Consider the following 284,827-nt stretch of genomic DNA (forward strand, 5'->3'; position numbering starts at 1 on the left):
TATGCATTTCTGAGGCACAACGTATCTTTGAGTGTTTCACCAGTGTTTATTTTGTTTGATATGCAGCTGCTGTTCATAGTTGTACTGGACATATCATATTTTTGGACTCCTGGACTAATCCTTTTCGTATTGTCCGTCACACCCTCTGGCCTATACCTCCCATTACAAGGTAGTTGGTATTTGACACTAAAAAACACACTTCAGTTTCCTTGCTTGGAGGAAATAGGTACCAGGCTGATGCATCATGACTACAGTTCATAAGTGGCAGCAGGTAGTGTTTAGTTTTGGGTGTGATGTTGGCTTTATACGTGAAACATCATTTCACAGGCAGTTAAAACTTGAGGACTTTGAATGTGTATCAAAGGTTTTCTCATGTGGCACACAAGATGGGTGCAGATTTTGGCTGCATTGTGAACTGTGACTTAAGACTACCTACCATCATCCCTAATTATACTTCTAAAGTAGTGGTGATACAGGTAACATAAGTGCACTGATTTTCAACTAGAGAATGTAACTGGACACCAAGAAATGTGCCATCAACCCTTCTTTCCTTTAGGGGTAATCGTCATCCTTGATTCATTATATTGTAATTGTGTGAGACTGTGGAGTAAGCTGTGTGGGCACGAGAAATTAGTTCTCTTTGCATGCATTTGATATGCCTCCGCATTATTTCATTGTACACTTGTAAAATGTAAGTATTTTTGCTATTTTTAAATAGTACATTTTAAAGTAATTGAGATAAAAAAATACAGAAAATATTATTAAGTGTGGTTGCTCAGTTGCCCTCTTTATTTAACCTCTTATTTCTTAGGGCCAATGTAAAACTGTCACCTAATGATGGAACATGTGTACATTTTGTGAATAATGATTATGTGCAATGAACAGTTATTTTTATTTAGTTTTTGCCATGGTTATAGTGTAATCGGTAGTAATTTGCAATTATTTCTTTATTTCATCATACAAGTTACTTGTTAATCAGTGTATTGGAAGCAGTTTCTTCCTTATCATTTGAGGCAATCTTGAATGAACGAGCAAATTGTATTTAACAGTTAATTTTTTGTGTAAACACATGTTGCTGCAATAGTATTTCTTTGTTTCAGCAATTAAGTAAAAGTACATATCCTAATTATCTATTTGACAACTGTTTCTTCATTTATATATTTAGTACAACAGTCTATCAAATCTTTAACACCTAGTTTACATAATTGTCATTTCAACAATTTGTATCTCCTATGTGCCTTCACCCATTCAGTATTGTCAACACTTCAGTTGTGACATCTGTCACAGATTTGTTGTGTATAGTATGTTATTGAAATGTCAGTATTTCTTGTGCATTAATTATGTTGGATTTTCATTAGAGTTACTCGCTTTTAAAAAGTTATGCTCTATGCTGTCTTTCAGTATTTTGCTTGTGTATGTAATATGTCTGTATTGGCTGACTTACAGTTCTATGCCCCTCTTGTACATTATTGTTTGATCTCCTACAAAACAAGTAATATCTACTCAGGATAGAAATAAGCATCCTAATGGATGCCCACAATGTGAACCAATTGTGCGGTAGTTAACTGCAGTATTGTTCAGAATGAAAATAAATACTGTTTGACAAACATGGTTGTTTTAATTCATGCCCCTATGAATGCATTGTGTGGTCAGGTGCCAGACTACAGGTACAGTGGCAAGTTTTTATGTTAATGCTGCAGTGCTGTGCACATAAGAAGGCACGTAGTGGGGCGATGAGCAGTGGCAAGGAGCAGTGTACCACTTGGTGCACCAGCCAATAGCTTCATTCTGTCTTGTCTCACTTTGGACTGCATTTTGTGCATTTAGAACTGATTTTTTATGGTAGTTTACCCAATATAGTCTTCATAATAGGCGGCATGGAGCAAATACAAGAAGTATTATGTTAAGAAGTAGTGTGGCAGTTTTACATGCATATATAAGGGTGTGCTGGAAAGTAATGCCTCTGGTTTTTTAATGTGAAAACTCAAACCTTTAAATAACATATGTTCTTCATGCCTATAAATTTTTTTCGTGACATAATGACCCAGGACGAAATCTCATTTTTCCAGCACAAGTTTGACACCATCACTGTAAAATGTTTGACTTTGTCAACGTGTTTAAGTTTTAGAAGCAGATGAAAACTGGATAGGGTGAAGTTGGGAGTGTATGAATGATAATCAAAAACAGTGAACCCAATGTGTCGGGCTGTTAAAGGTGTCAGCGGACAAACTCTTTCTTTGAATTCATGCTTTAAGTTTTCTGAGGGTCTCACAGTACACCAACATAGCCACTTTACACACCATGTTACATCCTACAATTTGGAGCTCTCTAGTGGCAGGGGACTTGTAACTTGCATCAGTGAAGTGGGAAAGTTGACTAATATGCCTGACATGTAATACCTCAATTGATCTCAAAAACAGAATTAAAAAAATTGGGAGGCATTACTTTTCAGCACACCCTTGTAAATTTTATTAGCTAGAGCCGCCTCCTGTGCCACTCCACTATAGAAATAAGGATACATTGCTGAGAGACAGAAAAAAAACCACTCCACGTTTTACACACATGTAAGAACTATTGAATGATGCGAGGGTTTTCTGTTTACGGCACTCGGCAGCTGGAAGGAAGGCTAGATCATGTTGTCAAGTAGAGCTGGAAACACAGAATTGATCACTGCATTGCCAAAACAACTTTCCCAGCATTTGTGTGAAGTGATTTAGAGAATCTGTAAATAGAAACAAGATTCATATGTTTGAAACTTCCTGGTTGATTAAAACTGTGTGCCCGACCGAGATTTGAACTCGGGACCTTTGCCTTTCGCGGGCAAGTGCTCTACGAGGTACTGGCAGAAGTAAAGCTGTGAGTACCGGGCGTGAGTCGTGCTTCGGTAGCTCAGTTGGTAGAGCACTTGCCCGCGAAAGGCAAAGGTCCCGAGTTCGAGTCTCGGTCGGGCACACAGTTATAATTTGCCAGGAAGTTTCATATCAGCGCACACTCCGCTGCAGAGTGAAACTCTCATTCTGGATTCGTATGTTTGTTTCACAGGACAAACCTATGTTCGTTATGTAGAAATGACTTGTATCCATCTACTGAAAACTGAACTGCATAATAAAATAGTGAATTTAACTTACCTTGCAGCCACTTTGAATTTAATAAAAGCACCACTCATTCCTTTGTTTGTGTGCAGACATTAGTACTTTGCATCCTCAACACACAACATAATGTATAAAACACACACAAACACACACACACACACACACACACACACACACACACACACACACACACACACACACACTCTACTTGTTTCCCCTGACAAAAACATCTGTTTTCAAGTTTCAGGTACTGTGATGCGGTATGTAGTAGTTTCTTGGTTGCACTTCATCTCAGATGCATTGTGCTATTATGTGAGGTGTAATATTTGGTAATGTTATAGTGGGCAGGGCTGTATGTGAGTCAGCATTCGGTGGTGCTAATTTTATGAAATGTTGTTGATGTTACAGTGAAGTACAGAACCATCAGAAATTTACATGCTTCTAAGGCACCAGTGATGTAGAGGACGATATTATAACCCAGTTGCCTCACCCTATTAGATGATATTAAAGCAGACTATGCCAAAATGTAGATTATGAATTCAGTTTCAGTCTCCTCAGACCTAGTTTCATTTATAACAGACCCAAGCCATTCGTGCATCTGTTGGTGTGCAGAAATGTGTTCAGAGACAGCCTGGCCAAGAGTAGTTTTGTGGCTAGAAGTAGAACACTGAATTTCAGTCACATTCCCCACATATTTGTATCCATTCTTTTAAAAGGAGAATGTTAAGGACTGAAGTACGAGGGTGGTTTGAAAAGCTCTCAGAACGGAATAGAAAAAAAAATACTTCATCTCTGAAACTTTTTTTATTTTTCAATATAGTCTCCTTGTAGATTAACCCTAGCACCACTAAGCTCGGATATGTCACAAGGATGTGTGTGTGTGTGTGTTTACCAGGGACATTATAATATATAAAACACAATAAATAAAGTAATGAATCGGAGAAATATATTTTTATCATGAAATTAACACTTTCATATTCATCAGACTTATATTAAGAAATGATAAAAGTAAGTACAATAGCAAACCACAAATAAGAAAACAGAAAAATCAAAGTCAGAAATTACAATTGTGTTTTTCCTTCCTACTCGCTTTCAGTTTATTTGCATATCATTGTTGTTGCAGAACGAGGGGAACACACATACTTCGAACACCCGCAATAATCTATAGACACTTTTGTCGTCATCTTGTCTTTTTCCTTTTTAGAGTTTTTACTCTTCAAACAGATGTGACATCTTCCTCTTTAATAAAATTCAACAGATTGAACAGTTGCAGTAATGTTAGGCAGCGTTTTCCCTAGTACACTTTTGTAAACCCATGATATTCTTTGATCTCTATTCCACAGCTGGCCTGATGAGCTGTTGACCTAATTCTAGCAGATACAGCCTTCTTAAATTACGCTGCTTCATATTCCAGTTTGGGTTGTTTATCATGAAAATTGTTCCACCGTTGAAACAGGCAATATCCATCAAAGTGAAAAAGAGAGATAATGCCCACCTTCTCATCCCTCATTTTACTGAATGATGTGTCATTTGAGCTATGCTGTCTATGCCCCCTTTTTGTTTCATTGTAGTGGAAATTGATGTTTGTCTTTTTTTTTCCTCTGTCGACTCGTCCACCTTCTTATCATTGTATTGTGTGGAAAGGAGGAGATTCTTAGTAGGCTTCAGTTTGGAGATGTATGATACCAAGGTAACTGGTGCGTTGCCTGTTTTCAGATCTGTGAATAAGAACACAGAGGAATATAGCTCTTGACCCTGCTTCTTTAGCTGTTGTGATGTGTGTTTCCTGTTACTCCTCAATGTTCCCACCAAAGTTAACTTCTCATCATTGTAAAGCTCCTCGGCTAGGTCTATAGATGTGTAATAATGATCTGCTGTCATATTTCTTCCACTTCCTGCCACTGGATTCACTAGGCGTCTACTAACTGCCTTTGCACTCCGTTCCTCAGCAGGTCAGTCATTTTTCCTTGCATAGACCTCAATTTTTAGAAGGTACCGGGTGTGTGCATCTGATAACATCCTAAGCGATACTTCATACTTCCTAGGCTTGTCTTTCATAAAGACCTTAAAGAAACATCTACATCAAAATAAGGAGAGCATTTCATCGGTCGTCAGATCTGCACTTGGTATGTAGTATTTCACAAACATTTCGTCAATTTTGTCGAAAACTTCACGAAGAGGGCAAAACTTATCCTGCTTTCATATTTCAGTTCTTGTTTCTTTATCATTAGATTTTATCAGGGACAGAAGTTCTCCACAATGAATATGACTCATTGTAGATATGTAGATATTATTTCCCAGTACTTTCCCCCGTAAGTCCTCAAGAGGCTGTCATTATTTGTGCCAATGAGTATCAAAATACCATTGAAGGCGTACATTTCTTCTATGGTTGTAAGTTTTAAGTTGTTACGAGCTTCTTGGTTTGTATAGCCCATGATAATCTTCATTATTTTGGGATTTTCAACTTTTTGAAAGATTCTGACACACTAGCGATCAAGCTTTCATGAGTCAAACCTTCACAAAAATTCACCACATTTTTGTATTTAAGTATAATAGGGAGATTTAAATAACTCACAAAAATTATAAAACCATGACAGCACATACTCCACTTACTTTTCTAAAACTACCTAAAGTCTTGCTTCTTCATTCCAACAAATAAATATTTTACACAAATACTGCGTGCAGTTTCTGCCCTCCCTTAGTGGTGCTAGGGTTAATGTACTTGGTCCAATGACGTTCCAATACCTTGATCCCATCTCGAAAATGAGTTTCCTCCAGGCTTGCAAAATATTTGCCAGCTCCGGGTATCAATTCTTTGTTTGAAGTGAATCTTCATCTACCAAGAAAAATTTTCAGTTTTGGGAAGAGATGGAACTCTGATGGAACTCAGGTGAAATGGCAGGTGTGGCAACGATTCATACGTTACTTTGAGTAATTTTTCCATGGCGATGGCACATGTGTGCGGACAGGTGTCGAGATTCGCGGCACCGATCTCTCAGATAATTTTTTCATTTCTAATTCTTCAGTTAAAATGTGATATACCCTTTCAGATGACACCTGGAAAGCATGAGCAATTTCACGCACTTTCAATTGGCAATCCTTCAAGACCAGTTTGTGCACTTCTGCAATGATTTCTGGAATAGTGACACATCTTGGTCGACCACTGCGCAGATCGTCTAAACTCTCCGACCAAATTTAAATTGGTTTGTGCACTTGGTAACAGTTGAATATGAAGGAGCAGAGTCCCCCAGTGTATTCGGGAAATCAGCACGAATGTCCTTTGCTTTCATACCTTTCTTTAAGAGGTACTTAATCATTGCTCGAATCTTTTTTTTTTTTTTTTTTTTAAAAATCACTACGTGGAACAACAGAGCCATGTCACTGCCACAGCTCCCTTCCATGAGCACTGACGTGGCATGTGCTTACAGGCAACAGTCCAATGAATATCACGCGAACAACTCGTTGGGCTAGTGCTGACCTCTCATGGTAATTACGAGAACTTTTCAAACCACACTTGTATTTCATTTGATGTTGGTGCTCAAATAACTGCATGCTGGCCTCTCAAGTAGACATTATACAAAAATGTACACACTTAGAAAGTTGGGTGTGTAATGAAGATTTGAAGGATGCAGCAGCAGCGGAATTGTAGCAAACGCAGACGACTCTTCTAAGGTTTTGTTCTGGATGAAGTTGAATAGCTAATATAACATGTAAGTAACATTAGATCAGTTTCAGTGAAACATTTTAATAAGAGATACTTAACTTTCAAAGACATCCATGTCCATGTGAGGACCAATATCATATATAGAATCTCTGAACACAATGATGACTGTTTGACAATGAATAATAGTATTGTAGTGTCATAACTGTTCTTAGTTTGTGTACTTAATGATAGTGTTCTTAGCCTAAAATGACAATCAAATCTCACTTTACATTTAACTCTGCCCTTTGACACAACGTTCTGGCTAATAACACTAGCTCGTTGATGGGAACTACAGTGAGGCTGCTATTGGAGGGGTCTGAGCAGCACTGCACTCTGACGTAAGTAGACTTGCAGCAGCAGCAAACGAAACCTCTTCAGGGTGTAGCTCCACTGACATGTTGTATCACGGATATCTGTTTTAAACGGTTTACGTGGAAGTAGTTTAGCTATATGCCCTGCAACAAACCAGCCATTGCAGTTTGTATAGTAAAATATGATGGCATAGAACAATAGCTTGGCAGTTATTCTTTTTGTGTACCTCTCTTGTAGGCTTTTAAATTTCTAGTTACATCTTACCCCAACATTCTGTGATGTTATTGAGACAGCAGTTTTTTGCGCCTCCCCACGGTAGAATGCTTGCGCACCACAGTAAGACAATTTTTAAATATTCTTTTTGTATACCTCTATTGACCGCTTTTAAATTTCTAGTTACATCAGCAAATTGTGTTTCAAGTTTCTTGCTATGTTCCTTGGGCAGATTAAGGTGTGATAGTGTGAAATTATACTTTACCCATTGCTGGCAGTTCCCAGCATGTACTGGACAGTACGGCAATGCTGCATCATACTGGAAGATACGGGTAGCTTTTCCAGTGTGAACTGCCTGCTGTTGCTACTGCCAGTTGAAGTGAGGATTGTGACATAGGTGGGTTCTTCCCAGGTGTTAAGTGTTTCTATACCGCTAATTAACTATATTTTTGGCTAATTTTTCATACATTTGCTTATTGGTATGGAACACTTACTTAAATATCTTAAATTCTTATTTACTCTAAATTTCACTTGAATTTATTATTCGAATTCTTAATGTGGTGGTTCATGGTGTGGGTTCCTGTAAGTCATGACCTAGTTCATGAACCACGGGCAACGTATGAGTGGCCAAGTAAGTGGTCCCGACAGTCGGGATACCAGTTACTTTGGAATAAGGCTGTACATCTTGGACATATTCTGAGTCGTGGTCACCTTTGTGCTCATACGGCAAAGACTACCAAATCCACCGGTTAGTCCCTCAGCCGTTAGGGGTAAAACCCAATGGGAGTCGGGGCAAGTAAGGCTAGCAACCTGCTTCCCTGGTACTTTAAATATGATGCTGGCAACAATCAGAGCAAAATGCCTCGGACCTTTGGAGGTGACGGAGTCCCACCTCTAACTGACAAACCAGGGACTCCTAAGATACGACTTGGCAAACAAATGGTAATGAGATGGGGAGCTATTAATATCGATGGGGGCTACTCTGGGAAGAAGGTAGAGCTGGCAGAGGCTGCAAGTAAGATGGGGCTGGACGTTTTAGCTGTTAGTGACATTGGGTAAGGGGTGAGAAAGAAGAGGTAGTGGGAGAATACAAGGTCTACCTGTCAGGAGTTAAAGCAGGAATAGCACAATGGGGTGTAGGGCTTTTCATCAGGAAAGAAATGGAACCCAGCATAGTTGCAATAAGGTATGTAAACGAACGACTGATGTGGATAGATTTGACAGTGTCTAGCAAGAAAATTAGGATTGTGTCAGTATATTCGCATTCTGAAGGGACAGATCAAGATAAGATGGATAGTTTTTATGAGGCACTCAGTGATGCAGTTGTTAGAGTAAAGGACAAGGACAGTGTTCTGCTCATGGGTGATTTTAACGCCAGGATTGGAAATCGAACAGAAGGGTATGAAAAGGTTATGGGTAAATTTGGAGAGGATATGGAGGCCAACAGGAACGGGCAGCAACTCTTGGATTTCTGTGCCAGTATGGGCTTAGTAATCAGAAACTCCTTCTTTAAACATAAGAACATTCACCGGTATACTTGGGAAAGCAGGGGAACCAGATCTGTCATTGACTATATAATAACAGATCCGGAATTCAGGAAGGCTGTGAGGGACACACGTGTATTCAGGGGATTCTTTGATGACACTGATCATTATTTAATCTGCAGTGAAATTGGGATTGCGAGGCCGAAAGTGCAGGAGGTCAGGTCCATATGTAGGAGGATAAGAGTGGAGAAACTTCAGGATAAGGAAATCAGGCACAAGTACATAACAGCGATCTCAGAAAGGTACCAGTTAGTTGACTGTAGTCATTAACAGTCATTGGAAAAGGAATGGACAAGGTTCAGGAACACAGTACTAGAAGTGGCTAAAGAATGTCTTGGAACAGTAGTGTGTAAAAGTAGGAGGAAGCAAACAGCTTGGTGGAATGACACAGTCAAGGCAGCCTGTAAAAGGAAAAAGAAGGCATATAAAAAATGGCTACATACTAGAACTCAGGTAGACAGAGAAAGTTATGTTGAAGAAAGAAACAAAGCCAAACAGATAATTGCAGCATCCAAGAAGAAATCTTGGGAAGACTTTGGAAACAGGTTGGAGACATTGGGTCAAGCTGCTGGAAAACCATTCTGGAGTGTAATTAGCAGTCTTCGAAAGGGAGGTAAGAAGGAAATGACAAGTATTTTGGACAGGTCAGGAAAACTGCTGGTGAATCCTGTGGATGCCTTGGGCAGATGGAGGGAATATTTTGAAGAGTTGCTCAATGTAGGTGAAAATACGATCAGTAATGTTTCAGATTTCGAGGTAGAATGGGATAGGAATGATGATGGAAATAGGATCACGTTTGAGGAAGTGGAGAAAATGGTCAATAGATTGCAGTGCAATAAAGCAGCTGGGGTGGATGAAATTAAGTCGGAACTCATCAAGTACAGTGGAATGTCAGGTCTTAAATGGCTACACAGGATAATTGAAATGGCCTGGGAGTCGGGACAGGTTCCATCAGACTGGACAAAAGCAGTAATCACACCAATCTTTAAACATGGAAACAGAAAATATTGTAACAACTACAGAGGTATCTCTTTAATCAGCGTTGTGGGTAAAAACTTCTGAGGTATTGTTGAAAGGAAAGTGCGAATATTAGTTGAGGACAAATTGGATGAAAATCAGTGTGGGTTTAGGCCTCTTAGAGGTTGTCAGGACCAGATCTTTAGCTTACGACAAATAATGGAGAAGTGTTATGAGTGGAACAGGGAATTGTATCTATGCCTTATAGATCTAGAAAAGGCATATGACCGGGTTCCTAGGAGGAAGTTATTGTCTGTTCTACGAGGTTATGGAATAGGAGGCAAACTTTTGCAAGCAATTAAAGGTCTTTACATGGATAGTCAGGCAGCAGTTAGAGTTGACGGTAAACTGAGTTCATGGTTCAGAGTACTTTCAGGGGTAAGACAAGGCTGCAACCTGTCTCCACTGTTGTTCATATTATTTATGGATCATATGTTGAAAACAATAGACCGGCTGGGTGAGATTAAGATATGTGAACACAAAATAAGCAGTCTTGCATAGGCAGATGACTTAGTTGTGATGGCAGATTCGATTGAAAGTTTGCAAAGTAATATTTCAGAGCTAGATCAGAAATGTAAGGACTATGGTATGAAGATTAGCATCTCCAAAACGAAAGTAATGTCAGTGGGAAAGAAGTATAAACGGATTGAGTGCCAAGTAGGAGGAACAAAGTTAGAACAGGTGGACGGTTTCAAGTACTTAGGATGCATATTCTCACAGGATGGCAACATAGTGAAAGAACTGGAAGCGAGGTTTAGCAAGGCTAATGCAGTGAGCGCTCAGCTACGATCTACTCTCTTCTGCAAGAATGAAGTCAGTACCAAGATGACATATTCTGAGTCGTGGTCACCTTTGTGCTCATACGGCAAAGAGTGCACCGTTCAATCTTTCGACCAACTTTGTTGTATGGGAGCGAAAGCTGGGTGGATTCAGGTTACCTTATCAATAAGGTTGAGGTTACGGATATGAAAGTAGCTAGGATGATTGCAGGTACTAGTAGATGGGAACAATGGCAGGAGGGTGTCCACAATGAGGAAATCAAAGAAAAACTGGGAATGAACTCTATAGGTGTAGCAGTCAGGGCGAACAGGCTTAGATGGTGGGGTCATGTTACACGTATGGGAGAAGCAAGGTTACCCAAGAGACTCGTGGGTTCAGCAGTAGAGGGTAGGAGGAGTTGGGGCAGACCAAGGAGAAGGTACCTGGATTCGGTTAAGAATGATTTTGAATTAATAGGTTTAACATCAGAAGAGGCACCAATGTTAGCACTGAATAGGGGATCATGGAGGAATTTTATAAGGGGGGCTATGCTCCAGACTGAACGCTGAAAGGCATAATCAGTCTTAAATGATGATGATTCTTATTGTGGTTGCACTGATTCTACTGCTGCTGAAAGCATGTTAGTTTAAAAAAATTACAGCTAATTAATATAATGACTCTCACCAACATCTGCAAAACTCTAGAACTTCAGTGTTTAATAAGTTTATTCAGGACCTATTACTAAGTAAAACAACAGAGGAGCTAAATGAAAGAGAGAGCGAAATGTGACTGGATTCCTCTAAAATCCCCACAGCTCCCTAGTACTATGGAAGTCGTTCCCTGATGTAACAGATGTCCTATCACGTGTCCCTTCTCCTTGTCAGTGTTTTCCACAATTTCTTTCCTCACCAATTCTGCATGGAACCTCCTCATTTCTTACCTCATCAGCCCACCTAATTTTCAATATTTGCCTCTATCACCAGTTCTCAAATATTTAGATTCTCTTCTGTTCCATTTTTCCCTCAGTCCATGTTTCACTACCATACGATGCTGTACTCCAGACGTACATTCTCAGAAATTTCTTCCTATATTTGATACTAGCAGCCTTCTCTTGGCCAGGAATTACCTTTTCACCAATGCAAGTCTGCTTTTGATGTCCTCCTTGCTCCAGCCGTCATTGATGATTTTGCTGCCTAGGTAGTAGAATTCCTGAACTCTCAATCCGTAGAACTCATTAGACCATTCATTCCATTTAGCAGCTTATGTAATTATTCACTTTCACTCAGGATAGCAATGTCATCAGTGAATTTTAGTATTGATATCCTTTCACTTTGAATTTTTATCTCACTCCTCAACCTTTCTTTTATTTCCATCATTGCTTCTTCAATGTACAGATTGAACAGTAGGGGCAAAAAACTTCATCCCTGTCTTACACCCTTTTCAAACCGAGTTCTTTCTTCTTGGTCATCCACCCTTATTATTCCCTCTTGGCTGTTGTACGTATTGCATATTACCTGTCTTTCCCTATAGCTTACCCCTATTTTTCTTAGACTTTCAAAAATGATGCACCATTTTACATTGTTGAATACTGTTTACAGGTAGACAAAAGCAGACATGGAGAAAGAAGGAGTTGCCACATTCATCAGGAACTGTCATAAATTTAAGAACATAGCCATTCATAAATTTTGCCTAGAACAGCATATGGAAGCATGTGTAACAGAAGTAGAATTTCACAAAAAATCCGTAATAATATTAATTGTACACTCCTGGAAATTGAAATAAGAACACCATGAATTCATTATCCCAGGAAGGGGAAACTTTATTGACACATTCCTGGGGTCAGATACATCACATGATCACACTGACAGAACCACAGGCACATAGACACAGGCAACAGAGCATGCACAATGTCGGCACTAGTACAGTGTATATCCACCTTTCGCAGCAATGCAGGCTGCTATTCTCCCATGGAGACGATCGTAGAGATGCTGGATGTAGTCCTGTGGAACGGCTTGCCATGCCATTTCCACCTGGCGCCTCAGTTGGACCAGCGTTCGTGCAGACCGCGTGAGACGACGCTTCATCCAGTCCCAAACATGCTCAATGGGGGACAGATCCGGATATCTTGCCGGCCAGGGTAGTTGACTTACACCTTCTAGAGCACATTGGGTGGCACGGGATACATGCGGACGTGCATTGTCCTGTTGGAACAGCAAGTTCCCTTGCCGGTCTAGGAATGGTAGAACGATGGGTTCAATGACGGTTTGGATGTACCGTGCACTATTCAGTGTCCCCTCGACGATCACCAGTGGTGTACGACCAGTGTAGGAGATCGCTCCCCACACCATGATGCCGGGTGTTGGCCCTGTGTGCCTCGGTCGTATGCAGTCCTGATTGTGGCGCACACCTGCACGGCGCCAAACACGCATACGACCATCATTGGCACCAAGGCAGAAGCGACTCTCATCGCTGAAGACGACACATCTCCATTCGTCCCTCCATTCACGCCTGTCGCGACACCACTGGAGGCGGGCTGCACGATGTTGGGGCGTGAGCGGAAGACGGCCTAACGGTGTGCGGGACCGTAGCCCAGCTTCATGGAGACGGTTGCGAATGGTCCTCGCCGATACCCCAGGAGCAACAGTGTCCCTAATTTGCTGGGAAGTGGCGGTGCAGTCCCCTACGGCACTGCGTAGGATCCTACGGTCTCGGCGTGCATCCGTGCGTCGCTGCGGTCCGGTCCCAGGTCGACTGGCACGTGCACCTTCCGCCGACCACTGGCGACAACATCGATGTACTGTGGAGACCTCACGCCCCACGTGTTGAGCAATTCGGCGGTACGTCCACCCGGCCTCCCGCATGCCCACTATACGCCCTCGCTCAAAGTCCGTCAACTGCACATACGGTTCACGTCCACGCTGTCGCGGCATGCTACCAGTGTTAAAGACTGCGATGGAGCTCCGTATGCCACGGCAAACTGGCTGACACTGACGGCGGCGGTGCACAAATGCTGCGCAGCTAGCGCCATTCGACGGCCAACACCGCGGTTCCTGGTGTGTCCGCTGTGCCGTGCGTGTGATCATTGCTTGTACAGCCCTCTCGCAGTGTCCGGAGCAAGTATGGTGGGTCTGACACACCGGTGTCAATGTGTTCTTTTTTCCATTTCCAGGAGTGTATATCGAGCACCTGCAGGTAACTTTAATCTATTTATAAACCAGACGTAGAGAAAGCTTTTGACAATGTTGACTGGAATATTATCTTTCAAATTCTGAAGGTGGCAGAGGTAAAATATAGGGAGTGAAAGGCTATTTACAATTTGTGATGGCAGTTATAAGAGTAGAGGGACACGAAAGGGAGGCAGTGGTTGGGAAGGGGGTGAGACAGGGTTGTAGCCTATAGCCAATGTTATTCAATCTGTATATTGAGCAAGCAGTGAAGGAAACAAAAGAAAAATTCGGAGTAGGTATTAAAATCCATGGAGAAGAAATAAAAATAATTGAGGTTTGCCGATGAGATTGTAATTCTGTCAGAGACAGCAAAGGACTTGGAAGAGCAGTTGAACGGAATGGATAGTGCCTTGAGAGAAGGATATAAGATGAACATCAACAAAAGCAAAACGAGGATAATGGAATGTAGTCTAATTAAATCGTGTGATGCTGAGGGTATTAGATTAGGAAATGAGACACTTAAAGTAGTAAAGGAGTTTTGCTATTCAGGGAGCAAAATAACTGATGATGGTTGAAGTAGAGAGGATATAAAATGTAGACTGACGATTTTTACCCTCCACGCTGCCCTCCAGTACCAAACTGGTGATCCCTTGATGCCTCACAACATGTCCTACCAACCGATCCCTTCTTCTAATCAAGTTGTGCCACAAACTCCTCCCCAATTCTATTCAATACCTCCTCATTAGTTATGTGATCTATCCATCTAATCTTCAGCATTCTTCTGTAGCACCACATTTCGAAAGGTTCTATTCTCTTCTTGTCTAAACTATTTATCGTCCACGTTTCACTTCCATACATGGCTACACTCCATACAAATACTTTCAGAAACGACTTCCTGACACTTAAATCTATACTCGATGTTAACAAATTCCTCTTCTTCAGAAACGCTTTCCTTGCCATTGCCAGTCTACATTTTATATCCTTTCTACTTCGACCATCATGAGTTATTTTGCTCCCCAAATAGCAAAACGCAATTACTACTTTCTTTCATTTCCTAATCTAATTCCCGCAGCATCACCCGATTTAATTTGACTACATTCCATTATCATTGTTTTGCTTTTGTTGATGTTCATTTTATATCCTCCTTTCAGGACGCTGTCCATTCCATTCAGCTGCTCTTCCAGGTCCTTTGCTGTCTCTGGCAGAATTACAATGTCATTGGCAAATATCGAAGTTTTTATTTCTTCTCCGTGGATTTTAAATCCTACTTCAAATTTTTGTTTTGTTTCCTTTACTGCTTGCTTAATATCCAGATTGAATAACATTGGGGATGGGCTACGACCCTGTCTCAGTCCCTTTCTGACCACTGCTTTCCTCTCATGCCCCTTGATTTTTATAACTGCCATCTGGTTTCTGTACAAATTGTAAATAGCCTTTCGCTCTCTGTATTTTACCCCTGCCACCTTTAGAATTGGAAAGAGATTATTCCAATCAACATTGTCAAAATCTTTCTCTAAGTCTACAAATGCTAGAAACGTGGGCTTGCCTCTCCTTAGTCTATTCTCTAAGATAAGTCATAGGGTCAGTATTGCCTCACGTATTCCAAAATTTCTACAGAATCCAAACTGATCTTCCCCGAGATCGGCTTCTACCAGTCTTTCCATTCGTCTGTAAGGAATTCTTGTTAGTATTTTGCAGCCGTGGCTTATTAACTGATAGTTTGGTAATTTTCACATCTGTCAGCACTTGCTTTCTTTGGAATTGGAATTATTATATTCTTCTTGAAGTCTGAGGGTATTTCGCCTGTCTCATACATCTTGCTCACCATATGGTAGAGTTTTTTAGGACTGGCTCTCCTAAGGCCGTCAGTAGTTCTAATGGAATGTTGTCTACTCCCGGGGCCTTGCTTCGACTCAGGTCTTTCAGTGCTCCGTCAAACTCTTCACACAGTATCATATCTCCCATTTCATCTTCATCTACATCCTCTTCCTCGAGTACATCGCCCTTGTATAGACCCTCTATATACTCCTTCCACATTTCTGCTTTCCCTTCTTTGCTTACAACTGGGTTTCCATCTGTGCTCTTGATACTCATGCAAGTGGTTCTTTTTTCTCCAATGGTCTCTTTAATTTTCCTGTAGGCAGTATCTACCTTACTCCTAGTGATACGTGCTTCTACATCATTACATTTGTCCTCTAGCCAACCCCGCTTAGCCATTTTGTACTTCTATCTTGGCCACAATAATGCGTTCACTATGCTGTTTGTAGTAACTTACCCGCATTCAACTTTTTTATTCATTATTAAACCTGCTCCTGCATTACCCCTATTTGATTTTGTATTTATAACCCTGTATTCGCCTGACCAGAAGTCTTGTTCATCCTGCCACCAAACTTCACTAATTCCCACTATATCTAACTTTAACCTACCCATTTCCGTTTTTTAAATTTTCTAACTTACCTGCCCGATTCAGGGATCTGACATTCCACGCTCCGACCCGTAGAACGCCAGTTTTCTTTCTCCTGATAACAACATCCTCCTGAGTAGTCCCCGCCCAGAGATCCGAATGGGGGACTATTTTACCTCCGGAATATTTTACCCAAGAGGACGCCATCATCATTTAATCATACAGTAAAGCTGCATGCCCTCGGGAAAAATTACGGCTGTAGTTTCCCCTTGCTTTCAGCCGTTCGCAGTACCAGCACAGCAAGGCCGTTTTGGTTAGTGTTGCAAGGCCAGATCAGTCAATCATCCTGACTGTTGCCCCTGCAACTACTGAAAAGGCTGCTGCCCCTCTTTAGGAACCACACGTCTGTCTGGCCTCTCAACAGATACCCCTCTGTTGTGGTTGCACCTACGGTACGGCTATCTGCATCCCTGATGCACACTACCCTCCTCACCAACGGCAAGGTCCATGGTTCACTGGGGAAGGGGGGGGGGGGTAGTAAAGATAAATTCTTCAGACTGTAACAACTGTCATGGTATTACATTGTTGTCAGTAAGGTCCTCACCAGAATTATTTTAAACAGGATTAAAGAGTCTCTTGAAAAGTGACTGCATAAAAAACAGTCTGGTTTTAGGGCACAGCACAGTTGTGTTGATCTTATTAACACTGTTAGGTTCATTTTATAGTGAAGCAAAGAATTCCAAGCAATCCTGTACCTGGCATTCATTGATTTTCAAAAGGCCTTCGATACCTATAGAAGACCAGATATGAGAGAGAAAGTGGGGACGGTTGGGGCACACATCGTGGCAGATTAAAACTGTGACATACCAGGACTCAAACCTGGAACATTTGCCTTTCGTGGGCAAGTGCTCTACTAACTGAGCTACCCAAGCACTGCTGATGACGCATCTTCATAGCTTACCTCCACCAGTACCTTTTCCCCTATCTTCTAAAGATTTATTGGTGGAGGTATTCCAGCACACAGTTTTAATCTGCCAGGAAGTTTAATAGTCACAGACACTGCATTGCAGAGTGAAAAATTCATTCAGAGAACAAACCTTTTAATTGCAGTGTTGGGAAAAAATGAAAAGTCTGTAAACATTCCAACTTCCATTTCATGTCTTAGCAGAAACTGTCAATGGAAAGCAGTACACAAGTGACACTCGAAGTATTGGAAGTTGGACAGTCATCACCTTGGCTAGCTGTGAGGTGGACATCATGGCGATTTTACATTTTGCGCAGTTAAGAATGTTGTAATTCTTTTAACATGTCTGTTTAAAATATGTTGAAGACATCGTGGACCATTTTGAGAAGTTACAGCCTACCAATGTCCAAATCTTACGATATAAAAGCCGCTAAAAGTATTTCCCAGCACTCAGTTAATACACAGTCAGGGCACAATAAGAATAGTGATAATAGCAGAGGAGTTGAATCTGTGCTCATTTTGAAGAGAGATGTAGATTTTGTTATTTGAGGGAGCAGCAATCATACTGTGCATGTGCGCGCGCGCGTGTGTGCGTGCGTTTGCGTGCGCGCGCGCGCGTTAGTTGAAGTAGTTAACATTTTTCCGGAAGTGTTTAGTGTGAACACCTCGCCAGTAGTCCCTAATTTCCCAACACACAGGTTAGCATGTGATGAACCAGTTCTGCTCTGAAAGTCTAGCTTCATCCAACACACCGTAAAATAAAACTACAGGTGCTGTGGTTAAAGAATGGAGGATGACAACTTTTCCTGACTACTAAGGTTTCATTTACCAGTTACCATATGATAAGGAGTTGGGAGGTGGACTATACAGTAATGTTGAAAAATGTGATTTGTACTGTAGCAGAGGAAACAAGGGATTCTGGAGTTTGCCTCTATGGGCAGTTTTTACTCATGAAAAAGTAGTTCAATATTCACTCTCCAGAGAAACAAATCATCATTTGTCATTTCAAAGCCCGCTACAGGTTTAGGTACCACCAGTAAATCTCAGTTCCTTAAAGAATCGAATGGTCATGTATAAAACAGCCCCAAATGTCTGATTATAAATAAGTTAAAGTACTGGATTCTGGGTTGGCGTTTTAATACTATACATATGTATCCACTGAGCTGAAATGCTGGTTTATCGCTAAAAAGCTTCAGTGGTGTGAAATTTTTGTATCATTGAGTTGGACTTTGTGTTCTTTTTCTTCCTTACTGTAAATATTTGAGGGGTGTATACAACAGGTAACAGTACATTCCATGTTCTCATTTGATTCAGCAGACACAGATATGTATATTTCTGTGTGAATAACACTTACTCCAGCACATACACATTGATTCCTCTGGGCACCATTGGACTATTATTGCAGAATTTCATTATTGACACAATTTTTTTTATGCTCATGATTCAGTGCACTCGCTCTCTCTCTCTCCCCCACCTGAAACTGTTTCATGGTTGTCAAGAAATAAGCTTCAATGTGATAAATGAACTCTTAAGAATTCACCCCCCCCCCCCCCCTCTTTCCCTGTAATATGTAGGAGATAAAGATCTATGATACTCACTGTCATTAAATACAACATTCTGAAAAACTTGTATTTATAGAATTACACACCCTGTTAAAACAGAATTTTGCAATAAGTAAACCATTCTTTTGCAACAAAATTCTTGGATAAGATTTTCTCAGTCTTTTTGTCATGTCACAATACAGGAACACCTTCAGCGTTTGGTGATTCCTCCTTAGTCATTGTACAGAGGTGACTGTCTTAATCCTGTGGCAGTATTTTGAAGTATTAGTTAAATATAAAAGACCACTTCAGTATCATTACAGGAGGCAGGCAGCTGCTGGTGATGAAAAGAATTTGTCAACAGCATGATTTCTCTCTGAAACCTGAAGAGACAAGTAAACCTGAATATGATTATGTATGAATTACCTTAACATTTTTCATATGATTAGTTCTTACTTAGGAGCAGTTAATTAGATTGCTTGGCTTAGCAGTTGGAGCTGCATTAACACAATCCAATATCTGTGGTGTGGCTAGCTAAAAGGATGCACATGTCGAGGCCATGTTAATTACCACATTTGTGTGGGATGTGATCCTTTGCCAGATATATGCTGCATTCTTTTTCTGAAGTTTTGAGCACACGTAACTTCATTTAGTCCGGAGCCATGTAGCTATTAGAAACCGAGCAAGAGGCACCTATGATCTACTCCATGGATTGCATCAGTTGACTGTGAGGGCTTAATGTTGGTAAACAGAATGAAATAAGACTGCTTGAGATACCTACATTTGGATTTTATCACACGGCTTATGCAAAAACAATGAATGCGCGTTTTACTGGTTGAGGAGTAGAGACAGTTGAGTGTTTTGTAGTACGTCGAAATCAGATGTATGAATTGACTGCATTTTAGAACACCTTAGTAGTTGCAAACAAACAGGTGCTAATTTTTTTTTTTGTGCATTTGTAATAAATGACATGTTTTGGGCTCTGCCCATCATCAGATTTCCAAGTGTAAACAATGTAACATATAATTAGTTTTAGAAAAATGAGTAATGCCAAATGTTAACAAGAAAATTTAATTTGATTTTGTGTGTCAGAACTAATACATACCATTTCATAGCAAAAATAACTGACAGTTTGTTCCTTATTCAGACATTCGCAAACTAAAAAGGTGCTATAGATGGTATTTTCTCTATTACATGGTAAGCATCATGTATTTAACACATTACCTCATTAGTAAAGTAGTAAGAAGTTAGAAGCTGTTTTATCATGGGAGTTCAATTCCTTAGAGGTCTGGGGCTTTACTTGTTTCTTACTATACTTCTGAGCTTTATTGGTGTCCAACAGTAGTTGTATATCTTATCATCATTTGCACACATATCTGAACAGTTCAAGTATGTAGTGATGTATGTGTGGTTTCAATTTGGTGTTCCCTATGTGCTCACTACAGGCTGTTCCCTCTCATCCTGTGGCCTGACTGAAAACATTAACCATACGGGGAAACTCTAGAACAAACAGCTGGATCACAAAGGGAATAAGGGTTTCATGCCAGAAGAAAAGACTACATCATGAAATATGTAACTCCAAAAATTCCTTACCTGTAGTACGCACATACTATAAAAAATACTCCAAAATATTAAGAAAAGTAATAAGAGCAGCAAAAATAATGCATAATGATGAAATCATTTATAATTCAGCTAATAAATCAAAGGCTATGTGGAGTGTTATATTTTTGCAAGGTTGTCTGTATTCTCCACATTCTTTTTTTATAACACTATCACATAAAAATAAAAAAAGTAACAAACCCCCTTAGAAGTAGCCAACACATTTAACAACTTTTTCACAGGTGTTGCTGAAAATATGTTGCAATCAAACTTTAAGAGCACCCAGGCAAATGAATATAAAATAAGTGCATGTAGAGGATCAATGTACATCAGTTCTGTTTCACAAGATGAAGTAGCTAAAGCAATAAAAGGACTAAAAATTCCAAATCGGCAGGTATTGATGGTATACCTGCAACAATGTTAAAGAAGAGCGCATCAAACCTAACTGAAGTAATCACACATTTATGTGACTGCTCACTTCAGGCAGGCACTTTCCCTGATGTGTTGAAAACATCAAAAGTTATTCCTGTATATAAAAAAGGGGATAAAGACAATGTAAATAACTACAGACCCATCACAATTTCTTCCTGCATCTCTAAAGTACTGGAAAAAGTTATGTATGAGAAACTTATGACATTTATAAATAAAAACAGCATCCTATGTAATGAACAACATGGATTCAGAAATAAGAGGTCAACGACAACTGCAGTCTATGAGTGCATCAATTCCATCCTAAACCTGATGGACAAAAAACAGGAAACAGTAGGAGTCTTTATTGACTCGTCAAAAGCTTTTGACATGGTGGACCATAAAATTCTGCTATCAAAGCTAGAAAGATATGGTATTAGAGGTCTGTCCAACAGGTGGATTAGTTCCTTCCTGACTAATCGTATGCAGGCAGTGTGCGTCAAGCACACAAATATTGAACTAAAAATTGTATCTAATCACTTATCTGACTATAAACAAATAAGATGTGGTGTACTCCAAGGATCAGTATTGGGGCCCCTTCTGTACATAAATGATCTAAGCTTAAATACTGATGCACACAAAACAATCATATTTGCAGATGACACCACGATTCTACTAAAAGGAGACGATGATGAACAGTTACAGCAGACAGTAAACACGGTCACGAAACAACTTAGCAGCTGGGCACAGAGTAATCAGCTTGTAATAAACAGTAAGAAAACCGTTGCTCTAAAATTCCACAATGTTCCTAACAAGGACATGTTTATCCCATCAGTCTCTATCAATGACGAACCAGTTGGTAACAGTACTGAAACCAAATTCTTAGGACTTTGGCTGCAGAGTAACATCAGATGGAATAAGCATATTGAATATCTCAATGCAGAACTGAGCAAAACATGTTACCTTCTTTGTTCATTAAAATCATGCTGTAGTGAGAAAACAGTATTGAATGCATGTCATATCTTATTTGGGTGCAAGCCTAGAGACTCTTGTAAACCCCTGTTTAAGAAATCTGGTATTCCCCCATTACTGTGTGTATACATTATGGAAACCCTTTTGTTCTTTAAATTAAATATAATAGGCAAGGACCAGAGACTACAAATAAACTGTGATGTACATGAGCACTTTACCAGACAAAACAGAAACTTACATATGACTCAAATCAGCACAGCACTGTGCCAAAAAGGTACTTTTCACATGGGAGTTAAGCTTTACAACAAACTTCCTGAAAACATAAAAGCTATCACTGAGGCCAATACATTTGGAAAATCTCTAAAGTCATATTTACAGCATCACTGCTTTTACTCCATTGAAGAATATTTAAATTTATGAAATGTGTTATATAAATACTTACGTGTAAAGTGTATTATTGTAAGCTTAAATATGTATGCCTTGAAATTACTTTCATACTGTATATTTATAACTTGACGTGTCCAATGTCTTATACATAAGCTGCTATGTAGACAACAGGACCAATAAAATACAATTTACACTCTTATTTCACAGTGTGAGTTACATCTATGTATGTCACAATTTCCAGCTAATGTGCCTTTTTACAAGTAAGTCCCTTGTCAGCCTTCCCCAACCTATTCCTGTTTTTCTCTCTGAAGAAATGTAGTCTAGAAGCTAGAGTAATTGACAGTATTGATTTTTCTCCTCTTGAAGATATGTACAGCCCAATAGTTCTACCTCACAATTCAAACAAAATATTCAGGACATATAATAAATGTAACCCATTCCCACTTGTATGACAACTTGAGGGCATTCATTGGAGTGCCAAAAACAAATATGTAGAATGTAATGTATTTGCTGTAGGGGGGAGGAGGAGGGGGGGTGTCAGCAATGTGCTACATTTGTTCTTGTGACTGTTTTTTAAACTTTTTTTCAAAGGGACCTTGCATGTCCTTCCACACTCTAACAGAAGCATATCTTGCTATAGCAAAGACTATGACAAGTGAAACTGAGTGAGGCACGCGTGTAAAATCTCAATTTTTGCATACTTACAGTAGAGGGATGACACGTCGAACAATGTTGAGGGGTATAATACAACCAGCTGTATACAGTGTGCTCTTTGATCGAATATACACAGTGAGTTCCTTATGTCACACTGTATACTTCCAACAAAGTACCAAATACCGCCTAATGCAACATTCCTGGGATAACTACAACAGGGAAATTGAGACAATGAGAAATTAAGTTCAATGTTATCATCATTTCACTACTCAGTAGTAGATCTATGCCTAATACAGCTGATGTCAAGGAATTTGCAGTCTGCAAATTAATCTCGAAATATCTGGTACAGCTGTGGATCATCAACAGTGTGTGTCCTTTCAGACATGCGTAAATTTTACATCTTATTTATCTTGTTCCTAAAAAATATTTCTTTCTCATATTCAGAATTAACTGTTGTAAACTATTAAATAAGAATGGGTTTTACCTTTTTCCTGATTGGATCAGGCCTGCAAGAGAACTAGCAAGGAGATAAACACTCTTGGTGAAAATGTTTAGTTTTTCCCACTACCCTAGCTCCCAGGTAAAGGCTTTGGTTAAAATTTAAAGCACTTAGCATAACACAAGGTACATGCAAAGTCTGGTGTCATCCTAAAGGTCGTGCAATTTTTGTAGGCAATAAAATTTTGCTTCCTGATTTATCAGTTTAAAGTATTTTGCAAGTGATCTTATTTATTGGTACTTTCACATTAAAAATGAACTATGTACTTCATCTGAACCAGTTTGTCGCACTAGTTCAGTAAGAAAAACGGTCTCATAAGGGATACTTGCATAAAAAGAATGACTTTGGGCAACCACAGACTGCTGTTTTCAAAATATACAATAATCAATCTTAAGCTAACTGTGCACACTGCACAGAATGTATGCCATTTTGGCATGATCACATAACCAGAGATATTAAAGGGCGATACATGAACTGTGCACTGTCTGCAAATAAATAAGTATAAACTGTGTGCCACTATATACAATAAAAATAAAACATGTATCAATGAGGCATACAATATTATTGTATATCTCAAAATTAATGATTTTCTTTTCTTTTATTTAGATGTAAAGTATCAGGATCTCAAATTTTCATATTTCTGCATTCTAACTATACAAAATGTTCCCATAGGGTCTGAAAAGTCAAATAAATTGCAACAACTGTAAAGTAGTTCAATACACCAATCTCCTATATAAAAAGTGAGAAGCGCACATTGGATGCATCAACTGGAAAAACTAACACTGAAAGATTCAATTTAGATGAAACAGCTCGAACCTGGATTTGTTACAAGGCAATGGCACACCGCCTCCAGAAGGTCATGTGTGGTCAACAATGCGATGTTCAAACTGGTCTTTGGGTTGATGACAGCTTTACATTACTTTATGGCAACTTCACCTTCAACATTGGATTCACTTGTGTATACGATATATATGCACCACCAAGAGACTAATTTCAAAAATACAACCTGTAAGCAGATTACAAAATTCATCAGGTCATTAAGAAGTATTTATCCTGTGAGCTACGATGGTGAAGCAGACAAAAGGGGATACAGATGCTAAAAAATGAGTGTCTCTGAAGGTCGAAAATGGCTAAGTTGGAATTACTATGAGCAGTTACAAGAAGCTGTCAATCTGATACCTTCAATCAACCTTTCAGTCACAATGGGGGATTTTAATTCCTGTGCTGGAAATACTGTTATCCCTAGAGTTAAACAACAAATTAATGAAGATGTAAATGATGGTGCTGAGAGTATGGTCAACTTATGCTCAAGCAACGGTCTGAGGATAAATAATAACTTCTATGACCACAAAGAGCATTATAAGTACACTTTTTAGAACACAGAAGGTCATAATTGTACAATAGATTACATTGTTACAGTGGTAGATGTAACGGCCTTAAACTCTGTTGACATAGGGAGTGATCATAGTCTACTCATGGCAAAAATCAGACTGCATGCAGGAAGAAAGGAACAAAGTTGCAAAAGAACCAACCTTAAATGAAGAAAATTTTAATATACACTCATTATGGAACAAATCTACAAAACTTTTATATCAGAAACTATGAACAGAGAAAATGAAAGAGAGGGCCATTAATGCAGACTCCTGACACAAGCCCACTTACTCATACACTGCCCTAATTTGGCTGCTTTGAGGCAGTATCTTAATCTTATTGACACACTACTTCGTCTGTAAAGACAATGCCAACTCAGCTAACCTGGTGTTACATTTTGATCTGCACAGTTGGTTTCTATTCATCCCTGTAAGGCAGGTCTTCGTGGTCTTATAAATCACCTGAGGGGTTTGTGGGGCAACCCTCTCTCAGCTCACTCACAGATTTGGAGAACGATACAACAACAGATGAAAACATTAAATGAAATTCTGAAATTTAAAGACAAATGATCAATCATGGAATAAATACTTAACAGAGTTTATAGATATAAAAAATCATGAGGAAATGAACAGAGTTCAGAGATCAGTATGCAAGTAAGTGATAATGTAACTGTTTCACATGCGGATGTACAAACTGTAAGTCTGTTAAAAGATAGGAAGTCTCCAGGGAAAGGTAGAATCCCCAAGGAATTACTGAAGTGTGGAGGATATCAAGTAACTGAACAATTAACCATGTTGTTGAACAACATTATAACTGGTAGTAAAACTGCAAATGAATGGTGTAATGGCATTACAATTATCTACAAAAAAAGAAGATAAGAAAGGCCCATTCAACTACAGATGGATAACTGCTGAGTTCAGGTCTTAATAGGAAATAAAATAAAAAGCATTACAGCCCTTGCAGAGGAGCAGTATGTTTTTATATCCAGTAGGCCACACCTAGATGCAGTATTCATTCTTAGATTGTACAGAAGTCCACTGAATATCAACAGACCAGCTTATCTTTGTTTTATTGCGTTATAGAAGGCTATCGACAGGATTTCATTAACAGGTGTTTTAAAGTTGCTGTGCAAATATGGGATTTCTTTCAATTTAATCAAAACAATTGAAGACATTTATTCCAACAAATATATCCAGAAAAAATTGGTTCCAGGTTAGACAACACTAACAAAAGCAAATAAAGTGTCTGAGTGTTTAAATGATACTAATGGAGAAATTACAGAGTTTTAATATTTGGTGAAATTATACAGACATTAGGATTAGGAGTAGAGCTGTAAGCAATTTGCTCAATACACTAAGGGCAATAAATTTTTACTGTATAAATGACAATCCCACCAGACTGAATGCATATTTGGACAACATTATCTGTAATTTTCACATGAGCAGATGTCAATTCAATACAATCAAATTTGGTATTTCTTACCACAAAGGATTGTGGCTAAGAATTCCTCTGAATCATGAAAAAGGTAGTTGCCAGGAAAGAATAAGGAGACCTTTTAATGAACAGAAGCTAAAAAATCTAAAATCTAGATTAACATTAACGGACTGGAATGAAATACTTACTCATGATATTGATGTAATGAGTCAGCCTATAGATTTTTAGAAGTGGTAACTGTGATCTTTGAAGAAGTATGCTGTAGATATTATAAGAACAATCACAAGCACACAAGCATAACCCCAATTCTAAGTTACAAAGTTTAAAACACTGGTATACAGCGCAGTTAAATACTTTAAGAATCTTGATGCTCCTGTATTATGATAGATCACAACACAGTAAAGCAGATAGGGATAAATACAAGATCATAGGAAAGCACTACAGAATTGCTATCAAGACACCAAAATGCAAGGCCAACAATGGGTACATTTTTAACTCTTCAAATAAATGTAAAGAGGCTTGGGAAGTTATCAAAACTGAAATAAATTGTCAAAAGAAAGATTGCAGCATTCCAGTTTCTCCTCGTACACCAAATAAATACTTTGTCAATCCTATACCAGAAACTGACATCAAGGAAGATGTAAGTGAGGCCGAAGCATTGCTACCACCATTACACAATGAACCAACGGAACGTTTTGAATGGAGTCATGTAACTTGCTGACACGTCATCGAAGCAATAACCAAGCTCAATAATTCCCGAACTGAAGAGTACTATGGCTTTTTTAATTTTCTTATTAAACAAATAAGAAAAGAGATAATAATGCCCTTAGCAAAATTAATAAACAAAACATTAACAGAGGAAGTGTACCCAGAATGTCTAAAAATACCCATAATCAATCCAGTCCATAAGAAAGGTAGCACATCATCACCAGACAGTTACTGACCCATTCCACTAGTCCCAATTATTTCCAAAATTACAGAGCACTGTATGCACCAGCAAATGAACCAGTACTTTGAACATAATAATCTAATCTGTCATCCACAGTATGGCATTAGATCGACCCTCTCTGCTGTGAAACCAGTTGACAGCATTATAACAAAAGTATATTACTGTTTTGAAAATAACTCAGTTTGTTGTGTGACGCCACTGCCTTTGTTACAGTGTCCCTTGTTATCCTAATAAGAAGATACAGTACTATGGAATTGGAGAGAAGGCCCTCCTCTTATTGCAGTCATACCTAAGTTCAAAAGGTTCAAATGGCTATAAGCACTATAGGACTTAATATCTGATGTCATCAGTCCCCTTGACCTTAGGATATCAATACACCATTGTAACATTAGACCAGAGACATGCAATTGACAAGCGCCATGCCAGACTAGCAAGGATTCTTGGTGCCACATACAGGGTGTTTCAAAATGAATATATGGGTTTTAAGGCACTGTAGCACATACACTCGTGGAAATGGAAAAAAGAACACATTGACACCGGTGTGTCAGACCCACCATACTTGCTCCGGACACTGCGAGAGGGCTGTACAAGCAATGATCACACGCACGGCACAGCGGACACACCAGGAACCGCGGTGTTGGCCGTCGAATGGCGCTAGCTGCGCAGCATTTGTGCACCGCCGCCGTCAGTGTCAGCCAGTTTGCCGTGGCATACGGAGCTCCATCGCAGTCTTTAACACTGGTAGCATGCCGCGACAGCGTGGACGTGAACCGTATGTGCAGTTGACGGACTTTGAGCGAGGGCGTATAGTGGGCATGCGGGAGGCCGGGTGGACGTACCGCCGAATTGCTCAACACGTGGGGTGTGAGGTCTCCACAGTACATCGATGTTGTCGCCAGTGGTCGGCGGAAGGTGCACGTGCCCGTCGACCTGGGACCGGACCGCAGCGACGCACGGATGCACGCCAAGACCGTAGGATCCTACGCAGTGCCGTAGGGGATCGCACCGCCACTTCCCAGCAAATTAGGGACACTGTTGCTCCTGGGGTATCGGCGAGGACCATTCGCAACCGTCTCCATGAAGCTGGGCTACGGTCCCGCACACCGTTAGGCCGTCTTCCGCTCACGCCCCAACATCATGCAGCCCGCCTCCAGTGGTGTCGCGACAGGCGTGAATGGAGGGACGAATGGAGACGTGTCGTCTTCAGCGATGAGAGTCGCTTCTGCCTTGGTGCCAATGATGGTCGAATGCGTGTTTGGCGCCGTGCAGGTGAGCGCCACAATCAGGACTGCATACGACCGAGGCACACAGGGCCAACACCCGGCATCATGGTGTGGGGAGCGGTCTCCTACACTGGCCGTACACCACTGGTGATCGTCGAGGGGACACTGAATAGTGCACGGTACATCCAAACCGTCATCGAACCCATCGTTCTACCATTCCTAGACCGGCAAGGGAACTTGCTGTTCCAACAGGACAATGCACGTCCGCATGTATCCCATGCCACCCAACGTGCTCTAGAAGGTGTAAATCAACTTCCTTGGCCAGCAAGATCTCCGGATCTGTCCCCCATTGAGCATGTTTGGGACTGGATGAAGCGTCGTCTCACGCGGTCTGCACGTCCAGCACGAACGCTGGTCCAACTGAGGCGCCAGGTGGAAATGGCATGGCAAGCCGTTCCACAGGACTACATCCAGCATCTCTACGATCGTCTCCATGAGAGAATAGCAGCCTGCATTGCTGCGAAAGGTGGATATACACTGTACTAGTGCCGACATTGTGCATGCTCTGTTGCCTGTGTCTATGTGCCTGTGGTTCTGTCAGTGTGATCATGTGATGTATCTGACCCCAGGAATGTGTCAATAAAGTTTCCCCTTCCTGGGACAATGAATTCACGGTGTTCTTATTTCAATTTCCAGGATTGTATTATATTCACCTTACAATTATAAATAATACACCAAATGAGAGAGAAACACAAACAGTTTTTCTTACAATTATTCAGTGTGAACACCGATCACACATCGAGTCAATAGGTGAATTGTTCTGAAACCTTGATCAATGTGTGAGGAGTAATAGTTGCAATAACATTGATTCTAAAGTCGGATAGATCAGTTGTTATCGGAGGCACATACACATGATTGCATCAGATCATGTGTGAACATGGAGATCATGCATAAAATGCTGTGTCAGCCAGCCCCTTGTGCCCCATCCACCGGTCAGATACAACGTCGTTTAACCAATCGCGTACTGAGTTATGCCAGTGAGGTGGCACACCATCTTGCTCTCAACTAAAGAGATGTTTTTCAGCTTCTTCCTATTGAGGCACAGGCCATAGCTGTAGCACATCAAGATAAAAAACACCAGTTACAGTTGATTCACTGAAAAAAGGCCCATATTTCTTGGGGCTAAGTGTGAAAGACTTGCACTTCTTCAGCACGTCTTTCAGTCACTCTGTCATTTCATACTCTTCCCATTGCACACAGATATACAAACAAAACTAGTTGAATTGCTCTTTCATTTCTTGTATTATTTACAATTGTAAATTGAACATAGTAAATGCTACAACACCTTAAAACCAGTATGTTCATTTTGAAACACCCTGTATTTTAACAAACTACCTAAAAAAAGCCCTTGAATAAATTAAAAAGAGTAATAACAAAGTGAAAGAATCTGAAGAATGTGTAATAGATGATTTGGAGTTTTGAGATGAGACTAATATTTTATGGAGCTGCCAGTGTGGTATATTGATTCACTGTGCCGTATTGTATAAGGCAATATAGAGATAAAATTAATGATTATTATACTTGTATACAGATTATTTAGATATAAAGAGGCTAACATGATATGCTGATTCGTTGTGGCGTACTGTATTTGGTTTGCAAAAAGTCATCAGTTTTTGTTACAATGTACTTTTCTGAAGTTGTTACTTATGTAAAAGCCTCCTTGCAACATAATTAGGCAAGGATAATGGTAAAGTAACTGTAATGCTGTAACTATAAAACATATGATGACATAAATTACATGTAAACATGTCCAAAGGTGAATAAATATTCTATTCTACACTGCTATAAAAAAAAAGGAAAGTAAGTATGTAGGAAAATACATAAAGGCAAGAATGTACAAAATAATAGTGAGACCAGTTATGACACACACACACACACACACACACACACACACACACACACACACACACACACACGAGAGAGAGAGAGAGAGAGAGAGAGAGAGAGAGAGAGAGAGAGAGAGAGAGAGAGAGAACAAGGCTGCAAACATAAAAAACAGAAAGAGTTTTGAAAATCATGGAAATGAAAATTATGTGAAGGAGTACAGGGAAGACACTGCAAGGTAGAGAAGTTAAAGCATTAGGAAAGGGTGTAAAGTAGACTTCATTAATGAGTGGGTACTTAAGAGAAAGCATGAATGGAACGAACACATAGAATCAATGGATGAACTAAAGATTGTGAGAATTGTAAGAAATAAATTACTAGCTGGTGAAAGCATCCAAGGAAAAGTTGGAGCTACAACCTCAGGTTAGACTTTACCCTAAAAAGAAGGATGGAATTGCTACAGGACCAAAGCAAGGCTGCAGAAGCACATATAACTTGAGGAGATATAACGCTACATATAGGAAGATTAAAGAGTCGAAATGCAGCTGTATAAATATCAGGAGCTCAGATGAAAACTAGTCCTAAGCAGAAAAGGGAAAGATGGAAGGAGTATATAGAGCATCAATTCAAAGGAAATGAACTTGCAGAAATCATTATAAAAAGGGAAGAGAATGTAGATGAATTCAAGAAGGGAGAAATGATAACGTGAGGATTTGGCCTTGTTATGTAAGATATAAGTTGAAACATGACCCATGGAGTACTCAACATTCTCTCAGAGTTATTAAGAGCTTTGGGAGAGCCAGCCTTGAGAAAACTATACCACTTGAGGTGCAAAATACTCTTAGATCCACAGAAAAATGTAATATCCACAGTGTGAATATGTGAATATTACTGAACCATCAGTTTAATAAGTCATTTACAGAAGCCAACCATGAGGAAGATCAGTTTGGGTACTGGAGAAATGTGGGAACAGGCGAGGCAATATTGACTCTACAACTTATTTTAGAAGATAGTTTGTAGAAAGGCACACCTATGTTTACAGCATTTTTACACTTTGAGATTGGTTTGGCAAATTTGATTTGAATAAGCTCTTTAAATTCCAAGGGTAACAACAATAAATTATTGGGAATAATCCTGTCATTGGAGCTCAAGCAAGATCACTTGGCCCGTACGCAGAAAGGAATTCTCATTCTCTGTGCTGTCAAGTCCACTCCCAAAGAGGGGGACACTTCCACTTGATGTCACCCACTGGGCTGTGAGCTTTCTCTGCTATAAATGAAACAATTTCTGCTCACCTCAGGTATACAGGGGGCTTTGGATGAGGGGCACACTGGCTGCACTGCAACCAACGAGGGTGGTATGAAAAGCTCCCTGAATCACCAAGAGAGGTCAGCACCAGCGCAAAGAGTTGATCACGTGATACTCATTGGACTGTTACCTGTAAACACGTGCCATATCAGTGCTCTTGAAAGAGAGCTGTGGCGGTGACGTGGCTCTGTTGTTGATGTTCTCACATAGTGATTTGTAAAGACGTAAAAAAAATTGAGATTCGAGCAGTGATTAAGTACTTCAGGGAAAAAAAGATATGAAAGAAAAGGACATTCATGCCGATTTCCAGAATACAATGGGGACTCTGCGCCTTCATATTCAACTGTTGCCAAGTGGACAATGAATTTAAATTCAGTCGAGAGAGCTTAGATGATGATCTGCACGGTGGTCATCCAAGATGTGTCACTACTCCAGAAATCACTGCAAAAGTGGTCATGGACCAATTGAAAGTGCGTGAAATTGCTCACACTTGGCAGAAGTCATCTGAAAGAGTATATTACATTTTAACTGAAGAATGATAAATGAAAAAATTATCCGCAAGATGGGTGCTGCTACTCTTGATGTGCGCCCGCACAAATGTGCCGTCGCCATGACGAAATTACATGAACTAAGGCACGAATTGTTGCAACATTGACCTTACTCACCTGATAACCTGATATAGCTCCATCAGACTTCCATCTCTTCCCAAAACTGAAATTTTTATTGGTGGATGAAGATTCACTTCCAATGGAGAATTGATAGCTGGAGTCGACAACTATTTTGCAGGCCTGTAGGAAACTCATTTTCGAGATGGGATTAAGGCACTGGAACATCACTGGACTAAGTGCATTAATCTACAAGGCGACTGCATTGAGAAATAAAAAAATGTTTCAGTGATTAAGTACTTTTTTTCCATTCCATTCTGAGAACTTTTCAAACCACCCTCGTATCCCATTTGATATTAAAGGGATTATTCAGTAAAAAAAACTGATTCTTATGCACCTTAGAGTCTCATTCATCAGTTTCATGATGAACTGCCTATCATTTCATTAACAGCCATAGTTACTGTAATATTTCTATATTGACTGAGATACTGCAATAAATTCAAATAGTGTGCAATGAAACCTGGAGTTGCTACAAGTTTGCATTTGGTAGATGTTAAATCACGTATTTCCTCTTAGGAAATGGAGCTAATGTATTCAGTTTTTCTTTAAACTTGAGGTCTATAACTATTGCCAAACTCAACAAAATAGTCTAAAACAGATCATGAACTTTTGTGTACTGTTGACAAAGTCTCGTGACACTGCACAGGCACTAGCAATTGCTGGGGCACACACTCCATGGTCAGTTGCACCGAGAGCAATCTCGTGAGGAACTTCCAACAGGATATGGCACCTTCTTCTCCCAGGTGCTACACCATGCTCACCCATGTTTTCAGATTGCATTATCATGTTCTTTAAACCATTTTAATGACATCAGACGTCTCCACAGACCTTTCACTTGGTAATACTCTCTCAGTGCAGTACTGTAATTTCTATCTATCGCTGATGCCTTTATCCTGCAGTTGCACAGGGTGACATGGTTAGAGATGGATTTGGCAAGGCTAATGTTAAGGGTGGCCGGGTGCCCATCCTGCCGCCACCCCATACCTCCCAGGGCGGAATAAGTGTACCCTAGCTGTATGCGTCTAGTGTAATCCGTGGAACAGTGCCAACATGGTCAGATGCATGCGAGTCATGTAAAGGATGCGGGACGTGGGGATCAGCTCGGTATTCACCTAGTGGGATGTGGAAAGCTACCTTAAAAAACACATCCAGGCTGGCTAGCACACCGGCCCTTATCATTAATCCGCTGGGCGGATTTGACCTGGGGCCAGTGCACCTGCCCGAGTCCAGGAAGCAACACATTAGGACTCTTGGCTAACCTGGCGGGTACAGTACTGTAATTTCTGCTGTTCACATAAAACAATTTCAGTAACAGTGGACAGTCTCTCTTCTTGAGAACCATACTGTTCACTCACATTACGGATGGTCAAATGACAGTGGGGGTGTCATACCGTCATACAAAAAGTGTATGTCACATGGTGGCCATTACTGGAACTAATGTTTTTTTTTTCTTTCTTTTCTTTTTTTTTGACAGTGTAAATCGGTTCTGCATTAGCAGATTTACCAATTTTTGCTGCTGAATGATAGTTACAGTCCACACTGGACCTCACGGGTAGCTGCACTTCACCTGGTTATCTTATCAAAAGGACAATGTGATCATTTTGGGGCAGTCATCATAACACAAACAAATTTCTATCTGAAAAATGTGTAGGGAAGGATGGTCTACATTTATACAGTATGTTGCCTATAACACTCAGTTGGATGTTTATTTGTGTGTGCAAAATCATTAGAAGGAAAAGTAATATGGAGTCATGGGGGTGAAAAAAATCAGGTGCTAAATCCAAATATAAGCACATCCCAAAAATGGAGGAAATCCAGAATAGGCTCTCAGAATAAGTCTGCAATGTGTAAGTCACAAAGGGAAAATTAAATAAAGGTACTACATCAGAATATCCAATATACTGGTAACAGGAAACTGAAAGTACTCCTGAGTGAAATGCAACCACACATATTGTGTGCCAGTGAAGATGGCTTAACTGAAAGTCAGGTAGATAATCTGAAAATAAAGTACTTTATATCTTACCCTGTTGATTTAAACATAAAGGTGCTAGAGGTTTTCTATATTTATATTGAAATAGGAAAACCGCTAAAGACAGTAAACGCACCAGACTATCCACGCTCAAGAAAATGATTGAAATTGTGGTGTACCGGCAATTGACTTACGAGGAATGTTTTGTGTAAACGGATCACTAGGTGGCAAGATTAGTGTCTATATTAAGGAAAAATTGTTGCCTCTATGTTATACTGTATTAACAATTCTTCATAATTTTTTGTTGTTTTTTACCATTTCTCCATGTCAGTATTAAAGTCTACTTTTAGAACTATGTGCATTGTTCAGACTCTAGCCCAATGTCTAACGGCTCCTGTACAAAGGCAAATTTGTTTTTTCCATACACAGGTTCGTCAAACATGCCTGTACATGTACCAACAAAGTTTGTCAATTTAATCTCAGTTTTGAGGCAGACACTGTTCGTGTTGAGGACTATTTTGACACTTGTGGGAATGGTTACCAGAGCAGACAATACATTTCTTGTACTGACTTTAGCTGAGTATAAAGAAGGGAAAGAGAACAAAGCACCAGTCCAAAAAAAGGTTGAAACTGAGAAATAAGTACACCCATGAAAATCTGTTAAAGGAAATATTACACTCAGAACATGATGATTTCCATTCAGAACCTAATGATTTCATCAGCTTTTTCTGGTGGACAATCAGTGCATTGCCCTCATGCTGAAAAGAAGACACAAATGAAATTTCATTATCTTCTCCTTGGTCCTCTAATGGTAGTTCATTAAAATACCATACTGTGGGAACCTACACATTGTTGATCAAAGAACAAGAGAGCTTTCATTCTTTTATTGTTCTTCAAGAAATATAATGTGTAGAATATTGATTTTCTTCTTAACCTCTTCCTGGATGGGATGCAACACCTCTACTGTTTTGGTAACTACCAGTGTTGTTTTGTTTTTATCCCTGATCATAGTTTCCATATTTGTGGAAACTAATTTCAAAGTGAGATAAATTGTAATGAAACTCTTTTACACTTAACATGCACAGCAAAACTTCAACACAAACAAAATCCACCATCCTGTCAAAATTTATCTTAAACACAGTATATGTTTGCAAACATCAAACAGTGCCATTCACTGTCAAGTATTTGACAAACCCAGTCTGCATGATTATTATCTGATTTAGCATTGTCAAGGTCACCACCCCTTTATTGCTGGGATAGAATTTGTTTACCCCTCCTGTCTATAAAGTTTCATATGAGATGAAATTGTGCAAACATTTTCTATATGTTTGTGGGTCATGTAAATGAGGTGGAGCATGGGTACCAGCCTGGTATTCACCTAGGGAGATATGGAAAACCACATCTAGGTTGGCCAACACACTGGCTCTCATCTTTAATCTGCCAGGTAGTTCTGATCTAGGGCCAACCCACCTGCTCTTATCCACAAAGGATGGCACTAAAACACTTGGGTATCTGATTGATATGTCTCATCATATTTTAGCACAGGTATTGAAGATCTTGATGTCATGTGCCCACATAATCCTATCACCAATTATGATAAACATCTAATTCACAACAACTGTCAGGTAATATACTTACTTATTTTTTTGCCCCTTTTTCCAACACATTCAGCTAAGGAACATTTCTTAATCTGCTTCTGTTTATAACCAGGGTTTTAGAACAACAGCTCCTGTAATCATAGCATTTTAGTGACAATATAATGTAATTGGATATTACAGCCACTGTAACTGGATATTATACTGTCAGAAACTTATTATTTTCATTGTTATACTAGTGTTTTAGTAATAATATGAGTAAAGGAGTCAATAAAAATGGGACAGAGAAGCAAAGGCCATATCAAAAGTTAAGTTGTGAATATAAACGGAGTGGACAGAGTGATATTAATGGTGGTTTATCTTATATCTTTTTAAGTTCTGCCTATATTAATCACATTTGTCTCGAACTAATTTAGCAAGTGTCCTAGTAATGTTGGTGCTCTCGATCTATATACATGCAGGCATGCACTCTGTTTTTTGTTTATTTCTGCCAGGACTTAATTTCTGGATTGATGTATGACTTTCTCAATATAGATCTACTAACTACAACTAAAAATCACTTACCAATTTACATTCTATTCTTATACGCAGATTCTACAGATATGTATTTAAATCTGTTCGGAAATACCCCTTTACTTACTGAATAACTACAAAGCTAGTTCAGGATTGGTGCTAACTAGACAGAACAACATTTGCATACTTTGCCACAAACTCCAGCATAGACCGTCTGACTACAACTGTAAGAAACACAATTTTCGTGCCATACTCGTTTCAGCTTTATTCTCTGCAAGGCATCTTCAGTAGCCTGGAATATGTACATATTTTTACTATTTAGTCTACATTTTGGGGGAAATAGATTATAAACAATTCTGGTGGCTGGTTTTTGGTATGATGTAGTAATATTTTAAATTCTTGCATGGGCGGGAGGCCTCCCGCGAGCATGTGGAAGTGCCGCAACACGACGTGGTATGAACTCAACTAGTACTGGAGGGAATTAATACCATGAATCCTGCAGGGTTGTCCATAAATCCGTAAGAGTATGAGGGGATGGAAATCTCTTCCGAACAGCATGTTACAAGGCGCCTGAGATATGCTAAACAAGGTTGATGCCCGGGTAGTTTGGTGGCCAGCGGAAGTGTTTAAACTGTGTAGCAATTTTGGAGATGTGAGGTGTTGCATTGTCCTGCTGGAATTGCCCAAGTCCATCGAAATGCACAATGGACATGAATGGATGCAGGTGATCAGGCAGGATGCTTAGGTATATGTCACCTGTCACAGTCATATCTAGACTTATCAGGGGTCCCATATCACTCCTCCAACCAGGCGATATGTTTCCAGTCATCAACAGTCCAATGTCAGTGTTGACGGGACCAGGCAAGGTGTAGAGCTTTGTGCCGTGCAGTCATCAAGGGTACATGAGTGGGCCTTTGGCTCTGAAAGTCCATATCGATGACGTTCCATTGAATGGTTCACAGGCTGACACTTGTTGATGTACAGCATTGAAATCGACAACAATTTGCAGAAGCTTCCTGGCAGATTAAAACTGTGTGCTGGACCGAGACTCGAACTCAGGACCTTTGCCTTTCGCGAGCAAGTGCTCTACCAACTGAGTTGCCAAAGCACGACTCATGACCCGTCCCCACAGCTTTACTTCTGCCAGTACCTCGTCTCCAACCTTCCAAACTTTACAGAAGCTCTCCTGCGAACCTTGCACAACTAGCACTCCTGAAAGAAAGGATATTGCGGAGACATGGCTTAGCAACAGCCTGGGGGATGTTTGCAGAATGAGAAGGTAGGAGACGAGGTACTGGCAGAAGTAAAGCTGTGGGGATGGGGCGTGAGTCGTGCTTGGGTAGCTCAGTTGGTAGAGCACTTGCTCGCGAAAGGCAAAGGTCCCGAGTTCTAGTCTCAGTCCGGCACAGAGTTTTAATCTGCCAGGAAGTTTCATATCAGCGCACACTCCGCTGCAGAGTGAAAATCTCATTTTGGGAATTTGCAGAAGGATTGCACTTCTGTCACACTGAACAATTCTCTTCAGTCGTTGTTGGTCCTGTTCTTGCGGGATCTTTCTTCGGCCACAGCAATGTTGGAGATTTTATGTTTTACCGGATTCCTAATAGTCAGAGTACTCTTGTGAAATGGCCATATGGGAAGATCCCCCACTTCATCACTAGCTCAGAGATGCTGTGTCCCACAGCTCCTGCGCCGACTATAACACCATGTTGAAACTCATTTAAATCCTGATAACCTACCATTCTAGCCGCAGTAACGGATCAAACAACTGTGTCAGACACTTTTCGTCTTATAGAGGCTGACTGTAGCACAGTATTCTGCCTGTTTACGTATCTCTGTATTTGAGTACGCATGCCTATACCAGTTTCTTTGGGGTGTCACTGTATGTTGGCTGAACGTACCCTCTCATCTTGTTCCTATCTGTAAGGGAAATGATGAAATACACTGTTTCATAAGCATGCATTCAGCTGTAGCGTATCTCCCTCTTGGAAACTTGCATCACTGGTGGCTGTCTACTCAGGAGAACACAGTTGAAAGCCAAAAGCTTCAAGACTTCTGCAACTGTTTCTAGACCAGAGGATTGATAACGAGCATGTTCCAAGCGATTACAGCGGAAGATGCCACTGCTCTAACAATGTCTCTGAAGGGTCTAACCATAGGATAAATACAGTAATACCACAAGTTGATCCAAATTTTCGTGTCTTTCTGAAGGTTTTTTTTTTACTAGAAGTAGAGTACCACAGCCACCAGTCTGACCTATTAATTTCAAAGAATTTAGCATTTAAGACTTAAGATACTACTGAAAATGCTTCTGAAAAGCGTCCTAACTGATGGCAACTAAAATAATTTCTGACTTGTGTTGCCTTTGCACAGCAATTACACTGCAGAAGGAAACGCCTAATCCACTGGAATTTATGTACACTATGTGGTCAAAAGTATATGGACACCCCCAAAACCATACGCACCGCCACCAACTGCCAGGCGCTCCATATCAGCGACCTCAGTAGTCATTAGACATCGTGAGAAGCAGAATGGGGACTCGGCGGAACTAACGGACTTCGAACGTGGTCAGGTTATTGGGTGTCGCTTCTGTCATACGCTGTACGTGAGATGGTTCAAATGGCTCTGAGCACTATGGGACTTGACATCTGGGGTCATCAGTCCCCTAGACGTAGAACAACTTAAACCTAACTAACCTAAGGACATCACACAACACCCAGCCATCACGAGGCAGAGAAAATCCCTGACCCCGCCGGGAATCGAACCCGGGCGTGGGAAGCGAGAACGCTACCGCACGACCACGAGATGCGGGCAATAGTAGAAAAACATTGTGTGGAGTGACGAACCACGGTACACAATGTGGCGATACGATGACAGGGTGTGGGTATGGCGAATGCCCTGTGAACGTCATCTGCCAGCGTGTGTAGTGCCAACGGTAAAATACGGAGGCGGTGGTGTTATGGTGTGGTCGTGTTTTTCGTGGCACTACCACAGAACAGTCCTACACTGATGTTTTAAGCACCCTCTTTCTTCCCACTGTTGAAGAGCCATTAGGGGATGGCGACTGCATCTTTCAATACGATCGAGCACCTGTTCAAAATGTACGGCATGTGGCGGAGTGGTTACGCGGCCGTAACAACCCCATAATGGACTGGCCTGCGCAGAGTCCTGACCTGAATCCTATAGCACACCTTTTGGATGTTTTGGAACGCCGACTTCGTTCCAGGCCTCACCGACCGACATCGTTCCTCTCCCCAGTGCAACACTCCGTGAAGAATGGGCTGCCATTCCCCAAGAAACCTTCCAGCATCTGATTGAACGTATGCCTGTGAGAGTGGAAGCTGTCATCAACGCTAAGGGTGGGGCAACAACATATTGAATTCCAGCATTACCGATGGAAGACGCTACGAACTTTTAAGTCATTTTCAGCCAGATGTCTGCATACTTTTGATCACATAGTGCAACTGGTCTATCGGGGATACACTGGCGACTGAAAGTCCGAACTAGTGAGTAAGCATTACCCTACTATATGTGATCAATGTATTAAAGAGATCGATATTTAAATTACATATTAATACGAAACACTTGTTATTGTTTTACCACGACGTTTTCACGAAAAATCTACGGCGCAGTCTTGAACTGCCCACACAGAAATCTATTTGTATCTAATTTTTATAGTGTGGTGAGCTATGCATTGTTAAGAAAATAGATGACTGTCACAAGGCGGAACAATTGACCAAACAATTCGAATTATCGAATGTTATCTAGCCGCTGACATCGAATTATAGGATGACTGCGGGTCAATCTGTCATGGCAATCGCGTCGACTTGTGAAGTGTACCAAAACTCATAGGATTTCTTCGGTATTTTTTAAGGGACTTTACAAACTGATATTACGATTAGCAAGTGTCGACTGTATGCAGTCACAAGGGATGATTTCAAATGATTTTGGTAATTGTTAAGCAGCGATAGCCACAAAAGACCAGTAAGATTTCAGTATGTCGTAGGCTAAAGCCAGAGCTAGCAGTCAGAGGTAAACAATCCCCCGTCAGAGCGTTCGAATGTTGCCGGCTAGACTACGCCTCTCAGCGCCCGATGTAAACACAGGTGGCAACAGGAAGTGCCGTAGTGTTAACACGACCACCAGCTCGAGTTCAGAGGAGCAAACAGCCGGGGTCGCCGGTGGTCTAGTGGTTAGGGGTCTGGAACGCCCCAGCCGGGCCAGGGTTCCATCCCCGGCCGGTGCTTGAATTTTCAGACTTAGGAACACTAGCCTCCACCTCTGCCCTGGCACGTGGCGCATGACGGGTACCCCCATGGGGTCCATGCTTCGGATCCCACGTGGAGCTCTCTCTCACGCTACAAACCAAACCTCATTATGCTGTTGCAAACATTGATTATTTTATCGCATATATATTTTCTTTCCCAGACCACATTTTTGTATATTTGCAGGATACTTTTTCCATAAATTACCTCTGTCAGGCAAAAAATATGTCTATATTATTACAACAATGAAATAATTACATTAAAATAGGTCATTATGATGGTTCTTCGTGGGCTGAATGCTAAAAAGATAAAAAAGCAGATTTCCCATCTTTTCTCATAAAACGAATTTTTAAGCTATTTTTCATATTTTGTACATCCTCATAAACAAACTTCAGATAATTATTTTTAGTTAGTTTTTTACATTTAAAACTCGATATTAATAAGCTGCAAAATACTAACGCGAATTCTTTACAGACGAATGGAAAAACTGGTAGAAGCAGACCTCGGGGAAGATCAGTTTGGATTCCGTAGAAATGTTGGAACACGTGAGGCAATACTAACCTTACGACTTATCTTAGAAGAAAGATTAAGAAAAGGCAAACCTACGTTTCTAGCATTTATAGACTTAGAGAAAGCTTTTGGCAATGTTGACTGGAATACTCTCTTTCAAATTCTAAAGGTGGCAGGGGTAAAATACAGGGAGCGAAAGGCTATTTACAATTTGTACAGAAAGCCGATGGCAGTTATAGGAGTCGAGGGGCATGAAAAGGAAGCAGTAGTTGGGAAGGGAGTGAGACAGGGTTGTAGCCTCTCCCTGATGTTATTCAATCTGTATATAGAGCAAGTAGGAAAGGAAAAAAAATTGGAGTAGGAATTAAAATTCATGGAGAAGAAATTAAAACTTTGAGGTTCGCCGATGACATTGTAATTCTCTCAGAGACAGCAAAGGACTTGCAAGAGCAGTTGAACGGAATGGACAGTGTCTTGAAAGGAGGATATAAGATGAACATCTACAAAAGCAAAACGAGGATAATGGAATGTAGTCAAATTAAATCCGGTGATCCTGAGGGAATTAGATTAGGAAATGAGACACTTAAAGTAGTAAAGGAGTTTTGCTATTTAGGGAGTAAAATAACTGATGATGGTCGAAGTAAGGAGGACATAAAACGTAGACTGGCAATGGCAAGGAAAGCGTTTCTGAAGAAGAGAAATTTGTTAACATCGAGTATAGATTTAAGTGTCAGGAAGTTTTTCTGAAAGTATTTGTATGGAGTGTAGCCATGTATGGAAGTGAAATATGTACGATAAATAGTTGGGACAAGAAGAGAATAGCTTTCGAAATGTGGTGCTACAGCAGAATGCTGAAGATTAGATGGGTAGATGACATAACTAATGAGGAGGTATTGAATAGAAGTGGGGAGAAGAGGAGCTTGTGGTACAACTAGAAGAATGGGTCGGTTGGTAGGACATGTTTTGAGGCATCAAGGGATCATAAATTTAGCATTGGAGGGCAGCGTGGAGGGTAAAAATCATAGAGGGAGACCAAGAGATGAATACACTAAGCAGATTCAGAAGGATGTAGGTTGCAGTAGGTACTGGGAGATGAAGAAGCTTGCACAGGATAGGGTAGCCTGGAGAGCTGCATCAAACCAGTCTCAGGACTGAGGACCACAACAACAACAACAACAACAACAACAACAACAACATTAATAAGTCGGTTCCTCAGCGATTATATGAAGAGGGTTATATACTTCATACGCAGCTTCAGCTAATATTAATATGGCAACTTGAGTGGCGCTTCTTTTTGCGAAATAATCTCCTAAATCCGAAAGAAAGGTTACATTACCATCTCTACACATTACGTTGCACTCATTGAAACAGCCTTTGAAACTCTTTGCGAAAGATGGAAAATCTTCAACTATCTCGGAGAGATGTACTAGCATTGCTAGTATACACTCTTACTTATCAGTATTCTATTACTAATCAGTACTAAGTGAAACTGAAAGAACAAGAAATGTGTGTGACAGATCTGTTATATTACTGGCACTGTATTGCGAAAAAGTTATTTGGAGTTTTCTTTGCTGTTTAAAGCTCTGGAACCACAATTGAGTGCAATTATTTTGATACCGTTTAATGTAAAAATAACTCGTTCACCCCACTTAGAAGACGAAACTGAACGAACGCTTCGTAGAGGAGGGGGGGGGGGGGGGGGGGGGGAGGAGGAAGGGAGGGGGAAGGAGGGAGGGGGGGAAACTGATTATACGGCTATATCTTTCAGTGCCACACGTCCATTTAAGTGATTCAAGGCCTGGATAACACCGTTTTATTTGTATCAAAATATTAAGTTACAATGAAGAAACATTGACTCTTGCATCCTGTGTACATTCTGCACTAAAACTTCTGAAAACAGAATTATTTTGTAACTCGTAATATACAGAAAGGCCACCCAGTTAGCCTTGTGGTCTATAGGACGGCTTTCCAGGCGGGAAGGAGCGCCTGGTCCCTGGCACGAAGCAGCCTGGTGGACTTGTGTCGAGGTCCGGTGAGCCAGCCAGTCTGTGGATGGTTTTTAGGCGGTTTTCCACTTGTCTCGGCGAATGCGGGATGGTTCCCCTTATTCTGCCACAGCTACACAATGCCGGCGATTGCTGCGCAAACAAGTTCTCTATGTACGCCCATTACTCTACCACGCAAACATAGGGGTTACACTCATCTGGTGTGAGATGTTCCCGAGGGTGGGGGTCCACCAGAGCCAAACCACACAATAACGTTGAAAGACTGGTTCGGTGTGGGGCGGCGGAGGGGTGAAGTGGACTCCGGTAGTGGTCGTAGGGTTGTGGACCACTGCGGCTGCGGCAGGGACGGAGCCTCTCCGTCATTTCTAGGTCCCCGGTTAACATACAATACAATATACACAAAAATGTGGCAAATTGTCAAACAGAGCAGTGATGATGCAATATGTTGTAGTAATAGTGTACATCAATAATTAACATTAGCAACTAGAAAATTAAGTTGCCCAATTTTCGCAGCCTTTTGCTGTTCGCCAGTCCACTGCTAGACGTCTCTACCAGTCTACTCGGCCGCCTGTAGTGCAGGGTTTCCCCGCTAGAGGGCACTAGCTGTGCTGGCGAGGACTCCCCCTGGTGCAGTTTCCCACTTCGCTTCTTAGTGTCAGTCAGATGACGTTACCAATAACTAATCGAAAAACGTAAGAATTGTTGCAGTGCTACAGAATGCATGTGTTCTCTGGTGTGAATATTAGCGAATCATCATTTTAAGAAGTCATGGCCGAGAAAATGACAGGAATTATTTACAGGGAAATGAAAAAACTGGTAGCAACATACCTGTGTGAAGATCAGTTTGGAGGGAACACGTGAGACATCGCAGTCCGTGTGGCTTATAAGGTAGGTTGAGGAAAACAGTCCCACATTTCTAGCTATTTCAGGATTAGAAGGGACTTGGCACTTTTCACCAGAATACAGATTCTGATTTTAAGATGTTTTCAGGTAAAACACAAAGAACGGAAGGTTGTCTAGAACTTCAACATAAACCCATAGAGCAATTGTAAGAACTGAAGAACATGAAAGAAAGACAGTAGTTGGGAAGTGAGTGAGACAGGGTTGTGGCCTGTTCCCTCCAATGTTATTCATTCCATATACAGAGTCCACCAGAAAAATGTATACAGACTTTAAGGAACGAAAGGTATTACTTATGTGTGTATTTTACATTTAGTAATTGATTACCCATGTTGTACAACCTTCAGTTTAGCACTTGACCACTTTAAATGTTCAAAATGTTCACAATTAGCGTCTGTACACATAACAGAACGACGAGCGGTCGTCGCAATTACGTCAGTCAGTGTTGCAGTGGAGACCGTTGCACATGTCGCTGTAATCTCCTGCCGAAGTTCCTCCAGCGTGCGTGGCTTATGTCGACAGATGTTGTCTTTCACAGTTCCCCACAACTAAAAATCCGTAGCTGTTAGATCTGGCGACCGTGGAGGGATGTCAATCGGCTGTCTTCATCCAATCCAACTACTTGGAAAATAGTCATCCAGGAAAGCTCACGATGTTAGGCAGGTGTACCAGTTTCTTTGGCTCTTCAAAGTACCGTCATGTAGATAAAGGATTAGTGTGCCACGGTGCCTTCCCGATGTGAATGTGGTAAATGCAGAAACGTGAACTGTTGTTGTTGTTGTTGTTGTGGTCTTCAGTCCTGAGACTGGTTTGATGCAGCTCTCCATGCTACTCTATCCTGTGCAAGCTTTTTCATCTCCCAGTACTTACTGCAACCTACATCCTTCTGAATCTGCTTAGTGTATTCATCTCTTGGTCTCCCTCTACGATTTTTACCCTCCACGCTGCCCTCCAATACTAAATTGGTGATCCCTTGATGCCTCAGAACATGTCCTACCAACCGATCCCTTCTTCTGATCAAGTTGTGCCACAAACTTCTCTTCTCCCCAATCCTATTCAATACTTCCTCATTAGTTAAGTGATCTACCCATCTAATCTTCAGCATTCTTCTGTAGCACCACATTTCGAAAGCTTCTATTCTCTTCTTGTCCAAACTATTTATCGTCCATGTTTCACTTCCATACATGGCTACACTCCATACGAATACTTTCAGAAATGACTTCCTGACACTTAAATCAATACTGGATGTTAACAAATTTCTCTTCTTCAGAAACGCTTTCCTTGCCATTGCCAGCCTACATTTTATATCCTCTCTACTTCGACCATCATCAGTTATTTTGCTCCCCAAATAGCAAAACTCCTTTACTACTTTAAGTGCCTCATTTCCTAATCTAATTCCCTCAGCATCACCCGACTTAATTAGACTACATTCCATTACCCTTGTTTTGCTTTTGTTGATGTTCATCTTATATCCTCCTTTCAAGACACTGTCCATTCCATTCAACTGCTCTTCCAAGTCCTTTGCTGTCTCTGACAGAATTACAATGTCATCGGCGAACCTCAAAGTTTTTATTTCTTCTCTATGAATTTTAATACCTACTCCGAATTTTTCTTTTGTTTCCTTTACTGCTTGCTCAATATACACATTGAACAACATCGGGGAGAGGCTACAACCCTGTCTTACTCCCTTCCCAACCACTGCTTCCCTTTCATGTCCCTCGACCCTTATAACTGCCATCTGGTTTCTGTACAAATTGTAAATAGCCTTTCGCTCCCTGTATTTTACCCCTGCCACCTTTAGAATTTGAAAGAGAGTATTCCAGTCAACATTGTCAAAAGCTTTCTCTAAGTCTACAAATGCTAGAAACGTAGGTTTGCCTTTCCTTAATCTTTCTTCTAAGATAAGTCGTAAGGTCAGTATTGCTTCACGTGTTCCAGTGTTTCTACGGAATCCAAACTGATCTTCCCCGAGGTTGGCTTCTACTAGTTTTTCCATTCGTCTGTAAAGAATTCGTGTTAGTATTTTGCAGCTGTGACTTATTAAGCTGATAGTTCGGTAATTTTCACATCTGTCAACACCTGCTTTCTTTGGGATTGGAATTATTATATTCTTCTTGAAGTCTGAGGGTATTTCGCCTGTTTCATACATCTTGCTCACCAGATGGTAGAGTTTTGTCAGGACTGGCTCTCCCACAGCCGTCAGTAGTTCCAATGGAATATTGTCTACTCCGGGGGCCTTGTTTCGACTCAGGTCTTTCAGTGCTCTGTCAAACTCTTCACGCAGTATCATATCTCCCATTTCATCTTCATCTACATCCTCTTCCATTTCCATAATATTGTCCTCAAGTACATCGCCCTTGTATAGACCCTCTATATACTCCTTCCACCTTTCTGCTTTCCCTTCTTTGCTTAGAACTGGGTTTCCATCTGAGCTCTTGATATTCATACAAGTCGTTCTCTTATCTCCAAAGGTCTCTTTAATTTTCCTGTAGGCAGTATCTATCTTACCCCTAGTGAGATAGGCCTCTACATCCTTACATTTATCCTCTAGCCATCCCTGCTTAGCCATTTTGCACTTCCTGTCGATCTCATTTTTGAGACGTTTGTATTCCTTTTTGCCTGTTTCACTTACTGCATTTTTATATTTTCTCCTTTCATCAATTAAATTCAATATTTCTTCTGTTACCCAAGGATTTCTACTAGCCCTCGTCTTTTTACCTACTTGATCCTCTGCTGCCTTCACTACTTCATCCCTCAAAGCTACCCATTCTTCTTCTACTGTATTTATTTCCCCCATTCCTGTCAATTGCTCCCTTATGCTCTACCTGAATCTCTGTACAACCTCTGGTTCTTTTAGTTTATCCAGGTCCCATCTCCTTAAATTCCCACCTTTTTGCAGTTTCTTCAGTTTTAATCTACAGGTCATAACCAATAGATTGTGGTCAGAGTCCACATCTGCCCCTGGAAATGTCTTACAATTTAAAACCTGGTTCCTAAATCTCTGTCTTACCATTATATAATCTATCTGATACCTTTTAGTATCTCCAGGGTTCTTCCATGTATACAACCTTCTTTCATGATTCTTAAACCAAGTGTTAGTTATGATTATGTTGTGCTCTGTGCAAAATTCTACCAGGCGGCTTCCTCTTTCATTTCTGTCCCCCAATCCATATTCACCTACTATGTTTCCTTCTCTCCCTTTTCCTACACTCGAATTCCAGTCACCCATGACTATTAAATTTTCGTCTCCCTTCACAATCTGAATAATTTCTTTTATTTCATCATACATTTCTTCAATTTCTTCGTCATCTGCAGAGCTAGTTGGCATATAAACTTGTACTACTGTAGTAGGTGTGGGCTTCGTATCTATCTTGGCCACAATAATGCGTTCACTATGCTGTTTGTAGTATCTTACCCGCATTCCTATTTTCCTATTCATTATTAAACCTACTCCTGCATTACCCCTATTTGATTTTGTGTTTATAACCCTGTAGTCACCTGACCATAAGTCTTGTTCCTCCTGCCACCGAACTTCACTAATTCCCACTATATCTAACTTCAACCTATCCATTTCCCTTTTTAAATTTTCTAACCTACCTGCCCGATTAAGGGATCTGACATTCCACGCTCCGATCCGTAGAACGCCAGTTTTCTTTCTCCTGATAACGACATCCTCTTGAGTAGTCCCCGCCCGGAGATCCGAATGGGGGACTATTTTACCTCCGGAATATTTTACCCAAGAGGACGCCATCATCATGTAATCATACAGTAAAGCTGCATGCCCTCGGGAAAAATTACGGCTGTAGTTTCCCCTTGCTTTCAGCCGTTCGCAGTACCAGCACAGCAAGGCCGTTTTGGTTATTGTTACAAGGCCAGATCAGTCAATCATCCAGACTGTTGCCCTTGCAACTACTGAAAAGGCTGCTGCCCCTCTTCAGGAACCACACGTTTGTCTGGCCTCTCAACAGATACCCCTCCGTTGTGGTTGCACCTACGGTACGGCTATCTGTATCGCTGAGGCACGCAAGCCTCCCCACCAACGGCAAGGTCCATGGTTCATGGGGGGGGGGGGGGGGGGGGGAAACGTGAACTATGGCGTTGTTATTACCAAAGGCGTGCAAAGGACGAATATGCTGTTATCCTTTCCTTAGCTGCAGAACGACGAACACCGGCAGAGAACTACTGGAGAATGAATACTTTGTGTGGGAGTTCATGCTTGTCGAAAACCGCGCCAAATCCGTGCCGGTCGATATTCAACACAAGACGCTGGTCGATCTGGGACGCCAGCGCCATGCGTCACTGACAACAACAAGCGGACGGTTGCTGATGCGATTAGGGTGTGCGACTGAGAAGAAACGTCCGGGAAAACTGAGAAACGTCCGGGAAAACTGCGACAAGCTGTGATACTGCGTCATGATGACGCACGTCCCTGTGTCGTATAGCAAACGTTACGCCAACTGGAGTGACACACTCGAGGACGAGCCCTATAGTCCTGATTTTTTCCAGGGTGATTATCACGCCTTCACCCCCTTAGAAAAGGCCTTGAAGGATCGAAGGTTCTTGTCGGAAGAGGGTGTGCGACAGGCAGTTACGGACTTCTTCACGCAGCAGGGCAGGGTGCTGTACCAAAAACTGGTATCTTCCACCTGGTGTGTCGGTGACACGACTGCCTCAAAGGTCTCGACAAGTTTGCCTGATTGTCTTACCGATTCTGGAGGATACGTCCTTCGAACGGAAACATTTTGAACGCTCTTTATAATACAGTAGCATAAGACTGAATTAACCTACATAACTTGTAACGATAAAGATGTCTGCATTTGTACGCAGGCCTGAAAAGCGTGGAGGCAGTGCACTCAACACTGAGTTGCAGTCCCAACTTTCCTTAGCATTTGTCCAAAACTTTGAACGCATCTGTCAGTTGTCATTTTTCGCTGGATTCTCATTGTAAGTGAAGAGAAAATTCAAAAGTGGAACATTAACTACCGACGACCAAAGCAACATGAAAAACAGTCTGGTTATTATCGACTGTTGACATTTACGTTAGTGATTGTTTTGTTTTTCAGGAAGTGCTATATCTCAGGTAGTTTTTGATATCCGCAGTGCTATATGCTAAGCACTTCAAGGATTTTATTGAACTGCGTATAAAGAAGATAATGCTAATAAAACATACTCTAAGACAAACAAAAAGAAAGAAACGACGCACCACGAGGGAATTACTCGAATGGAACGGAAATCTAGATCTACATGGATACTCTGCTTATCACATTTAAGAGCCTGGCAGAGGGTTCATCGAACCACCTTCACAACTCTCTATTATTCCAATACCGTACAGCGCGCGGAAAGAACGAACATCTATATCTTTCCGTACTTTCTCTTACTTTATCATGGTGATCGTTTCTCCCTATGTACGATAGTACGCCGTCAACAAAATATTTTCGCATTCGAAGGAGAAAGTTGATGATGGGAATTTCGTGATAAGATTCCTCCGCAACGAGAAACGCCTTTGTTTTAATGATGTCCGTCCCAAATCCGGTATCATTTCTGTGACACTCTCTCCCCTATTTCGCGATAATACAAAACACTCTGCCCTTCGTTGAACTTTTTCGATGTACTCTGTCGATCCTGTCTGGTAAGTATCCCACACTGCGCAGCAGTATTCTAATAGAGGACGGACAAGCGTAGTGTAGGCAGTCTCTTTAGTAGGTCTGTTAATTTGCTAAGTGTCCTGCCAATAAAACGCAGTTCTTGGTTAGCCTTCCCCTTAACATTTTCTATGTGTTCCTTCCAATTTAAGTTGTTCGTCGTTGTAATTCCTAGGTATTTAGTTGAATTTACGGCCTTTAGATTTGACTGATTTATCGTGTAACCAAAGTTTAACGGATTCCTTTTAGCACTCATGTGGATGACCTTACAATTTTTGTTATTTGGGGTCAACTGCCACTTTTCGCAACATTCAGATATCTTTTCTAAATCGTTTTGCAGTTTGTTTTGATCTTATCATGACTTTATTAGTCGATAAACGGCAGCGTCATCTGCAAACAACCTAAGAGGGTTGGTTGATTAGATTAAAAATAAAACAAGGCCAGAATTGTGAGAATAAAACAAACGAGACTGACAACTCAAAACGAAATGAAAGAAAAAAATCACAAGAATGACGAACGGCTACAAACATGTAAATGGACAAGAAAACCACAGGAACGCAAGAAACTGGATGAAGAGATTAAAACAACAATGCAGATAACCATGGCTGGCTGATCATGAGAATAAAAAAGGAGAAGCCAGCCACTCCGCAATACATTAGAACCTCCATCCTAGAAGCACTAGGGTGGAGGAACAGATGGAACAAAGGACTTGCGCTAAAACTTAGATCAAATGAGTAAAACGTCAAACTAAATCAGCCGATGAGGCGCTGTCACATAAAATTAGTGGCAACGAGTCTGGTAACCCAAGATTTCGTCGCTGGACAGTCAAAGTGGGACAGTCCACCAGAATATGGGCCACTGTTAAACGGGCGCCACATCGACACTCAGGCGGGTCTTCACGGTGCAGGAGGTAGCCGTGGGTCGCCCAACCGTGACCAATGCGGAGCCGGCCTCGGAGACCCCACCCTTATAATGTGGCAAGGATATGATGTTACCAGGTCGTGTCATACGCTTTTCGTAAATCAAAAAAGACGGCAACCAAGTGTTGGCGTCTGGAAAGGACTGTTCAGATCGCAGAATCGAGGGAAAAAATTATCAGTGGTAGAACAACCCTGGCAGAAGTCGCGCTGACATGGAGCCAGTAGGTCACGTGAATCCAGGATCCAACCCAACCGCCAACACACCATACCTTCCAGCAGCCTACAAACAACGTTGGTGAAGCTGATGGGACGATTACTATCCACATCAAGCGGGTTTTTACCGGGTCTGAGCACCAGAACGATGGTGCTCTCCCGCCATTGCGATGGAAAAACGCCATCGCACCAGATCCAGTTGAAGATGACGAGATGCCGCTTGTAGTCAAATGAGAAGTGTTTGATCATCTGACTATGGATCAGATCTGGCCCAGGAGCTGTGCCGGGGCAATGTGCCAGTGCGCTGAGGAGCTCACACTCTGTAAATCGGGCGTGTGGCATGTAGTGAACGAGAGGACTTTCCTTTCCATCCGCTGTTTGAGGGTGCGAAAGGCTGGGGGGGGGGGGGGGTAATTCTCCGACGCAGAGGCTCGAGCATAGTGCTCAGCAAAGTGCTCGGAAATCGCGTTTGCGTCGGACGTAGCACGCCATTGATGGTAACGTCAGGCACACCTGTTGGGGTCTGGTACCCAAAAAGACGTCTTATCTTCGTCCAGACTTGGGAAGGTGACGTATGGCACCCAATGGTCGAGTCGTACCACTCCCAACACTTCTGTTTCTGTCGTTTTATAAGCTGGCGTACATGGGAACGGAGCTGCTTAAAGGCTGTCAGATGCTCTAGGGAATGGTGCCGCTTTTGTCGCTGTAGTGCTCGTCGACGCTCTGTAATTGCCTCAGTGACTTCCGGCTACCACCAAGGGACTGTCTTTCGCCGGGGGAACCCTAAAAAGCGAGGGATCGCATTTTCTGCCGCAAAAATGTTGTGGTAGTCACCTGCTCAACCATCAAATCGATGTTAGCGTGTGGGGGAGATTTGATGGTGACATCAGAGGTGAAAGTTTTCCAGTCCGCCTTGTTTAAAGGCCATCTGGGCAGGCGTCCGTGGGCCAGACGCCAGGGCAGTGACAGGAAGATGCGGAAGTGGTCACTACCTCACAAGTCGTCATGTGCTCTCCAGTGGATAGATGGGAGAAGTCCTGGGCAGCAAATTGATAAATCAATGGCCGAGTAACTACCACGAGCCACACTGAAATGATTGGCGGTCCCAGTATTTCAGAGGTCGAACTGAGACAGTAAAGTTTCGACGTCTCTGCCTCCGCCAGTAAGCACGGTGTCACCCCACGATGGGTTATGGGCATTAAAAATCTCCCAAAAGTAGGAAAGATTTAGGGAGTTGATCAATCAGTGCAGTTATTACGTTTAGGGGTACTACACAATATGGAAGAAGATATACATTGCAGACAGTTATTTCCTGCATCGTCTGTATTCTGACAGCCACAGCTTCAAGAGGGGTTTGAAGGGGCACAGTTTCACTACAGACCGAGTTTAGGACATAAATGCAAACTCCACCTGACACTCGATTATAGTCAGTACAGTTCCTGTAATATTCCTTATAGCTGTGGAGGGCAGGGGTTTGCATTGCTGGGAACCAGGTTTCCAGGAGGACAATGCAGAAAGCATGTGTAAAGCGTATCAGTTGCAGTAGAGCTCAGCCAGGCGGTGCAAAAAACTGCCGCAATTCCACTTGAGGATGACTGGGAAGGTATGGAACATTCAATGAGGCAGTTTACGCCTCAGGGTCACCTGCTGCCACGAACGTTTTGCATGAGCAGTTTATATCCATTGCGTCTGAGGGCCTGACGATATCTAGGTCCTCAGCGGACGCCAGAATCTCCTCCCCATCCTCAGACGCAGAGCTTGTAGGTAGCGGTGGTGTGGGTGCCACCGCAAGTTCCTTGTTCTTCGAGGTCTTCTTTTTCGATTTCTCTCACTGCTCGCTGGGTTTCCCTGGCTGGGAAGACTCCACTGAATTAGTCTCTGGGACTGAGGATGAGCGTGAAGCCTACGACCAGCTGCTTTTAGGGTCCTCAGTCACTGGCGGATGTAATATTTCGCACTACCAGAAACTTGGGAAGGAAGTGACCCACAGGACCCCTTCCTAGCGAGAGGAGCTGAAGAAGCCTTACGCTTCTCTGGCTCAGAAGTGGGGACTGAAATCCCCAATGATTGGGGGGGGGGGGGGGGAGGGTGTTGTTCCTGAAGTAGGTGGTGTGGGAGCTACAGGGAAGCAGGTGCCCCCACCATCAAGGGGGCAGGTGTAGTCTCCCAGTTCTGAGAGGCGACCGGAATTCGAGGAACTGATGGTGCGACAACTCTTCTGGCAGCGGCAGGCGTCCGTGGGCCAGACGCCAGGGCAGTGACAGGAAGATGGGGAAGTGGTCACTACCTCACAGGTCGTCATGTGCTCTCCAGTGGATAGATGGGAGAAGTCCTGGGCAGCAAATTGATAAATCAATGGCCGAGTAACTACCACGAGCCATAGCCACAGGATGTAGGCGCTTAAATTTCCTCTTAGCCTCAGTATATGTCAGTGGGTCCAGGGTCTTATATTCCATGATTTTCATCTCATTCTGTAAAATCCTGCAATCTGGTGAGCAAGGTGAATGATCCTCTCCACACTTGACAGGTGGGAGGCACGGCACATGGAATACTGGGATGCGATAGACGTCCAAAATCTCGACAGGTGGGGCTGGAAGTACGATGGGAAGACATATGGCCGAACTTCCAGCACTTGAAGCACCACATCGAGGAGGGTATATGGCTTGACATCACAGCAGTAGACCATCACTTTGACCTTCTTGGGCAGTGTGTCATCCTCGAAGGCCAAGATGAAGGCACTGGTGGCAACCTGGTTATCCTTCGGACCCCGATGGATGCGCTGGACGAAATGAATACCTGCACGGAGCTCGTCGTCAGACTGGAAAAGAAGGTAGCTGTGGAATATAATATCCTGGACCATATTTAAGCTCTTATGGGGCGTAATGGTAACAGAAATATCCCCCAACTTGCCACAAGCGAGTAATGCCCGTGACTGGGCAGAGGATGCTGTTTTTATGAAAACTGACCCAGAGCGTATTGTGGACAAGTCCTCCACCTCCCAAAACTTGTCCTCCAAATACCCCACAAAATCTGAGGCTTCATGGACATGAAAGATTCCCTATCAGTTCTCGTACATACAAGGTACTGGGGCGAATAAGTTACACTGCCATCCTGAGCCTGGCGTTCCTCCCATGGAGTGGCTAGGGAGGGGGACGATTTGGGGTCATACTTCTTAGCATTGAAGTTAGACTTTGCCGCTTAAATCTGCTGGCGGTGGACCAACAGCAAGAGATTACGTAGTATGCTTCATGGCATGTCATCCGCCCTGACGTCACCCAACTCCGACCAGGGGCACTCCCCACAGATGCCTCCCAGCCACAGCAAAGGCTACCTGGCAAGATGGGCATTGCCGGGAGTCCCGGTGCCCCACGGTGACGGGCATCTACTCCTTCGCATGTGGGGAGCTAACGGCGCAGGCATCAGTAGAGCGTTCCCTGTGTTGGCAGGGGGCTACAACCAACAGGGTACATGGCAGCCCCACCACAACGAACTGGCTACCATGCCGGACATGAAGTGAAGAGAAGTCCAAGGTCATCGTCGGCACAGAAAGCGACACTGCATAGGTCATGGTGGAAAACGCACCCAGTATGGTGTCCTCGCCCAAGAAATTGAGATTGAGCGGGACTGCAATGCGACGACGAGAAAGTGGGCTGAAGATTTCAATGCACGATGGACACGATGCACCATGTAAGGCGCCCTTCCCCAGTTGGCTTGCTCTTCGGGAAATTTTTGAAAAATGGAGGTCAAACGCTACAGGGGTCACATAAAGGCTGGAACTTATGAGACTCCTTTTAGTCGACTCTTACAACATGTATCTCGGGCCTATTCAAACCCCCAGACCCGCAGGGGGACAACCTAAGATGGCTTCTCAGATTGTCTCCCAAATCGTTTATATAGACAGGGAACAGCAAAGGGCCTGTAACACTATCCTTGGGAACGCCAGAATCACTTCTGTTTTACTCGATAACTTTCTGTCAATTACTACAAACTGTGACCTCTCTGACAGGAAATCACGCTATCCTGTCACATGACAGACGATATTCCATAAGCACGCAGTTTCACTACAAGAAGCTTGTGTGGTACAGTGTCAAAATCCTTCCGGTAATGTAGAAATACGGACGGAATCTATTTGAAATCCCTTGTCAATAGAACCCAACACTTTGTTCGAGTAATGAGCTAGTCGTGTTTCACAAGAACGATGTTTTCTAAATCCGTGTTGACTGAGTGTCAATAGACAGTTTTTATTCGATGTAATTCATAATGTTCGAACACAATGTATGTTCAAATAGCCTGCTGCATATCGACGTTAACGATATGGGCCTGTAATTTAGTGGATTACTCCTACCACCTTTATTGAATATTGGTGTAACCTGTGCAACTTTCCAGTCTCTGGGTACGGACCTTTCGTCGAGCGAACGGTTGTATGGAACTATTGCATCAGCACACTCTGAAAGAAACCTAATTGGTATACAGTCTGTACCAGAAAACTTGCTTTTATTAAGTGATTTAAGCTGCTTCACTAGTCCGCGGATATATACTTCTATGCTACTCATGTTGGCAGCTGGATTCGAATTCTGGAATATTTACTTCTACTTCTTTGGTGAAGGAATTCAGGAAGGCTGGGTTTAGTAGCTCTGGTTTGGCAGAACTGCCTTCGATAGTACCTCCACTGCTATCGTGCAGAGAAGGCATTGATTGTATCTTGCTGCTAGCATACTTCACATACAACCAGAATCTCTGGATTTTCTGCCAGGTTTCGGGACAAAGTTTCGTTGTTGGAACTATTGTAAGCATCTCGCATTGAAGTCCGCACTAAGTTTCGAGCTTCTGAAAAAGATCGCCAAATTTGGAGATTTTGCGTCTGTTTAAATTTGACATGTTTTTCGTCGAAATCGGTAGATGGGATGTACATACACAGACAAACAAATAATTACTATTTCAGAAAGATTATATGATTTATTGAAGAGAAAGAGCTTCCCAAAGTGAGCACGCGAATAACTTGTTGGTCTACCTGTGGCTCTTCGGTTTTGCGTTGATTAATAGAGTTGTTGGGTGTCCTCCCGAGCGAAGACATGACGGTCTGGGATGGCATTTCATTTCATAGCAAGAGTCCTTTGGCTGCCAGCCTCACAGCACAGCGGCAGGTTGACGATATTCTACGACCCGTTTTGTGGCCCAAGATGGCAGGCGATCCTGGAGTTAAAGTTTCAGCAAAATAATGCCTGCCCGCACACGGCGAGAGTGTCCTACTGTCTTCTAGCTTGCCAAACCATACGTAGGTAAGCAAGGTCGTCGTATACCTCCTCGGTTGAGAGTGTGCGAAACATTATGGACAGAGCTCTCCAGACAGCTCGGGATTTTGACGATCTAACACGCCACTTGGGCAGAATTTGGCACGATAGCTCTGGGGACGAAAATCAAAAAATGTTCAAATGTGTGTCAAATCTTATGGGACTAAACTGCTAAAGTCATCAGTCCCTAAGCTTACACACTACTTAACCTAAATTATCCTAAGGACAAACACACACACCCATGCCCGAGGGAGGATTCGAACCTCCGTCGGGACCAGCCGCACAGTCCATGACTGCACCGCCTTAGACCGCTGGGCTAACCCCGCACGGCGAATGAAAATCCACAGATGTAAAGTAGCTGTACAAACATACAGATTACTACAATTTTTGAAAAATTGGATGATTTATTCAAGAGAAAGAACTTCACAGGCTGAGCAAGTGAATAACTCGCTGTTTACGTCTGGCCCTTATGCGTGCAGTTATTCGGTTTGACATTGATCAACAAAGTTCTTGGATTATTTTATATACCTCTGGATCACGGGGCCCCGGGTTCGATTCCTGGCCGGGACGGGGATTTTCTCTGCCCAGGGACCGGGTGTTTATGCTGTCCTCATCGCCTCGTAATCATTCGGGAAGTGGCGATACTGGAGCTGTAAAGATTGGGCACTTGTATGGGCACTGATAACCAAGACGCTGAGCACCCTACAAACCAACATCATCATCAATTTTATTAAGACACTGAGATCTACTTTTGAGAGTAGGGTGTGTCATCGCTACCCATCTCCATCATCGTAGGCTGTACTCGCCATTATTTTGCAGGAAGAATGGTATAAAATTCCCTTGAAAAGAACTGTATTTATTCTGCGACGACTGGAGCTGTTTTGAATGCACTCAGATTTCCTACACCGTATTAGCCATGGTAATGTTCTACGTTTTTGGTGCTGGCATATTTTTGCCCAACCCCATTACGATGTGTGCGTATGACAAGTTCTGGAGTGCTGTTCCATGGTTTGGATCTTTCTGAAGCAGATGTCACGAAAGACAACGCAAGAATTCGGGACGCTCGGTTAGGACGATATCGCAGTTGCGGAATTATATCAGAAATACTTGACGAACACAAATAGAAATCTTTGGAAGAAAGCCAGCCTTGCGAAATCCTGTTGGGTGAATTTAGAGAACCCATATTTAGAAATAAGTGTGCGGTCATTGTGCTGCAACCAACATATACCTGGTCTGAGGATCATGAGTATAAGATAAAAGAGATTAGAGAATGTACAGAGTGATAGAGAGAAAAATATATAACCATCTAGCTGCTTGTTTATCTGCTGCTTGTTTGTATATGTTAGTGAATCTGTGTCATAAATACTACTGTACATATTTAATTTTGCAAATTTGTTACGTGAAGCAATATTTTTTAGTTTTTGTAATGATTATATGTCCTGGACTCGAAAAATAAAGATAAATAAGCGAAGTAGAGGGCCACATTCCGGCCATAATGGATCAATCGGAACCGACCGACCGCCGAGTCGTCCTACATCAGCGGCGCCATTGAATGTAGTGTGGACAGACGTGGGTTCAACACACCGCTCCTATGACGGTTGTTGGCGTTTTTGAGTTCTCTCTAGAGTAGTTGTTCAATTGACATCATGGGGCCGAGTGCACGCATTTTCTATTCTACCAATGAAACATAGAGGCAAGGGATTAAACCTGGGTCCTGAGCACAGAGCTATAGTGTTATACAGATAGTCATTTCTCTCTCGCTCTGTAGGCGACCGGCGCGGGTAGGAGATGATTAGTTGGTTTAAAAGAGTGGGGAAGGGACCAAACTACGAGGTCATCGGTCCTTTGTTCCACAGAAAACAATTCCACAAGGGTGAGAATAAGACAATGAGACAACACAAAACAGAACGAAAGGAAAAACCACAACAACGAATGAACGGCAACAGACAATTAATGGACAAAAGGGGTCAAGAAAACCAGAAAGACGCAAGAAACAGGTAGAAGAGATTAAAACAAGAAAGCAGGTTACCATGGCTGGCTGACCATTAGTATATAAAGGAAAAGCCAGCCACTCTGCAACACATTAAAACTCCCAACACTACAACGGTGGAGTACACACAGGAACAGAGGAAATGTGCTGACACTTAGAGCAAATGATAAAACTCACCCTCACGAATAAAACGTAAAACTAAAGCTGCTGTTGAGTCCTTGTCGCCCAACACTGAAGGTAGGGTGCTGGGAAGGTTAAAAGTCCGCCGAGTGGCTAAAAGTGGGCAGTCGAGCGAGAGATGGACGACCGTCATTTGTGAGCCACAGTGACCGAGGTGGGTCCTCGTGGTGGAGGAGGTAGCCATGCATCAGCCACATACAGCCAATGCGCAGCCGACAGAGAAGCACAGAGGTCTTCCGCACATTCATAGTTTCCTTAATGACAGACAGCTTGTTGTACGTGCTGAAGTTATGCCAGTCCGTCTCCCAAAGCCGCAAAACCTTGCGGCCTAATACTAAACGCAGTTCAGTCTAAGAGAAGCTGATCTCCTTATGCAGTTTCTGCGTAACCTGTTTGGCCAGCCTGTCGGCAAGTTTGTTGCCTGGGATTCCGACTCGACCTGGGGTCCAGACAAACACCACTGAACAACTGGACCATTCCAGGGTATAGATGGACTTCTGGATGATCGCTACCAAAGGATGACGAGGGTAGCACTGATCGATAGCTTGTATGCTGCTCAAGGAGTCAGTACACAGGAGAAATGACTCACCCGGGCATGAGCAGATGTGCTCAAGAACACGAGATATGGCCGCCAGCTCTGCAGTGAAAACACTGCAGCCATCTGGCAAGGAGTGCTGTTCAATATTTCCTCCATGAACATATGCAAAGCCTACGTGACCATCAGCCAGCGAGCCATCACTGTAAACACTTCATGGTCCCGGTACATGACGAGAATCGAGAGGAACTGATAGTGTAGAGCTGCGGGGTTAACAGAGTTCTTATGGAAATGCGAAAGGTCCAGAAGAATCTGTGACCTAGGTGTAGACCATAGAGCCGGCCGGGGTGGCCGAGCGGTTCTAGGCGCTACAGTCCGGAACCGCGCGACTGCTATGGTCACAGGTTCGAATCCTGCCTCGGGCATGGATGTGTGTGATGTCCTTAGGTTAGTTAGGTTTAAGTTGTTCTAAGTTCTAGGGGCTGATGACTTTAGAAGTTAACTCCCATAGTGCTCCGAGCGGTTTGAACCATTTTTTTTTTTTACACCATGGAGGTGTATGTGAATGGACCTCAAGGAGAGGTGGTAACGGGAAGGACTCCAGTTCAGAGGGAAGGGACCCGACGTGAACCGCAATTGTAAGCCCTGACATGGACTGCCGATGCGGGAGATGAATCGTTGTGGTTGGGAAAAGGAGACGGTAATTCAGATGTGCAGGAGAACTACGAAGCAAGAGGTAACTGGCGAGCAGTTGTGCACGCCTAACCTTCAATGGAGGAACTCCGGCCTCCACCAGGACACTGGTCACCAGACTCGTTCTCAAAGCTCCTGTCGCTAGGCGAACGCCACAGTGGTACACTGGGTCGAGTAAACGCAACTCTGAGGGCGTCGCCGAACCATAAACCAGACTCCTATAGTCAAGGCGGGATTGAACAAGGGCTCTGTTCACCTGCAGCAGCGTAGAGCGATCTGCACCCCAGTTGGTGTCGCTCAGGCAGCGGAGGACATTGAGGTGCTGCCAGCACTTCCGCTTAAGCTGACGAAGGTGAGCAAGCCAAGTCGATCGGGCGTCGAAAACCAGTCCTAAGAATCGATATGTCTCCACTACAGTGAGTGGATCGTCATTAACGTAAAGTTCTGGTTCTGGATGAACGGTACAACGCCGACAGAAGTGCATAACACACGACTTTGCGGCCGAAAACTGGAAACCTTGGGCTAGTGCCCATGACTGCGCCTTCAGGATGGCTCCCTGTACGCGCTGCTCAGCAGCACCAGTACTGGTGGAGCAGTACGAAACGCAGAAGTCGTCTGCATACAGAGGCGGTGAGACGGATGGCCGGCCGGGGTGGCCTAGCGGTTCTAGGCGCTACAGTCTGGATAGGCCTTGAAAAACTGAACACAGATCAGTCGAGAAAACAGCTGTGTGGCTGGATTGAAGAGTTTTTAGCAAACAGAACACAGCATGTTGTTATCAATGGAGAGACGTCTACAGACGTTAAAGTAACCTCTGCGTGCCACAGGGGAGTGTTATGGGACCATTGCTTTTCACAATATATATAAATGACTTAGTAGATAGTGTCGGAAGTTCCATGCGGCTTTTCGCGGATGATGCTGTAGTATACAGAGAAGTTGCAGCATTAGAAAATTGTAGCGAAATGCAGGAAGATCTGCAGCGGATAGGCACTTGGTGCAGGGAGTGGCAAATGACCCTTAACATAGACAAATGTAATGTATTGCGAATACATAGAAAGAAGGATCCTTTATTGTATGATTATATGATAGCGGAACAAACACTGGTAGCAGTTACTTCTGTAAAATATCTGGGAGTATGCGTGCGGAACGATTTGAAGTGGAATGATCATATAAAATTAGTTGTTGGTAAGGCGGGTACCAGGTTGAGATTCATTGGGAGAGTGCTTAGAAAATGTAGTCCATCAACAAAGGAGGTGGCTTACAAAACACTCGTTCGACCTATACTTGAGTATTGCTCATCAGTGTGGGATCCGTACCAGATCGGTCTGACGGAGGAGATAGAGAAGATCCAAAGAAGAGCGGCGCGTTTCGTCACAGGGTTATTTGGTAACCGTGATAGCGTTACGGAGATGTTTAGCAATCTCAAGTGGCAGACTCTGCAAGAGAGGCGCTCTGCATCGCGGTGTAGCTTGCTCGCCAGGTTTCGAGAGGGTGCGTTTCTGGATGAGGTATCGAATATATTGCTTCCCCCTACTTATACCTCCCGAGGAGATCACGAATGTAAAATTAGAGAGAATAGAGCGCGCACGGAGGCTTTCAGACAGTCGTTCTTCCCGCGAACCATACGCGACTGGAACAGGAAAGGGAGGTAATGACAGTGGCACGTAAAGTGCCCTCCGCCACACACCGTTGGGTGGCTTGCGGAGTATCAATGTAGATGTAGATGAAGAAGTTGTGTAGAACTCTGAAAAAAATAAGCAAAATATACAAACTGAGTAGTCCATGCGCAAGGATAATCTGAGCTCAGGAGCGCCGTGGTCTCGTGGTTAGCGTTAGCAGCTGCGGAACGAGAGGTCCTTGGTTCAAGTCTACCATCGAAAGTAAAGTTAACTTTCTTTATTTTCGCAAAGTTATGATCTGTCCGTTCGTTCATTGACGTCTCTGTTCAGTGTAATAAGTTTAGTGTCTGTGTTTTGCGACCGCACCGCAAAACCGTACGATTAGTAGACGAAAGGACGTGCCTCTCCAATGGGAACCGAAAACATTTGATCGCAAGGTCATATGTCAACCAATTCCTCCACAGGAAAACACGTATCATGTATTATATACGACACTGGTGACGGCATGTGTGTCACATGACAGGAATAAGTTGTCGACCCACCTAAATTGTACACTTGGCGAATGGGTAAAAAGATTCTTCTACCTTGCCCGATTTAGGTTTTCTTCTGGATGTGGTAATCACTCCCTAAAAAGTGATGAAAACATAGGAGTTTGTCACATAAACTGTTACAAACGAATGCAACAGTTTCACAGTCGCACAGTTTTCCCTGTGCCCTGTCCAAACATATGTTTTTAACGTTTTTAAATTTTTCCGTGTGTAGACCGTCAAACCCTGCATATGTCCAACCAAATCTGAACATGTCCTGGAAATTTGGAGAGCGAAGTTGATTATGTGTGAGTGCCTGAACTTCGATAACTGACACACGATCACGTAAATAATACTGCTCTGTGTACTTGTGCAGCTTCACAAAATCATAGACTCTTTTCACAGTTACCTCACATCGGACGGACGGACGGACAGATAATAATTGCCTGAAAATAAAAAATTAAACTTTTCACGCGAGGGAAGACTCGAACCAAGGACCTCTCGTCTACAGCTGCTCACGCTAACCACGGGACCACGGCGCTCCTTAGCTCATGTCGCCCTTGATGTTGCCTATCTTGCACATGGACTACTCTGTTTGTATATTTTGCTTATTTTTTTCATAGTTAAACACAACTTCTCCCTGTTTTCTCGATTGATCTGTGCTCAGTTTTTCAAGGCCTAAGATGAACATCAACAAAAGCAAAACGAGGATAATGGAATGTAGTCGAATTAAGTCGGGTGATGCTGAGGGAATTAGATTAGGAAATGAGACACTTAAAGTAGTAAAGGAGTTTTGCTATTTGGGGAGCAAAATAACTGATGATGCTCGAAGTAGAGAGGATATAAAATGTAGACTGGCAATGGCAAGGAAAGCGTTTCTGAAGAAGAGAAATTTGTTAACATTGAATATTGATTTAAGTGTCAGGAAGTCGTTTCTGGAAGTATTTGTATGGAGTGTACCCGTGTATGGAAGTGAAACATGGACAAGAATAGAACAGAAGCTTTTGAAATGTGGTGCTACAGAAGAATGGTGAAGATTAGATGGGTAGATCACGTAACTAATGAGGAGGTATTGAATAGGATTGGGGAGGAGTTTGTGACATAACTTGACTAGAAGGGACCGGTTGGTAGGACATGTTCTGAGGCATTAAGGGATCATAAATTTAGCATTGGAAGGCAGCGTGGAGGGTAAAAATCGTAGAGGGAGACCAAGAGATGAATACACTAAGCAGATTCAGAAGGATGTAGATTGCAGTAGGTACTGGGAGATGAAGAAGCTTGCACAGGATAGAGTAGCATGGAGAGGTGCATCAAACCAGTCTCAGGACTGAAGACCACAACAACAACAACACCCACTGTGCCAACTTATAACTAAATTTGAGGGGGGTGCGATGGGGAGGTTCCCTTGTTAGAAGGAATGTGTCAACGTAACAACACTTCTCGGTAGCAGCCAAACGACTATTGAAATATGTATGCTATGATACATTAAGAAATACGCACTATCATAAAGTCTATACAGCCAGCCTATCTGTCTATGTAAACTGGCACTATCTCCACACAGCATCAAACCCCGTTAAAACACAAGCGAGGAATTTTCCATCCACGCTGCAGATCTAGAATGGAGATGACTCGAACAGCGTATGACGATAGATGTGAAGGAGCCGGAATGGGATGTCGCACATGTTACAAGCGCTGCTGTCCCCAGTTATCTGTGCTGCAGTGGAACGGAAATGTTGGGAAAGCAGTCGACCTAATCATTACTGCGGGAGGCGTAAGGCGTCTGATACGTACTGTTACGTTCTAAGGCCGTCCCTCGAGGCACGTGGAATGCTAACAGCAGAATTTTCCTAGAGTTCCCTTTCAAAAAGCTAACTTGGTATCGATGTCACTGTAATTAATACCAGCGGAAAAACGCTCTGTCGGAGCACAAGAAAAGCGAACAGGATCATCTTTAAAAGACTCTGAAAACTGAGGTTCAGCTGCCCACTCTACTCTCCTCAGGATCTTTAAGAATTTTAGCACGCGAACATAATCGTGCTTTTTTTTACAAAACCTCACCTCCAACTTCCACAAGTTCCCCTGTAACTGTAACTCTCTCTCTCTCTCTCTCTCTCTCTCTCTCTCTCTCTCTCTCTCACACACACACTCACACACACACACACACACACACACACACACACACACACACACCATTACATCGCTGCAACTCGCTCACACCCATCCACACCCAGCTGCCCTTTCCCACTCACTCATTCAGAACAACGCACTGTCATTATCAAAAAAATGGCTCTAAGCACTATGGGACTTAACATCTGAGGTCATCAGTCCCCTAGACTTAGAACTACACTACTGGCCATTAAAACTGCTACACCAAGAAGAAATGCAGATGATAAACGGGAATTTATTAGACAAATATATTATACTAGAACTGGCATGTGATTACATTTTCACGCAGTTTGGGTGCATAGGTCCTGAGAAATCAGTACCCAGAACAACCACCTCTGGCCATAATAACAGCCTTGATACGCCTGGGCATTGAGTCAAACAGAGCTTGGATGGCGTGTACAGGTACAGCTGCCCATGCAGCTTCAGCACGATACCACAGTTCATCAAGAGTAGTGACTGGCATATTGTGAAGAGCCAGTTGCTCGGCCACCATTGACAAGACGTTTTCAGTTGGTCAGAGATCTGGAGAATGTGCTGGCCAGAGCAGCAGTCGAACATTTTCTGTATCCAGAAAGGCCCGTACAGGACCTGCAACATGCGGTCGTGCATTAACCTGCTGAAATGTACGGTTTCGCACGGATCGAACGACGGGTAGAGCCACGGGTCATAACACCACTGTTCAAAGTGCCATCAATGCGAACAGGAGGTGACCGAGACGTGTGACCAATGGCACGCCATACCATCACGCCGGATGATACGACAGTATGGCGATGACGAACACACGCTTCCAATGTGCTTCCAATGTCGCCCAACATGGATGCGACCATCGCGATACTGTAAACAGAACCTGGATTCATCCGAAAAAATAACGTTTAGCCATTCGTGCACCAAGGTTCGTCTTTGAGTATACCATCACAGGCGCTCCAGTCTGTGATGCAGCGTCAAGGGTAACCGCAGCCACGGTCTCCAAGATGATTGTCCATGCTGCTGCAAACGTCGTCAAACTGTTCGTGCAGATGGTTGTTGTCTTGCAAACGTCCCCAAGTGTTGACTCAGGGATCGAGACGTGGCTGCACGATCCGTTACAGCCGTGCGGATAAGATGCCTGTCATCTCGACTGCTAGTGATACGAGGCAGTTGGGATCCAGCACGGCGTTCCGTACTATCCTCCTGAACCCACTGATTCCATATTCTGCTAACAGTCATTGGATCTCGACCAACGCGAGCAGCAATCGCGATAGGCTACAATCCGTCCTTTATCAAAGTCGGAAACGTGATGGTACGCATTCCTCCTCCTTCCACGAGGCATCACAACAACGTTTCACCAGGCAACGTCGGTCAACTGCTGTTTGTGTATGAGAAATCGGTTGGAAACTTTCCCCATATCAGCACGTTGTTGGTGTCGCCACCGGCGCCAACTTTGTGTGAATGCTCTGAAAAGCTAATCATTTGCATATCAGAGCATCTTATTCCTGCTGGTTAAATTTCACGTCTGTAGCCTGGCATCTTCGTGGTGTAGCAATTTTAATGGCCGGTAGTGTACTTAAACCTAACTAATGTCAGGACATCACACACATCCACGCTCGAGGCAGGGTTGGAACTTGCGACCGTATCGGACTGAAGTGCCTAGAACCGCTCGGCCACAGCGGTCGGCACTGTCATTATCTCTCTGTGTCTGTCTGTCATTGACTCCTGCGTCACAGCCACAGTCTTTTTCATCCTGTCCTCTGTCACTGTCTCCGTCTTACTGATAGTATGTCATTTATTCCTTCGCACTGCTCCTGTTTCTTCTCATTGCCACTATATCTCTCTTCGCCGTCGTCGCTGCCGCTGTCGTATAGTCTGTCTCATTGTCACTGAGGTTCCATACCGGTACAAGCCCATCCGCTAGATACAATTTCAAACAAGACTCGTCCGACCTGGCAACATGTTTCCAGTCATCAAGAATGCAATGTCGGTGTTGACGGGCCGAGGCAAGGCGTAAGGCTTTGTGTCGGGCAGTCATCAAGGATACACGAATGTGCCTTCGGCTCCGAAAGCCCGTATCGATGATGTTTCGTCGAATGGTTCGCACGCTGACACTTGCTGATGACCCAGCACTGAAATCTGCAGCAATTTGCGGAAGGGCTCCACTCCTGTCACGTTGAACGGTTCTCGTTAGTCGTCGTCGGTCCCGTTCTTGCAGAATATTTTTCCGGCCGCAGCGATGTCGGAGATTTGATGTTTTACCGGGTTCCTGATTTTCACGCTACACTCCTGAAATGGTCGTACGGGAAAATCCCCACTTCATCGCTACCTCGGAGAGGTTGTGCCCCATCGATAGTGCGCCGACTATAACACTACGTTCAAACTCACTTAAATGTTGATAACCTGCCATTGTAGCAACAGTAACCGATCTAGCAGCTGCGCCAAACACTTGTCTTACATAGGCGTTGGCCGACCGCAGCGCCGCATTCTGCCTGTTTGCATATATCTGTATTTGTATACGCATGCCTATACCAGTTTCTTTGGCGCTTCACTGTAAATGGGTGTATTATTTGACTGCATTGACTTAGAAGCTTAAAATTTTTGCACTGCCAATGGAGCAACAGACCTTCAAAATGTAAACTTCATTCGTCTACGCATTTCTGAGAAAAAAAGTTTCTTAATAGTCAGGCAGACGGACAACAAACCTACCTTTTTTTTTTTTAATTCTTTATTGTGGAAATGCATGATACATAAATAACGCACCACCTAATACATTAGTGGGTCCTAATTGATATTAATACAATCATTACTACTGCAGCTTTTCTAGTTCTATGAATGTTAGTGCTATTACTACTTCCACTATGGGCACCACTACTGTGTCCTGTGGTTAAAAGTATTTTGCTATGTCTACTACTCGTGCTAGTCTACTCTACCTGCAGCGTTACAGGTGTGCGAGCATACATAAACCTACATTGTTGGCCGTGCCCACCGAGCTAATCCCCTTGGGCATGCCCCTAGCACCGGGCTGGCCCAGAATAGAGAATCGCTGCAGTACTACGCAAAGCTATCTTATAAGACTAAAATGCATGTTTGACCATCAGCTGTTTCTTTTTTAAAACGCAAATATCGATCGGTTTCAGTCACAGACCATCTTCGCGGATTAGGGTTGAAACAGTTTAAGCCACACCATCACCTCTGTCGTTACGTAAATACTGGGAGCGTGTCATGAACTGCAGTATACCACACAGCACTTTGGAAGACGTGAAGACAAACATACTAACGTTGTGGGTTAAACTGTTTGAAACTTAGCCGTGAAGATGGTCTACAACTGAAATCGGTCGATACTGGTGTTTTAAATAAAAAAGCAGCTAATGGTTAAACATGTATTTTATACATTATTTGACGGCTGTTAATAACCACCTTCCAAAAATGTCGACCTGGTAAGGGATCCGGTTTGCAGGTTGCCCCGCAGAATCCTAAAGAGAGAGGAAGTTGTTCAAAGTTTATTCGCAACTGCCAATTTTTCTGAGATTACGAGGTGTGGCTAGAAAAAAACCGGACTAGTACTGGTGAAACAATAAAACGAATGCAATAAGGCTGAAAGTCGCGTGGCCTGTCACGTGACTCTCGCTCCGCTTACTGCTCGAGTTTCATCTGCCTCCTGCACTCAGTCTGCCTGTGGCGTCTGTTTTAAGTAGTTGACGTTTTGTCTGTGCGTCGGAAAATGTTGAGTGTACAGAAAGAACAGCGTGTTAACATCAAATTTTGTTTCAAACTAGGAAAATCTGCAAGTGAAACGTTTGTAATGTTACAACAAGTGTACGGCGATGATTGTTTATCGCGAACACAAGTGTTTGAGTGGTTTAAACGATTTAAAGATGGCCGCGAAGACACCAGTGATGACACTCGCACTGGCAGACCATTGTCAGCAAAAACTGATGCAAACATTGAAAAAATCGGTAAACTTGTTCGACAAGATCGCAGTTTAACAATCGGAGCAGTGTCTGAGTTAACAGGAGTTGACAAGGAAAGTGTTAGGCAGATTCTTCATGAAAGTTTCAACATGAACAAAGTATGTTCAAAAATGGTTCCAAAGTGTCTCACAATTGAACAGAAGGAACGCCGAAGAATGATTTGTTCTGACATCCTGGAAAACATTGAAAGAGATCCCACCTTCTTACAAAATGTTATTACTTGCGATGAATCGTGGTTTTTTACTTACGATCCCGAAACTAAACGCCAATCGATGCATTGGAAAACTCCTGGTTCTCCACGACAAAAAAAAGCACGAATGTCAAAATCGAAATTCAAGGCAATGATGATTGTTTTTTTTGACATCAAAAGGATTGTGCACATTGATTGGGTACCAGAGGGACAAACAGTGAATCAGCATTACTACATTAGCGTCCTGGCTACCCTACGTGAGCGAGTACGGAGAAAACGGAACGATTTGTGGAGAAAAAAGTCATGGATCCTTCACCAAGACAATGCCCCAGCTCACAGTGCGTTGTCAGTGAAGACGTTTTTGGCAAAACACAACATTCCCATCTTAGATCATCCACCCTACTCACCTGATTTGGCCCCCTGTGACTTTTTTCTTTTCCCTAAAGTCAAGTCAGCTTTGAAAGGAACTAGATTTGAGACTGTTGAAGCAGTAAAAGAAAAAGCGACGGAAGTAATGTATGGACTTACCGAAAATGATCTGCAGCATTGCTATGAACAGTGGAAAATTCGTATGGAGCGGTGTAGAGACCGAGGAGGAGAGTACATTGAAGGAGATAACATGAAATTGTAAATGATTGTAAATAAATGTTTTTTCCAGCATCAGTCCGGTTTTTTTCTAGCCGCACCTCGTACACTTGTTGTAGCTGGGATTCGCAGTCATAAAAAACTTTTTGAAGGACATCATCTTTACGCCAGTGTCTGTTATAAGTTTTTATTACACAGTATTGCAATTTCAGCCTTAGGCCACTATCAAGTGCTGATATTACGGCTTTAAGCCATGTCAACGTAATGTAAGTTGACAGGATTGACGACATACAAATGTGTCAGCTTACATTACATGTCCTTCAAAAAGTCTCTGAGATTAGCTGCATTAGGTATGAAGCTATTACACACTGGTGACATGAAAATTTGTGCCGGATCGGATTTCCCGCTTATCGCGAGAGGTCGCCGTAACAACTTCGGCTTCCTGGACCGACCCAAACTTCCATATAGCATACTGTGACCAGTGGGTAATATCTTCATACCTAACGAAGCTAGTGTCAATAAGATTCCGCGATTGTGAATAAGCTTCATAAATTTAGTACCGTCAAACTGGGTCAGAAAGTGCCATCTATCGGTTATTCTATGGAAGTAAGGGGTTCCGTCTGGTAGCGTCCTCAATGGTTACTTCGATTTATTGTCTTGTTGCCCTCCCCCATAGTTGAGTGGTCAGCGTGACGGATTGCCGTCCTACGGGCCCGGGTTCGATTTCCGGCTGGGTCGAAGAACTTTGCCGCTCAGGGACTGGGTGTTGTGCTGTCTTCATCATCATTTCATCCCCATCCGGCGCGCAGGTCGCCCAATGTGGCGTCGAGTGTAGTAAGACCTGCACCAAGGCGGCCGGACCTGCCCCCGCAAGGGGCCTCCCGGCCAATGACGCCAAACGGTCATTTCATTGTCTTGTTTATTTCGCCTCCTCACGGCTACAAGTATTTATTTAGATTGGTGACTACTCCATCATTTATACTGTTAACTCGCCTATGGCCTTGATTGTCCTCTTTAGTGTAATTTAACCCATGGGAAGCTAAGTAGGTACATCAGTCCTATGACTATTGCGGAAGATAATTGTGTAGGGACATTCCTACACTGAAGAGCCAAAGAAAGTGGTACACCTGCCTAATATCGTGTAGGGCTACCGCGAGCACATAGAAGTGCCACAGCACGATGCGGCATGGAAAAAATGGTTCAAATGGCTCTGAGCACTATGCGACTTAACTTCTGAGGTCATCAGTCGCCTAGAACTTAGAACTAATTAAACTTAACTCCCTATCCGCCTCCCAGGCGGTTGTCCTCCAGAACGCAGATGTTCCTATCTACGTGTTCTGCAAAATACTAACACGAATTTTTTTACAGACGAATGGAAAAAACTGGTAGAAGCCGACCTCGGCAAAGATCAGTTTGGATTCCGTAGAAATGTTGGAAGGCGTGAGGCAATACTGACCTTACGACTTATCTTAGAAGAAAGATTAAGGAAAGGCAAAGCTATGTTTCTAGCATTTGTAGACTTAGAGAAAGCTTTTGACAATGTTGACTGGAATACTATCTTTCAAATTCTAAAGTTGGGAGGGATAAAATACAAGGAGCGAAAGGCTATTTACAATTTGTACAGAAACCAGACGGCAGTTATAAGAGTCGAGAGGCATGAAAGGGAAGCAGCGGTTGGGAAGGGAGTGAGACAGGGTTGTAGTCTCTCCCCGATGTTATTCAATCTGTATATTGAGCAAACAGTAAAGGAAACAAAAGAAAAATTCGGAGTAGGTATTAAAATCCATGGAGAAGAAATAAAAACTTTGAGATTGGCCGATGACACTGTAGTTCTGTCAGAGACAGCAAAGGACTTGGAAGAGCAGCTGAACGGAATGGACAGTGCCTTGAGAGGAGGATATAAGATGAACATCAACAAAAGCAAAACGAGGATAATGAAATGCAGTCGAATTAAGTCGGGTGATGCTGAGGGAATTAGATTAGGAAATGAGACACTTAAAGTAGTAAAGGAGTTTTGCTATTTGAGGAGCAAAATAACTGATGATGGTCGAAGTAGAGAGGACATCAAGTGTAGACTGGCAATGGCAAGGAACGCGTTTCTGAAGTAGAGAAATTTGTTAACATCGAGTATAGATGTGTCAGGAAGTCGTTTCTGAAAGTATTTGTATGGAGTGTAGCCATGTATGGAAGTGAAACATGGACGATAAATAGTTTGGACAAGAAGAGAATAGAAGCTTTCGAAATGTGGTGCTACAGAAGAATGCTGAAGATTAGATGGGTAGATCACGTAACTAATGAGGAGGTACTGAATAGGATTGGGGGGGAGTTTGTGGCACAACTTGACTAGAAGGGACCGGTTGGTAGGACATGTTCTGAGGCATTAAGGGATCGTAAATTTAGAATTGGAGGGCAGTGTGGAGGGTAAAAATCGTAGAGGGAGACCAAGAGATGAATACACGAAGTAGATTCAGAAGGATGTAGGTTGCAGTAGGTACTGGGAGATGAAGAAGCTTGCACAGGATAGAGTAGCATGGAGAGCTGCATCAAACCAGTGTCAGGACTGAAGACCACAACAACAGCATCTGTTAAAATTAAAGAGACAGCGCGTGAGAGAGAGCAAAGGCGCGCGGCGATACGCTGTGGGAGAGGGAAGTTGTCGCCGCGCTGGCGCTGCGCGTAGAGATAGCGCGGTCCGTAGGAAGTTGACTCACGCGCCTGCCGCATCCCCATCTGACAGTCAGTAGTCTAAGCGGGCAAACAGCAGTGCGCCATGGCTGTCGTCCTGGAAACATCTGCCGCGCTGACAGCCGTCTTCACTTTCCTACTGGCGACGACTGGCACCGCGGCAAACCACACCTGCACCAGGAAAGTCGCGTACGTACCTGCTGCGAGCTACCAACACCCCTGATACAACTATCTTCTTCGTCCTGTAACACGGCTGGTGGATCCTTCCTCCCCCCCCCCCCCCGCGTCCTTTTTTCTCCCCCTCCCCTCCCTATTAAAATGTTTATTTTCTTGCAATTTGATTTGATCCATTATAAATGGTTTTTGAAAGCCTGCGGCTGTGAAAACACAAATCTTCTACTACCAGTCACGATTTTTCTTTATTTACTTTTTGCACGACGCGTTTGGGAAAATGATACTCATTTTCAATTGAGTTTTCTGTGTGTATTAAGCCATTCCTATTGATGTTGTCAATCTGCATCTACATCTACATTTATACTCCGCAAGCCACCCAACGGTGTGTGCCGGAGGGCACTTTACGTGCCACTGTCATTACCTCCCTTTCCTGTTCCAGTCGCGTATGGTTCGCGGGAAGAACGACTGCCGGAAAGCCTCCGTGCGCGCTCTAATCTCTTTGATTTTACATTCGTGGTTCAAAAATGGCTCTGAGATTATCGGACTTAACAGCTGAGGTTATCAGTCCCCTAGAACGTAGAACTACTTAAACCTAACTAACCTAAGGACATCACACACATCCATGCCAGAGGCAGGATTCGAACCTGCGACCGTAGCGGCCGCTCGTTTCCAGACTGTAGCGCCCAGAACCGCACGGCCACCCCGGCCGGCTTTACATTCGTGATCTCCTCGGGAGGTATAAGAAGGGGGAAGCAATATATTCGATACCTCATCCATATACGCACCCTCTCGAAACGTGGACAGCAAGCTACACCGCGATTCAGAGCGCCTCTCTTGCAGAGTCTGCCACTCGAGTCTGCTAAACATCTCCGCAACGCTATCACGGTTACCAAATAACCCTGTGACGAATCGCGCCGCTCTTCTTTGGATCTTCTCTATCTCTTCCGTCAACCCGACCTCGTACGGATCCCACACTGATGAGCAATACTCAAGTACAGGTCGAACGAGTGTTTTGTAAGCCACCTCCTTTGTTGATGGGCTATATTTTCTAAGGACTCTCCCAATGAATGTCAACGTGGCATCCGCCTTACCAACAATTAATTTTGTATGATCATTCCACTTCAAATCGTTCCGTACGCATACTCCCAGATATTTTACAGAAGTAACTGCTGCCAGTGTTTGTTCCGCTATCATATAATCATACAATAAAGGATCCTTCTTTCTATGTATTCGCAATACATTACATTTGTCTATGTTAAGGGTCAGTTGCCACTCCCTGCACCAAGTGCCTATCCGCTGCAGATCTTCCTGCATTTCGCCACAATTTTCTAATGCTGCAACTTCTCTGTATACTACAGCATCAACCGCGAAAAGCCGCATGGAACTTCCGACACTATCTACTAGGTCACTTATATATATATTGTGAAAAGCAATAGTCCCGTAACACTCCCCTGGAGCATGCCAGAGGTTACTTTAACGTCTGTAGACGTCTCTCCATTGATAACAACATGCTGTGTTCCGTTTGCTAAAAATTCTTCAATCCAGCCACACAGTTGGTCTGATATTCCGTAGGCTCTTACTTTCTTTATCAGGCGATAGTGCGGAACTGTATCGAACGCCTTCCGGAAGTCAAGGAAAACGGCATCTACCTGGGAGCCTGTATCTAATATTTTCTGGGTCTCATGAACAAATAACGCGAGTTGGGTCTCACACGATCGCTGTTTCCGGAATTCATTTGATTCCTACAGAGTAGATTCTGGGTTTTCAGTCTGCTTAATTTCGTTGACTTTTACTGCAATATAAAGAAACAAGCGATTTTTTAGTTGTTTATCGATTATTTTTGGTGAAGTTAGTGGCGAAATTTAGAAGAATTTGTACTTACAGTTTCCTAATTGTCCATTTGTGCAGAGTCTAGAGAGTTTAGTGTGTGACACTCTGCACAAATGGACGATTAGAAAACTGTTAGTACAAATTCTTCTAAATTTCGGCACTAACTTGACCAAAAGGAATTGATAACCAACTAAAAAACCGCGTCTTTCTTATATATTGCTGTAAAAGTCAAGGAAATGAAGCAGACTCTCACACATAGACATCATTAGAAATGGCTTAATACGCACAAAAAACGTTCTTGAAAATGGGAATCATTTCCCGACACGCGTCGTGCAAAACTAAATAAAGAAAAATTGTGACTGGTAACAGAAGATTTATTTTCTTCCAAATATCTTTGAGATTATAACACTTATACAGTGTAACAAAAATGTGCGGTACAAATTTCACGTTTCTCACACGTAGATCAAGAAATTATGTCATATCAAACGCTTTGTTTGCATGTTACAACTCATCTTCCCCAAACTCATTAATCATGGGAAACGCTCAAGAGCAGAATGTTACAATCATGGGGAACTTGCGCTCTTGGTGACGTCTGCCTATATTGTGCACCGCCAGTGTTTTGTTTCACATGTCCCTGTTGCCATGCGACGTACGTGATTGTTTGTTTACATGTAACATCAGCTGTTCCAGCTATCAGTAAGTCCGTTGCAAGCACGCAGGTTAACTACGTAGTATTAATCACAGAGTCCGCTCGTGAAGAGGCAGTGTACATAAATGTAGAGATGGCAGTAGCCCGTTTGATATATGGATTAGCTGACGGCAATGGTGCTCGCGCTAAACGTTTGTACTGGCAGATTTCCAGGACGAAGGTGCCCCGACAGAAAAACATTTGAAGGCATTGATCTTCGACTTAGGGAACAGGGGGCATTGAAGCCTGATTATCGCTACCGGGAGAGACCTAGGAAGACGAAGACACCGCAACGGGAGGCAGCAATTATGTAACTTTTGCATTTCTTGCTTTTGTGTTTTCGTTTTCTTCAAAGCCAAGAGAAGAGATGAAGCGGTAGCCCAGCGTAGAGCCTGCACCTACCATCATGTATTTTTGATTTTCAAGTGTTAAAAAACATAAGATTTTTTCTGTTCCTCGGTAAGAACAACTCACTCACTGTTAATGAACGAAGGTAGACGCACGTTATTTTAGAGTGAAATCCGCGTTAGCCATTTTGGTTGTGAGAATAAGTAAAAAGTCTGTATTTTTCATGTACGTAGAAGAAAGAATATAGCAGTATTTCACCAGTGAAAAATTGAGTTATTATTACAAGTAGTACTGTAATATACGGGGTGTCCAAAAAGTCTGTCCGCAGTGCCGTATTATTCTTCACCTCTCCCAACATTCCACTGTTTCGTTTATCTCAGCCAGCGTCAGTAGTATCGTTGGTGTGTGTCGTTCCTGTTGACGTCAACGTTTATGTTTATCCCTTTGTTTCGTTTTTGTCACTGTTAAAATGCTAACCATTAGAACGTGTGTTTTTAGTCGAACAAGTGTTCAAAGCCAGCGGAAAATACAGTTTCAGTTCGTCTAACATTTAATTCAGTTTTCCCGGAGACAACACTCCAACATCGCGATACTATGCGAGATTTGACTAATAAAGTTCGAAGTACGGGTTCAGTGACAGATGCACCGAGAAGTGGTCGTCCTAACATTTTGTATGAGGATAAAGTACCCGATAATTCCGATAAAATGTCCACGAGTCCGACCAAGTCAGTAAGAAAAGTCGCCCACGAAATCGATGTTAGTGTCGGAACGGCACACTCAGCTGTAAGGAATAAATCAGAACTTTTTCCCGTACAAAGTGACAGTCGTGCAAGAACTGAAAAATACTGGTCATGGCAAGAGACTGCATTATTGTCAGTGGTTCAAAAATTTCGTTCAATAAAATGAAAGGGATATTCTTAATGAAACGTTTTTCACTGATGAGGTGTGGTTTCATTTATCCGGGTACGTGAACTCGCAAAATTCTCGAATGTGGAGTACTGCAAATCCGTTGTGTATTCATGAGGAATCACTTCATTCTGTGAAAATAGGAGTTTGGATTGCAATTTCTAGACGTCGGATTGTGGGTCGCATATTTTTCAACGAAACAATAGACGCACAACGATTCTGATATGATATTCTCTACCCATTCACAGGAGTGAAATACTGAACGGTTATTTTCAACAAGATGGTGCAACCGAACATACGGCTCGCGTTTCAATGTCACTGCTTGCTGATGTTTCTCAGAATTTCACAGGGACTTTGGCCTCCACGATCGCCTGACCTAACACCACCCGACTTTTTCTTCTGGGGTGCAGCGAAAGCAACTGTCTATAAAAACCGTCCAAAATCCATCGATGAATTGAAAACTGCAATATCGACTTTCACTGCTTCTGTTACAGAAGAAATGTTACAGCTTGTGTTTGTAAACGTGATTAGACGAATTGAATTGCGTATTCAGCCACAGGGGGGGGGGGGGGGAGGGGGGGGGGGAGGGGGGGGAGGGGAGGGCGGGCTTTCAACACTTAACGTGAAAATCTGTAAGTAAAGATGAATGTTCAATAAATTAATAACTTGTATTTCACTGAGTTTCATTTCAGTATATTCACTGCGGCATACGGCACACGCGGCTAACTATCATACGGCACCGTACGGCACCGCGGAGAGAATTTTTTAATAGCCCGTATAAAAATCCAAGAAGCCACCTGTGTTATTACGAAGATCCGACTACAAAGTGAATGATGGACACATCAAGATTTTGTAGGTGGATACTGCGATCGGGCATAGTATTATTAATTGCTAAGCATACATCTACAACAAGAGAAAGACTATTTCGTTTATGTGGAAGTATCTCATTATTTCCATGTATCTAAACATTTATTATTTTTTATTACATTATACAATTCTTCACGCAACTGTCGACGAGCCTTGTGTCAGCACAAGACATGTAGCTGCAACACTGAACGCTGGCCACGTGATTGTCTGGCGGCTGTTACACGAGATCCAGCTGTATCCATACCATTTACAGCGTGTGCAGGCACTATTAGCAGCTCATTTTCCTGCACGTGTACTCTTCTGCAAATGGTTTATTCAACAAAGTGTCAACTCTAATTTTAGTGCAACGGTGCTGCTCCTCGTTTCAACGAGATCAGATTATGAATTACCACAATCGGCATGGGATAAATTCTAGTGCCCGATCTTCGACCATAAATATAATAGACTGGCCCTGACGTCATTTTCGTGGCTCCAAAATCTCTGGGCTGAAGTCACGTGAATGTTGGCAAAACATGGTTGTTTCGTGTTGCGCTTATGGCTGTACTCAGCGTTTTGTCGGGGAAATGGCATTACATTTCACGTTTAAGTGTTTCTATGATAGTGCAGATGCGTTTATTGAAATCCGCTGAAGTGACTTTTATATGTTTTTTACACTTGAAGTAGAGTATCACGTAAATTAAAGTGTTGAAAGTGATGCCTTTAAAGTCAGACTCATGTTACATTTTGGAAAGTATCTGTGATAATTCGGTTACAGAAGTAAGTATAATCGTTTCTGGTTCCTACTCATAGGTTCCCTAAGGACGAAAACCGAAGGCAGCTTTGGATACAGGCCCTGAAACGGAAAAACTTTAAGCCATTTGCACATACGCGTCTTTGCTCGAAGCACTTCGCGGAGAAGTGTTTTGATAGGTTAGTTATTATTTACAATAATTTGTATTTACAGTGTCTGTCATTTTTAAACCTAGCCTCCAAAATTATTTTCTGAAACTGCAAAGTCTCACCTTTCATCTAAAATATTTTTTTTAAACTGGTAGTTTAAACTTTTGTAAAAATAGTGGGAACTGAACCTTTGAAGTGCACCTAAAATTGATACTCTAAAATGGACCTGCTCCTAAAATCGACAATTTTGACACCTATAGTTGACAGAATTCCCGTAGCCCATTTTCTTTTATAAGTGACTAGAGCTCGAAACGTGGCGAATACAATGTTTAAAGTTTTGACACGAGCCCACTCTTACTGTTTAAAAGAATTTTAACGACATTTTACTATAATTGATAGTTTATAGTAATTTCGTCCCGCTGCCCACCAGAGTGGCGTTCGATGTATTTGTCAGATTTTATAAATGGTACTTTGAACAAATCCAGGTCAAATGTAGTTCTGGCATAATTTTTCACAAATAAAAAAGTAGTTTTTGTTGGATGCGTTTGGCAGTCAATTGAGAAATGTGGGGAAAATCCGATACAAACATAGGATGGCAGACCGCTGATTTGAAATCCCGCCACGTTTTGCCAACAGTCACGTGGTTTATGTTGGAGCCACACTAGCCCCATAGCTTCTGCACAGCAAGGCCAGTCTACTAGTATCTATGGTCGAAGTGCCCGATTCGACTCGTTGGCTTTGAGCAAAGACGTCACACCTGAGGCAAAGGTGCTACGTCGAGGTAATCTATGAAAGCAACAGATCATACCGCAAACAAACGAATATAACGCACCATAAAACTACAATCACATTTTACGCGATTGCTGACTTATTCATGAATTACATTGAAACGAGTGGAAGATAACGAAAATAATAATAATAAGTACGAAAAACCAATATTAATGTCTAATGTAAATTATGATCGTAATTTATGCGAGCAGAAAAGCACAGAGAATCTTGAAATTGCATTTAAGAATAAAATGGTTCAAATGTCTCTTAGCACTATGAGACTTAACATCTGAGGTAATCAGTCGCCTAGAACTTAAAACTACTTCAACCTAACTAACCTAAGAACATCACACACATCCATGCCCCAGGCAGGATTCGAACCCGCGACAGTAGCGGTCGTTTGGTTCCGGACTGAAGGGCCTAGAACCGCTCGGCCACATCGGCCGGCGCATTTCAGAATAGCGCATGATGAAATCGTAATGCTATGAAATGTCGTTAATTTTTAATATAAATTATTGAATCCAACAGGGGAAGGGCAGGAAAGTGGGGACTTGGGGCGGGAAAAAACTATATGTAACAGAACAACGGGAAAATGTAATAAATGATAACATACATGAAGCAGCAGCATGAAGTGTGAAGAAGCCGACTCACAAAATCCTGAAAGAAAAGCAAGTACACACGTCGAAAATTCACAAACAGTAACAAATACTGGAATCGGTAACTTGAATTGACCTATGCAGGAGTTCAGTTCTAGTTACCGACAGTAAGCATCCGTTGGGTGATAATTTTGGACGTTTCTGCAGCAAATGTGTGAACTAGGTTATTGTAGGGATTCTGGAGTCCTTATTGATCTCTTAATTACTATGAAGAAGTAACGAATGTCACAGATACCGAATCTAACCATTTTGCTTTTTCATAGTATTTAAGAGAGTAATACCAAATGTGAAAATCCTGTCCACAAATCTGTGAACCTACTGGAATCGGTAAGCAGAATAACCTGCATAGAGTAACGAAGAGCCGGCCGGCGTGACCGTGCGGTTAAAGGTGCTTCAGTCTCGAACCGCGTGACGGCTACGGTCGCAGGTTCGAATCCTGCCTCGGGCAAGGATGTGTGTGATGTCCTTAGGTTAGTTAGGTTTAATTAGTTCTAAGTTCTAGGCGACTGATGACCTCAGAAGTTAGTCGCATAGTGCTCAGAGCCATTTGAACCATTCGTAACGAAGAAGTCCAGAGGAACAGCTTTAACACTCACTTCTGCAATCTGCGGCAAACAATGTGACGTCATACATTACATCATTGCACAAAGCCGATGGGTGGAATCCGACACAAGAATTGACCCTCTGCTTGTATGGGCAGACATCAGTCCTCACGCAGCTGTTGAAGCAAGTCATCAACAGAGATTTTCTGTTAATGTTTGGGCCGGCATTGTTGGTGACTCTCTTCCAACCAGGCTCGGTAGACAGAGTTATCATAATTTCGTAGAGAATGTTCTAGTTGATTTGTTTGCAGACGTGCCTTCAGCTGTGCAACTAAACATGTAATTTATGCACGATGGAGCACCTTCTCATTTTAATGTCCATTGGCTTCTGAATAACAGATCTGGTGACGGGCGGATATGTCGAGATGGACCAATTCCATGGCCTCTGCCCTCTCTGGACCGAAACCCACTGGATTTTCATTTGTGGGCCCATTTGAAAGCTTTTGTGTGTGGAACCCAAATAGACATTTTGCACAGTCTCCGTGCCCATATTATGGAAGTCTGTGAAAACATACACAATACTGTAGGTACACATCTGCACACTCGAGATTCACTAGGACGAGGGGCTGATGCATGTATCAATGCCCACGGAGGGCATATTGAAAATATCCTGTGAGAGAGTTACATGTGATATGCTGGTGCGTTCTGTTTATGCGTCTTTGCCATGATTAATGAGTTGGAGGAAATGAGTCTTAACATTAAAACTAAGCGTTTCCAGACTCATGCTCATACAACGTAATTTCTTCATCTACATGTTAGGAATATATCCTGCAATTTTTGCTGTGCGTTTTTGTTACACACCTATACGACAAAACGTATTGTACCAGGAATCTTGAATATTAATTCAGGATATGTCTGTATCATCCAGTACATTCATTTATAGTCCGTTTAAAATTACTTGATAGTTGACGTCTATCACACATCCGCTACCGCTCGGTTAAATTCGACAAGCAAACAACGTCTCACTTCACAAGCGCTGCTGACGTCAGGTACGGCGGAAACGCGATATACTCTGCCCACAGCTGATTTTAAATGACCAGTGTCTGAAATGCGCAGACAAAGCGTTTTGTAGTCCTGAATGTACACTCGTATCCTAACCTAACCACAGCGTCTGTATCTGCAGTGTATCAGAGAAACCGGCTGTCAGGAATTTGCGGCAGAACTATTAATCACGCTCGCTGCCTTCACGGCTTCTAAAGCTGACCTATACGAACTAACTCAAGGCACGAAAAAAATATCAGTTTCAGCACTAAAAGCAAGTTGTAATTTCCCGACTTTGCTACGCGAGCTAACGCTATACCAACCGAAAAGTTGGAACTCATTTACAGGTGACACAAGCAGATTCCAAAAGAGAGAAGAATGATAGGAAGAGAAATAAGAACAAATAAGAGACGTCAATACGATTATGAAAACTATGCAACAAAAGATAAAAATAAAAAATTATATTGATACCAATAATTGAAAATAATAATAAGAGTTATTTAGGTAAAGATATAAAAAAAGAAAAGAAAATACGTTATCACCTGCCGGTACTTGAACCCGCATTCTTTTACACTGTTGTCTATGATTTTTCCACCGCACCACCGAACACCACGACACTACGTACTTATATACACTACTGGCCAATACAATTGCTACACCACGAAGATGACGTGCTATAGACACAAAATTTAACCGACAGGAAGAAGATCCTGTGATATGCAAATGATTAGCTTTTCAGAGCATTCACAAAAGGTTGGCGACACCTACAACGTGCTGACGTGAGGAAAGTTTCCAACCGATTTCTCATACACAAACAGCAGTTGACCGGCGTTGCCTGGTGAAACGTTGCTGTGATGCCTCGTGTAAGGAGGAGAACTGCGTACCATCACGTTTCCAACTTTGATAAAGGTCGGATTGTAGCCTATCGCGATTGCGGTTTATCGTATCGCGACATTGCTGCTCGCGTTGATCGAGATCCAATGACTGTTAGCAGAATACGGAATCGGTGGGTTCAGGAGGGCTGTAACGGATCGTGCAGCCACATCTCGATCCCTGAGTCAACAGATGGGGACGTATCACCCGGCTTGATGGTATAGGGTGCCAAGGGTTACACGTCTCGGTCACCTCTTGTTCGCACTGACGCCACTTTGAACAGTCGACGTTACATTTCAGATGTGTTACGACCAGTGGCTCTACCCTTCACTCGATCCCTGCGAAACCCTACATTTCAGCAGGATAATGCACGACCGCATGTTGCAGGTCCCGTACGGGCCCTTGTGGATACAGAATATGTTCGACTGCTGCCCTGGCCAGCAAATTCTCCAGATCTCTTACGAATTGAAAACGTCTGGTCAATGGTGGCCGATAGCCGAGCGGTCTAAGGTGCTGCAGTCATGGACTGTGCGGCTGGTCCCGGCGGAGGTTCGAGTCCTCCCTCGGGCAAGGGTGTGTGTGTGTGTGTGTGTGTGTGTGTGTGTGTGTGTGTGAGCAACTGGCTCGTCACAATACGCCAGTCACTGCTCTTGATGAACTGTGGTATCGTGTTGAAGCTGCATGGGCAGTTGTACCTGTACACGGCATCCAAGCTCTGTTTGACTCCATGCCCAGGCGTATCAAGGCCGTTATTACGGCCAGAGGTGGTGATTCTGGGTACTGATTTCTCAAGATCTATGCATCCAAATTGCGTGAAAATGTAATCACATGTCAGTTCTAGTATAATATATTTGTCCAATGAATACCCGTTTATCATCTGCATTTGTTCTTGGTGTAGCAATTTTAATGGCCAGTAGTGTATATATCCAGTTGCAACGATCATTTTTCTGCCTTCAATAAGATCGGTTTTACACCAAGTCGTATAAAGCTCACCTACTGTAGGCCGATCTCTGAAGATAGTTGAGTATGTGAAGCCGAATCGTTTCTTGTGCGAAAGAATCCAGCCGTCATTGGTTAGAGGTGTGTACGAGAAATGTTCAAATTTCGTATCGTTTGTGTGTGTGTGTGTGTGTGTGTGTGTGTGTGTGTGTGTATTTCCGAAATGCGCAATACATGTGCCGGACCCAGAATTCGGGATCCAAACGCAACTTGAAAAAAAAAGCCAGGCAAGGAATTGACCGTTTGTTGTTGAAGTTTGGGAACGGTGAACAGTTCAGGCGTGACACTGACCGCTCTGATTGGAGGAAGACGCCTCCAACATGTGAAGTGTCAGCTACCAAATAATTTTAATCAGACTGATAACGGCATGATTATTAGCGTGGATGCACCGGATGGCTGCTTTTAATAAGTAATCTTTATTTACCACAGACTATTTCGGCTTCATCGCTATTTTTAAGTACTTGCAATTACAATTTAGGTGAGAACACGTATCGATGCCAATGTCATTTATATTAAAGAACTGTGTTCCACTCACGTGTAGATTGATGTGACGCCCATATTACGTAGCTAGTGGGCTGTTGTATGACTGTCACTGATTTAATAAGATGGTAAATGATGTCAAGATGTTGAAAACAAAATTTTAATTACGACGTTACAGCAGTTTGACAGTTCCACTCTTGTGACGCTATATGTGTACAAAGATCATGCAAGTGGACAGCGACATTATTTTATTAACTAAAATTTGTTACGATTGTCTTCGGTTGCATATTATACTTCCGATTTACCCCTTTTCGTGTTCTAAAAGTTCAATGAAGTTCTTGAAGTAGTAGTTGTGTCTAAATTCTGTATGTTCGTTTGATATTTCTTGTGGGTATTTTCTCTTGTGTATACAGATTTCTAATTATCCAAGAATGTTCATTGAAAAACCTTTCGGTTCTCTGTGCAGAATCTGTAGTCCATTTTCGATAGTGCCAGCAGAGTGATTTTGATTTTTCCAGTGCAGAAAGAAGAGAGACTGATTATATTCGCTCTCTCTAATGTGTTCTTCAGATCTCACGTTAAAATGTCTTCTTGTTTCGCTAATGTGAAAGCTATTACAGCTGCCTCAAGTGATTTTATATATGCCTGTGTCATAATATTTCGATGTTGTTGTGGTAGCGGAACGTAATTTTATTGAAGATTGTTAACGGTCCGAAAGGGTAGTTGAATATTTGTGGCTTTAAACAATGCGTTAATTCTGATGGAGATCTTTTATTTTCTGTGTTAGTGATGTTTCTCGAGTTAGGCACATCTCGCTAGGTATTATGTTCTGGTTTAGTGGTTCACATTTATAGTATAATTTTGTGATTATGTTGGAATCAAAATCATTTGTATAGGCTATATAACGAAATGCGTTAAATTATTTTTGAAATGTTGGCTATCCTAATGGTAGGTTATTTAATCTATTAATCACTGAATGGAAAAGTGCTAGTTTATGGGCCATTGGATGACAAGAATTGGCTTTTATAATATTGTCAGACTGTTGTTAATTAGAAGCCATTTGTGTAATTAGTTTACCTAAAAATTGTGCTGATTGCAAGATACCTGTAATATAAAGCTTCGTTATCATTATTCACATTTAAGCTTCTATCAAGTTACTAAGTTTTGGGCAGAACAGAGGAAAGACATACATAAATAACTGCAGCATTTAAAACATTGTTACTGAAATAGAATCCCGTATTTAGGCAAATAAGACTGAAGAATTTAATATCAGTTACTGTTTTTATCTTAAAGTCCACATTTAGAAGGATCTTACCTTACTATTCATTTGTTCAGATGCATAAATCTTTATTTGTAATTTGTAAAAAGGCAGAAAACAACAATCTTATAAAAGAGAAGTTCCTGCGAGTAATTTTAGTCACTCTGCAGCAGGTTATGAAACGATTAAGATCTAGATCTAAAAACGTACCGCAGGTGAATTAGCACAAATTACAACTCGCGCAGTGTGCCGAGTTTCATTGAAGTTTCGCATTCCGAAGATCCCAATGGAGAAGACAGGTGAAGTGCTTAAAAGCTCAGTGGAGAAACCACTACGATTCCACTGGAGGATAATGTTGTCGATGTACAGTGAGGCCATGAAGGGACCAAGAGGACAGGTTATGCCTTAGGGTCACCTGCTGTAACTGGCTGAGGGATTATGGCATCAATATAAGTAAGTTCCGGGTTCCATTGTGTCGTGCAAACCAAGACCTCAGGGACTGCCGGGATCTCTGCCTTTCTCCCAGCAGTGGAATAGGTGGGATCTCGTGGCATGAGAGCCACTGGAATTCCCTCCTCCTTGGAGGACTTTTTCTTGTCTTTCCTCTCCTTAGGGTGCAGATGACTGCAAAGGCTCCTCTGAATCAGTTTCTGGTAAAGATGATGATCGCAAAGCACTGCAACCAGCAGCTTGAGCCAATGGCTGGTGTCTGATTATAGACTGGCAGAAAGCTTGGAAGAAAGTGTTCCAAGGGACCCCTTCCTGGAGAGAGAATCTGGAGGGAGGTGATTTGTCTTCAGCCAGGAGGTGGGGATCAGTGTCCCTTGTGGGTGGGAAACTATTGATCCCAAGGAAGGTGTGGGGGAATCAGCAAGAGGGGAGCCCCCAACCACCAGGGGAGTAGGCATGGTTGAGCGATGCTGAAGGTCCAGTATAGGAGGTGTAACAGGCGGCAGTATCGTCGCCAAAGGGGATGACGTAGTCGTAGCTGTAACATATGACATCGTTTGACATGCTGGGGGCAGCTGCTCATACTGCTTCTTGGCCTCTTGGTACCCGAGTGTGTTCAGGGTCTTATATTCTTGTATTTTCTTTTCTCTCTGGAAAACATTGCTATTCTAGTGAGCAGGGAGATTGATGCTTTCAACAGATGGTGGGAGGTGTACAGGGAGCATCTGCACGCAGTGCACACCCACAACCTCTACAGATGGGGCTAGCATTGCAACGTGAAGATGTGTGCAAATTTCAAGCACTTGAAGCGCCACTGTGTGGGGGGAGTACACATACTGTTTCACCTTCACCTTTTAAGGCAATTAATCGTGCTCAGAGGCTGAGATGAAGCTACTGGTAGCAACCCTAATGTCTTTTGGCCACTTATATACACAACAGATGAAGTGTACACCCCATCATTCCCAGTTGGTGCTTAGATCATCATCAGATTGTAAGAACAGGTCTCCATGGAAAATAATGCCTGAAATAAATTTAGAGAGTGACAGTCACTGGCTTGTCGCCCAGCTTGTTACAAGCGAGCAGTGACTGTGACTAGGCTGGGGATGCCGTTTTGATCCAAACTGACATCATTTTTTATTTTAGAGATGGGAGCCACTTCCCAAAATTTGTCTACTAAGTTCTTCACAAAGAACAAGGACTTTGTGACCAAGAAGTAACCACCATCAGTCCCTGTACACACAAGCACTGTGTGTCCTTGCCACTTAGCCCTACATTCCTCCCACAGTGTATTGAGGGATCTGAACATCCGCATTGAAAGAGGACTGTCCTTTCATAGAGACCGCTGGGGCCATATGGCCACCAGCGGGAGATAACTTCATCCACTTGATTTGTAGGATCTGCCATGATGCCACCAAATCGGGGCTCTGCCCTTGGGCGCCATCCAGCCTCAGCAACGGCTACTCAGCCAGTAATCCGTTGCTCAGTTCCCATGCCCCAGTCACGATGGGCACGTGCTCCTTGGCATACATGGGGAGTTTTCAGCTCAGGCACCAACACTACGATCCCTGTGTGGTAAGGGGACTATTACTGTACAGGTTCAAATGCCTCTAAACACTATGGGGCTTAAAATCTTAGGTCATCAGTCCTGTAGACTTAGAACTACTTAAACCTAACCAACATAAGGACATCACACACATCCATGCCTAAGGCAGGATTCGAACCCGCGCAGCGCAGTTCTGGACTGAAGCGCCTAACCGCTCGGCCACAGAGGCCGGCACTGTGCATGTACTTGACAACCACATCACAATAGGATGGCTACCATACTGGGTTTTGGGTGTATTACCGTATTAAACGGAATGGCGCACAGATGGACAGGCAGAACACACCACATTCGGCAACCTTCTCTGCACAATTCGCACTTCTGGAAAATTTTGAAAATTGATAGCAGGTCGAACCTAACAATGGCGACCATGCGTTTATTTAATTAAAAGTTGTAGAATACGCCAGTAGTGGAAACTCGGCGCCCAGTCATAAACTAGGCCAAACAGGTCGGCACCAAGAAAATCATCTGATGGAGAGGCAGAGGGGCAAAAAGATGGTGGAAGTGTAAGCACGCAGCACGGAAAGGAATTAATGCTACAAAGGCTGGGACCCCGTGGTAGCCAAGCGCATGTACACAAAAAGAGTTGTGAGCCCCCTTGCTGGGAAAAGTTGGGAATCACTGATGAAATGCATTATATATTTGACGTTAATCATATATGCGAGGAAAAAAATGTGGGAAAGGTTTGCAATTATGTTATGAAATTCGTTGGCAATCGCCACGGGCTCTCACTATCAAATACTAGATGACTACACAGGGTGGAAAGAGAAAATACAAAAATGCAGTAAATGAAGCAGGCAAAAAGGAATACAAACGTCTCAAAAATGAGATGGACAGGAAGTGCAAAATGGCTAAGTAGGGATGGCTAGAGGACAAATGTAAGGATGAAAAGGCTTATCTCACTTGGGGCAAGATAGTACTGCCTACAGGAAAATTAAAGAGACCTTTGGAGAAAAGAGAGCCACTTGTATGAATATCAAGAGGTCAGATGGAAACCCAGTTCTAAGTTAAGAATGGAAAGCAGAAAGGTGGAAGGAGTATATAGAGCGTCTATACAAGGGCGATGTACTTGAAGACAATATTACGGAAATGGAAGAGGATGTAGATAAAGATGAAATGGGAGATATTATACTGCGTGAAGAGTTTGACAGAGCACTGAAAGACCTAAGTCGAAATAACGCCCCGGGAGTAGACAACATTCCATTGGAACTACTGACGGCCTTGGGCGAGCCAGTCCTAACAAAACTCTACCATCTGGTGAGCAAGATGTATGAGACAGGCGAAATACCCACAGACTTCAAGAAGAATATAATAATTCCAATCCCAAAGAAAGCAGGTGTTGACAGATGTGAAAATTACCGAACGATCAGTTTAATAAGTCACGGCTGCAAAATACTAACACGAATTCTTTACAGACGAATGGAAAAATTGGTAGAAGCCGACCTCGGGGAAGATCAGTTTGGATTCCGCAGAAATGTTGGAACACGTGAGGCAATACTGACCCTACGACTAATCTTAGGAAATAGATTAAGGAAAGGCAAACCTACATATCTAGCATATGTAGACTTAGAGAAAGCTTTTGACAATGTTGACTTGAATACTCTCTTTCAAATTCTAAAAGTGGCAGGGGTAAAATACAGGGAGCGAAAGGCTATTTACAATATGTACAGAAACCAGATGGCAGTTATAAGAGTCGAGGGGCATGAAAGGGATGCAGCGGTTGGGAAGGGAGTGAGACAGGGTTGTAGTCTCTCCCCCATGTTATTCAATCTGTATATTGAGCAAGCAGTAAAGGAAAAAAAAGAAAAATTCGGAGTAAGTATTAAAATCCATGAAGAAGAAATAAAAACTTTGAGATTGGCCGATGACACTGTAATTCTGTCAGAGACAGCAAAGGACTTAGAAGAGCAGTTGAACGGAATGGGCAGTGTCTGGAAAAGAGGATATAAGACGAACATCAACAAAAGCAAAAGGAGGATAATGGAATGTAGTCGAATTAAGTCGGGTGATGCTGGGGGAATTAGATTAGGAAATGAGACACTTAAACTAGTAAAGGAGTTTTGCTATTTGGGGAGCAAAATAACTGATGGTGGTCGAAGTAGAGAGGATATAAAATGTAGACTGGCAATGGCAAGGAATGCGTTTCTGAAGAAGAGAAATTTGTTAACATCGAGTATAGATTTAAGTGTCAGAAAGTCGTTTCTGAAAGTATGTATGGAGTGTAGCCATGTATGGAAGTGACACATGGACGATAAATAGTTTGGACAAGAAGAGAATAGAAGCTTTCGAAATGTGGTGGTACAGAAGAATGCTGAAGATTAGATGGGTAGATCACATAACTAATGAGGAGTATTGAATAGGATTAGGGAGAAGAGAAGTTTGTGGCACAACTTGACTAGAAGAAGGGAAATGCTCAATATGTCCACCATCATTCCTCAACATTAGCCGTAGTCGGGGAATAATGTTGTGAACAGCACTGTAAAGCATGTCCGGAGTTATGGTGAGGCATTGGCGTCGGATGTTGTCTTTCAGCATCCCTAGAGATGTCGATCGATCACGATACACTTGCGACTTCAGGTAACCCCAAAGCCAATAATCGCACGGACTGAGGTCTGGGGACCTGGGAGGCCAAGCATGACGAAAGTGCCGGCTGAGCACACGATCACCACCAAACGACGCGCGCAAGAGACCTTTCACGCGTCTAGCAATATGGGGGTGGAGCGCCATCCTGCATAAACATCGTACGTTGCAGCAGGTGTTTATCTGCCAGGCTGGGGTTGATGCGATTCTGTAACATATCGGCGTACCTCTCACCCGTCACGGTAGCAGTTACAAAACCAGGATCACGCATTTCCTCGAAGAAAAAATGCCCGATAACGGTAGATGTGGAAATCCAACCCATACCGTGACTTTCTCGTCGTGCAATGGAGTTTCCACGACAGTTCTAGGATTTTCGGTAGCCCAAATTCTGCAGTTGTGGGCGCTGACAGACCCTCGGAGCGTGAAATGAGCTTCGTCGGTCCACAAGAAGTTACTCAACCAATCGTCATCTTCCGCCATCTTTTGAAACGCCCACACCGCAAATGCCCTCCGCTTCATTAAATCGCCAGGTAACAGTTCATGATGCCGATGGATTTTGTACGGATAGCATCGGACGGTACGCCTAAGTGCCAACCAAACAGTAGTGTATGGAATGCCGGTGCGACGTGTGCCTGCACGAGCGCTGACTTCCCCGCGCATAGACGAACCCGCTACAGTCTCCGTTTCTTCCTGAACTGTCTCAGCAGCATTACGCCTTGTGCTCGGTCGACCACTACGGGGTGTATCGGCTAAACAACCCGTGGCTTCGAACTTCGGAATCATTCTCGCCACAGCTGCATTTGTCAACGGACCTTTACCCGTTCGAACCCCCTTCCTATGGCGATAGGATCGTAACGCTGATCTAGCACATGCCCCATTCTGATAATACAGCTTCACTAAAAGCGCATTTTCAGGTAACGTCACCATGCTGCGACTGCCGGCGCATCTGATTCTCTCTCTCATTACAGCTCCTTTTATACACGATTGTCATGCGCAGTCACTGACGTTTTGCTGTCCAGCGCCATCTGTCGGACATTTTGTGAACTTTGTTTTTTTTTTGTTCTAATAAAACCCCATGTCATTCCAAACATATGTGTCAATTTTTACCTCTTTATCTATATTATTCCGTGGTTTATTCAGTTTTCAAATTTATACTGACTTTATGATCACCCGGTATTTCCACAAAGTTTTATTCTCCTGCGGTTACTCGTTTTTCATGGGGACCCTCTCAAGTAGCGAGACTTTATTTACAACCACCCTATAGTCTCGATAATTTGCGATCCGTTCTAAGAAAAAGTCAGGTTTTCACGCATCTCAGTCTTTATGACACAATACCTCCTGAACGGTGTATCTTACAATCATATAATTTTGCAGGTACGTTCAGTGGCGTATGTGGATACTGGCTGCAAAACGTTCTGCATATAAAATTTGTAGTAGAAGTAGTAAATGAAAACGTCGTGCCGTATGCTCAAGTTTTGCTGCAACCAACAGCATAACGTAATAAGCCATAAACCCTTTTTCTTTCATTATTTTGTGGGAGTGTCAGCCAGAAAAAAGTTTCGTTTTAAATTGTGTGCCAAGTTTATTGGACGTCGCTACGCGCGCTCATGGTCAGATAATGGATCAATATTGGAATGACAAGGCAGCCAGTCCACAGTGACGGGTAGCCGATAGAAAGGCACGCGTACACACTCACGCCGACGGGCGTCAATTCTGGAACAGGATAACTATTGAATGGTAGCAAGAAAAGTACGTAGCTGCTTTATACTTAACTTTATTATTTGATGACTACAGCATTCTTCTTGAGACATTTATACTATAACTCTCAAAGTAGGTAAGGCTAATGGCGCCTTGCTAGGTCGTAGCCATGGACTTAGCAGAAGGCTATTCTAATTGGCTCTCGGCAAATGAGAGGAAGGCTTCGTCCGTATGGTCGCTAGCAATCTCCTCGTACAACTGGGGCGAGTGCTATATCGTCTCTCGAGACCTGCCTTGTGGTGGCGCTAGGTCTGCGATCACACAGTGGCGACACGCGGGTCCGACATGTACTAAATGGGCCGCGGCCGATTTAAGCTACCACCTAGCAAGTGTGGTGTCTGGCGGTGACACCACAAATATAATTTGGGTAATTTGCGCCTCATGAGCCATTTCTAACTTTATTACCGGTCTTACTCTGTTTACCCTCGAACGTAAGATTACACCTCTTAATACATAGGTACTTCGCAAGCCACCGCCATTTCCTTTTCTGCTGCACTCACAAATAGAGCGAGGGAAAAACGACTGTCTATACACCTCCGATGAGTCCTAGTTTCTCGAATCTTATCTTCGTAGTCCTTAAGTATACAGGGTATTTATAAATGGTGGAAAAATTGAAACTTTTTTATGAGAGTTGTTATGGACTGGCCATTAGACGAAATGCACCTCTGAATGATGTTACAGCAATGAGAAAAGCTGTATGGGCCACCTACTTTCACAAGTTGTCCACAGGTGACCACCTTGTTCACGGTGTTTGCCCTAAAGGAGCAGATTCTTGGTGTGGTTACCAAAAAGCAAAGTAAAGTGGTCAAATATACCATAATAAGCATTCTCTTCCTGAGCCTGTTATGAATAAAATAAAACCAATTTTTAGAGACCTGAGCGACCCTGTTTTGCTTAGTAAAGGTCTTCATGTGGGCACTCAGAATACAAAAGGAAGTTTCAACCATTGCATATGGGAAAGATTACCCAAGAAGGTTTTTGTAGGACCTAAATACATTAAAAGTTGGTGTAGTAGACGCAGTGATATGTTTCAATGATGGAGTGATAGGAAGGTTGGAATTCCTGAGAAATTTAGGCATGACATGTGGCTCTAATATGGAAGATCAATTTCTTGCGTGTGACAGACAACGGGTGCAAGAAGCTGAGAGATTCGCTCTTCCAGTTACCAAAGAAGCGAGAGTGCCAGAAGGAATACCAAGAGAAATCTTGAAGATGAAGAAATGCTGCAGGATGGACACTATGCTTCATGAGTATTCTGAGGCACAGTTTAATTGGACTCATATCTTCATTTGCAATTTCCAACAAGCTGTATTTTTCAGGATTCAGGTACAAATATTTCCTACAGTTTATAAAGCATTACTCTAATTTTTTTCTGTAACTTGCAGTAGTCCATAAGTATGTAGTAGACCTAACCTTTTTGCAGAATCAACTACATTACAGAAAAAATAACATTTTTATTAGGAACAATTATAAAAATTAAAATGTAAGATGTGATATTTTTTATTCTTGTAATAGGTGGAATTAAATAAGTCTAGTACCTCAGCCATCATGTCATGCATATCTGGTAAAAATTTGGCCTCCTTCAAATTTATAACATTGAATTAAATTGTAGCTCAATTCGAGGAAGAATTTTGGAAAAAAAAGTTGTATCAATTCCTTTGAAATTTTTTAATAACCCTAAGCAAGTTCAAAAATATTCAAAATACTTCTGATCTGTTTAGAAAGAGTGCTCAATTACCTGACATCAACAGAAAGTCTGTAAAACATATACATTATAAACAGAGCCTGAAAGAAATAGGTGTTGATTTTTACATAATACTGAGCTAGGGAAGTACCCTGTATCCATAATCGAAAAGCATGTTGGCTTGAGTAGAATCACTCTGCAGTCATCTTGAAATGCCGATTCTCTTAATTTTCTCAACAGTGTTTCTAGAAAAGAATGTCGTCTTCCCTGCGGGGATTCCCATTTGAGTTCCCGAAGCACCTCTGTAACACTCACGTGTTGTTCGAACCTATCAGTAACAAATCTAGCAGCCCGCCTCCGAATTGCTTCGATGTTTTTCTCCAATCCGACCTGGTACGGATCCCAAACACTCGAGCAGTACTCAAGAGTCGGTCGTGTCAGCGACCTATATGCAGTCTCCTTTACAGGTGAGCCACTCTTTTCTAAAATCCTTCCAATAAACTGAAGTCGATCATTCGCCTCCCCTACCACAGTTCTGACATGCTCGTTCAAATTGTGTGTCAAGTTTATTGGGAGTCGCTCTCATTGTCCGATATTTGATGAATATAATTTGAGTTTTAACTTTTTAAATTTGGTCAGTATTACATGAAACATTGAAAACCAAATTTTTCTTTGCCACTACAAGTCGTTAAATAGGCAGCCTGCCACAGCGACCATGTACCATGAACACAATAGTAATAAACATATGTTGTGAAGCCATAGTGCAAGAACATCACGAAATTAACACGGAGATTAAAACGCACGAGTTGTCCAAATGTGCCATTCATTTAAATTAAAAACACTATCTTCCCTGCACACAATATCCTATCATCAAGTTTTGTAAAGAAGAACACGAATCTTTATTTCGTATTATTTCGTATACTAACAACCTTGTAACAGCCATCCGTCAGTGTTGTCCATGTATAACTACTTCCCATAAAAGTATTGTGGCATTAGGCAAAGTTGAAAACACGAAAGCAGAAAAAATGCATTGTCACACATACAGGACTCACCGTGACATCGGTAATGCTACACCAATCGTAATGACTGCTGGCTAGCCACACACACACGCCTCTGTTCACTATCTAACGAAAGTAAACTATCACTCGCTTACTTTCTATTGTAACATCCCGTTACGTATGCGTCGTTGCCAACTAGCCATACAGCTGTTCCACTCAAAGACCTTTAAACATCTCTACGTCTGTCAGGGATAAAACCATATACGCACGTACGTTATGCAATGTTTTCATCCGTTGCCGTCATAGAGTAAATATCTCTGGAGTGAGCATTCACATGCGCAGAACAAATTTTTGTGTTGTCAACATACATTGCCGTCCTTATCACGTGTTCTCGGGACGTCGTGTGTGTGTCCGTATAGCGCCCTGTATATTTCGAATGTCACTACATCCCTAGTACAGACGGATTCTTTTCGTACGTGTCGTGGATTATTTACATACGTTACGCAGACATTTTAACAGTATCCATTTTATACCTTGCTATAGGTGTCACAGTTCAGATGCACTCGATTTTTGGTAGTTTTCGGTATGATACGGTACTTTATACCTCGGGGAAGATCAGTTTGGATTCCGTAGAAACACTGGAACACGTGAGGCAATACTGACCTTACGACTTATCTTAGAAGAAAGATTAAGGAAAGGCAAACCTACGTTTCTAGCATTTGTAGACTTAGAGAAATCTTTTGACAGTGTTGACTGGAATACTCTCTTTCAAATTCTAAAGGTGGCAGGGGTAAAATACAAGGAGCGAAAGGCTATTTACAATTTGTACAGAAACCAGATAGCAGTTATAAGAGTCGAGGGACATGAAAGGGAAGCAGTGGTTGGGAAGGGAGTAAGACAGGGTTGTAGCCTCTCCCCGATGTTGTTCAATCTGTATATTGAGCAAGCAGTAAAGGAAACAAAAGAAAAATTCGGAGTAGGTATTAAAATCCATGGAGAAGAAATAAAAACTTTGAGGTTGACTGATGACATTGTAATTCTGTCAGAGACAGCAAAAGACTTGGAAGAGCAGTTGAATGGAATGGACAGTGTCTTGAAAGGAGGATATAAGATGAACACCAACAAAAGCAAAACGAAGATAATGGAATGTAGTCGAATTAAGTCGGGTGATGCTGAGGGAATTAGATTAGGAAATGAGACACTTAAAGTAGTAAAGGAGTTTTGCTATTTGGGGAGCAAAATAACTGATGGTGGTCGAAGTAGAGAGGATATAAAATGTAGACTGGCAATGGCAAGGAAAGCTTTTCTGCAGAAGAGAAATTTGTTAACATCGAGTATAGATTTAAGTGTCAGGAAGTCATTTCTGAAAGTATTTGTATGGAGTGTAGCCATGTATGGAAGTGAAACATGGACGATAAATAGTTTGGACAAGAAGAGAATAGAAGAATTCGAAATGTGGTGCTACAGAAGAATGCTGAAGATTAGATGGGTAGATCACATAACTAATGAGGAAGTATTGAATAGGATTGGGGAGAAGAGAAGTTTGTGGCACAACTTGACCAGAAGACGGGATCGGTTGGTAGGACATGTTTTGAGGCATCAAGGGATCACCAATTTAGTATTGGAGGGCAGCGTGGAGGATAAAAATCGTAGAGGGAGACCAAGAGATGAATACACTAAGCAGATTCAGAAGGATGTAGATTGCAGTAGGTACTAGGAGATGAAGAAGCTTACACAGGATAGAGTAGCATGGAGAGCTAAATCAAAGCAGTCTCAGGACTGAAGACCACAACAACAACAACGGCACTTTATAGTATTACAGAGCCTGACGTACTTTTTGCAGTGATAGTCTTGCAAAACGACTTGACAGTGCGCTAGTGCTTTTGCCACACATTAGCGATTATATCCCTGCTAATTCGTCCTTTTTTTCTGCTATTTTTGCGTATTTATTTTCTCGTTTTTGCGACCTAAAGCACAATTTTTCTTACTGGTGACACTTTGAAGTGTTTATTTAACGCATTTTACATACTTGCTTCCAGTTTATTAAATAAATAGTAGACTGAGTAAGAAGGGGGGAAAAAGGCGATCGGAGAATAAATGTACTGTAAAGCAAATACAGTTGGTCATGTAACAGTCAACCCATATCACCATTAAGGGAAGTGGAAAGTGACACAAATGAAAGAGTTTGCGGACATGTTTACTAATATTTTGCTCTTCTTAATAAAATGGTGAAGAAAATAAATTGAAGGCAAAATACACCAAAGAAGATGACTGTGTACTTTGATTAGCTACACTATTGTGTTTTTTATTTGATTTGTGCAGAAAGTGTATTTAAGCTGAATGCAGAAATTGGTAGTAGGTGCTGTGGAAAATTAAAAATAGTTGGTATAGCATCTACCTTCAGCCGCACACGTCCAAATTTTTCTCTGTCTAAACATTCCTCTTCAAAGTGTTTTGAACATACTTTGGAGTATTTTGTGGGGACAAAATTACTCCTCCTTATTTTCTGGAGCCACATCTTTTCTCGTTGTTCATCTTTAACTAAAATATAAATCACACAATCATTCTCCATGTCCTAGACACACTTAACATGGTCTCCTACTGTAACTTTATAGTAAACAAAATGGTTTTGACACACATATTATACGAAGACAATTACAGACTCCCACTCTATTGAATTTACCTATCTCCCCTCTTTCAAATCTATATACATAATCGACAAGTCACTGCTAAATGCATGGAGGATAGTATTTGCTGAAATAACTAATCATTCCCTTTCCCGTTCCACTGGCAAATTTACGAGAGGAAGCAATTGTTTGTAACCTTTTGTACGAGCCGTAATATCTATTATATAGTCGTAAAATCGTAGAAAAATTAGGTCTACAGAATCAAGCCTTAATTATAATGCATCTCGAAATTTTTAAACATAGTACCCGTGAAAAGTTACTGTCCCTCCTTTCACATATTTTTCTTTGCATCCGTAGCAACTACAGTAATTCACCATCGCTATTACACTATCAACGAACGGTGAAAATACAACAAAAACTCTTGATATTATAAACTTCAAACTCTGCAGAAAGCACACACGCACAGCGAAGTCCCGAAAACACGTGGCTATCCTGGTTTAATGTTGACAACATGCACAGAACGCAATGCTCACTACAGAGATATTTACTCTATGGTTGCCGTATAATCATCTTACTGACATATTTTTCGAAGGAAACGAAAAAGTGATGTACACAACAGTAGCTTCACATTTAAGTAGAAAGAATTCAGATAACACATGACCCTATGGATTCCAGAAGAAGTGGGCGATTGAGAATTCTCTCATCATAAATTACAAACATTAAATAATAAAATATCACAAACTGGAATTTTTTGATTTTTCTAATGCGTTTGATGGTGTATGTCATGTCACACTCGCAGAAGAACTCAAGTTTGGCTTTGCACGTAACCAAATCGAATCATACTTAACGACGAGAATACAAAACGTTGTGCTGAATAATTCAAACAATGCTGTAAGGGTAGAGAATTTTATTGACTGGGGAGATGCCACAAAGGGAGCCGCACGGGATTAAATCTGTCCCTCATACACTGAAGCGCCAAACAAACTGCTGTAGGCATGAGTATGCAAATACAGAGATATGTAAACAGGCAGAAAACGTCGCTGTGGCTGTCAACGCTTATATAAGACAAGTGTCTGGCGTAGTTGTTAGATAGGTTACTGCTGCTACAATGGCAGATCATCGAGATTTAAGTGAGTTTGAATGTGGTATTACAGTCGACCTACGAGCGATGGGATGCAGCATCTCTGAGGTAGCGATGAAGTGGGGATTTTCCCGTACGACCATTTCACGAGTGTACCGTGATTACAGGAATCCGGTAAAGCATCAAATCTCCGACGTCGCTGCGGCCGGAAGAAGATCCTGCAAGAAAGGTATCAACGACGACTGAAGATAATCTTTCAATGTGACAGACGTGCAAACCTTCCGCAAATTTCTGCAGATTTCAGTGCTGGGCCATCAACAAGTGTTAACGTGCGGACCATTCGACGAAACATCATCGATATGGGCTTTCGGAGCCGAAGGCCCACTCGTGTATCCTTGCTGATTCCACGACACAAGGCTTTACATCTAGCCTGGGCCAGTCAACTCCGACATTGGACTGTTGATGACTGGAAACATGTTCATTGGTCTGACGAGTAGCGCTTCAATTTGTTTCGAGCGTATGGGCGTGTACGGCTATGGAGACAACCTCATGAATCCAAGGACCCTGCATGAGCGCGGGGGACTGTTGAAGTTGGTGGAGGCTCTGTAATGGTGTGGAGCGTGTGCAGTTGGACTAATATGGGAACCCAGATACGTCTAGATACGACTCTGACAGGTGACACGTAGTCTGTCTGATCACCTGCATCCATTCATGTCTATTATGCATTCCAACAGACTTGGGCCGTCCGCAGCTCGTGGTCGTGTGGTAGCGTTCTCGCTTCCCGCGCCCGGGTTCCCGGGTTCGATTCCCGGCGGTGTCAGGGATTTTCTCTGCCTCGTGATGACTGGGTGTTGTGTGATGTCCTAGGTTAGTTAGGTTTAAGTAGTTCTAAGTTCTAGGGGACTGATGACCATAGCTGTTAAGTCCCATAGTGCTCAGAGCCATTTGAACCATTTTTTAGACTTGGGCCTTTCCAGCAGGACAATGCGAAGGCCCACACGTCCAGAATTGTCATGGAGCGGCTCCAGGGACACTTCTGAGTTTAAACACTTCTGCTGTCCACCAGACTCCCCAGATATGAACATTACTGATCATATCTGGGATGCGTTGCAACGTGCTGTTCAGAAGAAATCTCCACCCCCTCGTACTCTTACGGATTTACGGGCAGCCCTGCAGGATTCATGGTGTCAGTTCCCTCCAGCACTACTTCAGACATTAGTCGAGTCCATGCCACGTCGTGTTGTGGCACTTCTGCGTGCTCGCGAAGACTCTACACGATATTAGGCAGGTGTACCAGTTTCTTTGGCTCATCAGTGTATACATGAATGTCCTTCCATTTAATATTCAGGAGGCAGAACTGGCACTTTTTGCAGACGATACTAGTGTTAGGCCTATAATAAACCCAATTAGAGGAAAGGCCAGAGATGAGATGGTTAACCGAATTTTTAAAAGAATTAGTAGGCTGTTCTCCGAAAATGGACTTTTCCTAAATTTTGAGGAAGCATGCTGTAGTCAATTCTGCGCAACAAAAAGTCATACCAACAGTTGAAGTAGTACCTGACTAAGAGTCAGTAAATAGGGTGAAATGCTACAAAACTTGAACTGGAAGAAGTACATTACTGAGATTCTCAAAAAAATTAGTTCAGCTGCTTTTGCTCGTTCATAATGGCTAGTATTTGAAATAAACGACTTGCACTCGCTAATGTCTTACGAAATAAATTTCAGGGTAACACATAACATAAGAAACTAGTGATTGCACAAAACCGAATAATAAGAATGATGCGTGTTCACACGCGGTCTTCATGTGGGTCCATCTTCAGAGAGTTAGCCATTTTAACTGCACCGCCGGAGTACTTATATTGGCTAGTGAAATTTGAAATAAATAATGCGTCACAATTCTAAAGGAACAGTGATGTCCATAGCTACACCACAGGGAGGAGAAAATTATCTTCACTACCCATTATTAAAATTGTCTGTGGCTCAGAAAGGACTTCATTGTGCAGCAACAAGAATGTTTGAGCATTAGCCCAATAACATATAATGTAGCTATCGATTGTCGTCTTGTCAAAGATAAAAAATTGTTTAGCGATTCTGCAGAGCACTGTCCACATGTTGCTAGTTTCGTGGTCTCTTCTTTCCTGTTAAAATTATCCCTTTGCTTATATATTTCAAAGGCTTGTCTACATCTTCGAGGATCATAGTTCGTCGTCGAACATAAAATTTTTGTTACAGAAAAGTGCCCTTCGTAACTTCCTCAATTTGTCTATTTTCCCTAGTCGACAGAGACGTTTGTGTACCTTTAGCCGTATGTTCACGCTTCTCTTGGTTGTTTCAATACAAAATTTGCCACACGTACGCTGAATTTTATATATGCAGCATGCTGACAGAGCCTTTATCCTTTACAGATGGGAGTGCTTGACCTATTTTCTGAAATCCGGCCTAATGTCGTGTGTCTATAAAATCTTTCCGACCAAATCTGTTACTTTTTTAATAAAAGGGAGAGAAACTGTATTCTTTCGTCGTCGTTTTTCATACTTGTCCTTCGGTTTTTCGTTATTTGGTGGTAGAATTCTGTGTGCTCCCTTTCCGGAGTACCTATTTTTCACGAAAGCCTGCTTTGTATGTTTTGATTCGGCGCCCAGGTGTTTCGGCGTGCAAATCCTCTTTTAATGGCACCTCTATTTTGTTGTGGATGATGATTAGAGTTCTTATGTAAATATCTATCCGTGTGCGTTACTTTTGGAAAAACCTTATGTTCCAAACTTCCATCTGTCCGTTTCATAACTAGGAGATGCAAAAAAAAAAAAATGGCTCTGAGCACTATGGGACTTACCAGCTGTGGTCATCAGTCCCCTAGAACTTAGAACTACTTAAACCTAACTAACCTAAGGACATCACACACATCCATGCCCGAGGCAGGATTCGAACCTGCGACCGTAGCAGTCTAGGACATGCAAGAAGGGTGTTTTGTTGTCATTTTCTATTTCCGTGGTGGACTGGATTTTTTGATTGATATTATTTAGAAAACCAAAGAATTCATCCAAAGCCTTCCTACCATGTGGCCAGACTACGAATGTGTCATCCACAAACCGACACCAGCGAGAGATGGTTTTTTTGTTTGCTTTTTCTAAAGTTGACTCCGAATTCCGCCACAGAGAAATTAACTATAGCAGGACCTAATGGGTTACCCATTTGGCCGCCATCAAGTTGTTCATAAGATTCATCGTCACGCTGGAACTAAGTGGAAGTAGGGCAAAGTCTGAAAAGAGTAGAAAAGTCCAGGAAAAATATCCGTTATAAATATCATAACTTCGCTAACTGGGATCATAGTGAATAAAGAAACTATGTCGAAACTGATAAGTATATCTTCATGATCGTGGATTAACCTTCAGTTTTTCTCTATAACATGAATCTTTTTAGCATATGAGTCAGTCTTCCCAATGTAGCCGGCCGCTGTGACCGAGCGGTTCTAGGCGCTTCAGTCCGGAACCGCGCTGCTGTTACGTTCGCAGGTTCGAATCCTGCCTCGGGCATGGATGTGTGTAATGTGCTTAGATTAGTTAGGTTTAAGTAGTTCTAAGTCTAGGGTACTGATGATCTCAGATGTTAAGTCCCATAGTGCTCAGAGCCATTTGAACAATTTTTGAACCTAATGTACAGCGAAGATATGCAAATATTTTAATATGTTATTCTAAAAGTAAAACTAAAGAAAAAAGTTCAGATAAACATGCGTCCGCAAATGTTTAGTTACGGACTTACGGCTAATAAAAGACTTTGCCTGAAATTTAGCAACTGCGCAAGGTTAAAGTAAAGCACGATTTCCATTTATTTTGTTGTTATTGGTCTGGTGAATCTATAAAATATGTCCCAGACGTGTATCTGCAGTAGTTACAGAACATCCAGAGAATTTGGTAAATTTTTTAATTTGTTCTTTAAATTGCAGACGATTGCACAAAGTTTTCAACAGAAGTTGCAGAGAATAAATTTTGGAAAAATGATGGTAATAATGTTAACTGAAACTGTCTGAATGTGTCAGATAATCTGCCTTTATTAATACCATAGCACACGTGAATTCATGTTAAACCAGAACAAACGAACCTCAGTGTTAAGGAAGTTGCACAGTGTACATACAATTTCACAATACAGCACAGTAACTGATCAAAACTTGTTTCCATCGAGTTATTATGGAGCCTAGCTAGAGAACCTGTCTGCCGTAACATTCGAAATACGCTAACACTTCGTGCATTCGGGATCCTCCGAGCTGGATAACGTACACGATATTCGTTAACTGCAGCCATAGCATTACCATCACATTTTCCATGAATAAACCTCATATCCGCGTATTCTTCTGTCGTAAATTTGAAAGGCATCCCTATTTCATAAATAATCTACAAACTACAACACTTACTATGTGGTTTCACTTAAATGCACTGTTATTATGTTCATTCACTGAACAATGCAGAAAACTAACTCGTTCAAAAGTTAGGAAGCGACTGAAACAACTAACAGTTGCAAACAATGACCAAAACGTTCGTACATTCTTAATGGAAAGTAAACAGATTTACTTGTATAGTAATCTTTGTTTCTCTTGATATTCTGGGAAACTACTTCAGATACACGTCTGGGACAAGTTTCATTACATTCATGCTCATAAATGAACGATAATGCTGATACATGGTGAAACAACCCTCTGGTGGGCGGTTTGCGCGTTTAAATCACCTCGGGGTATGACCATGCGGTGCATTTGACCTGCGGTCGTCGCACGGTGGCGCTGGCAGCAGTCCACATACGCAGAGGTGTGTTGGTGCATGTTGAGGGTATATAAAGCGCGTTGTAGGATGCTGATAACAATGCAGTCGTTGTCGCAATGCGGAAATGAAGTGCCGCGCGGGATTAGCCGAGCGGTCTAGGCGCTTCAGTCATGGACTGTGCGGCTGGTCCCGGCGGAGGTTCGAGTCCTCCCTCGGGCATGGGTGTGTGTGTGTGTTTGTCCTTAGGATAATTTACATTAAGTAGTGTGTAAGCTTAGGGACTGATGACCTTAGCAGTTAAGTCCCATAAGATTTCACATACAATCCAATCCAGCAGTTGTGGACTAGCTTGCCTCAGAAGAGGACACAAAGGCTTTGCCACATCATTCTCAACTGAATCGGTCCATGCATCCTGGCCAGAGAGGGTTCATACTGCCTTGTAAATGTGACACTGTATCTTAATCACGGAAGTTGCATCATATACCCTCTCAACTCGTGAAGTTTCCCTTATGGGTGTTTCAGTTTGTTTTTGTCAGACTGTATATTAACAGTATTAGGGAATGAAGAAAGAACGACGGAAAGACTTGTATTATGCCATATTGTTTCTGATCTGAGGCCATAACATCTCACAAAGATAAAGTGCTATCAAAATCGAATTACAAAATTGTTAAGGCTTTCGTGGCCAGTTGTTGACAAACTGCCTATTTGCTTCTGTCTTGGGTTCTTCGGCCGACGTTTGTCTGATGATTTCATTGAGAAGCTAAAGAAACTAAAACTTGCACCAAACAACATCCTGGTCAGCTTTGATGTTGTTTCTTTGTTTACGAAAGTGCCACTCAGTGACGCTCTGGAGCACATCGGTTCCATGTTCCCGCTAGACGTCAGAAAGCTCTTCCATGCATGTCTCACTACGAGCTGTTTCACGTGGAATGGTGATTTCTACGAACAGCTGGAAGGCGTTGCCATGGGTAGTCCTCTTAGTCCAGTGGTGGCCAACCTCTTCATGGAACATTTCGAAGCACAGGCACTGGACTCTAAGGTGTGGTACAGGTACGTCGATGATACTTTCGTGGTGTGGAGCCACGGTGAAGAACAGCTCGGTGAATTCCTGAGACACTTGAACAGCCTCCATGCCAACATAACATTTACCATGGAAGTAGAAAAGGACAAGAAACTGCCATTTCTAGATGTGCTGGTCACAAGGGATGGCGAAAACCTGGGACACAGCGTGTATCGAAAACCGACACACACGGACCGATACCTGCACAAACTGTCAAACCATCACCCGAGCCAGAAAAGAGGCATGATTAGTACGCTCGTAACGCGAATATGTGAGCCGCAACACCTCAAACGCGAGATGTAACATCTGGAAAGTGTTCTGATGAGCAGTGGGCACTCCACAAATTATATTAGAAGTGTAACAGAGCCAAACACTCGGCGAAGTAAGAAGTCAGGAAAAGAAATGTCGGGTACGGCCTTTCTGCCATACATTCCCAGAGTGACGGACAGAATCGGCCGTATATTGCACAAATACGGCGTAAAGACAGTTTTCAAACCGGCAAGGAAGATCAAAGAATGTCTTAGATCGGCAAAGGATAAAAGGGGTGCACTTGCAATGTCGGGAATATACCGCTTACAATGCACATGCGAAAAAGTTTACGTCGGAATGACTGGACGATCATTCAACACCACGATCAAAGAACATAAGCGACATTGCAGGTTGGGGCAGGTGGAGAAATCGGCCGTGGCAGAGTACGCGCTGATTGAGACCGACCATATAATAAAATTCTCCGACACGGAAGTTCTGGCTGTGGAGAAGCACTATCACACGCTCTTGTTCAGAGAAGCTGTAGAAATCCAAAAACACGCGAACAGTTTCAACAAGAAAGAGGAAAGCCTTAAGGTAAACGGATCCTGGCTTCCCGTACTGCAGCGAACGACCGTCGCAGGTAGCAAGAGGAGAACCGCACCGGAAATGACCGCGGAGAAGCCCTCGGACGTTGGCGCGCCAGGTACATATAGTCTGCGGCCGCGAGCTGGACTCCAGTTCACCACCGGCAATGGAGGGTGAAGCTTTGACAATGCCAGCCACTCGTGCTGGCGAAAAGTCAGAAAAACCATCACACGAACGTCAGCCGAAGAACCCGAGACAGAAGCATATAGGCAGTTTGTCAAAATCGAATTAGTCCTGCAAATGCAATATCAGCAAAAGAGTAAGGAGAAGTCCTATATGTTAATCTTACTTTTCCCTTTCAGATTAGACACCATGTGTATTGAGCAGTAATTAAACTAGTCTGTACTTCCTGTTTATTTAAACTGCTATTTATACAGTGAACAGTCACATTAAAGTGATCACCTGTCAAAATCCTGAATAACCACATTTTGCAGCACAGACCACTGCGTAACGTGCAGGAAGAGTGTCAGTGATTCTGGAAGGTCCCGACAGGGATGTGGGGGTCATGCCGACTCCACTGCCATGCTCTAGGTTCCTCAGTTGAGAATCCATGGCGCGCACAGGCCGATTGAGGTGGTTCCAAGAATGTCGATTGGGATTAAATGCGTGACCAGGGGAGTGCAGTAAGCTCAATTGTTGTGCTTCAAACCACATGTTGCATCGTCCTGCTGATATGTACCATCGTGCCGAGGCAAAACAAACCCCATGTAGAGGTGGACGTGGCCCCAAAGGATAGGTGCCTAGTTTTGTTGATCCACTGCGCCTACTACAATGACGAGGGCATTCAACAAATACTATGAGAACATTCCCCAGACCCTCTTCCAGCTGGATCCTTACGACGATTGTAACAGAGTGTTTGCTTTCAGACGTCTCACGCTGCAATGGACGCCCAGTTGTGGTACGGGCATGCAAATTCCCATCTTCGTTGCTGATGAAAAGCATTCAGCACACGCACATGAAACAGGCGCCTGCTGTAGAGGCCCATACACAGCTATGTTCGCCGAACACTTGTTGGAAAGGCATTCTTGGCAGCCCCTTGCTTCATCTGGGTGGTCAACAGTTGCACTTTTCGCCCGTGCACATGTCCACAGCCATCTTTCATCCCTGCCATAATTGGATCGTGGTGGATCACAGTTGCCTCAGAGTCAGTTTTGGATAGCGCCATTTTTTCATGCATGAAAAACTTCAACGACAGTGGCATGCGAATAGCTTACTAGCTTTAACGTTTTAGTAATGCCTCCGACCTTGGGCAGAAAGCCAATGATCGTGTCCTTTTGGACGTCAGATAAACCGCTCCATTTCCGCATTACGACGACTGCACCATCGCTAGTGCTATCACCCGTCGTTAGTGAGTGCTTCTTGCACACTCACATCGTACATGGCAGTGGTCACATTAATGTGAGTGGACCGTCTATATTGCTACCAGAAATTGGGAACAGTTGTTTACTTATGGGTAAAGTTGTCGCACTGCGCTCAACACAGTGGATTACCAGTGGTACAGATAAATACAGAGCGTCTCAAAATTCGGTAGCAATACATCTCGAATGGAATCCTCATTTAACAAGAAGACAAAAAGTTTATGTCAAAATGGATCTGGAAATACATAGTTACAGATTTATTCGACCTTCAGTTCGTAGGAAGTGCGCAGTACGTCTAACGACAGCTGGTACACTCTGGTTACGTATCACAGGAAATGTTGAAGGTGACCTCCCTCTGCCAAAATTTAGGCCTCCGTTCGTCGCTTCACTGAACTCTTCACATCATCAAAAATGCCTGGTGTAGTTTGTACTGTCTGAAAGGCTGCCACAATGCGTGCATGGATAGTAAGTTCATCCGCAACAGCAGTCGAATACTCTATGGACTTTACATGGATCCCCACACGTGTACGTTCAGGGGGCTTAAGTGAAGCGAATGGGTGGCCAAGCAACCAGTCCATCTCTGCCTATGCAGTCCTCAGGAAAATATTCATTCAGGTGCCTTCAGGCAGACAGACTAAAATGTGCTGGTCATAATCCTGTATGAAATACTGTTTTCTACAGTCTTCTAAACACTCGGGCAACGCAGCACGCAAGAAGTGTGTGTAGCTCTGTCCAGTAAGTCTCCCTGGAGAACGTAGGGTCCCGACAAGCAATTACCAACAAATCCAGAATGAGATTTTCTTTCTGCAGCGGAGTGTGCGCTGACATGAAATTTCATGGCACATTATAACTGTGTGCCGGACCGAGACTCGAACTCGGGACCTTTGCCTTTCGCGGGCAAGTGCTCTACCAAATGAGCATGACTCGCAGAAGAGCTTCTGTGAAGTTTGGAGGGTAAGAGACGAGGTACTGGCAGAACTGAAGCTGTGAGGACGGGTCGTGAGTCGTGCTTGAGTAGCTCAGTTGGCAGAGCACTTGTCCGCGAAAGGCAAAGGTCCCGAGTTCGAGTCTAGGTCCGGTACACAGTTTTAATCCGCCAGGCATTTTTTAATCGCCAACAAATGCTGCCCAGGTGTTGGTGAGACGGTTGTGTAGAATGTCGCTTCGTCTGAGAATAAAACGACGACTGGGAAATTGCGATCATAACATACTGCTGTAGGAACTACTAGCAGAACCTTACTTTTCGAAGATAATCCGCAGGAGACAAGGCTTGTACACTCGGCAGATGGCATGGATATAGGACGTTGTCATGTAAACGTCTCTAGATCGTCACGCACGGGTATTCCTCTGCAAGCCTGACCGCCGTGTGCTGAGTCCAGGACATTCCTCCACAACGTTGATCAGATGTTGTCCGACTCCCGCTGCCTGGTGTACGTGTGGCATTACCATATTCACTGATATGGCGACGAATTTCTTCAAATGTCTGTCAGTCTGGTAATCTGCACAATGGGTACCGTTCCTGGTACAGGTGACGTGCCGCCAACGCATTGCCATCTGCCAAACCGAACATGTGGTGTCCGTTTCCAGAGCGCAAACCACGGACACGGGAAATTACAAACCGCCCCATACACAACCTTGCCAACGGCTACAGATACGTTTAACATTCCTAGTATCTACATGTGATTTTAGGGCAGGCCACACACCACAATAACCACGGAAATGACGACACTAGATACACTCACGTTCAGAAAAAACAGGATATGTACAGTATTATGTTCTGCAGAAATGATTAGAATTTCAGTCACCTCGGTTCAGCATGTGTCCTGTTGCCTATTGCACACCGGCCCTGATAACATGTTCCATGCGTGTAAGGAGAGAATGGCGTGCTGTGTTACAGCCACCCATGCTGCATTCACCTGGTTCCAAATTTCACCTGTGGTTGTTGTCATTGGATCACAGTGCTTCAACCGTCGTTTCACCACATTTTCGACTGGTGACAAGTCTGGGGAGTGGGCAGGCCAGGGCAAAAGGCTGACATCCTGTGACACCAAGAAGGCACGTGTTTGTGCAGCAACATGTTGTCGTGCATTGTCTTGCTGAAAAATGGCGTCTGGGATGTTGTGCAGAAGGGGCATGGCTACAGGTCGCGGGATGTCATTCACGTAGATCACACTTATCACAATGCCCTGGACACGCAGCAATTGTGATTTGTGGTTGTACCCAATAGCACCTCACACCATAAGGCTTTGAGATGGCGCTGTATGTCTTGTTCGAATGCAGCAACTGCGATGCCACTCCCCCTGCTGTGGCGAACCAAAATACGGTCGTTATTTTCAATCAAACAGAGCCTTTATTCTTCCGAAAACAGTATCTGTTGCCATTTCTGTCGCCAGTGGCATCGTTCCATACACCATTGCTGTCTGGCATGTTCCTGCAGATTCGCCAAATGGAGGCAGAGAAGTGGACGGCGTGTATTGCACTCTTTGATGCTCTTTTGTTTTTCAGAGCTCGCACCAATATTCCACGCAACTTAAGTTCTCTCAGCAGTTTCCAACTCAGGTGGATGTGGTGGCCATGTTCCCGGAAATTTAACATCCATATGAAATTCTGACTGGAAACTGTAAAAGAGGGTGAACTAGCTTTCCTCGGCGTGTTACTTAAGAGAAGAACGGACAGGTTCCTGGATCACAGTGTAGGGCCTATACAGGATACCCAAGAACACTGACCTGTGTCTCCATGCCTCGAGTCGTCACCGTCCGTAACAAAGAAATTCAGTGCTAAAGACTCTAGTCCACAGAGCACGAACACTTTCAGACAAGGAGTGCCTCACCGAACATTTCAACACTCACAAACAGTGAGGAATCTGTACTCACATCATCAAACTGAAGGGCTGGTGCAGTCAGAAACAAGAACGCTTGAGAAAGAGGCTGGAACTGAGTCCGAGGAAGAGAAGCCAAAAATCTCTTATTCATCTTACGGTGGCTCAGTATCCGGGAAAGATCGGTATGCTCCTACAGAAATATGGTATAGAGTGTATTTTGCTTCCTTCAATTAAGATACAAAGTATTCTTTGTAATATTCAAAGAGTTTTGTACTGCTTTGTACACAACGGTGAGGAGAGGTGGGCTGCAGAGTAGTGCTGCAGCTGTCACCACAGGGAAGCTGGACAGGAGCAGAAACGATTACGGAACACGTAAACACAAGTACTGTGAAGTAACTTTACAAGAGAACAAACAGCAATAAAGTCTGGCTACTACAAGAAGCAAACTAATGGGCATTATGCAGTGTGATCCGCTCCTAATGCCAAAGGCTGACCACGGCTAAAGACTGTCAAAAATTGAAAGTGGGGACTGTGTAGGTGGCGCCGGCCATCTTATATTGCGGCGCCAGAGAGCGCTCGTAGTCGATGCCGCTTGAAACCGTGGCTCAGCAGGTGCGCATTATGGGCTCCGCCGAGACCCTGCGTATGTCAGCGTATGTCGGAAACGTGCGTTTCTGTTGCGAACTTTGAGACGCTGATGTGCGTGATATCGGCCTGTGATATCACGCCGGCCAGTGTGGCCGAGCGGTTCTAGGCGCTTCAGTCGGGAAGCGCGCGTCCGCTGCGGTCGCAGGTTCGAATCCTGCCTCGGGCATGGATATGCGTGATGTTAGGTGTAAGTAGTTCTAAGTTATAGGGGACTGATGATCTCAGATGTTAAGTCTCATAGTGCTCAGAGCCATTTTTTTGTGATATCACAAAAGATGACCTACACTATGTGATCGAAAGTATCCGGACACCTGGCTGAAAACGAAGTACAAGCACGTAGCGCCCTCCATCGGTAATGCTGGAATTCAATATAATGTTGGCTCACCATTAGCCTTGATGACAGCTTCCACTCAGTTCAATCAGGTGCTGGAAGGTTTCGTGGGGAATGGCAGCCCATTCTTCACGAAGTTCTACACTGAGGAGAGGTATGTCGGTCGGTGAGGCCTGGCACGGCGTTCCAAAACATCCCAAAGATCTTCTATAGGATTCAGGTCAGGACTCTGTGCAGGCCAGTCCATTACAGGGATGTTATCGTCGTGTAACCACTCCGCCACAGGTCGTGCATTATGAACAGCTGCTCGATAATGTTGAAAGATGCAATCGCCACCCCCGAATTGCTCTTCAACAGTGGGAAGCAAGTAGATGCTTAAAACAGCAATGTAGGGCTGTGCAGTGATAGAGCCACGCAAAACAACAAGGGGTGCAGCCCCCTCCATGAAAAATACGACCACACCATAACACTACGGCCTCCAAATTTCACTGTTGGCACAACACACGCTGGTACACTGGGCATTCGCCATACCCACATCCTGCCATCGGATCACCACATTGTGTACCGTGATTTGTCACTCCAAACAACGTTTTTCCACTGTTCAGTCGTCCAATGTTTACAGCAAGCGAGGCACCATTTGACATTTACCAGCGTGATGTGTGCCTTGTAAGCAGCCGCTCGACCATGAAAGCCAAGTTTTCTCACCTCCGACCTAACCGTCATAGTGCTTGCATTGGATCCTGATGCACTTTGGAACTCCAGTGTGACGGCCTGGGTAGATGTCTGCCTGTTACTCACTGTCGGCGGTCGAGGTCGGCCTGTACGCTTTTGTGCTGTACGTGTCCCTTCACGTTTCCACTCCAGTATCACATCGGAAACAGTGAGCCTAGGGATGTTTAGGATTGTGGAAATCTCAGGTGCAGATGTATGATACATCTACACATCTACATCTACATCTATACTCCGCGAGCCACCTTACGGTGTGTGGCGGAGGGTACTTATTGTACCACTATCTGATCCCCCCTTCCCTGTTCCATTCACGAATTGTGCGTGGGAAGAACGACTGCTTGTAAGTCTCCGTATTTGCTCTAATTTCTCGGATCTTTTCGTTGTGATCATTACGCGAGATATATGTGGGCGGTAGTAATATGTTGCCCATCTCTTCCCGGAATGTGCTCTCTCGTAATTTCGATAATAAACCTCTCCGTATTGCGTAACGCCTTTCTTGAAGTGTCCGCCACTGGAGCTTGTTCAGCATCTCCGTAACGCTCTCGCGCTGACTAAATGTCCCCATGACGAATCGCGCTGCTTTTCGCTGGATCATGTCTATCTCTTCTATTAATCCAACCTGGTAAGGGTCCCATACTGATGAGCAATACTCAAGAATCGGACGAACAAGCGTTTTGTAAGCTACTTCTTTCGTCGATGAGTCACATTTTCTTAGAATTCTTCCTATGAATCTCAACCTGGCGCCTGCTTTTCCCACTATTTGTTTTATGTGATCATTCCACTTCAGATCGCTCCGGATAGTAACTCCTAAGTATTTTACGGTCGTTGCCGCTTCCAATGATTTACCACCTATGGCATAATCGTACTGGAATGGATTTCTGCCCCTATGTATGCGCATTATATTACATTTATCTACGTTTAGGGAAAGCTGCCAGCTGTCGCACCATGCATTAATCCTCTGCAGGTCCTCCTGGAGTACGTACGAGTCTTCTGATGTTGCTACTTTCTTGTAGACAACCGTGTCATCTGCAAATAGCCTCACGGAGCTACCGATGTTGTCAACTAAGTCATGTATGTATATTGTAAACAATAAAGGTCCTATCACGCTTCCCTGCGGTACTCCCGAAATTACCTCTACATCTGCAGATTTTGAACCGTTAAGAATGACATGTTGTGTTCTTTCTTCTAGGAAATCCTGAATCCAATCACAAACCTGGTCCGATATTCCGTAAGCTCGTATTTTTTTCACTAAACGTAAGTGCGGAACCGTATCAAATGCCTTCCTGAAGTCGAGGAATACGGCATCAATCTGCTCGCCAGTGTCTACGGCACTGTGAATTTCTTGGGCAAATAGGGCGAGCTGAGTTTCACATGATCTCTGTTTGCGGAATCCATGTTGGTTATGATGAAGGAGATTTGTATTATCTAAGAACGTCATAATACGAGAACACAAAACATGTTCCATTATTCTACAACAGATTGACGTAAGCGAAATAGGCCTATAATTATTCGCATCTGATTTATGACCCTTCTTGAAAATGGGAACGACCTGCGCTTTCTTCCAGTCGCTAGGTACTTTACGTTCTTCCAGCGATCTACGATAAATAGCTGATAGAAAGGGGGCAAGTTCTTTAGCATAATCACTGTAGAATCTTAAGGGTATCTCGTCTGGTCCGGATGCTTTTCCGCTACTAAGCGATAGCAGTTGTTTTTCAATTCCGATATCGTTTATTTCAATATTTTCCATTTTGGCGTCCGTGCGACGGCTGAAGTCAGGGACCGTGTTACGATTTTCCGCAGTGAAACAGTTTCGGAACACTGAATTCAGTATTTCTGCCTTTCTTCGGTCGTCCTCTGTTTCGGTGCCATCGTGGTCAACGAGTGACTGAATAGGGGATTTAGATCCGCTTACCGATTTTACATATGACCAAAACTTTTTAGGGTTCTTGTTTAGATTGTTTGCCAATGTTTTATGTTCGAATTCGTTGAATGCTTCTCTCATTGCTCTCTTTACGCTCTTTTTCGCTTCGTTCAGCTTTTCCTTATCAGCTATGATTCGACTACTCTTAAACCTATGATGAAGCTTTCTTTGTTTCCGTAGTACCTTTCGTACATGATTGTTATACCACGGTGGATCTTTCCCCTCGCTTTGGACCTTAGTCGGTACGAACTTATCTAAGGCGTACTGGACGATGTTTCTGAATTTTTTCCATTTTTGTTCCACATCCTCTTCCTCAGAAATGAACGTTTGATGGTGGTCACTCAGATATTCTGCGATTTGTGCCTACAAGTGACACCCAATCACCTGACCACGTTCGAAGTCCGTGAGTTCCGCGGAGCGCCCCATTTTTCTCTCTCATGATGTCTAATGACTACTGAAGTCGCTGATATGAAGTACCTGGCAGTAGGTGGCGGGTGTCCGGATACTATTGAGCACATGGTGTATGTGTTGCTCAAACCTACCGTTAACAAATCTAGCAGCCCGTCTCTGAATTGCTTCGATGTCTTCCAGTATCGGAATTGATGTTGCCAGGTGTAGCGCATTATTCGACGTGGTATGGACTCACCAAGTCATTGGTAGTCCCCTGCAGAAATATTGAGCAATGCTGCCTCTAAAGTCGTCTGTAATTGTGAAAGTGTTGCCGGTGCAGGACATTATGTCCCATAAATGTTCGATAGGATTCATGTTGGGCGATACAGGTCACCAAACTATTCACTCAAACTGTCCAGAATGCTCTTCAAACCAATCGCGAACAATTGTGGACCTGTGATGTGATGCATTGTCATCCACAAAAACTCCATCGGGTACATGAAGTCCATGAATGGCTGTAAATGATCTACAAGCAGTACATGAAGGTAGTATCTGTTTACGAATGAAATGATAATTAAATCGACACCCTAGGTGCAAACGGGCGTTCATACACAACACTGGGGACATGTTGAAAATGTGTGCCCCGACGGGGACTCGAACCCGGGATCTCCTGTTTACATGTCAGACGCTCTATCCATCTGAGCCAATTTTCCATGCACCCTGTAAACCTGCATGGTAAGAAGATTGCAGAACTGCATTCATACTAATGGTCATGACTTCGAACACCTTCTGCAAATGGACGTTCATGCCACCTTTGTGACCTTCATTGACCTTCGAAGACCTTACTATTACGCATAGTTGGATTCGTCTCGATAGCGGCTATCAGAAAATAAGTATCAATCTATAGCATCTCATTTAAAAAAACGAAGTTGACCATCTCTCTGATGCGACCCCACCTAGCAACAAAAAACCAACGTAATATTATGGCCCCCTTTGTCCCATGCAACATTTTTGCGACAAACTTTTCAGCTACTGTCATACTTTCGGAGTTATTCTAGGTGGAAATAGTGAATGATTCACCCTGTATAAAGTGTGTCAGGGGCTGGAGGGGACGGGGAAAACTGTGGAGTCATTGCCGTAATGCGGGAAAAGAGCGATTTATCTGGTGTTAAAATGGGTATGATCATTGGTTTTGGGGCTAAGGATGGAAGAATTTCCGAAACGCTTAAGTTTGTAAACTGTTCGCATACAACTATGGTTAAAGGATACCGTGCACGGAAAATTGGCGACATCCAAACCCGGCGCCCAGATAACTGTGGAGCATGACGGACCATAGAGGTCAGGGGTGAACGATCGCTGCAGAGATATGTACAGGAGAATACACATGCATTTGTCAAACATCTGACCAGCCAGGTGAATGATGGGGCTACGAACAGAGTCCCCCCCCTCAACTGTCCCCCCCTCCTTAACAGAGTCCCCCCCTCAACAGAGTCCCCCCCTCAACAGTGTCCCCCCCTCAACAGAGTACCCCCCTCAACAGAGTCCCCCCCCCCTCAACAGAGTCCCCCCCCTCAACAGAGTCCCCCCCCCCCCTCAAGAGAGTCCCCCCCCTCAACAGTGTCTTCTGGTCAGCAAATGTTGCTGTGTATGGGCCATGGGAGCAAGAGAACTGTGAAGCATGACAAACCAGAGATGTCAGGGGTGAATGATGGCTGCAGAGATGTATACAGGAGAACACACATGCATTTGTCGAACATGTGACCAGCCAGGTGAACGATGGGGCTACCAACAGAGTCCCCTCAGCAGAGTCCCCTCAACAGAGTCCCCTCAACAGAGTCCTCTCAACAGAGTCCCCTCAACAGAGTCCCCTCCGCAGAGTCCCCTCAGCAGAGTCCCCTCAGCAGAGTCCCCTCAAAAGCGTCCCCTCAAAAGCGTCCCCCCAAAAGCGTCCCCCCAAAAGCGTCCCCCCAAAAGCGTCCCCCCAAAAGCGTCCCCCCAAAACCGTCCCCCCAAAAGCGTCCCCTCAAAAGCGTCCCCTCAAAAGCGTCCCCTCAAAAGCGTCTTCCAGTCAGCGAATGTTGCTGTGTACGGGCCTTTGCAGCAAGTGCCTGGTACATGCACCTATGCTGACTGTTGTTCATTGACTACTAATGATGGAATTTGCATGCAGCTGGACATCCACTGAGTGGCGACAGGTGGCCTTTTCACATGACTCACGTTTCATGCTCTATTAGAGAACATGGCCGTTGGCGTGTGCAACGTAAAATGTCTGGAAGCAAACACCCTACAACAATCTTCAGGAGGGTCCAGGGCAGAGGAGTGGGTGTTGTGGTCTGCAGAATGTTCTTGTGGTATTCTGTGGATGATCTTGTCACTCTAGAACGCGCAATGGATCCAAACAAGTATGAATCTATTCTCGTGGGACAATGTCCACGCCTACATGCAATTTATTTCTCCTTGACATAGTGGCATCTACCAGTAGGCCAATGCAATGTGTCATGCAGCTCGCAGAGCTGGATTTAAACCTGACCCAGAATTAGTGCGAACACCTTAATCAGGCTGTTAGCGCCATGGACCCTTAACAGAGGAACCTACCACAGCTGACCATGGCGCCACGGCTCCACATAAGTATCGTACCTGCCAGAACCTGACTGACACTCTTCCTGCACCTCTCACTGCGGCCTGCGCTGTGCAACAGGTGGCCACCTTAACGTAACTGGACAGTGTACCACTTAGTGTGCAGATAATGACAGCATTTTAAACTTTTAAATTCAGTAACTAATTATGCGATGTACTGAGAATTGTCCTCGAAAGCTCACGTTACCCTTGTACATCCCTCTTTCCAATCTGATCATCCTCATTTCTCGGTGCTCTTAGCCGTTTTAGTCACCTTAAGGGGAGTTAGAACGGAATTTTTTTTTCACATTTTCGGATTATTATCTCATTTTAAAATTTTCAATTTTTTATAAACTCACATGAGAAGTATTTTATTTTATTTTTTAAAATATAATCTACACCAGGTTTAATAAGCCACTGCTGCAAAACACTAACACGACTTCTTTACAGACTAATGGAAAAATTGGTAGAAGCCAACCTTAGGGAAGATCAGTTTGGACACCATAGAAAAGTTGGAACACTTGAGCCAAAACTGACCTTACGACTTATCTCAGAAAATAGATCAAGGAGAGGCAAACTTACGTTTCTAACATTTGTAGACTTAGAGAAAGGGTTTGACAATGTTGACCGGAATACTCTCTTTCAAGTTCTCAAGGTGGCAGGGGTAAAATACAGCGAGCGAAAGGCTATTTACAATTTGTACAGAAACGAGATGGCAGTTGTAAGAGTCGAGGGGTATGAAAGGGAAGCAGTGGTTGGGAAGGGAGTGAGACAGGGTTGTAGCCTCTCCCCGATGTTATTCAATCTGTATATTGAGCAAGCAGTAAAGGAAACAAAAGAAAAATTCGGAGTAGGTATTAAAATCCACGGAGAAGAAATAAAAACTTTGAGGTTCGCTGATGACATTGTAATTCTGTCAGAGACAGCAAAGGACTTGGAAGAGCAGCTGAACGGAATGGACAGTGTCTTGAAAGGAGGATATAAGATGAACATCAACAAAAGCAAAACAAGGATAATGGAATGCAGTCGCATTAAGTCGGGTGATGCTGAGGGAATTAGATTGGGAAATGAGACATTTAAGTAGTAAAAGAGTTTTGCTATTTGGGGAGCAAAATAACTGATGATGGTCAAAGTAGAGAGGATATAAAATGTAGACTGGCAATGGCAAGGAAAGCGTTTCTGAAGAAGAGAAATTTGTTAACATCGAGTATAGATTTAAGTGTCAGGAAGTCGTTTCTGAAAGTATTTGTATGGAGTGTAGCCATGTATGGAAGTGAAACGTGGACGATAAATAGTTTAGACAAGAAGAGAATAGAAGCTTTCGAAATGTGGTGCTACAGAAGAATGCTGAAGATTAGTTGGGTTGATCACACAACTAATGAGGAGGTATTGAACAGAATTGGGGAGAAGAGGAGTTTGTGGCACAACTTGACTAGAAGAAGGTATCGGTTGGTAGGACATGTTCTGAGACATCGAGGGATCACCAATTTAGTATTGGAGGGCAGCGTGGAGGGTAAAAATCGTAGAGGGAGACCAAGAGATGAATACACTAAGCAGATTCAGAAGGATGTAGACTGCAGTAGGTACTGGGAGATGAAGAAGCTTGCACAGGATAGAGTAGCATGGAGAGCTGCATCAAACCAGTCTCAGGACTGAAGACAACAACAATAACAACAACAACAACCACCTACACCAGTTGAAAATGTTACAATTTTTACATACATTATGTCAGGATCTAAGAAATCGGTAACTTTTTTATATAGAAGGCTGCGGATTTGTGTGTTATAAAGGCCATGTCCAGAAGAAGATGGGCACCAGGTTGAGGAAGTTGAAACAAAGTTTGAGATACAAGAAAGTTTGATGATAAAACCGTAAGAGGCAGGCTGACAGTTAGAAATAATACTGAGGACACATTGAAAATGAAGGAAGCATTATGGGCTACCTTCTTCCACTGACTGTCGACTGATGGAAAACCAGCACACCACCTTTACCGTCCTGTACATGGTTCATGGTACAATTACCGCAATGCCCAGTACTCAAACAGTTCATACAGCCATAAACATTCCATCCCAGCAGCAGTCATGGATGTCATAAAACCTATTTGCAGAGACTTGGCAAATCCTGAGTTACTGAAGAAGTGTCTGCATGGTGACACTCAAAATTACAATAAGTCGTTCAATAGTCTTATTTGGACTAGATGACCAAAAAATGTTTTTGTTGGAATGAAGATACTTAAGTGAGGGTTAGTGATGCTGTTATAGGTTTTAATGATGGCAACACTGGTAGGGTGAAAGTGTTAATGCATACGGGAATTAATCCCGGAGCAGACAGCACCAGAGAACTTGAACGGATGGACAAGGTTCGCATTGATAAAGCAGAGTATACAGCACAGTTGTCAACTAAGGACCCCAGAAAGAAGAAAAGGAAAAACAACTTGGAAAAGGATCAAGAGGATGATATACAGTAGGGTGCAGGGTGCTTCTGAGCGACTAAAAATAAAAAATATAAGCATATATTGAGTTACAGTCTTTTGAAACTTCAGAAGCCGTTCCTGAAAATTTACGTTTTCTGTTGCATTTTCCCCTAAATCTCAGAAACTACTTCGAGTAGAGCATTCAAATTTTCAGGGAGTAATAACATACATATCCTGATTCTACTGAACTAAAAGAAGAATATGATGTTATGCATAATTAAAATTATTTAGGATAACGTACAAAAATGTACACAAAATTTTAAATTAAAAAATTGTGTTTCTGAGAGCAGCGGCTGAAATGCAATTATTGTAGTTCATTAGACTCAGAACGTACAGTTTAATGTCCTGTAAAAGTTTCACATCAATGGCTACAGCGGTTCCTGAAATGCAGGGAAGCCAAGTCACTAAATTTAACATTGTCGGGATAGGGCATTCCAGCTCCCCTTACATTAATTTTCCGCACAACTCGCTGTATCAAAAAACATCTATTTTATAAAACTTCCTGGCAGATTAAAACTGTGTGCTTGACCGAGACTCGAACTCGGGATCTTTGCCTTTGGCGGGCAAGTGCTCTACCATAATTTTTGTTTTGTTTTTTGTTTATTGTTTTCGTTGTATTTGTTCGGTGCGGGTGTCCCAGGACACCCGTTCAAGTTCACTGTTGAGCCGTTGACTCATTTTTTTTTATTACAGAGAACAGCTAACCCTCTGACCGTACACGCTGAGCTATCGTGCCGGCTATCATCTGAGCTACCGAAGCACGACTCACGCCCAGTCCTCACAGCTTTACTTCTGCCAGTATCTCGTCTCCTACCTTCCAAACTTTACAGAAGCTCCCCTCCCCGGGCTGTGGCTAAGCCACGTCTCCGCAATATCCTTTCAGCAGTGCTAGTTCTGCAAGGTTCGTAGGAGAACTTCTGAAAAGTTTGGAAAGTAGGAGACGAGATACTGGCAGAAGTAAAGCTGTGAGGACAGGGCGTGAGTCGTGCTTGGGTAGCTCAGATGGTAGAACACTTGCCTGCGAAAGGCGAAGGTCCCGAGTTCGAGTCTCGGTACGGCACACAGTTTTAATCGGCTAGGAAGTTTCATATCAGCACACACTCCGCTGCAAAGTGAAAATCTCATTCTGGTTCTATGTTATAGACCATACAAATTATTGTATCTGTCACCATGGTAACTGTTAATAATATGTCCATTATTATTATTATTATGTTATTATTGTTAATATTATTAGTATATTGTTAGCATTATTATTGCCACTATTAGCGGCTGCAGGTGCAGCATTACAACCGATGCCAGTGTTAACTTTGTTAGTTCATAGTATCATCTACTCATACTGACACTTCCGACACTGGAATAGTTTTAATGCCTGCTGTCATATTAAAATTGTTATTTCTTAGGTAAGTATGACATAAAACAAGTAATGTGTGTGTGTGTGTGTGTGTGTGTGTGTGTGTGTGTGTGTGTGTGTGTGAAACCCTGCCCGATGTAAGACAGGCTCTGATGGCTCTAACCAAACCAGGTTAAATAAATAAATGAGAATTGGAAGCCTTTATATGGGTAATCTTGCGTTCAGGGTTCCACGACAGTTACTTGGTAATACGCATAACATTGTATTCATTTTTTTGAAGTCTGGCTTCCAGTATCAAGCGTAGTGTCGGAACTGCCTCTCTCGTGTCCTTACCTATGCAAAAGCCAAGATCTAACAGATCCTCAACTCTTTCATCTGTGCTTCATTCAGAGCTGTCCAGCTGACTGTACGAGAGCTCCCTTCAGCTCTCTGCGCATTTCTTCGCCTCTCTTCGTTCATCTCTCTGCCGCGTGGTTCCACGCCAATAGCGCAGTTCTGAGATGCACTGTGCGAGCGCGACGTGTTTCGTGTTGACGCACCTTTAGAAAAACTGCAGGCCGCTGTGGGCGAGCGGTTCTAGGCGCTTCAGTCCGGAACCGCGCTGCTGCTACGGTCGCAGGTTCGAATCCTACCTCGGGCATGGATGTGTGTGATGCCCTTAGGTTAGTTAGGTTTAAGTAGTTCTAAGTATAGGGGACTGATGACCTCAGATGTTAAGTCCCGTAGTGCTTAGAGCCATTTTTTTTATTTTTGTTTATTTATTGTTCCGTGGGACCTAATTAAGGAGAAGTCTCCATCGTCATGGAACGAGTCAATACATGAAATTATAACACGATAGTAGAAACAGATAAAATGAAATATAAGTAACATATTTAGGCGACAATTCGTGGTTTAAATAAAGAAAATCAACAATGTAACATTGGAAATTGCTTAATTTTCAGCTCTTCCAGGAGCTCCCCGACAGAATAGAAGATGTGAGCCATGAGGAAACTCTTCAGTTTACACTTAAAAGTGTTTGGGCTACTGCTAAGATTTTTGAGTTCTTGTGGCAGCTTATCGAAAATGGATGCAGCAGAATAGTGCACTCCTTTCTGCACAAGAGTCAAGGAAGTGCATTCCACATGCAGATTTGATTTCTGCCTAGTATTAATTGAGTGAAAGCTGCTAACTCTTGGGAATAAGCTAATATCGCTAACAACAAACGCCATTAAAGAAAATATATACTGTGAGGGCAATGTCAAAATTCCCAGACTATTAAGTAGGGGTCCCCAAGAGGTACTCGAATTTACACCACACAGCTCGAACAGCCCGTTTTTGAGCCAAAAATATCCTTTTTGAATCAGAAGAATTACCTCAAAAAATAATACCATATGACATAAGCGTGTGAAAATATGCGTAGTAGACTAATTTTCGTGTTGAACTATCAGTTATTTTAGATACTGTTCTAATGGTAAATAAAGCTGCATTTAGTTTCTGAACAAGATCCTGAACATGGGCTTTCCACAACAGCTTACTATCTATCCGAACGCCTAGGAACTTGAACTGTTCCGTCTCGCTTATAATATGCCCATTCTGTCGGATCAAAATATCGGTTCTTGTTGAATTGTGAGTTAGAAACTGTAAAGACTGAGTGTTACTGTGATTTAGCATCAAATTATTTTCCACAAGCCACAAACTTATTTCATGAACTACATTATTTAATACTGTTTGAATATTACACACAAGATCCTTCACTACCAAGCTGGTGTCATCAGCAAACAGAAATATTTTTGACTCACCTGTAAACTAGAAGGCATATCATTTCTATAAATAAGAAACAGCAGAGGCCCCAGCACCGACCCTTGGGGAACGCCCCACTTAATAGTGCCCCATTGGGACTGAACATCAGTACCACTCTCAATATTTCGGAGAATTACCTTCTGCTTTCCGTTCTTAAAGTAAGAGGCGAACCAATTGTAAGCTACTCCCCTTACTCCATAATGGTCCAACTTCTGCAGTAATATTTTGTCGTCAACACAGTCAAAAGCCTTTCTTAAATCAAGAACCATTTTTTGAGAAAAACTGTGATGTTGCAGGTTCACAGAGACAGCTTTTGATGTGGAGTACAGGCCAATCATCCGCACCTACTATACACTCTGCTGGAGCGGGAGATGCAGCAAGAACCGCGTCTTCTGGGAGACTGTCAAGACCTCGAAGGTGAGTCGGTCCACCGATCACACAGCACGGTGACCTCCTTTCAAGACCATCCATCTGCCTCGTTTCGCGTGATTCAGATGCCGCTGCTTCGGAGTTCGTGTTACTCACACGCTGTATTTGGAATAAGCACTTAAGTTTGGTAGTAGAGAAAGCGACTGGTCGAACGCAGTTCTTTGGGAGAATTTCACACAAGTGTAACTCATCTCTGGAGAAGGTCACATACACAGCACTAATGTGAGCCACTGCAATATTCTTAGACCCGACCAGGTCGGATTACAGGATGACGTCGAAGCAATTCAGATGAACCCTCTGCCAGGCACTTAAATGTGATTTGCAGAGTATGCATGTAGATGTAGAAAGGCTGCTAGGTCTACTAACGGTAGGTCCAGTCACCACATGAGTAAGCTGGAACTTCTGTAGCCGGCCGCGGTGGCCGTGCGGTTGTAGGCACTACAGTCTGGAGCCGAGCGACCACTACGGTAGCAGGTTCGAATCCTGCCTCGGATGTGCGTGATGTCCTTAGGTTGGTTAGGTTTAATTAGTTCTAAGTTCTAGGCGACTGATGACCTTAGAAGTTAAGTCGCATAGTGCTCAGAGCCATTTGAACCATTACTGAACTTCTGTACCTTGGAAATGGATAAAGATGTAAAGAAAATTTTCAAGGTAGTTCCAGATAGGGATATTAGGTATATATCGGAAAAAAATTAAGCCAATTTGCGGCGCATAGCCGTCTTGGTATCCGCGGCTAGGGGTTTCGTCCGAAGCCGAAAAAAAAGAAAAGGTGAAAAATGCTTTTTTGGGGGTTTTCTGAGCAACAGCCCATGAATTTACGCAAATACATCATTCATTTGGTCGTGCGGTAGCGTTATCGCTTCCCGCGCCCGGGTTCCCGGGTTCGATTCCCGGCGGGGTCAGGGATTTTCTCTGCCTCGTGATGACTGGGTGTCGTGTGATGTCCTTAGGTTAGTTAGGTTTAAGTAGTTCTAAGTTCTAGGGGACTGGTGACCATAAATGTTAAGTCCCATAGTGCTCAGAGCCATTTGAACCATCATTCATTCTGTTTTGTCCTCGTCACCACTATTGAGTTGTACGATAGGAATCAAGGAAGAGGATGTTGTTAGGTGGCCAGTATCCTCTTTCTACAACACAACTGCACACAACTGCACAGGGCTCTTAGTTTGTATATAAAGATAGTAACTGTTCTCGAAAGAACAGATACCATTGATGACCATGCAGCTTCTCTAGAACAAATGATAATTAATTGAAACCCTCAGCTGCAGACAGGTGTTGTTGTTATACCTCGATGGCGACAGCTGAAAATGTGTGCTCCGACCGGGAGCTTCGAGACAGAGCTGACGGTGCTCAGGTTTCCTACACTACTGGCCATTAAAATTGCAACACCACGAAGATGACGTGCTACACACGCAAAATTTAACCGACAGGAAGAAGATGCTGTGACATGCAAATCATTAGCTTTTCAGAGCATTCACGCAAGGTTGGCGCTGGTGGCGACACCTACAACGTGCTGACATGAGGAAAGTTTCCAACTCAATTTCTCATATACAAACAGCAGTGACCGGCGTTGCCTGGTGATACGATGTTGTGATGCCTCGTGTAAGGACGAGAAATGCGTACCATCACGATTCCGACTTTGATAAAGGTCGGATTGTAGCCTATCGCGATTGCGGTTTATCGTATCGCGAAATTGCTGCTCGCGTTGGTCGAGATCCAATGACTGTTAGCAGAAAATGGAATCGGTGGGTTCAGGAGGGTAATACGGAACGGCCTCGTTTCACTAGCAGTCGAGATGACAGGCATCTTATCCGCACGGCTGTAACGGATCGTGCAACCACGACTCGATCCCTGAGTCAACACATGGGGACGTCTGCAAGACAACAACCATCTGCACGAACAGTTCGACGACGTTTGCAGCAGCATCGACTATCAGCTCGGGGACCGTGGCTGCGGTTACCCTGTCACTTTTTCGGATGAATTCAGGTTCTGTTTACAGCATCATGATGGTCGCATCCTTCTTTGGCGACATCGCCGTGAATGCGGATTGGAAGCGTGTATTCGTCATCGTCATACTGGCGTATCACCCGGCGTGATGGTATGGGGTGCCATTGGTTACACGTATCGGTCACCTCTTGTTCGCATCGACGGCACTTTGAACAGTGGACGTTACATTTCCCTGTGAAACCTAACATTTCAGCAGGATAATGCACGACCGCATGTTGCACGTCCTGTACGGGCCTTTCTGGATACAGAAAATGTTCGGCTGCTGCCCTGGCCAGCACATTCTCCAGATCTCTCACCAATTGAAAACGCCTGGTGAATGGTGGCCGAGCAACTGGCTCGTCACAATACGCCAGTCACTACTCTTGATGAACTATGGTATCGTGTTGAAACTGCATGGGCAGTTGTACCTGTACACGCCAACCAAGCTCTGTTTGACTCAAAGCCCAGGCGTATGAAGGCCGTTATTAGGGCCTGATTTCTCAGGATGTATGCACCCAAATTGTGTGAAAATGTAATCAGATGTCAGTTCTAGTATAATATATTTGTCCAATGAATACCCGTTTATCATCTGCATTTCTTCTTGGTGTAGCAATTTTAATAGCCAGTAGTGTAATTGAAATGTCCAGGCGACACATTATCGTTGACTCACGGTCTAACCGCAATGATGCCAAGCTCACAGCAATCGTAATTGACAATGTCATTGTGTCAGCACGGGAGCACGTAGGGGTCGCCTGTTCTAGAATCCATGTTCAACAATGTGTGCTGACCTGTGTGCTCTGAAACACTTGTGCCTGAATTTCAGATGTGCCACAATCGCCATCCATAACGCATTACAGTCAAGCCTCTGACCTCCACGTTTTGAGGTGACGCATAGACGTGATTTCACTGTCTTTGAACTACTTTCCATAGATTCTCGTGACAGCAGCATATCAGCAACCAACCAGCTTCACCATTTCAGAGATCCTAGTTCCCAGGTCATGGTCCATAACAATCTCTTCTCTGTCAAAGTGGCTTGTGTGTGTATTGATTGAACCAAGGACCCAGAAAAGATACAGAGGCTTCGTCCTGCCATAGTCCTCAGTGGTTCACAACCCCACAACAGGCCACAGCAGTCCACCCACTCCATAGCTGCCCCACACTGAACCCATGGTTAGTGTGCGGTTCGGCCCCCCGTGGATCGCCCCCGCGGGAAGGTCTCATACCTGATCAGTGTAAACCCAAATGTTTGCGTGGTAGAGTAATTACGGCGTACGCATACATGGAGACAATGTTTGCGTAGCAATGTCGACATAGTGTAACTGAGGCGGAATAAGGGAAACCAGTCCGCATTCCCCGAGGCAGATGGAAAACCGCCTTAAGAACTATTCACAGGCTGGCCGGCACACCGGACCTCAACACTAATCCGCCGGGTGGATTCGTGACGGGGACCGGCACGACTTCCCACTTGGGAACTAGCGCGTTAGATCGCGCGGCTAGCTGGCCGAGCCGAAGTGGCTTAAGTTGGTGAATTTCTAAATCTGTGTCTACATCTACATCGATTCTCTGCAATCCACCTTACGGCGCGTGGCGGAGGCTACCCCATACCGCTCCTATCATTTCCTTTCCTATTCCGGTCACAAATAGACTGAGGGAAAAATGACGATCTACCTCCACACGAGTCCTAGTTTCTCAAATCTTCGTGATCCGCTCACAAATAGACCGAGGGAAAAATGACGATCTACCTCTACACGAGTCCTAGCTTCTCAAATCTTCGTGGTCTGCTCACAGACCGAGGGAAAAATGACGATCTACCTCTACACGAGTCCTAGCTTCTCAAATCTTCGTGGTCTGCTCACAGACCGAGGGAAAAATGACGATCTACCTCCACACGAGTCCTAGTTTCTCAAATCTTCGTGGTCTGCTCACAGACCGAGGGAAAAATGACGATCTACCTCCACACGATTCCTAGTTTCTCAAATCTTCGTGGTCCACTCACAGACCGAGGGAAAAATGACGATCTACCTCCACGCGAGTCCTAGTTTCCCAAATCTTCGTGGCCCACTCACAGACCGAGGGAAAAATGACGATCTACCTCCACACGAGTCCTAGTTTCTCAAATCTTCGTGGTCCACTCACAGACCGAGGGAAAAATGACGATCTACCTCCACACGATTCCTAGTTTCTCAAATCTTCGTGGTCTGCTCACAGACCGAGGGAAAAATGACGATCTACCTCCACACAATTCCTAGTTTCTCAAATCTTCGTGGTCTGCTCACAGACCGAGGGAAAAATGACGATCTACCTCCACACGAGTCCTAGTTTCTCAAATCTTTGTGGTCTGCTCACAGACCGAGGGAAAAATGACGATCTACCTCCACACGATTCCTAGTTTCTCAAATCTTCGTGGTCCACTCACAGACCGAGGGAAAAATGACGATCTACCTCCACACGAGTCCTAGCTTCTCAAATCTTCGTGGTCTGCTCACAGACCGAGGGAAAAATGACGATCTACCTCCACACGAGTCCTAGCTTCTCATATCTTCGTGGTCTGCTCACAGACCGAGGGAAAAATGACGATCTACCTCCACACGAGTCCTAGCTTCTCAAATCTTCGTGGTCTGCTCACAGACCGAGGGAAAAATGACGATCTACCTCCACACGAGTCCTAGTTTCTCAAATCTTCGTGGTCTGCTCACAGACCGAGGGAAAAATGACGATCTACCTCCACACGATTCCTAGTTTCTCAAATCTTCGTGGTCCACTCACAGACCGAGGGAAAAATGACGATCTACCTCCACATGAGTCCTAGTTTCCCAAATCCTTGTGGCCCACTCACAGACCGAGGGAAAAATGACGATCTACCTCCACACGAGTCCTAGTTTCTCAAATCTTCGTGGTCCACTCACAGACCGAGGGAAAAATGACGATCTACCTCCACACGATTCCTAGTTTCTCAAATCTTCGTGGTCTGCTCACAGACCGAGGGAAAAATGACGATCTACCTCCACACAATTCCTAGTTTCTCAAATCTTCGTGGTCTGCTCACAGACCGAGGGAAAAATGACGATCTACCTCCACACGAGTCCTAGTTTCTCAAATCTTCGTGGTCTGCTCACAGACCGAGGGAAAAATGACGATCTACCTCCACGCGATTCCTAGTTTCTCAAACCTTGTGGTCCACTCACAGACCGAGGGAAAAATGACGATCTACCTCCACACGAGTCCTAGTTTCTCAAATCTTCGTGAGCCGCTCACAAATAGACCGAGGGAAAAATGACGATCTACCTCCACACGAGTCCTAGCTTCTCAAATCTTCGTGGTCTGCTCACAGACCGAGGGAAAAATGACGATCTACCTCCACACGAGTCCTAGCTTCTCAAATCTTCGTGGTCTGCTCACAAATAGACCGAGGGGAAAAATGACGATCTACCTCCACATGAGTCCTAGTGTCCCAAATCTTCGTGGTCTGCTCACAGACCGAGGGAAAAATGACGATCTACCTCCACACGAGTCCTAGCTTCTCAAATTTTCAGGGTCTGCTCACAGACCGAGGGAAAAATGACGATCTACCTCCACACGAGTCCTAGCTTCTCAAATCTTAGTGGTCTGCTCACAGACCAAGGGAAAAATGACGATCTACCCCCACATGAGTCCTGTATTGTGAGAAAAGGGCAAGCTCAGTTTCACACCAGTAATGCTTTCTCTAACCATGATGATTCGTGGACGTAAGCTTCTCGGTCTCAAGAAAGTTTATTACATTCGAGCTGAGAATACTTTCAAGGATTGTGCATAAACTAAACGTTAGGGATATTGGTCTGTAATTTTGCGGGCCTGTTGTTTTGCCCTTCTCATATACTGGAGGCACCTATGCTTTTTACCAATCGTTTCGAACCTCAGGCTGGGCTAGAGATGCGCAATAAGTCCTATCTAGGTAATGGTCCAATGCTGTAGATTAATCTTTGTGAAACTGAAATGGGATTACATCTGAACCTGGCAACTTATTTGTTTTTAAGACTTTCAGTTGTTTCTCTATGCCAGGCATCCTTATTGCTATGGCGTCCATACGGTCCGATGGTCAAATGACTGTATGTTTGTACAATTCTCCTGCTTGAAAGCTTTCTTGAACGCGAATTTTAAAATTTCGGGTTTCGTTTCGCTATCTTCAAATGCCACACCAGGTTGGCCAACAAAGGACTGAATGGAAGCCTTGGACCCGCTTAGCGACTTGAGGTAGGACCAGAATTTTGTCGCGTTCTCAGCCAGGTAAGGTAGGATGGTGGTAGCTGTCATATGCTTCACGCACAGATCTCTTCACAAGTGCACGAATCTCTGCAAACCTTTACTTGCCGTCATTTGTGCGTTCTCTTCTGAACTGAGTGCAACAGCCACTGCTTCCTCAGCAGTTTCCGAATTTCGTTATTTAACCATGGTGAGCCTTTTCCGTCCTTGATCAATCTACTAGGCAAATAATTCTCCAGACCACAAATGTTCCCCATTTGTGACCCATATCGTCACCAGAACGATTCCGCATTCGACTCTGTTCCACTTAAATGTCGCCCTACCTCTTTACCGGCCCACTATGCCAACATGAGCATTAACTTTCCTGGAGGGTAGTGATCCTAATGTTTTGACTCGTGTAAGCGTGACTGATTCATAGTCCTCTTCCATAATGCAGTCGAGAAGTAGCCTTGTGAATTTTCCACCCATGTGCTTCGCAGATGAAGCAGTCGTACAGGACCAAGGTGGAGTGCTGCCCGGGTTACAGCAGAGCATTACAGCCCGATGACTGCCGATCCAGTGCAGGCCCTTTTGATTCATAGTCCTGTCTCGTAACGTAGCTGAGAACGCCCCCCATCAATTTTGCATCTCCTTCTTTTGCAGGTGGTTCAGTCGTACAGGGCCGAGGTGGAGTACTGGCCAGGCTACAGTGGGGCATCATAATCCGACAAATTCCAACCCACCATAGGCACAAGTGACTCATAGTCTTGTCTCATAATATAGCTGAGAACTACCCTATGACAATTTGCACCTTCCTTTTTTTGCAGGTGGTTCAGTCATATAGGATACAGGTGGAGTGCTGGCCAGTCTACAGTGGGGCACCATGATCCGACAACTTCCAACCCACTGTAGGCACAAGTGGCTCATAGTCTTGTCATGTAATATAGCTGTGAACTGCCCACGCCAATTTGCACCTTCCATGTTTTTTTGCAGGTGGTTCAGTCATACAGGACAGACGTGGAGTGCTGCCAATCTACCACAGCCACATGGGGCTAATAGTCTTGTCTCGTAATATAGCTGAGAACTGCCCTTTGTCAAATTGCACCTTCCATGTTTTGCAGGTGGTTCAGTCATACATGACCGAGATGGAGTGCTGCCCAGGCTACACTGGGGTATCATAATCCAACAACTGCCAACTCACCATAGGCACAAGTGGCTCATAGTCCTGTCTCATAATATGAGCTACCCTATGCCAATTTGCACCTTCCACATTTTGTAGGTGGTTCAGTCATACAGATTGAGGTGGAGTACCGGCCAGGCTCCAGTGGGGCATCATGATCCGACAACTGCCAACTCACCGTAGGCATATGTGGGTCATAGTCTTGTCTCATAGTATTGCTGAGAACTGCACTACATCAATTTGCTCCCTCCATGTTTTGCAGGTGCTTCAGTGATACAGGACCGAGGTGGAGCGCTGGCCAGGCTACAGCAGGACATCATAATCTGACAACTGCCAACCCACCATAGGCACAAGTGATCATAGTCTTGTCTCATAATATAGCTGAGAACTACCCTATGTCAATTTGCACCTTCCTTTTTTGGCAGGTGGTTCAGTCATATAGGATACAGGTGGAGTGCTGGCCAGTCTACAGTGGGGCATCATGATCCGACAACTTCCAACCCACTGTAGGCACAAGTGGCTCATAGTCTTGTCATGTAATATAGCTGAGAACTGCCCTACATCAATTTGCACCTTCCATGTTTTGCAGGTGGTTCAGTCATACAGGACAGAGGTGGAGTGCTGTCCAGGCTACGGTGGGCCATAATAATCCGACAGCTGCCAGTCTACCATAGCCACATGTGACTAATAGTCTTGTCTCATAATATAGCTGAGAACTGCCCTCTGTCAAATTCCACCTTCCATGTTTTGCAGGTGGTTCAGTCATACAGGACAGAGGTGGAGTGCTGTCCAGGCTACGGTGGGCCATAATAATCCGACAGCTGCCAGTCTACCATAGCCACATGTGACTAATAGTGTTGTCTCATAATATAGCTGAGAACTGCCCTTTGTCAAATTGCACCTTCCATGTTTTGCAGGTGGTTCAGTCATACATGACCGAGATGGAGTGCTGCCCAGGCTACAGTGGGGCATCATAATCCAACAACTGCCAACTCACCATAGGCACAAGTGGCTCATAGTCCTGTCTCGTAATATGAGCTACCCTATGCCAATTTGCACCTTCCACGTTTTGTAGGTGGTTCAGTCATACAGGATCGAGGTGGAGTACCGGCCAGGCTGCAGTGGAGCATCATGATCCGACAACTGCCAACCCACCATACGCACAAGTGATTCATAGTCTTGTCTCATAATATAGCTGAGAACTACCCTATGTCAATTTGCACCTTCCTTTTTTTGCAGGTGTTTCAGTCATATAGGATACAGGTGAAGTGCTGGCCAGTCTACAGTGGGGCATCATGATCCGACAACTTCCAACCCACTGTAGGCACAAGTGGCTCATAGTCTTGTCATGTAATACAGCTGAGAACTGCCCTACATCAATTTGCACCTTCCATGTTTTGCAGGTGGTTTAGTCATACAGGACAGAGGTGGAGTGCTGGCAATCTACCATAGCCACATGTGGCTAATAGTCTTGTCTCGTAATATAGCTGAGAACTGCCCTCTGTCAAATTGCACCTTCCATGTTTTGCAGGTGGTTCAGTCATACATGACCAAGATGGAGTGCTGCCCAGGCTACAGTGGGGCATCATAATCCAACAACTGCCAACTCACCACAGGCACAAGTGGCTCATAGTCCTGTCTCGTAATATGAGCTACCCTATGCCAATTTGCACCTTCCACATTTTGTAGGTGGTTCAGTCATACAGGATCGAGGTGGAGTACCGGCCAGGCTACAGTGGGGCATCATGATCCGACAACTGCCAACTCACCGTATTCATATGTGGGTCATAGTCTTGTCTCATAATATTGCTGAGAACTGCACTACATCAATTTGCACCCTCCATGTTTTGCAGGTGCTTCAGTGATACAGGACCGAGGTGGAGCACTGGCCAGGCTACAGCGGGACATCATAATCTGACAACTGCCAACCCACCATACGCACAAGTGATTCATAGTCTTGTCTCATAATATAGCTGAGAACTACCCTATGTCAATTTGCACCTTCCTTTTTTTGCAGGTGTTTCAGTCATATAGGATACAGGTGAAGTGCTGGCCAGTCTACAGTGGGGCATCATGATCCGACAACTTCCAACCCACTGTAGGCACAAGTGGCTCATAGTCTTGTCATGTAATACAGCTGAGAACTGCCCTACATCAATTTGCACCTTCCATGTTTTGCAGGTGGTTTAGTCATACAGGACAGAGGTGGAGTGCTGGCAATCTACCATAGCCACATGTGGCTAATAGTCTTGTCTCGTAATATAGCTGAGAACTGCCCTCTGTCAAATTGCACCTTCCATGTTTTGCAGGTGGTTCAGTCATACATGACCGAGATGGAGTGCTGCCCAGGCTACAGTGGGGCATCATAATCCAACAACTGCCAACTCACCACAGGCACAAGTGGCTCATAGTCCTGTCTCGTAATATGAGCTACCCTATGCCAATTTGCACCTTCCACATTTTGTAGGTGGTTCAGTCATACAGGATCGAGGTGGAGTACCGGCCAGGCTACAGTGGGGCATCATGATCCGACAACTGCCAACTCACCGTATTCATATGTGGGTCATAGTCTTGTCTCATAATATTGCTGAGAACTGCACTACATCAATTTGCACCCTCCATGTTTTGCAGGTGCTTCAGTGATACAGGACCGAGGTGGAGCACTGGCCAGGCTACAGCGGGACATCATAATCTGACAACTGCCAACCCACCATACGCACAAGTGATTCATAGTCTTGTCTCATAATATAGCTGAGAACTACCCTATGTCAATTTGCACCTTCCTTTTTTTGCAGGTGTTTCAGTCATATAGGATACAGGTGGAGAGCTGGCCAGTCTACAGTGGGGCATCATGATCCGACAACTTCCAACCCACTGTAGGCACAAGTGGCTCATAGTCTTGTCATGTAATACAGCTGAGAACTGCCCTACATCAATTTGCACCTTCCATGTTTTGCAGGTGGTTCAGTCATACAGGACAGAGGTGGAGTGCTGCCAATCTACCATAGCCACATGTGGCTAATAGTCTTGTCTCGTAATATAGCTGAGAACTGCCCTCTGTCAAATTGCACCTTCAATGTTTTGCAGGTGGTTCAGTCATACATGACCGAGATGGAGTGCTGCCCAGGCTACAGTGGGGCATCATAATCCAACAACTGCCAACTCACCATAGGCACAAGTGGCTCATAGTCCTGTCTCGTAATATGAGCTACCCTATGCCAATTTGCACCTTCCACGTTTTGTAGGTGGTTCTGTCATACAGGATCGAGGTGGAGTACCGGCCAGGGTACAGTGGGGCATCATGATCCGACAACTGCCAACTCACCGTAGGCATATGTGGCTCATAGTCTTGTCTCTTAATATAGCTGAGAACTGTCCCAGTCAATTTGCACCTTCCACGTTTTGCAGGTGATTCAGTCATACAGGACCGAGGTGGAGTGCTGCCCGGGCTACAGCAGGGCGTCACAATCCCACGACTGCGAACCCGTCTGTGAAGGAGGCTGTGCTCCGAGGCAGGAGTGTTCTGCTCCAGGCAGGTGGGTGCTCAGCTGGTTCAATTTTCACAGTAAATGCTCAGGTTGCAGCTGTAGATCTGCTACCATCCTGTGAGGTGTGGAATTTTTCTTACCCTTGTTTTACACTGACATAAGAAAAGATTGCATTACCAAGGAGGAGTTGTGTGACACATACGGAAGTTTTAACAGAAGTAATATTATAATGTTCTTACAACTTTCAGCATTGTGCATGATAATGATATAAAAACAGAAATCTAGGTAGATCAGAATAAAATAGTACACAGTCAAATGGCAGTTTACTATTTTAAAAAGTTTTGCTTGACTGTAGCTCAAGACTATCAAAAACTTTTTAAACAAATATTTCTACTTCTGAAAGATGATGTTCTACCGTCGGCGTTGTCTTTGTTGCCGTGAGGCACCGTTATACCAAGTGGAAAGGCGCGTCGATCTTAGAGCACGAGATATGGTAACCTTAAGTCATTGACAACCCACAACGGTCATGGTAGCACTTGATTCCAGAATAGCTGCAGTAGTTAGGATCTACGAACTACCCCCTCTTGACCAGGTCCCCAAAACTTAACTCTTAACGAGATCCCTTCGTAGCAAAGATCGTCTATAAAGGCTTCGTACAACGGTAAGAAATGTTACAGTTTATGGAATAATAACAGATACGACCAAACTGTCTTGTTTCTTCTGTTTTATTTAACGTAACTTTGTTGACAGTTTTATTTCGCATTCACCACTCATTCACACCCTGATGTGGAGTATATGCGAGTGCCTGAACCCTAACTCCCAAGTTCCATCGAAACCCTTTGATGAACAATTTTGGTTGCTCGACACCGACAGTCAATGATAATGATACAATATTTTGTTCTTGACTCTTCCAGTTTAGCCATCGCCCTCCACGAATATTTTTAGGCCGCTATTATTAAGAATTCGCGTAAAAGTTAACGTTTTTCTACTTTTCATAAATTGGAGCCCCCTCTCTGCGATATAATTTTAAAAAAACCGGTCTCAATACCGCGTCCCTCGTGAGATGCGTATAGATTTATCCCGGAATTTACCGCCCTGTAGGTGTACTCAATTTAATGACCACACTTCGCTATCCGCGATTTCGTGTAACTAATTATCCTTTTGTTACTCTGATCGTATACCGTAATTATCTAAGACCCGCCCCTATTATTTTTCATAACGCACAATTAGCACTTCTTTACTTGTTTATTTCTAAGAGTAAACGAAAAAATGACGCCGTATCATCGGCTTCGTCGATATAAAGCAAAACATCTCAATATGCCCAATTTTATCTCTTCTTATAGGATCGACTACCTTACTCATTAATTTACTACATATTATTTCCAATAACACTAAACAGGTATCGCCGTTATATTTTAATTGTATTCAAAAGCATATTATTATTACATATACAGGGTGATTCAAAAAGAATACCACAACTTTAAAAATGTGTATTTAATAAAGGAAGCATAATATAACCTTTTGTTATACATCATTACAAAGAGTATTTAAAAAGGTTTTTTTTCACTCAAAAACAAGTTCAGAGATGTTCAATATGGCCCCCTCCAGACACACGAGCAATATCAACCCGATACTCCAACTCGTTCCACACTCTCTGTAGCATATCAGGCGTAACAGTTTGGATAGCTGCTGTTATTTCTCGTTTCAAATCATCAATGGTGGCTGGGAGAGGTGGCCGAAACACCATATCCTTAACATACCCCCATATGACAAATAGCAGGGGGTAAGATCAGGGCTTCTTGGAGGCCAGTGATGAAGTGCTCTGTCACGGGCTGCCTGGCGGCCGATCCATCGCCTCGGGTAGTTGACGTTCAGGTAGTTACGGACAGATAAGTGCCAATAGGTGGCGCTCCATCCTGTTGAAATATGAATTGTTGTGCTTCTTGTTCGAGCTGAGGGAACAGCCAATTCTCTAACATCTCCAGATACTGTAGTCCAGTTACAGTAGCACCTTCGAAGAAAAAGGGACCAAAAACTTTATTGGCTGAAATGGCGAACAAATGTACAACTAAATGAAACTTTATAGCTCCCTTAATTCGCCGACACATAGTGCTTAGCTCTGCCTTTTGTCGTTGCAGAGTTTCAAATTTCTAAAGTTGTGGTATTCTTTTTGAATCACCCTGTATATTATTATATATATATATATATATATATATATATATATATATATATATAGAGGGTTTATACAAGGGCGTTGTACTTGAGGACAATATTATGGAAATGGAAGAGGATGTAGATGAAGATGAAATGGGAGATAAGATACTGCGTGAAGAGTTTGACAGAGCACTGAAAGACCTGAGTCGAAACAAGGCCCCGGGACTAGACAACATTCCATTAGAACTACTGATGGCCTTGGGAGAGCCAGTCATGACAAAACTCTACCATCTGGTGAGCAAGATGTATGAGACAGGCGAAATACCCTCAGACCTCAAGAAGAATATAATAATTCCAATCCCAAAGAAAGCAGGTGTTGACAGATGTGAAAATTACCAAACTATCAGTTTAATAAGTCACAGCTGCAAAATACTAACGCGAATTCTTTAGAGACGAATGGAAAAACTGTTAGAAGTGGACCTCGGGGAAGATCAGTTTGGATTCCGTAGAAATGTTGGAACACGTGAGGCAATACTAACCTTACGACTTATCTTAGAAGAAAGATTAAAAAAAGGCAAACCTACGTTTCCAGCATTTGTAGACTTAGAGAAAGCTTTCAAATTCTGAAGGTGGCAGGGGTAAAACACAGGGAGCGAAACGCTATTTACAATTCGTACAGAAACCAGATGGCAGTTATAAGAGTCGAGGGGCATGAAAGCGAAGCAGTGGTTGGGAAAGGAGTGAGACAGGGTTGTAGCCTCTCCCCGATGTTATTCAATCTGTATATTGAGCAAGCAGTACAGGAAACAAAAGAAAAGTTCGGAGTAGGTATTAAAATCCATGGAGAAGAAGTAACAACTTTGAGGTTCGCCGATGACATTGTAATTCTGTCAGAGACAGCAAAGGACTTGGAAGAGCAGTTGAACGGAATGGACAGTGTCTTGAAAGGAGGATATAAGATGAACATCAACGAAAGCAAAACGAGGATAATGGAATGTAGTCAAATTAAATAGGGTGATGCTGAGAGGATTAGATTAGGAAATGAGACACTTAAAGTTGTACAGGAGTTTTGCTATTTAGGGAGTTAAATAACTGATGATGGTCGAAGTAGAGAGGATATAAAATGTAGACTGGCAATGGCAAGGAAAGCGTTTCTGAAGAAGAGGAATTTGTTAACATCGAGTATAGATTTAAGTGTCAGGAAGTCGTTTCTGAAAGTATTTGTATGGAGTGTAGCCATATATGGAAGTGAAACATGGACGATAACCAGTTTGGACAAAAAGAGAATAGAAGCTTTCGAAATATGGTGCTACAGCAGAATGCAGAAGATAAGGTGGGTAGATCACGTAACTAATGAGGAGGTATTGAATAGAATTGGGTAGAAGAGCAGTTTGTGGCACAACTTGACTAGAAGAAGGGGTCGGTTGGTAGGACATGTTTTGAGGCATCAAGGGATCACAAATTTAGCATTGAAGGGCAGCGTGGAGGGTAAAAATCGTAGAGGGAGACCAAGAGATGAATACACTAAGCAGATTCAGAAGGATGTAGGTTGCAGTAGGTACTGGGAGATGAAGAAGCTTGCACAGGATAGAGTAGCATGGAGAGCTGCATCAAACCAGTCTCAGGACTGAAGACCACAGCAACAACAACATTATTATTATTACAGGGCTATAACAAATGATTGAAGCGATTTCATAAATTCACTGTAGGTCCATTCATTGACATATGGTCACGACACACTACAGATACGTAGAAAAACTCAAAGTTTTGTTCGGCTGAAGCCGCACTTCAGGTTTCTGCCGTCAAAGCGCTCGAGAGCGCAGTGAGACAAAATGGCGACAGGAGCCGAGAAAGCGTATGTCGTGCTTGAAATGCACTCACATCAGTCAGTCATAACAGTGCAACGACACTTCAGGACGAAGTTCAACAAAGATCCACCAACTGCTAACTCCATTCGGCGATGGTATGCGCAGTTTAAGGCTTCTGGATGCCTCTTTAAGGGGAAATCAACGGGTCGGCCTGCAGTGACCGAAGAAACGGTTGAACGCGTGCGGGCAAGTTTCACGCGTAGCCCGCGGAAAATTGGCTCGTGCCAGAACTGGAGACCGACAGCGCCGACTTCATCTTTCAACAGGATGGTGCTCCACCGCACTTCCATCATGATGTTCGGCATTTCTTAAACAGGAGATTGGAAAACCGATGAATCGGTCGTGGTGGAGATCATGATCAGCAATTCGTGTCATGGGCTCCACGTTCTCTCGACTTAACCCCATGTGATTTCTTTCTGTGGGGTTATGTGAAAGATTCAGTGTTTAAACCTCCTCTACCAAGAAACGTGCCAGAACTGCGAGCTCGCATCAACGATGCTTTCGAACTCATTGATGGGGACATGCTGCGCCGACTGTGGGAGGAACTTGATTATCGGCTTGATGTCTGCCGAATCACTAAAGGGGCACATATCGAACATTTGTGAATGCCTAATAGAACTTTTTGAGTTTTTGTATGTGTGTGCAAAGCATTGCGAAAATATCTCAAATAATAAAGTTATTGTAGAGCTGTGAAATCGCTTGAATCATTTGTAATAACCCTGTATTATTATGACCGACCAAATCGTAACAAATCGCGCGACGTGCGTTTATAACGATAGCTTTACACTCGCCCAGCCTTTATTCATGCAATATTATATAAAAATATACAGACAGGACCGAAAGATCGATCTCTCTACCGTAACCAATAGAGGCAAATACGCTATTCAAGTTCCGTTACATCTATCTTGACTCGTGTTGTTACAATGTCTATTCAGATTTTGTGACAGTTGGGTGAGGGTGTCGTTAGTGGCGCCACTATGAGGATACAAAAGGGGTTTGCTTTAAATACAGGCTGTAACGGTTGTGAGCGTTAGTTACTCTGAGACTGGACATGGTGGGGTGGTGTTAGTCAAGAATGCCTTTCAGGCGGCAAAGACGCCAACACCTTACCGATTTTGAGCTAGGTCGTTTAAGGGGGCTATGAGAAGGTGGATGTTCCCTCCGTGATGTTGCAGGAAGACTAGGAGGAATGTAGGCACTGTGCATGATTGCAGGCAGTGGTGGTCCCGAGAATGTACAGACGCAAATAGGCCAGGCTCCAGCCGACCACATGCATTACTGAGAGTGAAGACCACAGTGTTTGGGGGGTGGCTGTAGCGCATCGAACTACATCTGCAGAGCAAGTTGAACAGCAACTGGCACCGCAGCATGTATTTCACTGACGCCAGACCAGCACCAACTGCAGCTTCAGTGGTGTCGTTTGTTTTGTTTAAGGGCGCAATAATATCTAGGGTCATACGGTTCCACGTCAGAACTGTAGAACACAGAGACAAAGAAAGAAGTTAAAAACGGAATGAGATTTTCACTCTGCAGCGGAGTGTGCGCTGATATGAAACTTCCTGGCCGATTAAAACTCTGTGCCCGACCGAGACTCGAACTCGGGACCTTTGCCTTTCGCTCTACCATCTGAGCTACCGAAGCAAGTACCGGGCGTGAGTCGTGCTTCGGTAGCTCAGATGCTAGAGCACTTGCCCGCGAAAGGCAAAGGTCACGAGTTCGAGTCTCGGTCGGGCACACAGTTTTAATCGGCCAGGAAGTTTCATATCAGCGCACACTCCGCTGCAGAGTGAAAATTTCATTCCGGAAATATCCCCCATGCTGTGGCTAAGCCATGTCTCCGCTATATCCTTTCTTTCAGGAGTGCTAGTTCTGCAAGGTTCGCAGGAGAGCTTCTGTAAAGTTTGGAAGGTAGGAGACGAGGTACTGGCAGCAGTAAAGCTGTGAGTACCGGGCGTGAGTCGTGCTTCGGTAGCTCAGATGGTAGAGCACTTGCCCGCGAAAGGCAAAGGTCCCGAGTTCGAGTCTCGGTCGGGCACACAGTTTTAATCTGCCAGGTTGTTTCAAGTTAAAAACGATTACACGCTAAACCCAGTCGACGTGGAGAAAGTTCTATAAAATACCCCGCAGTCTGGGGCGATCCTAGAAATCGGTCAAGGGGGAGGGGGGGGTGGAATGGTTTTGGGGTAATGGAATATCGCTTAACAAAAGGAGAGCAGAGTTGGGGTCCTCCACCGACAAATTGGTAAAATTTGGTGTTGCTTAAAGCAGTTTTTGGTAACTGTTTTGGAGTTCCGTGTAAAAACGTGTCTACAGAATGTGTGTGGCCGGGAAAATAATACGATTTGACCCACATGTCCGGCGATTTCGAAGTTTTGGTCTGGGGTCAGCAATTTAAGTGTTGGTAGGCATACCCGGCATATTTAGCTTTCTTGATTATTGTAACCGGCACTTGTACATTACTATACATCCAGTGTATATTAATAAATAATAAGACGCCCATTTTAAGTTGAATGATATTTATTAGTTTAGATAGTAAGCAATTTTCCACTCTTATTCTTTTGTTAAAATGTGTTTGAAATACATTGCAACCTATATTCTTAGATAATTATACAAAAATGATTGAATTTGTTGAAGTGGGATGCGCTGATTTCTGAAGTCATTTTATCCGGTGTAATATGATACACCATTGGGGGGGGGGAGTTATAGCTCCCATAGCTCCCCCCCCCTCCCCCCCCCCCCCACCCGTTGCTGCCACCCCTGCCCGTAGAGAAACGGATATCCTGAACTAAAAATTAAAATGTCATTCGCTATATTGCTACGACGGATAAAAAATAAAACGCGGTCGATACCCCGCGCGTTGTTCGTTAAAACGGCCGATAACTCGCACGGCAAACACAAACGAGAACGTTGTTGTTGTTGTTGTTGTCTTCAGTCCAGAGACTGGTTTGATGCAGCTCTCCATGCTACTCTATCCTGTCCAAGCTTCTTCATCTCCCAGTACCTACTGCAACCTACATCCTTCTGAATCCGCTTAGTGTGTTCATCTCTTGGTCTCCCTCTACGATTTTTACCCTCCACGCTGCCCTCCAATGCTAAATTGGTGATCCCTTGATGCCTCAGAACATGTCCTACCAACCGGTCCCCTCTTCTTGTGAAGTTGTGCCACAAACTCCTCTTCTCCCCAATCCTATTCAATACCTCCTCATTAGTTACGTGATCTACCCACCTTATCTTCAGCATTCTTCTGTAGCACCACATTTCGAAAGCTTCTATTCTCTTCTTGTCCAAACTGGTTATCGTCCATGTTTCACTTCCATACATGGCTACACTCCACACAAATACTTTCAGAAACGACTTCCTGACACTTAAATCTATACTCGATGTTAACGAGAACGTAAGGGGTTAAAAAAAGGCATTTCGTCAGCAAATGGACGCAATGAGCACGGTGGTGGATCACCACTAAACAAGTGCTGATGGCTAAGAAGACAGTGCCCGATATGCAACCTAGTTTAAATGTTCTCCTCCTGTGACCGTGCGGTTCTAGGCGCTGCAGTCTGGAACCGCGAGACCGCTACGGTCGTAGGTTCGAGTCCTGCCTCGGGCATGGATGTGTGTGATGTCCTTAGGTTAGTTAGGTTTAATTAGTTCTAAGTTCTAGGGGACTGATGACCTCAGAAGTTAAGTCTCATAGTGCTCAGAGCCATTTTTTGAAACCTGCTGACAGACGGCTACATAGTGGCCATCGGAGGGAATGGAAGAACTCGCGGGGTGAGGTACGAGGACTGCAGCCTTGGCAGCAGCGGCAGCAGCCTTGTTTTCTGTCAGATCGAAACCTACGTCAACACCACAGTGGCTCCATCAAGAGTGAGTGAGTGACAGCTTTCATGGACTCGTTGCACTAAAGAATGGACAGTTTACAGCACACACACGCTCTGAATGGCACTGTGAGTGTTTGAGCAGATGACGCAATTGAGAAGCCTGTGTCACCGGATGTACTGTGTGGCCTGATACAGGGCAAAGAGCCCTGCTGTAAATACTGAGCAGTGTTCCGGAAGCTGATACCATGTGTTGGTGACAATGACAAAGGCACACCCGACACGATCAGTGCGAGAGTCATTAGTGTACACAAAGGTAATATCGCAAAGTTCTGTGCGGAGGTCGTGGAACTGAAGGCGATAGGAAGCGAATGAAGGTCAAGGTGAACATGGGCCATTGGACGAAGCCAAGGTGGTAAAGGGTTTACACCAACCGGGAAAGTGCCAGGCAGCGTGAAGTTAAGCCACTGGAGCACAAGCTGAAACCAACTCCAGGAGCTAACAGAGAAGAGGAATTTGCTCCTTACTGGCTATCAAGGGAGTCATCAAAGAAGGAGGCATAGGATTGATGGCCACGCATGGTAGACTAGTTAAAATGGTTCAAATGGCTCTGAGCACTATGGGACTAAACATCTGAGGTCATCAGTCCCCTGCCGGCCGGGGTGGCCGAGCGGATCTAGGTGCTACAGCCTGGAACCGCGCGACTGCTAGGGTCGCAGGTTCGAATCCTGCCTCGGACATGGATGTGTGTGATGTCCTTAGGTTAGTTAGGTTTAAGTAGTTCTAAGTTTTGGGGACTGATGACCTCAGATGTTAAGTCTCATAGTGCTCAGAGCCATTTGAACCATTTTTTCATCAGTCCCCTAGAGCTTAGAACTGCTTAAACCTAACTAAGCTAAGGACATCACACACATCCATGCCCGAGGCAGGATTCGAACCTGCGACCGTAGCAGTCGCGCGGTTCTGAAGCGCCTAGATCCGCTCTACCACAGCGGCCGGCATGGCAGAATAGCGGCCTGTATATCTGCTGAGGAGAAAGTCACTGTGGTAGAACAGCGGTACTTTGGCAGGTTCTGCATACAGACAGTCAACCAGGCTAGTGTAACAGGCACCAGTGGCCAAACGGATGCCACGATGGTGGATAGTATTGAGACGGCGCAAGAGGGACGAACGTGCAGTTGCATAAACGAAACACCCGTACTCTAGTCTCGAACGGACAAGGTACCGGACCAAACAGAGGGGTGTGGTTCAATCTGCTCACCAGGAAGTACCGCTGAGGACATGTAGGACATTGAGGGACACCAGTTCAGTGGTGTCAAGCGACAGCTTGTTGAAAGGTTGGGCGGATGTCTGTTGTGTTTTCTGATGAAAGCTGGTCCTGTCTAGGTGCCAGTGGTGGCCGTGTGTTTAATAGAAAGGGGCCAGCTGAGGGCTTGCAACCAACCTGTCTGCATGATAGACACACTGGACCTACATCTGAAGTTACGGTCTGGGGTGCGATTTCGTATCACAGTAGGATCATAATGCAGCAGATTATTACTGCTTTGAAAGCACAGCTTGCCGTGGAGTCAGGAGAGCAGATTTTGGTTGTGACGCTGGAACAGCTGACGCTGGCTACTGGGCATGTCGAGCAGTGTAGTTGACTAATGCTGAAAAATAATAAAAAAAGTGTCTCTGAGCACTATCGGACTCAATATGTGAGGTCATCAGTCCCCTTGACTTAGAACTACTTAAAGCTAACTAACCTAAGGACATCACACACAGCCATGCCCGAGGCAGGATTCGAACCTGTGACCTTAGCAGAATCGCGGTTCCGGACTGAAGCGCCTAGAACCGCTCGGCCACAGCGGCCTGCTCCTAATGCTGCGTGCAATACATTACACGTACTCACTACGGATCTGCAGCTTTTAAATATTAATCGATCATTTTCATACTCATTGTAGCAAATTCTATGGATAACACAACAGCACTATATAAAATTTCAAATCGATATCTTCAGTATTTTCGGAGATACAAATTTTTACCTAAAACATGCAATAACTGTGCTGGCATTGTGTAACCGAGTTAGAAACTGTAATGTATTTATGTACGAGTATAGCATCAACTGAAACTACAACGAAGAGGATGTTGTTGTTGTGGTCTTCAGTCCAGAGACTGGTTTGATGCAGCTCTCCATGTCACTCTATCCTCTGCAAGCTTCTTCATCTCCCAGTACCTACTGCAACCTACATCCTTCTGAATTTGCTTAGTATATTCAGCTCTTGGTCTCCCTCTACGATTTTTACCCTTCGTGCTGCCCTCCAATACTAAATTGGTGATCCCTTGATGCCTCAGAACATGTCCTACCAACCGATCCCTTCTTCTAGTCAAGTTGCGCCACAAATTTCTCTTCTCCACAATTACATTCAGTACCTCCTCATTAGTTATGCGATCTACCCATCTAATCTTCAGAATCCTTCTGTAGCACCACATTTCGAAAGCTTCTATTCTCTTCTTGTCTAAACTATTTATCAGCCACGTTTCACTTCCATACATGGCTACACTCCATACAAATACTTTAAAAAACGACTTCGTGACACTTAAATCTATACTCCATGGTAACAAATTTCTCTTCTTCAGAAACGCTTTCCTTGCCATTGTCAGTCTACATTTTGTATCCTCCCTACTTCGACCATCATCAGTTATTTTGCTCCCCAAATAGGAAAACTCAAAACGAAGAGGATACGTTTATATAGTCTAATTTTCTGGATTTTTCTTTAGTTTCATTCCCACAGATATCTGACGTAATTAAAGCATCTTGGAAAACTATTAAATCATCGTGTTTTGGTTGTGTGAGTGTTTTGCGAGGCAGAGAGTGAATGGAGGAAATACGTAGAGTGTGAATGTGATATTTGTTAAAAGTATGTGACTCTATGCGCGACAGAGTTGTTGTGCAATGGGGGAATTTGTGACGTGTGTCCCACTGAGCTTGATTTTGTAAAAGGCAGCCAGAAGGGGCTTTGAGTATTAAATTTATTAGTAATTCTTTTTGTGGAAAGGAATCTTATTTTGTTCTCATTAAATTTTATTTAGTTTCTGAATTATGATACTTCTAGTCTAAATTACTCGTGACAATCTGATTGACTGCCATTAGATATGCCGAGATTATAGGGGTGCTCGAGATGATCTGAATGGCTTTGTAACAGGCTACACGATAGCGATTCAGCATTTCCCGAGCATTTCAGTAGGGCCTTGTGCCTCAGATCTACGAGCCGGCATTATCGCTCAGCAGCCGTCTTCTGGTGAACAGCTACATTGAATGGCGGTGATCAAATTTGTACCAAAATGAAGAAATTCGCGCGTTTGGTCGGTTCTCGTGTCGTTGACGAAAGGCGAGTACAGTGTTGAGTATTTTGTGGAAGTTTTAGCTTTGTGAGTAGTTTATTTTAGGAGATATTTTCGTGTGAACATTTCATGTCGTCCATAAACTCCATGCGGCGTGTTTCGAGCAGATAACGAGACATTATGATGAGCACATCTTTACAGGGCGCCTACTGAACGAATGAATGTATTAACTCGCGAATCGTAGTGGATCAGTGACTGTTTAAGGACGTTCAAAATATCGGGTCTGACTAAATGTCTTCTGGCTGCTTTAGGGTATGAAAATGTAACAGAGGCAGTCAGTAACATTGCATAACTGTTGTCGTGATATTAAATACGGAACTGATAGCCGTTTTCCTTGTTGTGAAACAGGCCTTGTGGCCGAGCGGTTCTAGGCACTTCAGTTTGGAACCGCGCGCCCGCTACGGTCGCAGGTTCCAATCCTGCCTCGGGCATGGATGTGTGTGATGTCCTTAGGTTAGTTAGGTTTAAGTAGTTCTAGGTTCTATTGGACTGATGACCTCAGATGTTAAGTCCCACGATGCCAGACTGAGATTCATTGGAAGAATCCTAAGGAAATGCAATCCGAAAACAAAGGAAGTAGGTTACAGTACGCTTGTTCGCCCACTGCTTGAATACTACTCAGCAGTGTGGGATCCGTACCAGATAGGGTTGATAGAAGAGATAGAGAAGATCCAACAGAGAGCAGCGCGCTTCGTTACAGGATCATTTAGTAATCGCGAAAGCGTTACGGAGATGATAGATAAACTCCAGTGGAAGACTCTGCAGGAGAGACGCTCAGTAGCTCGGTACGTGCTTTTGTTGAAGTTTCGAGAACATACCTTCACCGAGGAGTCAAGCAGTATATTGATCCCTCCTACATATATCTCGCGAAGCGACCATGAGGATAAAATCAGAGAGATTAGAGCCCACACAGAGGCATACCGACAATCCTTTTTTCCGCGAACAATACGAGACTGGAATAGAAGGGAGAACCGATGGAGGTACTCAAGGTACCCTCCGCCACACACCGTCAGGTGAATTCCGGAGTATGGATGTAGATGTAGATCTAGAGGTAGATAGTGCTCAGAGCCTTGTTGTGAAGACAATAAACCAACTTAAAGGAAAATTTAGACTTCAAACGAGTCATGCAAGAATCCTGAACGCTCGATAGTTTAACTTTTAGCTACTGCCCGTGGACTGGAGTATGTGGCTTTCCAGGTATTTAGTAGAATTTTCGTCAACGAAGCTTTTGTCGGCTACATCAGTATCTACCATCGCTGAGTGAAGGGACAGACAACCTGAAACCTATTCAGGTAGGTGGATTGATCGTTTAAAGGATAGTGAGAAACCAATCCGCTCCGTCGCACTCTCTCGTTGTTATCCCAAACATGCTGACTGCAACTTTGGTTATTCCCTTTCTTGCCAGCCATGAACAGCATTGGTTCAAATGGCTCTGAGCACTATGGGACTTAACTTGTGAGGTCATCAGTCCCCTAGAGCTTAGAAGTACTTAAATCTAACTAACCTAAGGACATCACTCACATCATGCCCGAGGCAGGATTCGAATCTGCGACCGCAGCGGTCGCGCGGTTTTAGACTGTAGCGCCTAGAACCGCTCGGCCACTACGGCCGACATGAACAGCATTCTAGGAGGAGTTTCTCAACAGGATAACGTTCGCTATTCTAACCCAACATGCTCTACAGAGTATCGACATGTAGCGTTGGCCTGCTCCATCACCAAATCTGTCGCCATCCGAGCACATGAGCCAACTACATCGTACGACAACTCCACCGTCATCCACAAACAGCATTAACCGTCCCTGTACTGAGCGACCAGGTGTAACAGGTATATACACTACTGGCCATTAAAATTGCTACACCACGAATATGAGGCGCTACAGGCGCGAAATTTAACCGACAGGAAGAAGATGCTGTGATATGCAAATGATTAGCTTTTCAGAGCATTCACACAAGGCTGGCACCAGTGGCGACACCTACAACGTGCTGACATGACGAAAGTTTCCAACCGATTTCTGATAGCCAAACAGAATTGACCGGCGTTTCCTGGTGAAACGTTGTTGTGATGCCTCGTTTAAGGAGAAGAAATGCATACCATCACGTTTCCGACTTTGATAAAGGTCGGATTGTAGCCTATCGCGATTGCGGTTTATCTTATCGCGACATTGCTGCTCGCGTTGGTCGAGATCCAATGACTGTTAGCAGAATATGGTATCGGTGGGTTCAGGAGGGTAATACGGAACGCCGTGTTGGAACCCAACGGCCTCGTATCACTAGCAGTCGAGATGACAGGCATCTTATCCGCACGGGTGTGACGGATCCTGCAGCCACGTCTCGATCCCTGAGTCAACAGATGGGGACGTTTGCAAGACAACAACCATCTGCATGAACAGTTCGACGACGTTTGCAGCAGCATGGACTATCAGCACGGAGACCATGGCTGCGGTTACCCTTGACGCTTCATCACAGACAGGAGCGCCTGCGATGGTGTACTCGACGACGAACCTAGTTGCACCAATGGGAAAACGTCATTTTTTCGGATGAATCCAGGTTCTCTTTACAGCATCGTGATGGTCGCATCCGTGTTTGGCGACATCGCGGTGAACGCACATTGGAAGCGTGTATTCGTCATCGCCATACTGGCGTATCACCCGGCGTGATGGTATGGGGTACCATTATTTACACATCTCGGTCACCTCTTGTTCGCCTTGACGGCACTTTGAACAGTGGACGTTACATTTCAGATGTGTTACGAGCCTGGCTCTACCCTTCATTCGATCCCTGCGAAACCCTACATTTCAGCAGGATAATGCACGACCGCATGTTGCAGGTCCTAGACGGGCCTTTCTGGATATAGAAAATGTTCGACTGCTGCTTTGGCCAGCACATTCTCCAGATCCCTCACCAACTGAAAACGTCTGGTCACTTGTGGCCGAGCAACTGGCTTGTCACAATATGCCAGTCACTAGTCTTGATGAACTGTGGTATCGTGTTGAAGCTGCATGGGCAGCTGTACCTGTACACGCAATCCAAGCTCTGTTTGACTCAATGCCCAGGCGTATCGAGGCCGTTATTACGGCCAGAGGTGGTTGTTCTGGGTACTGATTTCTCAGGATCTATGCACGCAAATTGCGTGAAAATGTAATCACATGTCAGTTCTAGTATAATATATTTGTGCGAGGTATACCAGTTTATCATCTGCATTTCTTCTTGGTGTAGCAATTGTAATGGCCAGTAGTGTAACTCCATCCCATAAACGCCGGCCGCGGTGGCCGTGCGGTTCTAGGCGTTCCATTCCGGAGCCGCGCTGTTGCTACGGTCGCAGGTTCGAATCCTGCCTCGGGCATGGGTGTATGTGATGTCCTTAGGTTAGTTAGGTGTAAGTAGTTCTAAGTTCTAGGGGACTGATGACCACAGCAGTTGAGTCCCATAGTGCTAAGAGCCATTTGAACCATTTTGAGCCATCCCATAAACTGACATCCGGCATAGGTGCAACGCAGTGCATGGACGTTTGCATGCTTGAATTCGACATTCTTGTCGGTACACCAGTTATTAATTCACCAGTATTTTACATCTGCAATGGCTGAACTCTCGCTTACCTCAACTTGTGATGTTGTAAATGCCGGCCGGAGAGGCAGAGCGGTTCTAGGCGCTACAGTCTGGAACCGCACGACCGCTATTGTCGTAGGTTCGAATCCTGCCTCGAGCATGGATGCGTGTGATGTTCTTAGGTTTGTGTGATGTCCTTAGGTTAGTTAGGTTTAAGTTGTTCTAAGTCTAGGGGACCGATGACTTCAGAAGTTAAGTCCCATAGTGCTCAGAGCCATTTGAACCATTTTTCTTATCTTGCAATGTTAATCACTTGAATGTGTTACCTGGACAAATGTATTCCAGAATTCGTTACTCTACATTAAATATTTGTTGTTGTTGAGATTGTTCCACTTCAGTGTATTTTCAGAGCCAATTTTATTTTGGCTACTCTACATATTAACGACTTGTGCGACAGGTGCAGCTGTAAGGAGGGCTACCTGGCAGCACCAGCAGACAACAGCTGCCTGAGTCCGTGCGAGTTGCGAGGCTGCGAACACGGCTCCTGCACGGACCTGCACACGTGTACCTGCGACCCGGGCTACAGCCACCAGGGTGAGTACCTGCTGCTGCTGCTGTCTGACCGTAACAGGTCTCTGGATACTAAGGCTACAACTCTTAATACACATTACAGATGTTGGTCTAGTGTGTCTATCACGCAGATAAGTTGGTTGTAGGGCCTCAGCTGGCCCCCTCCTAACAATCATGCGACCATCACTGGCACCGAGGCAGAACCAGCTTTCATCAGAAAACACAAAAGAGATCTGCATTTACAGGGTGGCGCACGAAATGTGTTAGCAAATGTTTCTTTCACAATTTACGACGTACATTAGATATTCTGCTGGGATCTCTACAGCAGTACCAAGCAGCGCTTGGAAAAACAAATGAGTTACGAAATGACGTGTAATTCACGATACTGCCGCTAGGAGACTAGTAAGCAGCAATGGCTGACAATGGAAGACTGACGACACAGCAACGATCGGCAATTGTGTTACTTTTTCATGAAACGAAAAGCCTTGTTGTGACTCAGAGGCGTTTCCGACAACAGTTTAACGCACGATGGGACCCTTGCAAGAAGACCATCCACAGGTTGTACGATAAATTTGTACAGGAAGGAACAGTATTGGAAGCGAAGCGACCTCGGCCTAAGCCTGTTTGTTCGCCGGAGAATATTGAAGCGGTACGAGTTGCTGTACCGAGAAGTCCCGGGAAATCGTGTAGAAAGGCAGCAGAGCAACTGGGAATATCCAGACGCTCCGTTCAACGCATTCTTAAAAGTGACCTCCATAATATTATGTACCCATACAAGATGACCTGTGCATAGAAGCTCACTGAAGAACACAAGCAGCAGAGACTACTGTTTGCTCAGTTGGCGGAGGGAGGATAGGGAAGAAACTCTCAACAATCTTTGGTTTTCGGACGAGGTGCATTTTCATTTAGACGGTGTGGTTAAAACAAAATGTACGCTTTTGGGCCACTGAAAACGAACAAGTGCTTCATGAACGACAACATTATGCTCTGAGGATTACAGCGTGGGCAGCAATTTCCAGTCACCGACTTATTGGACCCTTTTTCTTTTAAGAAACTGTGAACAGCGAGCGTTATTTGAGCATGCTTCACAATAGCTTCATTCCACAGCTTCTTGCTACTGCCTTGCCCTTCAACAGGCAGTGGTTCATGCAAGATGGAGCAAGGCCACATACTGCAAACACTGTGTTGGAGTTTTTACACGAGCATTTCGACATGCGGATCGTTTCACTCAGGTTTCCAGGTCGCTTCAATGACAGATAAAATTGGCCCCCCAATAGTCCAGACCTCAATCCATGCGACTTTTTTCTTTGCGGGTACCTAAGGGAAAAAATTTTCCCGAAACGTCCACGTGATTCAATGGAGTTCAGAAGACTTATTCTTCAAGCTTCCAGTGAAATTACGGAAGACAGGTGCCGTAGGGTAATCACTAACTTCATTATTCGTTTGAAGGAAGTTACGAAACGAAATGGTGGACATATTGAGCATGTGCTGAGCTAGAACAAATCTCCATGGACGGCTCTTCATTGTAGTATATTTACCTTTCAGATTGTATTGACAAAGTTTGTATTCAAAAACAAAATGGTAACACATTTCGTGCGCCACGCCGTATGTTCAGGCACCCATGTTTCATCTTGTTTCCATATGTTTGTCCAGCCTCTGCCTATCTGGTGGAAACACCATCAAGGTAAAATTAAAGAGATCTGATGTCACACAGATAGTGCACCTTTTTTGTGACTGTAACAGCAATGTAAGGAAGGGGTTATAATGCTTATGTTAATAGCGTGTAGTCAATGAATGATACCTAAGATTACGCAATATTGGGCAACATGTTGCACTGGAGTGTGTGTGTGTGTGTGTGTGTGTGTTTGTGTGTGTGTGTGAGAGAGAGAGAGAGAGAGAGAGAGAGAGAGAGAGAGAGAGAGAGTGAGAGAGAGAGAGGGGGGGGGGCGAATGGGGGGGGGGATAGAGAGGGAGGCAGAGGGAGATGGTAAGTAAACTGGGGGACACATAGCGTCCCTGGTGACGTGGTATTACATCCTCCACGGCAGGAGATTGCCAGCGGTTGACCCCAGAAGGCAACATATATACAGAAAACAAAACGGAGGGCTTTGACTGGCCCAAAACACAAGGAAGAAAGTTCCTACCCTGTGTCAGGGTAACAAAGCGGCAGTTGTGAAGGCACGGCAGAGGTGATCGGTTCCGTGTCGAACGTACATCCCGTTGATCTTGATAGTATATGGGTTAACAGCTAAACTGTGGCGCTGCTTAGAGTTTGATAAATGTGTCAGTTCCGGCGAGATCGTGCACCAGGACTCTCACCTGAAGATGGCGGCCAGTTGGACCGCGGAAATATATGTCATGAAGACGTTATGATCCGGCTGCATACCCGAGAAGAATATTATCAATTATTACGCCGGGAAAGCCTTCGTAGTCGCGTGCCACAGTGAAATTTAAAATTTTCCCGGCGAACTGAATATTCAAAAAGATTTCGGGCTTGCAGCCGGCCGTCGTTAGCTTCCATCCACGATACTTCGACTGGACAACTGTCAACCACCCTCAGATAAACCGAATGTTCTCATGAATCAGAAGCCCTCAAACCAACTGTTTATTGGAGGTACGTGGATGACACTTCCGTACTGTGTCCTCATGGAGAACGAAAATTAATGGAGTTTTTAGATCGCCTCAACTCCATTCATGAGAACATTCGGTTTACCATGGAATTAGAGAAAAATGGTTGCCTCCCTTTCTTGGATGTGCTAGTTAGACGGAAGAGTGATGGCTCTCTGGGGCATTCGGTTTATCGAAAGCCCACACATACTGATTTGTATTTAAATTCGTCCAGCTGCCATCACCCATCGCAAACAATGAGTGTACTTAAAACACTTGTACACAGAGCTCATGTAGTGTCAGATGCAGATAGTTTGCCTGAAGAGCTTGCCCATCCGAAGAGGGTTTTCAAAGAGAATGGATATTCTACCCGGAAAATTAGCAAGGCACTTGCAATTAAGCCAAAGAAACAGGGAGTGGAGAAAGAAGAGAGCACGTCTACTAAATCTTTAGCTTTTCTTTCCTTTGTTGGCAACATTTCCTTCAAAATTGCACGAATCCTCCACGGTTTCGAAGTGAAAGTAATTTTCCGTCCACCATCGAAGATTTCCGACCTGCTGGGACCAGTGAAAGGCGATCTGGTAATGCGGAAGGCGGGAATGTATAAAATACCTTGTCAGTGTGGCATGTCATATACAGGACAAACATTGCGAACAGTAGAAGAACGTTGCACTGAACATCAACGCTGTACTCGCCTTTTGCAACCAAGCAAGTCTGCAATTGCTAAGCATTGCATTTCCACTGGACACTCAATGGAGTAATGCAAGAGCCGGCCGAAGTGGCCGTGCGGTTAAAGGCGCTGCAGTCTGGAACCGCAAGACCGCTACGGTCGCAGGTTCGAATCCTGCCTCGGGCATGGATGTTTGTGATGTCCTTAGGTTAGTTAGGTTTAACTAGTTCTAAGTTCTAGTGGACTAATGACCTCAGCAGTTGAGTCCCATAGTGCTCAGAGCCATTTTCTTTCGTAATGCAAGACAACAATTTTGGCCACACTAACATCCTATTGGGACTCCGTTCATAAAAGAATCAGTGGAAATTCGCATGACAGACAATTTTATGAACCGTGGCAATGGCTATCAGCTAGATAATGCGTGGAACCCCGTCACCTCTAAGATCTGCTCCAGACGAATACGTCAGAGTACTCCGATGGCCGCGGCAACTGACAACGCCGAAGACAGCTGAGTTCTGCAGTTCCACCAGCGAGGGCGCTGCTGGCAGGCGGTGTGGTTCGTCTCTGCATATGATAAATTTTTTTTTTGTTTTTTTTTTTTGTTTGTGGTTTTAGGGCGCAAAACTTCTATGGTCATTAGCGCCCAGCCCGTGACGTAGAAATCAGGAAAAAAACGAAATTTAAAATCAGCAGCAATGGGAACAAAGTCATAAAATTTGAGAAACTAAAGGCAGAAGGAATGCTTAAAAATCCACTATAGAAAGGGGTTGGTTGTCCCCCAAAAAAAAAAAAATCAAATGACTGACGTCATTTCACTGTCACTAATAAACTGTAGAACGCGGTCAGCTGAGCGCGTCATCTGCTAAAATCGACGATAGATCAGGCGATAGCTGTAGACGGGAGCGTAACGGATTAAAATAGGGGCATTCAATTAAAAGGTGTCTGACCGTCCACAGCTGACAGCAGTGGGGACAGAGTGGGGGAGGATCACCGCTTAAAAGATGTCGATGGCTAAAAAGACAGTGCCCTATCCGGAGTCTAGCTAAAATTACCTCCTCCCGACGACGCGTTCGGGAGGAAGAGGTCCAAGCGCAAGGAAGGGCTTTCACTTCCCGCAATTTATTATGGGGAAGTGTTGACCAATGCGCACGCCATAAATGAGCAACTTGGCGACATAAACCGCTCCGTAGATCGGTAAACGGAAGAGACTGAATAGCTGGCCGAGGAAGAGAGACTGCAGCCTTGGCCGCTATATCGGCCGCCTCATTCCCATAGATACCAGCGTGTCCCGGGAGCCAGAGAAACGCCACTGAGACGCCCCCCAGGTGGAGCAAGCGCAGACAGTCCTGAATCCGGTGGACCAGAGGGTGCACAGGGTAAAGAGCTTGGAGACTTAGGAGAGAGCTGAGAGAATCTGAGCAGATTACGTACTGTATCCGCTGATGGCGGCGGATGTAGTGGACAGCCTAGAGAACAGCGTAAAGCTCCGCAGTATAAACCGAACACTGGTCGGGAAGCCGAAAGTGATTTGGGGTGTCGCCAACAATATAGGCACTCCCTACACCTAACGATGTTTTCGAGCTGTCGGTGTAAATAAATGTGGCTTCCGTCATTTGTGCACATAGAGCAGCAAATGCCCGACGGTAGACAAGTGTAGGGGTACCATCCTTTGGAAATTGACATAGGTCTCTGAGCAAGTCGATCCGGGGACGGAGCCAAGGCGGTGCTGTACCCCAAGTTGTCAAGAAGGTTTTAGGAAAGTGGAAGGAAAGAGAATGGAGCAGTTGACGGAAGCGGACTCCCGGGGGTAGTAGGGAGGAGGAGCGGCCTGCATACCCGACATCAAAGGAGGCGTCGAAAAAAAGGTCATGGGCTGGATTAGCAGGCATGGAAGACAGATGGCTAGCATAACGACTCAGAAGGACTGCCCGCCGATTGGACAGCGGAGGTTCAGCAGTCTCAGCATAAAGGCTTTCCACAGGGCTGGTGTAAAAAGCTCCAGACACTAAACGTAATCCACGGTGGTGGATAGAGTCGAGACGCCGAAGAATAGACGGCCGAGCAGAGGAGTAGACTATGCTTCCATAATCCAATTTCGAGCGCACTAAGGCGCGATAGAGGCGGAGAAGGACCACTCGGTCCGCTCCCCAGGAGGTACCATTCAGGACGCGGAGGGTGTTAAGGGAACGTAGACAGCGAGCCGAAAGATAGGAAACGTGGGAGGACCAGCACAGTTTTCTGTCAAACATAAGACCCAAGAATTTAGCGACGTCGGAAAACGGAAGGTTGACAGGACCTAGATGTAAGGAGCTGTAGTAGATCGCAAAATCGTCCACAAAGAGGGAGCCCGAGACATCAGGAAGGAGACAATCCATAATTGGATTAATGGCGATGGCAAACAGTACAACACTCAGCACGGAGCCCTGGGGTACCCCGTTTTCTTGGGAGAAAGTACGGGAGAGAGTAGTGTTCACCCGCACCCTAAATGTGCGCTCTGCCACAAATTCGCGAAGAAAAAGGGGCAGCCGGCCTCGAAAGCCCCAAGAGAACAGTGTGAGGAGGATGCCTGTCCTCCAACAGGTATCGTATGCTCTCTCCAGATCAAAAAATATTGCTACCGTTTGGCGTTTCCGGAGAAAATTGTTCATGATATAAGTGGAGAGAGCAACAAGATGGTCAACGGCAGAACGATGCTTTCGGAATCCGCATTGGGCTGGTGTTAAAAGACTGCGGGATTCCAGCCACCAAGCTAAACGGTAATTCACCATACGCTCCAAAACCTTACAGACACTACTCGTGAGAGAAATGGGGCGATAGCTAGAGGGGAGATGTTTGTCCTTTCCAGGTTTCGGAACGGGAACGACAATAGCTTCCCGCCATCGCCTGGGAAAGGTACTGTCGGTCCAAATTCGATTATAAAGGCGAAGGAGGTAACGCAGGCTATGGGTTGATAAATGCAGCAACATTTGGACATGGATACCATCCGGTCCTGGGGCGGAGGAGCGAGAAGAAGAGAGGGCATGTCCGAGTTCCCGCATGGAGAAAACAGTATTGTAGCTTTCGTGATTTTAAGAGGAGAAAGCAAGATGTCACACTTCCGCTGCACGTTTCTTCGGGAGAAACGCTGGCGGGTAATTTGAAGAGCTCGAAATCTCAGCAAAGTGCTGACCCAATGAGTTAGAAATTGCGACGGGGTCCACTAAGGTATCATGCGCGACAGTGAGCCCAGAGGCCGGGGAGAAACTAGGCGCGCCTGAGAACCGTCGAAGCCGACTCCAAACTTCCGAGGAGGGAGTGAAGGTGTTAAATGAGCTAATAAAGAATTTCCAGCATGCCTTCTTGCTATCGCGGATGAAGCGACGGCATCGCGCACGGAGCTGCTTATATCGGATACAGTTGGCCAAAGTTGGATGGTGACGGAAAATGCGAAGAGCACGTCGCCGCTCACGTATTGCGTCACGGCATGCCTCGTTCCACCAAGGAACTGGGGGGCGCCGGGGCAATTCGGAGGTGCGTGGTATTGAACGTTCCGCAGCTGTGAGAATAACGTCGGTAACATGTGTGACCTCATCGTCGACGCTGGGAAAGCGACGGTCATCGAATGTCGCTAGAGACGAAAAAAGTGTCCAATCGGCTTGGGCAAACTTCCAGCGTCGCGAGCGCATATATGGCAGTTGAGGCTGCAGTCGAAGAACACATGGAAAGTGGTCACTCGAGTGTGTATCATCAAGGGCGAACCATTCGAAGCGCCGAGCTAGCGGAACAGTACCGACCGCAAGGTCCAAATGAGATAAATTTGCCGTGGAGGCAGACAAAAATGTGGGAACCCCAGTGTTGAGGCAGACTAGATCCGCTTGGTGGAAGACGTCTAGCAATAGTGAGCCACGTGGACAAGGATGTGGAGATCCCCAAAGCGGGTGGTGGGCATTGAAGTCCCCAACCAGCAAATAGGGGGGTGGAAGCTGATCAAGAAGATGAAGGAGATCAGCTCGTGCCATTGGTGTAGACGATGGAATGTATACCGTACAAAGAGAGAACGTGTATCCAGAAAGGGAAAGACGGACGGCGACAGCTTGGAAAGAACTGTTTAAGGGGATTGGGTGATAATGGAGAGTATCATGGAGCAGAATCATGAGTCCTCCATGGGCTGGAGTGCCTTCAACAGAGGGGAGGTCATATCGGACGGACTGAAAATGAGGGAGAACAAAGCGGTCATGGGGACGCAGCTGTGTTTCCTGAAGACAGAAGATGACCGGCGAGTAGGATCGTAAGAGGATCGACAATTCATCCCGATTGGCGCGAATGCCGCGGATATTCCAGTGGATAATGGACATAGGGTGAACAGAAAATGGAGGAACGTGACCAAGGGTGCTGTCAACTCAACGACTGCTCAGAGCTTGCGACCGGCAGCATGGAATGGCATTCAGTCGAAGGCAGAAGATCCTGATCCATAGGTTGGTCAGGAGCAGCTCCTGCCACCAACGATCGGCCAGTTGACCGGCCACCAGCAGTGCGCCTCGGCGACACAGAAGATGGCCGAGGGCGATTTCCGCCAGGTGATGCTGTAGATGGGACACGCCTTGGCGGAGAAGGAGAGGAACTGTGTTTCTTCGTAGCCTTCTTGGAAGTATGATGTTTAGATGAAGGAGGAACCGATGGTTGTGAAGTTGCAGTACGTAAAAACTCTTCACGAGAATGCTCTTTTTTCGAAGACTTGGCGTCTGACTTTTGGGCTCGAGATTTAGCAGAACCCGACGAAGGGTGAGCCATAGAGTGGGCAGGCGAAAGTGGTGAGGTTGAACGGGCGATCTTTGCGCTGGCCGATCTTACGACCGTGGTACTAAATGTGAGGTCGCAAGTCTGCGTGGCCGCCTCCTTTGTTGGCCGAGGAGAAGCAAGGACAGTGCTGTATTTTCCTTTCTGAGGCACGGTGGGCTGTCGACTGGCGAGTAACTGTCGAGCAGCAAAGGTCGACACCTTTTCCTTCACTCTTATTTCCTGGATGAGCTTTTCGTCCTTAAAAACGGGGCAATCTCGAGAGGAAGCAGCGTGGTCACCCATACAGTTGATGCAGCGAGGGGATGGAGGTGGACAAGCACCCTCATGGGCATCCTTGCCACACGTAACACATTTAGCCGGATTGGAGCAGGACTGGCTGGTGTGATTGAACCGCTGACATCGATAGCAACGCATAGGGTTTGAGACATAAGGGCGAACGGAAATTATCTCACAGCCTGCTTTGATTTTTGATGGTTGTGAAGTTGCAGTACGTAAAAACTCTTCACGAGAATGCTCTTTTTTCGAAGACTTGGCGTCTGACTTTTGGGCTCGAGATTTAGCAGAACCCGACGAAGGGTGAGCCATAGAGTGGGCAGGCGAAAGTGGTGAGGTTGAACGGGCGATCTTTGCGCTGGCCGATCTTACGACCGTGGTACTAAATGTGAGGTCGCAAGTCTGCGTGGCCGCCTCCTTTGTTGGCCGAGGAGAAGCAAGGACAGTGCTGTATTTTCCTTTCTGAGGCACGGTGGGCTGTCGACTGGCGAGTAACTGTCGAGCAGCAAAGGTCGACACCTTTTCCTTCACTCTTATTTCCTGGATGAGCTTTTCGTCCTTAAAAACGGGGCAATCTCGAGAGGAAGCAGCGTGGTCACCCATACAGTTGATGCAGCGAGGGGATGGAGGTGGACAAGCACCCTCATGGGCATCCTTGCCACACGTAACACATTTAGCCGGATTGGAGCAGGACTGGCTGGTGTGATTGAACCGCTGACATCGATAGCAACGCATAGGGTTTGGGACATAAGGGCGAACGGAAATTATCTCACAGCCTGCTTTGATTTTTGATGGGAGTTGAACTTTGTCAAATGTCAAGAAGACAGTGCGGGTTGGAATGATGTTCGAGTCAACCTTTTTCATAACCCGATTGAACAGCCGTGACGCCCTGGTCAGACAGGTAGTGCTGAATTTCTTTGTCAGACAATCCATCGAGGGAGCGTGTATAAACGACTCCACGCGAGGAATTTAAGGTACGGTGCGGTTCCACCCGGACAGGGAAGGTGTGGAGCAGAGAAGTACGCAGCAATTTTTGAGCCTGGAGGGCACTGTGTGTTTCCAACAACAGGGTGCCATTCCGTAATCTGGAACAAGACTTTACAGGACCCGCAATTGCGTCGACACCTTTCTGAATAATGAAAGGGTTGACCATGGAAAAGTCGTGACCTTCGTCAGACCGAGAAACAACAAGGAACTGTGGCAACGATGGAAGAACCGTCTGTGGCTGAGACTCAGTGAACTTACGTTTGTGAGCAGACATAGTGGAAGGTGAGGAAACCATTGCGGAAGAATCCCCCATGATTACCGGCGTCTCCGATGGCGCGCTCCTCCCTTGTGGGGGCCCTCACCGAGGGCACACCCGCCTTAGGTGATTGTTCACACCTCAGGTCACACCTCCCGACAAACGGACGGAGGGACCAATCGGCACTTTCGGAAGGTATCAGCTCGGGTAATCACCCCTCCCTGGGCCTGGCCGTTACCAGGGGGTACGTAGGTGTCCTACCTGTCTACCCGGGGCGGGGAATTACGCGTTACCCCGTCACCGGCTACGCATGGAAGTGCGTGGGTCGGCCTTCAGACACGCACAGGGAGGAAAAAAGAGAAAGGGAAAGGAAAGAAGAGGAGGTCTCAAACGCCGCAGCGGAGAAAAGGGCAAGGAGAAGAGGGAAGGAAAAGAGAAGGACAGAGGAAGGACGAGGACTTGCAAGTCTAGAAAGCAAGGAATTTGGAACAGTTTCGAGCGTCCGTCTCCGGACGTAGGCACAAACCATACTCCCAGAGGGGGAGAAAGGGAAGGAAAGAGCCAGAGGTGAGGGGGGGGGGCGAAGATGGGGGACGGGGAGGGATGCGGAAAGGGAAGGGAAGGTATGCAGCCCGGAAAGGAAGGAGGGCCACATTAGCTCAGGGTCCCGTGCTCGCTACGCACGTGTCCACAAAAGAGTTGTGGACCCCCTGGGGGGGCATATGATTTTGACGCATGCGCAGAATACTCGCTGGACACTATATATTATGAAACGGAGGGCGTCTTCGTCAGTCTGAGGATGGATGGCTGTTGTCCAGTCAAAATATCGTGGATGGAAGCTAACGACGACCGGCTGCAAGCCCGACATATTTTTGAAAATGTGTCATCGTTGCAGCGTTATATGCGAGTGAATGTAAGACCATTGTAATGTGAGTACGCCACATGTAAATGTGTTTTGTAAACCACCACAAAGCAAATTAGTAGAATTAAAAACGGCATCCCTTGAAGAAAAGTGCACCCTATGATTCGACCACTAGCTCCTGTCGGACTTCATTTCATTCTACACTGTTACATCTATCCATCCAGATCCTGAGTCACGCGAATCCACGACCAATTCTCCTACTGTGCTGAGAGGACATAGTCATCTGAAAGATGGAGGTCAGTGTGTGTCAGCTAGCCACAGCGAGATACGACGTATGTGTGTGTCCACCAGCAACATCGCCGCGTTCAGAAGGTCTGTCACCAATAGCTTCTGTGGCCAGTCTTGCTAACACAGGGGCAGTGCTGATGCGCAGGGGATGGAGAGATGCTGGTACCGAAAGTACCCTTCCCCTCGCACTGCAAGGTGGGTTCGCGAGTACAGATGTACGAGGGTCACCCCAAAAGAAAGGCACACTATTTTTTTTAATCCATCTTTTATTCTACATGTTTGAAAGTTGTACAGTGTGTAGATACATCCTTTAGGAACAATATTTTCATTTCTGCACATAATTTCCATTCCTCTCAACTGCCTTACGCCATCTTGGAACCAGCGCCTGTATACCCGCACGGTAAAATTCTGGACCAACCTGTTGGAGCCACTGTTTGGCAGCGTGCACAAGGGAGTCTTCATCTTCAAACCTTGTTCCACAAAGAGAGTCTTTCAGTTTCCCAAAGAGATGATAGTCACACGGAGCCAGGTCAGGACTGTAAGGTGGGTGTTTCAGTGTCCATCCGAGTTTTGTGATCGTTTCCACGGTTTTTTGACTGACATGTGGCCATGCACTGTCGTGCAACTGCAAAACATCCTGCTTTTCCGGATGTGGTCGAACACGACGCAGTCGAGCTTGAAGTTTCTTCAGTGTCGTCACATATGCATCAGAATTTATGGTGGTTCCACTTGGCACGATGTCCACAAGCGAGAGTCCTTCGGAATCGAAAAACACCGTAGCCGTAATTTTTCCAGCAGAAAGTGTCGTTCTGGATTCTTTTTTCTTGGGTGAATTTGCATGATGCCACACCATTGATTGCCTCTTCGTCTCTGGTGAAAAATGATGGAACCATGTTTCATCACCTGTCACAATTCTTCCAAGAAATTCATCTGCACCATTCTCGTACTGTTCCAAAAGTTCGCTGCATACCGTTTTTCTTGTTTCTTTGCGAGCCACTGTCAACATCGTGGGAACCCACCTGCCACAAACTTTTTTTAACGCCAACACTTTCAATATTCTGCAAACACTTCCTTCCCCTATCCCAACGTAGCGTGACAATTCGCTCACTATGATGCGTCTGTCAGCAGTCACCAATTCGTTAACTCTCTGCACATTGTCTGGAGCGTGTGCAGTACGAGGCCTGCCGCTGTGAGGACAATCCTCAATATTGCCGTGCCCGCTTTCATCACGTAACCTGCTTACCCACCGACTGACTGTACTGCGATCGACAGCAGCATCTCCATACGCCTTTTTCAACCTCTTGTGGATGTTTCCCACTGTCTCGTTTGCACAGCACAGGAATTCTATGACAGCACGTTGCTTCTGACGAACAAGTGTAGCAGCCATCTTGAAGACATGCTGTGACAGCGCCACTCACAGGAACAGGTTGAACTAAGTTTGGAAACAAGCGGGAAGGAAGTATCTACACACCGTAAAACTTTCACACATGCAGAATGAAAACTCTATTTTTGCAAAAATAGTCTGCATTTCTTTTGGAGTGACCCTCGTAGACCTGCAGAGATTACTATGCAAGGATTGTGATATTTCTGTCTGTGGCCGCCAGTATTTTATTTTGTTAGAAGCTCGCCTTGATGCAGCTTGATACACGCAAAGTAGCATATGGTACGAAAGTGTAGTGAGGTACAAGCAGCAGATGGTTCAGTACGAACCATTCCCGTGCGGGAGTCCGCCAATTGTACTGAAAAAAACCTGCTTATGATTGGTCGGCACGTTCGGGTGCTAGGCGCTGAAATGCTCAACTTATCTTATTAATTATTTATATAGTTTCCATTGTATTTAACCCAGTTTTTAGTATGACAATCTCTCATGGTTGCCCTACGAGTCTGTCGTTTTTTAAATTAAATTTAATAGTTGTGAGAAACGTAAGATTAACGATATTGCAACGGAAGTTGCGATGGCACCTGCGCAGTATCTGCAAAACGTTCCAAGTGAGAGTCGTGGTCAAAATAGTGTTCTTAGAACTGTAAACTCACAGCATTCGCATTCTGCACACTACTTGGTGTCGAGAGTGCAGTGTATTTACAAAATAGCGACAGAACAAGAAAAAAGCTTTTCAGTGTTGTAATATGCGAGATGTTTATTTGTTATAAGAGCACAGCGTAAATTCAAAAGGCATTGTGTAAAAGAACTGCCATGTAAACAGAGCGTTGTGCGTTGGATTTGACAGTACTGGTAGTCTCTGTAAATTGAAAAGTATCAGCCGACCAACTGTGCCACCATCTAAGCATGGGGAGGGCGAGGGAAAATTTCGTCGACGACGTAAAAATGTTCGGTCCGCGCAAACCACAAACATGGAATACTGCAGCAAACTGTGTGGAGCAGTCGGCGACGGCGGCTACATTTCTAACCGTTTCGTTTGCAGCTCGTGCCACTATTAGAACCGAAGGATTATGGCTGGCGCCATCAATTTTGTATGACAGAGTAGGAAGCAAAGGACGAACATTTCGCCTCCAAGGTGATGTTCTACATCTACATACATACTACAAAATCCACCATACGGTGCGTGGCGGATGGTACCTCGTAGCACAACTAGCATCTTCTCTCCCTGTTCCACTCCCAAACAGAACGAAGGAAAAATGACTGCCTATGTGCCTCTGTACGAGCCCTAATCTCTCTTAACTTATCTTTGTAGTCTTTCCGCGAAATGTAAGTTGGCGGCAGTAAAATTGTACTGCAGTCAGCCTCAAATGCTGGTTCTCTAAATTTCCTCACTAGCGATTCACGAAAAGAACGCCACCTTTCCTCCAGAGACTCCCACCCGAGTTCCTGAAGCATTTCCGTAACACTCGTGTGATGATCAAACCTACCAGTGACAAATCTAGCAGCCCATCTCTGAATTGCTTCTATGTCCTCCCTGTCCGCCCCCGGTAGCTGAGTGGTCAGCGTGACAGACTGTCAATCCTAAGGGCCCGGGTTCGATTCCCGGCTGGGTCGGAGATTTTCTCCGCTCAGGGACTGGGTGTTGTGTTGTCCTAATCAGCATCATTTCATCCCCATCGACACGCAGGTCGCCGAAGAGGCGTCAACTCGAAAGACCTGCACCAGGCGAACGGTCTACCCGACGGGAGGCCCTAGCCACACGACATTTCATTTCTATGTCCTCCCTCAATCCAACCTGATAGGGATCCCAAACGTTCGAGCAGTACTCAAGAATATGTCGTATTAGTGTTTTATAAGCGGTCTCCTTTACAGATGAACCACATCTTCCCAAAATTCTACCAATGAACCGAAAACGACTATCCGCCTTACCCACAACTGCCATTACATGCTTGTCCCACTTCATATCGCTCTGCAGTGTTACGCCCAAATATTTAATCGACGTGATTGTGTCAAGCGCTACACTACTAATGGAGTATTCAAACATCACGGGATTCTTTTTCCTATTCATCTGCATTAATTTACATTTATCTATATTTAGAGTTAGCTGCCATTCTTTACACCAATCACAAATCCTATCCAAGTCATCTTGTATCCTCCTACAGTCACTCAACGACGACACCTTCCCGTACACCACAGCATCATCAGCAAACAGCCGCACATTGCTATCCATCCTATCCAAAAGATCATTTATGTAGATAGAAAACAACAGCGGACCTACCACACTTGCCTGGGGCGCTCCAGATGATACCCTCACCTCCGATGAACACTCACCATCGAGGACAACGTACTGGGTTCTATTACGTAAGAAGTCTTCGAGCCACTCACATACTTGGGTACCAATCCCATATGCTCGTACCTTAGTTAGGAGTCTGCAGGCACCGACTCAAACGCTTTCCGGAAGTCAAGGAGTATGGCATCCGTCTGATACCCTTCATCCATGGTTCGCAAGATACCATGTGAAAAAAGGGCGCGTTTCGCAGGAGCTATGCTTTCTAAGGCCGTGCTGATGCATGGACAGCAACTTCTCTGTCTCAAGGAAATTCATTGTATTCGAACTGAGAATATGTTCGAGAATCCTGCAACAAACCGATGTTAAGGATATTGGTCTGTAATTTTGAGGATCCGTCCTTCTACCCTTCTTATATACAGGTGTCACCTGCGCTTTCTTCCAGTCGCTCGGGACTTTACGTTGGGCAAGAGATTCGCGATAAATGCAAGCACCGAAGAAATAACCTTCCATTTTTGTGGGAAGGTTGATCGTCACAGTGTGGGAGTCTGGGGCAATGAGAATCCTCATGAAATTGTGTCGCATGACCGTGATACGCTGAAAGTTAATTTCTGTGGAGTGTCACAGACGAAGCTGTATCGCCGTTTTTCGTCTGTGAGAAGAGAGTGACGGGCACCTCTTACCTTGACATTTGTGGTTGTTTCCAGAACCGACTGCTGACTCGGAGAATTTCATCTTGCAACAACACGGGGCACTCCCGTCATTGGAGCATCGACGTTGGTCGCTACGTAAACGACGAACTTCCGCGTTGGCCATGGTGGTGCAGATAAGCAGTTGTTAGCATCCCACTTAGTAAATGAATCGACTTCATTTACTTCCAGTACGATGGACGTGGAAGAATTAAGGGCAAATTTTAAACACATTGTAAATCACGCATTGGATAAGTATCTGCCGAAAAAGTGGGTTACGGACGGAAAAGACCCACCGTGGTTTAACAGCGCAATTCGGAGAATGCTCAGGAAGCAAAGGCAGTTGCACTCGCGGTACAAGAAAGGTCGGGAGAATGAGGACAGGCAAAAGTTAGTAGAGATTCGTGCTGCTGTAAAAAGAGCGAACCGCGAAGCATTGAACCGCCACCACCGTCATACCTCAGCAAAAGATCTTGCTGAAAACCCAAGGAAATTCTGGTCTTACGTAAAATCGGTAAGCCGGTCGAAGGCTTCCATACAGTCACTCACTGGCCAGTCTGGCCTGGCAACGGAAGACAGCAAAACGAAAGCTGACATTTTAAGTTTAGCATTTGAGAAATCTTTCACGCAGGAGGATCGTACAAACATACCGCCGTTTGACTCTCGTACAGATTCCCGTATGGAGGACATAGTGATAGACATCCCTGGGGTTGTGAAGCAGCTGAATGGGTTGAAAATAAATAAATCGCCAGGTCCTCATGGGATTCCAATTCGGTTTTACAGAGAGTACTCTACTGAATTGGCTCCTTACTTAGCTTGCATTTATCGCGAATCTCTTGCCCAACGTGAAGTCCCGAGCGACTGGAAAAAAGCGCAGGTGACGCCTGTATATAAGAAGGGTAGAAGGACGGATCCTCAAAATTACAGACCAATATCCTTAACATCGGTTTGTTGCAGGATTCTCGAACATATTCTCAGTTCGAATATAATGAATTTCCTTGAGACAGAGAAGTTGCTGTCCATGCATCAGCACGGCTTTAGAAAGCATCGCTCCTGCGAAACGCAACTCGCCCTTTTTTCTCGTGATATCTTCCGAACCGTGGATGAAGGGTATCAGACGGATGCCATATTCCTTGACTTCCGGAAAGTGTTTGACTCGGTGCCCCACAGCAGACTCCTAACTAAGGTACGAGCATATGGGATTAGTTCCCAAGTATGTGAGTGGCTCGAAGACTTCTTAAGTAATAGAACCGCGTACGTTGTCCTCGATGGTGAGTGTTAATCGGAGGTGAGGGTATCATCTGAAGTGCCCCAGGGAAGTGTGGTAGGTCCGCTGTTGTTTTCTATCTACATAAATGATCTTTTGGATAGGGTGGATACCAATGTGCGGCTGTTTGCTGATGATGCTGTGGTGTACGGGAAGGTGTCGTCGTTGAGTGACTGTAGGAGGATACAAGATGATTTGAATAGGATTTGTGATTGGTGTAAAGAATGGCAGCTAACTCTAAATATTGATAAATGTAAATTAATGCAGATGAATAGGAAAAAGAATCCCGTAATGTTTGAATACTTCATTAGTAGTGTAGCGCTTGACACAGTCACGTCGATTAAATATTTGGGCGTAACATTGCAGAGCGATATGAAGTGGGACAAGCATGTAACGGCATTTCTGGGGAAGGCGGATAGTCATCTTCGGTTCATTGGTAGAATTTTGGGAAGATGTGGTTCATCTACACTCCTGGAAATTGAAATAAGAACACCGTGAATTCATTGTCCCAGGAAGGGGAAACTTTATTGACACATTCCTGGGGTCAGATACATCACATGATCGCACTGACAGAACCACAGGCACATAGACACAGGCAACAGAGCATGCACAATGTCGGCACTAGTACAGTGTATATCCACCTTCCGCAGCAATGCAGGCTGCTATTCTCCCATGGAGACGATCGTAGAGATGCTGGATGTAGTCCTGTGGAACGGCTTGCCATGCCATTTCCACCTGGCGCCTCAGTTGGACCAGCGTTCGTGCTGGACGTGCAGACCGCGTGAGACGACGCTTCATCCAGTCCCAAACATGCTCAATGGGGGACAGATCCGGAGATCTTGCTGGCCAGGGTAGTTGACTTACACCTTCTAGAGCAAGTTGGGTGGCACGGGATACATGCGGACGTGCATTGTCCTGTTGGAACAGCAAGTTCCCTTGCCAGTCTAGGAATGGTAGAACGATGGGTTCGATGACGGTTTGGATGTACCGTGCACTATTCATTGTCCCCTCGACGATCACCAGTGGTGTATGGCCAGTGTAGGAGATCGCTCCCCACACCATGATGCCGGGTGTTGGCCCTGTGTGCCTCGGTCGTATGCAGTCCTGATTGTGGCGCTCACCTGCACGGCACCAAACACGCATACGACCATCATTGGCACCAAGGCAGAAGCGACTCTCATCGCTGAAGACGACACGTCTCCATTCGTCCCTCCATTCACGCCTGTCGCGACACCACTGGAGGCGGGCTGCACGATGTTGGGGCGTGAGCGGAAGACGGCCTAATGGTGTGCGGGACCGTAGCCCAGCTTCATGGAGACGGTTGCGAATGGTCCTCGCCGATACCCCAGGAGCAACAGTGTCCCTAATTTGCTGGGAAGTGGCGGTGCGGTCCCCTACGGCACTGCGTAGGATCCTACGGTCTTGGCGTGCATCCGTGCGTCGCTGCGGTCCGGTCCCAGGTCGACGGGCACGTGCACCTTCCGCCGACCACTGGCGACAACATCGATGTACTGTGGAGACCTCACGCCCCACGTGTTGAGCAATTCGGCGGTACGTCCACCCGGCCTCCCGCATGCCCACTATACGCCCTCGCTCAAAGTCCGTCAACTGCACATACGGTTCACGTCCACGCTGTCGCGGCATGCTACCAGTGTTAAAGACTGCGATGGAGCTCCGTATGCCACGGCAAACTGGCTGACACTGACGGCGGCGGTGCACAAATTCTGCGCAGCTAGCGCCATTCGACTGCAACACCGCGGTTCCTGGTGTGTCCGCTGTGCCGTGCGTGTGATCATTGCTTGTACAGCCCTCTCGCAGTGTCCGGAGCAAGTATGGTGGGTCTGACACACCGGTGTCAATGTGTTCTTTTTTCCATTTCCAGGAGTGTATAAAGGAGACCGCTTATAAAATACTAATACGACCTATTCTTGAGTACTGCTCGAGCGTTTGGGATCCCTATCAGGTCGGATTGAGGGAGGACATAGAAGCAATTCAGAGGTGGGCTGCTAGATTTGTTACTGGTAGGTTTGATCATCACGCGAGTGTTACGGAATTGCTTCAGGAACTCGGGTGGGAGTCTCTGGAGGAAAGGAGGCGTTCTTTTCGTGAATCGCTAGTGAGGAAATTTAGAGAACCAGCATTTGAGGCTAACTGCAGTACAGTTTTACTGCCGCCAACTCACATTTCGCGGAAAGACTACAAAGATAAGATAAGAGAGATTAGGGCTCGTACAGAGGCATATAGGCAGTCATTTTTCCCTCGTTCTGTTTGGGAGTGGAACAGGGAGAGAAGATGCTAGTTGTGGCACGAGGTACCCTGCGCCACGCACCGTATGATGGATTGCGGAGTATGTATATAGATGTCCCCTTGGCCCCTCCAGGTCGCCTGACTTAACATCTTGTGACTTTTTCGTTAGGAGGTACATTAAGGACCCTGTTTATGTATCGCCAATGACAAGAACGCTGTTACAGTCCTGAGAAGACATCACTGCTGCTGTGATGAACATTCAGATGGTGCTACTACATGAGTTACAGAACGAACGTGACCAAAGCTTGGACGTGTGTCATCCGACCAGAGGGGTATTTTGGTACGTTTGTAGAATGAAGAAAGGAAAATTGATGAGTTTACAGCTCTAGCCATTCATCAGTCGTACACGATCCATTACCATTAATGTTAACACCACTCATGTTCGATGTCAACGAGCAATGAGCACTCATATACGTCAGGTGGCAGCACTAGCATTTGAGGGTACATAAAGCGTGTTGTAGGATGCTGATAACAGTGCAGACGTTGTCGCAATGCGGAAATGAAGTGCCGCGCGGGATTAGCCGAGCGGTCTAGGCGCTTCAGTCATGGACTGTGCGGCTGGTCCCAGCGGAGGTTCGAGTCCTCCCTCGGGCATGGGTGTGTGTGTTTGTCCGTAGGATAATTTAGTTTAAGTAGTGTGTAAGCTTAGGGACTGATGACCTTAGCAGTTAAGTCCCATAAGATTTCACACACATTTGAACATTTGGAAATGAAGTTATTTGTGCGACGTTCAAAAGGGTAGAATCATCGATTTTCGGACCAAGGGTGGAAACAGTTCCAAAACGGCTAAGTTTGTAAACTGTACGCGTTTTTCTGTGTCACCCTGTACTACAGAACGTTTCGGACAGCAGCGCCGCTGCCTCTTCAGGGCGCTTCTCCCTTTTCCAGAGGATGGCCACTGCCAGCCGGTGTGCGCAGTGGGCTGCGGCAAGAACGCTCGCTGCGTGGCGCCCGGTCGCTGCAGCTGCCTGGAGGGTTACGGAGGGCTGGACTCCAGCGGATGCCACCCACTGTGCAGGCTCCAGGCGCGAGGGGCCGAGTGCGTCGCCACGGAGCAGTACCAGTGTCTGCGGGGGTGAGTGCATCTCTGGCAACACGTAGTGCTCCACTCTCCAGTGTCTGTGAAACTTGTGTAGGGTTCCACAGGGATCCATTCTGGCACCACTGTGGAGGAATGGTATTCCACAGGGGTCCATTCTAGTACCTCTAATACCGAGTGTCCAGCTTTCGCAATCCGCACACTATCTATCGCTCTATCTATCGCTTGAGCCTTTTACCGCAGTGACGCAGGGTCAGCCATCGTTAATCGGATTTGGCATGTTAATGGTTAAGGGATGGCCGGATGCCCTTCCTGCCGCCACCCCGTACCCCCTGGGATGGAATTATTGTACCCCAACTGTCTGCATCGAGTGTAATCCATGGAATAGTGTGAATGTGTTCAGATGTCTGCGATCCGTGTAGCTGAGACGGAACATTGGGACCAGCCCGGTATTCACCTAGCAGGATGTGGAGAACCGCCGAAAAACCACACCCAGGCTGGCCGGCACATTGGCCCTCGCCGTTAATCTGCCGGGCAGATTCGATCCGCGGCTGGCGCGCCTACCCGAGTCCAGGAAGCAGCGCGGTAGCGCTCTCAGCTAACCTGGTGGGTTTTTGCAATCTGCAAAATGTGGTCTGCTAAATGCGATCTAGGTTAGGTACAGTGTTATTCTAAATGATGAACCCACTTTCAAAAATTCGTTTGTTATGAAGCAAAAATCCAAAATGAACAAGCTTCGTAGCAATAAAAAGAGGAAGTTTCAAAGCTTTTGGCGGGCAGTGATGGTTTCAGCAGCGGCCAGTGGAGTTAGCGCGGCAATAGGGCCGTCATTCCGTTTCACTGTCAGCTGTGAGTGAGATGGCGATTGTGGAGCACAAGGTTTTCTGCATTCTCGAGTTCACGAATAGTGAGTCGCAAATTGCACTGCAGTGGGCATTTTGTGCCAAATTTGGTATTCGAGTACCGAGCATTAGTCATCGGTTTAGGCAATTTACACAGATTAGGAGTGTGTGCAAAGAAAGCCGGCCGGGGTGACCGAGCGGTTCCAGGCGCTACAGTCTGAAACCGCGCGACCGCTACGGTCGCAGGTTCGAATCCTGCCTCGGGCATGGATGTGTGTGATGTCCTTAGGTTAGTTAGGTTTAAGTAGTTCTAGATTCTAGGGGACTGATGACCTCAGAAGTTAAGTCCCATAGTGCTCAGAGCCATTTTTTTGTGCAAAGAAAAAAGCACAGGCCGACCGCGTGTGTCAGAGGATGATGTCCGACGAACTCGAGAAGTTTTGTATTCAGTCCCAGTGTGCCTACCAAAAGAGCCAGTCGAGAACTTTGAATACCCCAACCAACTGCATGGAAAGTCCTGAGACAGTGTTTGCTCTACAAGCCCTGCCGATTACAACTTGTGCAGGCTGTCAACTCAAATGACAAAGAGAAGCGTCTCCCATTTTGTGGTGATGTGCTAGCAGAGATGGAGGATGACGCATTTCTACAGTGCATAATTTTTAGCTATGAAGTGACGTTCCACCTTTGCGAAAAAGTCAGATACAATGTTCGCATATGGGGTTTGGAAAATCCACATTTACCATTGCAACAGGAAAGAGACTCACCAAAGATCAACGCATTCTGTGCCGTATCCCATACAAGGGTTTAGAGACCATTTTGTATTGTGGAAAGGGCTGTAATGGGAATCAGGTACCTGGATATGTTGGAACAATGGCTGTTCTCTCAGAACTTCATTTTCCAACAGCATGGATCTCTGCCCCATTGGCACTGTGACATATGGGGCTTTTTGAATGACTCCCTTCCTTAGTGCTGGACAGGTTGTAGGAGAGTTGAGGACCTGGCTCTACACTTCTGGCCACTGAGATCTCCTGATCTCACATCCTGCGACTATTTCTTATGGGGTTATGCGAAGGAAGCTGTTTACGTCCCACCTCTACCGACGACTCTGAATGATCTGCGGAACAATAACACTGCTGCCGTGCACTCTATATCAGCACATATACTTCCGTGTGTGTTGGACGTGTTTGGCTACCACATAGTTCAAATGGTTCAAATGGCTCTGGGCACTATGGGACTTAACATCTTAGGTCATCAGTCCCCTAGACTTAGAACTGCTTAAACCTGACTAACCGAAGGACATCACACACATCCATGCTCGAGACAGGATTCGAGTCTGTGACAATTGCAGCAGTGCGGTTCGGAACTGAAGTGCCTAGAACAGCTGGGCCGTTTGGCTACTGCGTCGATGTTTTGCCGTGCAGCCAACGGCGGCACCATTGAACATTTACAACACCTATCACATTTCTAATTATTAAAACCTAATTAATTACAAATTATGAAACTGATATCAATCATCACTGAAAAAAGTTTGAAACTTCCTCTTTTCATTGGTATAAAGCTTGTTCATTCTGGATTTATACTTGAATAAATACGAAGTTTTGAAAGTGGGTCCATCATTTAGAATAACCTTGTTTATTTGTTGCAAGGATACTAAATTATCTGAGTAGGGATCGATTCTGGCACGTCTCCTATCAAGTATCCACGTTTTGCAACCATCCCACTGTGGTCTTCTTTAGGCGACTTCGGTTAGAGGTATTTGCTATTGGGAAGCCAAGATATCTGAGGAATGGTGTTCCACAGGGATCCATTCTGGCACCTCTCCTATACAGGGCTGTGCCAAGGCCTTGGCGAGATAGGTTCACACCAATGGCGAAGGTACAGGAAGGTGGATGGGGGGGGGGGGGGGGGGGCGCAAAATCTGACCGAAGAGAAAGAAAGACGGTGTAAGAATGAACTGGGAGAAGCGCCAGAGTTCTCTTGCCCCACGTGTACCTGACTTCTGCCAGTGAGAAGAGGCGTTTCTTTTGGCCCATGACTGTAAACACTACCTGTTGTCACAGTGTCATTTCTTCTAAGTAACATCATAAATATATTGCTAATGCTGAAGTGGTGTCATGTGGGATGTGTGTCAACAGTACACGTGCTACCTGCACAACCAACTCCTGTTCAACAATGGGGATGTTGTTGCTACTTCCCTATGGAATTGTAGGATCACAAATTTGGCGACATGATGTTGAAACACATACGCTGTTTGACGAATGCTTTGGTTTTTGCCGATTTCTTCCATCTGAGGACTGCAATGTAGCTGTTTAAGCTAGAGTGCTTGAAAGTATTTGATAGTATAATAAGTGCAATGGAAAATAGATCTCACATATAACACAACATCTCATCTCACTTTCATTTGCCGTCAGGAATAAGTCAAATGAAAGCTCTGTATCTCATTTTGGAAAATGCGCAGCAGATTTATTGTGCCAAATGTAGCAGAAATATCGGCACAGCTGAGGTAGTTAACGAAACTAGTTAAAGAAATAGCGCCTTTCAAATTCCAGTGTAAACAACAGATGAATCCAGACACAGCTTCCCATTTCGATATTTTAAAATATTTTTCCTTCAAACTATGCGTTACCAGATGGTTATCCAAACATAGAAATCGCTTTGAGGATATTTACGGTAATTCAGCGACTGAAGAATCTTGACAAAGCAGTTACCGAAAGTTAAAGATGATGAATAATCCAGTTAATGTCAAGTATAGGTGAAGCGACTAGCAAATTCAGATAGCTTGTCAGTGGAATACGATATAACTACTAAATTTGTCAGTGACATAATTAATGAGCTTGCTTCGCCGAAAGTAAGGAAATGGAAAAGTAAAATTAAAATAAAAGCACATTTCTTGGAAATGAATGTGTTTTTAACAATTAATTTTAACTCTTTCTCTTTTATTTTCTGTTACTAATTTATGCACTACCAATAATTTACAAAGATGAACTAAAATCTGTTCTTTATCATACATGATGTACAGTAACCACTAACAAAAAAGCATAGATCTCGATTCATTTCCAATTGTTTTGGAGAGTTATGCAATTTTTTGTTAATTCACTATAGTGATACATTTAATTTGTTGTATGAAATATTTTTCACCTATATAGCTCAATTAAGTATTATTAAATCTGTATAGCTCACTTCGGTACAGTTCTGCTTCTATTCATTGTCCACGTTGTGCAATCTTCCCACATTGGTCAGCTAAATTCGAACTAAGTTAGCTAGATTTTTTTACAATGCTTAAGCAGTGCTGAGTTCTAGGTATAAAGGATGCAAACGATAATTGTTTACTGTATACCACAGTGGTATCGGGGATAGCGAGACTAACAACTTGATAAAGCACACTTGTGATTTATGAAGCTGAGGGGAAGAAAAGCCTCAGACTGGCCTACAAAAGACACGTATGCTACAACTCGCGCATGCCGCGCCAGATTGTCATTATCTCTTATGCTACCAGCTTAGTCGACCATTTCGTTAAAATGATTAATTTAAACTCCCCCATGAGGATAATAAGAGAAAAAAATACTTTTGGAAATGTTATGCAAAAACTAATTACGTCTACAGTTCGAGCTAACTTTATCTCTCACACACACAGATGGTGGTGGTGGTGGTGGTGGTGGTGGTTAGTGTTTAACGTCCCGTCGACAACGGGGTCATTAGAGACGGAGCTCAAGCTCGGGTTAGGGAAGGATTGGGAAGGAAATCGGCCGTGCCCTTTCAAAGGAACCATCCCGGCATTTGCCTGAAACGATTTAGGGAAATCACGGAAAACCTAAATCAGGATGGCTGGAGACGGGATTGAACCGTCGTCCTCCCGAATGCGAGTCCAGTGTGCTAACCACTGCGCCACCTCGCTCGGTACACACACAGAAGTTATGCAATAAGAAGCGCAGACAAAGAAATTGATTTATTTGTTAATTTTATGCTGTTATAATTCTGAATATTGAAGGGTATAATTTACTCTCTCTCACTCTCTCTCTCCCTCTCTCTCTCCCTTTCCAAGCATTTATTCCGACTTGCGGGGTCTGCTGTTATGGTTAACCGGATTTGGCGTCTTTTTTAAGGGGAGGCCGAATGCTCTTTTGCCGCCCACTCGTACCCCCCCCCCCCCCCCCCCCAGGACGGAATGTGTAGTGTACCCCAGCTGTCTGCATCAAGAGTAATCCATGGAAATGTGTGAACGTGTTGCACATGTCTGCAATGTAACCGAGGTGGTACGGGGGAATCAGCCCGGTATTAACCTAGCGGGATGTGGAAAACCGCCTAAAAACCACACCAAGGCTGGCCAGCGCCAGCCCACGTCGTTGATCCGCCAGGCGGATTCGATTCGGGGCTGGAGAGTCCAAGAAGCTGCGCGTTAGCGCTTTCAGCTAACCTGACGGGTACAGACATTATACACCAAAAAACTAGTGCAGGCACGCGTATTCAAATACATAGATACATAAGCAGGCAGAATACGGCGCTGCGGTCGGCAACATCTCTGTAAGACAAGTGTCTGGCGCAGTTGTTAGATCGGTTACTGCTGCTACAATAGCAGGTTATCAAGATTTAAATGAGCTTGAATGTTGTGTTACAGTCAGCGCACGATCGATGGGACACAGCATCTCCGAGGTAGCGATGAAGTGGGGATTTTCCCGTACGACCATTTCACGAGTGTACCGCGAGTATCAGGAATGCGGTAAAACATCAAATCTCCGACATCGTTGCGGCCGGAAAAAGATCCTGCAAGGACGGGACCAACGACGACTGAAGAGAATCGTTCCACGTGACAGAAGTGCAACCCTTCCGCAAATCGCTGCAGATTTCAATGCTGGGCCATCAACAAGTGTCAGTGTGCGAATCATTCAACGAGACGTCATCGATATGGGCTTTCGGGGCCGAAGGCCCACTCATGTATCCTTGATGACCGCCCGACACAAAGCTTTAACGCATCACCTGGGCCTATCAACACTGACCTTGGACTGTTGATTACTGGAAACATGTTCCTGGTCGGACGAGTCTCGTTTCAAATTGTATCGAGCGGATGGAGGTGTACAGGTATGGAGATAAGCTCATGAATCCACGGACCCTGCATATCAGCAGGGGACTTTTTAAACTGGTGGAGGCTCTGTAATGTTGTGGGGCGTGTGCATTTGGGGTTATATGGGAACCCTGATGCGTCCAGATACGAGTGTGACAGGTGACATGTACGTAAGCATTCTGTCTTATCACCTGCATCCAATCATGTGCATTACGACGAACTTGGGGAATTCTTGCAGGACAATGCAACATCCCAGACTTCCAGAATTGCTACAGAGTGGCTCCAGGAAAACTTTTCTGAGTTTAAACACTTCCGCCGCCCACCAGACTCCCCAAACATGGACACTACTGAGCACATGTGGGATGCCTTGCAACGTGCTGTTCAGAAGAGATCTCCATCCCCGCGTACTTTACGGATTTATGGACAGCTCTGCAGGATTCGTCGTGTCAGTTACCTCCAGAACTACTTCAGACATTAGTTGAGTCCATGGCACGTCCTGTTACGCACTTTTGCGTGCTCGCGGGGACCCTTCACGATATTGGGAGGATGTACCAGTTTCTTTGGCTCTTCAGTGTTTATTACGCTATGAGACTACGCCGCTGCGTTGTTCGATTATACCGTTTATTACAAAAAGTTATTTCGGTGTGATGGAAAATACGTACTAAGGTATAATACACTACTGGCCATCAAAATTGCTACACCACGAAGATGACGTGCTACAGACGCGAAATTTAACCGTCAGGAAGAAGATGCTGTGATATGCAAATGATTAGCTTTTCAGAGCATTCACACAAGGTTGGCGCCAGTGGCGACACCTACAACGTGCTGACATGAGGAAAGTCTCCAACCGATTTCTCATACACAAACAGCAGTTGACCGGCGTTGCCTTGTGAAACGTTGTTGTCATGCCTCGTGTATGGAGGAGAAATGCGTACCATCACGTTTCCGACTTTGATGAAGGTCGGATTGTAGCCTATCGCGATTGCGGTTTATCGTATCGTGACATTGCTGCTCGCGTTCGTGGAGATCCAATGACAGTTAGCAGAATATGGAATCGGTGGGTTCAGGAGGGTAATACGAAGAAACTCCGTGCTGGATCCCAACGGCCTCGTATCACTAGCAGTCGAGATGACAGGCATCTTATCCGAGTGGCATCCGCTTATCTCGATCCCTGAGTCAACAGATTGGGACGTTTGCAAGACAACAACCATCTGCACGACCAGTTCGACGACGTTTGCAGCAGCATGGACTATCAGCTCGGAGACCGTGGCTGCGGTTACCGTTGACGCTGCATCATAGACAGGAGCGCCTGCGATGGTGTACTCAACGACGAACCTTGGTGCGCGAATGGCAAAATGTCATTTTTTCGGATGAATCCAGGTTCTGTTTACAACATCATGATGGTCGCATCCGTGTGGGGCGACATCGCGGTGAACGCACATTGGAAGCGTGTATTCGTCATCGCCATAGTGGCGTATCACCCGGCGTGATGGTATGGGGTGCCACTGGTTACACGTCTCTGTCACCTCTTGTTCGCATTGACGGCACTTTGAACAGTGGACGTTACATTTCAGATCTGTTACGACCCATGGCTCTACCCTACATTCGATCCGTGCGAAACCCTACATTTCAGCGGATAATGCATGACCGCATGTTGCAGGTCCTGTACGGGCTTTTCTGGATACAGAAAATGTTCGACTGCTGCCCTGGCCAGCACATTCTCCAGATCTCTCTCCAATTGAAAACGTGTGGTCAATGGTGGCCAAGCAACTGGCTCATCACAATACGCCAGTCACTACTCTTGATGAACTGTGGTATCGTGTTGAAACTGCATGGGTAGCTGTACCTGTACACGCCATCCGAGCTCTGTTTGACTCAATGCCCAGGCATATCATTACGGCCAGAGGTGGTTGTTCTGGGCACTGATTTCTCAGGATCTATGCACCCAAATTGAGTGAAAATGTCATCACATGCCAGTTCTTGTATAATATATTTCTCCAATGAATACCCGTTTATCATCCGCATTTCTTCTTGGTGTAGCAATATTAATGGACAGTAGTATACTTCAAATTTTGAAGTAGTTAATTAAACGCATTATAGAATTATGGTTTGATACGTACATTAGGTGGTCTTGATATCCACATGACATCGACTTCTCAGTTGCTGTCACACTACTGTATAATTCAGGGACTTTGGTGTTGGTTGTGCTACAGTAGGTATTAAACTTTTGCTGGAGCAGTTATTTGTGAAGTTGTCTAATTACGAAATTTTTTCTCATAACGACGTTACTTGACAAGAGCATTGACAGTTGAGTCAGCGGCGTTGTATGGTGGTTGCGTGGGTCATATCTTTTTTCCTACCAGCTATATCATATTGCTTATATGATTCGTGTTTATCTGGTTCTACGCTCGTATGTTATTTAATCTCCTTTTTTTTTTAATTCCTTGGGCCAGATAGTGTCATAATGCCACAAGTTCACAAATAACTACTCCATCAAAAGTTTAATACCTACTATAGCTACACCAACACTAAAGGAGGAAACTTACACATTAGTGTGACAGCAAGTGAGACATCGATGTCATATGGATATGAACACCACCTGATGTACGTAGCAAACCGTAATTCCCTAATACGTTAAACTATCTACACCTTTGCCCGCCTCCGTAGCGTAGCGGTAGCGTTACCGCCTACAACGCAGGTGGCCCGGGTTCGATTCCCGGCACGGGACTGTGTTGTGTGTCCATCATCTTTGACTCGCAAGTCACCGATGTGGCGTCACCTAAAAAGGACTTGCAATACGGCGGCCGAACTCCCCCGCATGGGGCCTCCCGGCCAACAATGCCATACGATCATTTCGTTTTGTCCGCAGCTCGTGGTCTTGCGGTAGCGATCTCGCTTCCAGCGCACGGGGTCCCGGGTTCGATTCCTGGCGGGGTCAGAGATTTTCCCAGCCTCGAGATGACTGGGTGTTGTTGTCTTCATCACCATCATTCATCCCCATTACGGTCGGAGGAAGGCAATGCCAAACCACCTCCGCTAGGACCTTGCCTAGTCGGCGGTGCGAGTCTCCCGCATCGTCCCGTACGCTCCTCGGAGTGTGGGACCTCCTCCTCCTGCTGCTCATCATCATCATCATCATCATCATCATCATCTACACCAAAGAAATATTGGCCAAACTAGTTTCCACAGATAACCGGAAGGTGGCAATCAGGGCAAAGTAAGCCTATTACAACAAACAACACAGTAGCGTCTTGGTCTCCTAGCATAATATACCAGGAAACGTTAGCGACAGCCCCGGACGTTTGCACAAGCCCCGCCCATTTACCCCCCTCCATACCTACTCCCGCCACACCAACCAAGAGCGCATCAATATGATCTTTGGCAGTCCTCGTCGCTGTCGTGTTTTTGTTCGTCGTTTTTTGTTTTACCACGGTTGTTCATACTAGCAGTGTTGTGCTGTTAGTACTTCTTAGCAGTTTGTTTAATACTGTCAAAATGAAACATAGATATCCACTCTCAATAAAGTTATCATACACAAGGTACCTAATATTGACTATTGTGGCCAACTGCTGTCAAAACTGATATCTAACAGACATTAAAGTACGATAAGACGTGTTGGAATGACACTGACGAAATTATGTACATATATTTAACAATAGGCAGCTCTAAAGCTCTCAAACACTGAAGAAGAACTCAAAGTAATCTCGTGTCTGCTACAAGCAAGCAGTCATAAGAGTTCAGAAGTAAAAATTCACCCATTACACAGGCAAATATTAACGAAGAATGTCACTGTATAAACATCTGACTGCTTGCATTACACATTTCTACATTATCCTACTCTTATATTCTTTAGTCTTAATGAAACAAACCAAGACATCGACTTTGCCTTGTTTATGCACAACATTGACTTTAGACAACCGAGATAATGGGCAGCACCCTTGGCGATACTACCAATTAACATTTCAGAACAGAATTTCTTACACTACGCGAGGTGACTGAAATTTGCGCTCACTGCAGTTAACAAATATCAGATGTTTTGATATAGTGCAGATGAAAGCTCATGAAATAAAAAAGACAGTGTGGATACCATTTTTATTTTTCATTCTTACTGATGATTTTTCAACTCGCATATTCAATGAACATATTTCTAATTCTTTTCACAATGGTACCAGAAAAACTGTATTTCGTAGTAACTACTGATTTTCTTCCTTGTTGTGACTGGCATATGTGTGATACGAACAACTGTGATGTTGGAACATGCGGCAGACCATGATGCGCGGAGCTTAGGATATGGATTGGTGTGGAGGGCGGGGGGAGGAGGGGGGGGGGGGTGGGATTGGGCGGGACTTGTGCACCGTCCGGGGCTGTCGCTAACGTTACGTTAATATACCATGTGCTTATAATTTAACTTTCCCTATTTAACACGTTATTACACGGAAACTAATTACCACACGAGTACCAAATATCACGGTATAAGTGTATATTTTTATTTTTATAATTATATATTTTATGATTTTGGTTTGGTGTGGCTTTAAATATTGTGGGCTACCACAAGACTTTTAATTAACTTACACCGCGATAACACTCGTACGGACATCGGCTGCCCCGAAGTACGTACGATATAATATTTTTCAAGCGCAACGCGCGACTCACCGCCTTCTAATAAATAGTTTGCGTGACCGCTGCTTTTTAGAAAAGGAAATATGCGTATTCTTACGCAAACTGTAATTATTAATATGGGTCTCAGAGGCTACTGGTTATTTATGTACCAAATTACATAAAGAGTAACTGAGATATTGCGGAATTTAATGATTTTCAATATTTCTTGTTCATTATTTGCAAGGCAAAACTGGAGAGAATCTCGTCTGCCGTTAGGCGGCCAAAATGAAACATACTGAACTCATTCAGTGCTGTGAATTTTGGTAACTGAAATTAATTTTAACTTCTAAATTAATGAAAGATCAAAACTGAGAAGACTCTCGCATTTACATTTAATAACATGAATCGTCAGCGTAATGGCTGACTAAATCCTGCTAGGGGAGATGTGCTCCCTGCACTACGAAGGCCTGTAAAAACTTTGTTGATTATAATTAATGGTTGCTATCATGAGAGGTGACAACTAAGTCAATAACACACACTTTCTGATAACAATTTCTATTATATTTTTCAAAAATACAGAGAAAACTTACGTTAATTATCAGACAGCACTGCAATGGCGGCCTACCGCTAGACGAAACAAAAATAGGAGGTATAGTTCAATCAAAGCATTGTCTCTGATCTTCATCGTCTATGTTACACAGAGATTATACCAAAAAACTGTGCTTTGTTAATTACATCGATATTTGTGTTTTGATAACAACAACTTACGTTCTTTACTATTTGTTATACATCGCGCACACGTACACAGTCTTGAAATAATTTATAATTCACGCGTCTCATAACAAAAACTTCCTTTCCCCTTCTGCAAATGTCCATTTATGTGACGTACCGTCACACAGAGTTGGTAGCATTAATGTCCGGAGCATGGGGTGCATGATTTCCATGAGTCACAGCGCCACTGTCCAGTTCCAATTATGACCACCAGGTGTCGTGATCACTCATCGTGATTCTCTGTCTCACACTCCTGACCAGTCGCAGAGCACTTGTTGACGTGTCAACATGAGCTTGGATAAAAGGAGCAGGGCAGCAATGGTGAAGGTCTGTTATCAAAACAACAGTAATGCTGCAGCTGCACTTCGAGAATGTCACCGGCTGAAAGGATTACAGAAGGATCCTCTTTCTCCACCTGCTGTGCAGAGTACGACGAAGAAGTTCGAATCAACTGGAGAACTGGGCGTCGCTCCGGGAAGAGGCCGATGACCGGTTGCACCACAGGTGGTTGATGAAATTGCTGTTGCTGTGGCAGACAACGCTGTGGGCAATTCTCGATCGTCAGGCAGTGCGCGTGCCGTGTCACGACAGTTGCACATCCCGTGGTCCACTGTACGGAAGGTGCTTCGAACCATTCTCAAATGGTACCTGTACAAGATCCATATCGTACAGCAGCTTGCACCACAGGACGCACAACTACTTGTTGATTTCACTGTCCACTTTCTGGCAAGGATTGAAGTTGACGAGGGCTGGCTGGCCACTTTCTCGCAAGGATTGAAGTTGATGAGGGCTGACTGTCCACTTTCTCACAAGGATTGAAGTTGACGAGGGCTGACTGTCCACTTTCTCACAAGGATTGAAGTTGACGAGGGCTGGCTGTCCACTTTCTCGCAAGGATTGAAGTTGACGAGGGCTGGCTGTCCACTTTCTTGCAAGGATTGAAGTTGACGAGGGCTGGCTGTCCACTTTCTTGCAAGGATTGAAGTTGGCGAGGGCTGGCTGTCCACTTTCTTGCAAGGATTGAAGTTGACGAGGGCTGGCCCTAGACCACCCTATGGACAGACAAAGCTCATTTTTCTCTGACGGGTGAGTCTGAGGATCTTCACCTCCAGTCACTGTGTATAAAGTTCCTCTGTTTGGTGAACGTGTCACCGTATGGTGTGGCTTCACGGCTACGTTCATGATTGGCCCATTCTTTTTTGAACTGGTTGGCGCTCAAGGACCAAAGACGTGCAGTGTGACTGGCCAGCGTTACCGCGATATGCTTCGCCAGCATGTCATACCCGCCCTACAGCAGAGAGACGCATTGAACTCTATAGTTTTCGTGAAAGGTGGGGACCCACCACACTTCGCTCGAGAAGTTCACTACTTCTCCTAAACACATATGGAAACGATCAAATTATCAGCCGGTCGTTTCCAAATGCTTGACGAGCACGATCATCTGATCTCACTCCCTGTGATTCTTGGTTGTAGGGTTACTCGGACAGGGTTTACCAGGGGGAACATTCACACACGTGCTGATCTGAAGCGCAGCATATCAAGAGAGGTAGCCGTCATACCCACGGGCATGCTTCGCTCTGCTGTGCAGAAGGCAACCCTGCGCTTTCAGTCTCTTCTTGATGATGGGCGCCGTTTTGACTCCCTTTTGTAGCAGTAATGATACTGGTATGTAATGGTATGATGAACTGTAGCAGCACATTCAAAGTGTTTCAATTGAATGGTTTCTGCATTGTATCTCGTCCCATATCCTTGACATCAATGCTACCAAGTTTGGTCTTCATACGGTAATTAGTTTCCGTATTATAACATATTAACTAGGGAAGTCTTAATTATAAGCAAGCACCCAGTATAATGTCCTTACATGACATATACGACGCAGCGGACCCAGGCGAGTACGAATTATCACAAACGTCAATTTTACATTTTTAAGTCCATGAACAGGATTTTTTAAAAACATTCAAGGACGATTTTAGCCAGAAGCTCTTGTTTCGTGCACGCACTGCAGCTTAGGCAGTTTCTGTAGGCGAATTTAAGGTTATGTTCCGGGTTAATAGACCCCAAAGAGTCCCATGCCGATTTGCTCCTTTCTGCTTCGCCTGCACCACTGTGGTACATTGTAAACAGTTACCATTTTGAAACTTCCTGGCAGATTAAAATGAAACGTCCCCTTAGAACAATTATACAAGACTGTGCTTAAACTGACACACAATATTTTTAGCGCAACGCAATCTGACTTTCAGAAATCCCTACAAAGGAATGGCCCTGACTAACATTAACCTGTACCTTTCACAAATCACTTACCTCACAAAAATCTTCGTTACTCAAGCTACTGCAATACAGCGAGCGCCACTACTGCCAGCTAAATAAAAGATTCAAACTAATGAAGGCACTAACTACTGATAGGCATAGTTAGCAAATGAAAGATTTTAATAGAGAACAAACAATGTATTTACCTTAATAATCATAATATATATAGCAGTTCATGCCATCCAGTCTTACAAATTTCAAATCTCCGCCATTTCTCTCCCCACATCCACCACTGCTGGCGGCTCACCTCCAACTGCGCAACGCTACGCGCTGTTCACATCCAGCTGTCCAACACTACAATGGCAGACAACAATGCAAACCAACCATAGACTGCACACAGCACAGCCAGTGATTTTCATACAGAGCGCTACGTAACGTTGCCAATAAGAAAACATAAACAGCCTACTTACAAAAACTGTGTGCCGCACCGAGACTCGAACTCGGGACCTTTGCCTTTCGCGGGCAAGTGTTCTACCACCTGCGCTACCCAAGCACCACTCTCGCCCCGTTCTCACAGCTTTACTTCTGCCAATACCTCGTCTCCTACCTTCCAAACTTAACAGAAGCTCTCCTGCGAATCTTGCGGAACTAGCACTCCTGAAAGAAATGTAGAGCACTTGCCCGCGAAAGGCAAAGGTCACGAGTTCAAGTCTCGGTCCGGCACACAGTTTTACTCTGCCAGGAAGTTTCATATCAGCGCACACTACGCTGCAGAGTGAAAATCTCATTCGGGAGTTATCATTTTGACCCAGTACACAGGGTATTTCAGGAGTAACAACAAATATCTTAGATGGTGATAACTAAAGGCTAATTCGAATAGAAGATTCCATACAACATGTAGCCAATCATTATTGCTCACAGGAATTCAGCTCTTAGAGAAGGTACCCCTAGCAAATACATACAGAAACGTTAAGAAAAGGCAGAATCACACCTTTGCTTTAACGCAATACCGAATTCCCTTTAGAACACTGTATGTAGCTCTTATGTGGTCCTCTTGACGTTCCGTTTTCAGTTTTTTTTATTTGCAGACTTCGATTCTCAAGCACCTTCACAGACGAAAATCTAAATGGTAAAGTACAGGGACGTAGGTGGTCAAGAAACGTGACTATTTCTGCCAGTCCATCTCCCAGGGAATGTTAGGCTCAGATGATGAGTCACCAGATAACTAGAATGTGTGGGATCCCTGTCACACTCGAAGGTCATACCCTTTTGTTTTGTTTTTGAGTCATCAGTCTACGTCCTCCATAATTTTCTGGATGTGTTCTGTACAGTACTTACCTCTGCAGCTCCCTCTAGTGGCATCGAAGTCATTCCCTGAAATCTTAACAGATATCCTACCGTCCTGTCTCTTCTTTTTGTCAGTTTTTTTATATATTCCGTTCCTCGCCGATTTACCTTATCGGTGAACCTAATTTCTAACACCTATTTTCGTAGAAAAAAAAAACTTTACCAATAATTCTGGAAGCTGAGGTTCAAGACAGTGTCCATAACGGGGTCAAATGGCTCTGAGCGCTATGGGACTTAACATCTGAGGTCATCAGTCCCCTAGAACTTAGAACTACTTAAACCTAACTAACCTAAGGACATCACACACATCCATGCCCGAGGCAGGATTCGAACCTGCGACCGTAGCGGTCGCGCGGTTCCCGACTGTAGCGCCCAGAACCGCTCGGCCACACCGGCCGGCTGGCTCATAACGGGGTCGTGAAAGATGATGCAGTAGCTCGAAAGGCCGAATGAGCTGATTATCTCTTGCATCACACCACACATTTACAGAGAGGCGCTCTTGAAAATGTCTCCTCAAAGCCATGTGGGTTTTCGTCGGACCACCAATGTGAGTTACAACTATTATTGATACAGTCATGAGAGATAATGGCTTCATCAGTAAACAGTGTTTACGTGATTACTTGGTGGTTTGCAATTAGAAAGTGAAAAAGTTTCAAACGTTCACTGTCGTCTCCTTCTCGCGGGTGTAGAATCCGTTGTAAATAAGGATAAAGGCTGTTCGTGCCTGATGTCCTTTATATTCTCGTTTATATAATTGGTACTGATAGGAAGATGTCGGTGAGTGGCTCGCTGCCGGAGGTGTTTGGAAGTGCAGACGAGCAGACGATATGGACAGCCAGTCTGTTGCTAAAACCTCCATTACGGGGAAGACTAATCTGATGAAGTGATAGAAAAAGAAACTGGAGTCGATATAGTCAAGATGGGAGATCCAGAATTTAAAAGAGCTTTCGAAGACTTAAGATCGAAGAAGGCAGAAGATGTAATAACATTCCACCAGAATTTCTAAAATTGTTGTATGAGTGTCGCGATATAGAGCCTACCATTTGACATTCAGAAAAACCTCACACTCACAATTGCGAATATTACAAGAGCGATAATATCGCACAATCAGCTTAAGAGCTTATGTATCCACATTGCTGACCATATAAAGGAGAATGGAAAAGGCAATAGAGGATGTGTTAGGTGACGATCAGTCTGGCTTTAGGAGAGATAAAGGCACCAGAGAGACAGTTTGGACGTTGCGGTTCAAAAAATTCAAATGGCTCTGAGCACTATGGGACTTAACTTCTAAGGTCATCAGTCCCCTAGAAATTAGAACTACTTAAACCTAACTAACCTAAGGACATCACACACATCCATGCCTGAGGCAGGATTCGAACCTGCGACCGTAGCGGTCGCGCGGTTCTAGACCGTAGCGCCTAGAACCACTCGGCCATCCCGGCCGGCCGACGCTGCGGTTGATCATGGAAAAAAAAACATTAAAAAAATCAAGACACGTTCATAATATTTGTCGACCTGGAAAGAGCATTCATCAATGTCAAATGGTGCAAGATTTTCGAAACCCTGAGGAAAATAAAGGTAAGCTATAGAGAAAGATGGATGATACGTACAAGAGCCAAGAGGGAACAAGAGTGGAAAACTAAGAACAAAGTGTTCGGATTAAAAAAGGTGTAAGACAGGGATGTAGTCTTGTTCCTTACTGTTCAATCTATACATCGGAAAACCAATGAAGGAAATAAAAGGAAGATTCAAGAGTGGAATTAAAATTCACAGTGAAAGGATATCAGTGACAAGATTTGCTGATGACATTGCTACCCTCAATGGAAGTGAAGAATCGGATGAATGGAATGTACAGTCTAATGAGTAAAGAATATGAATTGAGAGTAGATCTGTGCTGGCGTAAGCTGGCGCCAACACCATGCGCAAAGAGGTTGCAAGAAGATCGACAGAGGCCAACAACAGCCTCACAGGAAACGCGCCGCCAATGCCCTCTTGCCAGTATTTAAGGTCGCCACTGCAGAACGAAGGGCGAGTCTGTCGGACTGAGTAAGTTCCAGTGTAATAGCAGCAGCCCAGTGGGAATCGCTGTAGCAGTTAGCTTCGCCACTAACTCGGAGAAAGGCAGGACGTGACAACCATAACAGTGTCAATAGCGGACTTTGTACTCTACCAGCAGTGAGGCTGACATGGATTGTACATATGAGCATGAACCACAACGAATATCTTCAGTTAAGTAAACTTTCCATTCTTATGAATAAAGAACCCAGTTAACCTATGGTTGCAGTTTGTGCTATAGAATGAGCATACCGACCACCAAACAACATCCTGTCCTTGTTTCCATGGTACAGCTCTACACAGACAATGAAACAACATAAAAATATCGAAGCAATATGAAGCTAATGGAAAATAGCAAAAATTACCACACTGAGAAAGTTAACATCGGGATTAGCAATGATCAGGTAGATGAAGTCAAGGAGTTCTGCTACCTAGGAAGCAAAATAACAGAGCAGGAAGGACATGGAACCGTCCGCTGTGGCCGAGCGGTTCTAGGAGCTTCAGTCCGGAACTGCGCTGCTGCTACGGTCGCAGGTTCAAATCCTGCCTTGGGCAAGGATGTGTGTGCTGTCCTTAGGTTTAAGTAGTTCTAAATCTAGAACACTGATGACCTCAGATGTTAAGTCCCATAGTGCTTAGAGTCATTTGAACCATTTGAAGGGCGCGAAAAGCATACTAGCCCTAGCAAAAAGGCCATTCCTGGCCAAGAGAAATCTAGTAGCATCAAACATAGGCCTTAATTTGAGAAATAAATATGTCTGGAGCACTGTGTTAAGCTACTGAAATACAGACTGTGGGAAAACCAGTGATGAAGAGAATCGAAACGTTTGTGATGTGTTCCAGAAGAATGTTGAAAATTAGGTGGACTGATAAGGAATAGGGAGGTTCTCCAGAGAATAGGTGAGGAAAGGAATGTATGGAAAGCACTCACAAGGAGGGACAGGATGGTAGGACATTTGTTAAGATTTCAGGGGATAGCTACCATCGTACAAGATGGAGCTGTAGAGGGTGAAAACTATAGAGGAAAATAGAGAATGGAATACGTCCAGCAAATACTTGAGGATGTATGTTCCAATTACTGCTGTTAGATTGAAGAGGTTGGCACGGGGGAGGAAATCGTGACAAGCTGCATCAAACCGGTCAGAAGACTATGACTCAAAAACGTTCAGCAGTGTATGTGTACTGGGTATTCAGCAGTCGGTGGGTGATGACCATTGGGCCCGAGTGTGCTGGCATAGATATGCAGACACTGGCGTTACTTATAGACTGAAGTGCACAGATTTTTCTACCTCAGCATTGTGGGTGGTGCCTGCTGGCTGACGTGGGATGGCAGGGAAGCAATGCATTGACTGGTAGCTGGACTGGGCAGGCTGAATCAGTGGGATTGCTAGGGTGATGAATGTGGAACCACTGACTGGAGAGCAGCTGTGGGCTGCCAGGGGCCTGGGCAGTCAGTCATTCATTGGTAGTTCACATCCTGATGAGGGCTGTGGAGCTGACAGCTGTGTCATGAATATGGTGTCGACTTCTGCAGGCTAGGGTTATTATATGAGTGAACTGTACTCATTATAACAGGCCATTCCTGTTGGGTTTAAATACTGACTGCCTCGTGTGGAAATGTCTTTAAGGGGCTCCGAAAAGGCTCAAAATCATGAAAAGTTCAATTTTTACTTTTTTACGTTTTCTGAATCTGCAGACTATTACCTTTTAATAGATATATAATTTATTCAATTCCGAAGACTACAACTATTTTTAAATTTTTTTTGAAATGTGTTCTACATGGGCGTGACCCACTGTGGCGCTGTTCAACTGCTGTCAAATGGTGTTATTATTAACGTCCGTGTTCATCAGGTACATTTTAGTGATGTGAGATAAAGTATGTGTTGTGGCTAACCTGTGATGGTTCAATATATATCGCTGGTGTGATTGTCGATTGTTTCATGTTTATTTACTCTGTCGTTATCTTGAAAATATTCGTAATTAATTCTGTTTCTTGAGTCTCTGTTTTGTTGAAGTATAATAATGAGTAAAAGTAAAGTTATTAGAAATCCTCTGAAGGCTTTTAAGAAAAGGAGAAATGTTGGAAAGCCAAAGGTATGTGTTATTACTGTAAACAATAAAGACGATAACCAAGTGAGTGAACCTAACCTCTCAAGTACTCCCGCCCATAGCAGTCAAAGCGGGAAAGAAAATACTTCACAGAAAAAGCTTGGTTCAATGGGTGAAAACTATAAAATGTTTTATGGGCGAATCGGATGTGAATGAAATATTTGATATGTCGGTTCTCAAAGGAATTTTTTCAATCTGTGTAAGATGTATTCATTGTAGTGAAGTTGGTCTGGAACTCTCCATAATAAAGCACGTAGGACTTGCTAGTGAAATACAACTGAAATGTGATAAGTGTTCATACATGACCACCTTTTGGAACAGTGTTGCAGTAACTGCAACTGAAGAAAATGGTAGCAAAATCTACGAACACAACAACGAGCGATGCTTGCTTTAGACAAGAAACGCCTTTGGGCTGCAGACAGGGCTGTAAAGAGTCTAGAAATACAAGCAAGGGTAAACAGGAGGAGGAACAAGAGGAAGCTGGAGAGGAGTTTGCAGAGGATGAAGATAATCCATCCTATGGACCTGGAATGCACTAAAAAGTTAATCCAATCTTTGTCGCTCGATTCCCAAAACTTTTATTTTCTCATACTAATTACATGTTTTCTAAGGATCTTCCAAACATATTTGTTTCAAACTTTCAGTAAATGTTACACAGTACCTTCTGCATAATTTAACACAGCCTTTTTCCAAAAAACTGTATATTTTTGAATATATAAATAAAAAATTGCAAAAAATGTTGTGAATTTTCATTACAATTGAAAAAGAATCATCTTTAATAACTGAACTAAAATTTTGTAAAATCCCTGTGTTAAGTTGTAGCCCATATTCCAATAAATAATCTGTAAAAAGTTCAACTTCCTATCTCAAATACTTTGTGAGGAAAGATGTAATTTATAAGCGTTATTTTAACATTGCAAGTATAGGGCGTTTCGGAGCCCCTTAATGACACCAGCGTTCTATGATGATGATGATCGGCTTGTGGGCTGCCCAACCATGCAGTCATCAGCACCCTTACAAAGTTCCAATTGTGGACACAGTCCAGTTGTGGACACAGTTATGAATTATGATGATGAAATGATGAGGACAGCACAAACACCCAGCCCTGGGCAGAGTAAATCCCCAGCTGAGCCGGCAATAGAAACCGGGACCCCATGGTCCAGAGGGAGCAATGCTAGCCACTAGGTCATGAGCTGCGGATGCCAATGTTCTAGGTGGGGGTGTCTTTACGAGGATAGAGCTCGATATGAAAGTGGCCCAGCAGCCTGCAGTTGCTGCTTTGACAGCTCATTATCTGTGTCTGGCTGTGACTGCAGGCTGGGTACAACTATGGACGGTGAACGTGTTTCATTCTGTTACATATGTTGTGTCTGTTCTGCATGGCCCTGATGAAGGACTATGTTCTACCAACTGAATGAAGTCTTCCAGTTCATCCACACACTGTTCACTAGCATCTTCAGATGAAAAACTACTGCTGGGCCGTCCACCACTCTTACACAGTTTAGTGAAAATATGAATAAACTTCTTTGAATTTGGTACACCAGTATTGGTAAATCATTTAACATATGGTCTACAAGCAACAGTAGTATTTCTGTACTCAGAAACTGTAAATACGTGCATCACACTTATATGATTCAGTAGTATTGGCCAGCGAATCACAGTCACAATCTCAGCTGAAAAATTCCATTACCCAAACTCAGCTGCAACTTCACAAATTGAACTCCAAACAAATAGACAACTGATAAAGCCATAGTAAATGTAACATGCACATGGGGCATGTAAACTTCCCTCTTTAACCAAGCATATCTCTCTAACCAATAATAATTGGAAACATTATTTGGGATATTTTATTCGAGTTAGTCTATATATCACCTCCTAAATTATTTCTATTCACTCCAAAACACTCTGTATGTAGGGTGTGTTAATATGACTGAAAAGAGGAGTTTCTCCACAGAATTGGTGATGAAAGGAACACACAGAAAATATTGACTTGAAAAGGGGACAGAAGTATAGGATATCTGTTGAGGCATCAGGGAATAAATTTCATGGCACAAGAAATTGTGGTAGAGGACAAAAATTACACTGCCTGACAAAAAATAGTTGAAGCACCCATAAGACATGGTCAGTTGTTACTGTAGCTTTATACACCATTTACCTTTATACACCATTTACACACCATTGGCGGTTATGCAAGTCTCTGTTATTTAGAGCTGTAATTAGGCCTGTTAGGATACACAAGGGATATGAACAGGGTCAAATGTTGAGTGATCACTGTGATAAACACTGATATGCTGTGTACACATTCGGCATTGTGTTATCAGCACCCAACACAGTTGGAGGCGGCCTAGTTGTGGGACTCAACTTGCCTAGCTGCTCTAATCATGCAATATCCAAAGTTGTGAGTCATTCCGATGTGATGGTGGCCCAATGTTGGACTGCATGGGAGTGTTAGGGTAGGCATACTTGTCGTCAAAGTTCTGGACGACCACACCAGATTACCACAAGGGACGATTGTCATATTGTGCACAAAACACATTGCAAACCCTTTGCATCTGCACATCCAAGGATAAGTGATGGATTCCTTGTGACATTCTGTACCAGCCCATACCATTGGTTGGAGACTAGCAGTCGGACTAGGGAATTACTGTTCCATGTGTATGCTTCTGTCAACATCATAACACATACGACTATGTCTGGAGCAGTGCTATGACCAAGAAGCATGGTCTGCTGATGACTGGCATGTTCAGCAATGAATTGTGGATCTGAATTATCCCAGGTGACAATCGTCGGCAAGTATGGCAGTGATCTGGGGGAGGTCTCATTCTTCTAGTGTTTTGGAGAGACTCAGTGGTGTTACTCCATGCGTCATGGCCTGGTGAGCCACTGGGTATGATTCTGACTGAGGGAACTCTGATAGTGTAATGGCACGCTATAGGCATCCTTTGACCCCATATGTTACTGTGAAATGACAGTGTTGTGGTGTTGTCCTTCAACAAGGCCATACTTCCCCACAGATGGCACATGTTTCTGTGAACGGTCTGTGTGATGTTGAGGTACTTCTGTGACCAGCGACATGTTCAGAACTCTCTGTGATAGAGCTTGTACTGGGCTGTCTTGCATGTTCATCGGGCCCAGTGCCAATATCCAGAATATCAAGGACCATTTACAACATCTGTGGATCAGTTTGCTTCAGAAGAGGATACAGTGGCTTTATGACACACTACTTTACCACATGAGTGCACGCATACACCAGGCTAGTGGGGATGCAATGTCATACTGACGAGTTCTTTGCAAATTTCAGAATTTGTAATCAGTGAAACAATATCACATACTCTCTCAACCCGTAAAATTTCGTCTCGTTTCCTCCTCCCTTTCCAGGCACTTCTTGTGTCAAGCAGTGTAAATGAGAAGACAGATGTTGGTATACACTCGTAGGCCACAATATTATGACTATCGATATAAACCTATCCAGGCAATAGCAGCGTCACCTGGTGAGGAATGACTGCTAGTCAGACACATGTACGGTGCATCTAGTATGAATGAGGGTGCTGTCCTTGTGTAGACTGGGGAAGGCATGCAATTTATCTGACAGAGGGCAGATTGTGATGGCCTGGCATGAGCATTTTGGAGAATGGAAGATTTGTCGGGTATTTGAGGAGTGCTGTGATGAGTGTCTTCGACATGTGGTGAAGCGATGCTGAAACCCCATCCAGACATCACGGGGTTGGCTGGCCATCCCTCATTACAGATGTCTGACATCATAGGCTGGGCAGACTGGTAAAACAGGACAGACAGCAAATTGTGGCAGAACTAGTATCAGACTTTCATGCTAAGCATGAGTGAAACTGTGTCTGAAGACACATTGCACATTGCACTCCAAACAATGGGCCTGCGCAGCCTATGACCCATGCATATGCCAATGTCAACACAAAGACATCGGCAACTACAACTGAAATGGGCACATGACCATTGGCACTGGAAGGTGATGCAGTGGCAGATCATTGCACAGTCAGATGAACCCCAATACCTTCTTCATCATGCTGATGGGAGGGTACGAATCTGTCGTCTTCCAGGGGAACAACTCCTTGACACCGGTACTGTAAGGCTGAGACAAGCTGGCAGTGGCTCCAGTGCTCTGGCGAACATTCACATGGGCATCCACGAGTCCAGTGGAGCCCGTACAAGGCACCATGATGGCCAAGGAGTATTGTACATTGTCTGCACACAATATACACAGTGACAAGTTCCACTTTATGTGCTGGCCTCCCAACTGTCCAGATCGGTACCTGATCGATCACATTTGGGATGTGATTGAACGTGGTGTGAGAACTCATTGTAGTCCCCTCCAGGAATTTGCCAAAATTAGGCAAAATTAGGTGTCTTGCGTGTGCAGATGTGATACCAACTCCCTTCAGCGACCTACTAAGTCCTCATTGGTTCCATGCCATGATGCGTCGCCACTGTTACCTGTGCCAGATGTGGACATACTGGCTATTGGTACGGTGCTCACAATGTTCTGGCTGATCAATGTATATTGAACAGATAACTGATATGTTCTGTAAGTGTTACTGTGAGATTACGAGTTTGCACAAGAGAGAAATTTGTCAAACCAATCAGAAGGCTGATGATAAAAAAAAAATATTATACAGGGCTATTACAAATGATTGAAGCGATTTCATAAATTCACTGTAGCTCCATTCATTGACATATGGTCACAACACACGACAGATACGTAGAAAAACTCAAAGTTTTGTTCGGCTGAAGCCGCACTTCAGGTTTCTGCCGCCAGAGCGCTCGAGAGCGCAGTGAGACAAAATGGCGACAGGAGCCGAGTAAGCGTATGTCGTGCTTGAAATGCACTCATCAGTCAGTCATAACAGTGCAACGACACTTCAGGACGAAGTTCAACAAAGATCCACCAACTGCTAACTCCATTCGGCGATGGTATGCGCAGTTTAAAGCTTCTGGATGCCTCTGTAAGGGGAAATCAACGGGTCGGCCTGCAGTGAGCGAAGAAACGGTTGAACGCGTGCGCGCAAGTTTCACGCGTAGCCCGCGGAAGTCGACGAATAAAGTAAGCAGGGAGCTAAACGTACCACAGCCGACGGTTTGGAAAATCTTACGGAAAAGGCTAAAGCAGAAGCCTTACCGTTTACAATTGCTACAAGCCCTGACACCCGATGACAAAGTCAAACGCTTTGAATTTTCGACGCGGTTGCAACAGCTCATGGAAGAGGATGCGTTCAGTGCGAAACTTGTTTTCAGTGATGAAGCAACATTTTTTCTTGATGGTGAAGTGAACAGACATAATGTGCGAATCTGGGCGGTAGAGAATCCTCACGCATTCGTGCAGCAAATTCGCAATTCACCAACAGGAGATTGGAAAACCGATGGATCGGTCGTGGTGGAGATCATGATCAGCAATTCATGTCATGGCCTCCACGCTCTCCCGACTTAGCCCCATGCGATTTCTTTCTGTGGGGTTATGTGAAAGATTCAGTGTTTAAACCTCCTCTACCAAGAAACGTGCCAGAACTGCGAGCTCGCATCAACGATGCCTTTGAACTCATTGATGGGGACATGCTGTGCCGAGTGTGGGAGGAACTTGATTATCGACTTGATGTCTGCCGAATAACTAAAGGGGCACATATCGAACATTTGTGAATGCCTAAAAAAACTTTTTGAGTTTTTGTATGTGTGTGCAAAGCATTGTGAAAATATCTCAAATAATAAAGTTATTGTAGAGCTGTGAAATCGCTTCAGTCATTTGTAATAACCCTGTATGTAGATAGAAAGAGGGAATGAGGTCTACGACTGTAGTTGGTAAGACTGTGTAAATGGTAGCACAAAGTTCTGGTTCAGGGACAGGAACTCTTCTCGGAATAGGATTTGGTGGTTGTGGGAGAATAGACATGTTGATAAACATGACAGTGACCCAAGGTTGGAAAGAATTGAGGGAAAAATTCTGGTTTGGTCTTCAAGTTAAAACTGATGTAAATATGAAACACTCTGACGTTGATACCATAGGTGTTATGATATCGTGAGAAAGTTGGTGGTAGTAATTATGTAATAAATTTAGTTGGTATAACCAGTTCCATGTTAGTTTATTATGGAAGGATGGTGAAATGGAAAAGATACAGAGACAGTGACCGTGGGGACAATTTCCTGTAGAATTGTGGGAAGCGCATGGGTAGGATGTAACAGATATGTCTGGGTGCTGTAAGTAATTTGGCGTCTGAATTTAGGAAGGATGTGAGATAATGAACCCGTAACCCATCTTTAATATAGTGGGCTAGGGCTATAAATGCTAATATGGGTAAAAATCAACATGGGTTATTAGGTCAGAAAGGGAGAACCTGTCTGAGCTATTTAAAGATAAAATGCACAGTGTTCAGAGGCTGGTGCATTAGTGACCCAGAATTAAAAACACTTGACCATCCCAATTTTCCTGCACAGGTATGTGTTCGACAAGCAGACGGAGACAGAGTACATCTGCCGCCCGACATGTAAAGTCGAGTGTAAGAATGGGAAGTGTGTGGCACCCAACACGTGCGCCTGCCTCGAGGGCTACGAGTTGACCACCAGCACCACCTGCAGCCCCATCTGCCAGCACGTGTGCTCACATGGCGACTGTGTGGCGCCGGACATGTGCCGCTGTCACCCGGGCTACCAGCTGGACCTTCAGGACGCGACCAACTCTACGTGTCTGCCCATGTGCCGGTTGGCCTGCATCAATGGCCATTGCACAGCTCCGGACACATGCAGCTGCTTTGATGGCTATGTGGGTCCCATGCCATCCAACAGTAGCCTGGAGTCTAGCAGGTAACATCATCATATGTAAATATATTTCATTGGGTTGGGTTGGAGGTCGACAGTCCCAGTAAAAGATAATCCTACTTCAGAAAATTATTTACTTGTCCCATAGATCATTTGAACGATTCTTTTGTGGAAATGTGTAACGAATCACTTCACAGGATATGTACACATGATTGGTGTTAACTTTAATGAGAACATTAGTTTTTAATCCTCCTCTTTTAGCTGTACTTAAAAACAAAGTTTTTTTTACAGTTTACCAATTTCTTTAGAAATCGGTCCCTGGAATAGAAATGATTTTAGGTTAGATTTAAAATTTGCTTTGTTACCTGTCAGGCACTTTATTTTATTGGACAAATGATCAATGATTTTTGTTCCTTTGTATGTAATGCCTTCGTGAGCCACTGACAGCTTGAGTAATGGGTAATAATTCTCACTTTTCCTCTCTAGCGTTGTTGGTCTGGACATCACCGTTGTTCTCAAATTATTATTATTTATGACGAGTTTCATAAGCAAATATACCTGTATGTACTGTGACGCACGCGCCTTGAAGAGGTGCCTAAGTGACGTCTTTACAGGGTGTTACAAAAAGGTACGGCCAAACTTTCAGGAAACATTCCTCATACACTAATAAAGAAAAGATGTTATGTGGACATGTGTCCGGAAACGCTTAACTTCCATGTTAGAGCTCATTTTAGTTTCGTCAGTACGTACTGTACTTCCTCGATTCACCGCCAGTTGGCCCAATTGAAGGAAGCTAATGTTGACTTCGGTGCTTGTGTTGACATGCGACTCATTGCTCTACAGTACTAGCATCAAGCACATCAGTACGTAGCATTAACAGGTTAGTGTTCATCACGGACGTGTTTACAAATGCGGAGATAGCAGATGCCCATTTGATATATGGATTAGCACGGGGCAATAGCCGTGGAGCGGTAGGTTTGTATCGAGACAGATTTCCAGAACGAAGGTGTCCCGACAGGAAGATGTTTGAAGCAATTGATCGGCGTCTTAGGGAGCACGGAACATTCCAGCCTATGACTCGCGACTGGGGAAGACCTGCAATGGACGAGGCAATTCTTCGTGCAGTTGACAATAACCCTAATGTCAGCGTCAGAGAAGTTGCTGCTGTACAAGGTAACGTTGACCACGTCACTGTATGGAGAGTGCTACGGGAGAACCAGTTGTTTCCGTACCATGTACAGCGTGAGCAGACACCATCAGCAGCTGATTGGCCTCCACGGTACACTTCTGCGAATGGTTCATGCAACAATGTGTCAATCCTCATTTCAGTGGAAATGTTCTCTTTGTGGATGAGGCTTCATTCCAACGTGATCAAATTGTAAATTTTCACAATCAACGTGTGTGGGCTGACGAGAATCCGCACGCAATTGTGCAATCACGTCATCGACACAGATTTTCTGTGAACGTTTGGGCAGGCATTGTTGGTGATGTCTTGATTGGGCCCCATGTTCTTCCACCTACGCTCAATGGAGCACGTTATCACGATTTCATACGGGATACTCTACCTGTGCTGCTAGAACATGTGCCTTTACAAGTACGACACAACATGTGGTTCATGCACGATGGAGGTCCTGCACATTTCAGTCGAAGTGTTCTTACGCTTCTCAACAACAGATTCGGTGACCGATGGATTGGTAGAGACGGACCAATTCCATGGCCTCCACGCTCTCCTGACCTCAACCCTCTTGACTTTCATTTATGGGCGCATTTGAAAGCTCTTGTCTACGCAACCCCGGTACCAAATGTAGAGACTCTTCGTGCTCGTATTGTGGACGGCTGTGATACAATACGCCATTCTCCAGGGTTGCATCAGCGCATCAGGGATTCCATGCGACGGAGGGTGGATGCATGTATCCTCGCTAACGGAGGACATTTTGAACATTTCCTGTAACAAAGTGCTTGAAGTCACGCTGGTACGTTCTGTTGCTGTGTGTTTCCATTCCATGAGTAATGTGATTTGAAGACAAGCAATAAAATGAGCTCTAACATGGAAAGTGAGCGTTTCCGGACACATGTCCACATAACATATTTTCTTTCCTTGTGTGTGAGGAATGTTTCCTGAAAGTTTGGCTGTACCTTTTTGTAACACCCTGTAGATGAACACCACATATTACTCTTACTTACTGCTGACTTTCGTGCAATCAACAGTTTCTTTCTAACTAGTTGGAGAACCTTTTAATAATTCTTTGGCATTTACAATATCTTCTGTTTCTTTCTCTCCAATGAGATTAATTATAACACTAGCATCATCTGCATAAAGTTCTGATGAAGCTTGTTGAATGTTATGATGAAGGTCATTCACATATATAAGAAATAGAGGACCCAAATTGAACCTTATGAGACCCTCTTTGTGGTTTCTTCCGAGGCATTGAAATTTTCTACCCTTCCGACATTGTTTGAATTGTCAGTCGGGAAGACTCAGCACATCCAGGAGCACCTCCAAATATGTCCAACTTGCTTTGGACGAAACGTCGAGGATTGAAGAGTTCCAAGGACCACAGCCATACAACCCAAAAAATTCTCTGCATTGTTTGAATTATTCAGAACAACTTTTTTGTAGTCTGTTTGTTAAATGTGATTCGACACAACTGTGTATAAAACCGTCAGTTCCATAAAACTGGAGTTTGCTGAGTAACTTGATCTTCATAATCAAACACCTTGGAAGGATCAGAAAAATAGCAACAGGCAATATTTTACTATTTAAAGCTTGTACTATTTAACAAGTGAATGTACAAATAGTATTCTCAGTTGAGCGACCTATCTGGAATTCAAACTGTGATATGCTAAGTAAATTGTTTCCACGTAAGAGTGAGACTACTGTTGAATACATTACTTTTTCGGATATTTCCGAAAAACAAATCAATAAGGAAATTGGAAATAATTACTTAAGTTTGTATTGTCATCTTTCTTATGAATAGGTCTAACAGTTGCATATTTTAAGCTTTCTGGGAAAATTCCTTGTGCCAGTGATGCATTACATATATCAGTCAGGACAGTACCTATTAGGTTGGAAAGTTCAGAATTCTGTTTGAAAGTACACCAACCGGCACATCAGCTTTTGTTTCTTGGAACCTTCAGAATTCTATTAATTTCAATGAAGCGTGTTGGTGATACTTCTGGTTGCTTAAAGTATTATGGAATGACATTATAATATAGTTTTTTGATTCTTTAACTGAACCATTTAATTCTAAGTTAATGTGCATGCCAACATGAGCTCTGAGTTTGACTCATCTCCTAGATCAGGGATAAACAATGGCATAACCATTCTCCTCAAATATGATTTACCTGTCTTTCCTTTGACACCAGGCAATTAACAGCCCTATCTTTCAACAAAGAGGATACCAATGATGATGATGTTGGATTTGAGGGCATGCAACAACATGGTCATCGGCACCTCTGCTGGATACTGACATGTGTATCATGTGACTAGGACTTGAGTGTAGAAAAATATTTAAAGTTTTGTTTTTGTCAGGAATCCTGTTCAAGCTGTTACTAAGGACATTTTCGAATAGTGCTGGGGGATTGACTTTTAATGTTTACCAGAACAAATGCATAGTATCAACAGTTTATCCATCTGCCTTAAATACAAGATCTAAACAAGATTCAATTCTGTTTTAGCTTCTACATACGGAATTACCCATACAAAATCACATTTATATCATATGCCTGTATTCATGCCTGAACAACACTTGTATGATTACATATAAGAGTATATATATATATATATATATATATATATATAGAGAGAGAGAGAGAGAGAGAGAGTGTTCCATGATGGCTCCATAATGTTTCGAAGAATTCAACTAAACACATAATCTCTAATGTGGAAAAGAATACTCGTGGGGAATGCATTAGTTTTACAGCACTGTTAAGAGCAGAGGGATTGTGCAAAGTTAGTAGCATGTAAGAATTAGGTCATGTGCTTCACGCTGTTTACATTTTACCATGTGTATGAATTAGGTACTTTTCTATATTCCACAATCTAGCAGTTAAGGTATAATGTTGATCTTGACACAAATTATCATGACTTGATGCATGTCCTGCAATTAATGTCTTTTTTTTACCTGGTGGTGATCTGCTGTTTGACAGATTGACTGTTTTTAAGATACTGAGGTACAACTATTATGAAAATCATGATTTTCAAAAATATTGATTGGCTGTAATCCATAGTTTCCTTAAAATAATATTGATACTGTGGAATCCATCGTTTTTTGCACTGTTTGGTTGCCAGGTTGCAGTTATAATGTTTCAGTGATGGTAGTGTACACAGGGATGGAGAGGAAAGGATATATCTCATTCCTATTTGAAACAAATGTATGGTTTCTGTAAATAAGTCACTAGACAACTCTAGGCAATTACCTAGTAGCCTGTAGGTCATTGAGCGACATATCCCACCACTTCAGATATCTTTACAGCAATACCTCCATCAGCCCAGAAGCCAGTGGGGAAGCCTTCAACAACACCTGCCTGCCCATCTGCAACTCTGAATGTCTCAATGCCACGTGTGTGCTGCCTGACACATGTGAGTGCCTGGATGGCTATGAGCTGGACCCTGAAGACGCCACCAACTCCACGTGTCGTCCAATGTGCGAGGCCACTTGTGTCAACGCCAACTGCACAGCGACCAACACATGCTCCTGCCTGGAGGGGTTCCAGATGGACCCTAACGACCCGTCCAACAGTACCTGCAGACCCCTCAGCCAGTCGCTAGCGCTCTGTTCAGGGGAAACATGCCACAGTTCTGGTAAAGTACTACAGTTATTGCTTCTTATATTTGACAAGTGAATTAGATTCGCTGAAATGACATGAATACTTAGGGAATAGCAGAGCACTTATGTGACTGGATTGGAGAGTTAGTAGTAGCAGATAGAACACAGTATGTCGTTATTAATGGAAAGAAATTTTCAGACATGGAAAGGACTTCAGGTGTACTGCAAGGGAGTGTTATCTGTTATAAGGGTGTCCCAGAAATGTTGCAGCCAACTTCTAAGGGAGGTGGGGAACACCAAAGTTTGAGCATTGCACAGCAACCCATGGCCACAAATGTCAGAGTTAAGTGGTAGCAGACGTTGAAGATCGAAAAGGAAAATAGTGATGTGTTAGAAACTTTTATTGGACATAATGAGTATGCTTGGTGTTCAGCATGAAAACAGGTCAAATGTTACAACAGATGCTCAATGTCTGCACAATCGGATACTATGCATACCTGACACCAATAGGGCACTGACTGCTGGACATGCTCAAACACACTGGGAGTTTCTTTGCTTGTAGCAGCTGGGCAGACGATTCTTGTGAGAAATCCATTTTACATGCCACCAGATCAAGATACATGATAGATTTCATGGTTCCTCACAGAAAGAAGCTGAGGCTGCATAAATCCAGTGAGTGGGGGTGGGTGGCAGGGAACTAGTCCACCACAACTAATCCACCGATACAGGAATAACCTGTTCAAATGCTTGTGAAAGAGAGTCCAAAATGGTATGTATCACAAACCTGGTGGGACTGAGATGTATATCTCAAAAAATGGTTCAAATGGCTCTGAGCACTATGGGGCTCAACTTCTGAGGTCATCAGTCCACTAGAACTTAGAACTACTTAAACCTAACTAACCTAAGGACATCACACACATCCATGCCTGAGGCCAGATTCGAATCTGCGATCGTAGCGGTTGTGTGGTTCCAGACCGTAGCTCCTAGAACCGCTTAGCCACTCCAGCCGGCATGTATATCTCAATGCAAGAATCATCAGCACAGCAGCTCCAATCAAAGAAACTCCTGGAAGGTTTGAGCATGTCTGGTAGTCAATTATCCGTTGGTGTCAGGCATACAAGTTGTCCTGTGGTACAAACTTAGAGCTTCTGTTGTAACATTAGAGATGTATTCATGTCATACACCATGTGTACTATTATATACAACAAATATTTCAAATGCATCACTCTTTTGTTGAGCGAGAAAACTTTCGTGGTTGCGTTTTCCTCCATCCACTATGCAGTGTCATTTTCTGGGCCAACGATGACCATGGAATTCTTTGCGCCTCATATCCAGCACGGTAGCCAGTCCTTTGTGGTGGGGCCGCCATGTGTTCTGTTGGTTGTCGCCCTGTGACTACACAGGGATCGCTTTGCTGGATCCTGCGCCATTAACTCCCCACGTAAGCCAAGGGGTAGATGCCTGTCATCCTGGGGCATCAGACCTCCCGGCAATGGCCATCCTGCCAGGTGGCCTATGCTGCGGCTGGGTGGCGCCCGTGGTGAGGGCCCCTAGTCGGAGTTGGTGGCATCAGAGCAGATGACACGCAATGAAGTGTACCACGCCATCAATTGCTGGTGATCAAACACCAACAGTCTTTAAGCGTTACAAGTCTCAGTGCAATGCAAGGAAGTATGATCCTAAATCGTTCCCCTCCCCGGCCACATCATGGGAGGAATGCCAGGCTAAGGATGGCAGCAAACTTTATTCGCCCTGGTACCTTGTATGTACAAGAGCTGATGGGGACTTCTTTGATGAAGCCTTAGCTTATTGTAGAGCATTTAGAGGACAAGTTTTGGGAGGTGAAGGGATTGTCCAAAATGCGGTCAGGGTCAGTATTGTTAAAAACGGCGTCTTCTGCCAAGTCAAGGGCATTACTTGCCTGTGACAAGCTGTGGAATGTTTCCATTACCATCACACCTCATTAGAGTTTGAATATGGTCTACAGTATTATATTCCACAGGGACTTACTTTTGCAGTCTGACAACAACAAGCTGTTCAGAGTGACAAGGAGTTCATTTCGTCTGGTGCGTCCATCGGGGTCCAAGGGATAATCGGGTTGCTACTGGTGCCTCACCAGATGGCAGGATTTTACAGTGAGAAAGGAAAATCATGGAATACAAGACCCTGGACCGACTGACTTACACTGAAGCTAAGAGGAAATTTGAGCACCTAAATCCTGTGGCTATTACCACCTCTTACGCCACCGTGCTGGCCGCGGTGGCCGAGAGGTTCTAGGCGCTTCAGTCCAGAACCGCATGACTGCTAGAGTCGCAGGTTCGAATCCTGCCTCGGGCATGGATGTGTGTGATGTCCTTAGGTTAGTTAGGTTTAAGTAGTTCTAAGTTCTAGGGGACTGATGACACCAGGTGTCAAGTCCCATAGTGCTCAGCGCCATTTGAACCATCTTATGCCACCACTACAAGAACAGTTGTAACCCCATCAGTTCCATGAATTCCAGCCAGCTCTCAGAGCCAGAAGACTACACCTGCCCCCTTGATGGTGGGGGGCACTTCGCTCCCTGTTGCTCTCACACCACCTACCTCAGGAGAATCAGAGAATCGTAAGTCTTCTTCAGCTCCTCTCGCTAGGAAGGGGTCCCTTGGGTCACTGCCTTCCCAGATCTCTGCTAGTGGGAAATATGACACCTGCCAGTGGCTGAAGTGCCCAAAAACAGATGGTCATAGGGCTTCATGATCATCTGCAGTCCCAGAGACTGAATCACTCAAGCCCTCTCAGCCAGAAAAACCCAAGGATCAGAGAGAGAAATCCAGAAAGAAGACCCCCAAGGCCAAGGGAATTGCAGTGGCACCCACACCACCACTGCCTACAAGCTCTGTGTCTGAGGATGAGGTGAAGATTCTGGCATCTGCTTAGGACTTAAATCTCGCCAGACCCTCGCACACATTGGATATAGCCTGTTCAGGAAATAAGTCGGTGGCAGCAGGTGGTCCAGAGGCGTAAACTGCCTCATTGAATGTTTCATGCCTTCCCAGTCTCATGATCAAGTCGTGCTCCAGTGGAATTGCACGTTTTTTTCCACCGCCTGTCTGAGCTACGGCAACTGTTAAGCTTTACACCTGCTTTCTGCGGTGCCCTCCAGAAAACCTGGTTCCTAGCAATGCGAACCCCTGCCCTTCGCGGCTATAGGGGATATTATAAGAACTGTAGCGAATATAATAGAGTGTCAGATGGAGTTTGCGTTTATGTCCTGAACCTGTGCCCCTTCAAACTCCTCTTGAAACTGTGGCTGTCAAGATATGGACGACGAAGGAAATGACTGTCTGCGATGTATACCTCCCTCCATATGGTACGGTACCCCTGAACATATTGGCTGCACTGACTGATCAACTCCCTAAATCTTTCCTACTTTTGGGAGATTTTAACGCCCATAACCCCTTGTGGGGTAGCACCACGCTTACTAGCCGTGGCAGAGATGTCGAAAATTTACTGTCCCAATTCCACCTCCACCTCTGCCTCTTAAATACTGGGGCTGCCACACATTTTAGTGTGGCTCATGGTAGTTACTCGGCCATCGATTTATCAATTTGTTGGAGGGAACATGACGACCTATGTGGCAGTGACCACTTCCCCATCTTCCTGTCACTCCTTTGGCATCATGACGTCGGACGCCTACCCAGATAGGCTTTAAACAAGGCAGACTGGGTAGCCTTCACCTCTGCTGTCACCGTTGAATCTCCCCCACGTGGTGCCTCGATGTTGTGATTGAGCAGGTCACTACGATAATTTCTGCGGCGGAAAATGCGATCCCTCGTTCTCTAGGCTGGCCCCGGCGAAAGACAGTCCCTTGGTGGTCGCTGGAAGTCGCTGAGGCAATTAAAGAGCGTGGGCGAGCTCTACAGCGACATAAGAGGCACCGTTCCCTAGAGCACCTAATAACCTTTAAGCAGCTCCGTGCCTGAGTTCGCCTGCTTATAAAACGACGGAAGCAGGAGTGTTGGGAGAGGTATGAGTCGACCATTGGGTGCCATACGCCACCTTCCCAAATCTGGACGAAGATCAGACATATTTTTGGGTACCAGACCCCAACAGGTGTCCCTGGCGCTAACATCAATGGCATCTCTCCACCGAGGCAAACGCGATTGCTGAGCACTTTGCTGAGCACTATGATCTAGCCTCTGTGTCGAAGAACTACCCCCCAGGCTTTCGCACCCTCAAATGGCGGATGGAGAGGAATGTCCTCTCGTTCATTATACACCGCAGTCAACTCTATAACGCCCCATTTACAGAGTGGGAGACCCTCAGTGCAATTGCACACTGCCCTAACACAGCTTCTAGGCAAGATCCGATCCACACTCAGATGATTAAACATCTCTCGTCTGACTACAGGTGATATGTCCTTGTCTTCATCAACTGGATCTGGTGTGATGGCGTCTTTCCATCGCAATGGCAGGAGAGCACCATCATTCTGGTGCTAAAACATGGTAAAAATCCGCTTGATGTGGATAGCTATCGGACCATCAGCCACAACAACTTTCTCTGTAAACTGCTGAAATGTATGGTGTGTCAGTGGTTGGGCTGGCTCCTGGAGTCACGTGGCCTACTGGCTCCATGTCTGGACAGCTTCTGGCCAGGTTTGCTCTACCACTGATATCCTTGCCACATTGTAGGAGTGGGGTCTCTGGGGACTGCTCCCGATTTTTATCCAAAACTTCCTGCTGTTCCATACTTTCCATGTACGAGTTGGAGCTATCCATAGTTGCCCCCGTATTCAGGAGAATGGCTTTCTGTGGGGCTCTGTATTGAGTGTATCTCTATTTTAAGTGGCTATAATGGCCTAGCAGCAGCTGTAGGGCCGTCGGTCTCCCTTCTCTGTATGTGGATTTCTGCATTCTGTATCGCTCCTCCAGTACTGGTGTTGTTTAGCGGTGCCTACAGGGAGCCATTCACAAGGCGCAGTCATGGGCTCTAGCCCACAGCTTCCAGTTCTCAACCACAATGTCACATGTCATGCACTTCTGTCGGCGTTGTACCATTCATCCAGAACCTGAGCTTTAATGACGATTCGCTCACTGTAGTTCAGACGTATCGATTATTAGGACTGGTTTTCAACTTCCGATTGACTTGGTTATGCCGGCCAGTGTGGCCGTGCAGTTCTAGGCGCTTCAGTCTGGAACCGCGTGACCGCTATGGTCGCAGGTTCGAATCCTGCTTCGGGCATGGACGTTTGTGAAGTCCTTAGTTTAGTTAGGTTTAAGTAGTTCTAAGTTCTAGGGGACTGATGACCACCAATGTTAAGTCCCATAGTGCTCAGAGCCTTTGAACCTTTGACTTGGCTATGTCACCTTCGTGAGCTTAAGCGAGAGTGCTGAAAATGCCTCAATGCTCTCCGCTACCTGAGCAACACCAACTGGGGTCCAGATCCCTCTACGCTGCTGCAGCTCTACATAGCCCTTTTTCAATCCCACCTTGACTATGAGAGTCTGGTTTACGGTTCGGCGGCACCCTCAGCGTTGCCTTTACTCGACCCAGTGCACCACTGTAGCGTTCGCCTAGTGACAGAACTTTTAGAACGAGTCCGGTGACCAGTGTCCTGGTGGAAGCTGGAGTCCCTCCATTGCAGATCCGACGTGTACAACTGCTCGCCAGTTATGATGTACACATTCGTAGTTCTCCTGAGCATCCCAATTACAGTCTTTTCCCACCCGCAGCAGTTCATCTTCTGCATCGGTGCCGGCCGCGGTGGTCTAGCGGTTCTAGGCGCGCAGTCCGGAACCGCGCGACTGCTACGGTCGCAGGTTCGAACTCTGCCTCGGGCATGGATGTGTGTGATGTCCTTAGGTTAGTTAGGTTTAAGTAGTTCTAGGTTCTAGGGGACTGATGACGACAGATGTTAAGTCCCAGAGTGCTCAGAACCATTTGAACCTGCATCGGTGGTCCAGGTTAGGGTTCATGATTGTGGTTTGCATGTGATCCCTTCTCTTTGAACTGGAGTCTATCACTTTACCACCCCTGCTTGAGGTCCATTCACGTACAGCTCCATGGTGTACATGTCGGCCGAAGCTTCGTCTTTTGCACGGCCCTAAGGACCCTGTTAACCCTGCTGCTCTCCACTGTCACTTCCTCTCGATGCTTGACGTGTTCCGGGGCTCTGAAGTAGTTTACACCGACGGCTCGATGTTGGCTTCGCCTATGTCCACAGAGGCCACATTGAACAGAATTCCTTGCCCGGTAGCTGCAGTGTATTCACTGCAGAGCTTGTGGCCATATCTCGTGCACTCCAGTACATCCGTTCCTGTTCTGGTGAGTCGTTTTTTCCCTGACCAGCTTAAAAGTTATCGACCAACACTATCCACGCCATCCTTTGGTAGCGAACATCCAGGAGTCCATTTATGCCCTGGAACATTCCAGTCCTTCAGTGGTGGTTGTGTGGACCCCAAGATACTTCGGAATCCCAGGCAACGAACTTGCTGACAGGCTTGGCAAACAGGCTATGCGGAAACTGCTCCTGGGCATCTCTGGAACTGACCTGTGTTCCGTCTTACGCCGCAAGGTTTTTCGACTTTGGGATTCGGAGTGGCATAACAGTATGCACAACAAACTATGTATCATTAAGGAGACTGCGAATGTGAGGAAGGCTTCCCTGTGGGCTTCTCGCAGGGAATCAGTTGTCCCTTGCCACCTCTGCAGTGGCCGCATGTGGCTCACACATGGTTACCTTCTCTGTCACGAGGACCCACTTCAGTGTCGCTGTGACTCCCAAATGAGAGTCAGCCACCTCTTGCTGGACTGCCCACTTTTAGCCACTTTGCGGTGGATATCCAACTTCCCCAGCACCCTACCTTCAGTGTTGGGTGACAATGCCTCAACAGCAGCTTTAGTTTTACGTTTTACTCCTGTGGGTTGGTTTTATCATTTGATCTGAGTTTTAGTGCATGGTCTTTGTCCCTTTCTGTACTCCACCCTAGGGCTTTTAGCGTGGAGGTTTTAATGTGTTCCAGAGTGGCTGGCTTCTCCTTTTTTTATTCTCATGATCAGCCAGCCATGATAATCTGCTTTCTTGTTTTTAACCTCTTCTCCCTGTTTCTCGGGTCTCTCTGTCGTTTTCTTGTACTGTTTTGTCCATTGTAGGATTTGTTGTCCTTCTATCGTTCTTCTGGTTCCTTCTTTCTCCTGTTATTGCGCCGTAGGTCTTCTTTGTTTTCTTCTTTCCCTTAGGTAATTGTTCCACTGAGAAGAAGGGACCAATGACCTCGCAGTTTGGTCCCTTCCCTCCCCCCCTGTTTAAACCAACCAAGAATTAGCAGCTTTAACTCAGTTAATACTAGGCAAATATCCAACCTGCATTTGGATCGCACTTCCTTGACTATTGTGCAGCAAGGTCTGCGGTACACTGCTGGATCCATTTTCAATAACCTACCACAAGAAGTCAAAAATCTTAGCAGTAATCGACGGGCTTTCAAATCGAATTTGTAGAGTTTCCTTGTGGGTCATTCCTTCTGTTCTGTCGAGGAGTTTGGCTGATTCCTTTGTTACATCGTTGTTTGCATTTACATAAACTTATGGCTTCTCTTTTTTTTGATTCATAAATATTTTATTGTGTGTGTTATTACTTTTATATTGTAATTTCATGTACTTACACGCTCCATGACCTTCGAGATTTGTTCCTCAATTTGGTCCTGCAGAACTAGACGTGTAAAATAAGGACTTCCTTCACAGTATAGACGATGGAAAAGTGCTCGTAGATCTTAATGTATGCATTTTGAAGCCCATATTTACTAGTCCTTCTTCCTTGTTTTGGCGTAAGGAACCCGTCCCCAAAATTTTAAAATGTCATTCTGAAACACAGTTATGTTCTTGTAGTGTCAGGCATTCTGTTGTTAGAATGCAGTAGGTACAATTACCGATGAGCAACTGTCATTTTTCGTCTCAGGGAATAGTCACTGCCGGCCGGCGTGGCCGAGCGGTTCTAGGCGTTTTAGTCTGCAACCGCACGACCGCTACGGTCGCAGGTTCGAATCCTGCGTCGGGAATGGCTGTGTGTGATGTCCTTAGGTTAGCTAAGCAAACTATTTTTCGTGTCTAACTATCACTTACTTCAGATGCTGGTCGAATAGTAAAAATGGCAGCATGAAATCTCTGAACAGGATCCTGAAAGTGGGCTTTCCACGGCAGTTTACTATCAATCTGAACACCAAGAAATTTGAACTGTTAAATTTCACTAATCGTATGCCCATTATGTGAAATTAAAACTTCAGATTTTGTTGAACTGTGTTTATAAAATATAAAAACTGAGTCTTACTGTGATTTAGCGTTAATTTATTTTCTACAAGCCATGAACTTATCTCATGGAATGTGTTATTTGAAAGGGTGCCAATGTTGCACTCAGTATCCATTACTACGAAGCTAGTGTCATCAGCAAACAGAAATATTTTAGAAGCACTTTTGTGAAATATGAGAATTTGTGACAATTTCTCCTCCAAGCTAATTAAAAGAAATTAAGAATCTTTGTCTTAAAAAGATGAGAAGTTTATTTCATCAAAACATGGCGGAAGAGCCATAGATTTCACCAGAAAGAAGGTAATGTTTCATTTTTTAACCTTACTTCTAATTATGAACACATGTGAAAGATATGAGGTGACTGTAGTGATCTGCTTACTGCAACTGAAAACACACGAGTACTGCCCACATAATACGTGAGCATTTGTACATAACATGCAAAGAACTGCTTACTGTTACTGTAAGATTTTTCACGTGTTAGCAATGTAGTATCGTACCATTTGTGTCATGATGTAATGAATCTTCATACTGTGCCATGCAAAATAAACAAATACTTATTACTGACTAGATCACGGGGTCTCTTGTTCAATTGCCCATGGTTTGTCGAGGGACTGGCAGAGTTGAATCAGCATTAACTGACGGACCCATATCTGTCTTCCAGGGTCAGTTCGACTCAACACTAAGGATGGGAAAAACCAACCGGTTAAAACAGAAACTGCTTTTTTCATTCCGAATAACCGCTAGCTTTCGGTATTTTCTTTACTAATAACCGGATGTATGAGTAAAACTGATGTATCATTTTGTCATTGCAGTGGTGTTAACATTTTTGATTTTTAAATAACTTTTTGTAAGCGACTCATGTTTGTTCATAACATTTCCATTGCTTCCAGATCAATATTGCGTTATTATAGACTATGGAAAAAGCAGTCAGAGCTATTTTAATAACAACACTGATAGTTATTAACAATGAGTGACAAAAGCATAGCATTGCTGTGTCAATAATGCACCTGTTGTCATTCACTACACCTTCGGTTTTTGGGAGCATAGTTGAAGGTGTATGGTAGACCTGTCATTTCCAGCTGCAAAACATTCATTGTTGGGGGGAACTTTGGTGGCTTCTGATTTACTGGTATTATCTTTGAATAATACCGTTTCTGATGAAAGGAGTCGACCAACAGATCAGTTCATCATAGAGTATTTATGGACAGATTGGACAGTAAGTATTGACATTTTAACTATTGTCAAGCATTTGTTGTTGTTAAACCTATTTTGTCAACTGTTCATTTGTATTTTTTAAAGAGTGTTTTTAGTTTAATCTTCAAAGACTCAATTACATTCACATTCCTGTTAAACGGTAAATAAAATTATTTGGTTATGAAACGGGTTTTCATTCGAAATAGTTAAAGAAGAACGCTACAAATTTTACACGGAAGCTTATCATTTATCTGACATTTCTGCGAAATAATGAAGTAAAAAAGGAAATTAGGGCAATGATAATAAACTGAAAACTTAAAAATTCATTAATTATATGTAATGAAAATAGAAAGTAGACAGTCTACAAAGTACGCCTTTACGTGTTTGTGGTCCTTGAACACGGGCAACATAGCAAAAAAATAGTTTTCTCCAACCTCAGTTTTCACCCTTTAACACTGACTGTTCGTGTTGTCCAAATAGTTGTATTACCTCCGATTATAGCATAATTTTTTAGAGGAGTTTTAAAAAACTAGAATAAATAGGATAATACTTGTGATTTTTTTGTAGGATACTTCCCAAAAAAAGCAGCGAACAGTTATGCACAAAGTTTTCTTTTATTCATCTGTTTCAATTGATAGTTTCATTATATATATCTTGAAACATATAATGCAAAAGCCCTAGGGACTCTCAGAATTTTTCAATCTTCGTTTGATGCCATGTTTGTTTCTGGATATAACAGAAATAAAAAAACTGTTATTTTGAGCGGTTATAACAGTCATTTTAAACTGGAGATGAAAAAAAAAATACGATATGACCAAAACCAATTCTTTCAGGAACAACCGCCATCCATAATTGGAGCCCCTGCTGCTGCCATGGGTAGCCATTCTGTGTATTGAATTTCGCATCCTCTGTACTCTGTAGATGACCTACAAATTTTCATGTATTTGTCCTACTGCACTGTATTCGAATAAAAAGTAAAATTCGTTACTTTTTACCATTCCTACCGTTGCAATTTCAGTTGGCAGCAATGTACATAATTTTTTGTTGCCGACAGCAGGGGCATCTCTACCAGTGGCAGCCGCTGCTGGGCTCGGGGTAGTGGCCCTACTGGCGCTGACGTCGACTGTGGTTGTGGTCGTGTGGTGGAAGAAGAGGCGGAGTGGCAAGGGCCTTCTCGAACAAGGTAGGCTCACAGTCAATGACAAACACTATGCGAAAAAAAATTGCAATTTGTTGACAAATGAAGGAGTATTTTTTGGACACAACCCAGGATACATTACTACAGTTTCTCGAGTCAACCTCGGATCTGTTTCTGAAATTACTGAAAAGTCTTATAAGTCTATTGAAACACTAGAATTTTCTCCACAGATTCATCCACGAATATGTTTGACACATATACTGAACACACCTCCTCCTTTCTCTCTTTATGTCCACCTCAGCCTCTCATCTCTATCTGTCTGTCTGTCTCCACTTCCCAATCTCACTGTCTCATCTTCCTTCCCCCTCTTTTTGTCCATTTCCTCCACCCCTCCCTGGCCACATCTTCATCCTCCATCTCTCTGACCACATGCTCCTCCAAATCTCTCTTTCTAACTGCCCTTCTCCACCTGCCCACTACTCCTCTAAACCTTCCACCTGCATAATGTATCTCTCTCTGTCTCTGCCTCTCTCTGTCTATCTCTGCCTCTCCCTCCCTCCTCTTGCTGGTCATTTCCTCCTCCCCCTCACTTGGTCTGTCCTCTCCTATATCCACCTCAGCCTATCCACAGCCATGGTGATCGGCATTTGTAACCCCCTGCAATACAGTTCAGTAATGCAGGCTGATGCTACACTGACAACACACCTGTCATGCAGGGCAACCTACATGCCAGGGGCTGGAAAAATGATTTTTACCCCACCATTAGGCTGCCTTGCAAAGCAAGTTGCTGTGGCAACCCGATACTGTTCCAAGACAAAACGCCTTTTGTGCAGGACAATTTATATCCCAGAGGCTGAAAAAACACGTTTTTGCCCACATCTCCATTCCTATTGGACCTAGGAGTTTCTAAACCCCATAGTGCAGATACTTGTAATATCTGCTGTTCCTGTACCAAATTCAGCTGAAATTGATCCAGTGTATTGCATGGAGGTTCCAGACATACACTCAGCTTCATATACGTAACAGACTAACTTAATTTACTCATTTGTATTTTTCACTAAACAGCAGTATAACAACCCAATTTTTCTTCACGTTTGTACTTTTTCACACACTGCAGAAGGTACTAAATCGAAATTAGACCGTTTCTCAAGTTTAACTTTAATTCCCTTCCCCAGACATATATTTCACAACAATCAGAACAAGTTTTGCTTCACTTCTGCCTGAGCTATTCATCATTGCAGTTATGTAATTAATGTTTTCCAACGAATGCAACCTATTATCAAATATAAATGGAGAAATAACATTAACAATAATCGCCCCAGTTTTGATTAGCAGACGAAACTTTTGGGGTCATGTAACTGTTTTAGCAGTTAAGACGTCCAGTCTGATGTTCTGACATCCATTTCGCGTCTAGTATTGTGGTGTGAAAAAGTAACAACTTTAGCGGCACGCTCCAGATCAGGGCTATTCCCATCTTCACATGATGATGACTCCATGCATCTTTGGCTTTAAGAAAAAGTGCTATGCTTGGTGAACCAGCAACATTAATAACACTCTGATGTTTAAATGTTTTCATATTGCCTCTAGTATCACCCTTTCCTTTATGCGCGACAGAAGTTCTCCATTGCATAGTACGCAACAAACAAATTCGTCGTTACTGCCAGTAGAGAGTTCTAAACATTTGTATCCCTATTGCAGCATAACATTAAACACACGCTTCCTTTTGTCCATTGCTAAGCGATCACACAAAAATGAGAACAGATATAAAATGATTTAAAACGTGGAGATGAGTTAGTTGACGGATGAAAAGAACACGAATACAACTCGTAATGTGTTGCCAAATGACTAAAAGTAGAGTGAAAAGTTGTGGCGGAATCTAGAAGGCCCCAATCCATGTCAAGTATTTGCTCAAAAGGTCAGCTGACAGAGGCACGACTGTAAGACAATGTTTAAAACGCGATGTCCAGCATACAAATTTAAAATTTAAAAAATGCACACCAATCATAAAATTCTCAAACCTAGACATTTTGGCAACCCCAGCCATTACCCGGGACAGCACTAAAAATGAGGACTGTCTGGGTTAATCCCAGATGTCTGGCAGGCCTAGCAGTTATAGAAGAAGCGTGTGATATAAGCTGACAACTTGGTAGTTTGAATGCTGATACTTCAAAATTTCCCACTCACTAAACGTGGCGGTGATTTGTCCAATACGTATTGGACGGAAAAAAAATCGCAACGCCGAGAAGAAGTGATGCGACATAAACTAAAGTTGGTAGGCGTGTTTCTACACTGAAGTGCTAAAGAAACTGGTGTAGGCATGCGTATTCAAGTACAGAGAGATGTACACAGGAGGAATACGGCGCTGCGATCGGCAACGTGTATATAAAACAAGTATCTGGCGCAGTTGTTGGTTCTGTTACTCCTGCTACAATGGCAGTTTTAACGTGATGTTAACAAGAACGAAGGGACACAGCATCACCAAAGTAGCGATGAGGTGGAGATTTTCCCGTACGACCATTTCACGAGTGTACCGTGAATGTCAGGAATCTGGTAAAACATCAAATCTCCGACATCGCTGCGCCCGGAAAAAGATCCTGCAACAAAGGGAGCAACGACGACTGAAGAGAATCGTTCAGCGTGACACAAGTGCAATCCTTCTGCAAATTGCTGCAGATGTCAGTACTGGGCCATCGACAAGTGTTAGCGTGCGAACCATTCCACGAAACATAATTGGTACGAGCTTTTGGAGCCGAAGGATCACTCGTGTACTCTTGATTACTGCATGATACAGAGCTTTACGCCTCGCGTGGGCCCATGAACACCGACAATGGCCTGCTGACGACACAAAATATGTTGCCTGGTCGGACGAGTCACTTAAAATTGAATCAAGTGGATGAACGTGTACGGGTATGGAGACAATCTCATGAATCCATGGACGCTGCATGTCAGCAGGGAACTGTTCAAGCTGGTGGAGGCTCTGTAATGGTTGGGGCGTGTGCAGTTGGAGTGTTATGCGACCCCTGATACGTCTAGATAGACTGTGGCAGGTGACACGTATGTAAGCATCCTGTTTGATCACCTGCATCCATTCATGTCTATTGTGCATTCCGACGGACTTGGGCAATTTCCAGCAGGACAATGCGACAGCCCACACGTCCAGAATTGCTACAGATTGGTTCCAGGGACACTCTTCTGAGTTTAAACGCTTCCGCTGACCACCAAACTCCCCGGACATTAACATTATTGTGCATATGTGGGATGCCTTGCAACGTGCTGTTCAGAAGAGATCTCCACCCCCTCTTACGGATTTATAAGCAGCCCTGCAGGATTCATGGTGTCCGTTCCCTCCAGCACTACTTCAGACGCTAGTCGTGTCCATGCCACGTCGTGTTGCGGCACTTCTGCGTGCTCGCGGGGGCCCTACACGATATTAGGCAGGTGTACCAGTTTCTTTGGCTCTTCAATGTATATCTGGAAGATGTCTATTCAAATTTCGCACCAGTCACATAAGAGTGGAGCTTGTAGCACCTCTACACGCTGTAACGGCCGTGAACGTTAGTTACCTTTGATACTGGACGAGGTGTTTCGATGTCAATGTGGAATGCCTTTAAGGAGACAAAGACGTCATTATCAACGCTTCACTGAATTTTAACGAGGTCGTGTTATAGCGGTATGAGAAGCTGGATCTTTCTCCTGTGATACTGCAGAAAGACTTGGCAGGAATGTAGCTACTGTACATGATTAGTGGCAGCGGTATTCACAGTAATGCGCGTTCGCAGGAAGGTTCCAGACGATCACACGGCGCCAGCGAGAGGGAAGAGCATCGTGTGCTGCGTATGGTTGTGGTGCATCTCGTACTTCATCTGCAGTAGCAGTCTGAGCAGCAGTTGGCACCATACTGACACAATTGTTACTTTTGTGTTACTTGGAGGACAGCTCGGAGTCAGACGTTCTGTAGCGTGAATTCCACTGATCCCAAACCACCTCCATTTGCGACTTCAATGATGTCAATCGAGAGTTCATTTTCGTTAGGAGAAGACCAGTTGAGGGCCTGGAATCAACATGTCTGCGTGCTAGACACACTGGACCTACAACTGGAGTTTTGGTTGGTTGGTTGCTTGGTTGGTGGGAGGTGACTAAACAGCGAGGTCATCGGTCCCACTGGAATAGGGAAGGATGGGGAACCATCCTGGCACTTGCCTGAAGCGATTTAGGGAAATCATGGAAAACCTAAATCAGGATGGCCAGATGCGGGTTTGAACCGTTGTCCTCCGAATGCGAGTCCAGTGTGCTATGGAGTTCTGGTCTGCGGTGCGATTTTGTATGACAAGACGAGCACTCTCCTGGTTATTCCACGCACCAGTTGTGCTACATTCTGGGAGGTGTTTTCCAACAGCATAATGCTCGTCCACATACCGCAGTCGTACCCCAACACGCTCTGCGGAGTGTCGACGTCACGCCTTCAATGGAGCACGCATGCGACGTCATCGGACGACATGCCCAGCGCCACCCACAAATACCATTAAGCGTCCCTATATTGACCGACCACGTGCAACAAGCATTGGATCTAAACCTGGAGTTCTGGACTCGGGTTGCGATTTCGTATGACAGGAGGAGCAATCTCTTGGTCATCGCATGCCTCTGACTGCAAAATTGTACGTCCGTCTGGTGATTCGATTGCCCTTCTGCCATTCATGAACAGCATTCCAAGGGGCGTTTTCCAACACGATAACGCTCGTCCACATACCGCTGTTGTAACGTGACATTCTCTGCAGAGTGTCGACATCTTGCCTTGACCTGCTCTATCAACAGATCTGTGTCCAGTCGAGCACATATGGGACATCACCTGACCTTAACTCCAGCGCAATCCACAAACGGCTTTAGCCGTCCCTGCACTGACCGACCAAGTGTAACAAGCATGGGACTTCATCCCACAAACTGACATCCGCCACCTGTACAACACAATGCATGCACGTTTGCGTGGTTCCATTCAATATTGTGGCGGCTACAGCGATTATTAATGTTCCAGCATTTCGCATTTGCAATGGCTTATATCGCGCTTTCGTTAACCTGTGACGTTGCAGTGTTAATCACTTAAATACGAGGGTTGGTGTAGTGTTGGCAGAAGAGCCAACACTGTGTTGCTAGAGGAGGCCGAAATGCACGCGTTTAAATACACGCAGACCGGCGTGAGGTCTGGAACAGGACAATATCTTCAGAATTGCAATAAAGTACGAAAAGCTTGTAATACTTAACTTTAGTTCATAATCGGTGTACATCTCTCGTTACGGTACATGCTTCACAATATTAATTATCTAATGCTATGGCGCCTTGCTAGGTCGTAGCAAATGACGTAGCTCAAGGCTATGCTAACTATCGTCTCGGCAAATGAGAGCGTAATTGCCAGTGAACCATGGCTATCAACGTCGGCTGTACAACTGGGGCGAGTGCCAGGACGTCTCTCTAGACCTGCCGTGTGGTGGCGCTCGGTCTGCAATCACTGACAGTGGCGACACGCGGGTCCGACGTATACTAACGGACCCCGGCCGATTTAAAGGCTACCACCTAGCAAGTGTGGTGTCTGGCGGTGACACCACAGTTGGTACTTAGTGGCAACTATTTATTCACAACCTATACAAAAGAGTTACGTGTTTGCACCTTTTACTATCCTTCAAAGTGGTCACCAGCGTTGTGTAGAACCCGTTGCCAGCGATGAGGAAGGCGTAGTATACCGTTAGCAGAGCCTGTTCTGTTGTGGTGCGAATGAAGCGGTCTACTGCCTGTCGAATCTCTGGAACAGTTCCGAAGCGAATGCCATAAAGTGGTTCCTTCATCTTCGGAATCAATTCAAAGGCAAGTCTGGGGAGTATGGTGGATGCTACAGTACTTCCCAGTCCCATCGACCGAACAGAGCAGCCACAGAATGAGATTTTCACTCTACAGCGGAGTGTGCGCTGATATGAAACTTCCTGGTAGATAAAACTGTGTGCCGGACCGAGACTCGAATTCGGGACCTTTGCCTTACGCGAGCAAGTGCTCTACCATCTGAGCAACCGAAGCACGACTCACGCCCCGCCCTCACAACTCTACTTCTGCCAGTATCTCGTCTCCTACCTTCCAAACTTTACAGAAGCTCTCATGCGAACCTTGCAGAACTAGCACCCCTGACAGAAAGGATATTGCGAAGACATGGCTTAGCCATGCTTGCTCTGTATGCGCCCACGCTCTGTCGTGCAAAATGATGTGTGTGTCCCGCAAAAGTATCGCCGCTTCTTTCGCAAAGCTGCTCGCAGGTGATGCTTCAAAAACGAACAGTAATACTGTGCACTGACGGTCTGCGTTGAAGGAACGTAATGCGTTAGGATAACACCATCATAGTCGTTCACGAGAATCACCATAACTTTATATCGCTCGATTCGCACCATAAACAGAACAGGCTCTGCTAACGGTATACTACGCCTTCCACATCGCTGGCAACGGGTTATACACAACGCTGGTGACTACTTTGAAGGACAGTAACAGGTGCAAACACGTAACTCTTTTGTGTAGTTCCCACTATTTAAGTTCCAAACCTCGTATGTTACCTAGACTAACGTATTCCCGAAATTTCATTACAAAACATTAATTATTTTTTATATAAGAATATACAGCCTACAGTTGCAGGTTAACTTTATCGTTTACCTATGTTTCAACGTTAGCAATAACGTCTTCAGAACCTGCTAAAAGTTAATATTATAATGCGCTAGTAAATTATGTTAGATATGGTTATCCTAGGATGACCATATCTAATGTAATCTACTAGCACATTATAATATTAACTTTTAGCAGGTTCTGAAGAAGACGTTATTACTAACGTTGAAACATAGGTAAATGATAAAGTAAACCTGCAACTGTAGGCTGTATATTCTTATATAAACAATATCAGTTGCTGTCGCTGCATAAAAATGTTAAAAATTATGAAATTATTTTTTGTTGTTGGGGTATTTTTCAGTCAGTGAATAATGACAGTAATATCCTGTCTCTTGTTAATATCAACCTACAAGAATAAAAATTTTTACAATGTAATATACCGAGTTTTACAACAGTAATGGTCAATATTGAGGACTAGGACAGGAACGGTCATTGAAAACAGGAAACTCGGGTAAACATGAGCTCTAAGACCCGTACCTTAAGACCTATGAGCATTTTATGGTGGATGTTGTGTAACAGATCTCTCCTACTGCAATGTCTTTGCTATCCACATTTTTCGCGGAGGAGGTATTATGGACCACAATAAGGAAAAAGAAGTCTAGTAAACGTGGACGTCAAAGTGGATTGTCTAAAAGCTATGGGAATTTGTTCAGTAGAAGAGATATTTTTCACAGTAGCGAAGATGGTCAAGTGCTTACAGATCTTAAGCTATGCATTTTATAGTCCACGTCTGAAAAACCTGTTTGTATCGAATAATCGTCCATGTTCCCTGAATACTGACACCACGTATAAAATCATATCGTCGAGAAATGAATTGTGATCTGATGCATTTAAGCACAAAAAGAACTGATGACGAGAATATCCACGTTCTTCTCACGTACTTTTTGATGCATTGCGCCGGCTTTAGTCCCTTTCGTGAGTTTCTTCGCGGATTTCAGACTCACTTTAATGTACTCAAAACTAGGCACGATTTCTGCATTCTTGGAAAAAAGCTGCTATTGCTTCTTGGCTTGGCCTTATTCTCGTTTCTATGCCTTGCACGTACCTATCATCTTCACCCATTTTGCTTCCCATATTGTGTTCAAAAAAGGTGTCTAACACTTTAAGAGGTGGTAGCTCATCGAAACAAGAAAAATAAGTCAAGTAAATATGGGTACATAAATGAATACACTCTGCGATAAACACGTGTTTACAGGAGGTGTAGAGCGTGGCGTCCATTCATGACGTTGCGCCCCTCTCTTTCCTTCTGGCAAGCATTGAAGACGCGGCCCTATAGGGTCCGTGCATCGTTGATTGGCGTAGCGTAGACCAGTTCTTTCTAGTGTCCCCAGAACAAAAAGTCTAGGGGATTGCGGTCTTGGGGACGAGCAGGCCTCCGCCCAACCAATCAAAGAGAATAGGCTGATTCGATATTTCTAGATTTGCGCAAGGCATTTAACACGGTGACCCGTAGCAGGCTGTTAACGAAGATACGAGCATTTTCTTTAGTAACAGAAGCTGGTATGTTGTCCCCGACGGTCAATGTTCGTAAGAGACAAGAGCATCGTCAGGAGTGCCCCAGGGAAGTGTCTTACACCGCTGTTGTACTGTATATACGGTGGTCCATTCATCGTGACCGGGCCAAATATCTCACGAAATAAGCGTCAAACGAAAAAACTACAAAGAACGAAACTTATCTAGCTTGAAGGATGAAACCAGATGGCACTATGGTTGGCCCGCTAGATGGCGCTGCCATAGGTCAAACGGATATCAACTGCGTTTTTTTTAAATAGGAACCCCCATTTTTTATTACAATTATAGTAAGTAAATAAATATGAATGTTTCATTTGGACCACTTTTTTCGCTTTGTGATAGATGGCGCTGTGATAGTCACAAACATATGGCTCACAATTTTAGACGAACAGTTGGTAACAGGTAGGTTTTTTAAATTAAAATACAGAACGTAAGTACGATTGAACGTTTTATTTCGGTTGTTCCAGCGTGATACTTGTACCTTTGTGAACTAAAAAAAATGGCTCTGAGCACTATGGGACTCAACTGCTGAGGTCATTAGTCCCCTAAAACGTAGAACTAGTTAAACCTAAGGACATCACAAACATCCATACCCGAGGCAGGATTCGAACCTGCGACCGTAGCGGTCTTGCGGTTCCAGACTGCAGCTCCTTTAACCGCACGGCCACTTCGGCCGGCCTTTGTGAACTTATCACTTCTGAGATCGCATGCAGTTACAGCGTGATTACCTGTAAATACCACATTAATGCAAAAAAAATGGCTCTGAGCACTATGGGACTCAACTGCTGAGGTCATTAGTCCCCTAGAACTTAGAACTAGTTAAACCTAACTAACCTAAGGACACCACAAACATCCATGCCCGAGGCAGGATTCGAACCTGCGACCGTAGCGGTCTTGCGGTTCCAGACTGCAGCGCCTTTAACCGCACGGCCACTTCGGCCGGCCATTAATGCAATAAATGCTCAAAATGATGTCCGTCAACCTCAGCGCAATGGCAATACGTGTAACGCCTTTCTTCTCAACAGCGAGTAGTTCGCCTTCCGTAATGTTCGCACATGCAGTGACAATGCGCTGGCGCATGTTGTCAGGCGTTGTCGGTGGATCACGATAGCAAACATCCTTCAAGTTTCCCCACAGAAAGAAATCCGGGGACGTCAGATCCGGTGAACGTGCTGGTCACGGTATGGTGCTTCGACGACCAATCCACCTGTCATGAAATACGCTATTCAATACAGCTTCAAACGCACGCGAGCTATGTGCCGGACATCCATCATGTTGGAAGTACATCGTCATTCTGTCATGCAGTGAAACATCTTGTAGCAACATCGGTAGAACATTACGTAGGAAATCTGCGTACATTGCACCATTTAGATTGCCATCGATAAAATGGGGGCAATTATCCTTCCTCCCATAATGCCGCACCATACATTAACCCGCCAAGGTCGCTGATGTTCCACTTGTCGCAGCCATCGTGGATTATCCGTTGCGCAGTAGTGCATATTATGCGGTTTACGTTATCGCTGTTGGTGAATGACGCTTCGTCGCAAAATAGAACGCGTGCAAAAAATCTGTCGTAGTCCCCTAATTTCTCTTGTGCCCAGTTGCAGAATTGTACACAACGTTCAAAGTCGTCGCCATGCAATTCCTGGTGCATAGAGATATGGTACGGATGCTATCGATGTTGACGTAGCATTGCAACACCGACGTTTTTGAGGTTCCCGATTCTCGCGCAATTTGTCTGCTACTGATGTGCGGATTAGCCGCGACAGCTGCTAAAACACCTACTTGGGTATCATCATTTATTGCAGGTCGTGGTTGACGTGTCACATGTGGCTGAACACTTCCTGTTTACTTAAATAACGTAACTATCCTGAGAACGGTCCGGACACTTGGATGATGTCGTCCAGGATACCGAGCAGCATACATAGCACACGCCCGTTGGGAATTTTGATCACAATAGCCATACATCAACACGATATCGACCTTTTCCGCAAGTGGTAAACGGTCCATTTTAACACGGGTAATGTGTCACGAAGCAAATACAGTCCGCACTGGCGGGATGTTACGTGATACCACGTACTTGCACGTTTGTGACTATTACAGCGCCTCTATCACAAAGCGAAAAAAGTGGTCCAACTAAAACATTCATATTTCTTTACGTACTAAGCGAATATGTAATAAAAATGGGGGTTCCTATTTAAAAAAAACGCAGCTGATATCCGTTTGACCTATGGCAGCGCCATCTAGCGGGCCAACCATAGCGCCATCTGGTTTCCCTTTCAAGCTAGACAATCTTCGTTCTTTGTAGTTTTTTCGTTTGACGCTTATTTAGTGAGATATTTAGCCAGGTCACGATCAATGGACCACCCTGTATACATAAATGATTTGGTGGACAGGGTGTACAGTGAGTTGAATGGCTGTAGGAAGATACAAGACGGCTTACACAGAACATCTAGTTGGTGTGATGAATGGGAGCTAGCTCTAAATGTGTAATAATGTAAGTTAATGCTAATGAGAAGGAAGAACAAACCTGTAATGTTCGGATACGTCCGCAGCTCGTGGTCGTGCGGTAGCGTTCTAGCTTCCCGTGCCCGGGTTCGATTCCCGGCGGGGTCAGGGATTTTCTCTGCCTCGTGATGACTGGGTGTTGTATGATGTCCTTAGGTTAGTTAGGTTTAAGTAGTTCTAAGTTCTAGGGGACTGATGACCATAGATGTTAAGTCCCATAGTGCTCAGAGCCATTTGAACCATTTTTGTTCGGATACAATATTACTAAGGTCGTGCTTGACACAGTCAAGTCGCTTAAGGGGACACTGTACGTGAAATTCGTTGAAATTTGACATTTTCTGTTTTTTACTCCATAATGTACTTTGGACTTTCCTGAATATTTTCGTATATAATACATTAAAATCAGACAGTTGTGAGCCCTTCAAATAATATTTTGAATGTTGACGTGTGACTGTCAAATTTCGCGGCTACGCATATACTGACACAGTTGAGCAGCCATATCTTGGGAACTACACAGTCTAGAAAGCTGTGAATTGCTTTGTTTTGTGCCTACTGCTACGTCTCAGAAGTTGGCATTACGAATAAACAAATCAGTCCTTTGTTCCTGATGTTAGGTTTCGAAGAAACTCGTGTGATTATCGGCTATTTTTGTAATAAGCTAACGTCTGTTGGTTTTTATACGCAAATAAAATGACTAACCGTAAAAGTAACTTCAAGAAAACGAAAATTTAGAGAAGATTAAAAGAACTGTGTAGAGAATTTTCTTTCATCCGAATATCAACCGATGAAAAGTCATGTCATGCTTTGTGTCCACCTCCACCAAATACATGGTGTAAATATAGGCAAGCTGAATTTTCTGGCACCCCGCATGAATTTACACATAAACATTCTCTTCCTTTGGCAGTAATGTAGGCAGTGAAAACTGATTACAGAGATTTGGCCAATCCTGAGCTGCTGCAGAAGTGTTTACATGGTAAGACCCAGAATGTGACTGAGTCCTTCAATAACGTTGTGTGGCGCCGTGTGGCTAAAAATGTATTTGTTGGCCTTACGACTCTAAAGTTAGCAGTGTCTGATGCTGTAATAACTTTTAATGGTGGAAACTATGAAAGACTTAATGTTCTGGAAAAGTTAGGGGTAGGATTTGGACAGAACATAGCTAAAGGACTGCGGAAACTGGATGAGCTTCGTGTACGTGATGCAGAATTAGCTGCTCAGCAAATGGCAAAAGAAGCAAGAAAGAAAAGCTCTGGGCTGTTACGACACTGAAGAAGATACAGACTATGCGCCAGGGCAATTCTAGTGCATAAAAAACGCAGAAATGTAAGTCTGTGTAAGAATTTGTAATAAAAAAATGTTTTAAACCTCAACATCTCTGAACTACATTGTTTGCAATCACGTAACATTCCGCCAGTGCGGACGGTATTTGCTACGTGGTACATTACCCGTGCTAAAATGGACCGTTCACCGATTGCGGAAAGGTCGATGTCGTGTTGATGTATGGCTATTGTGATTAAAATGCCCAACGGGCGTGTGCTAGGTATGCTGCTCGGTATCCTGGACGACATCATCCAAGTGTCCGGACCGTTCTCAGGATAGTTACGTTATTTAAGGAAACAGGAAGTGTTAAGCCACATGTGAAACGTCAACCACGACCTGCAATAAATGGTGATACCCAAGTAGGTGTTTTAGCGGCTGTCGCGGCTAATCCGCACATCAGTAGCAGACAAATTGCGCGAGAATCGGGAACCTCAAAAACGTCGGTGTTGCAATGCTACGTCAACATCGATAGCATCCGTACCATATCTCTATGCACCAGGAATTGCATGGCGACGACTTTGAACGTCGTGTACAATTCTGCAACTGGGTACAAGAGAAATTACGTGACTATGACAGATTTTTTGCACGCGTTCTATTTAGCGACGAAACGTCATTCACCAACAGTGGTAACGTAAACCGGCATAATATGCACTATTGGGCAACGGATAATCCACGATGGGTGCGACAAGTGGAACATCAGCGACCTTGGCGGGTTAATGTATGGTGCGGCATTATGGAAGGAAGGATAATTCGCCCCCATTTTATCGATGGCAATCTAAATGGTGCAATGTACGCCGATTTCCTACGTAATGTTCTACCGATGTTGTTACAAGATGTTTCACTGCATGACAGAATGGCGATGTACTTCCAACATGATGGATGTCCGGCACATAGCTCGCGTGCGTTTGAAGTTGTATTGAATAGCGTACTAATGGTAGAGACATGAAATTTTGACAGCATGCGAAGTGTGAGATTCGACACATATGGAACTAGAACAATTAAAATATCCTAAGTTGTTGTTTTTTATGTTCATTTATTTACAAAATTCTGTCAAAAATTGAGTGTTTGAAAAAAAAAGATAACATGCCGCACAATACAATTTTAGTAATAATTCTAGTTCGGTGTATATAGATAGGTGCATTTAGTAATGCCGGCCGGTGTGGTCTAGCGGTTCTAGGCGCTTCAGTCTGGAACCGCGTGACCGCTACGGTCGCAGGTTCGAATCCTGCCTCGGGCATGGATGTGTGTGAAGTCCTTAAGTTAGTTACGTTTAAGTAGTTCTAAGTTCTAGGGGACTGATGACCTGAGATGTTAAGTCTCATAGTGCTCAGAGCTATTTGAACCATTTGAACCATTAAGTAATTATGGAAAATTGTAAGTTGGTGTCTTAAAAAGTTTCCAAGATAATGTGTCACAAAATTCGATAATTTAGCATTAGCAGCATGGGACATACAATGTCCCCTTAACTATCTGGGCTTAACGTTGCAAAGAGATGTGAAATGGAATGAGCGTGTGAGAGCTGTGGTAGGCAAGGCGGATTGGTCAACTTCGATTAATTAGGAGAATTTCAGAAAATAGTTGTTCACCTGTAAAGGAGACTGGATATAGGTCGCTGGTGCAACCTATTCTTGAGTACTGCTCGAGTTTTTGGGATCCGTACCAGGTCGGACTGAAGGAAGGCATTGAACCAATTCAGGGGCACGCTGCTGGATTTGTTATCAGTAGTTTGCAGCAACACGTAGCTCTTACGGAGATGATCCGCGAACTCAAATGGGAATCCCTGGAAGAAGGCTACGTTCTTTTCGAAGAGCAATGTGAGAAAGTTTAGAGAACCGGCATTTGAAGGTGAGTGCCCAATCATGCTATTGCCGTCAACATATACGGGCCATTAAAATTGCTACACCACGAAGATGACGTGCTACAGACGCGAACTTTAACCGACAGGAAGAAGGTGCTGTGATATGCAAATGATTAGCTTTTAGAGCATTCACACAAGGGTGGCGCCGCTGGCGACACCCACAACGTGGTGACACGAGGAAAGTTTCCAACCGATTTCTCATACACAAACAGCAGTTGACCGGCGTTGCCTGGTAAACGTTGTTGTGATGCCTCGTGTAAGGAGGAGAAATGCGTACCATCACCTTCCCGACTTTGATAAAGGTCGGATTGTAGTCTATCGCGATTACGGTTTATCGTATCGCGACATTGCTGCTCTCGTTGGTCGAGATCCAATGACTGAATATGGAATCGGTGGGTTCAGGACGGTAATACGGAACGCCGTGCTGCATCCCAACGGCCTCGTATCACTAGCAGTCGAGATGACAGGCATCTTATCCGCACGGCTGTAACGGATCGTGCAGCCACGTCTCGATCCCTGAGTCAACAGGTGGGGACGTTTTCAAGACAACTACCATCTGCCCGAAGTTGGACGACGTTTGCAGCAGCACAAACTATCAGCTCGGAGGCGATGGCTGCGTTTACCCTTGACGCTGCATCACAGACAGCAGCGCCTGCGATGGTGTACTCGATGACGAACCTGGGTGCACAAACGGCAAAACGTCATTTTTTCGGATGGATCCAGGTTCTCTTTACGGTATCATGATGGTCGCATACGTGTTTGGCGACATCGCGGTGAACGCACATTGGAAGCGTGTATTCGGCATAGCCATACTGGCTCATCACCCGACGTGATGGTATGGGGGGCGATTGGTTACACGTCTTGGTCACCTCTTGTTCGCATTGACGCCGCTTTGAACAGTGGACGATACATTTCAGATGTGTTACGACCCGTGGCTCTACCCTTCATTCGATCCCTGCGAAACCCTACATTTCAGCAGGATAATGCACGACCGCATGTAGCAGGTCCTGCACGGGCCTGGGTACAGAAAATGTTCGACTGCTGACCTGGCCAGCACATTCTCCAGATATCTCTCCAATTGAAAACGTGTGGTCAATGGTGGCCGAGCAACTGGCTCGTCACAATACTCCAGTCACTACTCTTGATAAATTGTGGTATCGTGTTCAACCTGCACGGGCAGCTGTACCTGTACACGCCATCCAAGCTGTTTGACTCAATGCCCAGGCGTATCAAGGCCGTTATTACGGCCAGAGGTGGTTGTTCTGGGTACTGATTTCTTAGGATCTATACACATAAATTGCGTGAAAATGTAATCACGAGTCAGTTCTAGTATAATATATTTGTCGAATGAATACCCGTTTATCATCTGTATTTCTTCTTGGTGTAGCAATTTTAATGGCCGGTAGTGTACATTGCGCTTAAGGAGCGAGAAGATAAGATACGAGAAATTGAGCTCATTCCGAGGCATGTAGACAGTCGTTTTTCGCTCGCTCTATTTGGCAAGTGGAACAGGGGAGGGAATGACTAGTAGTGGTACATGATATCCTCCGCCACACACCGTACGGTGGCTTGCGGAGTATCTACGTAGATGTAGATCAAACTTCCTGCAGATTTTCATCACTTTACCCGGCAATTACACGATAATCTTTCATTGCATTCGGAACTGACGTCCATCACCGAAGTCAGTATGACATATTACCCTCCACAGCTCAGCCGACTCTGACCCTACCCCCCCCCCCCCCTATAGCTTAGACTCCCACCCCCCCTCAATGGGCACGCATAAACTCCTGCATTCTTTGCAGCAGGAAGCGACACGGACTGGGAATGTCATTTTCAGGAATTTCTTGCCATGCCTGAAAACCACACTGTGTCAGTACATGACAACTACTGGCTGGAAGCCGACGTCGAAGAATATGTCTGACCATCGCTTCTCAGACGCATTCTATCGCAGTGGTTCCCAACCATTCTGAGACCGTTACCCTAAGTGCAATCAGGTATTAGCTAGTATCTTACTTACCTCCGTCCCTCGCCCTCCTACAACCACCCCCACCCCACAACCTTTCCTCCCACTATCTTATTACTAGAACAGATGCTCCAGAATGACTGCTTATAATAAGAAATCTTTATTTATGAAAGACTGTTTCGGCATTTGCCGCCATTGTCAAGTACGTTTAGACCAGTGGTTGCCAAACTGGGGTAATTACCCCCTGTGGGGTAAAATGACATTTTCTGAGGGGTAAAAACTGAACAATTCGATTCCGTTTCAGTCACGAAACTAAATTATTTTTAAAAGATCATTACTATAACCAGAATTCTGTAAGACAAATATTGATTACGTAAGTTATCAATAATTACTTTTTCTCAAATGGCTGTGAGCACTATGCGACTTAACTTCTGAGGTCATCAGTCGCCTAAAACTTAGAACTAATTAAACCTGACTAACCTAAGGACAACACACACATCCATGCCCGAGGCAGGATTCGAACCTGCGACCGTAGCGGTCGCGCGGTTCCAGACTGAAGCGCCTAGAACCGCTCGGCCACAGCGGTCGGCTTACTTTTGCTCAGTTAGTAGCATTAATGCGATGAAGGTTACAGGTTCGTCACATTGTCCTCCCAGTACACATACATGTTGTGCTTTGTCCTGTACATCACTGATGATAACAGTGATTTATATACACTATGTGATCAAAAGTATTGGAAATTTGTGGTAACGGCTTATGGGACCAAACTGCTTAGGTCATCGCTCCCTAAGCTTACACACTAATTAATCTAACTTAAACTAACTTACGCTAAGGACGACACACACACACACACACACACACACACACACACACACACACACACACACACACCTATGTACGAAGGAGGACTCTAACCCCCGACGGGGGCAGCCGCGTGGACTGTTAGAAGACGCCCTGGACCGCGCGGCAGATCAAAAGTATCCGGACACCCCCAGAAACATACGTTTATGATATTAGGTGCATTGTGCTGCCATTGGAAAAATGTTGTGTGGAGTAACGAATTACGGTACACAATGTGACGATCTGATGTCAGGGTGTGGGTATGGCGAACGTCCGGTGAACGTCATCTGCCAGCGTGTGTAGTGCCAACAGTAAAATTTGGAGACGGTGGTGTATGGTGTGGTCGTATTTCTCATGGAGGGGGCTTGCACTCCACGTTGTTTTGCGTGCCACTATCACAGCACAGGCCTACATTGATGTTTTAAGCACCTTCTTGCTTCCCACTGTTGAAGAGCAATTCGGGGATGGCGATTGCATCCTTCGTCACGATCCAGCACCTGTTCATAATGCACGGCCTGTGGTGGGGTGGTTACACGATAATAACATCCCTGTAATGGACTGGCCTGCACAGAGTCCTGCCCTGAAATCCTACAGAACACCTTTGGGATGTTATGGAACTTCGTGCCAGGCCTCACCGACCGACGTCGATACCTCTCCTCAGTGCAGCACTCCGTGAAGAATGGTCTGCCATTCCCGAAGAAACCTTCCAGCACCTGATTGAACGTATACCTGAGAGAGTGGAAGCTGTCATCAAGGCTAAATGTGAGCCAACACCGATGGAGGGCGCCACTAACTTGTAAGTCATTTTCAGCCAGGTGTACGGGTACACTTGATCACATAGTGCACATCGAAGAGGTACATTACATCTCACGGCTGAACGAAACGTCGAGGAACATAACGCGAGGTGATAACCGTAGAAGTATTTTTGTAGGGAGACGGGATGGGCTCCAACAGGAATCGGGATCCCTCCAGCTGGTACAGTTCATTTCTGGAAAACGAAAGATCACGGCTTCAAATCCCCGTCAAACTGTAAACTAAACTTTTTGTTCTCCCTTTACGTAGCTTTTAACTCTCAGTAATGTCACGATATGCCAGGAATGAGTTGTCTTTAGAATTATGCGATAAACAGTAGGTCCCCTGTCCTTTGTAGCTGTATGCTAACTGGCGTGTGTTAGACACACACAATTCGCCAATGTGCTTTCCTTTTGGAAAACTTTCACCAGGCGGCAGACCATCCCTTTTAAGGGACTCCAGCCACGCAGGCCATACACAATATTTTTTAAATTTTTATTGAGAGAGATACTGCCTATATACACTTCTGGCCATTAAAATTGCTACGCTACGAAGATGACGTGCTACAGATGCAAAAATTAACCGACAGGAAGAAGATGCTGTGATATGCATATGATTAGCTTTTCAGAGCATTCACACAAGGTTGGCGCCGGTGGCGACACCTACAACGTGCTGACGTTACGAAAGTTTCCAACCTATTTCTCATACACAAACAGCAGTTGACCGGCGTTGCCTGGTGAAACGTTGTTGTGATGCCTCGTGTAAGGAGGAGAAATGCGTACCATCACGTTTGCAACTTTGATAAAGGTCGGATTGTAGCTTATTGCGATTGCAGTTTATCGTATCGCGACATTGTTGCTCGCGTTGGTCGAGATCCAATGACTGTTAACAGAACATGGAATCGGTGGGTTCAGGAGGGTAATACGGAACGCCGTACTGGATCCCAACGGCCTCGTATCTCTAGCAGTCGAGATGACAGGCATTTTATCTGCACGGCTGTAACGGATCGTGCAGCCACGTCTCGAGCCGAGTCAACAGATGGGGACGTTCGCAAGACAACAACCATCTGCACGAACAGTTTGCAGCAGCATGCACTATCAGCTCGGAGAGCGTGGCTGCGGTTACCCTTGACTCTGCATCACAGACAGGAGCGGCTGCGATGGTGTACTCAACGACGAACCTGGGTGCACGAATGGCAAAACGTCATTTTCTCGGATGAACCCAGGTTCTGTTTACAGCATCATGATGGTCGCATCCGTGTTTTACGACATCACAGTGAACGCACATTGGAAGTGTATATTCGTCATCGCCATACTAGCGTATCACCCAGCATGATGGTTTGGGGTGCCATTGCTAACACATCTCGGTCACCTTATGTTCGCATTGTCGGCACTTCGAACAGTGGACGTTACATTTCAGATGTGTTATGACCCGAGGCTCTACCCTTCATTCGATCCCGGCGAAACCCTACATTTCAGCAGGATAATGCACGAGCGCATGTTGCAGGTCCTGTACGGGCCTTTCTGGACACAAAAAATGTTCGACTGCTGCCCTGGCCAGCACGTTCTCCAGATCTCTCACCGATTGAAAGCGTCTGGTCAATGGTGGCCGAGCAACTGGCTCGTCACAATACGCCATTCACTACTCTTGATGAACTGTGGTACCGTGTTGAAGCTGCATGGGCAGCTGTACCTGTAAGCTCCATGCAAGCTCTGTTTGACTCAATGCCCAGGAGTATCAAGGCTGTTATTACGGCCAGAGGTGGTTGTTCACCCAAATTGGGTGAAAATGTAATCACATGTCAGTTCTAGTATAATATATTTGTCCAATGAATACCCTTATATCATCTGCATTTCTTCTTGGTGTAGTCATTTTAATGGCCAGTTGTGTACTTCTGTAAACGCCCTGGAATCTCATCTTATCTTCGTGGTCCCTACGGGAAAGAATATGGTGCTGGCAACAATGACCGAGCAGTTTGCCTCGAATACAAGGGTTGAAAAAACATGTGGAAACACGGCGAGAAACACCTGCTTGAATGCTAGCTAGATGCTAGCCAAGGCTGTAGATTGCGCTGTTGTAGCTGACCAAGAATGTCAGCTGTGCGGTGTCCTCAGTACGCTGCAAGTTTCACAACAGTATTCTGTGAGGTTGTGAGTGCGTTACGTCGGAGATAAGTAAATTCTGACGTAAGGGAACTGGTGGTGGGGCAAGGTATCCGAAGTGTTGAGGCGATCCAAGAGGCATCGTTTCGATTTATACTGCATAAAGGAAAAACGGAGAAACATCATCCCCTAGGTCACAACGCGGACCAAATAGTGTGTTGAGTGATCAAGAGGCCGACAGCTGAAAGTCACTGGGGAACTGAATGTCGCACTCGCCAATCGTGTGAGCATCAAAAGACGGAGGGAACTCCGTAAGCTGGGAATTACAGGGTGTGCAGGAATTACAAAACCACACTTCAGTAATGCAAATGCTCATAACAGGAAAACGTGATACCGAAGCTATCCATAAAACGTGGACTGTGAAGCAATGGAAGAATCTAATACGTTCGGATGAGTCTTGTTTTACATTGTTCACAACTTCTGGTCGAGTTTATGTCCCAAGACTAAATCATGGCGGCGGTTCGGTGATGATTTGGGTAGTCGTATCGTGGTTTCCCATGGGCCCAGTGGGTACTCTGCAACGTCGCATTGCTACAGAGGGTTATGTGACCATTTTTGGCTGATCAAGTCCATCCCACTGTTCAGTGTTCGTTTTCCAATGGTGTTGGAGCGTTCTACATTTACGTCTACATCTACATGGATACTCTGCAAATCACATTTAAGAGCCAGGCAGAGGATTCATCGAACCACCTTCACATTTCTCTGTTATTCCAATCCGGTATAGCGCACGGCAAGAACGAACACCTATATCTTTCCGTACGAGCCCTGATTTCCCTTATTTCATCGTGGTGATCGTTTCTCCCTATGTAACTGGGTGTCAACAAAACACTTTGGGGTTCGGAGGTGAAAGTTGGTGATTGGAATTTCGTGAGAAGATTCCGTCGCAACGGAAAACGCCTTTCTTTTAATGATGTCCAGGCCAAATCCTGTATCTTTTCTGTGACACTCTCTCCCATATTTCGCGATAATACAAAACGTGCTGCCCTTCTTTGACCTTTTTCGATGTACTCCGTCAGTCCTATCTGGTAAGGATCCCACACCGCGCAGCAGTATTCTAAAAGACGACGGACAAGCGTAGTGTAGGCAGTCTCCTTAGTAGATCTGTTACATTTTCTAAGTGTCCTGCCAATAAAACGCAGTCTTTGGTTAGCCTTCCCCACAACATTTTCTGTGTGTTCTTTCCAATTTAAGTTGTTCGTAATTGCAATACCTAGGTATTTAGTTGGATTTACAGCCTTTAGATTTGATCAATTCATCATGTAACCGAAGTTTAATGAATTCCTTTTAGCACTCATACACGACAGGGCTCTGTTCCCACAGCTCTCACCGTCGAGAACTTTTATTGTGAGTACGAGGATGAATTTTAGCATCTCCTCTGGTCACGACAGTCACCAAATCTTAACGTTATTGAGCCTTTGTTGCCAATTTTGGACAGAACTGTGCGCCGTCGCTATTTATTACCTCGATCTTCGTTAGCCGACCCTTGCCACTTTCTTGGAGGAAGAATGGTAGAAGATTCCACTGAAAACAATACAGTTCCCGTTTTTATCCATTCCGAGACGACTAGAAGCTGGTTTGAATGCCAACGGGTTTCTTACACCGTATTAGACATGATAATGGGCTGTGTTTGTCGTGTTTCCTTATTTTCGTCTAGCTGTGCATTTTCCTCTAATTTTACCCCGAGCATTTCCATTGCACTTCCGTAAGGGGTTTAGTGATCAGTTACGAAAATAGCTGTGCGTGTCTGAATTCATTCATTGTTCGTCCCCATGCTTGCTTAATGACGACGCCAAATGCTTTAGCAGTAATCCATAGTAAAGTCGACGCTTGCATCATAACAGAAGCATTCAACTTTTCTGTCGAATGTAACTTTTCCTTTACACTTCTATACGACTGAACTCACGCGTCTGTATCATTTCTTAGTGTTACGTCTTCGTGTTACCACTGATCTCGCAGTCGGGTGCTGTCTTTGTGTCGGAACTCGATGCACAGTTAAAAAAGTCGCTAATAAGCACGCCTAGTAGAAATACAGCCACACACATCTGCGATACCATATGGCCTTTTCATCAGCGATTATAACTACGCAAACAGGAGCCCAACAAGACATAATTTGTAAGTGTTGGCATGACATTATCGATATTAAGTGTGTTGCCTTGAAATTTTATGACTGTTTCGACGCTGTGTGCGGACGAAACTGCTACTTATTAAAACAAATTGGCCACCCAGTGTTCTATTAGCGTGAAGTGACATTCTTTAAATCTTGAGAGGTCGCTGATTCAGTTGGTTGGTTAGTTGGTGGGTTAAGATATTTGTTGTTTATTTTCCTCCATTTTGTTAGTTTTCTTTATTTTTATTCCTTTATTGATCTTTCCTCTCTTCTCCGTTCTATTTTTCTTGTTGTTACACCCTTGTGTACTTCTTCCAGATGTTTATTTGTCCTTTTATGTTTTTGTCATTTATTTTTTGTTTCTTGCAGTTATTTTGTTTTGTGTGTTTCTGTCGTTTTTCTCTGTTGTTCATTTAGATTATCTGATTTTTATATTTTTCATTTTTTGTTTATGTATTGTTTGTGCTCTTTTTACTTGTGTGGTTCAAATGGTTCAAATGGCTCTGAGCACTATGGGACTTAACAGCTGTGGTCATCAGTCCTCTAGAACTTAGAACTACTTAAAGCTAACTAACCTAAGGATATAACACACATCCATGCCCGAGGCAGGTTCGAACCTGCGACGGTAGCAGTCGTGCGGTTCCGGACTGAGCCCCTAGAACCGCTAGACCACTGCGGCCGGCTTACTTGTGTGTTGTTTTCTTCTTTTGAGTTGCTTTTGTGGTGTGTTTTTCGTTTGTGTGTTGTTTTTTGTGTTGCTTCGTTGTTGTTCTATTGCTTTATAGTTTGTGTATTGCTTTCTTGCTTTTGTGTTGTACAGGGTGACCTAAAAAGTTCGTTAACTTTTGGAAATGCACAAATTCACGGAATAATGTAGCTGGGTTTATTAAAACAAAGAACAAGCCCAAAAACTGGTCAACAGATGGCACTGGGCAGCAACACGTCAGTGACGTCACACGAGAATCGTGTATAAAACGAGCTACAATGACAGGAGGAGTCTTCTGGCCGCACATGGGGTCTGGACCCCTCCACCATCCTCCACACCTATAAATCCCTCATCCGCCCCATCCTCTGTTATGCCCATCCCACCTGGATCGCCGCCCCTCCTACCTTCTACAAATCCCTTCAAATCCTGGAACGCCATGCACTCCGCCTCGCCTATCGCATCCGCCTCCCACACCCCATGCGGATCCCCAGCCTTTCCCACCCCCATCTGCTGCCGCACCTGTACACCTGCATCCCACCCACTCTCCATCTTACCACACTCGATACCCTTGCCCAAGGTGGCTTCCGCCAACTTCCCCTCCCGGATGATGCCCTCCTCCTCTCCATCCACCCTTCCTACCAACTTTGATCCTCCCTCCCTCCTCCTGTGTCTTGTTCCTATGGGCACCCTCCTTTCCTCCTCACTTCTTCCCTCCCTCTCCTCCCCCCTCCCCAGGCTTCCACCCCACCCCCCTCCCCATACCCTCTCGCCTCCCCTTCCTTTCTTCTCTCCACCTGGCATCATTCCGACCCTCCTGTATTCCCCTGTGGCAACTCCCACCTTTTTTTCGTATAACAGTGTGTTGATAGTGCGCCGAAGATCGCCATCATTGTGTTAGTGTTCTCTTCATCTTACAAGGGGAGGCCGCCAATTGTGAAATTCAGATTCGATTCATACTGCGCATAATAAAAGCTCATGGCCAGAGGTGTAATGTGGCAAAGCACCAAGATGCACTTCTCAGCCGTTGTCGAGAAAATCGACAGTTAAAAGAAACCGTTGCGGTGAAATACTCTCTACGATTAATAATTTTCTACAGCGTCGTGGCGCAGCGGTAAGCGCTCGGGTTCGTAATCCGAAGGTCGCCGGATCGAATCTCGCGCCATGCAACCCTTTTTTTGTATTTGTTTTTTGTAATTTATATATATATATATAATTCCCGGCAATCAGTTGCAACAATTATGCATATAATAAGTTGTTGAAAGTCGTTTGTCGTGCAAAAACTGGCGACTTCGAACATCATTATGTTTTCCGCAAACAGAGTTGTATTTCACAAATGTTATTAATTGTCTTCATAATGTTAACCACGTATAGTTAACGGAAGACGTAGTAACGGTATTCCGAAACGAATACGTATAGCGTAAGTCAAACGTTTAGAATAGAGACCCCACGAACACAAATTTGCTGCGGCATGTATGAAATATAAACTCCGTTACTCGCTCGTTACACTTGAAGGACAGATTTTGAATGGGCCGAAACGAGCCACCGCATAACAGCGTAGTTGCCTGCTAACTTCGAAAGAAGGTAGATGCGGTCCCTAGCGCAACTTATAACATCGTCGAAAATCAGTACGGACGGGAGAGCTTTGGTACACCCTCTTAAAAAAACGGAAAAATGGAGGCGGTACAATTGGAGAGCGATCCGCCTTCACCAGTATGCATAAGCAATTCATTAATATATATATATATATATATATATATATATATATATATATATATATATTAATTACAAAAAACTAATAATAAAAAAAATGCATGGCGCGAGATTCGATCCGGCGACCTTCGGATTACGAACCCGAGTGCTTACCGCTGCGCCACGACGCTGTAGAAAATTATTAATCGTAGAGAGTATTTCACCGCAACGGTTTCTTTTAACTGTCGATTTTCTCGACAACGGCTGAGAAGTGCGTCTAGGTGCTTTGCCACATTACATCTCTGGCCATGAGCTTTTCTTATGCGCAGTATGAATCGAATCTGAATTTCACAATTGGCGGCCTCCCCTTGTTAGTGCAACAGTCTTTCTTCTTCAGTGCCCCTACGTTCATGTGTTCAACCGTCTGTCTACGTTTGTGCACTGAGCTGACCTTCCTTGTGCGACCAGTGCCTTCCGTGAACGACTTCGTTTCTTTTTCATTTGTATGTCTCCTGTTTTTATCCTACGTGTACATCTGTTTTTATGCCTTCCAGTTTCTTGTATGTTTTTTCTGTGGCCGAAGAGCGGCGTGGTTAGGCCGTTGCTGGCCTACCTTTGTAAAGGTATGAAACAACAATAAAGAAAAAAACAGGAGGAGTCACATCATGCCTAGCCTGGCTGATAAACACTTGCTGGAGAGAACGACTTTGATGCAGGATGGCGCCCCACCCCGTCTTTCTACACGCATGAAAGATCACTTGCGCACTCAGTTTGGTGAGGATCGCGTGCTGAGCCGCCACTTCCGTCATTCATGGCCTCCCAGTTCCCCGGTCTCAATCACTGTGATTACCGGTTGTGGGATTCCTAAAGTCACAACTCTAATGTAATTGTCCAACCTTCATTAGGGATGCTGAAAGACAGCTTCACACTTTTCTCACCATACTCACTGATATGCTGTACAGTGTTCTTCACAACATCGTCCCTCGACCAGAGGTGGTGGTGATGAATGACGGCGACATGTTGGCCATTTGTTATAAACAACATCACATTTGTTAGAAATCAATTGTTACGCTAATTATTACTTTTTCATCATACAACATGCCATTTGTTGGCCATTTTGTGCAGTTTCTTTAGCCGGCCGCTGTGGCCGAGCGGTTCTAGGCGCTTCAGTCCGGAACCACACGGCTGCTACGGTCGCAAGTTCGAATCTTGCCTCGGGCATTGATGTGTGTGATGTCCTTCGGTTAGTTAGGTTTACATAGTTCTAAGTCTAGAGGACTGATGACCTCAGATGTTAAGTCCCGTAGTGCTTAGAGCCATTTGAACTATTTTTTTGCACTTTCTTTTTGGTTTCAATAACATCCACGTCATTTCAAGCGTGACTGTCAGGTTTTGTCTCTCTTACTACATTATTCTGTGATGTATTGAATTTTCAAACGTTAACAGAGTTTTGGGTCACCCTGTATACCGCTGATTTTGTGTTGTGGTTTTTTAATTGTTTTTGTGGTTTCTTGGATTTCGGGTCGTTCAGTGTCCTCTTCGTTCGTGTTTTTTGGTTGTGTGTCTGTGTCGTGGATAACAAAAGACTCCGCTTACGCCGGTGTTGCAGGAGAGGACAGCTACACGAATCCCGCCTTCGGAGGCGACGGGCGGCACCAGTACGAGGTGCAGCTGCTTGAAGAGAGCAACGTCGACAGCGAGGACTGAACCGCTGCACGGCTGCACTACACTACACCGAACTAAACCACACTACACTAGCGACGGCCGGAACCGTAGAGGGCAACAGTCAGTGGTGGTCACCGTTAAGTAACCGATTATGAGTGTATATCTCCGATTTGCAATGAAGCGAGCGAACGCGTGCGCGCAATTTCCCATTACTATGCTGGAGACTGTTATAGACTAGCGGCGAACACGTAGCACTGTTGCGAAGCACTGCCTGGGTGTTGTCAGTGAGTTTCGTGCCGGAAGCAGAGCACACGTTTGCAGATAAATGTTTTTTTTTTCTGTATCTATGATGTAACGCAAGTGACAAATTCATTTGCGTGTATTTAAAAATATACCGACTGCAGCAGTTAAGTGCTTTAATTCCGGTGAAACGCTACATTTTAGCCTTCAAAACCATGTATTTATGAACTGCGATGGTAATTTAATTTCATATTCAGAAACATTTAGCGTAATGACATCTAGTTGGGCACTTGTTCTGAACATATTTCTTAATGTATATATCGTTTTTCATGGCAACTGAATAATGGATGATGAGGCAATATTATTTCATAAAATAAGTGTACGTATTCCTATTGAAACATGGGTTTCTCTAAGGACAGTGAAGATTTGATTAGATGCTCTAATTACAAGCACTGGGATCATGAAGAATGTGCTGGTTGTTCTCTTATAAGCAGTGTATGTTAAGATTCTGTCAAATTATTTAGGAAAATCACTACAAAAATAGTGGGATTCTCAACCTATGCAGCAGTCACTGAATTCTGTAACAAAAGAAAAATTGTTGATTAAAGTGTAGTTCTGCATAAAGGAGAAGCGAGAGGCATGACAATACCGTACTCCCATTCGTGACTGTCGAAGATGAGACAACAACATAGCCAACGTGTTCTGCAATAAGTTCAACACTCATCATAGCTTCGTCAAAATTAAAATTACGTCAGCAACAGAATGAACAACAAAAAGTAAAGAAAACCCAAAGAAAGTGAAAGACACGTGATAACGAGGAGCCATTACAGAACGGAACTGTTGGAAATCAAGCTGAAGAAAGATAAGCACATCAACAAGGGAAAAAGGAAGTCAATGGTGACGAAAGAAAGGACTAAAAGATCCAGACCTGCTGAAATAAATAATAAGAAATCGCAGGCGCAATAAGGAAATGATCCGGTGAGTGCAAGAAGGAGCGTTATGGGGATTAAAGTGAAGAAGACAAGGACACAGAATATTCGTATTGAAACGAGAGTTTCTCTAAGGGCAGTGAAAGTTTGATTAGATGCTCTAATTACAAGCAGTGAGCCCATTAACAATGTGCTGGTTATGACGCACATGATGACATGTTTGTGTGTGAAAATTGTATTAATACTTTAGAACTTAATTTGACTTAGAATATATGACAAGTAATACTGTGTAACTAGGAAACTGAAAGTATATCAACATTTTGCGTAATGTGGTGAATTATTAATATATTGAAATATTTTTCTCAAATTTAAATATATTTAATTCTACAACTACGTTTCTTATTCGTTCTAGAATCTCTTCTTCGTCACACTTTCCCAAAATCTTCATCTGAGCCTGATTTTTCTATTTTCTCTGTCCCTGGTCACTTTGCTCAATCTATAGGGCAAATTGGCCATTTTGAAGACTTTCACTCAGATTCACTTTTCTTCGGCAAATAGACGATTTGAAAAATAATGCAATTGTGTTATGGTTACAGGAAGTATCACATGTATATTTCAGATGCTTACCTATGAAATGAGATGAGAGGAAAAACGTTTTCCCTAGGTTGGCAACATCACGCAGCTACCTCCTAACTTGCACTTTGGAGCTTGAAGTGTGCGTTTGTTTACCTCTGGTGTGACACTGCTGATGCGCTAATTGTGAGCGAAATGTGTGCGTAGCCATATGGTTTTTTGGCAGTGACAGAATTGATCATGAACGTCAGTCCTTTGATGTTTATGGTGCATGTTAAATACGTTCTGAATTTGGACACTCTTGCAATAAAGCGACCTTTTTGGAGGACTTCTATTCGTCAGTACGTATGGTAGCTTTTGACTCAACTTCAACAGCTATGTACACTCTAAGAAAAATAATTTTTAAAATTATAAAAAAAGAGGAAAAAACACAGACCAGTCGAAGCTTGAACGTAGAACTTTAAGTTGGAAATTAGATCTTTGGAGAGTGTAAAGTTGCGAGATTACAAACCCTTTCCAATCTTCGCTCTAAGACAAAAAAAAAAAAAAAAGAAAAACGACACATCATGAGGCACTTACCCGGAAATGGGGAGATGTCTGCACATAAAGTGACAAATACATTGTTACAGTTTCAGGAAAAGAGCTTCGCAAATTGAGCAGGTCTATGTCGCAATAGTACAATCTCTGGCCCTTATGCAAGCAGTTATTCCGGTTGGCACTGATTGGTAGAACTCTTCGATGTCCTCCTGAAGGATATCGTGCCAAACTATGTCAAACTGGAGCGTTAGATTGTCAAACTTCCGGTGTAGTTGAAGGGCCCTGTCCTTGAAGGCCCAAATGTTCTCATTTGGAGAGAGATTCGGCTATTTTTCTGGGCAAGCACAGAGATAAGCTGTGGAAACTCTCGCCGTGAGTGGGCAGTCAGGTTTGTACCCTACCGCTGCAAGGGATCTACATCTACATCTACATGATTACTCTGCAATTCACATATAAGTGCTTGGCAGAGGGTTCATGGAACCACAATCGTACGATCTCTCAACCATTCCACTCCCGAACAGCGCGTGGGAAAAACGAACACCTAAACCTTTCTGTTCGAGCTCTGATTTCTCTTATTTTATTTTGATGATCACACCTACCTATGTAGGTTGGGCTCAACAAAATATTTTCGCATTCGGAAGAGAAAGTTGGTGACTGAAATTTCGTAAATACATCTCGCCGCGACGAAAAACGTCTTTGCTTTAATGACTTCCATCCCAACTCGCGTATCATATCTGCCACTCTCTCTCCCCTATTACGTGATCATACAAAACGAGCTGCCCTTTTTTGCACCCTTTCGATGTCCTCCGTCACTCCCACCTGGTAAGGATCCCACACTGCGCAGCAATATTCTAACAGAGGACGAACGAGTTTAGTGTAAGCTGTCTCTTTAGTGGACTTGTTGCGTCTCCTAAGTGTCCTGCCAATGAAACGCAACATTTGGCTCGCCTTCCCCACAATATTATCTATGTGGTCTTTCCAACTGAAGTTGTTCGTAATATTAACACCCAGGTACTTAGTTGAATTGACAGCCTTGAGAATTGTACTATATATCGAGTAATCGAATTGCAACGGATTTCTTTTGGAACTCGTGTGGATCACCTCACACTTTTCGTTATTTAGCGTCAACTGCCACCTGCCACACCATACAGCAATCTTTTATAAATCGCTTTGCAACTGATACCGGTCTTCGGATGACCTTACTAGACGGTAAATTACAGCATCATCTGCGAACAACCTAAGAGAACTTCTCAGATTGTCACCCAGGTCATTTATATAGATCAGGAACAGCAGAGGTCCCAGGACGCTTCCCTGGGGAACACCTGATATCACTTCGGTTTTACTCGATGATTTGCCGTCTATTACTATGAACTGCGACCTTCCTGACAGGAAATCACGAATCCAGTCGCACAACTGAGACGATACCCCATAGGCCCGCAGCTTGATTAGAAGTCGCTTGTGAGGAATGGTGTCAAAAGCTTTCCGGAAATCTAGAAATACGGAATCAACTTGAGATCCCCTGTCGATATCGGCCATTACTTCGTGCGAATAAAGATCTAGCTGCGTTGCACAAGAACGATGTATTCTGAAACCATGCTGATTACGTATCTATAGATCGTTCCCTTCGAGGTGATTAATAATGTTTGAATACAGTATATGCTCTAAAACCCTACTACAAACCGACGTCAATGATATAGGTCTGTAGTTCGATGGATTACTCCTACTACCATTCTTAAACACTGGTGCGACCTGCGCAATTTTCCAATCTGTAGGTACAGATTTATCGGTGAGCGAGCGCTTGTATTTGATTGCTAAGTAGGGAGCTATAGTATCAGCGTAATCTGGAAGGAACCTAATCGGTATGCAATCTGGACCTGAAGACTTGTCTCTATTCACGTCTTCCCTGGTGAACGCGGCTCAGTTGGAAGCGGGACTCATCACCAAAGACAGTCCTGCTCCAGCCAATGAGATTCCAGGCCGAAAACGTGTCTGGAGGCGCCGCAGGCAGCGGTCGGATACCAACCTCATTGTCGCCCGCTATCAGATCCGATAAGCAGGAGTTATGGTCTGGGATGCCATTTCTTTTCATAGCAGGACACCTTTGGCTGTCATACGTTGTACTATTACAGCACGGTGATTTGTAGAGGATATTCTAGGCCCCGTTCTGAAGCCCTTCATGGTAAGCCATCCTAGGCTTACATTTCAGCACGATAATGTCCGCTCGCAAATAAAGAGTGTTTCTACAGCTTTTCTTATTGCTTGCCTAACGCTGCCTTGGCAAACAAGGCCGGCGAATTCCTCCACAGCTGAGAACGTTTGCATCGCTACGGGCGTGGCCCTCCAACCGGATCGTCATTTTGATCATGTAATGCGCCAATTGGACAGAATTTTTCACAACATCGCTCGGGAGACATCCAACAACTCTGCGAATTAATATGAAGCCGAATAACTGCTTGTATAGGGCCAAAGGTGGACCAGCGCGTTTTTGACGTGCTCAGTTTGCTCTTGAACAAATCATCCAATTTTTCTGAAAGCGTTATCATTTATCTGTCTGTACATGTATACCACACTTAACGTTTTCCGCCCCATTCCGATAATTCTTGTGTGGTGCGCCTTTTTTTCCTTCTTCTTCTTCTTCTTCTTCTTCTTCTTCTTCAACTTACTTCTCTTCTCGTGAAATTCGTAAGTGTTAGTAATCCCGTATCTGTACTATCTCCAAAGACCTCATTTCAAACTTTTAAGTTGTATGTTCAGGCTCCGAATGATACGAGATGTTTATTTTTCCTTTGACGTTACTGTAACTGCCTCCTCTTCTGAATTGTCGTAGGAGGTAGAAAGTTCTGAAGTACAGTATGATTTGCATTCGAAGTTAACTCAACATCTTTGAATGTATACCAGTTTAACACGAATGTGTCGTATAAAATATTTCGTTCACGAACGCTGCGCTGAAGTTGTCATTATTTCCCAATTAATTGATGTAAACATTTCCTCATACATGTACCTGTCACTTAACACAGTGTTCATTAAAAGTGATACATTTGCTTCATCTCTCAATCCAGCTTTCGAATGCTGTTTTAAAAAGGTAATCCTCTAGTGTATCCTGTAGAATCCCTTTCTTCACATCCAATTTCAGTTCTCCATTGTAGCAAACAGGCACAAGTTGCGGGGCTTCAGAGCATGGTGAGTTTGAGAACCACTGGCTAGTCTGGTTTTGTTGTTTATCTCTTCTTCCTTCCTCCATCCCCCCCCCCCCAACGCCCCTCCCCCCCCTCTCTCACCCTCTCCCACTACGGGTGAGTTGTCTACGTTTACCGGTTCCTAATTTGTGCCACTGCTAAACCTGCACCTAATTTGCTACTCGACATTCAGTGAGATCAGCGTGACCAACGTGCTTTCTGAACCCACACTGTCAGATACGAGTTCTGTTTGTTAAGGAACAGATCGCCTGAGGACATAATTGGTTTTGTTGTAATTTTCATCTAGCTTTTTCTTTACGTGGCAAAGAAAATTACTGCTATAAGGGAAGTATCAACATAGGTTTATTTATGGTAAATATACTTTAAACAATCTTAGTTTTCCGGCAGTCAGATCTGTATTCGTAGTGGTTCGCTTGTAGGAAAGTGACAAAGAGAAAATGGTGACGTTGCCTATAATGTAATCTGGGTCTGCCAAGAGCGTGTCTCCTGCGTAGCAGGGCCCGGGCAACTTGCAGAGCAGGTCGGTGATGCGGGTAGCCGTGATCGCAGGCGAAGGTGTCGCATACGTCAGCTGTCATACCCCTCAAATCAACACGATTCTGGCATAGTGTCATAGACAGTTATCGTGTTGGAAGATGCCAATTCCGATAGCAATTGTTGTAGAATATTAGAACATATTCTGAGGTATCTTGAACAGAATGACCTCCTCTATGCCAACTAGTATGGATTTCGTTAACATCCATCATGTGAAAAAACCCAACTCGCACTTTTCTCGCATGACATACTGAAAGCTATGGACCAAGGCAATCAGGTAGGTGCTGTATTTCTTGTTTCCTGAAGAGCATTTAACTCGGTATCACACCTACGCTTATTGTTAAAAGTACGATCACATGGGGTATCAAGTGAAATATCTGGCTGGATTGAAGACTTTTTGGCAGGGACGACGCAGGATGTTATCTTGGATGGCGAGTCATCGTCAGATGTTGATGCAGCTTTGGTTGTGCCTCAGGGAAGTGTGTTGGGACCCTTGCTGTTCATATTGTACAGTAATGACCTTGCAGACAATATTACAATATTAATAGTTAGATCAGGCTTTTTGCAGATGATGCAATTATCTGTAATGAAGTACTATCTGAAAGAAGCTGCACAAATATTCAGTCAGATGTTGAGGAGATTTCAAAGTGGTACAGAGATTGGCAAGCTCCTTCATATGTTCAGAAACGTAAAATTTTGCACTTCAGAAAACGAAAAAAAACATTCTTCCTAAGACTACAATATATCAACGAGCGTGTTAGAATCGGCCAAATCATACAAATACCTGGTTGTAACACTTTGTAGGGATATGAAATGGAATGATCTCATAGGTTCAGTCGTGGTGAAGCAGGTGGTAGAGTTCGGTTTTTTGGCAGAATACTGGGCAAGTGCAATCAATTTACTAAAGAGATTGCATGTAAATCAGTCTTGTGACCGGTTCTAGACTACTGCTAGAGTGTGTGGGACCCATACCTAACAGGACTAACAGTGGATATTGAATGTATACAGAGAAGGGCAGCACGAATGGTCACAGGTTTGTGGGACTGTGTCACAGAGATACTGAAGGAACTGAATTGGAAGATTCTTGACGATAGATGTAAACTATCTCGAGAAAGTCTATTATTAAAGTTTAAAGAACCAGCATTAAATGATCACCTTAAGAATAAACTGCAGCCACCTACATAAAGGTAGCATAGGGATTGTGAAGACAAGATTAGAATAATTACTGCACGCACAGAGACATTCAAACATTCTTCCCGTGCTGTTTACGTGAATGGAACAGGGAGAAAACCCAATAACTGGTACAGTGGGACGTACCCTCAGCCATGCACCTCGCAGTGGTTTGCAGATTATATATATATAACATCGAGTATAGATTTAAGTGTTAGGAAGTCGTTTCTGATAGTATTTGTATGGAGTGTAGCCATGTATGGAAGTGAAACGTGGACGATAAATAGTTTAGACAAGAAGAGAATAGAAGCTTTCGAAATTTGGCGCTACAGAAGAATGCTATAGATTACATGGGTAGATCACATATCTAATGAGGAGTTACTGAACAAAATTGGAGAGAAGAGAAAATTGTGCCACAACTTGACTAGAAGAAGGGAGCCGTTGGTAGGACATATTCTGAGCCATCAAGGGATCACCAATTTAGCATTGGAGGGCAGCGTGGAGGGTAAAAATCGTAGAGGGAGAACAAGAGATGAATACACTAAACAGATTCAGGAGGATGTAGGTTGCAGTAGGTACTGGGAGATGAAAAAGCTTGCACAGGATAGAGTAGCATGGAGAGCTGCATCAAACCAGTCTCTGGACTGAAGACAACAACAATAACAACAACAACATTTACTAGATCTCTTTCACTTAATTCTGTCTAATGAACTTGTCCCTAAAGTTTGTCGGTGCTTTTTTGGAACACCCTGCATATGCAGACATCATCTGCAAATTTTAGTACATGAATACAGAGGCCAAATACGTTTTCCAGATATGCTACAAATATGGCATACAGGAAGAGAAGAGTCCATATAAACTGTTGTCTGGTTTTCTAACGTAAGTTCTATGGCTTAAACAATTTTAAAGAAAACGAGGCCGAATAGTAGGACACCTAGGAGTCTAACTTCTTCAAAAATAAGATAAGTCAACAGAACCATACGCTCGCTTTTTGTGTATCGTGACGCTTATGTTTGTTATTATCTGTGAGGTCTTGCTCAGACTAGTTTCGACATAGTGATGCAGGATCTTTAGCAACCTCTTTGGCTGATCACAGTGACTAACTTAAATCTCTGGCGAGTCAGTTTGCTCTCGACCAACAGTATACGTACTCATTTGAAAGTGATTAACCATTATTCTCGGTCAATTCTTGCCCCAATTTAGAGTGTTAAATTCGAAGAGGCATTTCGTACTGCGTTCTGATGTTGAGAGGGAAGCTGCTTCTGTATGTCGGAGGTCCACGATGCTTAGCAGACATTGCAATGAATCAGGAAGAGGGTGAGATGAACTCAGTTTATTTACTGTGATGGGTATTAGTTTCACGTGGCGAGGTCAGTTAAGGAACGTTTACTTCTATTACTCTACAAGTAGGTATCATGTGTTTCCGCAAAGTGTAGTAGGTGCTCGTACGTTGCTATCACGAACCGTTTGGAAGCTGGTGATTGCATCCCATATTGCTTTACCTAACTCCGTGCTGTTATAAATTCAAAAGCGTTAACCGCTCCTGAAGTGTAACATTAATTTTTCAAGGAATCAGGACTTCATACACTATGTGATCAAAAGTCTCCCGACACCTGGTTGAAAATGACTTAACAAGTTCGTGGCGCCTTCCATCAGTAATGCAGGAATTCAATATGGCGTTGGCTCACCCTTAGCCTTGATGACAGCTTCCAATCTCGCAGGCTGGAAGGTTTTTTGGGGAATGGCAGCCCATTCTTCACGGAGTGCTGCACGGAGGAGAGGTATCGATGTCGGTCGGTGAGGCCTGGCACGAAGTTGGCGTTCCAAAACATCCCAAAGGTGTTCTATAGGATTCAGGTCAGGTCTCTGTGCGGGCCAGTACATTACAGGGATGTTATTGTCGTGCAACTACTCCCCCACAGGCTGTGCATTATCAACAGGTGCTCGATCGCGTTGAAAGATGCAGCCGCCATCCCCGAATTGTTCTTCAACAGTGGGAATCAATGTAGTCCTGTGCTGTGATAGTGCCACGCAGGGCAACAAAAGGGTGTAAGCCCGCCCCATGAAAAACACGACCACACCATAACACCACTACTCCGCCCTGGCAGATGACGTTCACCGGCCATTCGCCATGCCCACAGCCTGCCATTGGATCGCCACATTGTGTACCGTGATTCGACATTCCACAGAACGTTTTTTCACTGTTGAATCGTCCAATGTTTACGCTCCTTACACCGAGCGACGCAGTCGTTTGGCATTTACCGGCGTGATGTGTGGCTTATGAGCAGCCGCTCGACCATGAAATCCAAGTTTTCTCACCTCCCGCCTAACTGTCATAGTACTTGCAGTGGATCCTGAAGCATTTTGGAATTCCTGTGTAGTGGTATGGATAGATGTCTGCCTATTACGCATTACAACCCTCTTCAACTGTCGGTGATCTCTGTTAGTCAACAGACGAGGTCTGCGTGTAAGCTTTTGTGCTGTACGTGTCCCTTCACGTTTCAACTCCACTATCATATCCGAAACAGTGGACCTAGGGACGTTTAGGAGTGTGGAAATGTCGCCTACAGACGTATGACACAAGCGACGCCGAATCACCTGACCACGTTCGAAGTCCGTGAGTTGCGCGGAGCGCCCCATTCTGCTCTCTCACAATGTCTGACTACTGAGGTCGCTGATATGGGGTACCTGGCAGTAGGTGGCAGCACAATGCTCCTAATATGAAAAACGTATGTTTCTGGCGGAGTCCGGATACTTTTGATCACATAGTATACTTCTTATGCTGTTGGTATCGCTCAAAAAGTTTCATCTTCAAATTCTAATTAAATTATCCCTATGGGGCTGTAAACGTATTCTCTTGTACTTAAAGTGAACATATTGATTATTAAACTCATTTAGTACAAACTACCTTTATCGAAAACCATATCATTTCTTGCACTTAATCTACTTAAAAGTGCCACGCTGTCTGTTCGACATCTTGCTGACTTACATAAGTTAATTACGAGAGCTAAAGTCACTCTGATGAAAGGCCACTGGATTGCAGAACTGGTGCTGGGAGTCATAAAAAAGAATAAAAAAGGATTTCTCGTTTTGCTTAGCAGGTTTCAGGTGCTGACAAAAGGTAGGTCGTAGTGTGCTAGAAGATGCCGTGTTACATCGCCTCAGTTAACAAGTGCAATGTCATACGCGAAGGGAACTAGGACTTTTGATGCTGTTTCTGGTAAGTAACTATTTTCTAACTTCTGTTTTTATGTCCACACAAACGGTGAGACTAACCCTCTCCACAGTTGAACGCTATAAGCCATTGTCCAACACATGGTTAACGTAATATATTCCACCTACACAGCAGAACACTTGCGTCATACATGCAATATTGAAACAGCGAGGTCTGAAGCACTTTGCCACGGTTCGTGTAGCTCCCCCAATAGGAAGTTTGAGTCCTCCCTCGCGCATGGGTATGTGTGTTGTCCTTAGCGTAAGTTAGATTAAGCAGCGCGTAAGCCTAGGGACTGATGACCTCAGCAGATTGGTGCCATAGGAACTTACCGCCGCCGCCGCCGCCGCCACCACATACAATATTTAGATATGCAGGCCCTCATTTATTTCTGTTGCCCCGAATTTATGAAAGTAAGTGCCATATGACTAATTTCGACTTACTTTCAAGTCTGACCGCGTTACTAGCTTTATTCTCTTGGGCATTACGGGGTGGTCAAAAATATGGAAACACCAAAGCACAACACACGACCATAACTAATACGGTGTAGAAAACCCGCTGACATTCGAAACAGCTTCCAGTCGTCTCGGCACGGATAAATGCAGGTCCTGTATGGCTTACGGGGAAAATCTTAAACCAGACTTCCTACAAAAGCGCTTTTTTGGGGTACAAAGTTGGCTTAGCTGTACCTCGTGGCGTTTGTATTATCATGAGGGATACATTTGTCATCTCCAGTGACGCTTCCGCAGCGTGCCGCCGACGCCATACGTTGCGTGTGGTGAATCGATTGGCTTTGTTTGTCTTCAGTAATCTGTTACAAATATTATTCGATGGTCGACCAGGGATGGTTAAGAGCGTTTGACAGTTCCTCTCCTGTCTGACACGGATTTGCTTCCACTTTGGCCATCAGTATGTCAATGTCTAATGTTTTTGGTCTTCCTGATCGATTCCAGTCGGAAGCATCAAAATTACCAGATTTGAACTTTGGCATTTATAAACGTCTAATGCACTTTTATGAACAACGCAAATGTTTTTGGTACAAGCTGTTGCGTTACCACCACTGCGAAACACAAAAAAAACTTACGCTGCCGGATACGTACTACTTCTGGTATTTGGATAGCCATTTGACCATAATCTGCCAATATACCTGTATATGCGCCCGCACACGCGCCCGCACACACACACACACACACACACACACACACACACACACACACACACACTGAAGCGTCAAAGAAACTGGTATAGCCTTCCGTGTTCAAATACAGAGATATGTAAACAGGCTGAATACGAGGCTACTGTCGGCAACTGCTATATAAGACAAGTGCCTGGCGCAGTTAGATCGGTTACTGCTGCAAAAGTGGTAGGCTGTCAAGATGTGAGTGAGTTTGAACGAGGTGTTACAGTCGGCGTACGAGCGATGGGACACAGCGTCTCCGAGGTAGCGATGAAGGGATTTTCCCGTACGACCATTTCAGGAATGTAACGTGGATATCATGAATCCGATAAAACATCAAATCTCCGACATTGCTGTGGCAGGAAAAAGATACTGCAAGGACGGGACCAACGACGACTGAAGAGATTCGTTGAACGTGACAGAAGTGCAACCCTTCCACAAATTGCTGCAGATTTCAATGCTGGTCCATCAACAAGTTTCAGCATGCTAATGATTCAACGAAACATGATCGATATGGGCTTTCTGTGCCGAAAGGCCACTCGTATACCCTTGACGACTGCACAACAAAAAGCCTTATGCTTCGTCTGGACCTGTCAACACCAATTCGATTCTACACGGAGTACGCGAAAGAACTTGCCCCTCTTCTAACAGCCGTGTACCGCAAGTCTCTAGAGGAACGGAAGGTTCCAAATGATTGGAAAAGAGCACAGGTAGTCCCAGTCTTCAAGAAGGGTCGTCGAGCAGATGCGCAAAACTATAGACCTATATCTCTGACATCGATCTGTTGTAGAATTTTAGAACATGTTTTTTGCTCGCGTATCATGTCATTTCTGGAAACCCAGAATGTACTCTGTAGAAATCAACATGGATTCCGGAAACAGCGATCATGTGAGACCCAACTCGCTTTATTTGTTCATCAGACCCAGAAAATATTAGATACGGGCTCCCAGGTGGATGCCATTTTCCTTGACTTCCGGAAGGCGTTCGATACAGTTCCGCACTGTCGCCTGATAAAGTAAGAGCCTACGGAATATCAGACCAGCTGTGTGGCTGGATTGAAGTGTTTTTAGCAAACAGAACACAGCATGTTGTTATCAATGAAGAGACGTCTACAGACGTTAAAGTAACCTCTGGCGTGCCACAGGGGAGTGTTAAGGGACCATTGCTTTTCACAATATATATTAATGACCTAGTAGATAGTGTCGGAAGTTCCATGCGGCTTTTGGCGGATGATGCTGTAGTATACAGAGAAGTTGCAGCATTAGAAAATTGTGGCGAAATGCAGGAAGATCTGCAGCGGATAGGCACTTGGTGCAGGGAATGGCAACTGACCCTTAACACAGACAAATGTAATGTATCGCGAATACATAGAAAGAAGGATCCTTTATTGTATGATTATATGATAGCGGAACAAACACTGGTAGCAATAATTACTGTAAAATATCTGTGAGTATGCGTGCGGAACGATTTGAAGTGGAATGATCATATAAAATTAATTGTTGGTAAGGCAGGTACCAGGTTGAGTTTCATTGGGAGAGTCTTTAGAAAATGTAGTCCACCAACAAAGGAGGTGGTTTACAAAACATTCGTTCGACCTATACTTGAGTATTGCTCATCAGTGTGGGACCTGTACCAGGTCGGGTTGACAGAGGAGATAGAGAAGATCCAAAGAAGAGCGGCGCGTTCGTCACAGGGTTATTTGGTAAGCGTGATAGCGTTACGGAGATGTTTAGCAAACTCAAGTGGCAGAGGCGCTCTGCATCGCGGTGTAGCTTGGTGTCCAGGTTTCGAGAGGGTGCGTTTCGGGATGAGGTATCGAATAGATTGCTTCCCCCTAGTTATACCTCCCGAGGAGATGACGAAGGTAAAACTAGAGAGATTCGAGCGCGCACGGAGGCTTTCCGGCAGTAGTTCTTCCCGCGAACCATACGCGACTGGAGCAGGAAAGGGAGGTAATGACAAAGGGCACGTTAAGTGCCCTCCGCCACACACCGTTGGGTGGCTTGCGGAGTATAAATGTAGTGTAGATGTAGATGTAGACATTGGACTGTTGACTGGAAACATGTCGCCTGGTCGGAAGAGTCTCGTTTCAAATTGTATCGAGCGGATGGACGTGTAGGGTATGGAGACAACCACACGAATCGATGGACCCTGCATGTCAGCAGGGGACTCTTCAAGCTGGTGGAGGCTCTGTAATGGTGTGGGGCGTGTGCAATTGCAGTAATACGCCTAGACACGTTTTGGACATGTGACACGTGCGTAACCTTCCTGTCTCATCGCCTGCATCCATTCTTGTCCTTTGTGCATTCCAACGGGCTTGGGCAGTTCCAGCAGGACGATACGACACCCTACACGTCCGGAATTGCTACAGAGTGGCTCCAGCGACACCCTTCTGAATTTAATCACTTCAGCTGGCCACCAAACCCCTCAGACATGAACGTTATTGAGCGTATCTAGGAATCCTTACAACGTGCTGTTCTCTACCTCCTAGTACTCTTAGAGATTTATGGGCAGCCCTGCAGGATTCATGGTGTCAGTTTATTCCATCACTACTTCAGACATCAGTCGAGTCCGCGCCACGTCGTGTTGCGGCACTTGTGCATGCCCGCGGAGGCCCTACACGATATTAGGCAGGTGTGCGAGTTTGTTTAGCTCTTCAGTCTATTATGTAAATTGAGGTGGGAAGAAGGAAGGGAAATAGATCTGATGTAGGAGGGCGCTAAGAGAAGTTCCGGCAATGGTGGGCTGCCACTTCAGAAAGGGTAATGCGAGTAACGCCGGGCTTCGTGATAACAGCAGTACGCGGTACGAGCCTACTGGACAAGCAAATCAAAATGCAATTGTTAACAGTCGGGACGAACCGCAATCTTTTCGGCCGTCGCAAAATACTAATAATAATAATAAATCAGAAGAAGAATACAGTAATAGACTCAAACATCCCAGAGCAAACAAACCAAGAACAACAGGCATCAATTAAACAATCAGAGGAAAACGAAATCTTAAGACAGCCACCAGAACAAGCACAAATAGAACACGAAGTGGCACACATGTTAGATATAGAAGAAAAATTTCAACTGACATACACTCCTGGAAATGGAAAAAAGAACACATTGACACCGGTGTGTCAGACCCACCATACTTGCTCCGGACACTGCGAGAGAGCTGTACAAGCAATGATCACACGCACGGCACAGCGGACACACCAGGAACCGCGGTGTTGGCCGTCGAATGGCGCTAGCTGCGCAGCATTTGTGCACCGCCGCCGTCAGTGTCAGCCAGTTTGCCGTGGCATACGGAGCTCCATCGCAGTCTTTAACACTGGTAGCATGCCGCGACAGCGTGGACGTGAACCGTATGTGCAGTTGACGGACTTAGAGCGAGGGCGTATAGTGGGCATGCGGGAGGCCGGGTGGACGTACCGCCGAATTGCTCAACACGAGGGGCGTGAAGTCTCCACAGTACATCGATGTTGTCGCCAGTGGTCGGCGGAAGGTGCACGTGCCCGTCGACCTGGGACCGGACCGCAGCGACGCACGGATGCACGCCAAGACCGTAGGATCCTACGCAGTGCCATAGGGGACCGCACCGCCACTTCCCAGCAAATTAGGGACACTGTTGCTCCTGGGGTATCGGCGAGGACCATTCGCAACCGTCTCCATGAAGCTGGGCTACGGTCCCGCACACCGTTAGGCCGTCTTCCGCTCACGCCCCAACATCGTGCAGCCCGCCTCCAGTGGTGTCGCGACAGGCGTGAATGGAGGGACGAATGGAGACGTGTCGTCTTCAGCGATGAGAGTCGCTTCTGCCTTGGTGCCAATGATGGTCGTATGCGTGTTTGGCGCCGTGCAGGTGAGTGCCTCAATCAGAACTGCATACGACCGAGGCACACAGGGCCAACACCCGGCATCATGGTGTCGGGAGCGATCTCCTACACTGGCCGTACACCACTGGTGATCGTCGAGGGGACACTGAATAGTGCACGGTACATCCAAACCGTCATCGAACCCATCGTTCTACCATTCCTAGACCGGCAAGGGAACTTGCTGTTCCAACAGGACAATGCACGTCCGCATGTATCCCGTGCCACCCAACGTGCTCTAGAAGGTGTAAGTCAACTACCCTGGCCAGCAAGATCTCCGGATCTGTCCCCCATTGAGCATGTTTGGGACTGGATGAAGCGTCGTCTCACGCGGTCTGCACGTCCAGCACGAACGCTGGTCCAACTGAGGCGCCAGGTGGAAATGGCATGGCAAGCCGTTCCACAGGACTACATCCAGCATCTCTACGATCGTCTCCATGGGAGAATAGCAGCCTGCATGGCTGCGAAAGGTGGATATACACTGTACTAGTGCCGACATTGTGCATACTCTGTTGCCTGTGTCTATGTGCCTGTGGTTCTGTGAGTGTGATCATGTGATGTATCTGACCCCAGGAATGTGTCAATAAAGTTTCCCCTTCCTGGGACAATGAATTCACGATGTTCTTATTTCAATTTCCAGGAGTGTATATAGAATACAAATACAAATGGTTCAAATGGCTCTGAGCACTATGGGACTTAACATCTATGGTCAGCAGTCCCCTAGAACTTAGAACTACTTAAAACTAACTAACCTAAGGACAGCACACAACACCCAGTCATCACGAGGCAGAGAAAATCCCTGACCCCGCCGGGAATCGAACCCGGGAACCCGGGCGCAGGAAGCGAGAATGCTACCGCACGACCACGAGCTGCGGACAATACAAATACACAAATACAGACATTAGACCATTCTTGCATAGACCACCAAATAACCCACAAGTCGAAACAAACAACAACAACTATCAATACAATCATACACAACAAAATAAATGAAAATACAACTATGGAAGAGTTACAACTACTGGTTTATATAGGAGCACTCACTACACTAAATATACACACTAGGCAGAGATCAGAACCAACCAACACACAGAAAAAAACCACAAAACCAGCATGGCAAACCCGGTACAACATAACAGACATGCACGGTGGATACAAGCAGAAACAGACACATACAACATGATACCACAAATGCCTGAAGTGATAATTTTGCAACATGAAGTCACCCGAGCAATTAATTCTACGCACAATTGGAAAGCCTCTGGAAAAGATAAAATAGTAAATTTCTGGCTAAAGAAGTTCACCTCAACACATTCACATCTAACTAAATTATTTAACAGTTACATTGCAGACCCATACACATTCCCAGATACACTTGCACAAGGAATAACTTATCTGAAACCTAAAGATCAAGCAGACACAGCAAACACAGCAAAATATCGCCCCGTAACATGCCTACCAACAATATACAAAATATTAACTTCAGTCATTACACAGAAATTGACACATACAACACAGAACAAAATTATAAATGAAGAACAAAAAAAAAGGCTGTTGCAAAGGAGCACGAGGATGTAAAGAGCAACTAATAATAGATGCAGAGGTGACACATCAAGCTAAAACTAAACAAAGTTCGCTACACTACGCATAAATTGATTACCGAAAAGCTTTTGATAGTGTACCCCACTCATGGTTACTACAAATATTGGAATTATACAAAGTAGATCCTAAATTCATACAGTTCCTAAACATAGTAATGAAAAATTGGAAAACCACACTTAAAATCCAAACAAATTCAAATAATATCACATCACAGCCAATACAGATTAAGCGTGGAATATACCAAGGAGACTCATTAAGTCCTTTCTGGTTCTGCCTTGCTCTGAACACACCATCCAACATGCTAAACGATACAAATTATGTATACAATATTACTGGAACATACCAACACAAAATCACACATTTGCTATACATGGATGATCTAAAACTACTGGCAGCAACAAATCAACAACTCAACCAATTACTAAAGATAACAGAAGTATTCAGCAATGATATAAGTATGGGTTTTGGAACAGATAGATGTAAGAAAAATAGCATAGTCAATGGAAAACACACTAAACAAGAAGATTACATATTGGATAATCACAGCGAATGCATAGAAGCGATGAGAAAAAACATATGCCTAGAAATATCTAGGATACAGACAAAAATAGGAATAGATCATCCAAATATTAAAGAAGAACTAAAAGAAAGATATAGACAAAGACTAACACAAGTACTGAAAACAGAATTGACAGCAAGAAACAAGACAAAAGCTATAAATACTTATGCTGTATCAATATTGACCTACTCATGTGGAGAAGTGAAATGGAGTAACACAGACCTAGAAGCATTCAATACACTTACACGATCACAATGCCACAAATATAGAATACATCACATTCGTTCAGCAACAGAAAGATTCACATTAAGCAGAAAGGAAGAAGGAAGGGGATTCATCGACATAAAAAACCTACATTATGGACAGGTAGACAATTTAAGAAAGTTCTTTCTAGAACGAGCAGAAACTAGCAAAATACACAAAGCAATCACTCATATAAATACATCGGCTACACCATTGCAATTTCATAACCACTTCTGCAACCCTTTAGATCACGTAACATCAACAGATACGAAGAAAGTAAATTGGAAAAAGTAAACACTACATGGGAAGCACCCGTATCATGTAACACAGCCACACGTCGATCAAGACGCATCCAACACATGGCTAAGAAATGGCAATATATAAAGTGAGACGGAAGGATTCATGATTACAATACAGGATCAAACAATAAACACCAGATATTACAGCAAGCATATTATTAAAGATCCCAATACCACAACAGATAAATGCAGACTTTGCAAACAACAAATAGAAACAGTAGATCACATCACAAGCGGATGTACAATACTAACAAATACAGAATACACCAGAAGACATGACAATGCAGCAAAAATGATACATCAACAACTTGCCATACAACAAACTAATAAAAGAACATGTTCCCACATACAAGTATGCACCAAAAAATGTACTGGAGAATGATGAATACAAATTATACTGGAACAGAACCATTATAACAGATAAAACAACACCACATAACAAACCTGACATGATACTCACCAATAAAAAGAAGAAATTAACACAACTAATCGAAACATCCATACCCAATACAACAAATATACAGAAGAAAACAGGAGAAAAAATTGAAAAATACATCCAACTGGCTGAGGAACTCAAGGACATGTGGCATCAGGATAAAGTTGACATTATACCAATTATAGTATCAACTACAGGAGTCATACCACACAATATCCACCAGTAAATCAACGCAATACAGCTACATCCAAACGTATATATACAACTACAGAAATCTGTAATTATTGATACATGTTCAGTTTCCCGAAAGTTCCTAAATGCAATGTAACATATACCGTACAGTTAAAAGCAAGTCACGCTTCATCAAGGTCCACGTCACTTTCCAGTTTTAACGAGACATAACGTCTGAGAAAGGAAAGAAGATGTTAATAGTAATAATAATAATAATAATAATAATAATAATAATATAATCTGGGTTACTGCCCCCAACCAGAATGGGAACCCCAGCAGCCACTGGCAATAAAACTACGGGAACCAGTGCCATCAAAACCATGTAGCTCCGTCGTCACCAAAGATAAACAATCAGCCACCGCCTATACAGGCCGCATGACGGAATTGGACAGAGACATAATGACGGGGATCCACAACACTGGACCTCACAGAACAGTAATGACGTTCGCCCAATCGACGTCTCTGGAGCACGGCCTCCGACAAAGGCTGATGCCACAAACTAGAGGCCACGTCATTGAGCTTCCTGCTCACAGTCGTCAAAGGAGCAACTTCGGATGTTGCGTTGCAACGACGGCACTGACATCCGACAATAATTATGTAAGGATTCTGAAACCTGTGGGGAACCACTTCAAATGAGCAACTTCGGATGTTGGGGTACAACTACAACACTTACATCTGACAAGAATTATGTGAAGATTGTAAAACCTGTTGGGAACCCTCCACACAAATTGTACAGGCTACTACCAAGGCGGTGATTGGAGGAATACCCATAACGTTCATTTTACGAGGGTCATTCAATAAGTAATGTCCCACACTAAACCCATTAACATACATAGAGAAACGTCCTTGCTGGCGCTTCACATTTGATCTTTGTTCTGTGCGCCGGTGAAGTTTCGAACCGTTCCGACAGGTGGCAGAGCCGTAGTACATCGTCAGAATGGCGTTTACATACGGCCCACGTTACAAGCAGCGTGCTGTTATTGAATTCTTGTGTGCAGAAAAAGAAACCGTGCTGAATATCCTAAACGTTTGTGTGCAGTGTATGGCGATGCTGGAGGTGATAGGAGTACAGTAGGCAGATGGGTAAAGAAAGTTACAGCATCAGGAAATGCAGAAACAGAGCTCCAGGATCAGCCACGCTCGGGACGTCCTGTCACAGCCACTGCTCCAGACGTGCTGAATCGTTCGTGCCGACCGGCGCATCACAGCTCGACAATTGGTTCTCCAGTTGTCGGTCAGCATTGGAAGTGCGTCTGGATATTCAAAGAGGTGCTCACGATGGGTTCCATCAGTCCATAGAGCGGCATTTCCTCATTCTCCAGAAAATAAGAAATTCAAGACAACCCCGTCTTCCAGAAAAGTCATGGTGACAGTTTTCTGGCTTGTGATGACGTCACTCTCGTGGATGTGATGCCAAGAGGGTCAACCATGTATTCAGAGGTATACGAGAGGACTCTGAATAAACTGAAGAACCGTTCCTGACATGTTCGATCGGACAAGAACCCAGCAGAAATCTTGCTCCAGCACGATAATGCACGCCCACACACTAGTCTGAGACCCCGGAAATACATCGGCAAATTGTGTTGGGCATCATTGTCTCATCCAGCCTACAGTCCAGACCTGGCACCCTCGGACTTCAATCTCTTTGGACCGCTTAAAGATTCTCTACGGGGAACACACTTTGAAGATGACGAGAGGGTCAGTCATGCAGTAAAAACATGGCTACGCCTACAGGACAAGAGCTTTCACCAGCGGGGAATACATTCTGTTCCACAACGTTGACGTACGGCCAAAGAACGTGATGGAGACTACGTAGAAAAATAGGACAAGACGTGTTGATGTGTATTGTCACCAAATTTTGACTCTTAACAATAAATATGTTCTGAGAAAAAAAGGGGGCAATACTTATTGAACGATCCTCGTAAATACAGATGCGAGTGTTAATGTGGTAGCGAGTTATTTCTATAAATGGTATTTGAAATCACAAATCGACAATAGGCTCTACGGTTGTCTGTCAGCATTGAAAGTGCGTCTTCAATGATCGAGACTCTTGGATATTCGAAGAGGTGCTCAGGATGGGTTCCATGAATGCTCACCAGCAATTTGCGGAAGGGTTGCACTTTTGTCACGTCGAACGATTCTGTTCAGTAGCCTTTGGTCCCGTCCTTGCAGGATCTTTTCCCTGCCACAGCGATGACGGAGATTTGATGTTTTACCGGATTTCTGATATTCACGGTACACTCGTGAAATGATGGTACGGGAATATCCCCACTTCATCGGTCGGAGATGCTGTGTCCCATCGCTACCGCGCCGACTATAACACCAGGTTCAAACTCTCATATCTTGATAATTTGCCATTGTAGCAGCTGTAACCGATCAGACACGTAACCCCCTGAGTGCGAGGTCGCAAAATGCCAACTATGTTTGCGGCATTCGACCCCCGCCCCCTCCCCCCCCCCTCCCACCCCCATTTTGTCCACCACGCAACCACAATACTGGCTTCTAATGACAATAGGGGGCGGAACTGGAGGTACCCAATGGTGAGCACAGCATGAGGCTACGGAGCGTAGTTTAACTGTTTAGTCGACGAGTAACTCTCAACAGTGCTTCATCATCATTGGCACGCAAGTCGCTGAAGTAGCGTCAGTTAAAAATACTTGAACTACGGCGGCCGAATCCCGAAGAGGATGTCCCGACCAATAAATGCCATACAGTCATTTCATTTCAGTGCTACTGGTGTTGATACAAAGCAGAGCAAGGGCAACGATAAACAAAGGAAATATGGCATTACATCTACAACAACAGTACCCTAAGTTGATATTTCGCCAAAAAGGGAAATCAAGGAAAGAGAGACGCGGCAGATGAAACATTAGCGTTTATGCAAGCTGAGTTAGTGGAATATGTGGTGTCGTATACTCTCGACTGTGCGCACAATATAGATGAGAAAAATGATGACTGTACGTGCTTGACTAGTGAAAGTTATATTGAAACAGGCGACGAGCCATGTAGTTGATCATCCTTGTCGGTCTGAGAGCCATAAAACCGTCTGCAGTGAAACGTAGCAAAGGACAGTCGTTGTACAAGGAGTGGGTACTAAACATAATCATGTACATAGATCTTCCTGCAGCATAGTACGAGGTGCATTCAAGTTCTAAGGCCTCCGATTTTTTTTCTCCGGACTGGCAAGAGATAGAAACATGCACATTGTTTTAAAATGAGGCCGCGTTCATTGTCAATACGTCCCAGAGATGGCAGCACCGTACGGCAGATGGAATTTTACCGCCAGCGGCGAGATTGAGAGCTGTTTTAAATACTTAAAATGGCGACGTTTTCCTTACTTGAACAGCATAGAGTTATTCGTTTTCTGAATTTACGTGGTGTGAAACCAATTGAAATTCATCGACAGTTGAAGGAGACATGTGGTGATGGAGTCATGGATGTGTCAAAAGTGCGTTGGTGGGTGCAACAGTTTAATGAAGGCAGAACATCGTGTGACAACAAACCGAAACAACCTCGGGCTCGCACAAGCCGGTCTGACGACACAATCGAGAAAGTGGAGATAATTGTTTCGGGGCATCGCCGAATGACTGTTGAACAGATCACCTCCAGAGTTGGCATTTCTGTGGGTTCTGTGCACACAATCCTGCATGACGACCTGAAAATGCGAAAAGTGTCATCCAGGTGGGTGCCACGAATGCTGACGGACGACCACACGGCTGCCCGTGTGGCATGTTGCCGAGCAATGTTGACGCACAACGACAGCACGAATGGGACTTTCTTTTCGTCGGTTGTGACAATGGATGAGACATCGATGCCATTTTTCAATCCAGAAACAAAGCGCCAGTCAGCTCAATGAAGCACACAGATTCACCGCCACCAAAAAAATTTCGGGTAACCGCCAGTGCTGAAAAAATGATGGTGTCCATGTTCTGGGACAGAGAGGGCGTAATCCTTACCCATTGCGTTCCAAAGAGCACTACGGTAACAGGTGCATCCTACGAAAATGTTTTGAAGAACAAATTCCTTCCTGCACTACAACAAAAACGTCCGGGAAGGGCTGCGCGTGTGCTGTTTCACTGAGACAACGCACCCGCACATCGAGCTAATGTTACGCAACAGTTCCTTCGTGATAACAACTTTGAAGTGATTCCTCATGCTCCCTACTCACCTGACCTGGCTCCTAGTGACTTTTGGCTTTTTCCAACAATGAAAGACACTCTCCGTGGCCGCACATTCACCAGCCGTGCTGCTATTGCCTCAGCGATTTTCCAGTGGTCAAAACAGACTCCTAAAGATGCCTTCGCCGCTGCCATGAAATCATGGCGTCAGCGTTGTGAAAAATGTGTACGTCTGCAGGGTGATTACGTCGAGAAGTAACGCCAGTTTCATCGATTTCGTGTGAGTAGTTAATTAGAAAAAAAATCGGAGGCCTTAGAACTTGAATGCACCTCGTAAATAACAATTATGAACAGATTTCGTATGAGTCCGCAGCAATATGACAGTGTAGTGCATAAGAAAAACTGCAGACATTTAAGGGAGGAAAGGTCCACTATGCGTTTCAAAGAAGCACGATACGTGGCCGAGCGGTTGTAGGAGCTACAGTCTGGAATCGCGCGACCACTACGGTCGCAGGTTCGAATCCTGCCTCGGGCATGGATGTGTGTGATGTTCTTAGGATAGTTAGGTTTAAGTAGTTCTAAGTATAGGGGACTGATGACCTCAGATGTTAAGTCGCATAGTTCAACGAGCCATTTTTAATGCTCGATACAATTTACAGGATATGGATGACAAAGACCGAACTACGTTATGCACATCAAATGGCGTGTGAAATAGATTATAGTGATGTCAAGGGAAGCAGTGGGTGGTTGCATAACTTCAAACAGTGCAGCAGAATTGAAAGACGTAAGATGACGAACTGGAAACAAAGCGTCAATTTGACGTTGCACAGCAAACTGTGGAATCGGCCCGAAAATTTCTAGAGGAGATAAAGAAACTTATCCCATCTTTCAGTAAGGAATTCGTTTCCAGCTCCAACCAATCGGGATTTGAGGAGGAAATGCATATGAAAGGAACCCTGAAAATTAGAGGTACCAAGAGAATTGTATCACGATCAAGTAACAATGCCTTAACGCATTTGTATACAATTATGCTGACTGTTAATCTGGATTGTAAATTGGCAGGAAAGTTATTTATAGTCTGCCCTCTACGATTATTTCTCGTGTACATGATATTACAAGGGCAGTAGGGAATATTTACGTCACAGCAAGCATGAGTGGGAAAATAGGCATAAGAGAAGTACAACTATGGTGATGATGATAGAGTCCCATACTTCTTTTACAGAGCGTAGGGGAGCGACTCGGGAGACCAGCGCCGCCTTACTAGGCAAGGTCCTAGTGCAGGTGGTTTGCCATTGCCTTCCTCCGACCGTAATGGGGATGAATGATAATGATGAAGACGACACAATAACACCCAGTCCTCTCGAGGCAGGAAAAATTCCTGACCCCGCCGGGAATCGAACCCGGGACCCCGTGCTCGGGAAGCGAGAACGCTACCGCGAGACCACGAGGGGCGGACACAACTATGGTATGAGCACTGTATTGGCCAATAGCTGGCCAAAATAACTAGCTTTATTTCTAGTCTGTGTATAAAACTGATATTCCCTTAGAGCAAACTATCCCTCCTGAAAAGTATGCGACATTGCAGATCGTACCACTTGGGACCACAGGACAGATTGAGCCTCTAGACGCTTGTTTTATCCGTGCCTACGAAATATACAGGGCTATTACAAATGATTGAAGCGATTTCATAAATTCACTGTAGCTCCATTCATTGACATATGGTCACGACACACTACAGATACGTAGAAAAACTCAAAGTTTTGTTCGGCTGTAGCCGCACTTCAGGTTTCTGCCGCCAGAGCGCTCGAGAGCGCAGTGAGACAAAATGGCGACAGGAGCCGAGAAAGCGTATGTCGTGCTTGAAATGCATTCACATCAGGCAGTCATAACAGTGCAACGACACTTCAGGACGAACTTCAACAAACATCCACCAACTGCTAACTCCATTCGGCGATGGTATGCGCAGTTTAAAGCTTCTGGATGCCTCTGTAAGGGGAAATCAACGGGTCGGCCTGCAGTGAGCGAAGAAACGGTTGAACGCGTGCGGGCAAGTTTCACGCGTAGCCCGCGGAAGTCGACGAATAAAGCAAGCAGGTAGCTAAACGTATCACAGCCGACGGTTTGGAAAATCTTACGGAAAAGGCTAAAGCAGAAGCCTTACCGTTTACAATTGCTACAAGCTCTGACGCCTGTTGACAAAGCCAAACGCTTTGAATTTTCGGCGCGGTTGCAACAGCTCACGGAAGAGGATGTGTTCAGTGTGAAACTTGTTTTCAGTGATGAAGCAACATTTTTTCTTAATGGTGAAGTGAACAGACACAATGTGCGAATCTGAGCGGTAGAGAATCCTCACGCATTCGTGAAGAAAATTCGCAATTCACCAAAAGTTAACGTGTTTTGTGCAATCTCACGGTTTAAAGTTTACGGCCCCTTTTTCTTCTATGAAAAAAACGTTACAGGACACGTGTATCTGGACATGCTGGAATATTGGCTCATGCCACAACTGGAGACCGACAGCGCCGACTTCATCTTTCAACAGGATGGTGCTCCACCGCACTTCCATCATGATGTTCGGCATTTCTTAAACGGGAGATTGGAAAACCGATGGATCGGTCGTGGTGGAGATCACGATCAGCAATTCATGTCATGGCCTCCACGTTCTCCCGACTTAACCCCATGCGATTTCTTTCTGTGGGGTTATGTGAAAGATTCAGTGTTTAAACCTCCTCTACCAAGAATCGTGCCAGAGCTGCGAGCTCGCATCAATGATGCTTTCGAACATTGATGGGGACATGCTGCGCCGAGTGTGGGAGGAACTTGATTATCGGCTTGATGTCTGCCGAATCACTAAAGGGGCACATATCGAACATTTGTGAATGCCTAAAAAAACTTTTTGAGTTTTTGTATGTGTGTGCAAAGCATTGTGAAAATATCTCAAATAATAAAGTTATTGTAGAGCTGTAAAATCGCTTCAATCATTTGTAATAACCCTGTACTATCGCACTACCTGCAGCTACACCTTAAAGTTTCACAGTAAGCTCCACGACAGGCTGTTTCGCATTCTGTTGCATGGCTTCACATTCAATCATGTCTCATCACCCTGGTACACCAATACGATCCTAAATGCGTGCTTATGAGTGGATACCTAGCTGGACATCCTGCACGGCTTATAACTCCCAAGTAGTTAAATCTTTGATGTTGATGGTGAGAACCACTGTGATCAGTGTGGCGCGCCATTTCCATTCGGTGCTGCAGGAAGATCTATGTACATGATTATGTTCAGTACACACTCCTTGTACAACGAATGTCCTTTACTACGTTTCACTGAAGACGGTTTTATGGCTCCCAGTCCGACAAGGGTGATGATCTACATGGTTTGACGCCTGACTTTCACTAGTTTAGAAATTCGTTTTCAGCTAATATGACACCACATGTAGTTTGAGCTGATCCAGTACCTCAGGCCCAATAACCATGTCTAGAACCATGATAAATACTCTGGAGCTGACGTTAAGCCAAAAGTTAGAACCTTAAATTGATATGACCTTCCTGCAGAAATAAAGGCAGTGGATGTATGTGAGTCACGGCTACCTGCCAATATGAACATCTAAGATCTATGGTGGATAAGAATTACATCCAATGGAAATTTTGTTGTATTCTTCTAATGGATCTGGCCTCATCCTTATTGGGATGATAATTTTGTTAATCGACATAGCATCTGGGTCCAGGTGCACCACTCCTCCTGGCTTCACAACAATAACAGGGGTCTACTGTAAGCTGATAGGGAAGTTTCTATAATGCCTGACTGTAGCATCATTTGTATTTTTTTATGGCTCCCCTTTCTATTTGGCGTTCGTGGTACAAGTTAATCATTTATTTTGACCAATTCTAGAATGTTGACATTGTCAATTTTGTGAGATGCCCCATAGAAGCTTGATATCTGCATCTCCTAGACACACATTTTCTGTCGATATCCTGATGAACACGGCGAGTCATTAGCAGCTAACATTTTTCCTGTCATAACTTTTAATGTAACACTTTCAAATGAGCTGTACTAGAGACTTAACTTGTGACCTTGCTCCAAGGGCTTCCTTGTAAGATTCCCACACTGTGAATGCAAAACTGTGTGGTATCTGGCGCTATTCGTGCCGGAGGCCAAAGTGTGATGGGGAGGCACGGATTTATGTAAAATTTAGGATGGAGCTGATTATTGCACGTTTCTCATGCTAAAAAATTTAATTGTGAGCTGCATGTTTGGTGTGGACTTAATGTATGGGACAAATGTAAAAATCTGCTACCCAGGTGGAAAGTGGTATATAAAAATTGATGGGAGAGGTGTTGTTCTAAACTGAATAAAACAAAGCCGATGATGATGTTTGGTTTTGTGGGGCACTCAACTGTTTGGTTATCAGCGCCCATACAAATTCCCAACCTTTGCTCAGTCCAGTCTCACCCATATCACGAATGATGTTGAAATGATGAGGACAACACAAACACCCAGTCATCTCAAGGCAGGCGAAAATCCCATACCCCACCAGGAATTGAACCCAGGATTCCGTGCTCTGAAAGCGAGAACGTGACCACAAGATCACAAGCTGCGGAGAACAAAGGCGAGACAAGGTAGATACTACCAAGGAGCTGGAGTAAAAATTACAAAATCCAGTGTGTTTCGTATGCACCATCACACTACTTGGGAAACAGTCTATTTCTACAAACGGAAACGATGTGCAAGTAAATTCTGGCATGATACAGAATAAGGCCATGGAAGCTAAAACCTTAACTGAAGAGCAAAGAAAGCATCTGGCTATCTAATTGTTACAGTATTTCAGTGTCTTTTCCCAGAGGCCTGGGATAATAAAGGAATATCAGTATGAAATGGACGTCATCACCCACTAAGTATTCCATTCTGTGGACTCTAAGGGGAGCCATAAAAAAATACAGACGATGCTACAGTCAGGCATTATAGAAACTTCCCTATCAGCTTACAGTAGCCCACTGTTATTGTTGTGAAACCAGGAGGAGTGGTGCACCTGGACCCAAACTCTAGGTCGATTAACAAAATTATCGTCCCAATAAGGATGAAGCCAGATCCATTAGAAAAGTACAGCAAAAGTTCCATTGGGTGTAATTCCTACCTACCAAAGATCTGAGATGTTCATATTGGCAGGTAGCCATGACTCTCATACATACACTGCCTTTATTTCTGCAGGAAGGTCATATCAATTTAAGGTTCTAACTTTTGGCTTAATGTTGTAAGACATGTATATTTCTATTGTCAAACCACAATTTATAAAAGATATTTATATTTTATTAATAGGATTAAGTAGGAATAATTAATATTTGTCATGTTGGAAATAATTGTGGTAGCAGCGAAAGTCTGTACCAAAGTATTGTTGGCAAGAGAGACCGCAAATTGATATAATTTTAAAAAGGGCGGGAGAGACCGCGTGTGGATACATTTTGTAATGGTAGCAGGGATTGTCTGCACCAGAAAGCATTGTTGGTAGGAGAGACCGCACTTCAGCGTTCGTAGGAAGTCAGTAGTAAGCGAGATGTGAAGCGAGTCGGTAGCAGGTCTGAAGCGAGAGGTTGAGAGGAGCGGTGTGCCTGCCAGCCACCAGCTGTGATTTACAAGAGATTATAACCAGATGTACAAAGACATCAGCTAACTATTATCATAAGAGGAACTAATATTATTGAATTATTTTATTTGAGAAACTCAAGACTACTGAAGGTATGTTTGCGCAATGCTAGTTGTAAGATTGTTGTAAAAAGTAAGTCCCATTTGAACGTTTGTAAAATCATTTCATTACCAGCAGTAAATATTTGAGGAAAAGTTTTAAGACTGTAATTAATTTTTGCCAGCAATGTTGCATTACTGACTATAATCCATCCCAAAAACCATCAACGTAAAACTTTGCAAAAATTTTATTGTTGCCAAGAAAAAGTGTAACTATGAATTACGTAACTTAAGTCAAATTAATTAAAGAATAACGTCAGCTTTGCTATTAAAGAATAACGTCAGCTTTGGTAATAAATACAGCCACTTATGACAGCCCACCAGCAGTTAATAGAGTATAGTAAACCAGAGTAAGTATATTCATGTCGCTGTTCGATGTAGCAGTCAGATGGCGATCCAGTAACAGTAAAAAAGGTAAGGAACAGTTTTGGGTTATTGCAGATAACGACTGAGGGCCACGACGACGACACATTCTATGTTTCGTCGAAATAATCAGAAAATCACTTTTAATAAGCAGCAATTAAATTTGTATGCGAAGATTGAGAAAGAGAATAAATTTCAAAGGGAAGATTTCATTTGTTATAATTAAGCAAGAGATAGAAATCCTAAGGAAAGGTTTCATAGGTTATTGTAGAAGGGAAAGTTACGTAAAAAAAAAGGAGGTATGGAGGAGACGGGAAGGTTTCAATGTCAGCTCCAGACTATTTATCATGGTTCTAGACACGGTTCTTGGACCTAAGGTACTGGATCAGGTCACACATGTGGACAACTTATTGTCTCCACAGCTTCGCAAGAACATATTGAATTGTTAGCCAAAGTGCTGAATACATTTTCTTATTCTGGAGTCACGACAGATCTGGAGAAATCCAGATTTTCGAGAGGCAAAACAAAATTTTTGGGGCACATCATCTCATCAACGGAAACTGTGCCTCATCAAAAGGAGTTAAAGGCAACTGCTAACATTCCTTCTCCACTGGGCAGTTTGGTCCTGACCAGCTAAGGAACAAACCAGAACTGTTGAATTTGTTGCAGAAGAATGTCACGTGGTTTTGGTCGGTCAACTGTCATTAAGAATTACGAAGAATTAAGGATGTACTAGTGAATTCTGGCATTTTGCGTCACCCGGATAAGCAAAAGGACTTCTGCATCGTGTTGAACCCTGTGCGCTTCCAAATTCTTGAAAATGGTGGCAAAGCTGCACTGTCAATCGTCAGCTTCGGCATTCACGTGCGAACTATTAGAGGTCATACTCAGCGACTGAGCTCGAGGCTTTGGCCGTGGTGTGGGCATTCCAAAATTTAAACATTATGTATATGGAAACCACAAAGGTGTTTTGCGACCAGTAGGCCCTAATTTTTTTCCCTCATACGTAAATTTCTGCACCTAACTTGCCTGGTGGATGCTCTTTTTACAAGACTGCGACTGCGAAATTATCCACATGAATGATACAGACACTGTAGATGCAGGTGCTCTTTCGAGACTTCCACAAAGGCTTCCGGAATTTTCCAACTTCACTGAACAAATGTCTGATTTCAAGGCTCTACTCATGAAAGACTCACTACATTGACCCTACTATCTTGAGATGTGTCAAGATATGGAAATCCTGCGGACGTGAGGTGGGTGAAAGTCAAATAGGTTACGATGAAAAACCCACGTCACAAGTTGACAGCCCACTATATGATGCGTAACAATCTTCTGTTCACAATTTTTGATGTTGCTGAGCAACAGTCATACAATACTTTTTAAATGAACATACCGCCATTTGACCGTATTGTTCTTTATTTAATTACGACCCAGGTTTCGGCCTTTTATGTCATTTGCAAGTGAAGCTTATGGTCCTGCAATATGTGTTAATGACATAAACTTCACTTGAAAATGGCATAGAAGGTTGAAACCTGGGTCGTAATTAAATAAAGAACAATACAGTCAAGTGGCAGTGCGTTCAGTAATTAAAAAAAAAAAACTGTTCCAGCGGGGAGCGTACGGCTCGTATTCATGGTTACTTTATGCTGTCTATGATTTATTCTTAAAATAAGTCCGACTTTATGCTACAAGATCTGCGACTGGAGCGCCAATAATGAAGAGAGTTAAATAAAGACTACATACTCAGATTTTGGAAACCAGGTGACTTCCTCTCTGATAATGTTCTGAGTTTTAAAATTATTTAAAAACGGTCTTGATTGCAGCTAATGTTAACTTCTGATCGGTTTCAGCCATTTAATTAATGGCCATCATCAAAGATTTCACTCTAATAACAAAAGTAAAAGTGCTATATTACGTAGAGAAGTAAATGATGTAAAACTATATTCTAAAACACTACATCATTACCCATCTGGATGACAGCATTGATGCCTACCCGCTGTGGATGCCTCAATAGCAGCAACTGACGCTAATGGCTAACTAAGCAGCCGAGAGTTATACAGGGTAGAGAGAGGGCGCTCCAGAGCCTAAGGCGTCGCTGTCAGCCAATGGGGAACGACTTACATATAGCTTGGGGTCTTCATTCATAAATATTTATCTTTTAAACTTAACTAATCAAGAAACGAGTTAATATTCATTTATGGTTCGTAGCCTGTGAACCATGGAGCTTGGTGTTGGTGGGGAGGCTTGCGTGCCTCAGTGATACAGATAGCCGTAAGTGCAACCACAACGGAGAGGTATCTGTTGAGAGGCCAGGCACACGTGTGGTTTCTGAAGAGGGGCAGCAGCATTTTCAGCAGTTGCAGAGGTAACATTCTGGATGACTGACTGATCTGGCCTTGTAACATCAACCAAAACGGCCTTGATATGCTGGTACTGCGAATGGCTGAAAGCAGGGGGAACCACAGCCATAATTTTTCCCGAGGGCATGCATCTTTACTGTATGGTCAAATTATGACGGTGTCCTCTTGGGTAAAATATTCTGGAGGTAAAATAGCCTCCCATTCGGATCTCCGGGCGGGGACTACTCAGGAGAATGTCGTTACCAGGAGAAAAAAAACTGGCGCTCTACGGATCGGAGCGTGGAATGTCAGATCCCTTAATCGGGTAGGTTATTAGAAAATTTAAAAATGGAAATGAATAGGTTAAAGTTTGATATAGTGGCAATTAGTGAAGTTCGGTGGCAGGGGGAACAAGACTTCTGGTCAGGTGACTACAGAGTTATAAAAACAAAATCAAACAGTGGTAATGCAGGAGTAGGTTTAATAATGAACAAAAAATAAGAACTCGGGTAAGCTACTACAAACAGCATACTGAACGCATTATTGCAGCAAAGATAGACACGAAGCCCACACCCAGCACAGTAGTACAAGTTTATATGCCAACTAGCTATGCAGATGACGAAGAGATGGATGAAATATATGATGAGATAAATGAAATTATTCAGATAGTGAAGGGAGACGAAAATTTAATAGTCACGGGTAAGTGGAATTCGATAGTAGGAAAAGGAAGAGAAGGAAAAGTAGTAGGTGAATGGGGGTAAGGAATGACAGAGAAAGCCGCCTGGTGGAATTTTGTACAGAGCTTAACTTAATCATAGCTAACACTTGGTTCAAGAATCATAAAAAAAGGTTGTAAACATGGAAAACGCCTCGAGATACTGGAAGGTTTCAGATAGATTATATAATCACTTTTGAATACATCGTGGGAGCAGAAGTGATCAATGGTATTATTAATAGTTATTATTAAAATCAGTCTCGATCACAAATTTATTTATTCTGGTTACCGGCTGCGACCACGCGTGTTGTTATCTTCAGACCAAAATGCTGTATGAGCAGGAGCCGCCTCCTGGTGGTAAATCACTGACCAGTAGTTCTTCCTCTTTTTCGATCCGTGGTTATGTATCAGGATGCTACTTTTCACTCGCCAAGATAAAACAATGGCAACCAATGTACACAATGCCGCTAAGTATAATATGATTTCATTTGCATTAGACCTCTATCACACGCAGAAACACGGCTGCATATTTGATTAAAAAAACTATGGACGTAAAAACTATATATATATATATATATCTCCCGTTCCAACCAACGAATTGTGCTGGGGATTACGGAAGTGTCCAATTTCACCCGTCTGCTTTGACCCATGACGTCATCAATATGGCGGAAATGGCTATTCTAAGCGTCTCCAATATGGCGCCTATGATGTCACTACATACACACGGCAACAAACACGAAAATACATATAAATAGGACAACAAAATCCCCCTCCAAAAATACAATCAAACTAAGGTGGCAGCCGCGGGAAATTGGCGGTTTTAGGGAGGGGATAAGCTAAATATAACAGTAAAAAAAAGACACACCACGATCCCAAAACACACAAAACGAACTAAAAAAATTACAAAATCTACAGGAATCGAACACTTTCCTTGACCTATATAGATCAACCACAGGTGAAGATACCAAAACATCAACGCCTACAGCAAAAACCACGAAAGTTGGAGTCAACCACATCTGACCATACCAAAACACCAATACCTACATACATCAAACTACGAAAATTGTAATCGGTCATTTCCCTTGACCTATGTAGGTCAACCGTAACTATTGATACGAAAAAATCACCACAGCTACGAAAAACAAAACCAAAACCACAACACCTCAAAAATTCAAAAGTCAAACTTCACTACGTAAATCAGAAAACGTTCAATACGCAATAAATACACGAAACATTACAGCTCGAGAAAAAGTCATAAATTCCGCGCCCTAATGACGTCACACACAACACCCTTACGTCATGGGTCAAAGCAGACGGGTGAAATCGGACGCTTCTTTGAGGATATGTGGCAGTGCGCGAACACTCAAAACATATGGAAACGGGCAGTGCAATGCTACTCACCTCAGGCGAACTGGATGCTAGGTGCTGCGATGTTGATAATCCGTAATGCGTGGACGCCTTCTGTCTCCAAATGGCTTTGCAGGAGGTGAAGTACCCACATAACACTACACACACGTGAGGAGCAAAGCAACCGCATTCAAATTTGATGAACGCCAAGAATGGTTTTTTTTTTTTTTTTTTTTTTTTTTTTTTTTGTGGTTTTAGGGCGCACAACTTCAATGGTCATTAGCGCCCTGACTACTCTAAGAATGCACCACGAGGCACAAGTTGACCACAACAACTAAAAGGGAAAACACGATAAAAGACAGACTGACAGACATAGGATTAAAAAACAGCATCATCAAATGTCCTTAGCGAGGTTTGTCAAATTGATAAAACGAAGAACACGAGTAGCTGCTCGTGGGTCATCCGCTAAAATGGCATCGAAAGTATTTGGCAGGTTAAGATCGAGGCGCAGTGTGTTAAGATCTGGACAGGACATTAAAATGTGTCTAACCGTCAGCAAGTGCCCACATGGGCAGAACGGCGCCGGCGCAGCCGTCAGCAGATGGCGATGGCTGAACCGGCAGTGTCCAATTCTTAACCGGGCTAAAACGACCTCCTCCCGCCGAGAAGGGCGTGAGGAGGACGTCCAAGCCACGGGAAGAGGTTTTAAGGCCCGAAGCTTGTTGTCGGTAAGTGCAGCCCAATCGGCATGCCACAGAGATAAGATGCGCCGACAAATGACCCTGCTAAAATCGGACGAAGGGACGCAACAAGAAGCTGTTCGAGGCTGGAGGACCGCAGCCTTGGCCGCGGCATCTGCAGCTTCGTTCCCAGGGATACCGACATGGCCCGGAACCCACATAAAGCTAACTGGAGAACCGACGTCCACCAGCTGCTGAAGAGAGCGTTGGATCCGGTGTACGAAAGGGTGAACCGGGTACGGATCACTGAGGCTCTGGATGGCGCTCAGGGAATCTGAGCAGATGACATAAGCAGAATGTCGGTGGCGGCAGATGTAAAGAACAGCCTGGTAGAGGGCAAAGAGCTCAGCTGTGAAGACCGAACAATGGCCATGGAGCCGGTATTTGAAACTTTGTGCCTCAACAATAAAGGAACACCCGACCCCGTCATTGGTCTTAGAGCCATCTGTATAAATGAAAGTCATGTCGATGAACTTCGAACGAAGTTCCAAAAAACGGGAATGGTAGACCGAACCGGGGGTGACCTCTTTTGGGAGCGAGCTGAGGTCAAGGTGAACGCGGACCTGAGCCTGGAGCCAAGGTGGCTTGCGGCTCTCGCCCACTCGAAAGGTTGCAGGGAGTGAAAAATTAAGGTGTTGAAGGAGGCGACGAAAGCGAACTCCAGGGGGTAGCAGGGCAGACACATACAACCCGTATTGACGGTCAAGAGAGTCGTCAAAAAAGGAACGATAAGACGGATGGTCGGGCATTGACAGTAGCCGACAGGCATACCGACAAAGCAGTATATCGCGCCGGTAGGTGAGTGGCAATTCGCCAGCGTCAGCATGAAGACTCTCTACGGGACTGGTATAAAATGCTCCGATCGCAAGTCGTAAACCCCGATGTTGTATGGAGTTGAGGCGGCGTAAGATGGATGGCCGTGCAGAGGAATGTACGAAGCTCCCATAATCCAGCTTGGAGCGGACGATCGACCGATATAGACGAAGTAGGACGGTTCGATCCGCTCCCCACGACAGACCACTGAGAACACGGAGGACATTTAAAGAACGGGTACAACGGGCGGCCAAATATGACACATGTGGAGACCAGCTAAGTTTCCTGTCAAATGTAAGGCCTAAAAATTTGGTTGTCTCCACGATTGGGAGAGCAACGGGACCGAGTCGTAAGGACGGTGGGAGAAACTCTTTGTAGCGCCAGAAGGTAATACAGACCGTCTTCTCGGAAGAAAAACGGAAGCCATTGGCGACACTCCAGGAGTAAAGACGGTCAAGAGAACGCTGAAGACCGCACTCCAGGACACGTGTACACTGCGCGCTGCAATAGATGGTAAAATCGTCCACGAAAAGGGAGCCTGATACATCAGCTGGGAGGCAATCCATTATTGGATTGATCGCGATGGCGAAGAGAGCGACGCTCAAAACTGAGCCCTGTGGCACCCCATTCTCCTGGCGAAAGGTGTCGGACAGGACAGAACCCACACGTACCCTGAACTGGCGATCCATTAAAAAGGAACGAATAAAAAGAGGGAGGCGACCGCGAAGGCCCCATGTATGCATGGTGCGGAGAATGCCCGCCTTCCAACAGGTGTCGTAAGCCTTCTCCAAATCAAAGAACACAGCCGCGGTCGGGCGCTTCCGCAAGAAGTTATTCATAATGAAGGTCGACAAGGTAACCAGATGGTCAACAGCAGAGCGGCGCCTACGAAATCCACATTGTACATTGGTAAGTAGGCGTCGAGACTCGAGCAGCCAAACCAATCGAGAGTTAACCATTCGCTCCATCACTTTACAGACACAGCTGGTAAGCGAGATAGGTCGATAACTGGAAGGCAAGTGCTTGTCCTTCCCCGGCTTAGGAATCGGGACAACAATAGACTCGCGCCAGCATGCGGGAACATGTCCCTCAATCCAGATGCGATTGTATGTACGAAGAAGAAAACCTTTACCCGCAGGAGAAAGGTTCTTCAGCATCTGAATATGAATAGAATCTGGCCCTGGAGCAGAGGACCGTGATCGGCCAAGTGCGTTTTCGAGTTCCCGCATGGTGAATGGGGCATTATAACTTTCACAATTCGAGGAGCGGAAGTTAAGTGGCCTAGCCTCCTCTGCCTGTTTGCGGGGGAGGAAGGCAGGGTGGTAATGAGCGGAGCTCGAAACCTCGGCGAAAAAGCGGCCGAAGGCATTGGAGACAGCCTCAGGGGCCACAAGGACTTCATTCGCGACCTTCAAGCCAGAAACTGGTGAGTGGACCTTAGTGCCAGATAGCCGGCGCAGGCTACCCCAGACAACAGAAGAAGGAGTAAAACTGTTGAAGGTGCTTGTGAAAGCAGCCCAGCTGGCTTTCTTGCTTTCTTTGATAATACGACGACACTGAGCACGTAATCGTTTATAATTGATACAATTCGCCACTGTAGGGTGGCGTTTAAAAGTGCGTAAAGCACGTCGACGAGCACGTAAAGCGTCTCTACATGCTGCGGTCCACCAGGGGACCGGTACGCGACGTGGAGAAGAAGGAGGGTGAGGGATGGAATATTCAGCAGCAGCAAGAATGACTTCCGTGAGGTGTGCGACCTGACGATCGCAGCTTGTAAAGGTTTGATCCTGAAAGGTCGCCCTGGAAGAGAAGAGCCCCCAGTCTGCCTTGGAGATGGTCCAATTAGAGAACCACGGAGAGGGGGTATGCTGCAGGAGATGGATAACACACGGGAAGTGGTCGCTCGAATATGTATCAGAAAGTGCATACCACTCAAACCGGCGTGCAAGTTGGGGAGTACATATAGAGAGGTCTAAATGGGAATAGGTGTGAGATGTGTCCGAAAGAAAAGTAGGGGCGCCAGTATTGAGGCAGACAAGATCGAGCTGGTTGAAAAGGTCTGCTAACAAGGAGCCCCTCGGGCAGGATGCTGGAGAGCCCCAAAGGGGATGGTGGGCATTGAAGTCTCCAGTTAACAAAAATGGTGCAGGTAGCTGAGCAATAAGTTGCATCACGTCTGCCCTGGTAACGGCAGATGACGATGGAGTGTAAACGGTACAAAAGGAAAACGTAAAAGTGGGGAGAGTAATGCGGATGGCAACTGCCTGCAGGCCGGTGTGCAACGTGATGGGATCGTAGTAAATATCATCCCGTACCAGCAACATAACCCCTCCATGAGCTGGGATACCTACCACAGGGGGTAGGTCAAAACGCACAGAGGTGTAGTGTGCCAAGGCAATTTGATCGCATGGGCGTAGCTTCGTTTCCTGGAGGGCTACGACAAGCGGACGGTGCAAGCGGAGCAGCAACTTCAAGTCCTCTCGGTTGGAGCGAATGCTGCGAATATTCCAGTGAATAAGTGCCATCGTAAGAAAAGAAAGATGAGAGAAGTGGTCACCTCGAAGGCCGCTTAGGGCCTGGCTTCGAGCGAGCACTGCCGCCGCTATCAGTAGGCGGACAGTCATCGTCCATTGGGTCTATAGGGTCATCGGCCATCTCGGGAGGATGGCCGGGAGGGGGAGCTTCCTCCGCCAGTGAACGGCCAGATGTACGGCGACCAGCGGTGCGGCCAGGCGAAACGGATGACGGCCTGGGGCGGCAGCCGCTGGGTGGCGCAAGAGAAGAAATGCGCCGTGGCGGGGAAGGAGAACTGTGCTTCCTATGCGCCTTTTTGGAAGGACGTGTAGTGGAAGTACCGGTCGAAGGCTGTGAGGTCGAGGTACGGAGGAAGTCTGCACGGGATGGTTCCTTCTTGAAGGCCCGTGCATCTGACTTCGGTGTCTTCGTCTTAGCAGAAGCTGAAGAAGGTGCTCGTGTCTGTGGGGTGATGGGAGGAAGAGGAGACGTCGACCGCGCGATCTTAGCACTGGCCGAACGGACGACCGTGGTGCTGAAGGTCAGATCGCATGTCTGGGTTGCTACCTCCCGGGTAGACCGAGGAGAGGCGAGGACAGTACTGTATTTCCCCGCTGGGAGCAGCGTGGGCTTCCTACTAGCCAATAGCTTGCGAGCAGCCGAGGTGGACACTTTCTCTTTGACCCGAATTTCCTGGATACAGCGTTCTTCCTTATAGACAGGACAGTCGCGGGAGGATGCTGCATGGTCACCCTGACAGTTCACACAACGAGGAGACGGAGGTGGACAGTCACCCTCATGGGCATCCCTGCCACAGGTGACACATTTAGCCGCATTGGAACAAGACTGTCGAGTGTGATTGAAACGCTGACACTGGTAGCAGCGCGTAGGTGTCGGGATATAGGGGCGAACAGAAATAACCTCGTAGCCCGCCTTGATGCGCGATGGCAGCTTAACACTATCGAAGGTCAAGAAAATTGTCCGGGTCGGTACAAGGTCATTGTTGACCTTTTTCATGACCCTATGGACAGCCGTCACGCCCTGCTCAGCGAGGAATGATTGAAGCTCCTCGTCAGTCAATCCGTCGAGGGAGCCAGGATAGACCACACCACGAGACGAATTCAAAGTTCGGTGGGCCTCCACCCGGACAGGGAACGTGTACAGGAGGGTGGCCCGAAGCAGTTTTTGTGCCTGAAAGGCATTCTCAGTTTCTAGTAATAAGGTGCCGTTACGCAACCTGGTACAGGATTTGACAGATCCGGCTATGGCATCTACGCCCTTCTGAATAACGAAAGGGTTGACAGAGGAAAAATCCTTTCCGTCCTCAGTTCGAGAAACTACGAGGAACTGTGGGGCAGGCGGTAGTACTTTTGTCACTGTTGGCTGGTCACGTTTCCGTTTTTGGGTCGAAGTCGAAAGAGATGGAGTAGAATCCATTGCGGAGGAATCCCCCATGATTGCCAGCGTCTCCGATGGCGCGCTCCTTCCTTGTGGGGACCCTCTCAGAGGGCACTCCCGCCTTAGGTGAATGTTTACACCTCAGGTCACACCTCCCGAGAAACAGACGGAGGGACCAATCGGCATGGTCAGAAGGTATCAGCTCAGGCAATCACCCCTCCCCGGGCCTGGCCTTTACCAGGGGGTACGCGCGTGCCTTACATGTCTACCCAGGGCGGGGACTTACGCGTTACCCCGTCACCGGCTACGCGTGCGAACGCGTGGGTCGGCCTTCAGGCACGCACAGGGAGGAAGGAAGAAGAGGAAAAAGAAGAGAGAGAGGGAGAAAGAGGACAGACTGTCTCAAACGCCGAGGCGGAGACCAGAGAAGGCAAGGAGAAGAAGGCAATGAGAAAGCAAGGGGAAGAAGGCAATAAGAAGGCAAGGAGAAGAAGGCAATGAGAAGGCAAGGAGAAAAAGGCAATAAGAAGGCAAGGAGAAGAAGGCAATGAGAAGGCAAGGAGAAAAAGGCAATGAGAAGGCAAGGAGAAGGCAAGGGAAAGAGTAAGGAAGACAGTGAGGTGGAGAAGAGCAAAGAAAGGAACCAACAAAAGGAAGGAAGAAACGAGAAGTGAAAAAACCAAAAGGACCACGATGATAGGTCGTGGAACCGTCCGTCTCCGGACGCAGGCGCGAACTACCCCCGTGAGGGGGATGGACTCCTTTTAGTCGCCTCTTACGACAGGCAGGAATACCGCGGGCCTATTCTAATCCCCGGACCCGCAGGGGGGGCCAAGAATGTGACTGCACAATTTGTCGTCCCGTGTTTAACTCTCGAGTTTATGTGAAACGTTGCGTAAAGTATAAAATCCAAAATTCGACAACATTGCAGCATTTCTTCACTGTTGCCGTGAACGTTTATGTAAACACTAAATGTTGATATAAATGTACTACGAGAACGGTTTGGTTTAAACTGAGGCAGGGAGCATCGTGCAGTGTTACCAACTTAAGATCAGTGAGACACACGTCACCAACTACTTCGGACCGTTCGAACATTTCAATATGCAAATTCAATGTATGTTATGAAATAAATATACTAATCAGACTTTACCCTACGCCAGCTTCGCATTTCAAACCATTACGTAACAGTGATTTTGCTCGTTCAAATGTTTCGTGTACCCCCGAGATGAACCGTAGTGAGAATGTTGGTCATTCAAGTCTGCCAGTAAAGGACCCTACACACGCACCAACAGAGCGACCGACCGACAAATTGGACGTGTGTAGGTGTTTTGACCGACCGACCGACAAACTTTCCTTGTCGGGATGGGAGTATAGGACAGCCGACCATTCCCACCTTCCCACTCCAACCAACAAATTATACCGTGTATAGAGCTGTTGTGTCAACCACCCGACAAAAGTTCGTTTTCTGTCATTACGCGTGGGATTAAATGCTGTTCTAATATACGAAACATTGATGATGATGATGATGATGTTTTGCTTTGTGGGGCGCTCAACTGCGCGGACAGCACCTGTACAAATTCCCAACCTTTGCTCAGTCCAATCTCGCCACTTTCATGAATGATGACAAAATTATGAGGACAACACAAACACCAAGTCATCTCGAGGCAGGTGAACGAAAAAGTGTGCGACGCAGATGAAACTTTAAAGACAGAGTTTCTGGAGAAATTTTGATCTTGGCGGGACATGTCGTGCAAGGAGTATAGCAATATAGATGCAAGAAATGAAGCATTTTTTTCATTTTTTAAATAAATCCATAATGATTTCGTGTGGCATATAGAGAGAATAAAAGTCCGTCGACCTTCTGTATATCTGTTTTTAAATTTTATTTCCGTTACTTATTGGAAATGAAATCCAAAAACCGAATATCGAAATCTAATGGATGTTAGTACAATAGGCACTCTTGCTTCATTGGTTTACACTGTGACAAAACAAAGTCTGACTACATGTTATTGATACAAAATTCGGCCTAAGATAAGTATAGCGATATACAAATAGATTTTGTTTATATAGTTTTAAACAATTACTATGATTGTTACATATTGAATTTTTAAAAATTTTCAAATGTGTGTGAAATCTTCCGGGACTTACCTGCTCAGGTCATCAGTCCCTAAGCTTACACACTACTTAACCTAAATTATCCTAAGGACAAACACACACACCCATGCCCGAGGGAGGACTCGAACCTCCGCCGGGACCAGCGGCACAGTCCATGATTGCAGCGCCTTAGACCGCTAGACTAATCCCGCGCGGCGAATTTTTAAAACACAACAAAAGTTTTCACATACATCCTTTCCAAATTACATAGAAATTTACGTAGAATAAAAGTGAATAATTCCATACAAAGACAGGAAAGAATCCGTTTCTGTTAAGATTATAAATTACATGTTTTATCATTGCAACAATATATATCGTTAATTTGCATATAGTTAACTGAGTCAAAGAGCCGGCCGAGGTGGCCGAGCGGTTCTAGGCGCTACAGTCTGGAACCGCGTGACCACTACGGTTGCAAGTTCGAATCCTGCCTCGGGCATGGATATGTGTGGTGTCCTTAGGGTAGTTAGGTTTAAGTAGTTCTAAGTTCTAGGGGACTGATGACCTCAGAACTTAAGTCCCATAGTGCTCAGAGCCATTTGAACCATTTTTTGACTCAAAGAAAAATCATGCTCACATTTTCAGGAGTACGAAAGGCCTAGATGTAACTAATTAATTCTTGTATGAGTAAAATTTACATTTGTGTATGGCTGTAATTACAGTTCTAGCTATTAATAATTAACTAACACCAATTAAAAGATGTGTATGATTGATTCTGGCCGAAAAATCATCGTCTCATATCTCTTTTATGGATTCAAACATTTTCTGGCTTCAAAACATAAAAATAGCTGTCTCTCTATGACTTGGAAATATCGGAACTTTAATCGTTAATTACTAAATAATTACAACAGGGAAATCATTCCTAACATGTGCCTAATATTATATTGTGTGTAATTTACGATGGTACGTTAGTTTGTAATCCAAAATGTTACCTTAATTTCATTTACTGGTGAGACAAATTACTAATATTATATATATGCCCTCTTCAGGAGATTGGAGAAGAAATTGGAATAGGATGTAGGGTCCCAAGGGATTGTGGTGTTACGAGCAGCCCTGAAATGCCTATTTCATCCTTTTTTAGATAATTACGAAAATCATCGGCTCCCAGCTACTTAAGTAACGGAACGTGAGTAAATTTCTTTTCTTACATTAGCCACTTCTTTGCACAAAGCTTTCTCTCAGGGGCTTTTCTCGTCCTTGTTAGCTCTAAAACAGCTGAGGCAGCCCCTGGTTTTTGTTTTGTATAAAACCAAGAGGGATGTCGTAGGACATAAACATAATGAACTTAAACAAATCACAACAACAGGGCGGCTTTGCAATCAGCGAATGGAGTCGGTTGGGACGATTTAGGCTGCAACGAAATTGATCGGTCGGTCGGCCGATTAGTTGGTGCATAACGAAGACAACATGGCAGCGAAGTTGATCGACCGGCGCCATTTGACGGCGCCGTAACTCCGTTCAAGCGCTCACGTCACAACATTCAGCGCCTATTAAAGCTCCCCAGTGTAGATTCCTCTTTCTTTCAAGAACAAATATCAATCAAAATGTTTTAAAGGAACTTTCATGCGTTGCTCAAAGACATAAAAGTATGTCAACACGATTGGTCCCTCCTCGTGCGCAATCGCTGACGCACGGGAATAAAAGCGCACGAAAATTAGTAGAAAGAACGCACGTAGGCATGCGCGTTCTCGTGTCCAGATATTGCCTCATTGTGCAAGCAGTCTGCTATTTACTCGTACCTACACTACTTTGTTCGGCAATTTGTGCTGAATTTATTGCGATGAAAGGCGACAGAAAACGTAAACACAAGACGACTATGGGCAAGATGGAGTGTGCCCCTGGTAGCTGAGTGGTCAGTGCGACGGACTGTCATACCTAAGGGCCCGGGTTCGATTCCCGGCTGGGTCGGAGATTTTCTCCGCTCAGGGACTGCGTGTTGTGTTGTCCTTATCATCTTCATTTCATCCCCATCGACACGCAAGTCGCCGAAGTGGCGTCAACTTGAAAGACTTGCGGCAGGCGAACGGTCTATCCGACGCGAGGCCCTAGCCACACGGCATTTCCATTTCCATGGGAAATTTGGAAATTTGTGGTAAGCTCTGATGGGAGCAAACTACTAAGGTCATCGGTCCCTAGGCTTACACACTACTTAGTCCAACTTAAACCAACTTACGCTAAGGACAACACACACACACACACACACACACACACACTCACTCATGTCCGAGGGAGGACTCGAATCTCCGACGGGGGGAGCCGTACGAACCGTGACAAGGCGCCCTAGACCGTGCGGCAACTATGGGTAAAATAGGATCTAAACAGAAGGGGAATGACAATTACAAAGTGACACTGACGTTTTGTTTGTAGATTTCCAGGAAAGCTGCTCAGGGAAGTGTGACAGGACCGCTGTTGTTCGCTATATACAGAAATTATTCGGCGGACAGAGTGGGCAGTGGTTGTTTGCTGATGATGTTGTGGTGTACGGTAAGGTGTTCAAGTTGAGCGGCTGTTGGAAGATACAAGACGATGCGGACAAAATTTCTAGTTATATGAAGATGGTATCTGTTCTTTCGGACAGCCCGCATCTCGTGGTCGTGCGGTAGTGTTCTCGCTTCCCACGCCCGGGTTCCCGGGTTCGATTCCCGGCGGGGTTAGGGATTTTCTCTGCCTCGTGATGGCTGGGTGTTGTGTGCTGTCCTTAGGTTAGTTAGGTTTAAGTAGTTCTAAGTTCTAGGGGACTTATGACCACAGCAGTTGAGTCCCATAGTGCTCAGAGCCATTTGAGCCATTTTTTCTTTCGAACATGTCAAAAAGAACAGATGCCATCTTCATATAGTTAAGGCTAACCAGCCATTGACCTTCTTCTTATTCTGTGCTGGATGCACAAGCATTGCCTGGACTCTTACGTGACTCGGCAAGATTGTCTGCCACGAGTAATGAGTGTAATGGGCAGGGGCACTACGAATGTAGTGTGTGGACATTAAGTTGGGAATGTCGGTCTCAAGGGGAGAGTGCAAGGGATAAATCCCTGCAGTCGCACTATCCTCTGTGCCCTCGCTGGTTCAGATGGATAGAGCGTCTGCCATGAAAGCATGAGATACCGGGTTCGAGCCCCGGTCAGCGCACACATTTTCAGCTTTGATGTATATCAACGCCTGTCGACAGCATAGGGTCTTGATTTAATTACCATTTCAAATTTCTAGTTGGTGTGATGAATGGCAGCTAGCTCTAAATATGGAAAAATGCAAGTTAATGAGGACGAGTAGGAAGAACAAACCTGTAATGTTTGGGTACAGCATTATTGTTGTCCTGCTTGACACAGTGACAGCGTTTGAATATCTGGGCGTAACGTTGCAAAGCAATATGAAATGGAAGAAGCATGTGAGAACTGTGCTAGGGCTGGCGAATGGTAGACTTCGGTTTATTGGGAGAATTTTAGGAAGCAACGGTTAACCTGCAAAGGAGACCACATATAAAGGTCTTACTTCAATAGTGGTACTAGTCCACTTTTGTTCATTTTGAGATACAGAGTCCTAAAGTTAAATGGGCGCTGAAAAATCTGCAGTTGAGATACCAGAAATATTCAAGCATTTGGCTTCTTGCTACAGGTGAACATGTCTTTCTGTTTGTATGGGTTATTAATTTCAGAAGCATTATAGGCAGAAAAGTGGAAGTAATGGACTTGCACCACTATTGAAATAAGCCCTTCATATAGGACACTGGTATGACCTATTCATGAACATTGTTCGAGTGTTTGGGATCCATACCTGAGGGATTGAAGGAAGCCATTGAACCAATTCAGAGGCGGGCTGCTAGGTTTGTTACTGTAGGAATAGGTTCGAACAACATGTAAGCCCCCCCCCCCCCCCCATGAACCATGGACCTTGCCGTTGGTGGGGAGGCTTGCGTGCCTCAGCGATACAGATAGCCGTACCGTAGGTGCAACCAAAACGGAGGGGTATCTGTTGAGAGGCCAGGCAAACGTGTGGTTCCTGAAGAGGGGCAGCAGCCTTTTCAGTAGTTGCAGGGGCAACAGTCTGGATGATTGACTGATCTGGCCTTGTAACATTAACCAAAACGGCCTTGCTGTGCTGGTACTGCGAACGGCTGGAAGCAAGGGGAAACTACAGCCGTAATTTTTCCCGAGGGCATGCAGCTCTACTGTATGATTAAATGATGATGGCGTCCTCTTGGGTAAAATATTCCGGAGGTAAAATAGTCCCCCATTCGGATCTCCGGGCGGGGACTACTCAGGAGGATGTCGTTATCAGGAGAAAGAAAACTGGCGTTCTACGGATCGGAGCGTGGAATGTCAGATCCCTTAATCGGGCAGGTAGATTAGAAAACATAAAAAGGGAAATGGATAGGTTGAAGTTAGATATAGTGGGAATTAGTGAAGTTCGGTGGCAGGAGGAACAAGACTTCTGGTCAGGTGACTACAGGGTTATAAACACAAAATCAAATAGGGGTAATGCAGGAGTAGGTTTAATAATGAATAGGAAAATAGGAATGCGGGTAAGCTACTACAAACAGCATAGTGAACGCATTATTGTGGCCAAGATAGATACGAAGCCCACACCTACTACAGTAGTACAAATTTGTATGCCAACTAGCTCTGCAGATGAGGAAGAAATTGAAGAAATGTATGATGAAATAAAAGAAATTATTCAGATTGTGAAGGGAGACGAAAATTTAATAGTCATGGGTGACTGGAATCCGAGTGTAGGAAAAGGGAGAGAAGGAAACATAGTAGAAATGAAAGAGGAAGCCGCCTGGTAGAATTTTGCACAGAGCACAACATAATCATAGCTAACACTTGGTTTAAGAATCATGAAAGAAGGTTGTATACATGGAAGAACCCTGGAGATACTAAAAGGTATCAGATAGATTATATAATGGTAAGACAGAGATTTAGGAACCAGGTTTTAAATTGTAAGACATTTCCAGGGGCAGATGTGGTCTCTGACCACAATCTATTGGTTATGACCTGTAGATTAAAACTGAAGAAACTGCAAAAAGGCGGGAATTTAAGGAGATGAGACCTGGATAAACTGAAAGAACCAGAGGTTGTACAGAGTTTCAGGGACAGCATAAGGGAACAACTGACAGGAATGGGGGAAAGAAATACAGCAGAAGAAGAATGGGTAGCTTTGAGGGATGAAGTAGCGAAGGCAGCAGAGGATCAAGTGGGTAAAAAGACGAGGGCTAGTAGAAATCCTTGGGTAACAGAAGAAATATTGACTTTAATTGGTGAAAGGAGAAAATATAAAAATGCAGTAAATGAAGCAGGCAAAAAGGAATACAAACGTCTCAAAAATGAGATCGACAGGAAGTGCAAAATGGCTAAGCAGGGATGGCTAGAGGACAAATGTAAGGATGTGGAGGCCTATCTCACTAGGGGTAAGATAGATACAGCCTACAGGAAAATTAAAGAGACCTTTGGAGATAAGAGAACGACTTGTATGAATATCAAGAGCTCAGATGGAAACCCAGTTCTAAGCAAAGAAGGGAAAGCAGAAAGGTGGACGGAGTATATAGAGGGTCTATACAAGGGCGATGTACTTGAGGACAATATTATGGAAATGGAAGAGGATGTAGATGAAGATGAAATGGGAGATATGATACTGCGTGAAGAGTTTGACAGAGCACTGAAAGACCTGAGTCGAAACAAGGCCCCCGGAGTAGACAACATTCCTTTGGAACTACTGACAGCCTTGGGAGAGCCAGTCCTCACAAAAATCTACCATCTGGTGAGCAAGATGTATGAAACAGGCGAAATACCCCCAGACTTCAAGAAGAATATAATAATTTCAAGCCCAAAGAAAGCAGGTGTTGACAGATGTGAAAATTACCGAACTATCAGTTTAATAAGTCACAGCTGCAAAATACTAACACGAATTCTTTACAGACGAATGGAAAAACTGGTAGAATCTGACCTCAGTGAAGATCAGATTGGATTCCGTAGAAACATTGGAACACGTGAGGCAATACTGACCTTACGACTTATCTTAGAAGAAAGATTAAGGAAAGGCAAACCTACGTTTCTAGCATTTGTAGACTTAGAGAAAGCTTTTGACAATGTTGACTGGAATACTCTCTTTCAAATTCTAAAGGTGGCAGGGGTAAAATACAGGGAGCGAAAGGCTATTTACAATTTGTACAGAAACCAGATGGCAGTTATAAGAGTCGAGGGACATGAAAGGGAAGTAGTGGTTGGGAAGGGAGTAAGACAGGGTTGTAGCCTCTCCCCGATGTTGTTCAATCTGTATATTGAGCAAGCAGTAAAGGAAACAAAAGAAAAATTCGAAGTAGGTATTAAAATTCATGGAGAAGAAATAAATACTTTGAGGTTCGCCGATGACATTGTAATTCTGTCAGAGACAGCAAAGGACTTGGAAGAGCGGTTGAATGGAATGGACAGTGTCTTGAAAGGAGGATATAAGATGAACATCAACAAAAGCAAAACAAGGATAATGGAATGTAGTCGCATTAAGTCGGGTGATGCTGAGGGAATTAGATTGGGAAAAGAGACACTTAAAGTAGTAAAAGAGTTTTGCTATTTGGGGAGCAAAATAACTGATGATGGTCGAAGTAGAGAGGATATAAAATGTAGACTGGCAATGGCAAGGAAAGCGTTTCTGAAGAAGAGAAATTTGTTAACATCGAGTATAGATTTAAGTGTCAGGAAGTCATTTCTGAAAGTATTTGTATGGAGTGTAGCCATGTATGGAAGTGAAACATGGACGATAAATAGTTTGGACAAGAAGAGAATAGAAGCTTTCGAAATGTGGTGCTACAGAAGAATGCTGAAGATTAGATGGGTAGATCACATAACTAATGAGGAAGTATTGAATAGGATTGGGGAGAAGAGAAGTTTGTGGCACAACTTGACCGGAAGAAGGGATCGGTTGGTAGGACATGTTCTGAGGCATCAAGGGATCACCAATTTAGTATTGGAGGGCAGTGTGGAGGGTAAAAATCGTAGAGGGAGACCAAGAGATGAATACACTAAGCAGATTCAGAAGGATGTAGGTTGCAGTAGGTACTGGGAGATGAAAAAGCTTGCACAGGATAGAGTAGCATGGAGAGCTGCATCAAACCAGTCTCAGGACTGAAGACCACAACAACAACGACAACATGTAAGTGTTACGTAGATGCTTTGGGAACTCAAATGCGAATCTCTGGAGCGAAGGCGACTTTTTTTTTTCGAGAAACGCTATTGAGAACCTTCAGAAAAGCGGTATTTAAAGCTAAGCGAGCCGTTCTAGGCGCTACAGTCTGGAACCGCGCGACCGCTACGGTCGCAGGTTCGAATCCTGCCTCGGGGGATGGATGTGTGTGATATCCTTAGATTAGTTAGGTTTAAGTAGTTCTAATTTCTAGGGGACTGATGGCCTCAGAAGTTAAGTCCCGTAGTGCTCAGAGCCATTTGAACCATTTTTAAAGCTAAGGCGAACGCTTCTGCTGGTTCCAACATATATTACGCTTAAAGACCACGAAGATAAGATAGGAGAAATTAGAGCTCATACGGAGGCATATAGACAGTCGTTTTTGCATCGCCCTGTTTGCGAGTGGAACAGGAAATGGCTAGTGGTACAGAGTACCCTCCGGCACGCATCACTATTGTGTATCTATCTAGATGTAGATGTAGATACAGAGATTTAAGAATTTCTGCTTAAGAAAATGAAGAGATAAAGCTAGCAATAAAATTTCCTTAGCTGGCAACCAGCGACTTGTACATCTGTTTGAGCAATTTATTTCGCATTTCAAAATAACTCATTTCAGCGATTACTTCTGAAATTGAGAAATACAATACCATACCTACTTTCGAAGTAAAGATGATATAAAATGTAGACTGGCAATGGCAAGCGTTTCTGAAGAAGAGAAATTTGTTAACATCGAGTATAGATTTAAGTGTCAGGAAGTCGTTTCTGAAAGTATCTGTATGGAGTGTAGCCATGTATGGAAGTGAAGCGTGGGCGATAAATAGTTTAGACAAGAAGAGAATAGAAGCATTCGAAATGTGGTGCTGCAGAAGAATGCTGAAGATGAGATGAGTAGATCACATAAGAGGTATTGATTAGAATTGGAGAGAAGAGAAATTTGTGGCACAACTTGACTAGAAGAAGGGATCGTTTGGTAGGGCATATTCTGAGGCATCAAGGGATCACCAATTTAGTATTGGAGGGCAGAGTGGGGGGTAAAAATCGTAGAGGGAGACCAAGAGATGAATACACTAAACAGATTCAGAAGGTTCAAATGGCTCTGAGCACTATGGGTCTTGACATCTGAGGTCATCAGTCCCCTAGAACTTAGAACTACTTAAACCTAACTAACCTAAGGACATCACACACATCAATGCCCGAGGCATGATTCGAACCTGCGACCGTAGCGGTCGCGCGGTTCCAGACTGAAGCGCCTAGAACCGCTCGGCCACACCGGCCGGCAAGGGGAGCTTCAGAAGGATGTAGATTGCAGTAGGTACTGTGAGATGAAGAAGCTTGCACAGGATATAGTAATATGGAGAGCTGCATCAAACCAGTCTTTCGACTGAAGACCACAACAAACACCTACTTAATGGAGGTTGTTAGTAATTAATTAATTATTAATACGTCATTCTGATTTTATGAAATGCTGTTTGCGTAACTTCGTTCAATACACATTATGTAGAGGTTAACATCCTCGAAGTCCAAAGTATTCAAATGCACCTTTCATACATTTATAAGCTTTTTTTTTTCTCTGATTTCCTACTTCGAGACTTATCTTACTCTTTACAGTAACATGTTCGAATACTTGACGCTCATGACAGAACCGCAAATATTTATTAATATAATCTTTAAAGATTTATTCCATGTGACGTGTCCTTGTCTGTAACACTCAATACATGCAGATTTCTTTCTTTGGGGTCAACAGACATTACCGGACATAAATCGCGTTAAAGCATAACATCAGCACACTACACTACGAAACGCACATGGGCACCACGTGCTAAACAAAGCAATAGATTCATACCGAACCCGGGTAGCAATGCACTGTTACGTACAGCCTCCATTTTGAGGAAATGAGGCGTTCACAAATGTGCAAGCGTAGTTGCGCTTCTGGAAATGCTGGCGCATGTGCAAAGTTGAACTGAAGAGAAATGCATTATGTGGACGCACTTTAATTGCATTCTGGCCAAGTAACTCACTCACATAGATTTTCTTTTTTTTTTCGCACCGTGTGCAATGTGTGATATCCGTGCGGAACGTGCAGTGCATTCGCCAAACTCTTCGGTCGTTCTTAAAAATCATTACATATTGGATAGATAAAAAATTATTTTATCAATCATTGATTGTTTTCGTTGTTATTAATGTTACATTGTTGCAATACTTTGATATTCTTAATCTGAATGTGTACACATAAATGTTAATTCTGATGTACATAATTAGTTTTTATTTCTTCTAGTGTCTCATGTTGTTACTATGAGTCTTGTCATGAATTAACCATATTGTGTGCTGCTGTATCGTTAACATTGTAAAAATATTGACTCGTTCCACATCCTTGCAACTCCATTGCTATCAGGATCAACGGAACTCGCAATAAAATAAAATTATAAACAAATAAAATAAAATGAATTTCGATTTGTTACAAACTTCTGTCATATTTCAGAAAGCAGACAACATCAAATGAAAATGTTTTCTCCTCGCAGCGGTTCTTTCTTCTCGATTCGTTCTCCCCCCCCCACACCCGTCTGACGTGCCCCATTGGGGAGGGGGATAACGTTAAAGTATCATTCCGAATGAGCGGTGTAATCAAAATCAAATTTTCATTCACCGAATAGAACAGCTCATATAATAGTTTCCTGAGCACCAGAACAACCGTAAACGTTATTGTAAAAACATAATTACTCTCAAGCAAACTTTAAACAGATCAATTATAACTATGAATTTATCTTCTTTACAACCCGATAAACTTTTGATAAAATTTAATGCATATGGGGCGGAATAAAAGAAACACTCTATAGTTGAAAGCTTTTAATTTATTTGGCTACCACATTTATTCCAAGCAGTCAAGAATGCGATAAAATATCCACTGGAATAAATTAATCGAGAGCAGTTCGTATAATGTTCATCAACTCATTTTAGTGTATAGTCAGTGACTCTGGTTTGTAAATGCATGTCGTGGCAAAAATGAAGATCTGCCCTTCCGCTGTTTGAAAACCTTTTCTCCTTGTTACTGTGGCCCTTTAAGTTAATGTGAATTAAACCGTGTAATTAGTTACATCTTCCATGAATCATTTGAACGACTCTTTTATCCAAATAATTCCGAACGAGTCAGTTTATAGGATATGTATACATGATTAGTGTTAATATTAATGAACAGATTATCATTATATTTCTATTCATCCAACTACAATTTAATTCACAAGCTGCGAAATCGTCGCGAAAAAACAGTGCCCCGTATACGTAATAAGTTTCTTTTAATTTACGTCTATGGTCACAAACTGTTTGATAACAGATTACCGGTTTCGGTCTTTAATGACCATCAGATCTGTTTCATAAAAACAGATCTGATGATGGTATTTAAATACCGAAACCGGTAATCTGTTATCAAACAGTTTGTGACCATAGACGTAAGTTAAAGGAAACTTAATACGATTTACTTTTTTTGTTTGCTGGCTACGAGCTTTTACGTACAAATTCATCAATAGAAAAGAAGGAGTTGCCCAGGAGAAATGATATTAAGTTATATTTAAAACTTGCTTCCCTACCTATCAGATGTTTTGTGTTATTGGACAAGTGATCAAAAAATTTTATTGCTGCTTATCGAATCCCTCTCCGAGCCACGGCCAGCTTTAACAATTGGTAATACAGGTAATTTTTTCCCCTCTCTTGTTGTAGGTATATACAGTACGTCACTGTTCTTCTTAAATTGTGATGGATTATTTATGACGAACTTCATTAGCGACATGTACCGTGACGGTGTAGTTACAATGCGTAGCTCCGTGAAGAGATACCTACATGACGTCCATGGGTGAACACCAAAAATTTGTGCTCGCTTCTGTACAAAGTACTTTCTTTCAAAGTGATGAGCTGCCCAGAAAAATTATTCCATGTGACATTAATGAGTGGTATGTGCAAAATATGTCACGAGGTTGATACGTTTGTTTCCAAGATTAGCAATAATACGAAGAGCAAAAGTAGCTGAATTTAATTGTATACTAAATTATTTGAATAATTTTTGTAATATCTCATATATAGACGTGTCTCT

General features: G+C 44.1%; 1 protein-coding gene across 8 annotated transcripts; it reads left to right on the forward strand.

The window, feature by feature from the left end:
* Positions 1 to 71,038: 71,038 nt before the first annotated feature.
* Positions 71,039 to 234,104, forward strand: LOC126428440 (epidermal growth factor-like protein). 8 transcript variants are annotated; one of them, XM_050090368.1, is made up of 10 exons: positions 71,039 to 71,193; positions 119,510 to 119,630; positions 127,616 to 127,639; positions 130,459 to 130,562; positions 145,739 to 145,875; positions 165,393 to 165,579; positions 191,029 to 191,394; positions 195,825 to 196,153; positions 206,647 to 206,775; positions 232,487 to 234,104. In XM_050090368.1, exons 1-10 carry the CDS (start codon positions 71,090 to 71,092, stop codon positions 232,582 to 232,584), a joined length of 1,599 nt encoding a protein of 532 aa, XP_049946325.1. In that variant the 5' UTR covers positions 71,039 to 71,089; the 3' UTR covers positions 232,585 to 234,104. The 8 variants fall into 8 exon arrangements, with proteins under 8 accessions (XP_049946325.1, XP_049946324.1, XP_049946327.1 ...); XM_050090367.1 differs by lacking the exon at positions 127,616 to 127,639 and adding an exon at positions 127,780 to 127,803; XM_050090370.1 differs by lacking the exon at positions 127,616 to 127,639 and adding an exon at positions 128,102 to 128,125.
* The last annotated feature ends 50,723 nt before the right edge of the window (positions 234,105 to 284,827 follow it).

This window comes from Schistocerca serialis, chromosome 12 (assembly GCF_023864345.2).
Source record: "Schistocerca serialis cubense isolate TAMUIC-IGC-003099 chromosome 12, iqSchSeri2.2, whole genome shotgun sequence".
Taxonomy (NCBI): Eukaryota; Metazoa; Arthropoda; class Insecta; order Orthoptera; family Acrididae; genus Schistocerca; species Schistocerca serialis.

Coding starts and splice junctions, on each gene's coding strand:
- LOC126428440 (XM_050090368.1), top strand. CDS start 71,090: ATGGCTGTCGTCCTGGAAACATCTGCCGCGCTGACAGCCGTCTTCACT. Junction 145,876..165,392: donor CCCGGGCTACAGCCACCAGG/GTGAGTACCTGC, acceptor TCCCTTTTCCAG/AGGATGGCCACTGCCAGCCG. Junction 165,580..191,028: donor CAGTACCAGTGTCTGCGGGG/GTGAGTGCATCT, acceptor TTTCCTGCACAG/GTATGTGTTCGACAAGCAGA.